This window comes from Embiotoca jacksoni, unplaced genomic scaffold (assembly GCF_022577435.1).
Source record: "Embiotoca jacksoni isolate LCO1_2020_lvr unplaced genomic scaffold, fEmbJac1.0.p SCAF_2, whole genome shotgun sequence".
NCBI classification, from domain to species: domain Eukaryota; kingdom Metazoa; phylum Chordata; class Actinopteri; family Embiotocidae; genus Embiotoca; species Embiotoca jacksoni.
In genome coordinates, this window is record NW_027185340.1 from 20,587,968 (window position 1) to 20,819,624 (window position 231,657).

At 40.5% G+C, this 231,657-nt stretch overlaps 8 protein-coding genes across 13 annotated transcripts in view; 5 read left to right on the forward strand and 3 right to left on the reverse strand.

Moving 5' to 3' along the window:
* pdia5 (protein disulfide isomerase family A, member 5) overlaps positions 1-19,774 on the forward strand; it is a 66,117-nt gene extending 46,343 nt beyond the window's left edge. Inside the window, exons 12-17 of the mRNA XM_069154983.1 lie at positions 491-561; positions 1,239-1,402; positions 1,892-2,022; positions 6,439-6,509; positions 14,921-15,055; positions 17,285-19,774. Of these exons, the coding sequence (XP_069011084.1) occupies positions 491-561; positions 1,239-1,402; positions 1,892-2,022; positions 6,439-6,509; positions 14,921-15,055; positions 17,285-17,365 (653 nt within the window). The 3' untranslated portion in view covers positions 17,366-19,774. The remainder of the gene's footprint in view (positions 1-490; positions 562-1,238; positions 1,403-1,891; positions 2,023-6,438; positions 6,510-14,920; positions 15,056-17,284) is intronic.
* Positions 19,775-32,660: 12,886 nt separating this feature from the next.
* Positions 32,661-51,014, forward strand: sec22a (SEC22 homolog A, vesicle trafficking protein). 2 transcript variants are annotated; one of them, XM_069154989.1, is made up of 7 exons: positions 32,661-32,749; positions 35,091-35,301; positions 39,432-39,595; positions 40,986-41,165; positions 43,011-43,129; positions 44,471-44,536; positions 50,928-51,014. In XM_069154989.1, the coding sequence occupies exons 2-7, from the start codon at positions 35,120-35,122 to the stop codon at positions 51,012-51,014; spliced, it is 798 nt and encodes a 265-aa protein (XP_069011090.1). In that variant the 5' UTR covers positions 32,661-32,749; positions 35,091-35,119. The 2 variants fall into 2 exon arrangements, with proteins under 2 accessions (XP_069011090.1, XP_069011089.1); XM_069154988.1 differs by lacking the exon at positions 50,928-51,014 and adding an exon at positions 44,859-47,655.
* adcy5 (adenylate cyclase 5) lies at positions 50,829-144,124 on the reverse strand. 4 transcript variants are annotated; one of them, XM_069154985.1, is made up of 21 exons: positions 142,028-144,124; positions 102,877-103,026; positions 100,850-100,971; positions 86,097-86,208; positions 81,835-81,962; positions 80,471-80,629; positions 80,179-80,320; positions 77,555-77,692; positions 72,241-72,263; positions 68,696-68,840; positions 67,502-67,599; positions 65,198-65,285; positions 63,136-63,252; positions 62,858-63,016; positions 60,836-61,020; positions 60,692-60,712; positions 60,232-60,364; positions 58,030-58,293; positions 57,261-57,465; positions 56,749-56,873; positions 50,829-54,979 (listed from the first exon to the last, which is right to left on the reverse strand). In XM_069154985.1, the coding sequence occupies exons 1-21, from the start codon at positions 142,961-142,963 to the stop codon at positions 54,851-54,853; spliced, it is 3,579 nt and encodes a 1,192-aa protein (XP_069011086.1). In that variant the 5' UTR covers positions 142,964-144,124; the 3' UTR covers positions 50,829-54,850. The 4 variants fall into 4 exon arrangements, with proteins under 4 accessions (XP_069011086.1, XP_069011085.1, XP_069011088.1 ...); XM_069154984.1 differs by having other exon boundaries at positions 68,696-68,855; XM_069154987.1 differs by lacking the exon at positions 60,692-60,712.
* On the reverse strand, positions 91,754-94,976 carry LOC138201598 (loricrin-like). Its single transcript, XM_069155222.1, has 3 exons — positions 94,927-94,976; positions 92,743-93,065; positions 91,754-92,424 (listed from the first exon to the last, which is right to left on the reverse strand). The coding sequence occupies exons 1-3, from the start codon at positions 94,974-94,976 to the stop codon at positions 91,754-91,756; spliced, it is 1,044 nt and encodes a 347-aa protein (XP_069011323.1).
* A 7,385-nt stretch (positions 144,125-151,509) lies between the features above and the next one.
* hacd2 (3-hydroxyacyl-CoA dehydratase 2) lies at positions 151,510-162,683 on the reverse strand. Its single transcript, XM_069155013.1, has 7 exons — positions 162,479-162,683; positions 160,116-160,233; positions 158,866-158,884; positions 156,199-156,287; positions 155,438-155,559; positions 153,423-153,601; positions 151,510-152,255 (listed from the first exon to the last, which is right to left on the reverse strand). The coding sequence occupies exons 1-7, from the start codon at positions 162,601-162,603 to the stop codon at positions 152,173-152,175; spliced, it is 735 nt and encodes a 244-aa protein (XP_069011114.1). The 5' UTR covers positions 162,604-162,683; the 3' UTR covers positions 151,510-152,172.
* A 1,362-nt stretch (positions 162,684-164,045) lies between these two features.
* stam2 (signal transducing adaptor molecule (SH3 domain and ITAM motif) 2) lies at positions 164,046-178,930 on the forward strand. Its single transcript, XM_069154990.1, has 14 exons — positions 164,046-164,202; positions 166,058-166,142; positions 166,336-166,411; positions 167,190-167,285; positions 167,526-167,672; positions 169,522-169,591; positions 169,888-170,089; positions 171,811-171,905; positions 172,083-172,165; positions 172,257-172,344; positions 172,457-172,511; positions 172,699-172,846; positions 175,516-175,682; positions 175,887-178,930. The coding sequence occupies exons 1-14, from the start codon at positions 164,163-164,165 to the stop codon at positions 176,074-176,076; spliced, it is 1,542 nt and encodes a 513-aa protein (XP_069011091.1). The 5' UTR covers positions 164,046-164,162; the 3' UTR covers positions 176,077-178,930.
* Positions 178,931-179,684: 754 nt separating this feature from the next.
* cacnb4a (calcium channel, voltage-dependent, beta 4a subunit) lies at positions 179,685-217,228 on the forward strand. Of its 2 annotated transcripts, XM_069154993.1 has the most exons (14): positions 179,685-179,945; positions 181,519-181,602; positions 203,533-203,652; positions 204,156-204,278; positions 205,334-205,461; positions 206,549-206,625; positions 206,841-206,860; positions 207,547-207,627; positions 211,286-211,344; positions 211,447-211,556; positions 211,681-211,832; positions 212,822-212,917; positions 213,059-213,235; positions 215,168-217,228. In XM_069154993.1, the coding sequence occupies exons 1-14, from the start codon at positions 179,883-179,885 to the stop codon at positions 215,429-215,431; spliced, it is 1,554 nt and encodes a 517-aa protein (XP_069011094.1). In that variant the 5' UTR covers positions 179,685-179,882; the 3' UTR covers positions 215,432-217,228. The 2 variants fall into 2 exon arrangements, with proteins under 2 accessions (XP_069011094.1, XP_069011093.1); XM_069154992.1 differs by lacking the exons at positions 179,685-179,945; positions 181,519-181,602 and adding an exon at positions 190,293-190,694.
* A 291-nt stretch (positions 217,229-217,519) lies between these two features.
* Positions 217,520-228,404, forward strand: arl5a (ADP-ribosylation factor-like 5A). Its single transcript, XM_069154994.1, has 6 exons — positions 217,520-217,884; positions 221,300-221,360; positions 221,526-221,673; positions 222,917-223,000; positions 227,418-227,569; positions 227,785-228,404. Exons 1-6 carry the CDS (start codon positions 217,839-217,841, stop codon positions 227,831-227,833), a joined length of 540 nt encoding a protein of 179 aa, XP_069011095.1. The 5' UTR covers positions 217,520-217,838; the 3' UTR covers positions 227,834-228,404.
* Positions 228,405-231,657: the final 3,253 nt, after the last annotated feature.

Genomic DNA, 231,657 nt, shown 5'->3' on the forward strand with positions numbered 1-231,657 from the left:
ACGTGATGCTGTGCAAACATTGCACCATTAAATCTGCTCGCGTTGGTTTTGTAGAGGTCATTTCTTCAGGAATATGTGATTATTCCTCTGTATGTATGTTCTGCAAGATTGAGAGGTGAATTTCTTGATCGACAGTCTGATGGAGTTGGCTGATATCAGTTTTTCACAGATTAATTGGCATTCATTTGTAGTTTCGATATCCAGTGTAATGAATTGGGTTTGCTGTGTGAAATGTAAATTGATATTGTTTTGCATTTACTTTCCTCACGTTTCTTTAACATATCCTGCCTATATCCCAACATTTTTAACCATTTCCGAGGGATTATTAACTACACTGTTTGCTTAGTTTTGAATTAAACTGAAAAAGGTTCAGATATTTCATTGTCAAGTTTCTTTCTTCTTTTTTTTTTTACTTCTAAGTATCAGTATTGATACCAGCCTCAGAAGTCCATCTTGGCTCAGATTCTAATGTGCTGTTTGAATTCTTTAGGGTGTGGCCACTGCAAGAAAATGAAGCCAGAATATGATGAAGCTGCTGAAGTACTCAACAAGGGCACAGATGTAAGTTTCATGACCTCTGCTTGTGTTGACATGTGTACAGAATGCATATTGTGTGTTTCTGTCTCACACTCTACTGAGCACACAGAATTTCGCCGGTGTAGCGGTGCCTCATTACCAGGTCATAATAATCCCTCCTCTTGGCCCAGAGGCTGTTGGCCATTGCAGCCAACATGCTGGTCAGTCTGTCCGACGGCCCCGCTCTCGATGTGTTTCTGATTAGTCGGGTGTGTTCTTCACCTCTCCTCTCCACCACTCTGTCCGCTGTGGTAATCTAACACTCCCCCGCCAGGGGCAGGTCCTATCAAACTCCAGCGTGGTGACTGTAGCAATTATCTCGTCCCCGCGGCCCGCGCTTGGACCTTGTCCTTGTGGCATTCTGCCCGACACTGGAGGTCAATGGGAAAAGCCTGGCCGTTATCTAACATGGATGGACGGGAGCCACTCTCACCCTAAGCTCTTAAGAGCCACCATATAATTTATTTTTCTCTGCTAGTGTTACTAATGCAGTGCTTTTTATATACACAAAAGGTGCACGGCCTGTTTTAAAAGTAGCTGGTGGCAAGGGAGAGGTTAATCTCAGGGACCTCCATGGTCTAGTTGGAGAAATCCTTCCATAGCTGTCAATGTATGTTACCTGCGTCCTGCCTGGCTCGAAGTTTGCTGTTATTTCTCCACAGAGTCCGGGCGTGTTGGCAGCAGTGGACTCCACGGTGCACAAAGCTGTGGGAGAACGCTTCAAAATCTCTGGTTTCCCAACCGTTAAGTATTTTGAGAAAAGCGAGGAGAAGTACACGCTGCCGCACCTCCGAAGCAAAGACAAGATCATCGAGTTCATGCACAAGTGAGTCGCACACCTACCATGCAGTGTAACCTCTCTACCTTTGTCCAACAAACTGTGCAAAGTCAGCACATTTACACAGATGCAATGCCCTGTATGCCAGCTTACTTTCCTGAACTGTTACATTTGAAGATATTGAAGCAGTTCAGTTTTTCAAGACTTCCTCCCACTGTATTAGATGGGTCTCTGAAAAGGGTCACTGGGAAAAGTAATGGAGTTGCAATGACATCAGTCCAGCTGTGGCAATTACAGGTTCCATAAAGGCTTAGTCTGCAGTCAGAGGTCAACAGACATAATTTTATATTAGGCTGACATAAAGTCTCACTTAATGAGAATTCCATTATATCACCAGTAGTTATATGATACTCTTCATGGGGAAAACAGGTAGGTAAATATTATACAGTGTGTGCTACTTCCACCTCAATGCAGCAATGTTTTTTTTCCCTTCCTTGCTGTATAATCGTTTTGCTTTGCTCCCTTTCATGTCTGCAGTCCCCAGGCACCTCCTCCACCGGAGCAATCCTGGGAGGACAAGCCCTCCAGCGTCAGCCATCTTGGATCCGAGGATTTCCGAGAGGCTCTAAAGAAGAAAAAACATGCTCTGGTCATGTTCTATGCTCCCTGTAAGAGCTTTTTTTAAAATTTTATATTAACTCTAATTAAAACCTGTTCATGAAATGGTTTCAGAATTATCTTGAATGGCTCGTCAAAGGCTGTTATTTAATTGGCAGTTTTTACAAACTGTTGGGTTTCTTATGCTTGCCTGTTTGGATCAAAAATATTAAGTGTGTGTGAAGTTGTTGTAACCAAGTGTGGTCACAGCTCTGCTCGGTTTGGAGTTGGTGTGATCATATTCTGGGTTTAAACCAATCTGCATACGTCACTCGGGGCTTTCTGCCAAGCTCCTCATTGCACAGTAATAAGCCCCACCTAAGCCACAGGGAGACTGAGGAATGATTCAGATCACTGAGAATAGATTTGAGTTAATGAAAAAACATATTACTGTTCCACCCATAGACTGTATATAGAAATGGATGAAGTCTCTGGGTCTGGAAAATGTTGCCAATGCAGAAGTGCCTTAAAGTGCAATGCCACTGAGGGCCACAAGGGGCCAACTCCAAAATATCTTTGGCTAATTCAAAAAGCATCAACTTCTCTCAAGAATTACTAAATGAATACATTTTTTACACAACTCATTATGGTGTCGTTTGCTAAATTCACTTCTGATCAGTGTTTTAGTGGTCTTTCTGAAAATAATTCCCTAATTAGTAAGATATTAGGCCACAAGGAGAGGTATGTTTTAGGGGCAGGTCTGGTTTGATTGACATGCTTGGGGTGCAGTCAGGTTGCCGGTACAGGTGGGCAGGCATAGTGTCGTTCAAGTTCATATGCACCCAGCTTGTCCAAATGTGGTCACTTCTGGCTAGAAAAAAACAAGATGGCGACAGCTAAAATGACACTCAGGGCAGTTAACAAACCAATGGGTGACGTCATGGTGGGTTGCCAGGACTCCTAAAAAAAATTGTATATAGTTAAAACCTGCAAAGGTGACCAAAAATGTCCTGGAAAGAATTACCTGGCCTTATGAATATTTTAAAAATTACATATACAGTACTTATATGTACAAAACGTAGTTCATCTGCACATCTGGGCACCTGCAGATGACTGAAATCGCCCCAACCCAAAGACAAATGTTTTTCTTTGAAATTAATGTCCAGATCCAGTTTTATGACACTGTTCATCTGTATTCTCAAAGAAAAACACAAATGCCAAAGGAATCCAGAGTGGCAAACTTGCTTAATTATCAATACACACATGCACCTCTGCCCCCACTTTCTTTTTTTTGGCCCTTTGTTTCTGATGAGGGCTTCAAAGCCAGACGGTATGCAGCGGTCAGGCTGCTGCCTCTGTTGGGCCCTTTGGTGTTTCCTTCTATAAAGAGATGCTCCAGATGTACATCAGGCAGCATCGACCTGCTGCCCTCTCCAACCCGCCCATCCCATCTGCGCCTTGCCCACTGGTGTCTTATTAGTGCGGGAGCTGGTGGTAATAGAGCATTTGATGAGAAACAGCTGCTTTCAAGACATCAGGGCTGGAGATACTTCAGACAGAACAATCAATCTTTCTCACAAAGGCTATGGTTATTACCTATTAGCCTCAAAACTGCATAATTGAGCCTAAACTAAAACTAAACGTTGTAACAGCTTTTGTTTCTCACCGGATCTTTCCTGACCTCAGGCAATACTACATTCATAGTCCCTTTGTATACATACAAAGTTAAATCAATGCAATGTCTAATTTATTAAATACCTATTTGGGGCCTTCTGTGAACTGTTAATTAGCCAGTTCCAAACAAAACATTTTGGTCTGTTTGAGCTGTTTATAAATAACGTTCCTCTGGAGTTTGTACATTTCAGTGAGCAATGGAAAGACAGAAATCAAGGCTGTTGCAGCTCATCTACCTGGCAGTTACTTGTATTCATCTGTCTGCTCCTCGCTCTAATTCTCTCTTTGTCCCTGGCGGTAATTATGAGAAAGATGAGTGAAAATGTGCAGATAAAGGAGAAAATGGGAATGGCAGGTCTGATTTTCTGTAGCTTAGATGCCAAGAGATACACTGTGAGATTGAACAACTGAAATATTCGGTGCATACCCACGTCCGCTTTTGCCATTTGTCTGCTCTCATTCCAATTTTAGAAGGTCTCTAAGCAGCACCAGTGACCTTACTGGTCACCTTGCTCTCTTCATGTGAGAGAGAAATCTGGCACATGGCACACTGATGTGCTTTTTATACACCAGTATTAGAATTGCAAAAGAACCTTTAAAAGTTTAAAGGCCATTTAATGTTGCAGCTAAAAGGGTACTTGAGTGGGAAAATGGTGCTCTGGGCTGTGCTGAATGCTCTCTTAGGATGGCAGCTCTAAAAAAAAAAAGGAAGGTAAATGTGTGGTTTCAGAGTTGACATGTAATTGAATTGAAGGTCAAGTAATGTGTGTGTGTGTGTGTGTGTGATGCTTGTAGACATAAATGCAATCGAAAAATCTACTACTATTAGCCTCTGAAATCAGTCTACACTTGGATTATCGGGGAGCCTTTGGATCAGATGGTAGAGCGGGTTGCCCACAAATAAAAAGGTTGGCGGTTCGAGCCCACAGTCCGAAGTGTCCTTGGGCAACACACTGAACCACAAGTTGCTCCCAATCTCGTACCATTGGTGTATGAATGTGTGGGTGGATGCGTTTCTGATGGCGAGCACCTTGCCTGGCATCTCAGCTCAATGTGTGTGTGAATGGGAACCATTGTAAAGCGCCTTTAGATCGCTACAGTGATAAAGCGCTATATAAGTATAGACCATTTACCATTTAATGGTGTTAATGGAGAAAATCTTGAGATCTAGGCCAGTGTCAACAGCTGTAATACCTAAATTTACACTTCAGAAGATGTAATGTGGATTCCAAATCTGTTTTGATGTCGGATGATCTACATAGTGGTTTAATTTTTGGTTAAACCAAGCACATCATATGGCCATTTAATGGAAATCTAAATGCTGTAGCACACAATTATATTTTACATTGTACCTCCAACTGTGTGGCAGTTTGGGGAATGCCTTTTTCACTTTCAACATGACAATCCCCAAAACGTCCATTAGAAATGGACCATAGATGTCCATAAAGAAATTCCTCTCCCACTTTGGACACCTAATCCAAATCCAGCACCTTTGGGAGGCACTGGAACCCCAGCTGTGAGCCAGGCCTTATCTCCCAACTTAACCGTTGGACCTCACTTAAAGCTCTTGTACTTGAGTGGGAGGTAATCCTGCTGCCAGGTTGCAAAATCTGGTGGAAAGCCTGAAACCAGAAAAGTGAAGTCTGTTGTAGCAGCAGATTAATAGTTTCAGAAAGACATGCTCAAAAATCACATATGAGTGTGATGTTTGGGTTTCCACATATTTTTAGACGTGTGACAGAGGAGATAGGTGGCTCAAATGTTTGGCTAACGGGCTTCTTCCTGTAACACCAAAGATGTAAAGGTTCAGCCAGAAGTTATGGCATCTATTGGCTAACCCCAAGCATACATTAAGTCAGGAGTGTGCCTACAGTTGACCCACAATACTTCTTTCAAACTAACCATCAGAATTTGCATTGAACTGCCATAGATACTTTGTGGGAATATCAGGTTCCTTGAAATAATGAAAAGAATTATACACAAAGTTAAAAAAAAATATTGTTCATTAATGATTGCTTGTCAGGGGGTGATTAGCTGGTAATTAAACCCTAACTGTGGAAGGTTTTATCCAGCCACACACTGCAAAGCAGCTCTTTGGCTGGTGATCGCCCAGTTACACCAGTGGTCAGCCTGAATCCTATGTTACTGACCAATGAAGTCAATGCCACAACTTCTTTATCCATTTCAAATTAAAAGCCCTTTAGTCTTGTTTCCTCTTTAGGAATCTGTTTATTACCACAAGAGGTGTTCTTACCTTTTTATCTTTATCATTTTCAACAGTTTGATTGTATTGACCAGAAGAAAAACTTGACATTAGCAACAAAAGAACAAAACAAACGAGCAGTGCCTACAGTCTATGAACATTTCATCAGAAATGAAAGGAAAATATGTCATAACAGCATTTAAGCTGTTTGATTGCAAATGTGGTGCAAAGACACATCATTCTGTTGTTAGCGAGTTGAATCGGAATCTTCTTTCTTCCCATAATTATAATTAGCATACAACCTAATTAACTCTGTGCATCGTTGATAATTTTGCCTCCACCTACTATAAGTGAACTGCTTGTCAATAAATGTGATCTGTAGATATTGGCATTCTGTGTACTGATTGTTATTGGAGTAGAGAGCCAGGAAGGTTGTGTTTATGACAGCAATAAAGAGATCTTCAGTGTCTCAGAAGAAACAAGCGACCATGTTCGTAACTGCAGGATTGTGACCGTGCCACCTGCTTTATGTTAGAGATGTGTTTGAGTAAAAGATCAATGAAAGAGATTTTGTTTACAGCTGTGAATGACGAGTATTTTTCTCTTCCAGGGTGTCCACACTGTAAAAACGCTGTCCCCCATTTCACCACAGCAGCAGAGCTTTTTAAAGAGGACCGCAAGGTTAGTATTGCCTTTTCTCATTTTCACTTGCATACACTTATTTATAAAGCAGTAATGTTGTTGCAAAGAACTCAAGCTGATATCCTTAGTGTTCTGTTGTTAGAAGAGAAAACTACAGCTAGAAGAGAAGAAAAGTCATTTCATCTCTGAAATGAATCCTCATCTTCAGTGGAGTGTCCAGGCTGAAATGTACAGTATTTATCCTGGCTTGACTCGATGACAGGAAGAATGGAGAAACCTCTCTTAAAAGGGAAACAAAGAACATTTTCCAACCCCAAGCTGTCCTATTCACATGTTGAATCTTTCAAGCCAGCAGGTTGTTGGTTCTGTCTTCAAGAACACATTACAAGAATTTAAACAAAAGCAGTATATAATCAAATCTCCAACAACAAAGTCAGCTGTGCATCTGCTATATAATGTAGATCAATAATGATAAATCTAAAATGTGCTGGGCTGTCTCCAGTTACAGTCAATCTAATAACGATGGAACTGTTGAGATGCAGCATGTTGTGACTTTGCTCAGTAGTTATTGGTCATGAAATACCTGTTCCACAAAAAAAGTATTGCTCTCCATGTACATGAGTAAGATGTGCACAAAAAAATGTGTGTAAAGAAAAAAAGAGACATTCCAAAAGCTGGTTTCACTATTCACAAATGTTTTGTGAGCACTTTTTGTGCTAAATTAGGCTAAAGACACACAGGACATAGGGCAGCACTTAAAGGGGAAATTTATATCAATATTTTCACATGACTCTAGGTAACAAATTGGTAAAATTACTTGCCACAATGTCAGAAAAATTCCTGAAACCTGCTTGCCTGCTTTTACCAGAACCAAATTCCCTTTCCAAATATATCGGCCTGGCCACGCTCCATTGGGGATGAGTTCCAGTCATTGCATCCTACTGGGCAAAGACTTCAGCTTAATTTTGAAACTATTTGTGCAGCCGTTAACCAAAGGGCATTGACAACCATATGATGTATGTTGTACGTCAAAATTCACCAAACTGTAAACCACAAAGACCCTCCACCAAGGTGAGCAGAGTGCAACGCCATGTTTGTAAATGACAATTGCACTGTTCTTGCCCCGGCTTCAATGCCTAGATTCTTGCTAGGAGTGCGAGCAAGAATCCCCTTTCTCTACCTCTGCCATCACCGCTGTTATTAAAACTACATTTCGAAACAAACGCTGGACTTTAGCATCCTTAGAGCCACCCCCACTGGTCGCTAGTTGGTCCACCTCTCAGAGTGGTTGAGCAAATCTTGATGCAAACAGGGTTTCCAGACTATAATCACAGCCAAAAACTGAAGCTGTGAGTAACAGCTGGGTGGAACCAGGCTAGAAACCTGCATATACAGGGGTAATTTCATATTTATTATTTACTATCTGGACCACAGGTTTTTGATTTTGCAGTCAAATTTGAATTGCATTAAAATGCTCAAATGTCACTTCACATTCATTCTTTTATCCTTTGTACTCTGCACACACGCTCTTTTCTGACAGCTCAAAAGATGTCAGATAAATTTCATAAATATTTGAAAATAGAAATTAGCACATGTTCCTGCAGAGTGATTGCACTCAAAATGAGGACATCTTTAAACAGTGGCATCCTGATAACTCACAACCTAAAATTCCTCTTGCTCCGTTCTTAATATTCGTCTCCGCATGTCAGTCAGGAGATTGACCGCTTCGCTAAAGCCCACACAGTCCCCATCAAATCTCCTGTACATTTGGGGTTTTGAGGTTATTGGAGGTTCATGCAGTCACAACAGGACACGCTCATCCTCGCACTCCATCATCCACTCCCTCTCATTCCTTTTCCCCCAGGGACTCGTGTCCTGACACCCTCCCACTTCTACTCTTCCCTGTTAATACCTTCTGACTGCAGGGCTTATTTCCAAACCTCCTTAACTGTGTGACTCACTGACTCTCACTCTCACACACACACACACACACACTGAGGGCATTTTGGACACAAGTCTTGCAGTGCTCGTGGTATTAATTTATCATTTCAGAGTGACTAAGAAAACATCAAATTGCTGTCTTTTGATTGTAAAGTCTCATCAGGATGTTTTAAAGGCTCATTGTTCCTGCAGTGCTCAGGCCGTCCTGCTCTCTCATTAGTTTGGAATTTTTCAAAATCGTTGACAGATGGTGTGAAACAGTGACGTGTCCTCAACAACTTACTCATCCGTTTTTCTGAGGCAATCTTTTGAAACTTTTCTCGATAACATTAAACCCCAACAGATCAAACTAAAAATGTTTTTGTTCGAGTCTCTGCTGCAACTACGGGAACTCACGCAGGTCTTTCTCAAGTCCAACATTCAGAAAGTATACACTGAAGCACATCAGTGTATTATCAGTAATAAAATTACAGGATGTTTTCCAACATGTAACTTAAGCTTATTTTCAGTAGGATAAATTGACTTGGCATTACAGCGAGAAATCATATCAGTGTAAAACGTGTTTGAATATCTGAGACACTCATCAAATATATATTCAGCCTTAATATCTCTTTAAAGGAACAATGAATCTCAAAATGCCCACACAAACCTTTGACAACCGAACCACCTTTTTAAAAATGAACTCTGTATTCTAATACCGGAATCACACTACACAATATATCTATCTGTCGTGATGGTAACTATGTCAGATTTCGCCATGTCTTTGTCCGGAGACTGCGAGCACTACAAGTTCGACCCGGACTAATCATCATAAACATTCATGTTCCCGTGTCGTTGGGGGGGGGTCAAGAAGTCGTCAATCACGGCTACAGAGGCAATGTGTGTGATGCACTCTGTCATCTTATTGGTCGACATCGAGAAACACGTGGTAGTACGAGTAAAACTATGCAGTTAATAACAAAAAGATTCTGACATGCTAGAGGTTTTCGTCGGGGTGTCGTGCCGCGTACCGGACGCCTTATCGCAGTTCTTCAATGACGTCACACTACGAGGCCCATTTGTAGTTGCTGACGTTCGTATTCGGGCCCTAACACTTGAAATTTGCTCGGCAATGACAACATTTTCCCAAAAATCCGGTGGAATTTATGTAGTCTGATCCAGGCATAAGAGAAATGTAGGGACTTTCATAGCAGTCAGTTATGTTTTGTTTTTTAAACTCAGTATCAAGGGGCCACAACAGCTTAAGGCACTCTGGCACTGCTCCTCTGTTCAGCTGTGGGGTTTGGATCAGTATGCTTATGATGAAACTTCCACAAGCTGCCTAACCAGGGGACCGTCATATCTATGAGGGTTACTCAAATGCACAACTTTGAGATCTCTCGTCCTCCCCCCGGTGGCCAGAGGAGGCTTGACGTTCTGTTTGAACTGAGTAAATCTACTAAGTGGGCATGTGTTTACTTGGCAATCCTCTCTATTTATAAAACCGAGCCCCAGTGTATTGTACCAGGCCGGTGTTGATCACAGTCTATTAGCTGCCCTTGCCTCATTTACCAAAGACAAACACGAGCTTAGCTGCAGCTTTGAAGACGCAAACAATTAAAAGTCCACATTGTGCTGTGTGACAGCGTGGGAGATGTGTACGGGGTTTGTTCTGAGCTGCTTGTCTTTCCCCCAAATTCCAATCAATAGCAGAATTAAAGGTGCACATTGGCTGGAACAGCTTGTTTCCAAAGCTGTCTGTTGTCACTGTAATGAGGACATTTCAACAGAGAATTGGATTTTTTTTTTTTAAGGATTTGCCAAATATAACATGCCTTGTTGCTGCTGTCAATTTACTGAACAGAAATATACTCACCTGTTTTGACTGTGGTAATATGGAAATCCCAAAGCTATTTCATATTAAGCATGTAGCAATTTAGAGTTTTTACCTCTTCTTCAGGTAGTTTGTGCATGAAGCAGTTACAGAGAGCACACTTAAATGCCCCATTAACTGGAGGCTTTTAGTTTCCTGGAACATTGTCACTTCTTGGAAGGCAATGAAAGTTAGAAGATTCCCCGTGGCGCTTTTCACCTCTGGAGCTGCTTTTCTATGCATCAGCCCCTGTGCACATGGACAAAGTGGCACATGCACAGGTGCACCAAGCAGCAACCTTCCGGGGTGGAAAAATAAAGCCAATTTGAAACTGCAATTCCTCAAAAAGCCACTTGTGGCTTTCTCCAGACATGAGTCTATTGTCATAGACCACCCCCACCCCATGTTAAATTGCCAAACTTTACAGCAGAAATGAACACCTTTACAGCCTGGTACAAAAAAACAGTTTTTGTATCATTTGTTATGATATGGGGTGTAACAGGACCCAAACGCAGGCACACAGACTCTGGTATAAGTTCAAACAGTCTTTATTGAAACACAGGTGGTACCTACAGAGTCTATTTCCTCCCAAGTCGGGAGGGCAACTCAACCGACTCGGGAGACGAAGCTGGCAGGACAGCGGTCAGGACCGAGTCGGGAGGGCAACTCAACCGACTCACACCGGGGATACGAAGCTGGCAGGACAGCGGACAGGACAGCTGGTAGAAGGCGTTGTCCGGTACTGGAGCAGGACCGGAGATGAACGGACGGTCAGACTCACTGGCTCCGACTGGTAGTTCTGCAGCACCTGGTATTCCCAGGCGGTCTCCCATCCAAGTACTAACCAGGCCTGACCCTGCTTAGCTTCAGCGATCAGCCAAGATTGAGAGTACTGACTGATCGCACAGACTGGAAGCAGAAACAGGGTACCTGTACTGGAGCAGGAGCAATGAGAACTGACGGACGGGTGACGGATGGACGGGTGACTGGCGGTCCTTGCGGTGACTAGCAGGAACTCGCAGTATGGACCGACAACCAGATGAGTGCAGGGGCAGGGCACATATAGTCCGGGGAGGTGATCAGGGAAATGAGCCACCTGCAGGTGGTGATTTGGGGAGAGTGGTAGCAGCTGCTGGGACCGGTGAGGGGCGTGGCCACGGGAGGTGACAGGAGGCGGGGAGAGGAGGACACAGAACACATGGGGACACAATAACAAACAGACAGAGGAATGACAGAAAACATGAGGAGAGGTGATTGGGGACAAAACAGAGGAGCAGACAGGAATCCTGACATCGTTAGCTAATTTCCCCATTGAGACGACTGTACGAGGGGTGACTTGTATAACTCCTGTTTAAATTGTTTTAAAACTTAAAGTTAAAGCATAGTTAATGGCACAGCTACGTTGAGTAACAGGAAGGTGCCATGACAGTTCACTAAATGGTAAATAGTCTGCACTTATATGGTGTGATTTATTGCCATAGTGATCTACAAAGAGCTTTAGAGTTTTTGCCTTCCATTCACCCATCTACACACATGGTCACACAACAATGGCCACAGAGCTGCCATGCAAAGTCTGCCATCAGGAGCAACTTGGGGTTCAGTGTCTTGCCCAAGGACATGTGGAAAGGAGGAACCACAAATTGAACTGCCAACCTTACCATCAAGCCACCCTGTCATCTGAGCCACAGCCACCCACCCTCGCTGCCTGCAGGTTTTAACAACCAGGCTTCGTACGGCCCGCCTCTGCTCCGACCATGCACCACCTTTTTACCTATTTTCAGCTTATACGGGTAAAACGCTGAGTCGGGCACTGCCAACTGAGCTTCAAAACTGGTCTTCGGGAAACCTATGGGTGACGTCTACTTATATATAAAGCCTATGATATGCATGCTGGTGATGTGATACACAGATCTACCAATAGTGTCATCGATCAAAAGGTGGTAGTACCATGCCCAGATATGCTGCAGTGATCCAGCGGCAATGTTTTTTTGTTTTTTTTTACTGCAGGAACTTTGTCTTGTTTTCTCTCTGTCCTCTGTCCTCTTGTTGCCTCTCTTTGATATAACAGAAACTAATCAATTCAAATATTACTGGATTTCGTCTAGTACCTGTTTTGCAGACCAGCTCATACACACCCATGTTTAGTGTTAAAAGCATTGGTACTTTGTTGTGAGGGGAACTTGTTCTAAGTGCAGTTTGATTACCACTCTGCTCTTCAGTGTTACTCTGGTAGATTGAAACCAGGCCAGCTAGTAATATGCTACTCTTCTAAAATGTTGCTGTCCAATCAATAACCTGATGTGGGGGCTCCCTGTCACTCGAAGATGGATCAATAATAGAATTGGCTGCAGACCGTTGAAGAACAACAACTCCACGGCTTCATTTTCCCTTGTCAATTCACAGCAACTTTGAATGATTACACAGGGGTGAACAGCTGCTTGGAGCCTATAGTTACATTATGTCCTTGTCCTTGCCTCTGCAGCTTAAAGTACTCTCTCTGGCCCTGTTCACACCTGGCAGTAACATGCGTCCCTAGGTGATTCGATAACAAGTGGACAGTTTTATGTACGCCACTTCATACTTGGCATTAAAATGGGTCTCCACATGCGTCTTGAGTTACAGTTTGTAGTAAGATCTCACTTCCCTACTCCATATGCAAATAAACACGTACGTCATTTTCATTTGCGTAGACATTTGCTGTTATTCAATTACAGAAGTTGTAGAAATCAAAACAGTTGTCTCCCTCTTGCTGTTTTGCCTGTTGATATGAAGCCGTTAGTGCGAGAGCGAATATGTTCCGCTCATTCGTTGGACGTCAGCTGAGTCGTTGGTTCTTCAGTATAGTCAGGGAAACATTCGTGAATATGTGACCAAGACCACCTCCGAATGTGGTCTGAGCAATCACATCTCGATGCATCCAAAATCGTTTTAGTTGCTTTTACACCTGTGCTTTGAGCTCACCAGTTGTGGCCAGATCATCCGAGATGCATGTTAATACCAGGTGTGAACAGGTCCTTTGTGAATTTTAAACTCTCCTAACTTAGAGGTGGTCAAATATAAAAAGACTTTTATATTGTGAACAATTTCTTTCGGTGAACTGCCCAGGTACACAAAGAATCCAATTATTGGCCCATTTCTGTTGACTGTTTTGCCTTTCCAAAGAAGAAACACCTCTTTCTTGCTGAATATACACTGCTTCCTCTTGTTCTGGGAGCACAATGAGGCCTAGTTTAAGGTATCTAATTAATACACCACAGAAGAAGAATATCCTTTTATAAGCTGTCTTCTCCTATGACGTACACCCTATCTCTTCACTGTCCTCTTCTTATGTTTGCAGATGTCTGTGTTGTTTATGCAGATGAAGCCAGAACTCATCAACAATATGTTGGTGCTTATGCAGATTCTCATCATTTGAGTATTTATATTTGCATAAAAAACACAAGGTGCATGTATTTGTAATTACAACAGCAAGTTTTTGAGTCACTTCACGCCAAGATGCGCAGAGAAAGTGTCAAACACTCTTCTCCCTCCGCAGCATGTCTGTCATTTCCACATTCAGCTCGAGGAGACAGACAGACGGCGAGCGATTATTTAATGTTGACAAGTTCAATGTGCAGCGCTCAGCACCCTGAGAGAGAGGGTGACATTTCAGCTGTCCAAAAAGGACATGCTGAGTGAGCCATGTATCAGTGAGGCGGCATTTACGCCTCATTGGGACGGCTTGTCACTAATCGATGCAACAGCCACGCAACATAAATCTCCCTTGTTGTTTTTATGTAGCACTGATTTTTGCGGCTTATTTTTTTTTTATCTCCACCTCCCACTCCGAACGGTTTAGCTGGAGAGCAGTGCATCAGTCATTTTTGTAACCCGGGAAGAGAAACTAAGGGTTTGAATGTGTTGAGCCTGCTCATCGCCAACGCAGCTGAATGCATGTAAGCACCTAAATGACCATTTTACTTCTTTATTATATTCTCCTGTAATGCTGTGTACATTTCTATAGTATTGATCGACAAATATAATAAAGTTTATTAACCTGAAAAATACACAGAGTGCTGGAGAGAAACAATAACTAAACCCATATAATAAAACTGTCTTGTCTTAGTTAAAATCATTATTAAAATGAAATAACAATAAAAAGGAAGGATGTAATGAAAGAACATGAGCCAAATCATATATAAAGTTGCTTTCAAAAGGTTTTCGAAGATGTTGCAGATCTTGCCAGCTTTAATATCCACCGGCAGGGTAAATTAGCACCTACATTAAACTTCATCACGGGCAGCGGCACTTTTATTATCAAGGATAATGACTGCAACTTTTCCAACACATAAAAACTTTTGCTCAGATGAAAGAAAGCACCCCGGGGAGTTTTAACCCATGAACAATTCATGACATGAAGAATGCTTATATGCAAACTGTGTTGTATCAGAAAGTGAATTTCAATGAGTTGGGGAAATCTTTTGTTTAAGTGCTACTAAAGATAAAAGTTCCGGTTCGAAGTGTTATAATTCACGCATTTATTTATGTCAGATACAGAGCTACTTATCCAATCTGCTATAGCTGCATCACAAGCACCTCAGGTTTAGTGAATCTGACGCACATTGAATTACACTTTGTGTATTAGCACATTGAAAGTGAATGTGCTGTTCCTTTTCAGATTGTGTACGCTGCTGTGGACTGCACAAAAGGACAGAACCATGAGCTCTGCAAGCAGGAAGGTGTGGAGGGCTACCCGACGTTCAGCTACTACAACTATGGCAAGTTTGTGGAAAAATACAACGGAGATCGTGGAGTAAGTGGCACTACGTACAGTATATTACATTTCATTTAGCTGACGCTTTTATCCAAAGCGACTTACAACACACCGATGGTACACCATCGGTGGCAATTTTTAGGGTTCAGTGTCTTGCTCAAGGACACTTAGGCATGTGGACAGGAGGAGCTGGGATTGAGCCACCAACCTTCTGATTAGTGTGCAACCCACTCTACTGACTGAGCTACAGCCTCCCTCTATATAGTATATCTCAGGTATATCTCACCTGCTCTTATATTTCCTTGCAGTATTTGTCCACTGCCCTCTGAAAGTACACACTTTACTTTGACATGAAAGGAAGCTGAATTTTATTGAACTTCTGCTGAAGTCATGATAAGTATATGCATTGTACACATAGTAAATACACAAACTTGCTAGAACTCATGAAAGAGCATGGTGCAGCTGCAGAAACATGTTGGCTCCCCACATTGTTTAAATCCTGATTAAAATACCAATTTGGCCACACAAAAAAAAAATTCCATATATATTTGTAGGGTCATATTGAGTCTCTTTGTTTGTGCTAAATTACAGTCAGGCAGCAGACATTAACACAGTCACAACAGTCAGATCAGCTTTAGCAGTCACAATTATAATTCATCACTCATTTGATTTTAGATCGAGATAAAAACTCAATTTGACTGTGATACCACTCAGAATTTTAAATAGTATGTTTCTGAAAATGTATTGCAAACGATAGTACTGAAGATAAGCTTTCTTGATCCCATTGTGAGGTGAGAAACTGTTAGTCAGCACAGGGTTACAGGAATAAATAACAGTGGAAGTCCTGTGTATCGGCATTTGTGTGATGCTGCAAGAGATTTTAGTCATTGGAAACAGTTCATTGTGTCTTTTGTAGAGCAGGTATCAGCTAGTAGAATCACTTGGTCAAGTTGATGGTGCACTATGAGAAAGTTGGGTAAACACTACAATCTTTTGATTGGTTGTTTCACTCAGTCAAGTGATCTCTAACCTTTATCCTAAACTTACCCCTCACACACTGTAACAATTAAGTCACAGATTTCACGTCCCTCCGGCTGATCCAATCTAGCACCAGCCTATGAGAAACCTGGCTTACTTCCTCGTTATAATCCCCGTTTTAGAGACTCTCTGTGCATATAAACATCATATTATGACTTATCTTGCACCACGTCTGGAACAAACAAATGACTTTTTATACATATAATGTTATATTTTTATATCGTATCTTTTTATGCCTAATGTAAAGAACTTTGCACAACAATGATGGTAGAAGTTGCTGTACAAACAAACTTCAAATGCGGATTACTCTGAAATAAAATGGACTACTGTAGCATGTAAATATCCGTCTCCAGATTACAACCTTCTGTGTGCACACATGTTTACGATGAAATATTAGGACCACAACAAGGATAAAAATGAGAGGAGGAAGATTTTCTTTGAATTTCTTTTTCTTTTCTTTTTTTTATGTTGAGAATAAAGTCAAACTTTCAGTATTGGTACCAGGCATACAACAGTTCAACTTTATACCCCAAATATATAAAACATCTCCCTCCTCTTATTGCTTTTACTTACTGTGGTCTTCTGTGTTCTTAAATTGAGCTACAACTTATTAAAACAAGATACGATGACACATAATTTAATGCTGATTTACATGATTAAATGAAAGTATATATGTATCCAGGCAGCCAAAAATACAAATTGATTCATCTTGGACTCGTGTGAAAATTCAGCTGGACCTGAAACTACATCAAAATCAGCACCCTTCTAGTTTGTGTATGGAAGCGTTGTCACTGTTGGTGTCCTTGTCTGTGTGAAATCATCCCAAAAAAATGTTTTTACTACAATTACTGCAATTTCTTTCCTCTGTCAGAAGTAATGTCCAACATTTTTTTTCAGTCAAAGATGGTTAAACTTGACTGCACGTTAGCACACTTAGACTTGATCTCATGTGGACAGATGGCCACAACTGGGCAGAAATATTCTGTCAACTGAATTATTTATGGTCAAATATAAGATGGTCGAGAGCCTGGCTCATGTAATTGGCAGCAGAGCATCATGCAGGCAGACCTGTGTTCTGTGTTTAGTTCTCTCTATCTCAGCGCTGTCAGACCGAGCTGAGATGATGTTTAACGACAGGACTCCAGATCAGAAAATGACATTTAAAGAGTGACGAATTGCTTCCAGTTGTGAAATGTGCTGTAGTGATTGTGAGTGTCCCTGTCTTCACAGGAGGCAGGCTTCACGGGCTTCATGCGCAGCTTAAGAGGACGTGACCAGGAAAAGGTCGTCAAGAGGAAGGAGGAGCTCTGAGGGCGGCGTGCAGGGAGGGGGGGCAATGCACTGTGACCCTTGAGCCTGGCAAGGGCCCCATCAGCACTGACGAAGGCGACTCGATGACCTCAGCGAAAGGCTATTTTTTTAATACTGTGGTGATCCCGTTTGTAGTAACACCAACAGATTACGTACAGTCAGATCAGCCACCTGACACTTATGGGTATTTTTTTTCATGGATATTAAGAGGGGCAGAAAATACAGACAAAAACACAAGATTTAATTTTTTTAATTGTTTTGCCCAATCACTGTGACTGAACATGTGAAAAGCTACACCCTATACTGTATCTATGCAATACTGACCCCTTCTTCGCCCTGTGGGGGTCCGTGTGACTGACTGACAATGTTGGTAGTGGCTGGTGGTGGGCGTCGTTCATTAAAGGTGGAGGCCGCACTGTCCATCACTCCACCATGGGGTCCTAATCCAGTCCTATAAACCTTGCTCCGTCTCTACAGGAGACATATGCTGATTCTTGACAAACAACTGTTGGCTCAATATTTTTTGTTTTATTTGTACAGACCTTTTACGTCTCCAGAGCCATCCAGAATATTGTTATTATTACAGATCATTTGGGAGATATATTCACATTTACACTTATATCTAAAAAAGAAAGAAACCCTTGTACAGTAAAATGTGAAGTGCTACAGTGGTAGAAATGTGAACTAGGTGAACTCATGGTCAATATTTTGTGTAGGTCTGCACTATCATGATTGGTTTTTGCTTTTAGAGAGGACTTGAAACGTTTTTTGTTCGCTCAAAACTGTGGCCTTAAAGTTATTAAAAGATAAAATATCTGGAATCGCAGAAATATAATAATAGGTGGAAGATAATCAGAGGCCTGGTGCCCTTGCAGCTTCCTTGCTACACAAACCAGAGCAAGTCAAAGAAGGAAAAACAAGAAAATGTAATGCCAAATATTACTGTACATTGCCGTTCATATTATCATGCTCCACACATTTCCAAATATGAATCCCATTGACAGATGTGGTGATGTTTTACCTGTTGTATCTCCTCTGTTGTCCATTCAGACGGGACTTCATTCATTTTTTAACAAGGGCAGGGCTCATTCACACACGCAAGGGAGATGCCCAACTGTGGTGGTTAAATATTGCATGTCGGTCATGAAATGTCTAAAATCTCCGTCCACTGAAATAATCATGTATTCTACCCGATATCCCACAATCCCTTTCGGCATTCATGCATTGCTGGAGTAATTCAGACCTCTGCTTTTACACTCTGGGCATTCAGGGGTTTTTTTTTTTGTTCAAAGGGTGTTTTCTGTGCCCATGTGTCTCCGCCACTTTTCTGCTGAACTGAATGACAACAAGGATGTCAAGTGCGAAGCGACCCCACTCTGGACAGCTTTGCCTCAGCCCGGATCCGCTGGGCTTTGGTTAGCTCAGACAGCGCTCTCCCATGCCGGCCGTCGTGTTTGAACCGGGTGACTTCACGGTACATCCAAGGAGTAATTAACAACTAAGTGAAGTCTCCAGACACGGTTCCACTTCTCACAGTGTAAGACCATCATCATTACCTTTGTGACAATTTATTTTTATTTTTTGTTTTTTTTAACTCCCATGTTTCAGCCTCTATGAATATTTAAATTGTTATCCGTAGCTGAACTTGTGTTTTATTATTCAAGACTTTGGTTTCTGTCATTATGAATAAGGTTCTCAGGGATAGCGAAACACACTCAAAGGGAACTAGTTTCTTTGTAATTTTGCATTCCAGCTGAATAATTTTGAGTCCTTCGGTCACCAAATTCGATATTGTTTACATTTTTATCCCAAGGGGGAAAAAAGAACGACTGAATTGTCCTTATTTTGTGCTCTGTCATGACATAATGTATCGAATATGACCTATTGTCAGTAGTTACTGAACCGTTCCTCATCAAACGCTGACATTGTGATTCTTCACTAACTCATTCTAAGTGAAACTGTCTCAAATGTTCTGGCTGGCATCAAACACATCTTTGTGTTCAGTGTGTTATCTCATTATCTCATGATATGCAGGAGCATTTTGAATGAGTCCTTCACACAGTTAGGTGTTAGGTGACATCACTGTAATGAAGTGTTCGTTCTCCTCTCAAGGAGCAAGAATTACCTTCAATCACTCTGTCCATTTTTTTTTTTGTTTAAAAGCCTCCGCACTGACATCATACATTTGTTTTCTTATGGAAAGACGTTATTCTCTTATCCCAAAGGTATCCATGTTGTGTGGGAATTGTTCACACTTAATGCCAAGAAGTCATTGTTGCCTTTGTTCTTTTTCTTCTGTGCCCAGCCATATGTACAGTTTTGCCCCTTGCAGTAAGTAAAAAAATAAAATAAAGCCAAACATTTCCAAAATGTTTTTCATTAGTTTTTATACAATATACATCTCTTTGCTGTGTGTAGGTTGCATTGAAGAATTTATGAGACATGTTAAAGGTGTGGCTCCAGGGATGGCAACAACCGTTTCAATGGACATTTTGCACAGACATTCATGGTTTTCCAGACAATGGATCCTAATGATTTTAGTGATCTCCTTTATCTTTCTCAAGTGATACCATGATGTCAACAACTTTGGTTTTATACAAGTGGCAATCCATCATGACGTCACCCACCTGTTTTGCGAGCTGGCGATTTTAAGCTTCCAGTCTGGCATTTTGGCCGTCGCCATCTTGTTTCTTTAGAGCCAGAAGTAACCATATTTGGACGAGATGGGGAGCAGCGAGTGGTGGCTCTGGGTTAGAACCCGAGGACACTACGCCTGCCCACCTATACCGCAACCTGACTTCATCCCAGGCCTGTCAATCAAACCAGGCACAAACCCGACCGTACATCTTTTTGGTGCCTAATATCTAATCAATGGTGGAATTATTTTCATATGAACCACCAGAACACTGATCAGAAGGAGTGAATTTAGCAAATGTCACCACAATGACATGTTGAAAATGTGTATTGACTTATATAGAAATATGTATTTCATGAGTAGTTGGCACTTTTTTAAGGAGGGTATATTGGAGCCACATGTTTTTTTTTGTTTTTAGGCAGACCCTAGTGGCTATCAGTGGTATTGCAGTTTAAGGCACTTCTGCATTGCCTCCACTTTTCAGATTTGGAGACTACATCCATTTTTTATATGCAATGTTTCAAATTGAGCTTATCTAAAAAAAAAAATGCATTAAAAGGCGGAAGCTTATAACTTATTTTCTGAATGGAAAAAAAGGGCTGGTCGTAAGGTCATATTAATGATGATAATATAGTGGCAACGGAATAAATGTGTTCATCTTTCTCCACTCACAGAAAAGGTCACCAGGCGAATTGACCACAGCGCGATATAAGATGCGCACCATCTACAAACCATTTAATACCAAGTACACGGATGTATATATGTCATGCAAAGTTTTTCAATGTCCTCGTTAATTTGCAATGTGACACCAAAATAAACCTGATCAAATCTACAGAATGCATCAAAACTATTAACCTTGGCTTGAACTTTGATCCAAACTTTTATGTGGGAAAAGGTCTTCAGAAAACTGTTAAAACACTAGAGAAACAACAGACAGTGCAGACAAATGTTCATTGACAAAGCATCGAGTAATATGTGAGAACATGTTTTAGATTCATTTAAAATAGACCAGCAGGACCAGGCTTCTCAGTTAAAACAATGTGACATAAATAGAAGCTGACATTGTCCGGTCATTGGGCTAATGGACAGTCCCAGTGAAGACGTTTTTGTTTGTTTTTCTCACTCAGCAGATCTGGCTATATCATGAGAAATGGCTGGATCTAAATGCAACCCGGCTTCCAGTGACCTCAGTGCAAATCTCATAATAGCTTCATTGCCTTTACTTCTGCATTTCAAGGATGACAAACATGTTAAATATTTTAAATCAGTACTTCTCGGATCGAGGTCCTAAAAGTAATGTTTGGCATTCTGTCCTCACGGCAACCTCCTCAAAGCTCGGTCTAAAATGAGGTGTGACTTTGAAGTTTTTTGTGTTTGCAGACTATTGGACATGCAGGTCTGCTAAGACCAAGTGCTGTTATTGGGATGCGTGCAGTGTTGAGCTTTAGCGGGCTGATTAATGCCTGCGAGCACCGGCAGAAATACCCTCTCCATTTCAATTTCACTCCAGAGGATTTTGGAAGGGGTGGAGCACTTTTCCATGCCTTGGAGCAATGCTTCATTGCTTCTTTGTGGGGTTTTTGTTGGAGGGGAGGGATGAATATTATAACCTCTGGGAAATGCATAAGAATTGGAGGGCAGAGGGTAGGGCAAAGTCAAGGTCCGCTCGGATTCAAGTACCCTTAACAGAAGCAATTTTCCCTCTATGGATAATTGTTTTTGGGTTGTTGGATTTTATCTGCGACATCAATCTGCACTCTGCCTTCTTCCGCCTTCTCATCCTCTATCTCACCTCTGCTTCTTTTTGTTATGATCATTGTTCTATAAAAAGCCTACACATGACCCCTTAATTTTTCAGGTGCATCATTAAATAGCAACCTGATTTTTCACATTGTTGATCTTTTCTGTACATTATTTCGTTCCCTCGCAATATTTTTTAACAAATTAGTCCCAGCACCAGAAGTCAATGAAATAAATATAGGCTCGGGAAAAAGCTAAAGATTTTCTTTGTTCCTCACAATGTAGTAAACAAGCTTGTTTACATCAGCCAACACGGTGAAGAACAGCGTCCCTTTTATGATGTTGTTGACAGAAACTGGTAAATTATAGTTACGAAAATCCATCAGAACGATGCCATGAAAAGGCCAGCTACCTGCATCCAAAGGTGAAACTATCCCAAGATAATGAGCAGGTCTTTGAATGGATAGCTTAATGACCAAAATTACATCTGCAATTTAAAGTAAGCTATAGATTTACAGAAAATCTATACTCCATGTGACAATTGACTGCCACCTGAATTTGAGTGTTTTATATGGAAACAACCTTTAGGGTAAAGATCAACTGTTTTCTGGTATTTACTCTTATTGATCACCAGGCTGCTATGCGCTGTAAATAAATTTAATTCGGTAGTTAGATAGATAGATAGATAGATAGATAGATAGATAGATAGATAGATAGATAGATAGATAGATAGATAGATAGATAGATAGATAGATAGATAGATAGATAGATAGATAGATAGATAGATAGATAGATAGATAGATAGATAATTAGATAGATAGGTAGATAGATAGATAGTTACTTTATTAATCCCCAAGGGGAATTTTTTTCACTACAGCAGCATTTATAGATACAGGAAAAAAAATAAAATAACAGTAAAAAAAATATTAAATATAAAAATGCACAGTAAATTTAAAAAAAAATAATAATAATAAAAAAATTAGAATAATTAAATTAAAACTAACTAAGCAATAGTGCAAAGTTCTTTTTTTATGTATATATTTAAACAAAAAAAAAAACCATAACAGACAACAGTGTTATTGTTGTGTGATGGATTTTGCCAGAGGTGAGTTATTGTACAGTCTTATTGCAGTGGGCAGGAATGATCTCCTGTATCAGGAATGATCTCCTGTATCTGTCCTTGTGACAGCAGAGCTGGAGGAATCTTTTGGAGAACATCCTCCTCTGTCCCTGCAGCAGGTGGTGGAGAGGGTGGTCAGGATTATCCAATATGGACAATAGCTTGTTCAGCGTCCTCCTCTCCACCACCTTTTCCAGGCTGTCCAGTTTGTAGCCGATGATGGAGCCGGCCTTCTTAACCAGTTTGTTAAGTCTGTTGGTGTCTCCGGCTCCAATGCTGCTCCCCCAGCAGACCACAGCGAAGTACAAAGCACTGGCCACAACAGATGGTAGAACATCTCCAACATCTCGCTGCACACATTGAAGGATCGAAGTTTCCTCAAGAAAAAGAGTCGACTCATCACCTTCTTGTAGACAGCGTTGATGTTGGTCTTCCAGTTCAGTCTGTTGTCATGGAGACACCAGGTACTTGTACTCCTCCACCATGTCCACCTCCTCTCCCAGAACTCTCAGCGGTTGTGGAGCCGTCGTCTTCCTCCTGAAGTCGACCACCATCTCTCTGGGCCACGTTCAGAAGGAGGAGATTTCTACCAACCCACTCCACAAAGTCCTCCACTACTGCCCTGTACTCGTCCTCCCGTCCATCCCTTATACACCCGACCACTACAGAGTCATCAGAGAACTTCTGCAGATGGCAGGACTCTGAGTTGTACTGGAAGTCAGTTGTGTATAAGGTGAACAGGAAGGGAGACAGAACAGTTCCCTGAGGAGCTCCAGTACCACTGACCACCGTATCAGACAGCACACTGTCCAGATGGACAAACTGTGGTCTGCCTGTCAGGTAGTCAGTGATCCAGGAGACGGTGGACATGTCCACCCCCACCACCCGCAGCTTCTCACTCAGCAGCAGTGGTTGGATGGTGTTGAATGCACTGGAGAAATCAAAGAAAGTGATTCTCACAGAGTCACCGGTTCCATGCAGGTGAGACTGAGCTCGTTGCAGCAGGTAGATGATGGTGTCATCCACTCCCACATGAGGCTGGTACGCAAATTGCAGCGGGTCCAGAGAAGATTTCACCAGCGGCCTGAGGTGGGCCAAGACCAGCCTCTCCAGCACCTTCATCACGAGATGTGAGGGCAACCGGTCGGTAGTCGTTGAGGCCAGATGGAGTCATCTTATTTGGTACAGGAACCAAGCAGGACGTCTTCCACAGCACCGGGACCTCCTCCTGCTTCAGGCTCAGGTTGAAGAGGTGTTGTAGGACCTCAGCCAGCTGGACAGCGCAGGTCTTCAGGACCCCAGGGCTGATGCTGTCAGGTCTTCAGGACCCCGGGGCTGATGCCGTCAGGTCCTGCAGCCTTGCGCTGGTGGAGTCTCTCCAGCTGTTTCTTAACCTGGCCAATCGTCACAGAGAGGGGGTGGGGGAGAGGGGTCATGGTGTCGATGGAGGAAGAGCCCTTTGGAGTTGAGGACTCTGTGTCCATGCAGCTCACCAGGGGGGACAGATGGGGGAGGGGGGAAGGCAGCAGAGGTGTTTGGGAGGTGTGAGGTGTGGAGGAGAGAGATGAAGGTGGTGAACTAAACCTGTTGAAGAAACAGTTTAGCTCATTGTTCCTCTCCAGGTTCCCCCTGGTTGTTCCTCTCCAGGTTCCCCCTGGTTGTTCCTCTCCAGGTTCCCCCTGGTTGTCTCTCTCTCCCCTTGAACCCAGTAATCTCCTTCATACCGGTCCACACCTCCCTCACGTTGTTCTGCTGGAGTTTGGCCTCCAGCTTCCTCCTGTAGGAGTCCTTGCACTCCCTCATCTTCTCCTTCAGGTCGTGCTGAACTCTCCTGAGCTCCTCCCTGTCCCCAGACCTGAAGGCTGCTTTCTTCTTATTAAGAAGAACTTTCAGGTCACTGGTGATCCACGGCTTGTTGTTGGAGAAGCAGTGTACAGTCCTGGATGGTACGGTGGTGTGTTCACAGAATTTGATGTATTCTGTGATACAGTCCGTCATGCTGTTGATGTCCTCCGCATCGGGATGCTTAGTCTGAAGTTTGGACACAGTGGAGTGGATGGTGTCCACTGCTGCCTCTGCGTCAGCTGATGGAGGAATGTACACAATCATGACAATGGCGGATGAGAACTCCCTCGGCAAATAATACGGGCACATCCCCACGGCTAGAAGTTCAATGTCAGGGTTACAGAAACGTCATTTCTTGGGTAAGTGCAAGACATTGACTGACATTTATGATCAACAACCTTCAGTCCACTCCATGTTAATATGTAACATTTATCCTTACCTATAGGCATAAAAGGTAATGTACCCTAGATTTAACCAAGAATAAACAATATGGATAGGTGTAAGAAAAATACTACATGCACCAAAAGTATCTTGTTAGAAAAAGATTTATTTAAAGATATACACATTGCTTTCTCACAGATTGAATCCTGGTTCCAGGGTGATATCCTCATTTGTACTTTATTGTTTTTGTACTTTGTCAAATGACCTTGGTCACATGACCTCCTTCTTCAATTTTGGGACAACTTTTCACACCTAGGCAAGGCAAACAGTGACACTAATATGGTAACATCTGGTGGTATGACAGGTGTATTACACACTTTGGATGGATGGGGGGCTGCTGAGATAGTTGTCCCTTAGTTTTGTTCCCTCATCTCTGCAAAAGGACTTTCTTCTATAGCTCTCTAACCAAGGTCCTTGGTCGTGGTAGTTACAAACTTCTTCCAGTCCACTGTGCTGGTGGCAACACTCAAAATCACATTTGTACCCAGATGGGCAAGCTGTTAGCGTGTTAAATGAAGGTACGGACTGGAAAATGCAGGTAGATCTAGGTGGAAAGCTTGTGATTCCACAAGAAATAAATTGTACCAGCCAGAGGCCAGATATTGTATTGTGTTCAGTTAGCCAGCGAATAGTGTATTTCATTGAGCTGATAGTGCCATGGGAAGTTAATATTGATGAGGGTTATGAGAGGAAAAGGGAAAGATACTCAGAATTAGCAGCTGAGGTAACTGGGCGGGGGTGGAGCGTAAGGGGTGTGTCCAGTAGGTGTAGGTTGTGGAGGGTTCATAGCGTGGTCAACAACAACACTATTGGGGGAGGTTGGAATCTGTGGATGGAGCCTGCAGCAGGCAGTGAGGGAGATGGCGGAAGCAGCTGAACAGGGCAATCTTTGGATTTGGCGGAAAAGGGATGGTGTTGGTCATTGTGTGTTGCATGTGTGATGTTGTGGCTTTCAGCATGTATTAATGCTGCCAAAGTATGTAGGCACAAGTCATACTAGCAGGATAGTCTCTGGAGTTAGTGGAAGAAGAATGGTTGTGGTAGTCGTGTGTAGCATGTATGACCTGGTGGCTTTGAGCAAAGATAACGCTGCCAAAGTATGTAGGCACAGGTGATACTAGATTAGATATAAAACAGGTTTAAAAGGGATGGTGGGTGTGAGTATTGAGAGGAGAAGTTCTGGGACACCAGGACTGCTGTTGAGTCTTCCCGAGGTGGCGTGGGTATGAACTTGACGAAACACCGGTGAAGGAAGGTGCCCACTTGATAACCCCAGAGAGATACTGCACACGCTCACCGTGTTGCCAAGGCTTTGTTATAGGTGGTTTCTACGTTGGTATATTAGCATAGCATTCATAGTGTTAATTAGTTAGACGTTTGGCCGAGATTCAGTCAGTTGACCCTCGCAGTGTATTGTAAAACAGGATTTACAAAGTGCTATTCAGAGATTAAAACCAGACAGGCAAAGTGTACCAGCCTATCAAGAATATGAAAGACCAGCAGAGACAACTGCAGAGGGAAAAAAAAACAAATGGTACAAATATCTATTCTTATGAGAAAAAAAACTGTAAAAAGAGGGTAAGAAAGGACTGAAGTAAAAGAGAGAAAGTAAAGAAATCAAAAGAAGATAAGAAGGAAGTAAAGAAGGCATAAGAGGAGAAGAAAGAGACACAGGGCCCAAGGAAAAGGGGTCAGATTGGGAGGGGCCAGGTGAGACACTGGGGTCACTGGCGAACACTTGAAGGGGTTCTGCAGCCGTGTCCAGGTTTCCCCGTGTCCCATCTGCTGGTCCTGCCGGCGTGACCGTACCCCGATAAGGGGCCAGTCTATCGCGGTGCAGTGCAACTTTCCTGCCTCTTGGTGGTAGCTGGACTCTGTACACAACTTTGCCCAGTCTCTCTAGGATCCTGCAGGGCCCAACCCACTCACTGTCCAGCTTGTGGCACCTGCCCTTCTTCCTCTGGGGGTTAACACCCAGACCAGCTCTCCAACCCCAAAATATCGTCCACGTGCACGCACAACATAGTTCCTCTTCTGTCTCGCTCCCGCACTCCGTAGTTGGTTACCTCAATAACTCCTACTTTTCCAATTTCCCCTGTTGAGTTCCCCTGTTGACTGTTACAAGATTCTAGAGCTCTTAAATGACTGTTTGAAAGAAAGAAAGAAAGAAAGAAAGAAAGAAAGAAAGAAAGAAAGAAAGAAAGAAAAAAAGAAGGAAAGAAAGAAAGAAAGAAGGAAATAGAATCTTACAACAGTCGTTTGGGCGTTGTAGAATCTTGGTGATTGAGAAAAGGTAGGGTTAGAGGAAAGGGTGGAGGCTATTGAGGAAGGGTTGACAGGAAGGAGGGGGGTCGATGAAAGGTAGGGGTAGTAGAGGAAGGGTGGGGTGAGGGTGAGGAAAAGTAGGGGAAGAGGAAGAGTAGGGGTGATTGAGGAGGAAGAGTAGAGAGGAAAGGTGGGGGTGAGGGTGATTAAAGACAGGCAGGTGTAAGAGAGGGAAAGTAGGGGTGATTGATGAGGATAGAGAGGAAAGGTAGGGGTGAGGGTGATCCATGTAAAATTAAATCTACAACACAATAACGTATGCATAAGTGATGGGGTCACAATACGTTCTGAATCCACTCTAGTTGCAGCACAAAACTAGTAAAAAAAAAAATATTTAAAAGCACTCTACTACAGCATTGTAAGATATAAAAGATAAATTAAAGAAAATTATCCAATAGGATGCAGCAGGGCAGCATGAGATATATTTCCCTTAATGTGGTTAAACCCACCCTACCTTGTAAATGTCAATGTCATTCAAATCTAGTCCCAACTTTATAATTCAGGCTCTCTTTTAGGTTGCCAAGTCAAAATTATGTAGAAACCCTGACATCACATGAGATTACTCAACATATCTTTCCAAAACCATAGATTGCTGCTCTAACCGTCTCTGGCGTTTTGGTTTTCCGGCTCTCCATAAGATTTTGGAATGCAGTTGTTGGGATTTAACCCCAATTAGTCACAAGAGCATTAGTGAGGTTCAACACCGATGCTGGGCACTACAGACTGGCTGGCAGTGGGCGCCAGTTCATTCCAAATATGTTGGATGGGGTTGAGGTCCGAAAACACCAAACTGGGAAAACCATTTCATGATTCACCTGACTTTGTGTACTGAGGCATTGTTAAAGTAGGAAAGTTGCCACAAAGTTGGAATCTCACTTCAGTCTAAAATATCATTGCATACTGTTACATTAAGATTTCTCTTCAACTGAACTGAGAGACCAAATCATGAAAAATTACATCAGACAAAGATAACCTCTTCACCGGGTGTTTTACCGGGGATTTAGAGTCTAATGACAGCAAGAAGTTTCGCTCCTTCCCCAGGGCAAATGATACTGTTCCCAACAGTGTGTTTGTTGTTCATTATCTTTCTTTGTTATTGAGAGGTGTAATAAATTGAAGCCTTTATAAGTATTACTAATGAGGCTTCAGAGTGTTTGTGTTTTTGAGCATTTACATTCTCCCCCAATACACTTCTTGATAGAAAAACAATCCATGAATGTCCTGGAAAACATTGCAAAATCCTGTCAAAGCAAGAATCTGTTCCACAGATATATTTTCTAAATGTGCCATCGTTGTCAAGAACTCCTGAACTCTGAGTTGAATGGTAAAATGATGACATCCTGCGAAAGAGGCAATTGTCACAGATGCATTTGAATGCTGTGAATGTGTTTGCGCCGATGTTTAGACTGTGTCACGGTGAATGACAACACTGCCTTCCTCACACCTGACACTTTCTGCACAAAACACTCACCGAGACCTGTGGCTATTCATCAACTTGTCAGCAGCAGCAGACATCCATCATCCACTTTCACGCACACACACAGGCCATGAGGCTACAGAGGAGGTCTTCGGGCTGAAACATTGCCTATGCTCTGTGGAGATTGCATAGGTATGTGTGAAGGATGAGGCCACTAACCATCTCTGTTTTGTTTTGTTTTTTAGCCACAGTTGTGTTTACATCAATATTCTAACAAGAAATGTATGGAAATGGGGGAAACGCTGATGCAAGTGAATAGCCTATTTCATGTCTGAGAGGAGCACTAAAGCTTGGCAGGCTCTGGGTACACATTATTCATTTTTCATGTTTTAATTTTAACTTAAAAAAAACCCTCCACATCAGAGGCTTAGGAGAAAGGCTAATTTGTTTCTGGCCCTCTGTGGGAAGGTAGCAACCTAAGTGTAGCGAGAATATAAATTATGAAACAGTGTCTCCCAAAGATAATGAGCTCATAAATATTAACAATCTCAGTTAAAGAGAAATAAGTGCGTATTCTGCAGTGGCACCATATGTACTCATGTCTAACAACCCTATCGGACTATTTATTTAGTTGCATTTTGTTACCATTGGAGTAGCAGGGCTTACACGGGCGCTTGGATGAGCACACACAACCACGTGCACTGTTAAATTGTGGCTCGTTTGTACGGTTGAGTAACAACTGCGGTTTACATACAATAGTCAATGATGCACCCTAGTTTTTTTTTTATTATGTTTATTTAATAACAAATATTTCAGTCACAAAACTTTCCGGGGAAATGTTTCACGATCAAATCCTTGTTAAGAAATAAGGGGTTCTTGTCTGCTGAAACGCTAGAGGGCTTTTAATTTGAAACAGATACATGAAGTGTTGAGTTTGTATTCATGTGTGATGCAGTAGCCTATTGTCAATATAGCAAATGGTAGAAACATCATGAATCAAATAATACACCTAAATTGTCAATATGACAACTTTGACCATTCCATTTGTTTTTAATCACTCTCTTGCATGACACATTTCTTTAGAGATGACTGGATCTTAAGCACTTTGTTAAAGTTGCTGTAAAGCAAATTCCATGATTTGCTTCTCAGTACATTATATACGTGTGAAATGAGTTGCTTAAAGCATGTGCAAAGTTTGAAAACTGTCCCACTGAAATGTGGAGTTAGACCGTTAAACAGTTTCTCATCCGTCTTCAGCTCAGGTTTTTTTTTAGGCGGGGCTAAAAGCCAGCTTCAGTACGTCACCGAGCTACTCCACAGACGGTTTCTATAACCTTCTGCATGCCTCCTCCTCTCACACGGTGAAACACTATAAAAGCCTGGAGCTCATTTGCATAAGAGGTCGTCCCACTGGACTTCAGTTCTACTCCTGCTGTAGTCAGATAGTTATTGTACATCAGCTGGCTGCTACAGGACGTCTCCCTCCACCTGCAAGGGAATCTTTGCTGGAAGCAAGAACCTCCAAAGCAGCGCCGCATCGCTGTTTAAATGTCCTACTGATGAAGAAAGGAAAAAGAGGAGGATTGATTTCATGAAGAGCTAAAGGAGACTTTAGGATTAACACCAACAGACGCCTCTTCAGTGATCACTTCATGGTGGATTGTTTCACCAACTTCCACCGGAGACGGACGGAGTTCACGGACGCACCGCTCCTCCTGCAGCGCGGAGCCGAACCGAGCTTCACCCTCCCGGCCGTTCATCTCCCGGTCGCACCGGCACCGTCCGCCGCCGCTGGTTCACCACTCAGCATAAGTTCTGTGTGCTTGTTATAATTATATAATTATACAATATATATAATTATACTAGATAACTTTTCCACAGTAACTCTGCTACATTTAGTCCGCGGTGCAAACTGCTAACGTGATTTTACTCGGTGTAGAATAAGGAAAATGCTCCGATAACTGCGGATTTTTTTTATGCTTGTCCATCTAGCTACGATAAGGAACTATAATATATGTAACTCTGTATTTTACACGTTGGGTTGATGGTAAACATGGACCAGAGGATAGGCTGCAGAGAGCAGGTGGAGGTGGAGGTGGAGGAGGAGGAGGAGGTGGAGGTGGAGGGACATCAGTGGAAGAGAAAGACTTTCAGCTCGACCTGAGCAGGTTGAAAGTTTGAATTGATGTGATGTAATGAATTGAGGTGATATAATGAATTGATGTGATATAATGAATTGATGTGATATAATGAATTGAGGTGATATAATGAATTGAGGTGATATAATGAATTGATGTGATATAATGAATTGATGTGATATAATGAATTGAGGTGATATAATGAATTGAGGTGATATAATGAATTGATGTGATATAATGAATTGAGGTGATATAATGAATTGAGGTGATATAATGAATTGATGTGATGTAATGCAGCGTTGTTCATGTTGCAGTCGTTACAGAACTAAATCAACTCCTCCTCTCTTATTATCTCCACTATTGTAATTCAGGTGCGTTAGAAGTAGTTGGAGACTCACTGTCTTCTGTCTCTGGTTACAGATCAGGGGGACAAGCTGGATTTATATGTATCTGTATGTTTCACTCATTGGACAAATAAATTCTAATTCTATTCTGTTTTCATAAAGCAGGCTGCTCCGTCCACCAGAGAGACAGAGGACCAGTGGGACATCATGCATTAAGTCACCGAGAGGTTGGATGTCAGACGGACCACTTAGTGGGGAAAAGAACTGCAGCCACAGGACTGTCCTACAGGACACTGAACACCTTCCAGGGAGGGGGCGGAGCTTCAGCTCCTTCAGGACACGCCCCCTCAGTCTCAGAGCAGAGAAGACTGATGATTTTATGAACCCTAATTTAATATACTTGTTTTTTTTTTCATTCAAATTTGGATGGGTAGTTGACAACCCATACTTCTGTGGTGTGATGAACTTAAAACTCATTTTCATTTCTACTTTACAGCATCTTTAATGATTTTCAACAGGATCAAGAGAACTGTGAACATTTTATTTCTCTTAGTAAAAAAAAACCAAAAACGTGCATTGTCAGTCCACTGTGCTCCGCCTGCACTACACGTATGGTTATATTGTATGTTTTCTCTTTTATGGCCTTTGTATGTTTTGTTTTATGTTGTGTTTACTCTCTTTACTTGACTGTGTACGTTTTGAGAAGAGTAATATTGGGTGTTCTGTTGATCATGTAGTTGCAATGCCCCAGTCTGAGACGCTGTCCAAAAGCTTAAAAATAAACCTTTCACTGGACCTTCCCATATTTCATTTGAAAACATGTCTATTCTCCATGGCATTTCCTTATAAGGCCCAATTTTATTTTATTGAAGCCGATCTCTTACAGTATCAACGTCTACTAATATACACCTTTTGGTCTTGCTTTGGCTTAGTATTGTTTTCATTTCTTTACATCTTGGGCCTTAATATGTTTTTACTTTTTTATTGTTTAATATTTTTCTCGGAATAATTTATTTGAATTCACTCTGATATGTTTTATTTTTGTTATCATGGTGTGCAACATGTTTTGTCAACATGTGTTTAAATACGCGAAGTAAAACCATAAATTAAAATAAGGAGGAATTAACCGAATATTGAACGATATCTATGTAAGAACAGAAGTCTAAAATGAACCGAATTCAAATCAATCTTCAGGTTTGATGTTTGTTTCTTCTTCTGTGACGTAGGTGAGGGCTTCAGTACCCACAATGCAGCGCGAGCGAGCCACGTAAACGTGAAAAATGACGACGGCGCAGCTTCCTGCGGCTCACTAGCTGCTTCTGCACAGCTTCAGAGCTGCGAGTCACAGATGTCCGCATGATGCCACGCTGCTTCACCAGGTATTAAACCCCAGCTCATCATCTCGGTGTGTCAGACGTGTGCGTCTTGTTCGGGTTTCGTCGAAGCGTTGCTGTGAGACGTGTGTATGTCACGCTGTTAGCTCCCTCAGCCTCGCGTCGGCTACAGGAGGGGGGGACGTTTGTGTACAAGCTAGTATACTTAGCTGCTAACGGTGGCTAGCTGTCTGTCCCGGTCTGCAGCTGGTTTAGCCACGTGTTCCCTGCGTTGGACACTTTTAACACCACGAGAGGACAAAACGGGTCCAAGATGACGAACTAGTGGTCGGTAGACGGACAACCACGGATGTAAACAAACTCCACAGATGCTGCTCTTCACTTGAGCATGAGCTGGCTGACGTAAACGTCTCGGTTCTTTCATTCAGTCGTCTCAAAGTCTTCCCGGTGTTTTATTTACTCCGAGCAGGTGGTGACGTTGAAGTCTGGAGTTGGTTTTTGGAGATGTGGAGATGTTCTCGTGGTGTTCCTGTGGACGCCCCTTCTCTCGGAGCCGGGAGCTGTCCGTGGTTCTCCGAGAGCAGCGGGGTTCGTTCATCTTTAAAACGGGTTCTGAGAAGCTTTCCTTTGGGCTCCACGGTTCACGGGAACCCACAGGAACACACAGGAACATACAGGAACCCACGGGAACATACAGGAACCCACAGGAACATACAGGAACCCACGGGAACATACAGAAACACACAGGAACACACAGGAACACACAGGAACATACATGAACCCACAGGAACATACAGGAACCCACGGGAACATACAGGAACCCACAGGAACCCACGGGAACATACAGAAACACACAGGAACCCACAGAAACACACAGGAACATACATGAACCCACAGGAACATACAGGAACCCACAGGAACATACAGGAACCCACGGGAACATACAGAAACACACAGGAACCCACAGGAACACACAGGAACCCACGGGAACATACAGAAACACACAGGAACCCACAGGAACATACAGGAACACACAGGAACATACAGGAACACACAGGAACATACGGGAACATACAGGAACCCGCAGAAACACACAGGAACCCACAGAAACACACAGGAACACAGGAACATACAGGAACCCACAGAAACACACAGGAACATACAGGAACCCACAGAAATCCACCTTCATGAATGTAGAATTAACCATAACGGAGTCTAAATTCAATCAAGATCAATAAATGCAGGAAAAAGAAAAAAAAAATCATTAAAACAATCTGTTAATTTGATTATTGATTGTTGGATCAAACCATTCGATCTTAAGTAAATCATTTAAAAGGCATCATCATCCGTCCCGGGGGATCGGAGCACAAACAGGACATGTGTGAATGCACCCAGGACGCATGAAGATCACATGTTTCAGACCATATGGGGAAGTGGTCTGAAACATGCCCACAGTATTTTTGCAGCGTGAACGTGTCCTACGTTAAAGATGTGCAGGTGTACAGTAATTCATTTGTTTAATATTTCATTATAAAGCATGTCAACACAAGGAACTGGCATTGTTTCCAAGTGGTCTGAAAAAAACATCCCATGAATGATATTCTGTACCCCGCCGCCAGATTTTATGAAAATCGGGCCGGTTGTTTTTCTATAATCCTGCTGACATACAAACAAACTACCAGAAACATAACCTGGTTGGCGTAGGTGATACATATCTGGATTTTATATGTCAGGACCCACCATAAAGTGTCTGAACTCGTATTGTAGAACACATTGAACCTTTCCTATCCATCACACTTGAATGAACACATTTGTTGCTCGGATGATGTAATGAACTGTTACATATTTCATGTGGGTTAAAGAAACGAGTGTGAGCAAGCTGGCATTTTCCAGTTGGGGAAAAAAGCAAGTTTAGCAGATATCTGAATAAGTTATATTATTCAGACACCAGAATAAACAGTATTTAAGTCACTGTTTGTGCATCTCAGATTTTTATGAAACTAGCTATATACAAACATGATATTTGAGACTTTATGAAACCGTTGAATTATACTTGACCAACATTGGTTGACTTCTGGGGAAGAAAAGTGTTGGACACTAAAGCTGTAAACAAGAACTGAATTTTAAAGTTGATTTAAAAAAGGAGTGAGAAGAAATGTTTTCATTATCTTTTCAAGTGATGATATTTTTCCAGGCATTCGATTAGTCTGTAAAATTTTAGGAAATGTATTAAAAATGCTAATCACAGGTTACTCCTTTATATTACTTATTTGATCTGAAGAACCGTGTTAGTTTATGATCATATAAAGCACAAATGTATTTCTACTTTGAAATTTGAGTCGTCTCTCAACAAACTTGGTTCCCCGTTTTACGTGTCTTTTTGCAGACCTTCAGTGAGACTGCCAGAGCTGTAAGATGTCGATGGTGTTGTTCGCCTCTGTGGTTCGGGTCGGGGACGGCCTGCCGCTCTCTGCATCCACTGACTACGAGCAGGACAAGGAGCTCCAGGAAACAAAGAGGCACCTCAAAGGTCTCTCCAAGAAACTTGGCCAGTTCCCCGACCGCTGCACACTTAGGACTGGACCCTACAATGTGAAGTAGGTCCTTCTCTCGGCGTATTTAAATTCCCAATGAGACCTGACACATTACTTTAACAGTTAATTGCCATTAAATGTGTATAGTTGTGATTAGACATAAAACATGTGATTTTATTTTTTACGTATTTACATTTTCTTAATAGATCTTCTTTTCCAAGTATAAAACAAACATGTAGAGGATGCGTCTTCATCAACAAAAATGACCCACGGGTGCTTAAATAGTCTGCGGCTGGCAGTTTTCCTGCTTTCCCGCCCTGACTCCAGCACAGTTTTATTTAAAATATTATTATTAATTTAAGTGATTTGACAGCCACAGCTTCATTTGAGGTGTCGGACTGTTTCTAAAAAAGCCCAGACGGTGCTCAGGGAAAGGCTTTGAAACTCTCAAGCAGTGTTTGTTAAGAGCTAATTAGTCTTATTAAAACAGAGGACATGACCTCAAAAGAACCTCTACATCAGCCATCAACGTGCCAGCTATACCTCTCAACAACCCGAGCCTCCTTTTGATAAGAGATTCTTTAATCAATGAGAGCCTGGAGCATCTGAAGAATGTGCACACCAGAAGACGGTGAAGGTCAGAATGGAGCAGGTAGTGTTTAAAGTCTCAGGTTAATCCGCTCTGATATTCGTGGCCTTTCAGTGGCTTTTGTCAAAACTGATATATTTTTGTCTAATGAAATCCGGAGGAAATCCCTTCTATCATTCTGTCTGATAATTACTCACTGATGGTTACTTGACTTAATTTGGACATTTTTGGAACACAGTTTCTCTTTCTTTACATTCCTGTTGTATAGGAATTCAGAATATACTTGTTTTGGTAGGATTTAGGGACTTTCTAGTGATCTGAGTGCTCAGTTCAGAACAAAGATTTACAACAAGATGATTTGAAACTTGCAACTTCTACTCAACTTTCTGAAACTTCAAACCAAAGCCACTGGATGAGACGGTGTAGCAGCTCCACAGCAACAACTGTCTTTACAGTGTATCTGGAAAGTATTCACAGCGCTTCACTTTTTCCACATTTTGTTATGTTACAGCTTTATTCCAAAATGGATTAAATTAATTTTTCCCCTCAAAATTCTACACACAATATCCCATAATGATCAAATGAAAAAAGTTTGTTTAAAATTTGTGCAAATCTATTAAAAATAAAGAACAAAAATATAACACGTACATAAGTATTCACAGCCATTGCTCAATACTTTATTGAAGCACCTTTGGAAGCAATTACAGCCTCAAGTCTTTTTGAGTATGATGCTGTAAGTTTGGCACCTATTCTTGGGCAGTTTCTCCCGTTCTTCTTTGCAGGACCTCTCAAGCTCCATCAGGTTGGATGGGGAACGTCGGTGCACAGCCATTTTCAGATCTCTCCAGAGATGTTCAACCGGGTTCAAGTCTGGGCTCTGCCTGGGCCTCTCAAAGACATTCACAGAGTTGTCCCGAAGACACTCCTTTGTTATCTTGGCTGTGTGCTTCGGGTCGTTGTCCTGTTGGAAGATGAACCTTCGCCCCAGTCTGAGGTCCAGAGCGCTCTGGAGAAGGTTTTCATCAAGGATGTCTCTGTACATTGCTGCATTCATCTTTCCCTCCATTGTTGGACGTGGGCTCCTGCTAGTACAAAGCCAATATGTGTCAGCCCCCAGTCCTGCGTGTTCTTTAATGAGGCAATAGGAGAAGATGTCAGGCTTCAAGATATTTATTTAACAGCCGCAGAATAATCAGTTTACAGAGCTCTGGGTCCAGACTATGTTTCCCTAACCGCAACAAAGTATGTGTCAGTTCACGAAGTCTGACCTCCTGACTTTCCCTCACCCAGTCTTCTTATAGTACAGACACCAAAAAGTCATGTGTATTGATGTATCCTTTGTTGGTTGGTCGAGGTGGTGGTTGTCTTCCTTCACACCCTGGAGTTCTCGCGACAGCTGTCTGTTCCTGTTTATGACTCCAAGAACAACAGTATGTGACCCCACAGGTTGCAGACCTCCTCCTGTGACCTTTTGGTTTGGTCCAGCAGTATCACTCTCATTTACAAACACAGCCTTTTGTCTACACCTGAGGATTAATAGTCAATAATACGACCTATATATAATTAATATGATATGGCATACATATATGTTGTATTATTGTAAACATAACCTAGCACAGAATCACACACCATCCTGACTAGTCTCCCAGTTCCTGCCGCTGAAAAACATCCCCACAGCATGATGCTACCACCACCATGCTTCACCGTAGAGATGGTATTGGCCAGGTGATGAGCGGTGCCTGGTTTCCTCCAAACATGACGCTTGGCATTCAGGCCAAAGAGTTCAATCTTTGTTTCATCAGACCAGAGAATTTAGTTTCTCCTGGTCTGAGAGTCCTTCAGGTGCCTTTTGGTAAACTCCAGGTGGGCTGTCATGTGTCTTTTACTGAGGAGTGGCTTCCGTCTGGCCACTCTACCATACAGGCCTGCTTGGTGGAGTGCTGCAGAGATGGTTGTCCTTCTGGAAGGTTCTCCTCTCTTCACAGAGCAACGTTGGAGCTCTGTCAGAGTGACCATCGGGTTCTTGGTCACCTCCCTGACTAAGGCCCTTCTGCCCCGATCGCTCAGTTTGGCCGGGCGGCCGACTCTAGGAAGAGTCCTGGTGGTTCCAAACTTCTTCCATTTACGGATGATGGAGGCCACTGTGCTCATTAGGACCTTCAATGCCGCAGACATTTTTCTGTACCCTTCCCCAGAGCTGAGCCTCGATACAATCCTGTCTCGGAGGTCTACAGACAATTCTTTGGACTTCATGTCTTGGTTTGTGCTCTGACATGCACTGTCAACTGTGGGACCTTATATAGACGGTGTGTGTCTTTCCAAATCATGTCCAATCAACTGAATTTACCACAAGGGGACTCCAGTCAAGTTGTAGAAACATCTCAAGGATGATCAGTGGAAACAGGATGCACCTGAGCTCAATTTTGAGTGTCATGGCAAAGGCTGTGAATACTTATGTACATGAGATTTTTTTCGTATATTATTTTTTAATAGAATTGCAAAAATTAAAAAAAATCTTTTTCACGTTATCATTATGGGGCATTGTGTGTAGAATTTTGAGGGGGAAAAAAAATTGAATTTAATCCATTTTGGAATAAGGCTGTAACATAACAAAATGTGGAAAAAGTGAAGCGCTGTGAATACTTTCCAGATGCACTGTACGTTCGTTTTAACTGCCGGCTTTTGGCGGCTGGATTTCTTTAAACCGGCTCCCAATCAATTGAATTGAATTAAAATTGACACTAGCAGTTTAATTGCCTCGCATGGTCGGGCACCTTTCTGCATCAGTGAGCTACTACTGAGGTCTTCTCATCACAGTTCGTTAGTTTTTCCTCTCTTCATTCTCCTTGAACCCTTTGAACCCTTTTTGTGAAACACTGAATTCCTGCTCCTGAAGGGCACTCTATATAAATTAATGTGACTTACCTTAGGTATAATATTCACAATATACTCACATCAGTATTGAAACAGCCACTTTGTTAAACGAGAGGTCACAATATTAACCATCAATTAATCTTATGAGAGTAAGAGGACCGCCTACCTCCCTCTGCTGAGTCAATTATTTAAATTTCGGACACCCTGCAGCTACACATTTACATGCTGGTATTTGATTCACCCTCATTCCTTAGATATCTTCAACACTTAGGAGTTTTTCTTTTCTTCTAGCCCCATGATAATAATCAAATCACTCTGTGCTGTTTGTTGACATTTATGTTCCGTATCCATTTAGATGTTGCTGATAACCAGCTTTCCACTCAATTATGCTCAGAGCCATTCGGATAATGTAAAAGTCTCTGTATCTGGGGAATTTATTTTGTGCTCAGTGCGTCAATTAGCACTGCAAGGCCAACAGATAGTGTGTCTGCAGAGGTGCATTAGAATGTGTTTTGTTACGTGTAATTAACTGGGAAAGTGTTGATTGTAAAGCAGAGATGTGCTGAACTAGTGTTTAGAGCTGCAACCAGCAGCTCAGAAATACCATTGCGTCACCGTCTGTGTTGTCCTAATTATTTTTCCCAAGGTTTCTTTGGAGAGAAAAGAGCAGCGCGGTATGTTAAAAGCAAGGAAAAAAATGTTTGTGCCTGTGTGTGTGTGTGGCGTTCAGTTTCACCAGCTCCCTGGGTGTTGGATACCTGATGGTATGCACTGCGAACTACCCCAATGTGCTGGCCTTCTGCTTCCTGGATGAGCTGCAGAAGGAGTTCATCGTCACCTACGACACCAAACGAATCAGCAGCGCTGTGCGGCCATACTCCTTCATTGAATTTGGTAAGCTCTGTGGAATTTTCTTATCTGTCAGCCAGCTATCATACAGTAAACCTAATGATGTTAGCTTTTAGATTCAAAGGGCAAGGACATCTTTGTTCATGAGTAGGACTGCATCTGGAGTCAAATAAGGAGAGTTTCTGGTACAATATTAGCCTCATTTTTAAGCATTTATTACTATTTACACTTTTTAAAGTCTTCTCAAGGTACGATCTTCTGGGCGGTCGACAAAATTCATGGTTCGGTTTCAGTTTTGGGGTCACAGTTCAGTACGTTTTTGATACAGGAGAGAAAATAAGAAAAAATATTTATTTTGAAATGTATAAACCATTAGAAGTGTCTCTTAGACCATAATTCTTACTCAGTTAAGGCACTGTAATGCTGGCATATTGGTAAGAGGAAAAATGAACAACACACTGACCTGTGTCCTGTGTCCGTAAAGGCAAGTGCAACATAATTCACAATTAACTTAAATTAACCAGCAAAGCCAGCAGCGCAGTTTCAGCCTTTCTCCTTTTTTTTTCAACACAGATCACTCAGCCATCTTGGCTGAATTAGTTTATTGCGGTTATCAATGGATAATATTTCCATTCCAGTGTGAGCAGAGACATTGCAGGAAGTCAGATTAAAACTGATAGCATGAGCTATCACATCATTTCTGCGCAGCATTTGTCTGACCAGGATATATATATATATATATATATATATATATATATATATATATATATATATATATATATGTATATATAAAACAACAACTAGTGTGCTGGAAAAATCCTTCACGTAGGACTGTTTGAATTTCTGTTCGGGAATGCGAGTACGATATTTCTCTTCAATCATAAACATACTTCTGTCATTGTTTGGATCAAACAGAATGCTCATACAAATTGAATTCAAGACAAATACGCATATCGTTACACCCCTTGGCTCAAGATGGGATATACTAGGCAAAGCAGGAAATAAGAGTTTAGTAGTTAAAAGAAAATTTTAAAAAAAGGCAGCTGCAGGAAAAGACTATGCATAGTGGCATTTAATTTTTTAATTTAATTTTTTTTATTGAGTTCAATGTTTATATGAAAGATTTAATTGTTTTAGTCAGTATAACCAGAAAATCTGGAAAAAGTTTCATCTATATCCATAGAAAAAAGGTCTCAAAGGCCGAGTAGACCAGACCAGGGAAACCAGGGGAAAAAAGATCCTTACATTTGTGAAGCTCTTTGACACATAAACCTGAATTCTGTTTATTAATAAATCATTTCTGAGTTTAAAAGTTTATAAACCTGCTTTACCCCTGACAGTGCTGCTCTCTCATACAAAGGATACGCTTATCACCCAGGTTTTTGCTCCCTGTGTTATTAACCACCTTTCGGTTGTGCTGACTGTCGTGCGTCAGATACCTTCATCCAGAAGACCAAACAGCGCTACAACAGCCCTCGTTCCCTGTCCACCAAGATCAACCTGGCTGACATGCAGACAGAGATCAAGCTGCGACCGCCCTACCAGCTCTCCCCCGAGGACCTGCGGGCTATCAATGGATTCTCAATGCACACACCCTCCAAATACAAGGGCATAGGTAGGAAATGAGCTGCTAACACACACACACACACACACACACACACACACACACACACACACACACACACACACACACACACACACACAAAAAGTACAAAAGAGTTTTTCTTTTGTAATAAACTACTTTATTTCCCTTCTGGTAATCAATAACATGTTATCCCATTTGATCTTATTCTCATTACTTGACACTATTGTCACTGGTAGAACTGGTCTTTGTTAACTAGGACATAGAAAGGTCGCTGGTTATTTCCTCTGAATGCTGCATCTGTTCTCAAAGCAATAAAGGAACGAAGCTGGAAGCACCATTCCACCTGTCATTGTTCATACTGAGATGTCAGACTGGGTTCTGAACTTCAGTACTTTTATGGCACCAACAGAATTACTTGGATACCTTCTAGTATTGAAAAATGTCTTGTCATGTGGTAGCGAATTTTAATACCTAGGTTACATCCACACAAACATGTTTTCGTTTGGCTCATACATTTATGCAAGAGTAAATCTCACTAGCATCAGTGAGACACATCGCTTCTCATACATAAACTTCTCTCAGGCGGTCTGCCCAGTTAGATAAAATCGCACTGTTTCAACCTAGTTTAGTAAATCTTACATAAGAACACTTTATTTCACTCTTTTTTTTGTTACTATGTTTTGACCATGCACCTGTCTGTGTTGCATTGAAGTAGCTGGGGACTGGAGGTTTCTCTCTGTGCTGCCTGCTAGCTGGCGTCTACCAACAGCATTTAAAGCATTTTGGGAACATCGGTAAAGCGATAGCTTCCATGTGAGGATTTTCAGGGACATCTGTTAATTGTAGCCACAGAAGAGAACTTGTGTTACGCTCTCCCCGTCTAAACTGCACGGAAGCTCAAGATTAGTGCCAGAATGTGAATTTCTTTACCTTAAAATTGATTTTTATAAAATTGGTATCAAACAAAGTATCGTATACAAACGGGTGTCAGTACTTGTACTGGTATCGGAAATTTTTTAACAAGATATCCAGCCCTACATTTGTGGAGTTTTCATGAGCTTATCAAAATGTTTACAGGATCAGCATCAGCACAAACCTTTTTTTTTTAATATACGCTTTTCTTCATAGATTATTTGCAGTAGACAGTTAGCATCCTGAAGGATAACAAGTGCTCATTATATTTACTTTAGATAGAAAATAGCATGAATAATGTATCTGTGTAATTGTAACCATTAAAAAAAATGGTAAATAACTTCTCCAAAAGTACCATTTGCAGCTCAAAGCACTCAATTGTTTATTCTTGTAATCATTACTTTGTAGAGGATAATAAAGGGAAAAGACAGAATAATCTTCAAACATATTGTGCGTCTTGTAATCAGATATGCTTTTCCTTATCAAGCAGTTTCATTGGTGCTTTGTTTTCCTGAGGCTCAGACCCGCTTCTCCTCGGATGCTCCAGAAAACAGCCCTTTTGCACGCACTGTCACACCTCAGTTGCCCCGAGCTAAGCGATGCCACCTCGGGTCATTTAGAGCTGTTGTGTTCCCCCTGACATCCTTCAGAGCTGCTCTCCACACTTTGTTCACTCTCTGTGGACCTTGCCAGTCTCTGTTTTCTGATACATAAATCATTTTGTCCTGAGGGATGAAGTATGCTAATCTGATTATAGTGACACTTCACTTCTTTTACTCTGTCTTTTGGAGGTCAGAAGATTTAAAAACAGTGTATGCTTGGTTTATCTGTGCTTTTCAGGGATTTATTCCTTTTATTCTGAATATTTTCCTTTATAAATAATTACTTTTCATCAAATGCCTATGCTCTATTGCACAGCAGAGCTCGCAGAGTCTGTAATACTGTGTCCTTGTGCTCTTCCAGCTCCCACACAGATGTTGGAGCCGGTGACTCTCCCAGGCATCGTATCCTGTGTGCTCTGCGTCCTCTGTGGAGGACTCAACCTGCTGCGAGGAGTCCATGCTATAGAGAGCATATTCCAGGTGAGGACATAATGGAGATGACATCCAAACACATTCAGTTTCTCTTAAAGGAACATGCTACTTTCATACAAACTGGCCCTATTTTCAGAGGTTTGTTATTACCAATTTACTGTATCTGACTAAAGCTAAGTTTATTCATTCAGTAAAGCAGGCAGACAGACCAGGAAACAGATGCAGTCAGAGGATCAGTTAAAGACAAACCAGACAAATTAACCCTCTGACCCCAACAACCTACCAATGAGTTTTAAAGGCATGTTTTCATTAGAAAATAAATAAAGAATTACACCATTTATCAGTCAAAAACTTTACAAATTTAAATTTTCCGATGCTCTTTGAACTACTCATTTGCGCCAAACGCTTCCGTCAGGAAAAATAACCAAATCGAAGCTTTGAATAGTGATATTTCATCAAAATCACTTTATTCTACATGTCTTATTTAAAATATTACCAGAGGTAAAACGTTTGCACGACAGATTCAGTAAAAACAAATTAGACTTCTTGGCACCTCAGAAAAACTGGGAAGCCTCGAATGACTCAGCTGAGACAGTCACAGGAAAAACATTCTGCAAATTTCAGGCTGAGCTTCAGGCCGAGCTTCAGGCTGGGGAACAGAGGAGATAGGACTGAGAGCCCAGAGAGCACAGAGAGAGGGTTGTATAGGTGGTAAGAATGTAAATAATTCAGTGTTTTGAATGTGGAGTTCTCCACCCTTTTCTCCTTAGTATTGTTAACACTTGTTGGCACTTGGAAAAATGTGGTGTACATATAGATTCCACATTTTTTATGAGTATTGTTAAAATAAATTCTAAAGGACATTAAAGTCTTGTTTTTTTTACTTTGACATTGTTCATCTGTGTTGTTGTGTGTGCACAGTTTTTGTCTGTAATAAGAGATTTTTAGTCCAGTTTTGTGTTCGATCATTTGTGGTTAGTTCTCCTAATGAAGTAGTTTAGAAAAGCTGACTACTTGTCAGAATGTTTCGTGTCCCATTACTTTTGTGGTTTCAACATCATACAGTATATAATGTGATCATTGTCGATTAAACTAATGAACAAACCTGCTAAAATAACGTGCAAATTGTCATTGACCACAATCTTCCTTTAAGAGAAGTTTATGAAATTCGTTTTAGTTTTGGTGCAAGAGCATCTCTCTGCCATACGCCTACAATTCTGTTCCTTGAAACTGTAAATGACACATCATATCCAGTAGACAAGATTAGATCGAGCTACATGAAAATAATAAATATAGGAACCTCTGAATGTTCTTGTCTTGGTTTCATGATGGCCTGTCTAGACAAAAAAAAAAAAAAAAAGCCTCTTTGCCTTCTCTTCCCGTCTGCAGAACGACGATGAAGACTTTAATTACGTGATTGCCTTCTTCCTTGGCACAGCTGCCTGTCTCTATCAGGTAAGTGATAGTCTGCGGTAAGAGTAGCCCATCACCGGCTGACTGGCTGACTAACAGCCCTGCACTTTACAGCTCAGCAGCTTGTCAGCTCGACTAACATTAGCAAAAGCTCAATGCCTCTCAGGCCAGCACCTTCTCCCAAACATTTTCATCAGCTCCTTTTGTGCAGCGCTGGATACTAAATGGAGCACCACGAGTTGGTAGACCGATGATTGGAACAGGCTTAATAAATGGGATTTCTTATGAAAGCATGCTGTTGTTCATTACCGCTCGCACAATGTGTGTGCAGCATTCAAATTCTTCTTTGCCGTTGTCCTTTCAGTGCTACCTGTTTGCCTACTTCTCTGTCTGGAGGAACAGTAAGTCCTTCCTGGCGTTTGCACTCATCTGTCTGTCCAACATGTATCTGTATGAACTGAGGAACATGTGGCAGATTCTCTTCCATGTGGCAGTGGGGGCTTTCATGACCCTGCAAATCAGACTGAGGCAGCCGCTGGGCAAAGCGCCAGACTACAACGTCTGACGAAGACCTTGAACACAAAAGGACAAACGGACCTTTAGTCAGATGGCCTGGAAATGCCGGAGATGCTACTGGGGACAAAGGGGACATGAAAAACAAGCCTTCCGAATAAATCGTGCAGCATCACATTAGTCCTGGTCACTATTTCTCAGCCCCGGCGGACAGATCTCAGTTTGGACTTGGACGACACTCTGTCACAGACTCAATCATTTGTGGACATTATTGGATTGATCTGGGAAGTCGTTGCCGCCGCCCCACCACGTCTGCTTTTTACTTCCTTTCACTGCATCCATCACCTCTGAGTCCTTCATCCAAATTTGCAAACCATACTTGGAACTGAAGGGTTATGTTTAACCCACAACCAAACAGGCCACACACACTCACCTGGTTTAAAACCTTTTAGTTTTTACTGTTCCAGTTTTAAAAGTCGTACTTTGTGGTGAGGACTACTTTTTTTTTTTCTTTTTCTTTTAAGGAATTAACTGACACTTATGAAACACATATCCACGATTTAAGTGCAAAGCACACCAGCCACACTCAACAGCAGCCAGAATATGTTAATATGGGTGTCAATGTGATCAAATTTCTCTATGAACGTCAGCGCTGGAAAATATGACAGTGTGTGTTCAACGTTACATCAGAACACACTAGAAAGAACAGCTGGTGCAGATGTCCCGAGGTGCATCAGAGAATTTAACCAGACGCTTACTGACTGCTAAAGACACATTTCTGATCGGACCCGAACATTGTTTATGTTTGATATTCAGCTGAATCAGTTCATCGATCTCAGCCAACAACACCTGTCGTCCGAAGGTAGCCTGTGGAGTTGTCTTGTAAACAACAAACAAACAAATACATTTTCATTTATTGTCTTTTGTACATTCTTGTACATGTCAAGTACATTTCCTTCATTTTTAAATCCAGCGTTAGTACTTCAATGTTTACCAGTCCCCCCCAGGAAATTGGGATCTTTTGATCGCAGTTGATAACACCAATTCAGGCAATCTCAGCAATATTTGTGACATCCTGCAATTTTGAAAATTCCTATGATTTTTTTCCTACTACTGTCCTCAGTAGTAGTAATAATAATAATAATAATAATAATAATAATAATAATAATCAACTTTGTTTGTATAGCACTTTTCTAAACTTCAGTTACAAAGTGCTTCACATAAAATAAGCCATTAAAACAAAACAAGTGAATTCTAACAAGTCTTAACAACACATTGATCATAGAAAACAATCTACAAACTGTCTGCTCTGCTGAAGAAATTACAGCACAAAATAAATCTTTCCAACCAAAACTCCTTTCATCAACTCCTCAGTTCTAGTCAGCCTCTCCCCTCATCCAAAGCCCTGCTTTCATCATCAGAACAGACACATGACACATGCTGCCTGCCTGGGGGAAAACGGACGTGAAAGGTCACTGGAATGATGAATACTTTCTGTTAATTTTTAATTTAAACACACCTCTAGTCATAAGAGACTGCACTTTAATTTGTGAAATCAGTATGCGTTGAATTAATATGATTTAAAATGTATTCAAATCCCTTTTTTCTTTTTTTTTTTTTTACAGAAGAGTTAGGTTTTGTATTCTATGTTCCTGTCACAGACCGTCTGTTTGGTATGCCACATCACTTTTATACTTTTCTTGTAACTTTGAGCCCATGGTTAAACAATTCTTTTTAAATGAGAGAACTTAAATATTTCTATGGTGTGCAGCATGCTTATTATCAAAGGGAGTGATTACATATGAGAAAAAATAAGTGGGTAAAAAAGACTTGCCATTTTTGCTAATTACTGCAATTTTACTGCAAAAAACCTCCCTTAAAATGTGGCAAATTACATGGGAAATTTTGAAAAAGCAACCGCTAACATTTTTAATCGCAACCATCACAAAAAACTGAAATCCTGGAGAACCTGGTTTACTAGTTTTCTCTGCCTTTGTTGGTGCAGTGCTGCATATCTTTGTCCATTACTGCCACCTTCAGAGAAGAGGAATATTGTGACTACAGTGGAAGGACTGTGTATGACATCACCCCTATTCCTGCATATCATACACGTTATTCTGTGAGTGCACAAGAATAAGAGTCCCACTCGGAGAAACAGCTTCATAATGCTACTGAAGGTTTAAAACAAACTCCACAGGGAACCTTTAATGTTAAACAAATATGTAACAACATGCAGCCGCTATTATTTACATTTGGACCATAGTTAAGCAAAAAAGAAAATGTGCAACGGAGTCAGAAGTCTGGTCCTTAACTTCAATTTCTTGTTCAGTTTTGGTCTGTTATCATTTCCTCCATGTTCTGCTCGCATGCAGTGATTTGACCCATTATTGGACTTTTTGCACCCATGGGTACCTGAGCTGGTGCAGGACTCTGCTTTCAGTCTTGGTTTCAAACTATGCAACGCTGCCTCGTGTATGTGTGTTGTATTCTGTTGCGTCCAGAGACAACAATCGTATCTTGTTTGGCATTTTGTAGACAGTTAATTTTGCTATTTATTTACTGACCGATTGTTGTTTGACATGTGGCCAGTGAAGCTTTATACAGATTTTGTGCATTTTATTTTACAGTTGTTTTTTTTTTTTTTTTAATGCAGACTCGCGTCTAGTTGTCATAAAGTAGCCCCCGCTGCAGCCAACACAAACTGCCTCGCCTACACAGCCTCCAGCATACGCCAGTGTCAAGCGACTATGTTAATAAACACGTCTGTGTTGGCAGCAGGAAAGATGCATAGCCGGGCTGTGGAGGCCAGAGGCAGCCCCGTATCATCTGAACAGCCTCTGGCCTGCTTTTCCTCCCACCGAGCCCCCTCAGTTCAGACACGGCTTCTTCTGCCATTTACCAGAACAAAAGGCCAGCCGCTCACTCTCTGCCTGTGTTGTGGAAATTAACACAGTGTTCACATTTCACATAATTACTATCAGGAGATGCCGTATTTAATGTCATTAGACGGTGTGAGATTTGTTCAGGGAATTATGGCACAATTTATTGGCGCCCTGCACCATTCCAACAAGTATGAGTAAACAAATGAGAAATGTAGAGAATTGATTCATGTCTTCAACAGTTGTGCCAAGGCTGTCAGAACTTTTTATTCCTTTTGATATTCCCTGTCGCACTGAAGGACGTTAAAAGTGAAAATGAATAGACGAATAGCCGCACAGCCAAACTCCACATCCGTCTGGCATCAGCACTACAGATGTGTCGAGGGACTGCTGTAATGCTTCACTCTCATATTATTCATCATCGCTCTGTGAATGTTCTCTGCTTTCCAACAGCGGTGCCACACCTACATGACCTAAGAGCTCTCTTTTTTTTTTCACAATACGGCTCAGGCTGGATTTTGTCTGAATTGTGCGTCACTGACTGTTTGTTGGAAGTTTTCTTGTTTCCATAGCAGTTCCAGTAAATTGTTGTCTGTGTTTGTTATGTAAGATAGGAAAATTTAAACTCAAGGCATTTATACTGATTTATTCAAATATGTGATGAATGAATGTGATCATTTATCAACCAAAATGTGTAATACACCTGTCAGTCCACTAGAGAGCACAGTCCCAGTGTCACATTTAGCCTTTTCTAGCCGTTAAAAGTAAGAAGCCTATAGGTGGTGGAAAAGATCGTACGCATGTTACCCAACATACATTTTGTAGTTAAATATATTACGTTATGTACATTACTTACTTATGTTACTTACAAAAAAAATCCCTGTTGACTTTTGCCCCCTCAAACTCAAACACTGGTCGTCCTGGTGAAAGTCCAGTATGTGTTTCATCCAACCACCCCGTACTTCCTCCCTGTTTGGACTTTATCACTCTTTCTGCTTTGTCCCATGACGTCTGTTTTCGACCCTTACCATACACGATCGACTTTTCACCCCTATGTGAGGCAAAACGTGATACCGACGGTGTTTACACACTTAAGCTTCATACTGGGCTACAATTACAGGTCTGCTTAAGAAAATGTACCTGAACTGTTGAAAACATCATTTTCACGTTTGAATTATTTTACACTAGTGTGTATTATGAGTTGCTCTGTCATGACTTAAAATACAAAAATATTGAACAATTATATCGAAAGTTAAATAATCTGAGAAATATAAATTTGATTTAAATTGAGCAAAATGTTTAAGACCACTGGATTTAAAGCAATTCTCTGTACTTTGTCCTTTTTCTGTTCCCCGTGGAGACACGTGGATTCATCGTGACATGATCTGGTCCTCTTCAGTCTACTTAAAACATCTACTATTATAGTAGGACTTATTGTTTCTGAGCTCTGCTGTGGAATACTGAACATTAAAAAAAAAAAAAAAAAAAACTTGAGACATCACCGTTACAATGCTTTCCATATGTTTTTGTCTGAGCACTGCCAGGGCTTAATGTGGCCTCTGATGACTCATGTACATTTTGCTTTGATTGTGGGAAATACTGAACCTTTAAACCATTTTTAAAAACAATTCCAAGTATCCAGTAATAAGTGGTTTTCAGGAAAATATTCACCTAAACTTGGAGGCTGGAGCATCCGGAGCAGTGTATGTTATATGAGCACTGGAGGCTCAGCTGCTAAAATTGATGTGTTTTTCTTGTGTTCTCTTTGGAACAACAACAAGCAACAGACTGTCTCATGATTCAGAGGCAGCTGAACACTTCAGTTCTTTTTTTATACATCACAAGAAATGCCACAAGAGGCCTTTATACTTATGATAATCATACTTCATGTTATTTGTAGGCCTTGTTATGGGTAACATTCATTTCATCACATGGAGATTCCTCAAACTGGGAAGTGTTTTCTTCTTGAGCAGGAAGTAAGCACATTTAGGCTAATGGTTGCCGTAGGTGCTAACTGACAACTTAGTTGCCTTGGATTTGAACTCTATAAGCTCCGAGTGAATGCCAGCAGTGATGATGTTTTTGTGGCAAAGCTCACACCGTTAGTGGCTCACAGGTTTGTTGTGCAAAAAGGTCACAGCCATTAAGTCTGGGGAATTTGAGAGTAAACACTGCTGTGATTACCGCTGCAGTACGGTGGCAGCTTATTCCATTTCTGACAATCCCGCAAATCCTCCAGTTATATCTGGATGCTCAGTTTAAATAGAATTAAATTGTTATAATAGTCCAGCACTGTTACTTAAATGTATGGCACAAGTTACTGAATCACTATTGACCAAGACTCTAAATTCATTCTTATTGGATTTAATGGCCGGTGAGTTGACTTAAATAAATAAATAAATGTAGATATTAATGCTGTAATGAATGAAGCAGCAGGCAGGGTGCTAATCAGCACATTCGTTTTTCGCAGTAATCATGAAGAAAAGAAGACAAAGAACTCCCTGCTTTTAAGCAAGGGATGTAGTGCTCCTGCCATCTGTTGGTCAGCAACATGAACATGTGAAATGTCAGCTCAATGCTCATATTGGTTTTAAACAAAGGTTTATAAGAAAGCTTCAAAAGGGGGATAGTTGCTCACTGAGAGCACTTCCAGTGGTCACTAAATGGCCAGAAATATATGGACACCCAAGATTTATATCCACGTGATTGTTGAACATCTAATTAATGAACCCAGTTTTGTGGACAGAGACATTATGTTAAAACAGGAAAAAAAAAAAAAAATGTCCCCCAGCTGTTCCCTTTAAGTGATTAAATGGCATTTTGGATGTTGTCTGTAGCTTCGATGGTACGATGCAATCGAAGCTTGCACAAAGGAAACACTGTAAATCAACGTAACTACAGACAGAATATGCAGGGGGAAAAAAAAATCTAACGAAATCATGTACCTGTGAAACATCTCAGCAGTTTATTGTACTGTAAAAAAAAAAAGAGCATAGTGTTTAGCATGACAACAAGAACAACCCATGGTTTTGTCTCTGTAGCTGGTTTTTGTCACAGACGCTGCCTCACCCAGTCCTGTCAGAGAGTCGCCACGAGGATGCTCAGCTGCAGAGATGAGAAGCAGGTGAGCTTCCCCGACTCTTTAAGAACGTATCCGCTCATCTCTGATCTGTTCCTTCTCTACAACCCTTTGTGTTTCCCTAATGGCACATTCATGCACGATAAACAGTGGGGGGGGAAAGGGGGGCTGACACGGGCGTAAAATGGAACTGCATTCAATGAGTCACATGTTTGAGTAGTGGTGTGTGAATGGTCGCTGCAGTACAATACACTAACAAGACAAAGACCACCAGAGTAGACCACTGATGGCTTTTTTTTTTTACCCCATTCCACAGGCGCAAAACAAATATTTGGACAAGTGCCATTTCTCTCTTGTTCTTTTTAAACAGGAAAGATCCATCAAAATTTAAAGAATGAGGCTGGTGCTTATCTGTATTTTTTTTTAACCATCAATAAAATCCCATAAAAAGACCAAAATCAACAATGAAATGATCCTGAAAACAAGTATACTGTCTTGTAAAATACCGATATCTATTATTCCTCCATATGGTTCAATTGTTCTCCAAAACCTATTAAACCTCCGTGACTCACATTATAATCAGGAACAAGGACACTTACAGAGCTGGAGCGTGCCACCGGGAAACAAAATATCATTAACGTTCACTTTGTTTAATTTAAATATCTTGTTTAATTATACTTGCATTTTGCTTTTCCATCATAAAACTTAAAAGAAAAAAAGTATTAAATTTGTTAACATCGGTAATTATTTCCTCATTCTGTGGTATAACAACATTATTTTGTAATATGCTTCTAAATTGTGTTTTTGTAATTCCATGTCTTGATGTGCCTGCTATGAACATTTTGTGCTCACTTTAAAAGATGTCTGAACAGTGGCTGCGTTCCGAACGGCGAACTTGCGTACTAACACTCACTGTTTGAGTGCACTGAATGTCTGGAAACATGCAGTTCACTCCAAGCACCCGAACGGGGTTCAAACGCTGGGTACTTTCCACCCTCAGCAGTCGGCTGTGCTGCGTTCCAGATGACATACTCCCTTCAGTACACTAACAAAATAGTGCTCTTACATGTCAGGACTCTTACTCGTGTAGTGGAGAAATGTTGACAGGGTAGTGTTGTTTACAATCGTACACTGCTGTTCCACGCTGACCGGAAATGACCTCAGCATGTGAATACGCCGACCGCCAAAACGTCCGCGGCTTTAATGATTTGACCCAGAAATGAAACATATTTTTGTGCCTTCTGTTTTAACAAACAATAAAAACACTGTCAGCTTCTGTCCAGCAGCAGCAGTGGAAAAGAAACACTTTTGCGTGGTGTTCAGGAGCAGCAGCTGCTTCCTCAAGACTCTCTGATTTGAAAATGATCTCCGTCGGTGGCCCCGCCCCTTCCTCTACGTAGTCGGTGGCCCCGCCCCTTCCTCTACGTAGACCAGATGGTGACCGTTCAGGGTGGAACGTTTCACTCCTTTTTCGGATCGTTTTTGTGTGCATCATCCTGGTACTTGTAGTCTCTGTACTTGACAGTGTGAACTCATTTGTGTGCTCAACACAGTGAGTGTTGGTGCACAAGTACGCCATTTGGACCACAGTACTGGTTCTGTAGCTGAAGGGGAGGGACCACCGAACGGAGGTATTTTCAAACTGTGGCGTCTGTGGAAGCTGCAGCTTACAGAACACCGCACAAAAGTGTTTATTGTTCTGTTGCTGTGTGGGATTTAATTATCTGTTCAGGTTTAAATATATTTAAAATCATTTATGTGTCATTTCAAATCAGATTTAATTAATTTCTAACAACTGTTTAAAATCCATAATTTTATCAATATGCAGCACTTAAATAGAAGCTAAGTCTGGAATAATTGTAATGGCACAGTTGAAACTCCATACACTGCAGTTCACTGAGTAAGTCCTGCATACAACATAGGACTGACTCAAAGTGTTACAGTAAACACTCGCTAGCCAAACATAAAAACAAACGTAGTATTAAATACCTATAGTTCCAATACATTTGCACAAATCCAACTTAGGTAATGTTTTCTTTAGCTAGTGTTTTAAACATGATTTCACAAGGTACAAACAAGCCGGGGGGGCTGAAGATCAGCATGTGTGAAAGAAGACAAGAGTAGTGAAGTCAAAGGAATGTGAGAGGGAGTTAACATTTTGGTTTTGGTCTTCTCTCGAGATCCTTTAAGCTTCGATCTAAAGTTTTCTGTATTTCTGAGGTGAAAACACTCTGTCCAGATATTTGCAGATTACTGTATTCTGTGACTCAGCCAGGACAAACCGATCCCCACTGTAGTGTTTGGTAATAACATCACTAAAAAGCACAAAAGTCCGCTGGGTCAGTGTGTCTGATGACACGCTGACGTTAATACTGCAGAAAACTGCTCTGATGAGGAAAGAAAACAGCAGATAAAAAGGACACATTTCCACGTGCTCATCTGTCCACAGGATGAGCGTCGTCACCGTTGTCAGTGTAGAGTCCATATTAAAGGCCTCATCGGAGATCATTGGACATTCATTGGGTCGTACCATCTGATTGAGCAAGCAAGAAAGGGGAGGGGACTGTGGAGCAGTGCACAAAGAGGTGGACGGTTGAAAGCACTTGAGTGCAAAATGGCTTTTGAGCACCAAGACTGATGCATTTCCGTCCTCTAGTCTGTCATTCAAAGTGCGCCCTCGCTGGGTTTGACACCGCCTCGCCGTGAGATGGAAACACTGGCAAAGGGGAATCACCAACAGCATCTGATCACTAAATGGACGACTTCCCGCAGATCGGAAAAAAAAATACTCACTTGGGTGAAAAAGAGAAGAGAAGAAGGGCGTTCAACAGTGTCGATCTGCCGAAGCTAAATGATGCGTTAGCCGTGGCGCGATGCGAAGATCAGGCAACACCAGAGAGGACTTGTGAAATCCCAACAGGAGAGTTCTGCAGCGTGTACATCTGAATACACACTGGTGTTTTAGAGATAGCTCTCAAATATATTAATGTACAAAATATAGAATCTTAAAATATCTCAGGGTTGGCGCTCCGAAGTCGAAATACAAAAACTTTTTGAAGATTAGAAAAAGCTCTTCGCTGACATCCTCTTTGTGTTTCGTGGGTGTGGTTGTGATTTCACATGTCAGACAGGAAACTTTCTATCAACACTTTGGAGCATTTTCTCTCTCGTCTTACAAAAAAAAAAACCCCGATCCATACAGAGTCAGAGGGACCTTCGGACCTGTAAGACTCACTCCTCATAACTTACTGATAATTCAATCCATGTTTTTGTTTTTACGGATGTGATTACATATTGAGGACGGATAGTGCTGCAGTGCTGGCTTAGTGTCCACACTTGAGAGACTTGTACCTGTATCACAACAACATAGATGAAATGTTTTACAAACAGTACATAAAATCTTATACATAAAACGCAATGTTTTACATGTACATACTGTATATACTTCAGCAGGAGAAAGGCAGAGAGAAAAAGGAGGCGACATGTAGCTTATGTCCTCCTGCAGGTTTGTCCCAAACCCTTCGGGGAAAAAAAAAAGAAGAAAAAAAAAAAATCAGGCAGATTGAAGCAAATCTAATTTCTAGGAGGTTTTTCCTTCGGGGCCGAGACTCACACAGCTGGCCAAATCTGTCTTTTAACGCCCTGTTTGGACATCTTTGGTCTCAACAGCACATTCAAGTTTAGCAAGGCCTCTCCCACTCAGGCTGAGCTTCAGGCCGAGTTTTGGGACGAGGTTTCTCATCATTTGGGGCCTTCAGGGTTACGAGGGGTTCACTGCCGCTTCAGTCAGCTCAGTCCGCCGGAAGCTAGCAGGTCTGTGAGCCCGCTCTTTGTGTCGTAAGGTGCGCGACCCCCCTCTGTGTCCGTTTTGTCACCTGGTGTGGGTTAACTGCTGGAGGGTCCACCGGTAAGGAAGTAGGTCATCATCTCCCCTTTGCCCTTGACCGTGACCAGGCCTCTGTACTCCATTGTGTAGTTATAGGAGCTCAGTACCTGGTACAGATCTGCGGTCACCTGAGGGTGGACGGAGGATGAGAGAGAGTCAGCAGGTTGGTTTTGGTTCAGTTTCCCAATTTTCTACAAGTTTACTATTATTCTGTCTTCGAGTACATTTCGACTCACAGAACTCATTTAAAGTTCAAAAGATGTCTTCATGTCTGGTCCAAATTTAAATTTGGTTAAAAATGTGTTTTGTTTTTGTTAATTTCTGTTTTGACATTTCAACAGCCGGTGGATCTGACTCGGTCTGATTGGAAACCTGGCGATCCCACTCACCGATAGCCGTAACCTGACTGCACCACGGACCTGTCAATCAAATAGACGCACCTCCCCCCCCCCCCCCCCCCCCCCCCCCCCCAAAACACGGCTTCTTGAAGCTTATTTACTATATAATGACGGGATTATTTTCAGATGGACCGCCAGAAACCAGTGACTTTAGCTAAGATAACCAAAATAACTTGTGGAGAAATTTTATTGGCTTAGAATTTTACGAGACAATTTGAATCGAAGTCTGTTGAGCTGGAGCCGACCTCTAGTGGCACTCGGTGGTATTGCAGCTTCAGGCACTTCCGCGTCGGCCTCATTTTTCAGACCTGGAAGCTACGTCCACTTTTATATACAGTCAATGGTCATGACTAAACTTTTATTGTACTCCGTTACAGTGGTTTTCTTTCTGTTAAATCAATGTTTGGTGTCTTTTGTTATCTGACACAAATTCAGCTTCTAGTCTGACTTGTCATTTTTCAAATTTACCTAGAAATGTGATTTAGTCCTAACTTTTGATTCCCTCATTTTGGTAAAGTAACTGCCCCCTCTGCCTTGTCAAAACAACGACTGTTGCAATTTGTTGTACTGGAAAAGACTGAATTTGATAGCTTTTATCCATATTTCTATGTCCAAAAATAAAAATAAATAGATCAAATAAAAACAAAAGTAATTTTGTAAGAATTGGAGAAATTACATAAATGGTTTTGTTTGGTCTACCGGGCGAAATGAGACATTTCATTTATTTTTTTAATTACTTACAACATTTTATGAGTGACCATCATAAAATGTTGCTGTAAGTAAAATATTCTAAATAGTATATGGACACACAAAGGCTACATCCAAGTATTAACAGTATTAATGCTGTAGATTTTTTAACTTTTCATTTTCATTAGAAGCCGTGGCTCATATTTTCTCACGTTAATCTTTCAAAAAGTGCAGTATAACATTGAATTAAATTAAAGGTCTGTTCAGAGTAGTTTGGAGTAGATAAGCTTAAATGAGTCCATATGCAATCAAGCGAGACCAATATGGCCATTTTAATGACCATCTTCGATTAACTTGAATTGGCTTTTTCTACAGTGTGGTTTTGCACGTTAAATGAATTTCCAATTTTTGACCAAAATAGATTGACGCTAACTCCAGTGTGGTAAAAGGCCACTGGCAATGCTCAGGACTGCTCTTTGATCTTCAGACAGTGGAGGTTAAAGCAAATCAATATTAAGAGGATGCACATTTTTGATTAAATAAAAATGTCTTGACTTTGTTGTCACCTCGTTGATAGAGTTCTGTTTCAAACGATCAGTGAACTTAAATGATAGGATGTTTAAAACACTAGCATCTAATAGTTACAGAATTACTTATCATTACGATTTTGCTGGTATGTGTCGATAGAAAATAAATCTTGAATTTTTTTTAAATTTATCTTAAAAACAGAATTGTATGATATTTTATAGCTTTTTACTCAGTGAAGCATTATTTTAAAATGAATATTTTGGCAGTGCAGCGCTTTATGTTACCTGGATCTTCTCTGGTACACCTGTGCTGTCCATGCGACTGGCCACGTTCACCGTGTTCCCCCAGATGTCATACTGAGGCTTCCTGGCCCCAATCACCCCGGCAACCACAGGGCCAATGTTTAGACCTGAGAAAAGGAAATGAATAGAAAATGAGGAAAAAATACTCAACTACTAGCAAACAGTGATGCAAAAAATACAACTGTGGCGCTTATTCTTATATATCACTCACAGAATAAAAACTATTTATTCTAATGTCTTACAAAAACTTTATTTACCGTGTCAAGTTCTTTTACATTTTTAGATCAAGCGCTCTCCCGTAATAGAGTCTCTGAATATCAGTTCAGAAACTGACTCCACAGTTCCAACTCGACAGCTGCGTGTTAAATCTTTCTCGTCTGAGCGTTACTAGTTGGCTTCGCTTGCCGTCAATTACGATCTCACACCTCCTGCGTCACTGCTGGACGTACAAAGCAATAGTAGCACCTTTCTTTTTTTTCTCTTCTGCTGCCCACCTATTTTCATCTTGAAGTTGTTAAAGGAGTGTTCATTGATGTATTTCATCTGGTCCATCATTCTCATGGCGTAGTCAGCCAGTGCGCGGATATGCGAGCGCCCAACCTTGTCGTACGTTGAGTCATTGAGGCCGGAGGCCGCCATGTAGGTGGAGCCGATGGTCTTGATCTTCTCCAGCTGGCGGAACTGATCCTCACTGATGATCTAACGACAGCAGCAGAGGGAGGGTTTAATTTACCAGATTCAGTTCAGTTAACAAACCGATCCTTTATTTATTTATTTTTTTATTTCCTGTGCATTTTCAGAAACAAACAGCAACATACAAAATGTTTAGTATTCTTCAAGTTTTAGTTCTGAAACCCGCATTTAATCTACATTTTAAACATTCATATTATGTCAAATTTGTCTGATCTTGATCAAACTGTAGAAAGGAAAGAGACAAGCTGGGAGGCATCTAATGACTGAAGAGCTAAACATTTTTCAAGTTAGTCGGTGGACACCAAACCAGAGTGAATATTGGACTTCTACGTATCAGGTTGTAGTTGCTGTGTTGACTGAACTTTTATTGCTAGGTGTACCTTCATACAGCATTACAAGCTTTAACTCCGTATTATGTGGATGGGAATAGAATGAATTGATTGAAATCAGAAATCTGCTCATGTTACCGGGAATCAACAGAACATTGACCTGAGCTGATCCCACAGTAAGAGCCACAGATTCACATCCTCATACAAACACAGCTTCCAGCTGGAACTGTTCACTTCTCACCTCGTCGAAGTCAGCGATGATCTCGTTGAGCAGCCGCAGACACTCCACTCCCTCGTTGTTGGCCTCCAGCTCTACGTAGAACTCGGAGAAGTTACTGATGGAGGCGAACATGACCGCAACGCACTCGCACGACTGGTAGTAGAGCTCGTCGTTGCGGCGCTCGCGCTGCAGGAAGTGAGCAGCCACGTCTTTGGGCAGGATGTTGTGGAGCAGCCGCCGGTTATAGGCCTGCAGCTCCTCCATCTCCTCCTTCTCCTCTGTGGCCTGGTAAGGAGGTAATGACGAGGATTAAAGAATAAATGAAGACTGAAATCACATGGAGGAAAAAAAGTTGCTACTGTTGAGTAACCCAAGTGAAACATCTTTACTGTTGTTGGATGGATGGCCGTGAAATTTGGTCTACATATTTAAGATCCCCAGAAGATGAATGCTAATGACCTTTAGTGCCACCAGCAGGTCAATTATCCAGTAAAGTATCAACACCTTCAACATGAATTGGGACACGTTTTTGTCTGGATATTTAAGGTTCCCCAAGGTTATGCTGATCGAACATCCTGTCAGCGAGGACACAGTCACTGCTACTGATACTGTTTTTTACATGAACTTCACCGTCGAAAACAAACTAAATCTACTTAACTTTAGTTTACCTTAAAGTTTGGTTGGTTTTCTTTGAGCCTCACAGAGCTGTTGGTGCAGCTTGACTCTGCCATGTTTTATACAAACAAAAAAAGTGACAGCTGGAAAATAAAGATCCTCCAGCAGCTAAAAAGGTTTTTTTCTTCGATAAATAACTTGTTTATCCACTTGATTGGATTATCAACCACAGGCAGCACAGCCTGCTTGAGATGTCAAAGAAGCCTGGAACATCCCTGAAGAAATGTTCTTATTCTTAAATTAATACTTCACTGAAAATCATTTGATTATCAAACACACACACACACGCACGCACGCACACACACACACACACACACACACACACACACACACACACACGCACGCACACACACACACACACACACACACACACACACTCCTGACAGGCCTCTGAGAAGTTTGTAGCTTCTTCCCTCTGTGAGGACAAAGACTCTTCACAACAAAGTTGGATACACTTCTTCAATGTTAAGCTATTTAGTGTTTTATTGGTGAAGCAATGATGCACGAGGGAGGAAAATACACACTTTTTAGAGCCACATTTTGAGCCTGAAGTAAATGAGTATAATACTGAAAAAAAAGTTATTTAAATAAATATGACAGAATGCAATGATGCTCACAAAACTTTTGTTTTATCATATTTTACCCCACAGTAGAAGAGTAGCAACCCATTTATCTTGAAACACGGACAGAAAACCACAACAGGTTTTAACTTTTCAGTAATATTCACGTAAAATATACAAAACAAGAGGCACTTGGATTGCTTTATGTACTGATCACCATTATAAAAGAAACACGTGCTCAGAGACCTTGTAGTTTGTTTTCAAGAATGTGTCCATAAGGAACACTAGAATTACTGCCTCATGGTTGCATATGTCTCTGCCCGTCTGTGCAGACTTATATATGTTATGAAGACTGAAGAAATTTGGCCAATAAAGCTGATTCTGACAAAAAACAAAGCGTAACCGTGACAGTAAAAAATGATTCAAATTGCTGCAAAGAAGCGACAAATTCGAAAACGTGGATGCTTCACACACATCTCCAACCTGACAGCACAGAAGATTATACAATTACCACAGTTTCAAGTTGGACACCCAAGATTAGTGTCACCAATTCAGTATCAGACCAAATATGAAATAATGGTCACAATCTCCCCTTCTGTTCCATAGCTATGGTGTTGAATAATGGTCAGAAAAGGGGTTTTACAGAACATTAGGACAAACTTTGACCAGCAAAATCTAATCAGTTCATCCTTGAGTCCAAGTGAACCTTTGTGCCAAAATTTGATTCAATTCTCTGAAGGCGTTCTTGAGATATCAAGTTCATGAGATTTAGGACGGACAACCTGAAAACAAACTGCCTCCAACTACAACTGTCACCAGTGAGGAGCCATAAAAACATACCTGGCACTGAATGTTTTAACTTCAAGTGTTAAGAAATGCTACTTTATTAACGTGCAAATAAATTTAAAAAAGGGCACCAAGAATGTTTCCGCAGAATCACACCAACACCAACACCCACACACACACACACACACACCCACACACTGACCTGCAGCTTCCAGAGGAAGTCCAGCCTGGCAGTGGACTCCACCTGCTGGGCGTGAAGGTAGAGGGCAAGAACGAAGACTGTGATCACCACTGGGGTCATGATCTTCAGAGGAACTTTGGTGTCCACCACACAGCTGAAGGTCAACACACACACACACACACACACACACGCACACACACACACACACACACACACACACACACACACACACAGACATTAGTTTTATAACTGATACATGCAGGTGTTACATAGAGGTAAAGATAACTTTTGCAGGACCATTGTGACACAAAAAACAAGCTGCCCTCTAAATCTAGGCTCATTAGCGTTAGCATCTGTTGCCAACAGTTCATTATAGCTGCATTTGTGCCGGCACAGCGATAATGATGCTGTTAACTTAAAAACAGATGACAGAGGTGATGCTTTGAGTGTCTGTGGTAATAGAATTTAACATCAGTCTCACCTTGTTCCATTCAAGTGCTCACTGTGAGGGGAGGAACAGAGGTGAGCTGATGAGCAGTGAGAACATCTGCACACCATCGAAGATTTAAATAGTACACACACACACACACACACACACACACACAGAGGTAACAAAGAGACTCACGCAGCGTTGATGGCGTTGGCCATGACCAGCAGGTCCTGGTTGTCAAAGAGGCTCACTTTCGGCACCTCCATGATGAGAAGGTAGAGCAGCTCGATGAAGAGCATGAGGAAGAGTTTACCGATGCTGCTGACCTGCAGGAAGACGGAGCAGGCCAGCATGCTCAGGATCACACACGACGAGAAGTACTGAGGAGGAAAAACACGGAGAGGGAGGGAGAGAGAAAACATTTAGGAAGGTACATTTGTTTTTATCTTTGGTAGCCAAGCTTTATTCTGCATCGGTTCTGACTGAACACGTCACACCTAGAGGATGAGTTATAAAACACCTGATCATCCCACATTTAGACCACTTAACTGTTCTTCACTGCACAAACCAAATGTTAACATTTACAGCTGCAGTTAATCTCACCCAGCACCCATTTGTTCTGCTCTCCAAATAATATCACTTGCCAGAAGACTCGCATTAAAATCTTAACACAGTTACACACTGTTAGACGAGACACTCAATTTTTATCATTATATTTTTATCATTATGACTATTTTTAAATGCAGTGAGGTGTTGTTCTAAAAGCAATAAGGCACTTTACAGCCACTGAAGACATGTTAAAAGGAACATACTGCCTCATTTTAAGCAGGAATTTGACAGATCACTGGAAAAAAGTGTAACACATTTTAGACCTACTAAGCAGGACACAGTAGAAAGCTGCAATCTGATGATGTAATGTACAGTATTGCTCTCAAAAGTGCACTTATATATGGTAAATAAAAAATGCATTAATGTGTCATTTTCATTGCTCAATATTTTGACTATTGCTTTCTGTTTTAACTTTGTTGTACAGCAGATTCAGTTGCAACCGCTGTGTAATAAGTGTGATACAAATTCAATTTAAAGGGCTCTGATGTCACAGTCTTAATAAGTCTTTGACACAACTCTGACAGCCCTGAGTTGCATCAACATGGTGTGAACAAAGTGGTTGGGTGGTGTGATAATAATGCTCTTGAGATCAATACAAAGAAAATTGTATTTGATTCCTCTCATAAAGCTCCTATTGATATCCACACTGTAAATAAATCAAGCAAGGCTTATCAAAAATTAGCTGTAATGATAGATTATCTGGTGTCCTCAAAAAGAAAATACTGCAGTAATCTGCAAAAAGCAAAGAATTATTTTTCTTTGCTACCTTCGCTCTTTTGGGGCGAGTTTCATGAGTGTTTTACAGTACTGTAGTGGTGTCTGTCCACTACGTTAAAGTCAAAACTGCTCCATCAAACAAGAATCAGTTCAAAGATTGTTGGCAAACTCCTCGAGAAACTCTATGAATAAGCCTATAAAAGTAAAATATACAAATTATTACAATTAAATCAGAGATACAAGTTTCTACATGTTAATAAGGTTTGACTGAAGCACTATTTTGTGCTCAGTCCTAAAATTAAATATGGCATTTACAGCCAGATCAAATGTACCTTGATTGGACTTGATCAGGAGTTTTGTGATTCAAATGTTAAATTCGGGTATTTCTGTCAATGTTCAAATTCTTTGTGAAACTGCAAATGGAGCTGGTGGGATGCAAGAAAAAGTTCAAACTTGTCTGACAATAAAGTATCATCCTCACCATCATCAAATGAATAAAGTTAGAGTTGTTCTGCTCTGCTGGCATTTTACACTTTTGTGGCAGACTGGGTGGCAGCTTGTCTAAATATTGGGAACAGATGTATTTGATCCGTGCAAATAATCTCAAATATGTGTTGCTATTTTTTCCACCACAAATGCTCAAACTTAATTGGCTGTACGGTTTCATAAAAATTACAAACTTTTTAAAAGCCTCAGTTTGCAACAACTGCAGTAAACTTGTACCTGTTTTGCTTCATATTTACTTGCATATGTTTGTAGCACCTCACAATTTATTGTTCATAGAAACCATAAACTATAAACCGTGTTCTTTGTAACACCCTAGAGGGTATTTTAAATCAGAAATCACACACACACACACACACACAGAGAGAGAACAAGGCACACCTGTACCTCAGGAAAGCTGCAGATGAGGGCGTCCTCTCCACAGGGGTCGGTCTGTGTGTCCAGGCTGTAGTTGAGGAGGTGAGCGTGGCAGGCGTTCACGCTGTCCAGGCTGATGTTGAGCTCTGCCCGGATGCAGCTCCGCAGGTCGTGGCTGCTGCAGGTGAACTGAACAGGTTCAAAGGTCGGCGAGAGACAGGTGAGAGCAGACTCAGCAGATTCAGAATCAAAGGAATCAAGAGATTTTTTTTTTGTGTTTATGAGAGGAGTTGTTGATGTGAACTCACAATATTGATGAAAGCTGAAAGAAAGACGATGATGATGGTGAAGACACCGACCAGGGTGCTGTTCAGTCTGGACTGAACTATCCTCCTAGAAAGAGTCTGAAGGGGGACTGGGAAGATCTGGGAGCACAAAAGAAATCAAGAAGGCAGAAGGAGTTAGAAAGTGAGTGGTTATTACAGAAAGAAAAATAGAAACAAAAGAGAAATTTTTTTTATTTTTATTGGATTTACCTAATTTTTTAAATTTCTACTTGCAGCCCCTCAACAACAAAAAAAAAATCCTTAAAATACTACAGAGTTGGACCAGATGAAAGAACTTTGACAACACAAAAGTTCTCAAAAAGTTCAATAGATGTAAAAGATTCAAGTTCTTTCTGCAGACATTTTATGGAAAGTCATGGGGAAAAAAAGTTGTAAGAATCAGTGAGCGTGTTAGGGAAGAGAAAATACAATAAAATAATTATAGAGACAGCAGAAACAAATGTAACAGAGTTACAGTTCTTTCAGCGACTGATTCATTGATTGACCATCTGACTGATTGAAGTTTAATCTGATGAGGACAATACAGTGGCCTCCGTATTAGCTGATAACGCTTCAAATATACAGCTGAAGCTGTAAAACAGAAAAAGACATTAATTGCTACAGAGACTGTTTTTAATGAACTTTATTGTTAATTTACTAAAGTTTACAAAAACAAAACACAAGAGATTAAAGATACTTTACTGAATAATTATACTTTAAATCCTCCTCTTAAGGACGATGAAACATAAGGGACCTTTAGTGATGCCTAAATCACATCATAAACACACTGTTTACACAACCTGCTGTTCCAATTGTTAATTATAAATGCATCTCAAATTACCAGGATGACCAATAAAAAAGCCAGTTTTTTTGTACTTTTATTTATGATATTTAAATAGTCTGGTTTAAGGATGGTCACGTTAGTCTGGCTGTATATTGTTTACAGGATATGAGAGTGATATTGTTGCACAGGTAAATGACTAATTAGTTAAAACAAGGGGGGTATTTTTCTGCAAATCTTCTCGACTCAGCAAAGATGTTGCAGAAAAACTAAGAAAACCCTCTCTAAAATATAGATGAATATAGTCAGTCATACCACGTTTAGGGAAGTGAATAAGAGATGGAGCAACCTGTCTGAGACTCACTCAACAGCACCTTTAGATCAAAACTGGTGTGAAGTAAACAGGATTGCAACAGACTGTATTACTGACAGTATTTTGCAAAACCAAAAATGCCAGAAACTGAATTTTTATACAACCAACTGATCATTGAGATTGCTCATATTATCCGACCATTATCCATGACAAGTACAGGATCAAACCACAGCCTGATAGAATATTTAACAGATGTGTCTCTATGTTTGATACTGCAGCCTGGTACCACGCCAAAGTGTGCAATGCACCCGTCAGTCCACCGGAGGGTATCGTGTCAGTGTCACCTTATTGCCTCGCCTGGGCGCGAAAAGTACACGCATTTATGAGAAGGGTTGAAGAAGGAGGTCAGGTGACAAAGTACAAAGAGTGATGAAGTTTGCGAGGGAGGAGGTCGGAGGTCGGATGGATGGAACAAACATAGGACGTGCCACCCGGGAGACCGATGTTTGAGTTCACAACAAAGAACAAGCCAACTTGGATTTCTTTTAAGTAAAGTAAATAAATTATGGACAAAATGTAGCAGATTTAAAGTAACCTAGGTGACATTACTTCATTAGATAACTTATTTCAACCCAAACCATTATCTTTTAAAAACTCTAAACCTAAGTCACCGAGGTTTTTATGAATAGACGAGACAAAACTTGACATTTACATGCTGTCTTCTAGTGGAGTGACACGTGTATTACCTGCTTTGTCATTATATTGGGTTGGATACTGAACTAGACAGCTTCCCTTATATGTAAGTAAAGGAATAGGAACCAGTAAGGGAAAGTCCTTCTCTGTTTTCGATGACATTTCAGATAAATATTCAACAACTTATCACTTAGAAATGTCTTCGATCTGCACAAACAAAGAGTTTGTTTCTTTCATTATAAGCAGACACTTCTCACCCCAAAACAGCAGTACACAGCTGAGACGAACATGACGGCCGTCAGGATAATGAGACAGGTGATGAAGAAGCCGATCATCAGTCTGGAGCTGCAGACAACAAAGAGATGACATGTGATTAAGTACATACAATCTTTATTCCTGTCTTCTTTTAAAGGTTCTCTCTTTGCTTGACGATGACCTTGTGTCAATGCAAACACTGTGGAAGTAAAGCTTACATGCGTGGGTGTGACGGGAATGGTTAATAATAAAGAAAGGAGGAGAGAAGGTGTGAAGAGGGTAAAACTAATTAAGGAACAGAGATTAGGTAGGTAGGTAGGTAGGTAGGTATTTACTTTATTAATCCCCGAGGGGAAATTTTTTTTAAACACCGAGAGAGAGAAGAGGTGGTGAGGAGACGGTGTAGGAGGGACACCGAGGAGGACTGGGAGGGAAGGACTGGAAAATAAGACGAGGGGAGAAGTGGTGAGATGAAAGGACTGAGGAGAAAGGCTAATAAAGAGGCAGGTAAAAGAAGATCAATACTGAGAGATGGGCAGCAGAGATAAAACAAAAAAAAAAAAAAAGGGAGAGAAGAGGGATCGCTTTGAGACCAAAATCTGCCATTTTTAACCTGGTTGCTGCGCAGCTGTAATTATGCTGATTTTGATGTGATATTCTCTTTTATTACTCATCGTCTTTTATTACTCGTCTATTCAGCTATTCATCTTTATAACTCTGGTTCTCAGGCTGAAGACGAAGGAACTTGGAATAGACACAGTGAGCACTAAAGCAGGGTTAGTGAGGCTCCAAAGATTAAAGGCACTGAACATATTGTAAGACATGTAATTGATTAACTACTTACAGGGCTTTATTTACAAATTGACAAACCCACAAATGTCATCAACATATATCGAATCAAATAGCTACTAATACATGTCTATTAAGTAGTTAATAAATTACATGTCTTACAATATGTTCAGTGCCTTTAATCTGTATTGTCTATCATCATAACTGTCTTTGTTGCCTTTAAAGCATAATTTTGCTTAATTATAATATTATTTTTGTATATTGAGCCTTCATTGGCTTTACCATAGGTGTCACTGCTAAAATGAAAGGGCATGTGAGTTTTAACACCAAGTTGTTTTTACACTCAATCTTGTGGTGTTCTTCATTAGTTCCATCAGATTTTGACAACTCTGACTATATAAATGTACTTTTCCATAGTATGCTATACCATACTATAAAAAAATACCAAATCGGAACTTTTACTTTAATACTTTAACTATATTTGGCTGCTAACACATATATCCTTTTACTTAATTAGGATTTTTCATTCAAGATTTGTACTTGTAATTATGCATTTTTAACTTTTTTAACTGTATTTGTACTTTTACTTACGTGATCTGAATACTTCCTCCACCACTGTGGCATCAACAAAGACTTTGACCAAAATGACTATCCTAGGACTAAAGTTAAACCAGGACTAATATTTGATTCATCAGTAAGACCACACCAGGAGACTGTTTAAGAACTTGCCTTCTAGAAAAGAACTACCACCATTAGTTAACAACTTTATTCAACTTAATTATGCCCTTTGTTTCAAATTACAAACATTTTACAACACGTGCCTTATTAAAAAGTGCTACCTCTAAGTTTTTCTCCTGACTTAGGCCTTTACTCTTCTCTTATGTGATCACAGACATGCATAGGAACCAAAAATGATTCCTATGTAGATATCTAAAATAATAAAACCAAAGTTTTAGAGATAAAAGTTTGAAGTGTTAATTTAAAAATGTAAACGTCATTAATTGAACATCGTTACCTGTTCAACTCATGTAACAAAAAAATTGGCCCTGTACTTTAAAATATGCCATCCATCCATCCATCCATCCATTGACCATCATCCATCCATCCATCCATCCATCCATCATCCATCCATCGATCCATCATCCATCCATCCATCCATCCATCCATCCATTGTCCATCATCCATCCATTGTCCATCATCCATCCATCCATCCATCCATCATGCATGCATCCATTATTTATATCTGCTTCATCCTGAACAGGGTCACGGGGGGGCTCGAACCTATCCCAACTCACTTTAAAATATTGTCTGTGATATTTCATGTAAATTGTACTCCTCCACAACACAACCTCTGTTTGAGTCACTGTCGGTAAAAGGACAGTAATCAACAGGTGTGACGAGCCAAATATCTGTCTTCTCACATTTTTATAGTCAGGACTCCTGTTGGGACTTAAAATGTGTCAGTGAATAAATTATTTGGCATATGGTCTCTGCACTATTTCAAACAGTTGACTCACGGTGGCACAATGACGATCTGGATGAAGCAGATGAAGAGAAAGACGAGGGAGGCGCAAGCCACGTAAGCTCCAAACCTGGAGTCCACCTGTTTGGAGTACTGCAGGAGGAGACGAGGAGAAACAAACAGTACATCAACATCTCACAACAGAATTTTCTAACATTCTGTCACTGAGAAAAAACATTAAAAAAAAGGCACGAATCAATAAGCTAAACTAAAGGGTGAAACATCAGATTGGATCGCGTCCCTGCAGGAACAAAACTTGGAGAACACTTTAACACGATGTGCCCTGTGGTGGAGCGGAACATTTAACGTTTGCAACTTGCACTCAAATCCAGCATTAGTCACAAAAATTACACACGACTAAAATAATATACAAAATAAACATAATGAAATATAAATATGACAAGAAAAGCACTTGAGCATGTGATTATGGTATATCTGCATCGCAAAAACCACAGCAAACAGTTTTAAAAAGGAAAATGTTCAAATGCTGCTGGTTTTTTTTTCTTCCCAAATCAGCATTTGGACCTGAGAAACTTATATGATTAACTATAATAATATATAAAATGCATTAAGAATAATACGAGTAAAAGAAGACTTCAGACTTAACTTGGGGACTTGAGAATATGACTTAATGAAATACTGTTTTTGAGACTCATTGATATCGAAGAGCTGACATTTTCTGATGTTTTTGAGTTTCAGACAACAGCAGGTAACCCTCCATTGAACCTGAGATCGCAGATACAACTGAGGATCAATAAGGTAAAGAGGCTGTACAAGATGCTGGAGGCAAACTGGAGGCTCTCAAAAAGTCCTTCTGATCTGCTGTAAGTCTTCACTTCCTTCACCATGACCGAGAGAAAAGTGATTGAAACTTGAAAACAGGACTCAACTCCTTTTTCACTTTTCTCAAAGATTATTTTGTAACAAGCCCAACTCTAAGCTCTCCTCTCAGCCTGTCCCTCAATGTCCGAAGCAGTTTAGCTCCTCGTTCGCTCGGCAGCCATCTTTTCCCCATTTAAAGCCAACTTCCTCTCTTTCTGTGTTATACTTAGCTTTGACTGACTTCCTCAAGGGATAGAAAAGAGAGAGCTTTTTGCACAGGGAAGATTGCTTGTCATGGCCAATTATTTGCTGCTATATGGCTGGGTGTGTGTGTGTGTGTGTGTGTGTGTGTGTGTGAAACCCTAACCTTTTTCTCCAGGTCAGGCTCTCTGAAGGTGAGCAGGAACTTCTTGACGTGTTCAGAGCGCAGGCGGTCGATGCTGCGAGCGTCGATGGCCCGGCCCAGGAACTCGTCCACCTCGTCCTCCGGGTTTAAGTTTTCCTGTGTGTTTCTGAAATTGAAATGCCTGAATAAAACAAAATGAGACCAATTGACATTTACATCACAGGACGACTGAAAAAAAAAAAAAGGCTCTTTAGCTTCTGCTGCAGCTGAACTTTTACCACCAATCGCCTTAAAAACCTGCAACGAAGTAGAGTAGAATACACTTTTCACGAGATACGAACAACTATGAATTAAACAGAAGTCCTGAATAATGGCTGTGCGACGCAGTAACATTGAGGTAATCATATGCAAAATATAAAGGAGCAATTGAACCAAAAGACCATTGCTCCCCTCAAACCCAAACGACTCTGATAAGCCATTTCTACTTGGACTAATCACTGAGTGTCACCTTCACTGATTAAAATTCCCCGACCTTGTTGACCAGCTCTAATCAACTGATGGAGAGATCATTCTACTTTGATCACTGTGATTGTTGCTATTTATCTGTCAGCTCCAAATTAGCATATTTCTTAACATATTTTTGTTGGATGGGTTTTTAAGGTTTAGTACAAGCAAGATTTTTTTAGCATCACAGCTAGTTTGGTAGTCATTTGTGGTCAAGTATGCAACTTGCACGTGTGTGAGCACATCCACAATGAAAATGGAGTTTACAGACAGGTAAGAAAACATTTTCTGTGCAACAGTGAATCTTTCTAGGAATTATTTACTGGTTAATTAAACCGTTTTGTGTGAAAGCTATTGGGGCGGCTGCAGCAGTAAAACAGGCGCGGCACCGGTGAAGAGGGAGCTGAGCCGAAAGGCAAAGCTTTCCATTTACCGAGCTCTGGGTCGTGACCGAAAGAACGAGGTCGCGGCTACAAGCGGCCGAACTGACTTTCCTCCGTAGGGTGGCCGGGCTCAGCCTTAGAGATCGGGTAAGGAGCTCGGACATCAGGAGGGAACTCGGAGTAGAGCAGCTGATCCTTTGCGTCGAAAGGAGTCAGCTGAGGTGGTTCGGGCATCTGATCAGGATCCTCCTGGGCGCCTCCCTCTGGAGGTTTTCCGGGCACACCCAACTGGCAGGAGACCCCGGGGAAGACCCAGAACACTCTGGAGGGATTATATCTCCCATCTGGCCTGGGAACGCCTCGGGATCCCCCAGGATGAGCTGGAAAATGTTGCAGGGGAGAGGGAAGTCTGGGGCAACTTGCTTGGCCTGCTGCCACCGCGACCCGATCCCGGATAAGCGGAAGAGCGTGGATGGATAGATGGATGGATGTGTGAAAGCCAAATCAAGTATTGATATTTTATAGACTGTATACAAAAGTGGACGTAGCTTCTGGGTCTGAAAAATGAGGCCAATGCAGAAGTGCCGCAAACTGCAATACCACTGGGGACCACTAGAGGTTGGCTCCCAAAAACCTCTGGCTTCATAGACTCCCATTCAACTTCTCATGAAATACAAAGTCAATATTTTTTTTCAACAAGTCATTATGTTGTCATTCACTAAAGTCACTAATTTGTATTAGTTTCTAGTGCTCCATCTAAAAATACTCCCCTCATTAATGAGATATACTGACTCAAAAAGTGGTATGCTTGGGGGTGTTTCTGTCTGATTGACAGGCCCGTGGTGCAGTCGATTTTCCACTGTTGGTGGGTGGGTGTCCTCGGGTTCCCATATAAGATTAAGTCAGATCCACAACTGGCTTCTCCCCATTTTGTCCAAATATGGTCACTTCTAGGTCCAAAATAGCAAGATGATGACGGCAAAAATGCAGAGCTGCAGGCTTTAGAACGGTAGTTCACAAACCAATTGTTGATGTCATTCTTGGTTGCTGATTGGTCTGGTCATGTTTATGTTTAAATAACTTGAAAACATTTTGGTGGCCTTAAATTTTTGTCCTAATCCTTCGCATTAAAAGCTGCAATAAAATGGAAAAGAAGTATTGTTTAAGAGGGAAGCATTTTCCTGTCCTTAATGTCATGGTTTACATTCAGAGTATCTTATTGGTCCAAGATGATTTGCAGACAGCTAGCAACAGATGTCCTAACTACTAAGCTGTGATATTGTAACTAGTGATGCTTTCTAGTACAGGATGATGAAAAACCCAGTATGAACTTCCTTTTAACTCCAAAACCTGTCAGTCTGGATGAGAAGGGAGCTCTGCGCTGTCGCCCCAGAGTGGAGGCTGTCAGCTCGGACGCCCCGGCTCAGTGTGATGTCAGAACAAACTCACAGATACAGAGCAGTTTGGGAGGACAGGAGGAGGAGGACAGCTTCTCTCTGAAATGACAGTGCTTCTTTGATCACTGACAGCCTTTAGGTTAAACATCTCCTCCTCAATCTTTTTTTTTTTATATTCTGAATGAGACAGTTGTTCCTGCACCACAAAAAGAACATCTCTGTCTGACAGTGATAGACCACGAATGACAGCATCAGCTTTGAATTTAGCACTTTCTAAAAAAGAAAGTCAGAAAGAAATTCATCACAATCACAAAGACTGTTGTGCCGGTGGGTCATATGCTGTTTAATGACAACTACAAGCCTTATTCAGATATTAAACTTTAGGAATGGGAATCATTTTTCATAACAACATCAGATTCCAAAGACACCAAATCAATTGTGCCCAAATTTATGCTTTTAACAGCCACAAAAGCTGCAAAATTATTTCAATTGTAAACACAAGGAACCTCAAAAATCATGCCAACAAATGATAGAATTAAAAACTACAGCAATAAAGTGATCTCAAATTTAAACCAAACAAATTCTTCTACCTTGTTGGCGTGGTTAAATCAGATTTGAACCACTGCATCAAGTCTTTCCAATGCAGCGCCTCAACTTCAGACCATAGAGAAGAATACACTCTAACCAGATATAAAAACCAGAAATATCCCAACTGCTCCAACTTTTGCATTAATTTAAATCTGAAACATGTTCAAAACTGAACTGAAATCAACAGATTTATGTAAAATACAGGCCTCCACAAACAACTGTGTATGTGCTTTGTTTCTGCTTGTAAACCAACTGGTAAGTGTCTAATGGGTGTTTATAGCTAATGCAATTATGCCTGATTCAAATACAGATTTTTTTTTTTATCCACAGGATGTAAACAAGCTCTCAGCAAATGTATTTGAAAGACAGCAGAGGTGTAATTAGATCCAATGGACTTGTTGAAATAGTCCTACAAGCTCATTTGATCCAAACATTGATCTCAGTAACAGTTTCCCACACAGTAACACCCTGTGACTCAAGCATCATTAATTCAGATTTTCCACCTGACATTAACAGTTACGTTGCCTTTCAGTGTTTGTGTTTCAAAGTGTTCCACTGATTCTTCTTTTGTAGTTCCTTTTTCAAAGATCACTGCCTCCTCTAAGAGCTGGTGAAAGCGAGCCCCCTGAACCTTGGCACACGGACAAAAGATGAAACAAAGAGCAGGACGAGATAATAATGTTGAGGTACTCACTTGTCCTTGGGGTCTTCGAAGCCCTGCAACAGAAAGTAGCTGATTAGCTGAAAATGTCATCTTCTAGAGTTCCAAAAGTTTAACAGCAACACCTGGAAACTTTATTTTATTTTGTATTTCTTTTAAACCAACTCGGCTTCTTTTATTTGTCTGGTTTGATTGACAGGCTTGGGGTGCAGTCAAGTTTCCACTATAAGGCGGGCATAGTGTCCTCGGGTTCTCAGTCAGATCCACCGCTTGTCCAATTATGGTCACTTCTGGCTCTGAAAACACAATATAGCGACTGCCAGAATGCTAAACTGGTTGGTATCTCATTATATCCAAGGTATGCAGAAGAGCATCTCTGAACACACAACATGTTAAACCTCAAAGCAGATGGGCTACAGCAGCAGAGGAAAACAGAGTTTCACTCCTGTCAACCAATAACAGTAAACTGAGACTGCTGTGGGTTCACAAAAACCGAACAACAGTCTGATGAATCTCCATTTCTGCCTCTGAATTCAGATGGTATGGTCAGAATTGGGCGTAAACAATATGAAAGGATGAATCCATCCTTTGTTGTATCAAAAATTCAAGCGGGTGGTGGCGTAATGGTGTGGGGGAAGTTTTCTTATCACACTGAACATCATTTGAGCACCACATGTGGAGTGTCCATGACCGTGTCCATCCCACCATCACCACAATGCACCCATCTTTTGATGGCTTTTTTCAAAAGGTTAACACACCAAATCACAAAACTCATTTTTATCTCAGACTGGTTTCTCGAACATAACAGTGAGTTCACTGAACTCGTATGGCCTCCACAGTCACCAGATCTTAATCCAACATGAGACTCTCATCATGAAGGTGCTGAGTAAAAATCAGTGGAAACTGTGTGACGCTATCGTGTCATATCAGCTCTGAGGGGTGTTTCCAGCATCTTGTTAAATATACAATGAAGAATTCTGAAGGCAACTGGGGGTCTAACCCGGTGCTAGCAAGGTGCACCTCATGAATTGGCAACTGAACAAGCAATTTAAAGATCACTATGGGCTCTGGATGCTTGTGATGGACAGTTTTTCCAATAGTTTATAGACAATACCTGCAATTTCTCAGATTTAATCAACATATTTGTATAGTTTGAAATATTTGTTATCTGCAGCCCAACAAATTTTATTACTCATCGAAGAAAATATAGGAATTACATTCATTCAGCTGGTGAAAGTCAGCCAAGCATTAACATCGACAGTGATGCCCCCACAGTTTTCAGCATGTAGATGAATTCTATTACTAAATAACAAATGCATGTGATTTATACAACAGCATGTCGACTTTTGAGGTTTAAACTTCTATTGAACCTTGCTACAAATTATTTTCACTTCCCACATATCTTTATTTTTTCTAAGAAAGAAGCTTTAGCCCATCAATTATCCCTCTGATTGCAGCTTGTTCAACTGAATAATAACAATCGACTGCAATGCTGGCATTGTGATTTTGAAAATAACAGTTATCGGAGGGCCTGATGACATAATGATTAGTCTGAGCCAAAGAAAACGACAGTAAGCGTGAAGGGAATTGTTCCTGGTGGCTGGAAGCAAATGAACAGGAAAAACAATGATGTGTTTGTCAGCTAAAACCTAAGATACAGTGTTTGAGTCAAACTGGGATTTGTACCGTTCATCCATTCTCTGCACAGCAAGAAACAAAGATCAAGGTTAAAGGGGGAAAAAAAAGGCAATTGTGTGAATAAGAAGTTGTCTGCCCTCTTCTAGTTCTTGAGGTCAGATAAAGGGATAAAAAAATTTTTTAAAAAAAAGGTGAAATAACAAAGTATCAGTGTTGAGTCAAAACAATTCGGATGCATTTTACTTGCTTTTTCTCCTCCCACAGAGCAACTGAGTGAGAATTAAAAAAAATTCATAACCAAACAGTTAAGAAACAGACGAAACCCCTTTATTTCTATTTTATTACAATATTCGTTCTTTCTATTCTTTTCTGTTAGAAAATGTGTGTGCCAAAAATCATCAGCCTTGCTGATTCTCCCTGGATTTGTATCATTATAAAATCTTAAATAATCATCAGTTGCTGTCTCTTTGCTTCTACTCCATTCACAAACTGTAATCTGTTCCTGTCATTAAATTCTTACACTTTGGTGTCAGGTATTCCAACTTTGATGCTGCAGAGCGAGCTGAGGCGTCTCTCTAGCTCCCTCTCGTGGGTTAACACACAAACGTCAACGCTAAAGGAACACAAGGGAGCTCAGCACTCTTTTACATTTAAAGACTAGAACAGACAGTACAAGTGTAAAAGTCCTGGATGACTCACAGTCCACTGCTCAACTTCATCTGTCTCTGAACAGACAGAACAAAAGAGAACATCGGTCCATAACAACCCAAAAATGGTCTCTCATGCTCTCTGTGCACTTCTACAACTTGCTATACCTTCAGAGTTTGTCCTGTGATTAATGAACAGTGTAGAGACGGAGAGGGAGCATTCATATTTTGCCGAAACTTTGAAAGCACTGTGACTCAGGGCGTGAAAAATAACTGACACTTTGCTGACACACTCATCTGATATTAGCAAAATGAAAACAAAAAAAACCACCACAGTCGCTGATGTGATGTCAGGACGAATAATTGAATGTACTCATCCAGGACAACACGACATGAGGCTGTCTCTATGCTGAGCAGTTGTTGCTGTAAATGCCAAAAGTGCCCATTGTAAATCAGTTTGACATGACTTCATAGTTGTTTTCCAGAGGTGATGTGTTAGCGTGGTTGAAGTTTCAGTAGGTGGCACTCTTTTTCTTTGTCTGTGCGGTCTGATAATGCCACCCACCCACTTGTTGCTGCATTCTCTCTAAACAGAGCTGTAACGCTGCTGTAGAGCCACTCAGTGGATCACATTAAAACTAATAATGATGGAAAAATATATTTGATGTAGAAATCCATGCACGTCTCACTTAAAATTAAAAAAAAAAAAATCTAATTATCGACTGTTTTGAAGCAAGACGTGCAAAACATATAAGGGTCCTTCAAAATAAAAGCACAAAATAATAAAAAGCTTTTTTTTTAGTAGCGTAATGCAGTGTCTAACACGTCATACAGTGAGTATTGTATAATCTGTCACAGCTGTGTTTCTGTTGCAATCTGATCAATCTGATCATATGTAATCTGTCAAAAATCCTTCCCTTCCTTGTATTTTAGTGGTGTACAGATCAATACGGAAATATCAAAACTTCAAACTCGAAAGTTCTGCTTTAGGATAGATTCTCATATTAAAAGATATATAACTAAACTCAGTAATTAGGGGTAAACATTTTGTTATGATAAACAAGGAAAAGCAGCCACCATATCACCAGAATCAGTCTAAATAATACCCGGTAGAAAGGAACTACTTCTCCTGCCTGTGATATTCATACGGGTCTTTCGTGTCGATGATGGCAGGCTGCAAACACTCATGTGTGGACCTTTTTGAGCTCTGAAAAAGCAACAACGCTGTATGTGATGTATGTAAGAGAACTGTGGTGTACTGTGGCATCATCACAAACCTTGTTAAGCATCTGAAATTTTATCGCAGTACAGATGATGAGAATAAAGGTGCCGCTAGAGCGAGACAGACTTCACTCTCAGAGTCCTTTGGCAGTGGCATGAAATATCCAGGTAGAGAGAAAGAGTTTGGCGAGTCATTCAAGTCATTCAGAGAAAGTCATTCAGGCTTCAGTTTTAGTCATAATGCTCAAACAACGAGAGCTCTCCGCATTATCAAGATCACAAAATGATGTTTCATTCAAATTGATACAAATGAATAGTCCAGCTAAATAAATAAATATGGTTATGAAGTAAGTGGTGACATTAATGCTACAGTAAATCATCGATATCAGCCTGGGTTTTACTTAGTACTGCATCATAAAGGAAATCAGTGATATCACACATCAGTACTGTATTTTATTCTCCTCACACACAGTATAATGATTGCTTTAAACATCAAAAGGGAATTTGCACATTTGTCTGACATATACAGGGCTCCACCGGGCTGTATTCATAACATTACATTGAAGTCATTTGGCAGACACATTCATCCAAAACAATTTATAAGGAGTCTGTTCAGCCTTCTGACAATCAAGAGCCAGATATGATCAACTCTGCTTCCTATATTCTGACAGCAACCTTTACAGGGGCATTGCCGCTATGCTAAAAGTGCACTTATATAAAGCTGCAACACAATAACAATATCCCTCTGGATATATCTTTAAAACTCCACACCACAACTGTAATGCAGGTTACAAATATGTCCCATTACATCTTATTACCTTTATGCACCCCCCCTAGTTTTGTTCATTGTTTGTTTCTCTCTCACAGTTCTCTATGCTCACGTAGTAGTTGTGCTTTTTCTTTCTCCACCAACAGTTTATTGTGTTGGATCTCTATGCTGTTCTTTTCTCTCTTAGTCTCCTCTCACCCCAAGCAGTCGAGACAGATGGCTGTCCAGCTGAGTCTGGTTCTGTCTGAGGTTTTTCTTCCTGTTAAAGGGCAGGGAATTTAATGGGTTTCCTTTCTTTAATGTTGTAAGGTTCTTTTGTAAGGACTCTACTATGTTAAGTGCCTTGAAATAATGTGTTGTAATTTGGCATGATACAAATAATACTGAATTGAATTAAGCCTCAGGATGCCACAGAAAACTCAAGCTGAGTTGTGCTCGCTACGAAGAGAAAACTGGCCTTAATGTGAAAAGGAAAGGCTGAAGTTCCACTTTAATTTGTGCTTTTGTGGGTATTACCAGCCAGGTTTGATATAGTGTGTGTAGAACAGCAATAGAAAACGTATAGAGAACTGTGCATGTGGCCGGGGCTTCCTCATCCTCTTCCCTATAATAGATTCACTGGGAGAGGTGGGTTGACTGTTGATATGAGAAAAAACACCAAACTATTCATCTGTGTGTGAGATATGGGTCTATCACTTCACTGAGTGAGTCAGGGTTTGCGGGGTCAGCTCAGCAGGGAGAGTTCCAGTATGTAAATAAAATGAATCTGGATGCGGTCACATCACTGCTGCTGCTACATCTCTCACCTCCCTGTGGCTGCCTACATGTTGCTGTCGTCCCCCTGCCTGCTCCTGAGAGCCTCTCTGAGCCAGGGTGAGCTGTGAGAGGAAGAGTGTGCCGCTGCTTAACAGCACTGCAGATCAAATGACTATCAAAGGCATGTTGTCTTCATCACCAACTGAGAGCTGAGATATCTGCAGGAGAGTCACTCGGCTGTGGCATTCAAATGACACTGGCAAGCAGGTCAGGACACTTTTAATCTAACGACGATCATTTTTAAAATATTCCTCACCATCCTCTTCATCTCCTTGGAGACCTGGTTTCCACCCAAATGGTTGTAGAAGGGACGGTCGGTCCAGTGGCCGCTGTTGTGGGTGACAGAATTGGTCCTCTGTCGGTTCATTTTAGCAATCATTGCCTTTTCTTCTTTCTGTCAGACATAAAGATGCAGAAATGTGTTAAAAATACATGTACAAGATTGTGTTTAGTTTGACATCAAGTAAATCAGCTGACAAATTGACCTCGAAGAGATTATGATGATATTATTCATATGCACTGTAGTACCCTTTTGAAGGTTTTATCTTTGTGTTTTTATATTTTAAATTATTTTCTACTGCCACAGGTCGCCTGGTTCACTCAGTGTTTCCATAATCAAAACAAAGAAAATTGAATCACCTTTTACTTTCTTTGCTCCCCACCTGTGGAACAAACTATAGGTCTGCTATCACAGTCATCTCATTGAATTCAGGGCTTTAAAGTCTATTATTTTGCTGAGGCTTTCAAGTTAAGCAAATATATAACTGCAATTTTAATGTCTTGTACTTCTATGTATGCCTCTATACAGGACATTAATCTACTTTTTTTTTTTTTTTTTAAATTTAAATGCAATTTTAATTTCTTCTTGATAACTTACTTTTAAAGTATTTCTGTAAAACACTTTCAACTGCCTTGTTTTTCTTGTTGTTTTGTCTTTTCAATTTATTTTTAACATATGCACTCTTTCCAGAAAGAGTGTACAATAATGTCACTCTGGATCTCTAAATCTAGTGACCTTACAGTTAAAGTTTTTAATCAGGACATTTTCTACAGGAGAAATACGCTTTTATGTAAATTTTAGTAGCATGATCTATAGATCAAATTACAGCTGAACACTGTAAATGTCGTTGTCTAAGGCTGAGAGAAGGAATTTTGCTCACCTCCAGGCTTTTTGGAAATATCAAGAGATGGATATCTCAAAAATCTGGGCAAACAGAGTAGGAAAGTTCTTCCTGACGATTATTGAACATTTATTTACACCTTATACTGTGAGAAGAAAAGGGTAAAAGAATCCACCAACTGTAATACTCCTATGGTCATGATAAATAAGCAGTTTCTGCTCCTGGTGTTGTGCTGAAAGGTGGTTTCCGGAGATGCGATCTGCACTATTTTATTCCCTCCAGATCTGATATTAGCAGCACTGTGTACTGGCTCTAGGATGTATTTGAAAAAGATTAAAAAAAATAAAAGGTAACAGAAATAATTCATCTGCACAATCTTCCTTCTATCTCCCAGCATTGGCAGTAAAATGAGAGGACAATATCACTTCACATGACATGTTATCTATAGTCACAGCTTGTGATATTGCTGGAGGACAGAGACAGCTGATGTGAGGCTGAAGAAAAACGTTCCAGTCATAAACAAACTCAAGCTCATGCTGTGAAGTGGAGATGAACTCTCCTGGAAACAAAGTTCACACAGGATGAAAATCCCACTTTATAAACAATGATAAGTGCAATATGGACAGGCTGTGAGTATTCTAAAAGATAGCTTCATCAAAAACAGCATTTTAGTGACTATGATGTATGAAAGATGTCACATTTGTAGCTTCAAAATAATTTAACACTAACAAAAGGAAAGTTAAATTGTATTTTTAAGCTTTAAAACAAATGTAGTATCAGCCCTCAGTTTCATATTCAAATTGTGTCTAGGTAACGGAGTTACACATATGTTTATACCATGTCATTTTCTTACAATGAACTTTTTAAGAAAATAGTATAAATAGGTTTTACCCAGATTTTATATTCCTAACCAACAATTTTTATTGGCATAAAATGTTTTACGAGGGAGATGACAGCTCAGACATGTTTGCACTCTCAGAGAGTGAGGAAAATAATTGGGAAAATGTAAAATGGTCAAACCACAGAAAGTCTGCTTTGCCAATGAGCAAGGTAACTTGTATGATCCCTCCAGATTACATCAACTGTTCTTTTTCAAAATATGAAATCATTTAACGATTTTTTTTTTTTTTTTTTTTTTAAATAAAACTGAAGTAAATGATGAGGTCAATGTGTAAACTGAAAGGGCTCACCGTTATGAAACGACAAAGCATTATTCTTCACTTCTTGATGAAGCATTTTAGCCTCTTTTAGTTTATTGGTTTCACTCACTGGGAACATTTAGCAGCCAATGAGCCGGGTATTTTTTTTCATCGAGACCAAACCAGAACAAAAAGGAGACTGTAAAGATGGAAAAATATTGTGTCCTTGTGTGTTCTTTATGTGTAGTGTTTGCTAACAATTTAGACATATTAATATTTCAAGCTGAAATGTATCTTTGTATGTTTGTACTTTGGTTTTTAAAGCTTCAGTGTGTTGGATTTAAGGGGACTGAATGGAAAAAAGAGAATATAATATTCATAATTATGTTTTCATGTTGTTGTTTTTTAGCTCTTCATATCTACACAGGGAGAAAGTCCTCTTCCAGGGAACGTGCCATGTTGCACCGGCTCTGGAGTAGGACTTTCATGTTTTTTTGCAAGTTTTGTGGCCACAGTAGATTCAATTACATGCCTGGAAGAGGAGGATGAGCCAAGCTGCAGTCTGCCACCGCACCACTAAAGCCTACACACTGGCTCTTAAAGACTAATGAGAATCGTACCCTTTTCTGACTGCAGCCCACAATGAGGTAGGTATCTATGTTGTGCTTCTTCAGGTAGGCATTTCTTTCTCCTCCTGCTCCCGCTTCCACATCGTAGTCCCCATTCAGATAATTCAAAGTGGCCTTAGTGATATGGATCCGCCTGAAACGAGAACAACAAACATGCACACACATAAATGTACATTATTTAGATATTGTATATTTAGATCTACGTCTCTATCAGCAGTTTATACAGTTTTAGCAAAAAAAACTTTTAAATCGTCTCAACTTGAACATAATGGGAGAGACATACCCGGCTTGGCCCCCAGCTTCCATCTGATTTGCTAGCGTGACATCGTTGGACCAGACGTCAAACTGCCACTTCCTGAGTCCCAGCACCCCGCAGTGGACCCTGCCACTGTGGATGCCCACTCGCATGTTCACATTCACCCCGGTCACCTCCCGCACCAGCCTGCAGGAAACACAAAACAATCTGCTGAGTGCTGATCTGCAAAATTATTGTTTCTAATGTCACCAACTTTCTTTGCTGATACACGTTGGTGTTGAGTGTCCCAGAGATCACTGATTGTTTTCAGCACTGTGATATCTTTACACTTGGATACTTGATGTTTCCATAGGTGCTGCTTTTTCTGTGCAGTGAATGATAGCCCAGATTTAGCTAGCAAGCCAGATCTTCTTGTCTTTTAATCACCAAGTACATCACTTCTTGTGCACTGGACAGTTTTTATAATACAGGAGATATCAAATCCAGGTGTTTGAAAGGGTCTGTTTTTTGGGTTACACAAATAAATGCAACATTTTTCAAGATATCTTTCAACATTTGAGTTCCACTAACATCCATAAAACCGAAATCTGCTTGGTGATATACAAAAGACAAAGAAAATATGTTTGGATTTAGGTGAAAGGACTAAATCTTTTAAAGGGAAAGTTCCACATTTTGGGAAATGTTGGCTGCCGACGGTAGCGTTATATTTACTATAGAGACATGACAGTGGTACAAATCGTCTCATCTAACTCTTGGCAACAAGGAGAATATGTTTATATTTTGGCATTATGTCAAACTTTTCCTTTGAGTAATAGCCTAGAGCATGCTGAAGATGGGGTCCTCCCTCAGACATTTGCTGTTCTGAACAGGATAAGAAGCAGAAAACAAATGGACAGATGGACAGATGAAGCTATAGAGGCAACAACAGCAGAGTGAGGGTATTCAGCCAATAAAAAGCCTTGAGGGCCATACAAGCCCTTCAGAGAATAAATAACAGACATGTCACATCCTGATACAACCAATCAGGCTCAAGCTTCGACCTGTTTCCTTAACTCTAGTGCACAACAATAAAATCAGATAGCAGATGTTGATCTTGCCCTCTGAGGAGCTAACATGTGATAAAACACTGGAAGCACAAGTCATCTTTGGATGTGTAATGGATAACAAATGATTTACTTATGAAAGACATAACAGAATTAGTTATTCCTATAAAATAGAACTAAAACCAGAAATCTGGAAACCATCCATTCGTTTATCCAGTGGTTGTTCCTTTGACTGTCCAGCTACTGTAGAGAAAATACTCTGATACAAACTAACAAGAGCTTCATCAGCATTTGAAATATTTAGTTCTGTTGAGCAATGATGTCATGATAACTCAGGAGGCGACTTACGAGATGGCCTCTATCATGTCCATCCCCATCTCCACACAGCAGTGGGCGTGGTCAGCCCTCGCCTCCGGCAGCCCCGACACACAGTAGTAGCAGTCTCCCAGGATCTTGATCCGCAGACAGTGGTTCTCCTGTCACAGGAAACAGGAAACAGGAAAGAAGAACTTACTTGAAACATACATCACCTTACAAATGAAAGAATTTACTTTGGTGGGTTTCAAAATGACTTCACGTTACCCTTAGGTAGTGAGGTATGACCTGTGGGAGTGTGCTGGAAATGGATTGAAACAAAGATGTCTTGTACAAACCATGACTACGCAACTCTTCCTGCCATGTTCAGACATCAAACTTTAAATGGTTTCGGTTATTTGCAGATTAATGTCCCACTTGAGGTAAGAGAGATGCTGATTCTGTGGCTCATTTGACCTCGGAGCTAAATATTAAGTGATATGAAGATGAAGATGAAAATGTGTTACATGGAAACAGAAAGCAGGATTCCTCTAATAACGGGATGTTAGCAAAGATTTTACACGTTAGCTTCAGACCATCAAAGATCTCTTAACAGTGTGTTGGACAACAGCATGTTTTGTGTGTGTGTGTGTGTGTGTGTATGTGTGTGTGTGTGTGTGTGTGTGTGTGTGTGTGTGTGTGTGTGTGTGTGTGTGTGTGTGTGTGTGTGTGTTGGGGGATCCTTCGGGTTTTGTAGAATACTGTGTCTCATGATAGCCACCTGAGTATCTCTAGCACATCGCTCTGGGGAAAATACAAGACGACCCAGTGTGTCAGGAGCACTGTGTACTGTGTGTGTGTGTGTGTGTGTGTGTGTGTGTGTGTGTGTGTGTGTGTGTGTGTGCGCGTGTGTGTGCATGCACGCACACAGAGACAAGGTACATCTGGTGTGGACATAAAAAAGGTCAGTTGCAACCTTCCTGGTTTATAATGCCATTATGTCCAGCTCACTCATAAATATTGATTAGCACATCATTTCACCTTTCATAAACAAATGACATACATTGAGCATTAGCTGGACAAACAATGAGGCTTCTGGTTAGAAAAGAAAACGATCAATATTCATGAATGTGCTGTGGTTCAGATATTAGATATGTGCTATGAACAAATGTGGTGTTGCAGCTATGAAACAGATGTTTTGGAGCTGCTCTCTAAAAACTGCACATGTCAAGAAGATATGTATTTTATAACGGGAGTTTAGCTACTTTCAGGACACAAAACTGTATTTATTTTTAAACTGAGTAAGTAACCACATTGAAATAAGGACCAAATAAAGTGAAAAACTGTAAAACAATTTAATGTCCAAACTCTATAGGCAAGCTGAAACAGAATTTGGTATCTTTTCACCCTCCTTGTTTTGTCATCACACCATCTCACATGAAAACATTCAGAAAATATTCATTTAGTCAGCTTAGTGTCACGCTCCTGGTCTTATCGTGTTGTGACTCCTAAAACACTACGGGCCTGATTTACTAAAGGTTTGCGTGTGTAAAATCACGTGCCTGAAAATAGAAATAGGAGAAGTGATTGATGTGTATGTTTGTACGACTGAAGGGAACGTTTTAACGGCTGCTCTTATGCTCTTATTGTGGTGAGAAGGAGACGCAGAGAAACCAAAGAATACGTAGAGAACGTGGTTTTACACCCGTGGAAACATTTTTGAGACGTCAGAGGGAAAAATGATTCAGACATATTGTTTGTCCAGCGATGACATTTCTGAGTTATTGAATGAACTGAATGATGATTGACAGCCAACAACATTGAGGAGCCACAAAATACCAGCAATTAAAAAACGTCTTGCGACTCAGCATTGTCCTGCCTCTGGGTCGTTCCAGAGTATCTCTGCTTGGATATCCCACCAGTCCTGTTATTCAGGTGTGCTGTCACAGGTACTGAATGTGTCCCGCAGAATTCACAGGTAGCTTCATCAGGTTCACGAGCACTCGCGAGGCACTGAATGAAAAGTCACCTGCTCATCACAGAAAGATCTGGACCTGCTGATCGGTGTTTGTTTGAGGATCTCATCCACCGTGCCTCCTCTTTTATTTGCCGACGTTTTATTATGAAACCTTTTTTTCGCCTTTTTGTTCTCGTTATATTTATATTTCTTAATTTCAATGGGATCAGATTTCCTTTTCCTTTTGTGGTCGTTGTTTTTCATTGCTGGAATCACTTTAACACACGCGAACCCCTCTTTTAAATACAGCGATTTGCACCTGATTTCAATGACGCAGTTACTCTTAATAAATCACCCACAAAACGGGTGCAAAAAAATTTGCAAACTTTTGGAAGGAACATGCAATTTAGTACCCGATATTTGAGATCTTAATAAATCAGGCCCTATGTGTTCTTGCTTACCAGTTTACGACATTTAACCATTTCACCCAAAGAATGATCATTACTTCACAGATTGTTTTATTTAGCGTCATTTTAGAATCTTTCAGGGAAATAAAAAAAAAATCTACTAATGTTTAGAATAAAATCTAAAAGTTTGTCAATTTGTGCGGGGGAGGGGGGCTTAAAAAAATATACCTAACTTTGCATGGTAGGATGTTTTTCTGCAATGCAAAGACATCTAAAGACCTCTTCTGTAGATCTAGACCTGTGACATGAGTGTGCCTGATATGAACTATGCCAATGATAATGGAATATTTCACCACCTTGGTTGAGTTTTAAAAAACCAACACATTCTCAAGATGTCAAATACTGACGATTTATCAAAGCTGCTCTCGTGGTTAGGTTTAGGAAAACATCATGGGTTGGGTTAACTGTGACACAGTCACTGTTTGGTGAGGGTTAGGCACAAAAAAAATACTTTCTCTTCTTTCTACATTGTCACATGACCTTTTTCAATCCACCTTGTCATACAGAGACATACAGTAAGGTACTTTGTGCTCTCGGATACCAACAACAATAAAATATTCAATGCCCTGGAAATGAAACCCGTGTGGAACAAACAGGTGCTAAACCAGAGAAGGACTTTTGTCACTGGTCAGCTGCAGTAAAGTATCTTTCTTTAGTCTGTGAGACCTCGTCCACCTTGGCTGCATAGAGGCCGTCACTTTACTCTGAAAGCTCCATTAATTTTTAATGGCACAGTGTGATCCCTCCTGCGGTGGCTCTAGCCTTGGATTTGTTCTCCATGATTCGTCTGATGACTGTTTCAGTGCTTCTTCTGTCAACATGCACTTTAATTATTATGCTGATTACACTCTGGAAAGACAAAACTACGTCATGGATTATTCAGTGTTTCAATAATACATCAAATATTCAGACAGTTCAGACGGTTTGAATATCAAACTTCTTCTTCTACTGCTCCTCAGGCTTCAGAGCATCTGGAACTTGGTTTTGGAGGAGCTTGTGCTGTCTGCAATTTACATATTTTGAGGACATTCATGATGTCATCGGGTTTTATTTAAGTATCCACCTCAGTAACAGCAGAGGTGGGCCTTCAACCGGGAACATCTAGCTCCAACAGATCCAAGGTTTCCACCGTTAACACTATGAAGACTGCATCAGTGGTCCAAACTGGTACAACAGCTCCACACAACAACCACCTGTGAGAACCGTGCACAGCCTGTATGCATCTCTGTTGACACACCGCGTGTTGGCGCAGCAGCAGGTTAAATAAACAGTAGACTGCAGTAAAAGCAGGTTAATTGTGACCCTTAGGTCCTGGCAGCCTTTCTCTCGACCAATTATCATTTACAGGATGTTCCGTGAATCTCCCACTGTGTTATTAGAGTGAGTCCCTCCATAACCCTCAATAACTGGGTTATTCACCCCACTTACAGTCACCAGGAGGACAAAGATTTTCAGGAATAAAACAGAAATAGAATCAGGCTCGTATGACCTCAGACTAATGTCACACATAAATAACTAGTAACATAAGTAACTGGACGTGAGCAACACCCAGAGTCAAACAGGATCTTGCCTAAACAAGCCAAGGCTTCGTCAGTGTAGTGTTGTTAGTGTATGCTGGGAAATTATTTGTATATACTGTTATAATTTTTATCAATTCAGATTATTTACCATTGATATTGATAAAAAACAATGTGTGGCATGCCATCTTAATAGGATTTTTTTTTACATTTGTAGTGGAAGAATTGTGATTATTCTCAAACCAAAAGATAAACAAACATTGTTGTTTTAAAAAAATCAAGTTAAAATATATTAAGATAAAAAAAAAATATGCTAACCAAATTGTTAGTTTCCTTTTGTGTGCATTATACACGTGCATGTAACTGCATCCTTACCGCTGCCAGCTTGTCGAAGCGGGCGAAGAGTTCATTGAGAGTCATCACCAACTCCTGCGCTGTGCACTGGGACGCCAGACTGGTGAAGCCCTCGATGTCTGCGAATAGGATGCTGCAGAGACACAAAGACAAGAGAAACACAATTCAACTTACTTTATTCTGAAGATTTTACTCAATTTCCTCACAGTTTCCAAATCCAAATTCTCTCAGTACTGCAGTCCTTTTCCCTCCTAACTGTACTTTTTGCCTGATGAGGCTGCACACAGACACACGGCATCTATTTCTTTTAAACATGCCAGCAATGAATGTCAACAAGAAGCAGGAATAATAAAGAAAAGTTCAAATTAAGTTTGGAATAATGCTTCTCTGAATTTACATGAAAATCTTTCTGCAAACCTGCACTGCGCTGAGGATTGCAGGAAACTGTAGCTTGTAGAGACTCCGAAGGGCGCCGATTCAAATTGGCTGATTCAACCTTTTCAAATCCACTGTCAAGATGCAGGTAAAAAACGGTAAGCGTACAGAAGTCAATGTAATGTTCGCTTATGTGCAATCTAGAGAAGCACAATTTACTGCACCCTTTTCCTTCATTTTGTTCCCAGTGCAGCAACAACAACGTGATTCCTCTTTGCTTTACCACATGTGAACTCAATCAATTGTGTTAGTTGGAAAGCACAGTTGGAGTCAGAGGGCTACTGGGAATCAGTTCCCTGCACCGTATGAGGTCAGACAACATGCTTCAGAGACTCAAATAAAACATTGCACAGAGTGAAATCTTCCTTCATTGTGAGAACCTCCTCTGAGAGGAGTTTACAGCAGCAGGCTGGTGTACAACAAAACAGGTTCTGAGTTCAAATCTTCGGAGTCTGCTTCATCCTTCCACAGTCCAACGACTGCTCATGTTAACTGCTGACTGTGTGGATGTGAGAGTGAACAGTCGTGTCTCCGTGTGTCAGGCGACCAGTTCAGAGTACCACGCCCTTCGACAATAGTAAATAGTTACATTCCAACACTGCATATATAAGTGCTATACTTAAGTACAAATTTAAAGTACTTTATGCGAGTATTTCCATTTGGTTTTACTTCATATTTCTACTCCACTATATATCCGAGGCAAGTTCTTTTTACTCCACTAATTTTCAGATTACTGATTATTAATTATTCGGCAGGAATTGAGAGAGGTGGAGGTGGGTGATTCAATGACTCTGGCCAAGGTGTACGTTGGAGCCACTGATGGAGCGGAGAGGTGTGAGGTTGTGATTAGAGCAGCTTTGTAAAGTCATGTTGGAATGTAATACAGAACCTGTAATCTTTTATTTTAAAGTACTTGACACTGCATTTATTCTTATGAGGTACGGGCAAAGAGAGAGTGTGGGTGCGCGCGATACATTTGGAGTGACAGGGCGCTTGTGAAAAGTTAGCTGGGAACAAGGTAAACTGATACAGTGGAGGCCTTTTTGTGATAGAGGCCATTGTCATTACTCTCCTGACGCCGGCCTGACAGCGGGGCCGATGATCTCACCGTGCAGGTTGAATCGTTTCTCTCAGGAAGAAACAAGGACAAATGGCACGGAGCTGGCAGGTCGGCAGTAATGAGCTTAGTCTGTGAGAGACAGTCAGCGTGGCCTCATGTACACTCACAGATGAAACCCCATGAGAAAGTCCTGAATGCCTCAAGTTGTTCTGTGAAAGATCATAACTTTCCAGCACACAGTCACATCTCGCGCTCAATATTTCCCTTCTTCAATAATATTTATTGTCTGGTCAACGATTTTCCTCCTGGGGTGAAAACATGTGATGAACTTCCTAATTTAGATGGCAAGACCATGATTGTGTGTTCCTTCTGCTTAACACTATCCTGTTTTGCATCAGCTTGAGCAATTGCTGTGGGATGCCCAAAGGTCAAATAAACTTAAAATGACCTCAGATTCAAAACTCCAACCGTAATCTTATTTATTCTCCTGACTTCTAATAGTTTGAACTGTTTACCTGATCTGCCACAGAAAAAGGAAAGTTACGGCTTCCATGTTCTCTGTGCATGTCACGGTGCTGATCACAGCTCACATGCAACAGGAGCAGTCTCTGAATGTTGTGATCCACCCTTGTATATATCGTGGACTTAGAAAATATATGTCCTATATCCCTTGACAAAAATGTCTAAATTCGGTAGTTTTACAGTAAAAATGGGTCCAGGCCACTGTGTGACCCACACATCCCATGAGTTCACATCACATCACTTAAGAGCTGCTCTTTATATTACAGACCACTTCATTATTTCACCTTTACAAATAGCATCCTATGAATATAAGAATATCTATAATGCATCACTTTCACATTACACACAATAAATTCACCCTATGATGTCATAGGCGGTAGTCGTGATATTGAATTGTCTTTTTGCTTATTTTGTAATCTTGTAATACTGTTTACACCTCCCCCCTTTGATGGGAACACAATCATATACAATGTCAGATTACTACAGCAATTTAATTTACAGTTACATACAGGCAGCACTGCCATTGTTTGATTTTGTGAAGCCAGATAATCCAACAGTTTCCTGACTATATGTAAAAGTGGCTTTCTGAGTCAGACCCCAAAGAAGCAGAAGAGAAAGCTATAAATAAACAAATGCTTTAGACCAAACAATGATATGATTCTTTCAGGGTCGGTGCCTGTTGCACAGCCAAGAGAACATGCTGTGTTTGTACAGTATGTATGGGCAGGACACGGTTCGAGTTTGTATTCTGAGTATGTGACATTCATTTTGTCTTAATGGATTCCCCCCCCCCCCTCCACCCCACCCCCTACCCCCGGCTGCTCACATGTCAAGAGCACTAACATGTTCTAATGAAGCAGGGCCTTCAAAATGTCTAAATTTACTCAATTTGGGTCTTAGACTGAAAAGGATTAGGAGTTCCCACTCCGGGGTACACACTTCTGAGAATAATTGATTGCTTTCTGTGAGCTGATGCATGGGACGTTGAGTAAAACCAGACACTGGACCGATGTGTCCGAGCTCAGGAACAGGTCTGTCTCGCTGGGTAGAGGAAGTGAGGGTCGAAGAGAAAGGCAAGAAGAGAGTGGATGGATGGAAGAGGGAGAGAGAGGGAAAGATGGCATGCTCTAAAGACTACAAAAGAGAAACTGCTTTTACTCACTTGATTTTTAACCTCACAGAGTATGAAAGTTTAAACACTGCAGAATTAACAATACACAATAAAAATGAAGATGTATCAGTGTATCATTTTTGTGAAATTTATTTTATCCATATAGTCAACCAGCTGAAAAAAATTAAGGTGAAATTTTAGAGGGAGGCCGTATTGGAACATGGTTCTGGATCCATGTGTGTTATAAAACTGGTTACTGGACTTCAAAGTGGCTCTCATTTAGCAGTCATGTTGCCTCTTTTATAACACTGGTAAAGGTCAAACACAAGCAAGCTGTGACATATCAAGTTTGGCGAGTCAATTGGCAAAGCAGGAAATAAATAATACTTCTCTAAAAGAGGTTCTGTTGAAATGTTTATTCATGACATACTGAAATGTGGTCAGGGAGTCTATGTCTACTGTCTAGCAAAAAAAACACCTTAGGTGATGGTCCACAGAATGAAGAGGTAAAACCTTTTAGTGGAATGAACTGAAGATGTATTATTTTTATGACTAAGAAACTAAACCTTTTATAATAGAAGAGGAAAGATTGTCTTTTGTATTCACTCAAAAGTTATACAGCCTCTCTTTAAAAAATCTAAGGCATGAGAAGCAAGGTTGACACACAAAGTAGGCCAGAAAGTCTCTTTATTTGAAAAAAATGAAAAACTCCATGACAAAACTCAATTTCTTTAAGAAACCTTCTCAATATTGTGGCAAATGTCAAGACTCAATCACAGGTTAAATACAATAGAATGTATGGACAATGGTATTCAGTCAAGCCAGTTTACCATCAGAAACGGGTGTCACAGGAGTCCATCCTCGGTCCACTGTTATTTACCTTTTATACATAAAAAAAAACACAATTCTTCCAAATCAACACTTCAATGTCCATTTCTTTACTGATGACGCAATGCTATATGCTCGAGCTCCCCCACAGCCTGGGCTTTGACTGGTCTTCAGTCTGCCTTTGATGTTTTACAATTATCACTCCTTTACCACAGACTAGTTTTAAATGCAAGAAAAGACCAAGTACATGGTATTCTCCACCTACATCAGTGAATTTGACTATCCAGCAATTAAAACTTTAAATGACAGCAAAACTACTCTCTCTCGGTCATACAAAATGTAAGAACTGGTTTCAGATACTACACATCTTTTGCACAAGATGAACTGTAAACTGTCTTCAAAGTAGAGTCCTACATTCCTCTTCCAGATGTCAAAGCTTTATTATTAGACATTTATGATTCTTATTCGTATTTTTTTAATTCCTTGTTTATTGTGTTGTTTCTGATTTGGTGATTGTGTTCTTGTGAAAGTGAATTCTTTCTTGGAGAGAAGATCTTAATCAGTGAGACTGTCTGATTACATCAAGAAGAAATAAATCAAATGTAGAATGTTTGAACATGCTCTCTGTATGATGAATACTGCAGCTATTTATAGGTAAATACATGATGTACAGATTTCCTGGTAGATTATCAGTCCCTGCCCACTGACCTACAGAAGCAGAGAGTAAGGCCACTTCCCAAAGCCTGCTATAACATCAGAGGCGATAGTCAGTGGTGAGCTGCAAAAGCGACAGAGTGATATGTGAAAGAGACCTGTGGGGTCTTTAAGTCCCATTTAACCATTGCCATGGTGATGAGTGACTCCTTAGTATGCATCATTACCTCCAAGGGATCTTTACTTTTGTATAGTGACAGTGATTGTACTGAAAGGCCTGCAAGTCACACAGAGGGAAATGTTGGATAATCTGGTGTTTTGCATTGGATGAAAACAATTAAGTGTTATAAAAAGATAAATACCTGAATTTTGATATAAATCTGATTTAATTATATGGTTTAGGGATAAATCAAACCAGTGATCCGTTCCAGGGTAACAGAGGACTAACTGCATGTAGTAATATGTAATATGTATGTAGCATTTTTCATTTGATAATAGTTCATTTGACAAAATTTGAGAAATAGGCTTAGCATGTTACACCCAGAGAATAGAGCATGTGCAATATGCAAAGGTCAATAAAAATCTTCTAGTCATAACTGTAGTCTGTGGGCACTGTGACCACCCAGATCAAAGAAGGAGGTCGTATGACGGTAGTCGAGCGTGGTTGGATGGAACAAACATATGACATTCACCCTGGAGACCTAGATGTCTTTTAAGTAACGCAATCTACTTGGGTAACATGTCTCAACTTAAGTAATGTGCATTAAGTAATTTGCGTGATGTACGTAACGTGAATTACGTAAAATTACTTATTTTAACCAAAACCATGACCTTTTCCTAGCCCTAACCACGTGGTTTATGTTTCCTAAGCCTAACACACAAAAGGGCACCTTGTGTGTGTCTGAGATGCCAGCAGGCTGTGACAAAACGGTAGTATTTGATGCTCTGGGCTGAGATAGGGTTGGCACTACACCAAACTTTTATTTATAGAAGTTAGACGTGAAAATGTAATATACTTTATGTGTCGATACATTAATCTTTTCATTGTGGTCATTTTCTAGAAGAGTACTATCTGGTGGTAACACTACTACTACCAGCACCCCCACCACCACCACCTTTACTACTACCACCACTACTACCACCAAAACCACTACTACCCCCAAAACCACTATTACCACCACCACTACCACCAAAACCACTATTGCTACTACTACCACCCAAACCACTACTACCACCAAAACCACTATTACCACCACCACTACCACCAAAACCACTACTGCTTCCCCCACCAAAACCACCACTACTACCAAAACCACTACTACTACCAAAACCACTACTACTACCAAAACTACAACCACCTCTACTACCACCAAAACCACTACTACTACCGCCACCAGGACTACTACCCCCACCAGTACTATCTGGTGGTAGTAATACAACTACTACTACTACTACTACCACCACCACCTTTACTACTACCACCACTACTACTACCACCACCACCACCACCAAAACCACTATTACCACCACCACTACCACCAAAACCACTACTACCACCAAAACCACTATTACCACCACCACTACCACCAAAACCACTACTGCTTCCCCCACCAAAACCACCACTACTACCAAAACCACTACTACTACCAAAACTACAACCACCTCTACTACCACCAAAACCACTACTACTACCGCCACCAGGACAACTACCCCCACCAGTACTATCTGGTGGTAGTAATACAACTACTACTACTACTACTACCACCACCACCTTTACTACTACCACCACTACTACTACCACCACCACCACCACCAAAACCACTATTACCACCACCACTACCACCAAAACCACTACTACTACCGCCACCAGGACTACTACCCCCACCAGTACTATCTGGTGGTAGTAATACTACTACTGCTACTACTACTACTACTACCACCTTTACTACTACCACCACTACTACTATCACCACCACCACCACCACCACCACCAAAACCACTACTACCACCAAAACCACCACTACTACCACCACCACCACCGAAACCACTACTACTACCGCCACCAGGACTACTACCCACCACTACTACCACCAAAACCACTTCTACTACCACCACCAGGACTACTACCCCACCACTACTTCCACCAAAACTACTACTACTACCACCAAAACCACTCCTACTACCACCAAAACTACTACCACCAAAACCACCACTACTACCACCAATACTACCACCACTACTACCACCAAAACCACTCCTACTACGACCACTACTACCACCAAAATTACTACTACTACCACCAAAACCATCACTACTACCACCAAAACCACTACTACTACTACTACTACTACTACTACTACTAGCGGCAGGAACTGGGAGACTAGTCAGGATGGAGGGAAAGATGAATGCAGCAATGTACAGAGACATCCTTGGTGAAAACCTTCTCCAGAGCGCTCTGGACCTCAGACTGGGGCGAAGGTTCATCTTCCGACAGGACAACGACCCAAAGCACACAGCCAAGATAACAAAGGAGTGTCTTCGGGACAACTCTGTGAATGTCTTTGAGAGACCCAGGCAGAGCCCAGACTTGAACCCGATTGAACATCTCTGGAGAGATCTGAAAATGGCTGTGCACCGACGCTCCCCATCCAACCTGATGGAGCTTGAGAGGTCCTGCAAAGAAGAACGGGAGAAACTGCCCAAAAATGGGTGCCAAGCTTATAGCATTATACTCAAAAAGACTTGAGGCTGTAATTGCCGCCAAAGGTGCTTTAACAAAGTATTGAGCCAAAATGTACGAGTAATATTTTCGTTCTTTATATTTTTAATAGATTTGCAAAAATGTTAAATTTTGTCATTATGGGGTATTGTGTGTAGAATTTTGAGGAAAAAATGAATTAAATCCATTTTGGAATAAAGCTGTAACTTAACAAAATGTGGAAAAAGTGAAGCGCTGTGAATACTTTCCGGATGCACTGTAACCTACACGATCTCCTTTTCCTGTTTACAGAGCTCCCACTGCAAAATCTGTTCTGGGTCAAATCTCAGCTGAACCAAAGCTGCACTGTGCTGGCAATGACTGACCCTGCGATCCCCTCTTGTCTGGCACTACTGCTGCCACCGGCCAGCTGCCTTCTCTGCCTCTGGCTGTTAACCACGCAGCTCTGTTGCTAATGGCTCACTAACCTCAGCTAAAAAAAAAAATCCAACAGACCCTGATTCAGCTCTGACTTTTCCTGCCTCTCTTTATTTGTCTTTTAACCATCGATCCATTCACCCATATCCATTACTCATCCAATCCATAACTGTCTTAATTTACTGGTTTCTTTCTCTCTACCCTTCAAACTTTGTGTCCGATCTATTTTAGATTCTTGGCCGACAAAGCAACACAGCATGTATTGACATCTGGATACTTGTTTAGGAGGGATACAGATGCTTCACGCTGAATCTCATCTCATGCATTACAAACAATTGATTAAATATCTCTTTTCTTAAACATTACAGTGGCAAAGTATGAGTGTTTTTTGTTAGATATGCGATCTTGTGTCTAAAGGCAGTGAACATCAGCTGATTTGTTGTGCACCGCATGCATGTGTGTTGCTGTCTGCCCACCAAGGACAGATTCTCAGGTCAGGCCTGGCCCCGGCAGCATCAACAGAGCCAGCTTACATAACACGCGTGCATAATTAACTGCATCAAACAGACTAAAACCATGTGTGTTTGCTGTTCCATTTCAATTCTTGCCCTGACAACAATTACAACATGCAGAACAAAGGTGGGGTCAGTTCCTGTAATTTATGCAATGTTCTTTCCATGTCTATTTCTTCAGGGTGTCGCTGGCCTACATAACAACAGCAGCAGCGGCGGCTCCGGTCACAATGTTCTGTTTGAGAATATTTCTGCAAATTTTACAGGACAACCCAGCAGCGTCAAAACATTCACCCCAGAGCCAGATTGCATAATCCTTTAGTCAGCACACATTTGGGCTTCATTGCCAAAGCCACAGGACATGACTCCACTCCAGAGGATAAACAGTGGGTGCCACACTCTCAAAAGGTGGAGCAGAACTTTACCCTTTTGTTGCTGGGCTATAACCATGAATAAGGACATTAGCACTGGTTGAAAATCAGCAGTGCCTTCAATTGTACCAACTATCCCTTCAAAGATAAGAATTACTGACCTTTAAGCAATGCTGCGATCATTCGGGAATAATAAGCGATACATAGCGATGCCTCTCTGACACTGTGGTGAATTCCCTCCATGCACTGCGGTCCTTGTTGCTAAATCCCATTCTTGCCAGAGAAAGACAGCAAAGGTATGGACTCAAAACTTAAGTCATAAAAATGAGGGTTTAAGACTACAGTAAGAAAGAGCTGACCACTTGGTCAACTTGACTAAACTGGTCTACACAGTGACAGCATGCTGATTTGCTCACAACGACAATGTAAATATGGATGTCACAAAGAACAAAATTCTGAAAATCTGACACATTTTCTCTGCAACCGTTTTGTAGAAGCTGTAGGCTCTGGAGACAATGAACAACAATGTAACATCACGTGGGACTGGCAGCAGTTACAGGTGCATTTCTGCTGTGAATTGCCAAGATAAAACCCTAATCATTGTGTATCGTGTATGGAGATATTTGTGCAATCTCTATCTGACTGTAGATACATGAACTTTGACAGCAACAGCTGCACAGTTACCTGGAGATCCTGTGATAAAATGATGAGGCTCTTGGAGACTTTTGTTTTCCATTAAATGTTTGTTCTTGGACAGAATTTGCTGGGGCGACCAGTTCTTGACAAATTGTCAGTAATTTAAAATCTATGCCATTTGTTGTATATGATCCCTTTCTAACAATTTTGAGATATTTTAAAACCTTTTGCAGGACTCAGAGGCCTTAGCTCGTTGGGTCTTGAGCATGATGACAACACACACTTAATTTGCAAAGAGAAGACAAGACTGTTCAGACTTTCAAAAATCAATCTGGATGTGACAAAAATAGGATTTGGGGGGGCAGTCTGAACAACAACAACAACAACAACAACAACAATAACAACAACAACAACAACAACATATCAGCTGACCCCACCCCACCCGCCCTCATCCCCCTTCCCCTCCATCACCCTGACATCTCTCTTGTTTTTCATATCTATCCCTTATACTTTGTCAACACTTCACTTTCTTTCTTTCTTTTCTCTAAAAGGTTTTAAGAAGACAGGCCCTAAAGTTCCCATCAGTGCCACCTAAAATGGAACCCTTCATTCTGATTTAATGGATTTGAAGGTATGATAATTGTAGGCATGTGATTAGTTTTCCCATGGGACTGATCCAATTTTTTTTATTTATTGAATGTACAAATTTGTACAAACTGTCAATTTTATGTGTCATTTGCTAGAGTGCATCACCTTTATTATCAGGCAATGCTTTAACAAGGATAAACTATGTTAAGGAAGTTGAAAAGAAAAACAGTTTTCATTTTCCTTTTTCGCATGACTATATTTGTATTTGGACTTGAAACCTGGTTATGACTCCCTGTGACCTGAATTGCAATCAATCAACAATCAAGACTTGTCTAGAATCGCTGAACTTGCCCCTAAAGTTTCACAACAGCTCTGCAGTGTGCAGAAAGGCAATCAGCAGGATACAGTAGTGCTGCCAAGAGGACCTGACTCACTGACTTTCACCTGATAATCGTGTTTCGTGAAGCTGAGCCGGAGGCACAATTGCTTGAAGTGGATTGAACCCTACAGATGTGCTTTTTTCCCATGAACCACCCTGGTGATTCATTCAAGATGCTGCCTTAACAGAGTTAAGTGACTGTAGTTCACACTGAATTGGTAATGGTGTGCATCCTAAAGTCAGAAACTATGTGTTGGATCAAAGGATGTAATTAAAGGCAGTTCATGGTCCATGAACTGATCTGTTGCCTATGTTGTTGAGTGCTCCTAAATGACGAAAGGCACACGGGTAGAAACATACAGAATCTAATGCATATCTACAGCAGCAACAAGCTCCACAGACACCTCTCTGCCACCTCCTGTTTTCCTCTTTCTCCTAAGTAGAAGCAGTAGGAGCTGTCACTTCTCTTCCTGTTGTTACTCAGCCTTACCGCAGAGCACCAATTACCAAAAGCCACCACCCGCACCCCAACAAGCCCAGTCACACCTGGTTAGCTAACCCTAACCCACACATGTCCACGGCCTGAACTCAGCCAAGCTAAGCGGAAGCTGCTATTGTGCTGCCTTCTGCCCATCGAGTCATACAAAAATCTAAATCTCCACCTCCATTTTCTCTTCTCTTTCTCTCCGTTATCTATTTTTAGGACGTATGAAAATCTGACGCTGCTTTAGCTCATATTTATCCAGAAATATAGTAAATTCTAAAGGGCTCACAAAATTTCAAGCACCACTGTACTCACACTGAACTCATAAACCTAGGAAACGAAAAAGGAGTCTCCTCGATAGCGATCACAATAATATGATAAAAAAGACCTTTGTGTACAAGAACACAAGTACGTGGCCTGATGCTCAAACCCGTGAGGTCTCAAAGGGACACATCAAAATGATAAAGGGCTTCAATGACACCTATTATGTATCACAGTTTGGGTTTCCACCTGACTGTGACAGCTACAGGCCATAAAACTCTAAAGACTTTTTTACATAAAGGTCTGATGTGCACTCTACTATTGACACACACACACACACACACACACACACACACACACACACACACAAACAGAGACTTGTGCACATTATTTCAGAATCAGAGGACATTACATTGAAGTATGCTAATTTCTTGGAGACCTATAACCCTAACCTTACCCTAAACCTGAATTTAAACCTAAAATATGATGATTTAAGTTACGCAGACTTAATTTTTGCCCTTAAAAAGTGCAACTGTGATGACAGATTTATGTCTCCACAAAATGCAATACAAGTTCATATAAATAGAAAAAAAAAACACTGTAGTTCAATCAGTACACCCTAAAGCAGAGTTTTCTTACTCCACAAGGTGGTGCCAAATCGAACCTCAGTTCTCCAGCTGCTTCCGTCTTGTATATACATTGTATAATGCTATTGTAATGCTATTATGAACTGGCTTTAATGATCTGTGGTCACAGCTACCGGAGCAAAGCCATACCATACACTCAAGAGAAAGGTAAAGCAACAATGCATCAGTGAAACTGTGAGGACCCCGGACAAGAGACCCACCAAGAGACAGACTGAACAACAACAAACAACATCTGCTGTCTCTGACCAAAACTAGTCAAAGCATCAAGCAGGAAGAAGTCAAAGTACAGATAAAGAGAAAGATGAAAGCAGCATCATATCTGATATTTCACTTTCTCATGATAGAAATTCCGTACATACAAGTAATCCACATGAAAATCAACACATCCATACTCACGTATGTGTGCAATATATGTGCAAGAAATATTCAGGCATCCATCTATTGAATTTATAGGACACCAACCTCAGTCTGCCGTTTATCTGTGTAAGAACAGAGGGTGTTGTATGCACAACAGGTTGTTAATCCCCTGCAGGCTAATTTGTGATATTGGACTTTATCAATAAAACTGACTTGACTTGGCTACAACTGTCCTCAGAAGTAACAGAGAGGACAGCAGTTAGTGTGTTCGCCAGGCTGCCTGACATCAGAAAGTTACTGAACAGACTGATCATGTGGCCTCAATTAAGGCACTTTTTATAGATTTTATTTCTTGATATTATCCCCCCACTGCCTCCTATCACAGCTCATTGGGCAGACTAAAGAGGCATACAGTGAAACAGGAAAGATAATAGTGAAATTGGGGGCTTTAATCGATTACTGTAAATACTGCTCATAATATGAAACAAGCAGGACATGTGTGATTTGACCAGTTCGCTGAAGTTTTACCAAAACATGCCAGAGGGGGAAAAAAAGATCAGAAGAAAAAAAGTGAAGCGAATGAAATCACAGCGTCTCAGAAGCTGATTGATAAAACAAACAATAATCTTCTTTGTCAGAGGCAGGTGACAGACGTCAAAGATCATTTCTGTGTGGGCTGCCCTTTAGACCATGTGTGAAGAACTGAGGCATTTCTGTGACGAATTAACAAAATCCTGCAAAGAAGTCCATGAGATGTGGCTGGAAATATTTCTGAATGACTTGGGCTTTACATCTAAAAAAAATCTTTTCAAGAATTGATCAAATAGAAAATAATGAATTAAATAAATGTAAATGTTGGAACATCCTACTTCTAAAGGATTTATTGGTCATTTACAGACATAAACCCTCATCTGAACAAAAACAAAAAGGCCTAAACCATTACACTTTCTTTCTCTCAACGAATCCAGATTCTTTAAGTCAAAGCACTAAGTTCAACATTATGATTATAATGTGTTATAACACTCTACATGGAAACTGTAGGTAGAGACAGGTGGAAAATATTGTGGGAAAATACCATGCAGCATGTTGTCATGGCAACGTCTGCACTTCTCCTTCCTCTCCTGCCGCTGTTTGTGGGTGGTCTGCACCATTCAGGATTAACCTGGATTAAACTGTTGTTTATTTAACAATTGTGTTGCAACAGAATTTCAACCTTTGTGTGAGACTGAACATGTATTTTACACCGTGTTAAATTATCGATATGAGCTGCTCCCAACACCTCAACCTCTGGCTTTGTTTGATGATTTTAGGTTGAATATCAGTTTAAATCATCTTCAAAGAAAGAGTCATCGCTTGTAGATGTCTAATCTGTGTTGATGGTAAATACAGTCAAATGAAGCAATAAATTCTCTATATAAGGTGTGGTCATTTGACGTGTACAGAAATGAAGTTGGTGGCTGCAAGAACGGCAGGCCGCCTCAGCTGTCTGGTTCACCAGGGGGCGCTGTAGATGATGCACTGCAACAAAACCTAGCTCTCTGTTGTTTGTCCTGCAACAAGCTTTAGTTTGAACATTAAAAATGGCAGCCCAAAACAGAAGTGCACAGGATGTTACAAGTGTTTTGTCTGGCTTGGATAGTCAGACGTATTTTTCTTGTTGTTGTTGCAGAAAAGAAATGCAACAGACAGAGGCCGACGCTGAGGTTGCATTTGCTGTGCAAGAGCCTATGTCCGACGGAGAGCATCCAGAAACAGAGCTACTGAGCGCAAACAGTGACTGGTGGTGCCTTTGCTCAAACTCAGAATCGGTTCAGAAACTGAATCATTCTGCTGCCATGAATCCTAGCATGGACAGTTTATATTAGATATTGTCACCAACACCGCATTGCGCTGCATGTGCTGCATTCAGCATGTGCTGAAGACTTTTTTCAAGATATCAAGGATAAATTGAAACAAACAACTAAGACCAGCAGGATGAGAAGGCAGGCGACCATTGCGTGACTATTTTTTTTTTTTTCATCTAACGCCAACAAAGTGGGCTACAGAGTGGGGATTTTATCAACAATTTGTGTTCTTTGTGTTCACAATATCTGCTAATGCTACAGTACGTGATCAGTACTTGTAGTTTATTGATGATTAAACACCTTCTTTCCTGTCTTTTGTTCTCTGGCTGTCTATTGTTTTTTTTTTTTATGGGTGCTGCTGCAGGAGAGACTAGGCAGAGGGAACCGAAGGATTTGGGGGTTAGGTGTCAGAAGCTTTGCATCCTGGTTCATGTAGGCACTGCAGGCACAGCTCCATGAGCAGGAAAACTCAGCTCTCTCGGTCAATATAGCAAAACCTGAGGAGTTTATTGCTTCAGCTGACAACATTTACCATCAACACTGATGTTTTCATGTACATTATTAGTGCAAATTTCACTGTTTGACCTGGAAAATAACTGAGAGGTCTGACTTTCCTGAAAAAAGTAATATACCATTGCACTATGCTGTATTCAAAAGCTTTTGTTTACTTCAAATTGTTTCTCCTCCTCCAGTCAAAATTCACCAAATGCAGCCTTAAACAAAAACCTTTTCATAAAAAGAAATGTGTCCGTGAATGTTAATTTTCTAATTGGGTACTAATTGTGCCCCATGAGGAAAACACGCAAACTATGTATGTTGATATGTACGTATGTGTCACCTTTTGAGAGGAAGCACGTTGCTGGAGAGTAGGCGTGGAGAGAACGTGTTATTTACACCACCTTCAGCCTGACTGCCCTCACAATCCCACTTCCTGTGCCCCCGACGTTACCTGACGTTGTCATGCTTCTGGATGTAGATCTTGTGAAACATCATGTCTTCCTGCTTGGCGTTGATGTCGGCTTTCATCTCCATGGCAACGTGGCGAGGAAGCACTGAGAGCAGGAGACGCTCCTGCAAGTAAAAGGTGGGAAAGATATAACCTCAGGACAATTGTATAAGAGTTAAGAGGTGGAGACTGTAGCCGTGTGAGGGAAGGCAGAGTGACTAACACCTCAGTAATGACAATAAATACAAACCCGCATTAAACTATTATGTTTAGAGAAATTACCAAGTGCCGTCTCATTACTTGTATAAAATGACAAGTTTTCTACATGAAAACTTGTTAATCTCAATGTGTAAAAATATTTTTCCCTTGGTCTAATTTTCTGGTTGTGTTGTTTAACCTGCAGTATAAAGTATCCTTGAGCAAAGAAAAACAATCCCAGAGATAAAATTATCACTGCTCTGGCAAACAGAAATAAAAACCGTATTATTTAGAAATATGTGCAAAGATAAAGAGTTGAAAAGTGGAAAGAGTTAGTTTGGATTTAAAGTCCACTACCAGATAGACAATATCAGGTGACTGACATCTGGAGATCTTTCAAACCTTTATGGACTAACAGTGAGTTTTAATTGGAGCTGTACTCTAATGGCTTCTTCTCCAGAGTATGGAGTGTATATTAAAGTGGGCGTAGCTTTTTTTTTTTTTTGGGGGGGGGGGGGGGGGCGTGTCTGTTTGATTGACAGACCTGTGGTACAGTGAGGTTATGGTTATCGGTGGGCAGGACGTAGTATGGCCAGGTTTCTAATCAGATTGAGTCAGATCCACCGCTCACTAAACTAGCAAAATGGCGTTGACCAAAATCCAAACTGGAAGCTTCATAACAGCCATTCACAAACCAACCGGTAACAGCACTGCTGGTTGCCGCTTGCTCCAGAGCAATGGCAGCAGGGCATCATGGGTATTAGAAATATATGGGTATTGTAATTAGGGTTTGTAATTTGAACCACTCACCAACAGGCTAAAAAAACCAAAAAAAAAACCACAATAAACAAATTGAAAAGGATTCAAACTAATGGTGTATATGTTGTATAAACTCAGTCTCATGACATCATGAAGAAGACTGGTGTGTTTCTGTGTTGTGCAACGTTGAGGATATGATTTCAGGAAAATTTCACAGGGAAAGCTGGGATTCAGCTGATTTTCTGCTCTTTCCTAGCTACAGTATATCTCTTTCAACACAGAGTACATTCTGAACTGATCAACACATTTTTTTTGTTTGTTTTGTTTTGTTTTGTTTTTTTTTAAATCTAATTTGGGATGTATTGAGAACAAAATAACCACAGTGACTCAGCGATGGTTTCAGATGAGAGCTTCGGTATATAAATCTGGTGGATTATTTTGCTGTGAGGAAGCACACTCTGTTATTTCATATTAATGAGAGACATTTAACAGTTTGTAAGACTCAATGCTTTGCTGATAGTGTAATGTATGTGGGGCTGGTTGGAGTGTCACCTTAAACTTGCAGCTTCCACTTCCTTGTAATTTAGCTTTGACAGAGGAGGCCAATAAATGACTTTGAATGTGACATACATCACTTTTTAAATGACACAGACAGATAATCAGAGAATGATGTGTCCACACTGTCTGTTTTGATGTTCCTCTTCAGCTGCTTTATCATTTTGCATAACTGACACTTTCAAATGTCAGTAAGAGTGAAGTTATTCTCATTGTTTTGTGAATGAGAGACCTGTCTGTTGCTGCTCCTTTAAAGTAGCAATATAAATGAGTCACCCAGCCCATTCTATATCTGATACTGTGTTAAACAAACATTTTATAGCTGCTGTACTCATAGAAGGAGCATACCACTGTATAGAGGGGGGAGTTAAATATTCCAAACATAGGTTTTTGTTGAAATAGTCATTTAAAAAAAGTTTTAATTGGTTTAATAACCAGTGTTACGCCTTTACAGCCCTGCTGTCCCAACATCCTTACATCCCCGTCCGCTGCCTTCAAAAATTTGAGCTCTCTCTCACCTGCTGCTGGTTTTCCCTCTGGGAGTGGAGGCGGGCCTGGATGCATTCCCTGGTCTCCTGGAAGGCCTGCCTCTGGGAGCCCTCAGCAGGGTAATGGGTGCACACTCCCACAATGTTGGTACAGGAGAAGATCAGCACGTTGGAGACTATCTGTGGAAGAAAAGGTGAGAGAGATAGAGAGAGAGAGAGAGAGAGAGAGAGAGAGAGGGGCATCCATGTGAGCCAGAGCTGAAAGATTCATAATGTTCAACTGCAAACATCCCTGTTTAAATGCTGCAAGGAACATTTGTCACCTAACATTTCCTTTTTTTTTTCTCCTTCCTGGTGCTCTTTACCAACAAAACTGGCTTTTAATCAATCAATCAATCAATCAAGAAAATAAAGAAGTGAAATTTTACTTTGACTATAAGAACACATTCAAAGTCTATCCTGTCAATCAAATCTTTGACAAACACTGACAAACATACAATTTAGACTGTACACAGAAAAGAATGCATGCATCACTTTTCACACAGAGAGGAACACTTTGTGAGAATACATAGAGCTTTTTCCAGTTGCTCACTTTGTAGCTTTGAGAAACAGAAATGTGACAAAGACAAGGTGAAAGGTCACAGAGGGAGTTTTTTTTGTTATTTTGGAAGTGTTTCAGCACAAAATGTCTCAGCAGTCTAAATGTTAAGGGGGTCATTATGTGTAGTGTATGTTCAAGTCCAAGAAAATATGTGCAGTAGTGAAAGAACAGAACAGAACTTCTAAATTTAACCTAGTATTGTGTCATCAGTTTGTAGCCCGTTAATGACTTCCAGCCTACTGTACAACACTGAGTTCTGCTGGAGAAGATATTACTGGTGCAAGACTGAACGGAGAGTTTCGTGTTTAAAATTTCAGCAGTAAAAGCTCAAGAGACCAGAGTACAAGGAAGGTTGAAACTTGAACTGAAAACCGGAAGGGAAAATGTGATCTCTGCAGAAAACAGTACATACAACACGAGTTAGCACTGAACAAGTGAGGTAGACACGAAACACTGTCATTGAAAAAGTAGACATGTCAGATATTACGGCCATTTTCTGGCATTTTAGCGAGTTCATTTTATACCTGCAGGGAATGAAAACAACTGCTGCCATTAAAGCTACATTAGTAATAAACTTGTCTCCTCTACAGAGGGAAGCGACGACAGAAACTGATGTAATTCCATTCAGTTTGAATTCTAAAACAAGTGTTAAGTTATGTTAATGATTAGTCAATCAACAGAAAGTTAAGAAGCACATCTTCCCTGCTGAGAGACTCTGCATCTCTGAGCTGTTTTCAAGTCGTTTGATGCCCAACATTTTTGAAAACCGTTGCTGGCATCAAAATGAGCATCTATTTATAATAAACCAATAAAGAATTAGCAGTTTCAAAATTTGCTATGTTGTCTTTGGACCATTTTCAATTAAATATGATTTTATATGATTTTCAAATGATCACATTCTGTTGTTATCTACCTTTTACACCATGTCCTTTTTGACAACCAACTGATTAATACGTCATTTTTAAGCACAAATATTAAACATTGCAAAGTTCCAACTTCGCTGCTTAAGTTAAAGAAGTGCGTGTTGGTCAAACAAAAACTACATTTAAAGACGCCAACTTGTGTGTCAAGTGGAAAATTGGTAACTATTATCACAATTTATTAGACCAAATGATTTATTAAGAAAATGACCTTAACTAATAATGGAAAATGAAGCTATATCCATGTAAAGACTTTATGAATATGGTAGCAGTACCAGTGGAGAATAAAAATGAAAACTATGTTGAATTTTACTGTGGTCACAAATTTTGAACATTCAGTTCAGGGCCCACCTATTACAGGACTATTATAGTAAACTGTTCTTCACTAGACTCTAAATGAAAGTGGAAAGAACAGTATATTTAGACTTAAAATATGCAGAACAAAGATATGAATGGCTTAAAAAAAAAGTGGCGAGACAACGTGTTTGATGTGTTTTCCAGGCCTGCAGTCGTTTTCACTCTAACAGAGAGTTAAGTTCTTTCTGTTTCCAGCAGCTCCACTTGTGAACATCCCTCCCTGCAGCAGGAACAGACATCTCAACCCTCTATCAATGACTTAGATACAACATCAGTCAGAATATTCCAGGGCAACCCCGACAACAAGACAGTGTCTCTCTCATTAGAAGACTGAAGCAGTCAGCTCACATGCGACCAGAACGTTTGTCTGTGTATGCAAGTGATGAGTCAAAGAGAGTGAGTGTGTTTATCAGAGACACAGCTCTGATGCAGAACAAACTGACAAACTGACTTCAGCATAAGTATTCCAGCTTTTAAGAAATTCTGGAAATCACTGCCATGTCTTCCTGTAAGTTGTGTATATCCACACACACACACACACACACACACACACACACACACACACACACACACACACACACACACACACACACACACACACACTTCTTTCCAAAGCTGCAGTCATAAAGAACAAAAAGAACACAGTTGTTTAGGGTTTATCAGTGTTCAGGCCGGGATGTCCAGATTATAAAGCATGACATGAAAAACGTGTATTACTGCAGCAGGAAAGAAGAGATGATACTGTGGACTGAATAAAACCGGGCCAAACATTGAGCAATGAGGAACTCCAACTATCACAGGTACTTCAAGGTCTGGCTGTTACTCTGTGAAACATCTGACTGCGTTTGTGTATGATTGTGAGTGACATTACAGATCTTCACATCCTTAAGATCTCCAAAAATGTATGTAACTGCATTTTATATCTTTCAGTTTCTTGAGCATCATATAAAAAAGAAAAGTTGAGTCTGTAATTGGGTTAAGCGATCAGAGAAATCTGATTCCCCCAGCTAGAAAAAAAAAAAAAGATTTCTTGATCACGTAAATTGGTAACCGGGTCTTTGATCATGCATGATAACGACTTTAGATGTTTTGCAGGGACAACAGAATAACAGGATGAAAGCAAAGATTACAGATAAAAACACATGACTGAAAATACAACTCACACAACTGTTATTAGAAATCTGAAGAAACCAGCTTCCACAATGTGACATTTGCTCTGAGGAACAGCTGTGCTCCCTACAAAGTATTTCCTTTCGCCACTACTTCAGGCCTTTGACACGCACACGCACGTCTCTCTAAAGCTGAGGACAGTCATATCGATAATACATTCCTTAGCTTCATAAATATGGTTTTTAAGCAAAATTGGTCCACACAAATATAGCAATACATGCCCACACACACATACACTGTACACAAACACACACAAAAAAGATCAGGAAGCAGCATTTTGTATCTCGATTATAGCTAAGCTTGCTTCCAAAATAAGATAACAGTCCGGGACAAAACTGATTCGTGACCTGCTGCACGTACAAGCAGAATTAGTGCAGTAACACACTGCACTTTCCAGAGTAACCTGGTTTCTTGTGTGTATATAAACCTATTGATTATATTATCTAGCAGTACAGAGACTACCTTCAAGAGGGGGCTGTACATCTGTGGGAAACCCTGAGTGCAGGTACACTTACATATGTGCCTCACTAAAACTTCATTTTTTTAATTTGCAGCAAATAGGTACCTCCAGGTTCCACAGAGCCGGTCCAAGTTTCCACCTATCAAACAGCTTGCAAGTCGTCATGTGCCAAAGGCACTAATGCTAAAAGACATTGTTTCCATTCAGTGCCAGGCATACAGTGGGTCCGGGGACTGGCAGCCAGCAGCAAGCCAAAGCCAGCGGCCAATTCTTTTCATAGAGCCATTTAATGGGCTGAATCAGCCAGCTGAATCACATTAACACCACAGGCCTCTCTGTTGCCGGAACAAACTGAACAAACACAGCACGTCTTTATCAAGTCAAAAAACCCTCAGCGGGTTTCCATACAGAAACCAAGCACAGTCAGAAGGAGGAGTGACTAACAGAGGATTAACCTGGAAGCGAGGCATGACCAAGAACAATAAAGAAATGAGGTGCGAGACTGGAAGAAGGTGGTGACTTCAGAAGAGACGTTTTTGCTATTTTGGTCTCTTATCTGAAACACTTCAGCTGAACTGGACTGACCCAGAGTAGACTAAGACAAATAAAGTCAAGCCATAACAGACCATCCTGCCAACAGAATATATTTCCCATGATATTCTTTATTTTGGCTACTTGAATATTTACTTTGAAAGAGCCTTTTCTTAACAAATCATATTTTAATCAAAGAAGCTTTTCAAGTATCTGACCATTTATTGGGGATTTTTTTTTTTTGGTTTAAAGAAACTCTCACAGCATCCTTATCACCAATGATCCCAAAAAATATGAAAATATAGAAATAAAATAGAACTTGGTTGAACACAGCTGCGGGTCATTTTGACCCGAGGACAACACGAGGGTTAAGGAGGAGGAGGTCAGAGCAGCAACTAATGGTAGCATGACGGTATCAGTAACAGTGAGAAGGATGTGGTTATTAAGGCAGCTCTGGACACTGGTATGAATGTGTTTACAATGAGCCACTGACGGAGAAGCATGAATGAAACGCTGATGAGCAAATGCATTCCATGAAAAAGGCAAGTTTGCAATCTAAATCCTGAATGACAAAAACCATCAAAGTTTTATTATTTCTACAAATATTTAAAATAAATATAAAAATGATAATCTCTAGAACCCCCTCTGAACAAGTTTATTTTGTTTATTTTCTTTCTGTCTGTTCAAGTAGCAGCGTAAACTGGAAGGTATAATGAGTAGGTGTTACAAATGTTATTGCTTGATCAAAATCAGGTTTACACAGGTTTACACATGATTTGGTAATCTCCGAATTAATACTGTAAAAATATTGCTCACATTTTGAATCTTGTGCTACAAAACTTGAAACCTCCTGAGAGGTTGTCGAAAAGCCCCGACGGCATCCAGCTCTCAGAGAACAAGAGTGTATGGGGTTAAATGCCTCAACAGCTAAAAGATTTGCAAGGAAAGCGTTATGTTTTTGTATCAGAGAGGGTCTCATTAGCATAACAAATGTGTCTGAATTAACATTGAGGGATTTACTTTTTTGCTGTGGGAGGAATTGTTACAATATGGAAAACCTTCAGTGGGGTAGGAGCCTTTTCCCAAGTCTAAGAAATATATGTGGAAAACACAGACCCCCTGTTTTAAAACAGCTTTAAACTGCCAAAACTTGTCACCTAAAGATGAACTCCTGCTACCTACAATGGATTCAACCAGCCAGCTGCAGCTGCAGACGGAGCTCCACAAAGCCCTCGTAGCATCCCGCCCCAACACTGCCATAGAAACGGCATGCATCAGATAAAGTCTTTCAACAGGTCAATACAAATATTCCCCAGCAGCAGGCTTATTCTATTAATACAGCCAGCGCTGACCCTGGCCTTATTTGGAAACCTATGGGCTTTTCCTCAACGCAGAGGGAAAGTGAGAGCAGAAAAAAACCAGGGCTCCCATATTTAATACAGAGATTATCCCCCGGGATAAGAACACAGAAATAACTGGAGAGGGGAACTGATGAGGAGTCTGCTGACTGTCGGCGTTAATAAGAAGTGTTTAAATCAGTGTCTCCTAAAAACATACATAATGAGGGAAGATCATTGTCACTATTTTCCATTAGTGATTAATTTCACCTTGTTCATGCTGACTCATTTTCAAAACCTGTTCGGCCAAAAATACTCCAGATTTCTTTTTTTTTTTAGAGAATAACAGTGATAACACGACCAAACCTAAATTCAGAGAAAACTCCCCACATGACCGGGTACCTGTCTCAGCGATGACACCCTGAGCTAGTTGCTCCAGATAACATTATCATACACAAACACATGAATTCCCAGAAAAACAGCTGAAGAGAGAAAATGTGATGCAACACCAAGTAAAAAAAAAAAAAATCTGTTTGCCTAATGGCAGTCCCCCTGGTATTTTACAACTGTATGTCCTTGTTTGCCTAATCATCTGATTAATGGAGGCCACTGAAGCAACAGTAAATAAACACATGAACACACCTGTCTCAAGATGTGTCCCTGTGAGGTCTCAATTATAAAGAGGGCCGTTGACAACCATTAATTTGAGTCACATACTGCACTTCTGAAGTATGAGACCTCATACTATCTCTTCACAGTTTCACAAGTACTTTCATAATGCTGATAACTTCTTCCATTCTGTGAGAACCACATCCTGTTTTAGAGGTTCATGAAATCTGAAGATTATTTTAAAGTCTCTGGGAATTGAACTGGTCTTAGAGCTTCTCTGTTTCTTCAAAGAAGAGGTTTTTTCCCCTCTTTAGAACTGACTCAGAAGGATTTTCTTCACATGACACAGTGGGCATCATGAGATGCAGATCACATCACAATGCAAACTTCCCTTTGGCCATAACCGACAACCCAGGAGCTCGCACAAGTGAATAATGTCAGTAGGAAAGAAGATGGGGCCTTTAATCTTAATTATTCAAGTTAAATCAAGAAATGAATCACATTCAATCAAATGTAAACTTTTGAGGTGAGTTAACTCCATTAAGGTTATAAAGAGTTATTGTCCTAAATATATACAAATGTTTGTATATATATATATATACAGTATGTATATATGTGTAAATTTTTCTGGTCCCTCTCATTTATCCATTATGTGCCAACGTTGACTAATGACTCAACTTTATGGTCATTTTCAAGCTGCATTTTGGGGTAATGTTGATTTGGCCTACTTTAAACTGACAGGTGTTTCTAATATTTTGTCCAGTGGATATACAGTATAGAAAAGAGAAAAGGATAAATTAAGAAACACTTCTTCATGTCGTGCTGGTTGACTGCTTTAGTTTAATCTTGCGGTTTTCTTGGTCTATTATGATGATAGGATCATGTTGTGCTTCATCCATCCGTCTATATACTGGGTAGGGTCACAGGGAGCTGGAGCCTATCTCAGCTGACAGTGGGGGAAGGTGAGGTACACCCTGGACAAGCAGCCGGTCCACCACAAGAAGACACAACACAGAAAGACAGACAAAAGATGGCCAATTTAGAACCACCTATTAACCTAAAACACATTTTTACACGTGTAGTGTTTTTTTTAACGTAAGCATAAAGTGGAAAAGCGTTCATGAACATGTGTTTGATTACTTTGTGTGATTTTGCACAATTGCCATGCAATGAGTGATTTTAATTTAATCCAAAACACCTTGTTATGACCTACTGTGAAAACATGACTAATTATTGCTCGATTATTAATTGATTGTAAAATATTAAGCAAACTGTGTTATGTAAATGTCTACATCTTAAATGACTGCTAAATGGGGGCAAAAATTCAACATTCACCAACATTTCTCTTATAAAAACATGACTCCAATAATTATCTTAGTTTAAAAGATGGCTATGGGTGCTAATGTGTCTGTTTGTGACATGAAAGTAAATTAGCAACAAACACCACACAAAAAGACAGCAACCATGTAGCCAGCACTCCTGTACAACTGAGTTTGCACAAAATATGTACTGTTTTTTCATTTTACTGGGGGATTAATAATTGCCAGCATATGCCATAAAAAAACACAACAGAGCAAGACATCTTGGGTGTCAATATTTACCCAGTAGTCTCAGTTTTTACCTTCCTACATCTCTTCCACACCTTTCTTTTTCTTACCTCCACCCAAGGTGTCAAGTTTCTCCTCTACTCTTCAGCTCTCACTATGCTTCCAAAAGGCTTTGCATATAAACTTGTTTATTTCTATCAGTAATAATCACTATCTCTGGTACTAGTGTTTCTAGAGATGTCCACCATCCAGCCTCCACAAATAATGAAACCAATCCAAACCACACTGTCCTCTGTTTTTGGAATGCAAGGTTCTGTAATTCAATTTTTGATTCATCGCTTCACTTTTAAGGTATCCTTTGATGCCTTTCTTTATAATTACTGTTCTCACATGAGGTGCAATAAAAAAAATTCAGAGTCTGTTCCTGTTGTGTGGTTGCAGATGAGTATGTATTGTTTCTCACCTTTGCTCATGTTATGCCATATTTCTCAAAAGCCTGTTGGTAGAGTAAGTGTTACAAACATTACATGGCTCATGCTCCTCAAAACATTGCTTTATAAGGTGGAATCAAAAAGACCAGAGACAGTTTCTGTTGTGCACTGAGCAGGAGGAAGCAATAACTTTCATAAGTATTAAGGTTTCAAATTTGCACCTTTGTTGCTTCTGTTTTTTGTGACCTCTTGTATGAGCACATTTGTGATTTCACCATCGACCTAAAACCTGAGCGGCCACCACACATTCTTTACCACTGCTATAGTAACCTTGAAAACGCTCTTATTTTAGGTCGTAGCGAAAAAGAAATTTAAACACAGAATATTCCTGTTTCTACAGGAAAAAATATAAAATTGAGACTTTCACAAAAGGCTGCTGTTAATGAATCCTAAAGTAGGGTTTGCCATCCCCAAAAATTCCACAACTGATCATAAAATAGTACAGAATAAAACCATTTGTAAGACCATTTTTATCCACAGACACACATTGCAATACCTTTCCCAGCACTGAAGGCAGCTCCAGCGCTGCTCTACCAGGCCTGGAACAGCAGGGAGGAAACCCAATGAGCAGAACTGTGGGACCCATATGTATTGTGTTGGTTGTTAAGGAAAAGTGGACCATTTTAGCTCCCCCTGCCCAAGTACCTAGAGGCTGGTGGTTCAGACTATTTCAAAAAGTACAACATTTTAGAAAAAAGGCAGATAAAGTGCCTTGTTTTCCTTGCAAACACTTTCAGAGGAAACGCCTCTGTGAACAGTGCGCAGACCTGGACAAATATTTTGTTCAAGCTACAGAAACATGCTGAGTGTACACCACATTGACAGCACATGAAACGGTGGCACTTTTTTGAGATTCAGAACCACTAGATCAGTTGATTCCTAGCTAAGTGCATAAGGTCATTATGCAATGCAACACGGATTATGCAAGTACAATTGGCACAAAGAACTAAAACAAATTGGGGAAATTGACAGGAATCTTGAGCGTGCTTTGTATTTAGAGCAGGAGTGTAGTGGTATTTGTTAAAGTACCGGACTGAACCTGTGACGTTTGGGAACAACCACACACACAGTCCTTTGCACAGTTAAGTTGTTGTTTCTGAAGTAAAGTAACCATTACTGAGGTTGCAAGTACATGTAATCATCAATAATGTCTCTTTCCATCCCTCGATTTTAATAAAGTCAATAATATAATCCTGCTATTTTCAGCAGTTGTTCTGTATTAATGAGCTAAGTGTGATTGTCCAATTTCACAATAAAAGCTTTGTTAAGAAATAAAGGGTGTCTGTCCTTTTAATTTGAAATGAATGTACAGCAAGAGTTGAGTTTGTATCAATGTGTAATGCATCATTTAATGGGGCAAATGATAGCGGATCAAAACGAGGCTTCGAGTTTATACACCTTAAATTTCAAATGACAACTTTAACCATTTCTGTTTTTCTTTCATGACATACACTTTAGAGATGATTGAATTTTCAAACACTTGAATTTCAATCTGATCAAGAGAACTGTGAACATTATATTTCCGCATAAGGGAAAAAAAAAAAAGTGTCACAGAGCATTCCGGCAATGAGAGTGACATGATAGAGGAAGTGAAGGCAGCAGAGCTCATTGATGCACACAAAGCCAAGCCAAAGCATCAGACATCATTACTTTAAAGTAAGACAGTGATTCAATTAAAAGTTGCTAAATAAAATCTAAAAATCAAAATGTTTTTGTTGGTATTAAAAAGAGATATAAAAAATATTTGAAAAGCTTACAATACAGAGGGGGCAGGCTTGTAATAAAAACAACACAACAACTAAAATGATCATATGAAAGACATTTTGATTTGCAGATTCAGCTACATTAATCCTGAACATAGTTTAAGTTTGAAACTCACATTACAGCTATCCAAAAATCACAAATTCTTGGAAGACATGGGTAAGATAACCTATGCACTTAATTCTGAGCAAAAGTCAGTTGAAGAAACAAAGATGCTTCCTGAAACTTGTCTGTCCAATTTTTACTTTTACTCCTTATTAGATTAGTAAATAGATTACAAGTGTTGACCCCCCCCCCCCCCCCCCCCCCTCCCCTCTGGGATAGCACACTGAGGCACATTGTGTGCTGTAAGGATAATGCAGGTCATGTGCTGCATGCTGATTACTGTGAGCAGCCAGACTCATTCTGCAGGGCAATATACAGGAGGGTGAGAGTCTCTCACATGAGAGCGTGCAGTTATTTGTTGCTGGATTTGACCTCAAAGGCGGTTAGCAGGCATAATAATGACTTTGTAAGCAGGAACAGACCTAAGGATCAAACTGCATGAGCCAAAGTCAGATTGTGTTGCACGAGGTCATATACTTTATATATATACTATTTTACTCCTATTATGCATTACTATAATTTAACAAGAAAATGTAAACACAGGATACAGTAGTGACTCATTCATTTATCCACATAGCCATCAAAAAGTAGTCACAAACTGAAAGATAAAAGACAATGTTGCTTTTATGAAATATATCACAACCTGTATTAAGTAAACCTTTACTGTGAAAGATGCTTTCTTTCATTATTTCAATGCCAATCTTGTTTTCTATTAATATATTTGATATATGAATGCTTGCATACTGTACTGAACACAATCATGCGCTATGTTGTAATTCTGTCACTTAATGGGAATGCTGTAACTGCCCTTATGGACCCAAGGACAACTGGAAAAATACCACAATATATTGCACCTTCAATACACTCTGGACAAATACATACAAGCTTAAAACAGATTTTAGATTTGTTGCATGTAATCTCCTCCAGGAACACTTTCATATTCAGCCACACAAAGCATTGTTCTAGTCCATGTAGAGTAAAGAGAACTAGACATGAAATATGAGAGCCACCACTCATCACGCAACCATTTCAACAAACTGATTGTTCTACACATTGTCAATCATCAGATACAAAAGGATCCATGAGGACCAATGAGATTCAACTTTAAATTCTGATTAAAGTAAAAATCTAAAGACAAATTCTAAATATTTAAAGCTGGCTATTTTATGGTTGGAAAAATTACACTAAAGCTTGTAATACACCAGTCAATCCACTAGACGAGACAGAGTCAGTGTCACGTATTGCATGAAAAGTAAGAGGACCTTAGGTTTGGGCACAAATAACCACATGGTTAAGCATCCTTTTTATGGTACTTAAAAAAAAAAAATCCACATTGACTTTTGCTTTCTCACACGTCTTCAGGGTGAAAATCCTGTATTTGATCCGTCTTACCACCCCGACCTCATCCTACGCAGACTTAAGCATTCTTTGTACTTTGTCACATGACCTCAATCATATGACTTTCTGTTCATATATGCGTGTACTTGTCACACCTAGTCGAGGAAAAACGTGACACCGACGGTGTATTCTCTACTGGACTGATGGGTGTATTGCAGGCTTTGAGCGAAAGACAACAGACCAACTATCAACTTATGGACTTGCCAATAATTAGGAGCCATGTTTCTTTTTTTTAATAATAATTTTTTGCCTGAAGTAAACAGCAAACCGCAGAGAAACAACTGGAAATACAGAGAAGGAGAGATGGAGAGATGCAGCAGAGCAGGACCAAACACTCATCTGGTGGATGTCTGCATTGATAGGACCTTTTTCAAACAGGGAAATCACCTCATGTGGAAGTGTTGATGGATCCTTACAAGCCACACACTCAGGAACAACAAGTTTTTCTTTTCTTTCGTTTTTTCAAGTATCGTTCCTAACAACTGAAGACACAAACCATGACACGTGTGAAAACCCTCTAAATTACACCCCTGCATGTCCTCTGACCTCCAGTATCACAGCTTCCTAACATCCCGAGAGCATAAAGTCCAACAAAAGCACATTTTCAGAAACAAAATGTGGAGAACAAGCCAATTAACAGAATTCGTCTTCAACTGCAAACATTTCAGGAGTCCTACTTTAACCCAGTGCCACCAATTTGCTTTCAAGCAGCCCTGATGCCTCACAGGAGATGCTGAACTCCTGGTAACTCAAAGGTCATTCTGTGAGTCATGCCTTTGAAGAAGAAAGACATCCCCACCAACAAACAGAAGAAAAAGCATGTTTAATTTTTCATCCCGTGCTTCAAACGAGAAGAGATGGTGAGGGGACACTGACGAACTGCAGAATCTTCCAAATATAGAGTCCGCATTTCAACACGGGTCCTATGGGAGACAAAGCCGCGTGGCGCTCTTTGATGTCAACACCTTGCACTCAAATCTATTTTCCTCCAATGCTTTGAAAACTCTAACAGGGAACAAATCCATTTTTAATAGCAAGGCAAGTCTGTGCAACCACCGATAGATACCTTGAGAAAAATTACAACTTTGAGGAATCCTCTTTGGACTCGCAGGTTTATTCAAAGCCAGGAGGTGAAAGACTTTCTGTCTCCATCTTATCTCAAAGCATTCAGAACCAACACAGCCTTATGAAATGGTCCAAAACAATAATACAAATATCCTGCGACACAAAGAAGGAGACTGAGAAGGCGTCCCCAGGTCTGCCTGAATGATGAAACTCTAATGTGAGTCCTGGGACGGCTCATCCTGTAATAATACTTGTCTTGCTTTCTCCAGGCTGGTGCCACCTAAATTGTTTTTAGACAGATACATGACATAACTTTTACAGACAATGTGGCAGAAAATGAAGGCTTGACGTTATTATTACAATTGTCTAATAACATGCACGGATAGTGCACAATCATGTCCACACAGCTGGCATGAGCAGCACGTCAGCAGGTCCTACACACACTTCACCTGAACGCCACCTCAGGGCACAATACACAATCCCCATAGTAATGATCATGAAATACAGGAAAGCACATTTGAAGCATCAAAATACATTTAAGCTTGCATTTACGGCTGAGCAAACTTGAGCCATTGCACCGAGAGCTGGATTGATACGAATGTGATGTGCAACGGATGACTGAGAAATAAATCTGAAAGGTTTTAGAATTTGTTTTTTTATTTTAATAGTTTGACACTTTGTCAAACAAGCTCGAATGTCTACGAGCTTATCTTGAAGGTACAGGCAGCACACGCTCAGCTTAGTTTAACAGAAATATTTAAAGCACGAGGCAACGGCTAGAAGATCCTGGAAGGCGCTACAGGTGCATCAAAAGCCGGACTAATAGACTTACACACAGTTTATTTCCCTGGGCCAGAAATATTTAAAGCACGAGGCAACGGCTAGAAGATCCTGGAAGGCGCTACAGGTGCATCAAAAGCCGGACTAATAGACTTACACACAGTTTATTTCCCTGGGCCATCAGAACTCTATTCCACCAACATCCAGACATGATATGAGAAATGCTGTCATCTACAGAGCCATCTCTTTTATAATACTAATATTCACCTGAGAAAAATGGTCTATTTATTGCAATATTTTGAATTATTTAAAAAAAAAAATTAAGTATTTATTTCATTTAAAAAAAAAAATATTTATAGGATGTGTCCATTTTGTCTGTCTCCACTGTCCTTTTGTCTCGGATTTGCACTGATTAGGAGTAGCTCTACTTTCATTGTAAGCAAGCTCTATACAAATAAAAGTTTAATGTGACAAGTTGTGGTTTCTCTGGGATTTAGGTGTTAGAGCAATTTCTCTCCAGTAGCATTTTGTAATTTCAAACCATCCCTTTTAAAGACAATTCAAGTAGAATGAATCAGTCCTGGGATCCATCAAACTACACTGCACCACCTTAGTGGAGGTAAATTAAGACTCAGACCATTCAGACTCAGCAAAGCGTATAGGAGACTGACGACTGATGTTAGAGGACGAACAGGACTGGGGTGAATTATGGGACATACAGTACATTGATTATGTGTCCACTGAACTGCAAAGCACAGATATATTTGGAAGGTATGAGCAATGTTAATTCCAGTTTTCCACTCTAAAACCTCAATGAAACGGACTACAGGGCAGAAGAATGAGACATTTTAATAATGGAGGGGGACATGGTTATTGCTCCAAATATGGAAATAATGTGTATTTCCGACGTCAGTATTTATATTGACAACCATTGTGTTATTTTTTTTGCTATTTTCTGTAATCTATATATACAAAAAAATAAGTTTACATAAAATCAAAAAAGGCACAGTAGTATCTAATGTATTTACAATTTGGGCTGCTGACTAATATGATTATTTCTCATTCGAGTTTTATTCATCAAGAAACTGTAATAAATTCTGAAACTTGTTAACAATTAAACATTTGATGCAAAGATTGACATAGTTTAGTGTATATACACGAAATCCAAATATCAATAATAGAGACACGAAGAGCAGTTTTTGGTGAACTGTCAGCCCATGTGTGAATCTGCTTTTCATTTGAAATGGCATTTATTGAATAATTTCCGTAAACACAGAAGCACTCAAGATGCAGATAGATAGACTGCAGGATAGATGCCAGGGACAAGTCTATTTCACCCGCAATAAAGATAAGAGCAGCATCTGAGCCCATTATTCAAACTATATTATCAACATGCCGTCAAGTGAGCACTTGCTGAAGGAGAGTGTGCTGTCTTTGAACACTCATGGCCGTGTTCAGTTACTGACGCTGACTCTAACAACTCATTCTCATGTCAGGATTGTCCCTTATTATGGCAGTCTACAATATCAGTCAAGACACACCAGCAGGAATCATTTAAATATACAGTACTGTGCTTAATTAATTATATGTGTGGGGGAAGATAGCTGCAGCACAATCAGTGTTGAAGTTTTAATTATTGTGCTTATTAATTGTCATAAATATACTGTTGTATATATGGAAAAAAGGCTTTTAAATTTAGGGTAAAAGCTCAGACTCTTGCATGCAAACATGTGACTGGGCCAACACAGTTGTCTGCCTCGCATGCAGGAGTGAATGACTGACTGCGAAGATTCGCAGACTCAAAGGAATTTGGTACAAAAAAATAATATCCATGGTAACATGAGGAATGAGTTTAACTAGTTTACTGTTCTCTTTGCTTTTCATATAACACCACTGACAAGTCAAAGTTTCTCAAAAACATCGTAACACTGTTTATATTTTGTATTTCTGTTTTATTTGACCTTGTATTAACATTTTAAGAGCTATGATGTTGGATGTTACAGCGACTGAGAAAGATATGGTGGTGTGTTCTCTTTCCTATGACAGTTTTCTTAAAATTATATTCAAACAATTGCAATAAGAGTATCACAACACAACGCAATGCATTGAATTGTAACCCGTTCATTATGGTACGATACACAGCTCTATTATCTGGTAAAATATCTCAACATCTACGATATGAATTGGCACAAAATTTTGGAAAGACATTTGTGGTTCCCAGACGATAAAACCTAAAGGCCTTAACGAACCCATGGCTTTCTGTATAGCGCCACCATGGGGCTGACATTTGTGGTTTTGGGCAAAATATTTCAACAATTGTTGAAGGGATAGCAAAGACATTTATGTTCACCTGAAGATGAATAAAATAACCTCAACCCACCTGAGGTAATTTACTTTGGTTTATGACCAAGAACCAGCAAAAAACAATGACATCCCCATCAACCTTAGGTGTTCTGTCTGTTTAGTGATATTTTGTAAGTGTCTGTAATATAAACAGCATTTGAAGGTCAAAAAATGTCCATGAAAAACTTCTAAATTCTCTCCTACAGCACAATCTCCTCTATCCATCTACCAGTATGTTCAGCTTGTTCCAGTCCACTCCCAGCTACCAGGGACGACGCTGATCTTACAGTTGCATGACTGAGTCGAACATTTTAGTGAAAACAACAATACGCGGAAGAGGATTAGCTTGTGCGGTACCACAAAGCATTCTTGTTTCTGGTGGTTTGTTTACACAGAGAGCAGGTCTTTGAATGACATGCCTGAGATCAGTAAATCACAACAGGAATTTAGAGCAGTTATGGGCGAGCGCCTCACGGTCACCGCGGAATGAGATATGAAAGAAGATGTCTGAGAGTTTGGGTTAAACAGGGAAATTTGTCCGATTTTGTTTTAATTTCTTATTGCATACCTGCTTAAAAAATGTGGGATTCTCTGAATTTTTTTAATTGTGATTGGTGAACTTAAAGCAGCAGCACAGGCTCATAAAAGAGTTGGACAAAAAGGTGGATGCTGACATTTAAACCACCCAAACTCCTCCAAAATAAGAGCAGACTGCAACTTTCATTTCAACAGACTAAACAGAAAACAGTCCAAATTCTAAGCCCGTCGTTTCTCTGGGGAAAAAAATAAGTTTAATTAAATCACAATGATGACAGAAAAATAAATCACAAAGCTTGCAATGGATCAGTGGAACCTGATCTGAGCGTGTCCACTTAAATACTGTTCGAACAAAAAAACTTCTGCCCTGCATGATAAAAGGACACGTAAGTGCTTACGGTTACTGAGGCTCAAACACACTGTGAGAGAATCATGGCCGTCTCGGGAGCAGCAACAGCTGAATGAACCAATAATTCCTGTTTAAAGAAAATAAGCAGTGGGAGTGTGTAGGAGAGAGAAAAAAAAACAACTGTGTGTGTGTGTGTGTGTGTGTGTGTGTGTGTGTGTGTGTGTGTGTGTGTGTGTGTGTGTGTGTGTTTGTGTGTGTGTGTGTGACAGAGAGAGAGCTAGCTTAGTGGGAGAAAGTGAGCCTCCAACATACCAAGCATGCCATCACTGACCCAGCAGAGGATAAATACTAATGCTCAGCCACAGTATATGTGCAACTTTACCCTCCTCTGTATATTGATGTGGCACCATTTTGAAAAACAAGGCCAAATATATGTATATATAATGAGGTTCTTTGAACAATATGCCAGTTTGAATGAGGACGGTTTTAGGTAAAACATTTTCTAAATGTGGGTCATTTTAGAAAAAAGTCAAATTATGTGGATTTAATACTTTTTTGTTGTTCATTTTTGTCTGAGATGATCTGTAGTAGTTAACTTTTTTTTGCTCCTTGTAAAGTCACTAAATGTTACAAAATGAATTTGATTATGTGTTTTTGATTATAAGTAAAGGAGAAAATGATAGTTGCTTCTTGCTAGCCAACTACTATAGTGTCACTATTACTAAAACAGTGCAGTAGTTCCCAAACTTAAAGAAAAGACACTGGGTGCACATGACGCAGAAAAATGTGGGATAAAACTAACATTTATTTACAGCAGACATTTTGACTGGTAAAACACATCCTGACTGGCTGTATTGAACTGGCATATTGACCATACATCTCTGATGAAGGTGTGTGTGTGAACAGGGTCTGTAAATCTGAGTTACCTGGTAAATTCTGAAGACATGGGTGATCTGAAGCTAGCAAGGCTCCAAGATTCGAGATTGCAAGGTTTGCTCAGAAAGAAAAAGAAACAAGGTGGACAGAGTTTGGCAAGTACGCAAGAAAACGTTTTTTTTTAATCACGTGCTAGTTTTGATCAAAACGTTCAAAGTTCCTGTTGTGCAAAGATGGAGCGCCGGGGGGGGGGGGGGGGGGGGTAACTTTTATGAGTAAGTATTCCAGGTTATGTTGCTTGATCAACAACAGTGTGCGCGTTTGCGATTTGACCTAAAACCTGAGCAGCGAACACATCAAAATACTTTGGCGCGATGGAACTTGGGTTCTCCCAACATGACAACGCGCCCTCTCACAGTGCGTCGAGACTGCACAAGTTTTCAACCCGCAACAACACAATCGATGCTCGGCACCACCCTTACTCACCAGATTTGACTGAATAACTTCTCCTTGTCCCCCAAAAAATGTACACAAAGTGTTATGTGCTGTCTGTGCTTAAGTTTCAGGTCTGCGGTGCATGTGCAACAGAATTTTTTTTGATCGTCCCTCATAAATCCAAAGTACGAAGAGGCCATCGGTCTGTCAAGCTCACTGTCAACACAATAAATAGCCTGTGGCAGTGAGGGCGACGTTTAACTTGAATTTTACATTTGCTGAACAGAAAGTCATAAGGAACATGATAACATGAAAAGAAACATGCAGTTAATTTTTGGGATATAATTTCTATAAAATTTGAGTTGGTTTCTTTTGTTATTACTTTTCTAAGTTTTGTTTTGCTCTCCAAAAGTGGGATACTTGGAAGGTATGTGAATAAGTTTGTGAACCACTCAAATAGCATCTACTTTTCAAAATATTCTTCCTGTTTCCAGAGCAGCCAGGGATCACACGAGCAAAAAAGTGTCACTTAGGAATTTTGGAGAGCCAAGACAATTTGAGCGAAGGAACAGAAGAAGAAGAAGAAGGAAGTACTAACAAATATAATTCCAGTTCTATGTTTGGTGCCTGACCAGTAACTATCCAGCCAGGGCTTGAACCCAGGGATGTGTATACGTGTCAGATGTCCAATGCTCAACTGCACAGCCTCCACTTGCTTCACAGTTTTATCCACACGGCGCTTGTGATGTTCTGTGCCTGCCCGTCTGTTGTGTTTGGTTGTCTGAGAGCCGTCTGGGGGCCAGCGGACAGTTCTGTCTGAGTGATCAAACACACCCACGCTGTGATTTCCACAGCACCAAGCCAAAACAGACTGGAGGCCTTCGGAGGCTGTTGGACCGAGTCTCGGTTACAACTGGCCTGTTCAGTGACGGTTTACACGATAACACCTTTCAAAATATGCCAACTGCACTGCTGAGCCTGCCAGAACCCTTCAGACTGGTGTTCGGCAGTGTCAGCTTTCCCAAACAACATACATTATCTCCATACTATATCCGCAGAACAGTCTAGTAAAATTTGTGTGGCATAGAAAAGGAACTTTATAATGACATTTTGGTTTTAAATTTTGTTCTCTTATGGCTCATTTGATATAGCACACGATGTCAGATACATCTCAACATCATTTACACTGCCATAATGAAAGGTTTTAAAATTGGCAACGCTATTTGGTTTTATGAATTAACCTTAATTGTAGTTTTGTTTGTCATCCACAGATGAAGCAGCTGGTCCTCATACTGAAATGGACAACGCTGGTTAATTTTTGAAGGGTGTTAATACGAAATGTAATTCCATTTATTGCGACATGTTGTGGTCATGGAAATTATGTTTGGGGTAGCGAAGGAAGTCAGGTAATGCAGTATAAAGAGTGACACAGTCCGTTTTGAGAGATGGTTGGGATGGTTGGATGGATCAAACACGAGACTTTCCCGTTGGCTTATTTTAACTTTCGTCACGTATTTAACGTATGTTACTTACGTGATGTAACATAACACATTTTTAGTTTTACAGATGGGCATTTCAAGCAAAATCACTATTTGAAAATCGCCTGGAACTAATCGACTGTTAATCGACTATTAATCGTTTATTCAACAGCTTAGTAGCAATGTGCTCTTCTTCTCCTTATGTTGTTGAAAGGCTGCTTTTTCTTTTTTAGGTGCGTTATCTCCACTTTCTGACCGGAGTAACGCATTACATGCAGGCACCGGTACAAACAGGGCAAATAAGGAAGAACGATGGTTGCAGATTTTTAATTTTTTTACAAATATTCAAAATGCATGACCAATCGTCAATTGTCAAAATGGACATAAAATAGGCTTCTTCTTTTCTTATTTTTCTTCTGTTTTTTTTTTTTTTTCTTTCATCGTTTTTATGTTGTATGGCTTTTTGATGGTGTTAAATAGAAGGGGGGGAAAGTAACAAAAAATAATGTGATAAATCAGGTTGCTGCAGTACAATCCAGAAAAGTGGCATCTGATTTTAAAAACACAAAAACAGTATGTTCATTAAAAAAAAATTAAACCGTTACAGACAAAATCAGTTTTGTACACAGACTCTATTCTATTTGATTCTATACTACTATTCAACATGCATCAACTTGTCCGATGGGAATAATCCAGAGCAGGAGTCTGGGCATTGGGAGTCTATAATTCGTATGTCTGTTTTCTCCCTCTGTGGGGGTCATTATCAATAATTTGTTGCATAGTATCCATGTGTTTTATCCTTATATTGTCTGTCTTTCTTTAAAATATACACCATTTGTTTTGCTAATGCAATGGAATTTATATATTTCTAATTTTGGCTTTCGTGTCAAAATATTTTGCAGGTCACTGCACCATAACAAGGTGACGTATTTAACAAAATACCTCGAAAAATATTCACATCTGAACCACAAGTGACAGAAAAGTGTGTAATACACCCGTCAGTCCACTACAACATACCATGTCAGTGTCACATTTTACCTCGCTTAGGCAGAAAAAGTAAGGTGCCTTAGGTTTGGGCATAAAACTACATGTCTAGATTCAGGAAAACATCATTGTTTGAATTGATAGCTGACGTCACTCGACACGGCCATGTTTGTGGTGGAAGGTACAGCTATACTTGCTCAGCGCAAAAAATAAGTCACTTCCGGGTATAATGACAGAAAACGACAAGTGATTGTCGGCTTATTTAAAAATTGTATCTGCTAAAAACATGTAGAAATGTAGTGTACTGATGATAACCTTCTGATTTTGTCCCTGTGTTGGTTTAGATGAGTGATGACAAGGTTGTTTGTCACTTTTCTGTATTCTGACAGCAGATTTCCTGGCGGATGCCTCTTTGTTGTTGTCATGTGAACGCTCTCAACTGGGAAGTTGGCAGTTACCAAATCGTACCTATCCCACTTCCCAGCTGCCTGAACGCACCATTACGTATGTCACATTAGTATTAAAATGTAAGTTATGCAAGTCACATTAGTTTAAAGAAATTGACGTAGGCTTCAGCTTTTTCACAGACTCTGGGTGAAAGATACATATTTTCATACATTTTCAAGAGGAAAAATGAATAATATCCAAACGTTATGAACAAATTCAGTAATTCCAGGCTGATTCTAATTGTGGGTGAAATGTTCCAAAAGAAAACTACCAACAGATAGTTGCAGCAACTACTGCAACAATTTCTATAAATTCTGACAAGTTGAGAGAAGAATGCTATCGGCGAGACACGTGCCGAGGAGGAACGGACAATATCAAACATCTTGCCGTTTTCATGGCAACAGCTTCAACAGCAGTGTGACAGCATGACTGCTGGATGAATGGTTTGCTGAGAAAGATGAGGCTATTTTTAGAAGCAGTAATTGCTTAATTTCCTCTCATAATACATGTCACACCTTTTAATGGTTTGATGGTCAGTGGATTCGTGTGAAATAGAGCAAGGACATTATGCTTCAATATTCAAAACCTCCATTAAATCTCTGTTCACGCTGAACTCTGCAACAAAGAAAAGCTTCAAATGGAGTCTGAATGCAGAAAATGTCTCTCTGGAACATGTTAGCAGGGAATAAATACTCGGTTTAAATCAAAGGTGTCAATGTAGGGTATGTGTTACATGAATTGTACAATTGTGCTGTGTAAAGAGTTTCCACTGAGTAATAGTGTTGTTTTTCTTCTAAAATCATACTTCCTTGCACATATTTACAAGCACTGGGAGGCCAGAGTTTGTTCTTTAAAGAGGAAATTAAGCTCATTTATTAAGTATAAGAGTTTAAGAGTTTTACAAACAGAACAATCTCTCTCTTGTTGGCTGTCGCTTCACTTTCCCTGTCGTGTCCTTTTTTGTCCCAATGATTGAAACGGAATCACCAAAAGTTCGATTTATAACGACTAAAAGCTAATTAAGTGACATCTGTCTGTCTCCATGTCCCGCCGAAGAAAAATTCAAGTGGCAACATAAACTTGGTGATCTGAGTGCAGCCACTCGTTGATGGCCACAGCAGGAATAGACAAACCGTTGAAATTATTAGTAGAGACAAATGTTCATAAATTCAAATGTAATGAGAAAATTGACACAAAACATTGACATTTATAATTGTAGAGGAAATCGATATCTAGAACTTGCAAAAACAAAAATGGACAATGTTTTAGATCTCCCTCTAAAGGTCTCAAAGTCGGTTTTCAAAGGACCTTACGTCCTTTACAGTGGAGCTGCTGAGCTCCACTTTGCTCACCAGTAATTTGATCCATGCAAACACGCATGTTGCAAAACCCTCCCACTTGCCAGGTCTAATAATAATTAATGCCCTACAAATCATTATCTAAACATATTTATCCAGAGGCCTAAGATATGTCCTCTACTAGGACTTCAAGACAGGTCCAAAATCACACAGACATAATGGAGAAATCCCAAACAACACATAATGAATAACATGAATGCTTTTAGATGGAAAGCCACTCATGATCCATAACCATAATTACAATAATAACCCATTATTGCACTAGTAATATACTATATTGTAAAAGCGGGCTCAAATACCAGAGCCTGCCTGCGGTTCTGACACTGTGGATACTTCCACCGACTATGATTTAATTAGAAGCAGAGACATGGAGGAGGAAGTTCCACAAGGATGACAGCTCTAACTAATCCCTGACCTGTGGCTCGTGAGCAATCGTATCCAGCTCATCTTATGAGGCAGCAGAGGTTCAAACTCCGTCCATATAAGGCCTGGTGTGGGAGACTGGGAGTCTTATCACACCCTGTGTTCCTCTACTACTCTGCCTCGCAGTCATAACACATGTGGGAAGCATCGCTGGAGAGGGATCTGAGGACTGAGGCCGTTTTTGTGACAAGCAGCCCACAGAATAATGATAACTTAAGAGCTGAGAGATGGCTCTTCTCGCCCGATTTGGACCATCTGTAATTTCAGAGCCAGTTTTAGTTCAATGTAACCAGCCCTTTCTAAATATAAAAGGAATAAACAAATGTGCAGACACACTCCGCGCTCTCTCTAGTGAGAATAAATACACTCAGACAGCTGTTTGTTTCTCTCAGGAAAACCATTCCCTTTGTATAAAGTGAGGATGCTTCAGTTTGAGTCATCACACTTTAACCAGCTATTCATATACACAGCATAAATCTAATCAGAAAGCATCTATTTTAAGACTAGCACGGTACTCAAATAGTACTTCTGGGCTTTCTTTTGCAGATACCCCTGGCCCTAGAACTGCATGTCTCTGGTCTGCCATTACTGGCCACACCAACAGTTCATTATCATGGATCGCTATGCTGTTTTTTTCTCTCTCTGCTCTCCCTTCATCCCAACAGTTCACAGGAGATGGCCGCCCACCTCTGAGCCTGGTTCTGTTTGAGGTTTCTTCCTGTTTAAAAGGGTTTTTCTTTCCATTCTCGAGATTGTTCTTCCTGTTTAAGTTATTTTTCCTCCCAGCTGTTGTTAATGTGGGAATTGTTGAATTGTTTGGTTCCTTTGTACAATGTTGTAAACTTTTGTTGTACGGGCTTTACTATGTTAAGTGTCCTGAAATAACTTGCGTTTTGATTTTGCGCTATATAAATAAAATTGTATTGAACAAAATAACAATCTGAAAACCGATGAATCTTTTTAATGGTTCACCATTTCGTTTCCAAGTCTCATGTAAGCATTTGCTGCCTTTGTGGTGTGTTGCGATCAGCATTTTTCACCATTTCCTGGCATTTTGTGGGCCAAAATACAGATTACATATTAGAAAATACGCAAATCTAAAAAGAAAACCAAACTTCCATGCCTGCTCCTCCATATGGGACATATGTGCCCCAAATGTCTTTGCTCCCCATGCAGGAGGGGTAATTGGCAATGGGCATGCTGCCCCGTATCCAACCTCTGTCATGCACTCTCCCTCCAGAGCAGGCTGCCTTTATGTGTCTCTCACAATGGTGCCTCTATAAAACTATGAAGGGGTCTGTGGGAGCTGGAGTGAGGTTCGATGCCAAGTAGGCTAAATCTGTCTTTCCTGGAGCTCGACAAAACTGAAACGATTGTCTTCAGTAACATTTGTGGATAAATTAAATGGGACATTTTTTTATTTGTGAAATGTCACAGGTGTAAATAGGCTTCAGGATCAGTTCGGAAATTATCACTTCAAGCAGGATTTCTGACACTCACATTTTATTGGCGAGTCATCTGTAATTGTGCAAGTGAATTTCTTTTGTAAGTAACAGAAAACCACCATATTTTTCTTTCTCCAACCATCAGTGTTCTGGAGACAGGACAATAGATTTGCATTCATTAATGATGATAATGATTTTTACTTTCCTCAATTAGCATAATGGCCTCAATGGACTCTCCGTGCCACCTTGACAATGGCAGCCTGCGAGGCTACACAATGTGACTGTACATGAAGCACACCATACATGGTTGCATCAGCTCAGGGCCGTGCAAACTCTCACAAACAACTTCAGTATTAAAATATTTTAACAACACTTTCAGTAATTTACATTTTTTTGTTACCAGAATCTTGTTATATTTATTTTCTTGTATCTTAAATCACAAAGTTGTGAAAAAAAGATGAGTGTCTTGTTCTTTCTGGATTTTCAGAGGAAATTTTACTCAACTTTACATACGTAATATGTAACTTTCTTTTGTTACCTAAAAAAAAAAAATCCACATTTACTTTTGCTTTCTTATGGACTCAACACCGGTTTCCTGGGTGGAAGGCCTGTGTTTCTTCCATCCATCCATCCACCCCCACCTCCAACCTCATCTGTTCTTCAAACCTGGTAGACACGGAGGTGATACCACAATAGGGTACCTTGTGAAAATCTTTTTGACCCCAACGGCTTTTACAAAACGACCGTATTTGACATTTTGCAGCACTACAGAACGTTTTAGCATCTTTCAGGTCAGTTTCTTGGTTTTATTGAATGGTTTATTTTCACTGGTCTAATCAACGAGCACCAGCAAGAACAGAGCTCTGATTATCAAACTATGTGCTACCTGTGGGGACAGCAGGTATTTAGCTGAAGACATTTTGAATATGAGTAAATATTGGACTTAGATTCACAAACATGATTCTAAATGTCACTCAAATTTGGGTCACTTTAGAGGATGTAGTTTCTGTGGCTCAGATGGTTGAGCAGGTTGCCCATTAATCATAAGATTGGCAGTTAAATCCCCCGTTCCTTCTGTCCACATGCCAAAGTGTCTTTAGGAAAGACACAGAACGCCAAGTTGCTCCTGAAAGCAGGTGAGCACCTTGCATGGCATCTCTTGTCACTATTGGTGTGTGAACGCGTGTATGAATTTGTGAATGGGAGGCAAATTGTAAAGCACTTGTAGACCACTTAGGTAAAAAGGTTTTATAGAAGTGCAGACGATTTATCATAATTTTCATAATAATGCTCCGTAACACATTCATTAATTTCATACAAATATCAAATTTACAGCTTGTTTCGATGTTAAAACACAATTAAAGCAGCTTTAAGGGATACATTTTTGTTGAACACAGCATAACGCATGTTCAAGTATGGGGTAAAAGAGCAAAAAAACAAAATCACTAACTGTCCACAAATGTAATTCTTGAACGCTACAAAAGGCCAAAACAATCACCAAAACCTTCAATATATCTCCGTCCCCAAACACAATCGAAAAATGCAATCTTGGCCAGGATCTACTGTGTCCAATCAGAAGCTCTAGTTACACAGAGATGCATATGGCCAGGTGGAAGGCGAACAACACAGTAAATCCTGTCAGGAAACAGGAACAAGCCGTTTCCCTGGATATCATGTACTCTGATAGTTTTAGACATGAGGCTGGAGACAAACACACACATCAGAACACAAGTTGTATTCATGAGGTTTAACCAGGGATCTGATTCCTCTTCCAGCTACAGCTCGAACCGACTCAGAGATTTACTGTCTCTGTTCACGGAGAGGAAAAACAGAAAAACAATACATCATGTCCCCATTTTATGCCGGGTTACATTAAAACACATCACTTAGCCGTGGCTATTTTTAAACCAGCACTCTTTGTCTGTGCTTACAACCAACTTCTCTCCAGCTACATTTTACAGGTCAAGAATTTTACTGTGGACTGAAGCCTTGCTCTATTAAGTCACTCCAGGAGTGGACGAAAATGGCAACAACAAAAAAAATAAGTCACAGTTCCCCGGGCTGGCAGGTCAGTGCACTTAATCTTCCTCCCAGAATGCATTAGTGCCTACACACGAGGATTCCTTAAGAAAAAGGGAACAGTCCTGCAAGAAACAATTGTCCATGTCCTGTTCAAATAGTTATGAAAAGTTATCAAGAGATTTGGAAGCACAGCAACTGGACTGCAACACCCAGTGAATGAAAATGAAAAGAACTAAATGTCTCAGGCAGTCTATTCGATGACAAAAGGACAAAGTTGTGTGTCAGTAGTGGTTGTCGCAGCAATCACAGCTGTAATAGTGACACAAACCTGCTTGTTTTCCCTCTTTACTGATGCACTGTGATATAACTGCCTTGTCAAAGTTGTTACCATGCAGAAGCATAATTAGCACACAGATGCAAAATGGTAACTCCATTATTACTGAACCCAAACTGTACACACAGGTTTTCTCAGCAGAATTTTCACAGGACTTAAATCTTACATAGTGCACCTTTAAAATGTCACTTCAACTATTCAAAGAAAAGATAAATGAAAGAAAAACTGCGGTTGCTTAATGCCAAACTTGGGAAGTTTAATATCAGAGACTTACAGTAACAAATTTGACTGGTATAGTTGTTTCTTTCTGAATCTGTACCATCCAGTATGTTGACAACTGAATGTAAGCAGTATGTAGAGCTTATTAGATTGCTGGTAATATGAAAAATTACATGAATACATACAAATTTAAGGTCTAAAGGGGGGGACGTGTTAGACAAAAATTATATCACTTGAAAAAGTTGTGTGAAAATAGGCATAGTAGTCTTCCTCAGGAAATCTCAGGAACAACAAGAATAGAGATGTCTCTTCCAGGACAGACATGCAACAGATGTCATGTGTACAAGATAAACCAGAGAAGCAGAATTATATTGTCAAAAAATACAGTTGACAAGATTAAAAATAGATCAGCATAATTACAAGCTGAGGAGGAATAGACTCGCACAGAGGCAGCGCAAGTAGCACAGTAACCTGTGACTAAAAACATCTGTCCACATCCACAGGGATCACATTACTCACACATGGCCTCCTGGTAATGTTGACATTAAGAAAAATGAATAACAAGACAGCCAAAGCCGGGATGTGTCTTTCTAAGGACTGTCATTTGCAAAAATGGGCCTGAAAAAAACACAGAACTACAGCACAGAGGACAAAAAGCAAAATCAATCACAGACCCAGTGTTTATTTTGCTGCTGTTGTTGTTGTTGGTCCAGAGAAAGAATGAACAGTACCATGCCCTGACTGTTACGCCTGCTTTGCCTGAAAGAGATTGTATTTCTCTAAACAAATGACTTTACCTTCTCCAGAACAACTTTGTTTAGGTATCAATTTATGCACTGAAAAGATTAATAATTAAAGACCTCCATTCTGATTGAGTCATACAGTCACTTATTTGCACTCGCATTCAGATGAAATTCACCTTCACCTGATTCTGAGGACATCATCGAGGGTGGAAATAATCTGTCTGCTCATTCATAGCAGCTGTGACGGATACACATGTTTAAGATGCCAGCACATTTATATGGACACATTTTAGAGGACACTTTTGCACATGAAATCCATGACTTGTTCATAAAAGCAAAAAAAAAAAATTAAGGGAGAAACTGGAGAGAAACATCCACTTATTTTCCTCAAATTAAAGCTGTCGACAGCAGGCAATACAGCAGCCACAGAGGGGTTGAGAAATGACTGTTAACTTCCTGACAGTCACTCAGTGCAGCAAATAAACAGAGTCAATACTGAGGTCATGAGACTGTGCGAACACACTAACCTTCAAGGGGGCTTCTGCCATTAACAAATCAATATGACATACATTTAAACAGTTAATAATGCATGTCATGATATTTTGCAAGGTTTTAGGCACTCTTGTCCATCACACAGTACCATCACGGAGGTATCTGACTGGTCCCAAACTCATTCTGCAGGCAGTATGTTATAAAGATGTATCTTCAGTGACAGGAAGAACAAGCTGTTCTGCAACAGATGGTGCAGCGCCCACTGAGCCTTATTTGTGTCATTATTTTGAACGCATCCTCACTTAAAATTGTATTGCCTAAAATGTTTTGCACAGCAGTGTTCATGAAAATATACATGACAGGTTTGTAAAGGACATCACAGGTGCACTATTCTACCAGTGCTGTCACATCATTCAGTCTGTAAAAATGTGTTTCTCTTAACAAAGCTGTGTTCGGTTTCCCCCGGGCTGTAGTGATGAAATGTGAGTGGAAGAGGCTGCACTGATACAACACCAATAGCATTAATAATGACATAATTTTTTTATTACTCACATCACTATAAACTACCCACCTGCGGTCTGTTATAAAGCCCATTTTTATTACTGAAGTGAGACACCGGTTGTTCTGCAAACAGCTACTGTAGAGGAAAATAAAGTGTAACGGTGCCCTGTGAAGTTTTCAGGGTTTTACAGCCGCAACAATAATGATTAACTGCAATGACAGAGCCAATGAGGTGAGTACATGTCGACATGGTTTTTGTAATGACTCTCACTGGCAGAAGGGGGAGACACAAGTTCTGCAGAAATCAGATTATCATATTGTTAGGGGAAATATCCCTTTTATCCAAATGAAACATTTTCTGATTCTGAAGCATGATTTATGTGCTGACACCTTATTAAGGTTAATGGGTTTCCCCTCACTGAGAGAGCACATCAAATCAACTGGTAGAGCTTTGTTAAACTCGCACAATGAACCTTCAGTGTCAGCAGTCCCGTGTTAAGAGTCCTGGAGGGGAATCTAAAAGGCCAAGGCACATGATCGGCTATTTTTAAAAGGAGGTGACTGCAAGAGGCTCACGAAACTAAACAATACAGACATATACAGCAGAACAGAAAAGCTCAGAGACACATAAGAAACACTCAGAAATGTTTGAGCTGGGCACGCTGGACATGCTGACAGACGATCTGCCTTTCGTAGGTCCCCTCTTACTGAGTGTAAAAACAAACCTGCTATGGCTGTTAGGAAGGTGGAGAGAAATATTATAAAAAAAAAAAAAAAAGAAGAAAAAAAAGTAAATACAATTAAATTAAAGAATGAACTGCAAAACGTACACAAGTAAAAAGCTAAAAGATGTTAAATAGAGGACGGTTTGAATTACAAGGGAGCTCTACTTTGAGACATTCAAAGGGAGCTCTGAATCATCGTCCATTTTTGTAGTTCCTGAAATAAATTATAGTGGCAAAAAAAGGCCAATGTTGTGAGTTAATTTGGTTGTTACATGTCAATTACTAAGGCTGCAGTTACAAGCGAGCTGCAGCGATGGAGGTGATAACAGGAAGATGCAATCTCAACCTCGGCTCAACCCGTCTTCCTCCACCTCGAGCCTGAAGCGGCTGAGCAGGAGTCATGACTTCTTTCAAAGGGTGTCAGTTCGACAACCAGGATGATTCTGATCTATTCTGTCTTTATCAGATTGACTAGTATGATGTAGGAAGCGCTGTTTTGTTGTGATGTGCGTTAGCCGCGCCGTCCATGTTACTGAAACAGATCACAGGAACTGAAACACAGTCCCTTAGTCTGGTTGCCTGCTTGCTTTTAGTGGGTGTAAACAAAACATTAAGCCTTAAATTTAAAAGAGAAACGACATGGAATGTGAAGAGGTATATAACAAGAGAGAGAATGTGTTTTGTAAAAAAGGCGGTGGGTCGTTCTGCACAGACACTGATGAGAAAGAAACACCTATAGAAAGGTAAGACACCTCAGAGTGGCACTCCTTTCCCAGGCTGCGTGCACAATCAACATCATCTCTTTATCAGCACAAATGCTTTTCAAAATAAACTGCGCTTTCAGGGGAAAATAATGTGAAACAGTTTCACACGGTATGCTCTGTTGCCATAGAAGCCTGAATCAATGTGTAGCCATTAATGGGCTTATTAGGGAGAATGAGATGTGTGAAAGGAAAAGGGACGTGCGCATGTTGTCATACGCCTTTTTTTCATGTTAACGGCTGACACTATTCTGTAAAAACAATGCATATAGAGGAAAGAGGCTCCACTTTTCTATTTACACAAATTAAATAATAGTCTTTTAGTTTTTGAATGTTCTTAATAGATAAACAGACTTCATGATAAAATGGGTGTGGGTGAGGACTGTTTTCCTTGTGGGTAAAGTATACTGTATATGGCATCGTTTTATTGTATGTCAGTGATTCTCAGAAGGAAAACTGAAATGTTTTACTGACAGTCTAACAAACTACAGGGTTACATCATAACTTAAAGCATCATCGTCCAGTAATGTTAACCATGCATATTACCACAGACTCAACAAGGCTGAGACAGAAAATAACATTTCCATGTCTGACAGACACCAAAGCAAATACACAGAAATAGCACAGAATAGAGCTGGATTATAAATATATATATAAATATATAAACTATAAAAATAAACTTTAAAATCTATTGTGTACAAGGTGCGATCAAAAAGTTCTGAGACTGTTGCACGAGTGGAGCTCTGCACAGTAATGTGCATTGAGCTGGGGGAAGCTAAGACCTTTGTGAGTAACTATTCCATGTTACATTGCTTGACCAAAATCAGCACCTGTGTTACACAGGTTTTTGTGACCACTGGTATGTGCGCATTTGTGATTTCACCATGGACTTGAGCAGAGAGCACACGTCAGATTTTGTGTCAAACTCGGGAAATCGACAAAAAAAGACCCTTGAACTGCTTCAGAATGTTGACATCAGTGAAAGAATGAGCTGCACACAGTGGTTGACTGGCATCTTGTTTTCAAGAGGGGCTGAAGGTCCCTGTCCAAGAGCGAGGAAGATGCATCAGGTCTGGACAAGCCCGATGGGTTTTCTTTGACATTTGCCAGGTTGTGCACCATGAATTTGTTTTTCAGGGTCAGACTGTCAACACTGAGTTCTACTGTGATGTTCTGAGGGAAAACATTTATTGCAAACGACCTGCACAGTGGCAGCTTCTCCAACACGACAACGCACCCTCTTACACTTTTTCACCCACAACAACACAATTGTAGCTCCTCACCACCCCCCCTTACTAGAAGGCGTACCCGTGGTTTTCATTTAATTTGCAGATGCCTCACCCTGTCACATCTGTATACTGCCCATGTATATTACATCTTGTGGATGCATTGGACATACGCAACAAAGCCTCCAAACAGATGCGGGATACGCAAAGCAGCCACCACGCGCACGCCAAGTTTAAAGCAGGTATATTTCCAGCTTCAGAACACACATCACTCTGAAAGCTCCTACTATAATTCTAGTCACCTGATAATTTTCCAGTATATGCTTACTTACTTCAATAGACATACTATTGTAAATGCCACAATAACCAATCCTACAGCCACTACTAAGAGCTTCCGGATAAATCAGTCAAACATTCCAACAGCAAACAGAAAACAGCTGACAAGAAGCCAGTGTCAGACTGAATAATGTGGTGGTAACAAAATGGATATCAAGCTGGAAATGACCCACTTTTGTCCAGAATAATGAAGATGAATGTGATTATTAACTCGCATAACAATAAAAACAAGACAAAAACAACAGCAATAATCATCACAAAACTGGTCTGGTCAGCAAAAAGCGGGAGCCTTCCACTTCATACCAACTACCAGGGGAATTCACTCGCGAGACAACTAACTGTACATTAGAGATGTATGTATCAAAATGATTTATATAATTTCCCCTGAAAATAATAGTCGTAAGTCAGAATTTCTACATGGCAAACAAACTAATTAAAACTAATGAATGTCAGATGAGCAGAGTGAAGCAATGAAGCCCCCAGTGCAAGCCCAAGTGTTGCTCAGCTCACCACAGTGGAAACACAGCAATGTGAAAGTGGAAATCATCCATCAGTTTAAGATTTAACTGTCAAATAATATCTCTGTAATTACAGCAACATGCCAACATCAAAAGGAGAGGGCATTTTCTCTTTATTACAATCACTGAAGGCCCAGCTGAAATGACTGCAGCATTGACTGTACTTGTCAAGCTGGACTAAATAAAATTAAATATCGATTCAAATATCAATTATCTATAATTTCCAACAGCAACAAGCTGTTTGACAAGTGAAAAATAACGAGCTCTTTCTGATGCATTCAACCTGATCCCTGAATCTTTTTCAACAGTTTGCATAGTTAGAAGTTGCACATTAATTTCTAATTATTAACAGAAAAATGCAGCACAGCTAATGAAAATCAAGGTCTTCAATGTGGCTGTACAGTTTGTTACAAAAAAAATAAATAATAATAATAAAAGGATTTGCCACTGAAAATTAAGTTTTGGTTTTTATTTTTTATTTTTAGATAAATAGATTTTTCAAATAACTGTAAACCCTCTCTAGTCCCATTCAAGGCTTTACAACAACCTGAACCCTGACATCCGTGTACGCCAAAATTTTAAACAATAAATGGCACAAGTAGGTAAAAGCTAATTAAGCAGAGTCCTCATTGAGGTTTTACCATTCAATAGGAGCAAAATTAAATTTCAGTATTTGCATGAGAACATGGAAAGTTCTTGTTTCTTGGATGAACTCTAACAGAAAAATAGCTTCTCCAACAGACAACTTATCTCGAGATAGAGATAGAGAGATAGGACAGATAAGACAGATAGACAGGATAGATTACCAAACCTGCTTCTTTACCAGGTGAGCTACATCAGCTCTCTGACACAGAAAATAATCAAATGTTGAGTCAACAAAACTCCAAGTTGTGTCCAAGACAAACCTTCATTCAATTGATCCCAACATTAATGAATTATTAACCATCATCATCTTCATGATCATGGTTAATTAATGATGTCACAACATGTTCCTGAAAACATTTCACAATAAACGCCTTGTTAAGAAATGAAGGGTTTCAAGTCGATAATGTCAATCAATCAGAACACCTTAAATGTCAATATGAAAACTTTGACCATTCCATTTGTTTGTAACGGCTCTCTTGCATGACATTCCCTTTAGAGATGATTGGATCTTCAAGTACTTAAAAATGTTAATGAATTGCAGCCATATCAAGTGAACTGCGATCATTTCATTTCCTCACCTGGAGAAAAAAAGTGGCGACGCATTTGGCAGCACCACACCTATGCTGTGCTGGAAGAGAGCACCTGCTAGATTGCAATAGAAATCAGAATCATAAATATCAAGTCTGGTTTTGGCGAATTTTGTCTCTCTGCCAGAATGAACAGTGCAAGACTGAATAGTCAGGAAATCTGCTTACTACCCTTTTTTCTCCTCTATGGTGAGGTCAATTTTCTCCAGATTGATCCTTGAGTCAAATGTCGTTGATGTTTTTTCCGTTAAATACAATACAGCAGAAACTCTAAAATACAAAACTCTACAAAAGAGCAAAGGAAAAAAAAAAATCTCAAATACAAACATGAAAAAACTAATATTAAGGCACAAGGTTTTTTTTCTGTCTGATGAGTGATACTGTCACGCTTGAGTTATTTCACACAGGACTGACCATCACTGGATGTCAGGGAGATGGACTGAGTACAGGTTGCATCACTTCTGTGTTATCTTTCATCATGTTCACCCAGTGCATAAAATGATGAGCAGGCGGCCTATGGCTGGAGGAAAAAATACACAGGTGCTCCCAGGGAAGCACTTACAGAAGTTGGTTGGTGTTTGTGAAATAGAATCTGTTGCCAAGTTACGGGAGTACAGGGCACTGTTTTGTGGACCCATGGGGAAACGCGTCAGCAGTGGTCTCTGAGAGGTGCTCTGGCTCGCCCTGCAGCCATGTTTGATTCAAATACAATCTCCAATCTAGCAGTATCCTCCGTCACACTCCTCATTCCTACGGGCGCTCACGGGCTAAAATACAATTTAACAAAGCAAACAGCTGAAACTAGATAGTTGGATGCTGCCACAGGGGACAAGGACAAAGCAGTGAACCTTGCAAAGTGAAATCTGGTGTTTAGATTCTGATTTAGACAGTTTTCCCGAGGGCCACTTCTATCTCATCGCTCCACAGCGCATGGAGCTCATTCCAGGAGAGGAGAGTGGTTAAAAGTGTGTCCACAGGGGCTTAGTCTCACCAGGAAATGAAAAGCATGTCCAGACCCAGGTCAGAACCAGGAGGGATGGGTGTGTAACAAGGCAGGTAAAAGGAAGGCTAAATGATGTGGACATCTGTTTTGAATTTCCACACATTACGAGCAACAGGCAATTCAATTAGAGAGGCAGAAAACCCTGTTACCGCTGGAATCCTGCCAACTGGGACTGGTCCGCTTACATGCCCTCCTCCCTGAATTTGGAGAGGGGGGCAGAGTGGAATGGAAACAGGGCGTCCCAACCCAACAGTCGCAGAAAGTGAGGAAACAAGTTCAGGAAACAAATGCAGGAAGTAACTCAGGAGAAGTCTCAAGAATTATCTCAAGAATGGTGAGGATAGGCAAGTTAAATCAATCCCAGATCAGAGATAAAATCATTTCTTCACAGATAATTAGTGGTTCTCCTCATAACTGACTTGCAGGTGATGTAAAAACTTGGAACAGTGATTTTTACACATCGGTTTCTATCTTATGCGTTTTGTGGCTCCAGAGGGAGCCATGTGAAGTCTGAAACAGCCTCGAACGGCGTCAGCTGGGTATAAAAACTGAAAGTTTTAAAAATGAAAAGATTCCGGAGGTGTGCAATTAGAAAGAAAAGAGCTCCGGCCCACCTCACTTTTCTGTGGCAGGTTAGCAACTCAAGGCTCCGTTAGCTGCTACTAGCATAACACATCCCAACCTCTGAATATATTGTCAGGGGTTGAGTAGCATTGTGGGTAACGTAGGAGCCAAGTTTTGACAAGGAAGAATTAATGGATTAAAAGACTAGTTGAGCGACTGCTGCAGCAACCTTGATTAAACTCTCTCTCATTAGTCCTACAAAAGCTGGTCCTCTGGCGCCAGTTCCTGTTCGATTAGACTTTGCTCACTTTTTTTGGTTCTTAATTGGGCTGTAGATAGCACCTGGCGCCTGGTACTAGTTTTGGTATCTGTCATGGTCCCAAGCGAGGTGAGCCGATACTAAAACAATAGAGACCACTGGTTGGGCAGAGAGAATTGTCACTGCGTGCACAACACTGAACATCCTGCACAAACCCACCACTGTTAAATAGCTGATGGCACCGTGGTTATTTGTGGAGGTGAAGACGTTCCACTGTTCGGTTGCCAATAAAAGGATCCAGCGAGTGCATGTGTCACACTGAAGAAGTCATCGGGGTAGTTTCACGTAGCGTTACCATAGTAGTACACCCTGTTTCCTGGTGCCACCAGTTTGAATAGAAATGTTTGTACTTGATCACAGAAACCACAAACCACAACACACTACTTCTGCAATCCAGTGAAGAGTTTCCCTGTAGCAGCTGAGAAATGCATCATCATATGAACAGCAGCATGAGTTGAAAATCAAAGTGAACAGATCATCCCAGTTTTGCACTGATGTATAGATGAAGTGGAGCGTTAGAAAAGATTAAAATTGATGCTGCATTTCTCAAGACTGACAGAAATCACAGAAGAAACGGCATTATCTCGGGATCTTTCATAAACAGCGGTTGTCCAGCTCAGCAACTAGCCGGGTCCTATGTAAACAGGGGAGAGCAGATATGCTAAAAACAACAGCATGGTGAGGAAAGAGCAACAAATACAGCAACTCGTTCCCACACACTCAAATCAGCACATCAAATGACAATGTGGCTTTTGCAGGAAATACAAACAGATGCAGGGTCACATGCCATTCACACAAAACTAAACTAAACTTATCAGTCTGGTTTGTGCTTATGTAACCAAACATCAGATTCCAAAAGAAAATAAAGGGATTTCAAAAAAAAAAAAAAAAAGTGAAATTATACATCCTCTCCGGAGGTTGACACATTTGTTGCAACTTTTAATTGCTGATGCACTCGTGATAGCGGAGAGAGTTCAATGGTACCATGTTACCATGTTGTCCATACTGTCATTGGGTTTTTAAATGGTGTCCAAATAAAATGTTGTCTTTCTAAAGTTGGATACACTACTGATGGCCCAGATCTAGTGTAAGCCATTGTATTTCCATGGCCTCTGAAGTGCACTGTTGAAAAGCTTATGTCTGTCAGGCTTCAAATATAAAAGTACTTGCCAAAAGTGTTTGGACAGCAGAACTATAGATCCACTTGAGATTGTTTGAAATGTCATTTGAGCATAATTCTGCTGCTGTAACAGCCAGCACTCTCCTGGTTCCTGGTGGTTTTAGTACCAGCCAATCTAGAATTCTCTTTTTCTCATCCAAGGGCTTTTATTGTGACACTATGCATTTCATTTGCGCCCACTTTGTACAAACAGCTACATCAGCTCTTCTTTGTTGTTTGTGTTACTTTTTTTAAGCTATCAGGTATGACAAAAAAATGCCTTCCTTCTGCTCATAATCACAATTTAGGCAACGCAGACACAAAATAAAGACGAGACCATGTGATGTGTGCAGCAATTAAGAGAAAAATGTCACCTCAAAGTGTTTCCATTGCCACTGATCACATAACTCAAAAACGCTGCTGGAAAAAGTGTCTGCTAAAAGACAGACTGCTTGACAGACAGGTCGTTTCTGAAAAGCTTTCAGTGAACACAGTTACCTCAGTGGAGGCAACAGACCTGTCTTTGTCACTGTAAAGTGACAACAGCAGAGATGATGGATAATGCTGGATTTATAGTCAACGCAAACACTAGTCAGCTATAAATCAGAGGGCTTCCCAGGACTCCTGCATGTTTATATGCGTGTGTTCATTAACACAAAACATGGACAGCGGTGAGCACAGGGTTTGAAGTGAAATCCCTCTCTTGGAGGTTTGGTACTCAACAGACTGTCAGCAACATGAAGGGGAAACACAAATCTCTAATCACCATTTGTGCTGTCTCTGTCGATGCTGTGACCACAAGGTGCACATCAGCTACGGTGAAGCCTACAGCATAACGTCAGAGCCCACACACAAGACCGTTACAGGTAAAGCAGAACCCCTTGATTGCAGAGGCATGAATCCAGTCATCGTATCGAGGTCGACCACTCATCTTAGTGACTGCTAGCAGTCTCTGTTCAACTTAATCCCACAAGGTGTTCAAGAGAGCCACATCAAACTCGGAAATCCTTTTCTTTATGAACTTGCTTGATGGGGTATAATCTAAAATATCAAGTATAAATCCCTTTAAATGAACAGACCCTTCCACATACTGTACGTCCACTTTCAGGGAAGTCCTTGAGCACAAAAGACATTAATCCATCTTCTCTCTGACGTCTTTACAACACCGCCTACTGTATAAGAGCTAAGCAGTTAAGAAAAATGTTTATTAGCAGTGTAGGGCCTGATAAAAGCAGTAAACTGGGTCAACAGCCAAAAGACATAGGATAGGACAGAGGAGCTACAGAATTAGAAGTTACAGCAACCATGAGCTCAGTGTGGGGTTATTAACACTGAGTGGGAGAACTCAGCAGACGATGCAATTAAATTTACCTTTACATGATCGCGGAAAATTAAACCCATTTGTGTGAGCAACTTTATTACAGACGTAACTCCACCGGCCTCAGAGAGAAGTTTTGAATGTAATGTTGTAAAAGTACTACCAGAGGCATTTGGATGTCGTGAGGAAGGTGCAGACTCAGCAGCACATTAAATCAATATCCCCAGAAACTAACAACTGTAAGCTTATTACAAGTCCAGATAAGTAAACCTACCTGAAAGCAGCCTTTCTAAGGCTAAGAGAAAAACAGCTCTGAATTCAGATAATTACCCAGCAGTTCGGTCTTTAATAAATATATAATAAAATAATCAGTCCTAAATATGATAAATATTCATGGTTAGAAATGTGCTGTGAGGCCGACATTCACGGGTCGAGATTTATATTAGCTGCATATCTGAGCGGTTGCTTAAAGATATACTGAATCCACTCCAAAAAAAAAAATTCTCAAACATCCCCTTTATCCTTATGTAGTCTGGAAAAGGTAATTATGTGCAAGATTTGTTATAGGAACGCTAATATAGACAATAAATAGCCCCAAATTCCATCCTAACAGGAAGCCACGTTGTGAATACAGTAAGTACTGTAACAATCATTTTTCATAAAGAGCTATATGTGGCAACACTGCATTATCTGATGATCAGCCCTGTGTCATGATGCATGATGACACATAATGAGATGAATCAGAAAATAATGATAATCAGAAAAAGTAAACGTAATAGACTTGAATAGGTACATGAAGAGAAGATTATGTGTCCTTTTTTTCCTAATTTGTGGCTGACAAATGCTTCCAGATTGTATCCAACACCTGCAATCAGACTCATTTCTGATTTCTGTTTTTGGTTTTGTGATGAGGCTCTTCATGCACTGCTGCTCGCGACGAACAAATGGGACCAAGATTTGACAAAGACAAATGAAAATACAAGACTCCGGCTGCAAAAGGAAAATCTGTCTAAACTGACTGTACAGTTGTCAGCTACCCTGAGGAGCAACAAGCCAGCTGTGGTTTCCGTGGCAACCGGCAGCTTGCTCTCAAAAGTGTCCGTCTATAAGGACTACGGTAGCTCAATTTGTCAAGTTATTCAATATTAGTCTAAAGAAGAGACAGCAGCCCCAACAACAAACTCAGTGAGAAGAAAGTTCAAGTAAAATGTTGCCACATTATTTCTACAGAAATGATCTTCATGGCCCTTCTTCCATTAAACTATTACTTATCCCACAGTTGCTGAGACCTAATGGGACTCTTCAAAGCTTCATTTTTTGCCCTAATATCTCCCAAGATGACCCTCTGGCTTTCATAAGTCACCTCCCATAATCCAGAATGCTTCTCCAGTCAGAAAAATGCACCTAAAGCTGGTTAAAGACTGTTTAATACAATATGCTGTGGGGCAAGAAAATGCTCCTTAAAGTCCTCAGTTGCTTCTTGTAATTTAGAGCCGAAGTCTGAAGGCAGAAGTGTTAAAACGGTCACACTTAGTCTCTCCTTATACTCAAAAAACAACTTAGAAAAGTGTAAAGAACTATCCTCCTTGAGGAGCCAGTTGTGCCCCCTTGTTTCATTTCTGTCTTGCCCCAAAGAGACGATTGCATGCCACTTCTGTGGGGAACCTTTTTTAACCCACAACACTGCACTACCCAACATATTAACTAATATAATAGAATACTACTTCACTCAGAGATTTATCCCAGTTGAGAGTGAGAAAAAACTATTCGGGCAGCAGGAGGTTTTGAAGGAAATGCACGTTTTTTTGTGCGTTATTGCGCACAGTTAATGTGTGGAAGCCGTACGCTTGGCAGGATTGTTATAAAACTTTACAAAAAAAAAAGCACATTCTTAGACATTACCTGCTTCCAGAGAAAGCTGTCCACCCCGTTTAACACCCAAGAAAGGGCCACATGGATGGCGGAAAGAATAACTCCAGTGATGACCGCAGCGCGCATCCTGACGGGCAGCAGAGTGTAGATGACATGGATGAAGAACACGGTCCACCAGATCCCCTCTGAGGCACTTCTGGGCTGTACAAGCAGTACTCCGATCACCTGGATCACCAGCACCACCAAGATGACCACATAGCACACCACCCACATGTGGTCCTGGTGGAAGCCGTTCCTGTTGCAGACCACCATGAGTACGAGTGTGAGGAAGATGGCCACGGAAAATATCACCACATACGTTACGCTCGGCCCCTGTGTCCCACCGGAGCAGTGAAAGCCCAGCATGACCGTGAAGACCAGCACGAGCACTGCCATGAGCATAGTCAGACTGCTCTGGTTGAGGCGGAAAAAGTAGCGCTGGTACAGCCGCTCCAACTTCTCCGACTGGAATTTTTTGGATTTGAAAATGTGCATGACGCTGGTGCAGCACGCCACTAAAGAAAAGTTTACTTCGGGCATGACCTCCTCCTCGTCGGTCCTCGCCTTGGCTCGCCGCTCTTCCAGACCCAGCTCCACAGACTTGGGTCTCACCTCGCCCTCAGAACGCTTCGTGGACGCGCGGTTGTTGTCTCGGCTCTCCTCGCCATGGTCCTGCCAAGCCGACCTGGACCTGAAGCTGACCCTGCTGACGGTGGTGGAGGCTCTCCCGGGCGGCCGGTGGTCCTGATCATCCTCCTCCCTCCACCGGCTGTTGGTCCGGGTGAGCTTCCTGCGCGGGGATCTGGTGGAGTATGGGCACCCGTTGGCCACAGACTCAGACTCTCCCCAAGCTGATCTGTGTTCGGTCCCTCCCCTCAGCCCGGGTGCACAGACTCCGGGTGGGCTGACACTGTTTGATCTGGACATGGTCGGGAATGGGAGGCAACGACAGAGCTGTGCCTAAAGAATCACACACACACACACACACACACACACACACACACACACACACACACACTAGGAAAAGTTGCGTTCCACTGCAAACTAAAGTCAGGGAACTATATAATCCAAAGGATGAAGCGCATTAAATTTGGCGCTGAATGTCCCATAGCTGGTCACGGTTGAAACAGCCTGCTTTAAGTCAGTATAGGCTGCTCTTTTAAAGGCAAATATTCATTATAAAATCCTTAAAAATGTAAATCACCCAAAGCAATATTCTGGCGTGGTGAAAAGCTGTGGGAATAAAAAAAAACAATTGAACATGCGCAAAAGTCACAGAGGAGCCAGGTTCGCCACAGGAGGAGGGAACATTAGATCCAGGTGGATTTGGCTCTACATCATTGGGCCCAATTAACTACCATCCATGTAGAGGTTGCACAAAAACCATTACACAACTCAAGATCGTCCCCAGAGATCATAGCGCAGCACCATCAATTACGCCGTGAATCCGTTAGATCTGCGGACGTGTTTCCTGTATTCTTGTCAGCGCTTCGTGGACAGAGAAGACGGAGGTGCACCGAATGAATAAAGCTCGATCCCATGTTGGCAGCTCGCTTTTGGTCGTGTCCGGTCTTCATGCACCTGAATTGACCAAACACTTGAGCCTGAGCGGCGGTGGGAGCATCACGTTTGGCCAAAAAGCATCATCACGATCCTCTCACACGCTGACACTAATCGGAGCAGAGAGAAGTCAGCCGCTCCTCCTCCACCTCTGGCAGCCACAAAACACAGCTTCTTGGTCCATGGTATACGCGTGTGTCGCCGCACGTTCAATCGTCAACCTCTACACCAAATCAATGTCCAACAGCTGTCCATCACTGCTCAAATCCCCGGAGAGCGACTCTTGATTTGATTTGCAGTCAGACTCTGCGTGCAGCGAATCCGCGGCCGTGCAGCGAATCCGCGGCCGTGCAGCGGCAGCATTCCGTGAAGTGTCCGAACCGGTGCAAACGTGCGCTCCAGCAGCCTCGGACTATCCGCTTGGTCTGTTTAGAGCGTGGCATCGTAACATATTTACCGCTGATTGCTACTTTAATGGTCATTCAACCAAGCTTCTCCGTCGCGCTGCCATTGGGAAAGAAAAAGGGTGAGTCACGCTCTGACGCGCTGTCATTGGACGGCGGGTCGGTCCATCCAAATCAGAGGCTGCGCGACTCCCGGGCGCTTTCGATGAATGGGCGGGTCTATGCTCACAGCTGGAGAGCTCAGCACCCCCCCCCCCCCCTCCCACACACACACACACACACACACACACACGCACACACACACACACACACACACACACACACACACACACACACACACACACACACACACGCACGCACGCACTCTGATGGGTGAATCTTCTCCCAGTGAGGGAATCAATTTCTTCACTGGTTTCCATTTGAAGCACTTTGGGTCCAAAAACAAAACCAAGAATTTCACATTCTCCTCTCTTAAAATAATGGCATGATCATTTCTGAACTGTTCTGCCAATAAAGCAGCTTCATATCTCCAGATATTTTTCTTGCAGTACAAACATTGCAAGATTCACTCATTTCAGTACATATTCTGTGGTTTGCATGTCTATTCTGCCATGTTTCATTTTGTGATTTGTGGCTTTAATTGTGAAACATTCTTCTATGCATTTTAAGTTTTGAAAACAAATGGATTTAGTCATAAGGGGTAATTGAAAAAGAAAAAGTGTAAACAATTAAGAAGACAACATAGCACTTTTAAATGGAGCTAAAAATATCATAAACAGGTCCATGTAGAAAGACATTTTTCACTTAGCCTATATAAGCTAATAATTTCAACAGATTTATATCTTATTTCGGAGAGTCGGCTTTGTTTTACTGTGCCTCTTACAAGCTGCATTATGTAGTGGGTCAGACTTAAATCTGATTCACTACATTTAAATTGTGTCTATAAAACTATCTCAAAATTGAAGACGTGAAGTTTTTGTCTGTTTCTAATACAGTTTTAAATTACATATATTTTGCTTTTGAAGTGTTGGTCAGACCAAAGAGAAAACTGTAGAGGTCATCTTTGATTCAGGACACTATCAATGAGATTTTCTTTTTGTAATTTTTTTTGATATTCCATCATTCCTTTTGTCCTTTTCTTTGTTACTGACAGGTATTTGTTTAAGCCGTGTGATTCAGTCCAGTGGGTCACTTCTTCCACCAAACACAGTCCTGGAGTCATTTACATCCGAGGTCAGGAACATTTGTTTTCATTCTAAGCAGACATTTTGTGCTAATGAATGTGAACTGAGAGCATGTGACAGGGAGCCTCATGTGTTCGATGTGACCAGATCACCTCCAGCTGAATTCCCTTTGACCTTTTTGGAGTTCTTCAAGGGTGAAACTCTGTTAACGGAGAGAACAGGTGAATCCATTCAGCACTGTCCTCCTCAAATAAAAATGGAACGCAGATAGAAATCAGATACAAAATCATCTTGATTCAAGTTGTGCAACTCATTTTCTCTGCTTGTCTTATGACTGCTTGTTTGCTGGCTCTCTTGTGGTCTTTGTCTTTGCTCTCTTACGCACACCTAACACAATTTGCTGATGCATAATCAGAGAAAATAAACTTTGTTATGGCCCACAACAGCATTTGACAAGTTTGTGCTTCTTCTGCTTCTTCTTAAGTTCTGTAAAATCCAAGCCGTACTGACTATGAACTTCAATTGTTGAATGAATTTTAAGGCAATGTACAGCATTGTGTTGTTAAGCTTTCCTATTAAATTACATTGACCTACGTCTTATCTACGAAGACTGATGGTATCCTCTATCCTGCTGATGCTCTTGGGCTGTTAGTGTGTCCGACATCACTAACTTTGAGCTGCCAATCGAGATGAGAGATCGAGGCCGTGACACACTGACATCAGAACTTTTTTTAAAATTGGCAAGACGACTGTTTTTGACAAGAATTTCTGCAAAATTGCAAAATTACAAAATTACAATTAAAAAGGAGTCTTTATCTTAGATTTAGAATGTGAATTCTGAATAAAATAAAATTTCACATAACGTAAACATTTATTTTTGGCCTGCGGACCCCCATCCAGCCACAAACTTGGAACCATTATCACCAAAACAATTTTTTTTTAAATGCTGTAAGTTTCAGATTTCACTTAAACTAAACTGAGAGGCCATAAAACATAGAAAATGGCCCTGTGACTAAAAATATATACAGTACTCAATAAGCAAATAGGGAGGAGTGTCCACATACTGTATTCAATATTTTACATACAAAATACAGTATATGACCACTTTATGAACAATAAAACATTTCCTTGAATGAAACGAACAGATCACACAGAATATAAAGTAGCTGAAGTTATTAAAGTGTTGCATATGGTAACAATAATACAAAAATATAATCACCATCAAAAAAAAAAATCACTCTGCAGTAACCTTTTCCTGGTGAAACTTTGAGTTAAATGGGCTTTCTTACCAGTAATGTAGCCTAAAGTAACATTTTTACACAGGCAGGCGATGCTACTGTACTTTTACTTGAGAATCTGACTGCTTCTTCCTCCGCTGCCACTGTTAAACCGGTTCAGGCCAGAAGTCACTAAATGTATCATAATTCAATTAAATACTGGAAACACTGATAACCTTCCTCACACATCTTGCTAGGAGCAGAGCCTTCTGAAAGCAAGCACAAATGACCATGGAAACTAAAATAACCATTTGATAGTGAAAAACAAGATTTTGTTTGGCCTTGTATTTATTACCTCAATTATTTGTTTGAATTCTACAATAAATTATTGTTTCAGTGCATTTACACAAGAAAGTAGAATGAGTGGTTCACATTTATTTACGGAAACATTTACACAAAACGCTGAAAATATTTGAATAAATCCTTTCAGTCTAATGTGGAATAGCTGCCTGTGTTTCCTGCTTTTATCTGATAATACAGATGTCACACGTCGTCTCTGAACTCTTCTGGTTGAGAAAGCCAAATATGGACATGAATTCCAATAAAAGGTAAATATTTTATTTGAGTAAAAATAAGCAAAACTATCATTTCTATAATGAGACCATTACGATAACTTAGAAACTACAGGCTTACATGAGGAATTTAGCACTGTGGGATACAATACAGCAGCTCTTGTGTGCAAAATGTGCATGTTGAGACTATGTTTCACAACTATTTAAACCACACACACACACACACACACACACACACACACACACGTGGGTGCTCTTCTGAAACACTAGTGTTCTCTGACATAGAACACTGCTGCCATCAGCTGAATGTGAAATGAACAATTCATCTATAGACATGCACACGTGTAACAATAGTTATTTGAAGGGTGATTTCACTCAAACTCCAAAGCAAGAGGCTTCTGATGATCTTCATCAGTGGATGAACTTTGGATTTACACTAATATTTATGTATTTTAAACCATTTATTTGTTAGTTCGTTCATTAATTTTTTTTGTCCATTTACGTTTAGACTATTATTCCAAATGTTGTATCCATTGTTAACTAAATCTGAACTGAAATGTAACCCATAATTTAAAGCTAAAACAAACCACAAACCAATTTCCCTTCAAGGAAAAATAATGCTTCTATCTATCTGATATAAATTTATAACAAATGAAATTTGAGCATGACAAATGGAAAAATTCAGTAAAATTAATTTGGCTTATTAAGCTCTTCTGACAGTTTCAGGCACTGAAAAGATCTTGAGATGACGCGTGTCAAAGAAGGAAAAGTCTGACTTGGTTTTATATTTGGAATAGTCAAAATTAAGGATATAGGAGAAGGAAGTTTATATTCGAAATAGGGTTAATAAATCCAAGATTACATACGTGTTATAGTAGCTGCAAAGAAGAAGTACCAGCACACACCATGGCAACAATGACTATCTCATCATACCACAGCAGCCATGCAGCCATCACAGAACAGCTGATGGAGGACTGCAGCCTGCTTCCAGACCTCTGAATCACTGCTTGTTCAACAATTCAGAGAGGAGTAATCATAATGAATAAATGAGGTTAAATGAAATGGCACTTATGATAATCAGGTTACACTGTTTCAGTCAGATGCTCTGACCAGAGCATCCCATCAAAGACCAGTTCTGTTTGCAGTCTGTTACAAAACTCCCATCTGAGGCAGCAGAGAAGCAGCTTATGCAAGAGAAAACATTCCCAGCAGCCCACGGAAATGTTTTTTACTTGAGTTGGCGATGCATTATTGGCACATAAACCATTCAATTCTCTCTGATGCCATCAGCCATATCAGATATTCACAGCGTGTGTGTGATGTCGCGGCTGTCTTTGGTGAAGAGGCAAAACAATTCACGACGGGTGGATGTTGTGATACTGTGTCATGAAGAAGTGACACCGCAGTGAGGAAGCCCTCACCCACAGCAGCCTGAAAAAAAACCCATCAGAGACGAACACAGGAGGAAGATTCAGCCTACAGCCTTCTCTCTTTCATAAAAAGGAGAAAATGGAGAGGGCTGCAGCGATGTGTGACTCATCCTGGTAGAGAGCAACCTTTAAAGATACTCCCGGGATTACACACACACACACACACACACACACACATATATATATATATATATACACACATACATATATATATATACATACACACACACACACACACATATATATATACATACATGTATACACACACATATATATATACATACTGTACATGTATACACACATACACACACACACACATACACTCATATATATATACATACATGTATACACACATACACATATATATATACATACATGTATACACACACACACATATATATATAAATATATATTTATTTAGTGGCGTGCTACACACATGCACATATGTACACACACACACACACACACACATATATATATGTGTACATGTATACACACGTACACATATGCAAATGTGTGTATATATATATATACACACACACACACACACACACACACACAACTGCCTACCTATATCTTCGTACAAATAAATCAAATCAAATAATATTTTAATGTAGCCTATACAAACAATTAAAAATCCAAATAATTGAAAACAAACAATATCTTGATGTAGTTTTGGAATTGAAGTGCATATGATTGCATGTCATATTTATCACTTAATCAGGCTGATAATGACAGTCTTGTATGTTGTCAGCTGTTCAGTTCTTCGGCTGCTCTCACTGAGCCTGCCCAGTATTTACAGTCTGAGAAAGCACATCCTGATCTGCTGCATACATCCAATCCATTTTCATGTCAGTATGAACATGGACTTTGAGAGGCCTACTTTGGAGATGGTTTGTATTTTATAAATTGTACAACAACGTTCCCACCTACAGATCGCAGCAGTGAATGAGTCACTGGTACATTAAGGTGCACACACAGAAACCAGCCTTTCCCCCCCTGAATCATCAGAAAAGCTTTCAACCTCACAGGGAGCATCAATCTTACATTCGTGTGTCAGCGCATGCCAGTTATGTGAAAACAAAAATAGTGACTATGTTTCCCATATTATAGGTTTATTGTAAATATATAGTCATTGTTCATACCTGTACAAAGTCTGCTGGCCCCATGCAAAACATTTGTATCAAAACTCTTCCCAGTAGAACCAGTTCTGGAGTAACACATACCATGCTTCTATTTCTTCTTCTGAGGCTACACACAGATCATCATTCCAGGCATCCACATCCACTCTTTCATGCAGTTTTTAAACGAGCTACTCTCGTGCTCCTGCAAGACATTTCCAAGTATCCCAAAGTCATGCTTCGACCATTTATGGTGGGGCGGAGGGCACGAAGGCTAGATTTGACGTGACAGCCACTTGTTGCTCACCTTGTTGGAATAAGAAGAGTGTTAGGTTTATGAACATGACAGCAAGCAGGACCTAAGCAAGAGAAATTGTTTTGTGTGTGTGACTGTGATATTGACTTTGCTTAAAAGACACAAGGTAATGGATGTTGGCATCTGCAATCACATTTTAAAGAACATATGAAGCCACTGGGAATGAAAAAATGTTAAAGGGTCAGTCCCAATGTACAGAAAACCTAGTTACCTCTACAGTAGAAACAACAATATACACATTAGCCAAGATATACTTGTTTCTGAGATCTCTGCCTCCACACCAGTGATGGGAATTTGTTTGTGGTGCTGTAGACATTACAAATCCAGAGCAGTGGCTCCAAAACTGTTGTGGTGGGATCACCGGAGCATTTTTCACAGGAATTGTAAAACAAAGGTATAACTTATTACGTTATCAATTTCTGCATCGCATGATGGGTGAGTTTTTCTTTTCTTTTCATCTAAGAGGAAGTGTGAAACAACCAATCCAGAGTAATTGGGATTCTAGACAGAGACACTTGTCTAACTTTCTGAGGACCGCAACTAAATTCACCATTAATGTACTGGGATGGAGGTACAAATCTAAGAGATGGGATTGGGTATCCCAAATCTGGTAAAATACCAGAGAAAGGATTCATTTGGGTGAACAGCCCATTTAAAAACTAACGACAGCTGAAAATCTTGTTTTTGCTGACCTCCATGCTGCTGCAGTGATGTAGCCATGTACTCAGGAGGGCAGTGTTGTAGCAAGCATTACTTCTAACCACAAGAGTCCAATAAAAGGATGCTTTTCAGCCTGGTGTTAAGATACTGCAGCGGCAGCTACGCCAAACAAAATATCGAACATTCAGGATTACAACTCCAGAGCGTGACAGAAGTAGCATTGTTTAAAAATCACAGAAAACACATTTCCACAATGTGCCATGTCACTCATAGGAATAGCATTTAATCTTCCATACCGCCATATAAATAAACCATGACCAACAACTTTACGTACCAAAGTACAGTGATTTCACTGTATTTCAAAATAAAAGTTAAACATCCAACATGTATTCCGGCTACAATGCAGTTCTGTTGTTTGTTACATATCAAAGCTTATTTCACCTGAAAACACTGTTGCTACTACATGTTGTGCTATCTGTTCTTTGCTAGAATGTCCTGCAACTTATGTCATGATGTCTTAAATGTACTATTGTAATACGTGGTTTTTAACATCCCATTTGAAGGACACGCTGACTCCTTTAATTCATCATTGAAGGGGTGACGAATGGCAGCTTTGTAAAGCAGGAATGAAAGCGTGCATGTTTTCATCTAGATGGTTAACAAAGTTTCACTTTAAAGGATAAAAAATACTTATTCAGTCGATCAAAGAAAGAAAATTCAATCACAGTGAGAGAAAAGAGATGTTTGCTGACTTGGATGGGTGTGTGAAAGAAAAATATGACTTGTGTCGCCATGTTTATTAATGTATAAACCTGATGATCAAAGAATGAGGAAATCAAAAGACACAGCTCACAATCATCACTGGGAAAGACGGGAAACTTAAAGCTCTAAAGGTGTAAACATGAAGTCAAACCACTGAGGAAGCAGCTGAGGGAGACGTCACAACTACAGTCGACTCAACACCGAATGAGCAGCAGCTGAAAAGGATAGAAAACCAAGCATGCGAGCGTGGAATGAAAAAGGTTTATTCAACTAATGTAGGAATGTATTCAAACTTTTGAATAAAAGTAATGAACAAAAAAAGTACAAATCTGGACCACGGTTTGTACCAACAAACACACTGTAGATGCAAAAACCTACAGACGAATACTCTCAGTGCTAGACTTCACATTATTCTTTCTACATCGCAGTAAAGCCAACCTGCTTCTTAAAAGAGACAAAAAGATGAGTCGAGGGGAGGTGAGAGATCTATTCTATTCTTTTCTATAGTGTCATTTAAAAGGACGTTATCAATTCTATCATTCACTTCAAGCTCTGCTGTGTCGGAGCTCTGCTCATCGCTCAGACAGCAGCTCAACTGTATCCGGGGCAAAATATAGTTTCTTTACAGCTGCGAGCTCTCTGACTAAACAAAAGTAAATAAGTTCATAAATAAAAAAACAACAACAACAACAACAAAAAAGACCGGTTCCTTCATGATGTGTGAGCGTCTCTACAACCTACACATGGACAGTAGAAAATAAAAGTTGCTTGATAATTGGATCGTCTGCCAGCTCAGTTCTGGTATTCTGAAAACTGGGTTTCAATAAGCAAACGTGAATTTTGTTCCTTGTTTGTTGGATGTTTTTGGTTATTTTTCCCTCGTTTGAATGTTTTCTCGATGCTGCCCGGCTCACTCCACTTTGCTGTAGTCCTCTATATGGCCCAGCACCTTCTTCCTCTGTCGTATCATGTGGAAGTAAAGCTGGGGGAAGACTGAGGGGGAGGCAGAAGATGATCAGGATATAAAGTATAAACACAATTTACTATGATCTGACTAGTAAACAGAGAATTCAACATATACATTTTCTACAATGTATAAAAAAAAAAAGGTGAACATTGTCATCTTTGTAAAGGCAAAATTATTTGCAGGGCTTGTAATTGGAATAGATTGAATATGTATTTTCTAATAAAATGGCTGCTGGGTGTGTAATTAAAAAAAATAAATTAGAAACACTCTCTAAGCAATCGCTACAATATTTGCGGGAGCTTGCAGTTTTGCAAAATTCACTGGATTTTTCTGCAAAAAACTTTGTCAATTGAAGCTCTGCTGAAAGTATTATGACAAATCCCAAACAAAACTTGCGTTATTAACAAAAATAATTTCTCATTTACAATTAGCTCCCTCTCCTCTCACCGTCAAAACAAACTGCGAGCTAGAAAACCGGAAAAAACAAAAGTGACGGGGTTTGTGGGGAATGTGGTTTTATCATAGGAATAAAAAATATTTTACTTGTTGTAGAATGCACTTTGCTTTTGTGCATATAGACCTGTGTGTGAAACTAAATGAATTAAACAGCATTTAAAGCTCTTATTTTGACAGCAGATTTGGCCTTTGTTTTCTATTTTACAGTTGCAGATCTGTCTGTTTTGTAAAGCTGCGTTACTTTTATGAATTTTTTTGTAACTTTGAGCCAATTGTTCTCTTCGTAAAATATTTCTGATGTGCAGCATACATATTATCATTGGAAGTCATTATATATTACTATTTATCAGGTAGTTCTTAAAATAAAAAATATTTGTTTTCCCTTGACTTGCAATTTCTGCAAATGCCTGCAATTTCACTGCAAAAGAAATCATGTAAAACTCTCCAAATTACAGCAAACGTTTTGACAAAAGTTGCCACAAATTCACAAAACACAAAAATCCTGGAACGACTGATAGTTTCTTGTAATTATAAGATACAAAATTAAGTCAAAATTGCAAATTAGGGAAGTTCTAATAGCAAAACAAATGTGTGAATATTTCATTTCTATGGTAAATGCAATTACAAAGGCACTTCTGTATATTTCTGGCATAAAGCAAATTCTCATCAAAAGCCCAACATCATTTATCGTCTCTTCAAACAGTTAGGAAAAACGAAAAATGTGCTTGTTGACTTACGGGGAATGTAGGAGATCATGACGAGGATGAGGAAGGTGTAGTAGTCGAAAGAGAAGTTGTACTTGTTGGGGAGGGTGACGGAGTACAGGCCCGTCATCTGTACGTACGGCAGCGCTGCATAGATAGTCAGCAGTTCCCCGGTCACTCCCATGGGATACAGCATGATGAAAAAGGTGTACCTGCAGCGAGGAGGTCAGAGAAAGAGAAGGAGGGGTGAGGGGGGTGGGGTGGGGGGGGCTCCTGGTTAGTCATTGTTTCAGCAACAGGAGGTGGAGTGGTGGGCAGCATCACTATAAACAATAAACAGGAATACATGCATGACATAGAATTGGCTTTATACTGTTTACATCACACACACACACACACACACACACACACACACACACACACACACACACACACACACACACACACACACACACGCACACACACACACCTACAGAGGAAATGGAAACAAAAGTTTAAAAAAAGGCCCTGCAGAAAAAAAACATGTAGATTCTTATTGTGGACACAGAACTGGATTTTCTGTTTGTTTGATCATTTATTTATAATAACCAGTCAGCGTTTGATCTAATAAAGAGGAATTTACAGAGCGGGACCGCGGTAGCATTTCATTGTAGAATGAATGACAGACTGAGTCACACATCTGTTGTAGGATTTCAATGAATTGATGTAAACAACAACTAAAACCAAATACCTTTCAAAAAAAGTAATTATTAAAGATATTAAGTACTTTTAAAGAATAAAAGAAGACATGTGTAATTACTTTTTAGTCCTGTAAGAAGCAAAGCTGTGAAAATACAATATATTTTATACTGTATGCAGTCTGCATCATGTATCTTGAATTTCTAACACTCATCAGTTCTTTCCTGTAATACATGTCAAGAATTGAAAAAAGAAAACAGAAAATTTGCAGGGCTTTAGATGAAGTCTTTTAACTTCCTGTAGAGTTTGACCAATAGTTCCACAAACGGTGGAGGAACACCCGAAGGCATCGTTATTGGCTGGAGGGCCTTTAAACATGAATGTTGTCACCGAGTCGTCGGAGGTTCACCGCTGCTCGGCCTGACGATCCGTTTCAAATTAAAAGCTCATCTGGATGAAAGGAGAGAAGCCCGGACGTTGTTGCTCCTTGCAACTTTGTCCAGCTTCTCCTGAGAGATCCTGAGATGCTCCGCCATCTTACTCTGCCATGACCAAAGGTTACAGCTACCACTTCCCCAGGCCTAATTAAATGAAAAGTCTTCATTTCAAATTTTAAAGCTGGTTGTGTTTCATACGATTGGACCTCGTCTTGTTTAATATTTAACTGAATATATAACAGAAATGTAGAAAATGCTCTTATTTGAGTGTCTGGAACCAGTGAATGTGTTGTATTTATAGTTGAAAAAAAAATACTTTTACAATTAAATAAGACTTTTTCTCAATCAACTAATCAATTCTTTATTTCTCAACCACAGAACACAAACACCTACAAAAATAAGAGCTTCATTCAACAAAGCAAACCAAACACATCATGGACATCCGTGATTAATGCTGTACGATATCTGGACTATAAGTTTGCCAAATGAAATACAATGCAGAGCTAAATAAAATGTAGTTGGATCAAAAGAATAATCATAAACAACTACTTTTTAAATTGTTTTATTGTTTTGCAAGAAAAAAAATGCCAAACAGTTGCTGGATCCAACTTCTCAGATGTGATGATTTTACTGATTATTTCTAAGATATATACATTTAATATCTCCGTTGGTCTGTCAAAACAAGTTACTTGAAGATGTTACCTTTGGCTCAAGAAAATTGTGATAGACTAACAGCTTAATATTAGGACAGATTAATAAATCATTTAAATAATCAGTTTCAGCACAAATAAAAACATCAGACCAAAGAAGTTTGTATGACTTGCAACCTAACCAAACATTGGACATTTTCCTAACTACAGAAATCTGTCAGGACTTTTGATTCGTGTTTTTCAGCTGGTAAATTTAAAGGTATTTAAAGGTTGAATTTCCTACCTCGCCCACTTGATGAGGTACGGCAGGTGATTGAGCAGACTGAAGGTGTAGAAAGAGTAGCGGATGATCTCTGTGACGGTCCAGGCGGTGACAAACAGCAGCACACTGTCCTCACTCTGGACCTGCAGGAACACACACACACACACACACACACACACACACACACACACACACACACACACACACACACACACACACACACACACACACACACACACACACACACACAGGACGGTGGGCGGAGGGCGGAGGAGGAGCCGTGTGGGCGTCATGCTGTGGTAGTAACTCTGCTGAAGGCTAATCTGGACGTCTCATCACAGAACCATGCAGTTTGTTTCAGGTACTCAGAGATCAGGCCACACTGCAGGTTGATGGACTCTGTCCTCAGATATTAGGTTAAAACCAATGCAAATACTAATGTTAACAAGAAAAGCACACTACGTGTCACTGACTCACGATCTAAGTAAACTTTTGACTGGCATTCACGTTGAAGAGAAAGAGAACGGCTCGAGGAAAAATGTCAGTACAGTATCTTACAAGAGACACCAGAAGTCACATACATATTATTTGTAATATTAAGCAGATTCATTCCTGCAACCCTACAGCAAGACCATCTACAGTTACTTACACATTTACTGCTCTCCAATCTACAAACAGGGCAAACAGTACATCAGCTCATCACTTTTGAACAGGGAGGCATGGAGCTGTTGACATTTAACATGTATGTAGGTGTGTGGTAAATAGAAAGAGTGTCATTATACCTCCCTGACGCTGTGTGTGACGGCCCAGGTGAGGAAGACCCGGGACATGACCTGGAATCCAGTCAGGACCACAGAGGACGGTACGATTCCTGGGACAGGAGCATTAAGTCACTTAATGTTCTCCAACTTGTAAAACATGAGTATCTGAGAGCCATTTAAAGATGTCAACTTAGGCTCTGGTACATTTTCATTTTAAAATATTTGTTTTTATTATTTCCTGAATTAGAGAAATGAAAAATATGAATAAAGTAAATAATAAACTTAATTCATGTGAGCACAACACCTCCAGTTTTGCTCAGAACGTTTGTGAACTTCCTTGTTTTCATGGGGGCAGAGCTTGAGGGAATACATATCGGTTTGGGAACAGAATCTAACACAAGACCAGCTTCATTAAACACTCACTAAGTGCAAAACACCTTCACTTCTTTAGACAGAATGTTGAAAGAAACGTTCTTCTACCTGCAGCAAACTGCACCAGTAAAGGGGGGACAGGACATGAACTTCTGTCCGTCGACCTGTGGAGGCTCGTGGTCTGCAGTGTTTTCACATTATATTTTAGGAACCCCAGTGGAGGGCGATTTCTAAAACAGTTGCAGGTACCAGATACCATCCATGGACAAAGGAAAAAAAAAAAAAAAAAAAAAGTTGCGTTGATCCGGTACTGTCAGTGGAGAAAGGACTTTCCATGTTACAGCACTATTTACATTGTTATAATCAAAGTTTAGGTATTGGAACTGGTATGGAGGAGCATCCCAAGTAATTACTAATGTTGGGCACACATTTACATTCCCTGTCTAATCATGCTGCATTAAATGTTAGATTGAATGTAATCTTAAAAAGTAAACACAGCAGACCCGATGTTGACAATAAATGGTTTGGTGAGAGACCACATGAGCTCTCAGACAGATCCACACCAAGAGGCCAGTCACAGATGAAGATGCAGTGTCTTCCACTGGCCAGTAGAGGGGAACCTTGAGCTCTGAGTGTGTGTGTGTGTGTGTGTGTGTGTGTGTGTGTGTGTGTGTGTGTGTGTGTGTGTGTGTGTGTGTGTGTGTGTGTGTGTCTCCTCTGAGTGGACTGCAGCTGCAGGGTGCCTGTTTACAGGGAAAGGTCAACTTCAAACCCCACATAATGAGGAGAATGGACTGTTCACTGTGTGGAGAGCCGGGTTTCTCCTCGTTACATTAACGCCACGCGAGCCGGCAGCTTCTCGGCCTTCTCTCTTGGCAAACACTTCAAATATGAAAGGCGGTGTTTGTCTGTACACATTTATATCTGTGACACAGCTACACATGCAATGGTACGAGTCATAATTACAGCGTTACAGCTCCAAAGCATATTTTAAGATACCACCTGGTGCTTTTTGACTTGTCACAATGAGTTAAGACAGCTGTAATTTAAACGAAAAATTAACTTAGATATTTGGCATTAGCATTACTCTGGTAATACTCTACTCTTCAAACACACCAAGTGGCAACTAGAAAGCTTTGATTCTGTATAAATTAGTTAAACTGATTGTGAAAATTTGACTCGACGTGCAAGAATTGATCAATTATAATAAATCCTGTAAACTGGGAGAATGAACTGGACTGGACAAGACAATACAAATCTATTAATTGAAAAGACCTCACTTATGGCTATATATCAAATGATTGTTTATGTGATCTTCATCTTAACATGTCTGGTACCAAATAGCAAACTGGATGATTTAGTTGCATTTATACACCGATCAGCATGAAAACCACTGACAGGTGAAGCATTAAATAAGATACAACATCAATAAATCCTCCTTTTAGAAGGATTCCAGTTGTTATTCCATCTCAATGTGAGGTGTCCATTTATTTGAATGGTACCGTAGACTGCAATTTGTGGTGCTGCTGAGCTGTCCTGCTACACCGAGAGGTGTTCCTAATATTTTGCCAACCAAATTAATTTAAAGAAGAGGGTCAAAATATTAGGAACACCTGTCAGTATAACCGGCTGCTGTTTAACAGCACCACAAAGTTGTCTCCATTATGACAATAAAAATAAATCAACACCTCTCAATCAGATGTAATAACAACTGAACATTATAATCCTCATGAAGGGAGGATTTATTGATGTATTGCTGCTGTAATGTATTCAACGCTTTACCTGTCAATGGTTTTAATGTTCTGGCTGATTTAGTGCTGCATGTCATTAAAAGTAATTAACATATAGAACCTACTGTATGTACATATGACTAATGATTTCATTTCTCCAGCTGCAATTTAATTAAACTGATAGATGAAAATATATTTCCACATGTCACAATAATAACTGTTTGTCCACAGTTTGTCCTTTAAAATCTTGCCCATATGTCTACTTTACCTTTAATTAGTTATAACAGCAGGTCAGACAGCCTAACTTACATTTGTGACTTGTCAACTGAAGTGAAGGTACCCTGGATCTAAATTGTGAATAGTCATAAAGAACGCTGTGACAATTCTACCTGTGATAAGAGATGCAGTCACTCAGTGATCAATGGTAAAATGGATTCTGATTCTCTCCCTAAAGTTGTCTGTAATTTCATGGTGACAGAAAGCAGTGGAGATGAGAGTGGAGATGAGGGTGGAGATGAAGATGGAGATGAAGATGGAGATGAGGGTGGAGATGAGAGATGAGGGTGGAGGCTGATGAGGAACTCACCTGCAGCACAGTGCAAGATCTGTGAAAGGAAAAGAGAACAGGAAATTACTCTCAGCTCATTTTAACTTGACCCAACATACAGTCTTGTAGGGTTTTAGACTTGCTGTTTATAGTTTCATTTTTTTCAGACATACCCACAAAATATTCCGCATTTGGATTAATTAACTTATTGTCATGGATTTCCATTATTATTCTATAGACGAAGCTAAAATTATTGTTTTAATATGCAAAAGTTGTATGCGTCACTAAACTGATATTTAAAAATGATTGAACCTGTTAGCATTGTCTGAGGAACAGCTGAGTTCAGTCAGTGCACATTTGTTATTTGCTAAAAGGAAGACGTTAAAATTAGAACGTGACCGATCTATCAGCTGGACGATTTTATTGCTCGATATTCCCCTATCACAGATATATCAGTATCGTCATATTTGTAGGGCGATATCCGTCAATATCAAAACAATTTTTTTCAGAACATGATGTAGAAAAAGATGCCTGGGGTGACTTAGAAATTGTTCTATTTGTGTGTATTTATAGTTAAAAAAAACACATTTTAGAGAGCACTGCAAAAAATGTGTGTCTATTTATACTGAATATACAGAAGATAGCCAAAGATATACAAAATTTGTCCTCCCTAATATCGGCATCGGCCCCAAAGATCCTTTATCGGTCGGGCTCCAGTTAAAATTTAATCGCTGAACTCCAGCGTGTCTGGACAGGATCATTTTAACACCTCTTGGTGATTAGCCTCTGGATACACGTGTGTTTTAATGTGTGTGGGTATCAGCATGCTTAACATTTGAGGGAGCAAAACGATTCTCTTTCACTCCGTTTTAAAAACTCCCTTCTGAAAAACGTTCATTAATCTGAGGTTCGACCATACTATGTATTTCCTAAAAAGTCACAGTAAAATATGAAGGTTTGTTTGGCTCTGTCCCTTTAACACAGTACAGTGAGGCATGTTACGTAATCTGGCAGATATGTTATAGAGGACATGCCAAACCCTGGACAGATAACAGAATCCAACACTTGGACAACGCCTATAAACTTGATGTGTGTGGGGTTTTTTTCAGCTTCGAACAATGAAATTAAACTAATTGTTGCATCCTTAATATCTACAGTCAGAAATTGGATACTGTGTGCTGATATGAGCAATAATACTTGTTTGAAATAATGCTTATATATAGTATACAGTATGCTATACAGCATATTTAGTTTGGTCAACATTGCCCTGCCCTTAGTGCTTATCTCACCTCCAGAATAGCTCCAGTCTGGAAGAACTTCAGAGGCTTCTCTATGGAGTAGTACAGACCATGGTAGCTTCCTCTGGCCAGGTAAGCTCGGACCAGACCCACAGCAATCACCAGCCACCTGGAGGGCAGGTATGAAGTTCAAATTACAGCACACTCACACTTGCAAACGGAAAACAAAACAGACACGATCTTACCACGGAAACAGAAACTTGTGTGCGGTTTCCGTGGAAGGAAGTTCAATGTCACAGATGAATCCAGCCCGTGTTTCAATGCTGAATCACTGACGATAGCGGGAGCTTCTCTCGGGCAACATTAATACTGAGCTTTAAGAGAGTTATGATCCATCAATAACCAGAAAAAAAAGCTGCATTTACTCCCATGTTTTAATAAGAGACCCTCGTGTACTAAAAGGCTAAAATAACACTTGATATTCACTTTTTTACATAACATTTCTAGAAAAATCCCCTCTAATTTTCTCATTTAAAAGCTGCAATCAAAATATTTTGGAGTTGAAGACAAAGCCAATCGTAAAGGTACATAAAAATCAACAATACATTTTTGACACGAGTAAATGTCACTTAAACTGCAATCATTTCAAGTAAAGATTTAGAAAATCAATCCAAACATGTGTTTAGAAAACTGAAGTTCAGGTATACAGTAAAATGTGGCCTTTAAAACAATTGCTACGATAATTATCAACTGCAAGGCAACTTATTTTTGCAACATATACACAAATTCAGATGTTTCATAGCCCCATACTGGTCAAATACATTGACCATGGGGATATATTGTCAACCACTTTAGTTAAACATTGTTTCCCTCATCAAGTTTGGAAATCATATGACACAAACAAATATTTCTAATTCTTTTATTTGATCAAAATGTTGATGGTTCATATTAACCTGATTGACTTTTTTTTTTTTTTTTTTTATGGATGCAGATTTGTTACCTGATGAATATTTGAACAGATACAATTTAAAAAGAAAATAAGTGTTAAAATGTCATGTTCCCCATAAAGGTCAAAGGTCAGCTGGAGGTGCAAGGTTCATACAGGAAAACATGCTGCTGGATTGTTGCTTCAGGATACCTGAGCAGGTTGGACGTTTCAGCTCACACTCTGGTTTCACACAAATGTACAACAGAGATAAATATCAACATCAGGCGCAGTCGGGCAGAAAGTGAGCAGGCCTGCTTCGCGGCTCCTGTGGATACATGCGCGTATGACACCCGAACTTGTGCTCGGTACAAAGCGAGCACTGTACAGCCTATCAATACTGAGCAGGCTAAATGTGCCCTAACTGGTTGCAACAGCGAACAAACAACACCCACCATTCAATTGTGCAACAGTCTGAAAATCAGAGCAAAAAAAACACACACACAGAGATTTCTTACTTCACTGTACCAGATAACTGCTTGTCTGAGGTTATAAAGTAATACATATCCGGCTATGATAATTCAAACAGAAAAATGCAAAGCAAAAAAAATGAACCAGAAACCTTTTACCAGATATTTGCTTCAAAACAGGGATTTTCTTCCCCCATAATTTCACTGGTTCACTGAAACAACCAGTTCTCTAAACTTAACTCTATCCTAAATCGTCCAAGTCCATTTTCAAAACAAGTTATGCATTAACTGTTATAATTATTACCAGCTTAGAGAGATATTCAATTCAAACACCCGATGTGAGCAACTGGAGACAAATTTTAAGATTTTTTTTCATTTATTTAATCTAGAGGTTAAATACTATTTCACCTATTCTATTGTCCGCATTGTTGCTGATTAGTTTTATTTTGAAGGACAAAGTGATTCATCCACAAACTTTTGTGAATTTTTGGTTTAAATTACATTTTACATCAAAGTCCGACAAAGCATGCTGTAAAGATTTGTTTTTCTTCATGCTATAACCTAACTATACATCTTCAAATGGTCTTATTTAAACCTGTGTGTACGTACATACAACCCAATGTTATTGCTCTGCAAAAAAAACAACAACACATGGTGATGCAAAATGTAAACCCGCGCGTTGCCCTGCATTAATAAACCATCTGTCCATGTATGTCTGTATTGTTTGCAGTGGCGACCCTTCAGTTCAGGTGCACACCAGGTGGCTGTCTGCTGCTCCTCTCGTGTTCATCTGTGTGAGCTGACAGCTGTCGGGAGGCTAATTCAAAGTTATATCACCCCACGTTTCCCGTAATAACTACACATTATAAACATTATTATTATTATTATCATCACATTATTGTGATATTACAACGGGGAGATCTTGCTCCCAATATTCAGCCTGGTATTGCTCAACAACGCGCACGCGCACACACACGCTCCTCCTCAGCAGCATTAGCACGAGGAAACACGCTACCTACCCCGCTGTCATAACAACGTTGTAAATGACCAGGTAGGCCGTGGCCAGAGCACCGGGGCCCTTCTTTTTCTTCGCGGCCACGTCCCCGTGGGTCGCCTTGCTGGTCCCCGCTGCGGCTGCCGACATGACTGCAACCCTCAACGGTCTTTGGTCCTGAACGACGGCGCCTGTCAGGTTCACCGACTCGGGAAACGGACAGGGTGCCACACCAGGAAGTGTCGCCTTGGAACGAGAGCATTCACTCCTTCCTACTTCCGCTTCGCTTTGAGACGTCTCTCTTTCAAATATCACCGTCAACGTTATATATGGCCTTATTTCAGTGGACGATGTTATGGAGACATTTAGGTTATTTATTTAGACGATTTAGATTTGATTGAATTCGATTCGTCGCGTCTCCTCTCCTGCTGTCTGCCTATTTCTACTGCAGGATTTATCTTGAGCTGAGACGGAAATCTTTGTCAGTTCATCTGATTGCGCGAGACGCTCTCTGAGAAGCGCGCCCCCTTGTGGAAGGATCCCAAATCTGTGTTTGTATTTCATCATCGAATACAAAATCTGTGGAAAAGGTTGTGCTATGATAATTATTCATATTTGTTTATATTTATGTAAAAAATATCAGAAAATTGTTTCCTTTAATGACCATTGTACAAAAGAACATTTTGAAAAATGACCAACATCAGTCCATAAAGCCCAAGCAATGACAGTGCCAACACTAAATCTTTTGCTTTGTGGCCCCTCAGGAGGTTCATCGAGACGTGACTACATAAATGGTATAACAGGGTTTGTACAACAGGGTAAGAACAGTCACCTGCCACCAGACTCCCGGGGGTCCGTACTGTCAGCCAAAATAAAAAGAACCAAATGGTTGCTCCTGCAGTTTTACCTATAATGTTGTGTTGTTTACATTGTCAGACATCCCTCTTCTCCCTCTTCTCCCCACCAGACATCACTCTTCTCCCCACCAGACATCACTCTTCTCCCTCTTCTCCCCACCAGACATCACTCTTCTCCCTCTTCTCCCCACCAGACATCCCTCTTCTCCCCACTAGACATCCCTCTTCATCCCTCTTCTCCCTCTTCTCCCTCTTCTCCCTCTTCTCCCCACCAGACATCCCTCTTCATCCCTCTTCTCCCTCTTCTCCCTCTTCTCCCTCTTCTCCCTCTTCTCCCTCTTCTCCCCACCAGACATCCCTCTTCATCCCTCTTCTCCCCACCAGACATCCCTCTTCATCCCTCTTCTCCCTCTTCTCCCTCTTCTCCCTCTTCTCCCTCTTCTCCCTCTTCTCCCCACCAGACATCCCTCTTCATCCCTCTTCTCCCCACCAGACATCCCTCTTCTCCCCACTAGATGTCACTGTTTCACTGCCACTACGAACACAAGCGTTACGTTCAAATGTCAAAAATATGGTGAAATATTTTTGTATTAATTTATTTCAACGTGCTTTACTGTCACTAATAAAATAACAACTAACTAAATGCACAAAACGTGTTTAGAAATCACTTTCCCCCAAAACACTCCGGCATTTACAAATATTGATCAGGCATTATTGAGGGGCAGCTAAGTTTCCGGAAGAGCAACTGGTGCGAGTTTAATGGACCAGGAAGAGATATTTGTTTAGGTTTAGTCTGGAGAACGCACTTACTTTAGTTTCGTCGAATAGTTTGGCTCTTTTAAAGTCGTCAGGATGCCTTTATTTGCCCAGAATCCATTTGACCAAGATGTGGGTAAGTGCCCTGCTGTTTCTTACTGTGATACTCAGACATCGTTCAGGCCAACAACAGTCGAAGCTAACGTTAGCTTAGCTCGACTTCTCCTGCCGTCGTTGACGTGTAAATTATTTCAGCGCCGCTTTTATTTTTTTTATTTATTTTTTATTTTTGTCGCCACGACAACAAACACACAAAAAGTCTCAAGTCTCTTTCTTCACGGAAGTTGTTGACCAGCTGACGGCTGGTCAACAACTTCCGTGAAGTCCCTCGGTCTGTGTGAGCTCGAGTAAGACGAACTTTATATAAACACAGACTGGATGAGTCATGAGATCACCTGTCACAGTGTGGGTTTGATTATCATTATGAGTGGACATCTGAATAGATTATTGTTGAAACACAACACGACCCCACGATAATCGGCTCAGTGTCGTGTAACAGCCTCGTGTACAGAAAACAAGGCTGGAAGGGAGGCTGGCACTTCGTTTTACATTTAGCTTTTAACATGATTAATCAAATATTAAAAACAAATGACATCTGAAACCGTCGGTCAGTTATGGATTAGTTGGTGGAAATCAACTGTTATAACAAGTGAAATCATGTCGTGGTCGCAGGTCTCAGTTGGTTTCTTTCATCTCACTGTGTGTGATGGTCATTGTTGGGGAGTAACTAGTTACAAGTAATTAATAGTTCATAAATACAATTGTAAAAAATATCTAAATAAATGACAGTTACTATTGACAACGGGTTATCTGAATCCATTCTTATTTGTAAAAGGCGTATATGTCGTATTTTATTGTTACGTTACATCTTTCCCTCTGAGGGATTCATGAAGTATTTATCTGTCTTATCTTCTGTCTCCATCCAGACATTTATTTATACTGTTCATTTGTCAGTATGTGCTCAAGTATTGAGTGCTGTTTTCATCAGTCGAATCAATGTGAAAGGCTCGAAGAAACCGCAGTAAGGTGGTTCTCCGTGTCGAGAGATATTTAACAAGAGTCACTCAGGAACCCGTGTTAAAAAAAACAAACCTGTGAGCATCACTCAGCATGAAGTCCACCTGAATGTGGATTTGATTTGAGGTCCTGGGAACGTTTTTCTTTCACTGCAGTCAGCTGTGATCTACATACTTATAATGTACTTGAACAAGTAATCAAAAGATAATAACTTTTCACAAGTTCCATTACTTTGATGAAGTAGTTTAGTTTTTCAGTGACAAACTGACATTTTAATGATCACACGGTTAAATGAGGAAAAAAAAAAGTCAGCTCAATCGATGATAAATACAATGCTCAGTTAATGCCATAGTCAACATTGATATCAATTATTTATCAGCCTATCAACTGATAACACGTCAAATGATCAACTCGGTTCTTGTCACGACTCTTTTCTCATCTAAATGATTGCACCGCAGGTCTTGTATGACCAGACAATAGTGTCCTGTTATCCTAAACTAACTAATGAGTCACGAGTGACGCTGTCACCACGTGATTTCCTGCTTACATAAGCAGTAGTAGCCCCCCTCACCTGACAAGGAGACCACCTCCATTGCCATCATAATCGTTAATATATATTTATCAAATGTCACAAAAGTACCAATATACATAAAACAAGATTGATATTTATTTATGTGTGTGTTTTACCACGATAAAGCTTGTGTTTAATGATTTAATTGATTTTTATTTCAATCAAAGGCCAACAGGTTACGGTACAACATTCATCAGCACGAAAGTGTGTCATTTCAGTGATTGTTATTCATTTCTCTCTGACTGGTGTGTGTTCCCATGAATACATGATGTTTGAACACAAGCAGCCATGATGCTTCCTCACTGGACCGTATGTGTTGTGTCCATGTTTCACATATTTCCAGAGAAGGCAACCAATGAAAACAACACAACAGATGACTGGGGCCTCATTATGGACATCTGTGATAAGATTGGAACGGCACCCAATGGGTAAGCGGTAAAAAACAACAACAAGGCATTTCTCTTTTGAATAATGAGAGCACATTTGCATTTAAGTATCACTGTTGGTTTAAACAGTTGCTGACGTGCAGCCTTTTAATCAGAAAATAGTCGACCCTCAATGTCATCAGAAGCACAGCCGCTGTGTTTCTTGTGAATTTAATTCTTTTCTCTTCTGTTACAGACCGAAGGAGAGCTTGAGATCCATCATGAAGAGAGTCAACCACAAAGTGCCCCATGTTGCCATGCAGGCACTCAATGTGAGTGTGTTACTACATTTTATGACTGGAAATTGAGATGAGAATAGATTCTCTCCTACTTTGGACCCAAGATTCAGTCAATGTTGTTGTTTAGCTTATACTGAATATGCTTCATATATTGGGACACTGACATATGAAGTCAAAAATGATGAAATTACAAAATAAACCAACCTTAAGGTGTTTCACAAACCTCAAAATGTCACTCTGCCAGGGCCAAAACTCTTGTTCATATATTTGCGTGCAAATAAAGTTGTCCAAAATGAAAATGACTGACAATACACAGTTATCCCCCAAATTCTCAAATTCCTCCGTTTACCACAGATGTTCTGAATAACCTATCAAAACCTAAAGTACACAAAGTAAACAACAGAAAGATTCATATAGGGTCAGACTCCTATTTAGACATGAGAAGTGCAATTCAGCTGCAGTTGAACAGTAATCGATGGGATGCTCCTATTTTTACAGGCACACAGCAGAGTGCAATATTTCATACTGGGAGTATTTAACTCCAATGAGGCATGTGAGAGAGCTTTTTCTCTGTCTGAGTCATCATGAGCAAATACTGTCACATGGCTCTGGTCTATTTTTAAATGTCTGTAGTCACTCATTCTAACAATTAAAGCTCATTCATAATTAAAAAACAAAGCCTCTCAATCTATTAATATGTGCTTTAAATAATTCAGTAATGAGGATGGTAGAAAAAAGGAATTTAATTCAAATATTGAAAGAGACTCTTTTGGTTTTGCTGGAATTTCATTTGAACTTTCTTCTCGTTTAGTTACTCGGTGCTTGTGTATCAAACTGTGGCAAAATATTCCACCTGGAAATCTGCTCCAGGGAATTTGCCAGTGAAGTACGGAGTGTGCTGGGCAGGGTATGTGAAATCACCTTTTTCCTTACTTTTCCCTGTTTTTTTAATTATATATTGTTCGTAATAATTGTATGTCCTCCTAACCAGTGTTATTCTCACCCACGTGCTTCCTCACACTCTGAGGAACATTACCTGAAATGTCCAGACAGAATCATCACGACGTTCTTCCGACCATCTGGTCCTTAAAGTGCGTCTTTTATTGTGGAGTAATTATAGTCTGTTTGTGTGCGTGTTCCCGTGTAGGCCCACTCCAGGGTGTGTGAAAAGCTGAAGGCTATGATGGTGGAGTGGGCAGAAGGCTTCCAGAAGGATCCGCAGCTCAGCCTGATCGGTGCCACCATCAAGACTCTGAAAGAGGAGGGGATCAGCTTCCCCTCGGCTTCCTCACAGGTATGACATCATGGGTTTGAGATCGTACACGGAGCAAAGTGCAGAACTAATACTAGCCGTGTCTTTATATTTGTACGTGACAAATAACTAGAAACGTACGAGACAATAATAAAACTACGGTTTGAAAATATCAGCTTTACATAGCAGAGTAGTTAAGATTAGGAAAAGTATGTGTTCTTTGTTCTTTCAACCTTATTTTTCAAAACAAAATATCCTGAACCAAAATCTCTTTCATGTCTTTTGACTTTTATTGATATAGCCTTACTAAATTCAATCGACAGTTGACAACTTTGAAATATGTATTACTTAAAAAAAAAAACCACAGAAGTTTACAAAAGTGTTGTCAGGTCATGTTCCTCTTTATCTCTCACAGCCTTAAAGGGCCCAGTTAAGAAATCAAAGATTTCTCCCTCGTATGTAACCAACTGGGACATGATATCTACCTTAACATTCACAGCTTGGTGAAGCAAATTAGTATTTACTATTGTTTATTTCACCTCCTCTTAGAATGTAGAAAAACTATATACCGCCAGCTTTTATTTTGAAAACAGGAACTAATCATTCAGTGATATTTGGGAAGGAAAACTTTTCAACCACAGCCAGATTTACATCTTTTTGTTCATCCGGTTGTGTCAATAACATTTTGTCTAAAATGTTGGAAATTATATTAGCAGCCATCCCTCAGTTTTTTTTGTTTTTTGTTTTTTTTCCACACTGCTTTGTTTTGTTGCTTTTTTTCTCCTCATTACCGTTCGTACGTAGACCACAATAACAAAGTACGTGTGGATAGTTTCCGTGGAGCCTGAAGCCGTCATTATGTCCGTGGTTTCCCTGCAGACCAGCGTGAAAGGTCGAGTGAAGGGTCGAGTCGGGTCGGGTGGAGCTCGTCTGTCAGGGTTGAGAAGAGCTTCCAGTGGAATTTCCTCTTCACATATTTCACATAATTCAGTGGGTGTCTGTGTGTGGTGGACAGAGCTGCCCTCTGGTTTCTGCTTGTGAGAGTTTGTTCATTATGTAACGGGCTTTACATGTGTCACAGTGTGAAGTGGACTTTGGTCTCGGGATGTCGTAAAGCAGTTGACCCACATCGTTACCATCTATGACTGTTATTGTCTTTGTGAAGGCAGAATTTACTGCAGAGCTGTTGTGTAAGATTTTACATAAATATCTAAACAAGTGGCTTTATAGTCACATTTATAGTCGCATAGTAAATATAGAACACACTGTTTGATCCATTTCTCCCTGTTTGCATTATAAACAGACAACACGGACCACGGGCTAATGAACAGCATCACGGCTTTAGTCGGACTGATGTGAAATCGCTGATCATATTTGTTTTGTCCTCCTTTGTTCCCACTGGCTGCGCTCCATGTGGCTGTGTGGTGATGTGCTGCATGTTATGTTTGTTGGGTAGGGCTGAGAAACCTGCTTGAATGGAGAGCAGATGGCCCACGAGTCAGCAGGTATGACATTTAATCTCTCTCAGCTGATGAGTAAACAGCAGCAGGTTGTGTGACTCCAGCTGCGGCAGTATTTCCCTTTTAACTGTCAGCCATGCTGAACTGGAACGCCCATTTTTTTTTTAGACAGGTATTTTTTCCTGTTTGGATTCATTCACTATACTTAGGTTTTACAGTCCCTGTTGTAAACCTCATTGCCACGTTAGAGAGCTGTTAATGAGACACTCGGTTTGAGATGCGTTTCTGAACAACATGTGGTGCCCAGCATGAAGTGCAGGTGGCGTTAACACTCACTAGAAATCAGTTTATTGCCTTATTGTCTCTGTGCTACACTCCCACTCCTTCAACACGCACTCTGATGTGACCTTATCTTTGTTTATTGACCACAGGGTGCCCCCCCCCCAAAGGTCAGCACACCTGCTGCAAGCAAAGCATCCGGTGATGATGACCTGGCGAAAGGTAGCGTGAGATGTCATCATTCACACATCCAGTTTACAAACATACTTATTTTTTATTAGGAATAGAAAGTTTCAAATGATTGTTGACAAGATTTTATGTTCCCATGCCTCAAAGCGGGATTTTGTTGTGAACAACTTTTCTGAGAGCTGTTTCTATTCTAAAAATAAACAGAACAAAGATGAATTCTATGTCTGTGTCTGTGCCAAGCCCATATGTGTTGGATATTTGACAAGCATCCTCCATCCCTGTCTCTTCTGTTCTCTCTTCTTCCCCATCCGAACCTCCGCCTCTTCCAGCTATCGAGCTGTCCCTGCAGGAGCAGAAGCAGCAGGCAGAGACACGACCCGTGACCGTGACCTCTGACCCCCCAAGCTACGCCAACGGTGGCGGCGGGGGGCAGGTGGTCCGGAAGGTGCGCGCGCTGTACGACTTTGAAGCGGCCGAAGACAACGAGCTGACCTTCAAATCCGGAGAACTTATTCTAGTTTTGGATGACAGGTAAATCTTTCCGTCATGAGTCAGTGCTGCTTTTTTTTTTTTGTACTCCATCAGCCAATAGACAGGTTTCCAAGTGATGTCACCAGAGACATGAGCGTGCAGGTGTGGGGGTGGAAAACAACTCCAAATTTGTTGAATCTTAATGAGGATTTAACACAAGCTGTGTTTTTGTGGCTAAAACTGCTTGTTTCTCAAAAGTAATGTGGAACATTTCCGGTATCCAAAGAAGGACGGCGGTCCGACTGTGTGAGCCGTTATCTCCTCAGTAGTCTGGTCAGCACCACGACTCTATGAAAGGGTTTATAGTTTAGCTCTGAAACTGCAGGAATAAACAGACGGTTTAAGGTAAGACAGCTGGCTGTGTCACGGCTATTGAGTGAATATCGCTGCTGACGTTTGTCTGGATCTTGTTTGACAGGCATTCAGAGCAGTAAAGAATTTAGTTGGAAAATAAATAAATGGTGTGCTGAGTCTCTTTTTGGGATCCTGTGCGGCTGGTCAATAAAACGTTGTTTTCCCCGAGTTTGTGGAAGTCTTATAGTTTAGGGATCTTCCTCCAAGCATTTTTTTAAATTATAAAAAAAAAAATGCAATTTCACATAATTTTTTGACCATTATTATTAATATTATATCTGTTTGAAATGTTCCAAAGATTTTATAAAGCAAGAGCAGATAATTAACAAACAACACCCAAAAAAGCCTCGTCTTTAGGCTTTTTGGTAAAGAAGTCCAGTGGGAACGAAATACAACCATTAGAGCTGTAAGAAGTCATTCAGTTGTCATGTTTTGCACAATGAAATGAATCCTTCACTGAAACACGTTCTAACCGGTAGAGATGCTCGACCTGTTCACATCGCAGTCATCTCAATATTTTTTAGAAAGGTGCTCAGTTTTCTAACATGCTGCCGTTATAATAACCAGAATGACCGTAGCAATGCTGTTAACCTGTGCAGCTGCCAGACAGCATGCTGACATTGCCTTTGTGCATCGCCATCACTGCTACCAGGAATATGTATCATGTCATATTCATGACAGATGTCAATCAAAGCTGGCATGTGGTTTAGAAATAAAGTTTGCAATGGAGTGATGAGTAGCACATAAAAACTCACCTTCAAACGGTCATTTTACGGTTTTATTTCTGACTACTGGAAATACGCATGTTTTATTAATACTTTGTAGAATTTTGTTTTCTACTCTCCTGCTGCACGCTCATCCTGGATTGTTTGGAAATGAGAATCTAATCAGTTTGGGTTCAAACTGGGATATTTTACAGAGTACAGATAAACATCATATGATTTCATTCTTTAAGTACATACAGTTCAATGTGACACTTACGCAACAAATCCCTTTTATGAAGCTTGTGATGTCGCGGGGTTTGTTTACCATGTGACAGGAAGCCAGCCAGAAGTATGAATCCCCACAAACTCACAGATACTGTTTTTTTAGACTGATATAAATGGTACAAACGGTGCATAAACTAATCAAAACAGCTGTAAAATAAAATACTTTTTGTTGTTGTTGCTTAGAATGAATCAGGAAGGCTGTATCTTCATACAGCCTTCCTGACCTGGAATGTATATTTCCTCCACACACTGCAGATTAATTAAGTTTGAAAAACCCATTCAGCCACTGACTTTAACGGAGCTGTTACAGACATCATTCTCTCAGAAGAAATAAACATCATGTACTGATGTTTATTTCTTTCATGCTTTTGTTTACAGCGATCCAAACTGGTGGAAAGGAGAGAACCACAGAGGAGTCGGACTTTTCCCCTCCAACTTCGTCACAACTAATCTGCACGCTGAGCCAGAGACAGGTTGGTCTTTTTAGTCTGTCTCAACGTTAATGCTGTCCCTCCTTTGTTACCGCACACTCTGTCTTTTATTTTGTACCTCTAGAAATTATACCAGCATCTTTGCTGCACAGCGCCTAGATTCAATCTGACCAAATATTTTTCAAAACTGCTAATTGAACATAAACTTCTCCTCCATAGTGGTTTATGCTGAGAAGATCTCCAGCCCTGAAGAGACCAGCCTGGAAACCAAAGTTGAGCCTGAGCCCGTCTTCATTGACGAGGTGAAACATTTCTTCGGTGCACATTCGCTTCCAAACCCAAATCATCTCTCAGTCAAGTTACCAACCCAGTTCTGCTCTCCTCGTTGTGCAGGGGAAGATGGACCGAACTCTGTCACTGCTGCAGAATGCAGATCCTGCAGATCCGGTTCCTGACTCCGCAGAGCTCATCCAGCTGGAGGGTATGAACGTTAAAGCCCGCGTAAAGCCAGGCCTACTGTCAGTCTGACGCAACTTTAGTTTTCTAACTCCGTCTCTGTGCTCCTCTCCATCTGTCGATATCTGGTTGAACAGGTGCATGTGAACAGATGAACCCCATGATTGATGAGAAGCTACAGGAGATTGACAGGTAATGTGCTAAAGATAATTATAATTATAATAAACAGTGAAGATTAAGGGCTGGGCAAAGACCTTGCAATTGTCTATCTCTAGCCAGCCATTACTGTATTTATCCTGGAACTTCAAAGGCAAAATCTGTATTTTTGTACGAATGAAAAGATTCTTGATCCAGTAAGTTCAATTTGTCTTTGTTGCAGGAATCACTCTGAGTTGTCAGAACTGAATGTAAAGGTCTTGGAGGCCCTGGAGCTTTACAACACGCTCATGAATGAGGCTCCGTACTACTCTGCCTATTCCAAGATGCAGCCGCAGTATCCACCAGCCGGCTCGGCTGTGGCCATGCAGGTCAGAACGATGCACTGAAGTGCTCCTGTTTACTGCTCAGATTCTCAACGACACATTTCATTTTGGATTATACATTGTTTTAAAGAAAATGAAGCGATACTTAACTTGACTTTGTGCCTCAAATTAACCCATCAAAAGAAAATCATAACCTGAAGTAACCAAATGAAAAGGATGTTAGCTCCCACACCGCACTTTATTAGGTTTGCTTCCCAGTGACTGGCTATTGAGTCTATATGAAAATGGAGGTAGTCTTCGGGTCTGAAAAGTGAAGCCAACGCCTGAAAGTGCAATACCACTGAGGGCCAGTAGGGGCCGGCTCCACAAAAACTCCCTTTCAAAAAGCGTCAACGTCTCATGAAATACAACGTCAATAGATTTTTTTTTTCCACAAGTCGCTAAATTCACTCCGTCTGATCAGTGTTCTGGTGATTATTCTGAAAATAATCCCATCATTAATCAGATATTAGGCCTCAAAGAGAGCTGTGTTTGGGGGCGTGTCTGCGTTGATTGACAGGCCTGGAGTGCAGTCAGTTTGCCGGTGTAGGTGGGAGGGTGTCGTATCCTCTGGTTGGCAGTCGGATCTACCCTTCACTCCTCTTCAGCCCGTCCTGATATGGTCACTTCTGGATCCAAAAAGCTGCAGATGGTGACGGACGAAATGCCAGACTGGAGGCTTTAAAACGGCAGCTCTCAAAACCAAAGGGTGACCTCACAGTGGGATGCGTCTTGTGGCCAGCTAATGTAAATTCACAGTCTACACTGACATTGTTCATCAATCAAATAAGAAAGATTTTGGTTTGGATGACCTGTGTAGTAGAGAGACAAACACAGTTCAGACGTGATGTGATTGGTCTTTGGAAAGTGTTGCTTCTCGATCTGAAAGGCAGAAAGCTGAACACACTGTCTGTGTCTCGAGTCTGTATTGGATTTCAGGTTTGCTTGAATAACTTTAAATCCAATAACCAATATCCTCCTCCTGTTGGGGCACTGCAGCCCCCGCTTGTCTGTCCTGTCACATGTACTGAATCAATAGAAGGCAGAGCTGAGTCATACATAGTTTAAGAACGGATTAAGTCGGAGGTCATTTCACAGTTCAGGAAACCCAAGACTGAAGATTTTTTTTGTGTTGAAAGAAGTTTACTTCGACAGAATGTAACTTTCCCAGCAGCACGTCGACTGATCGTATTGCTGAATTTCAGCGCCGTCACTGTTGTCTGTTGATCCTTTGTGATTTCATAAAGACAGAGGGCAGATGTAGAAGACAGTTTGATAAACCAGCGAGTTAATTATACCTACTATACATTTTGTTCCTTAATTCTCACATTCGGTGTCTTACATGCTGTGTTCATGTGGGCTGTATTTGGCCAGAAGAACAGAAGATTTTTCTTCTTGGACTCGTCCAGATAGCTTGACATTCAGTCAGCTGATTTATTTATTTTTTTCTGCCCCGGAGAGTCGGAGGCTGTCAGAGTTTTCTTGGCATTGGCTGTTTTCTTAGTAATGATTGATGTCACTGTCTCTCCCTGGAGATTTAGAAAGCTGTCCACTCCACTGTGCGGGGCCGCACCACAGCGCTGCTCAACTTATTATGATTTGCCCTCCATTTTTTTTTTTTTTTTGCAGAGCACTGTAAAACTCACTACCGGGTCTGTTCTTGCACCTGCAACAAAGATTCTGTGATACAGGAGCTTTTGAAACGACAAAAATAAAATGCTGATTGTACATTCTTATTTTATAGTAAGCAAGCAGCTCGACCGTGATCTCTCTCTGGTGTTTTAAACGTGTGGAAAATAATGAAGGAACAGTCTAAACATTTTATATCTCTGTTACTATAAAGCAGACATGTTGTGGAGTTCGAACAGTCATTGGTTGACTTCTCCTGTGATGGTGAGTTTCTAGGTTTAACCTGGGCCTGAACTGATAATCACTTTTTGAGGAAATGGAAAGAAACTTTGACAGGGTTGAAGAAGGATTTGGCCATCAGGGTTTTTATATAATAACTTAATGACAAATGCGTAGTTTTTGTTCTGTTACTCAGTTTGTACTTTTTACTCTGAGTTTACAAGGAATAGTTTGACATTTGAAAAATACACTTTTTCACTTTCTTGTAAAGACTTTTGCCACTGTCATGTCTGTGTGCCGTTAACTTCATTTTAGCATAAAGACTGGAAACATTGTTTAACAGCACCTCTGAATTTCAATAATGTTATATGTTATATGTTTAATATGTTCAAACTACCTATTAAAACGACATGCCGTGTGGTTACAATTTACTTTTACTGGATTACATTTCTTGGTTGGACACTGAGTTAATGAAGTCTTGCCAAATTCTGAAATCACTTCTTTAGGCATTTTTCACAAAACGTCAAACTATTCCTTAAATACGGTTTCATTTTCTGCCTTGTGACAGTTTATAAATCTTTTGTTGTGGTGTACTTTTATTTTGAAATGTCCGTGTTGGAGGTGCAGCATCCTCAGGCTGGCTATTCCCTGTGGATTATTGATCAGTTGTCAGCTACCATGTGGTGTATGAACTGTACATGCTGTGTTTCTATCCTCTCACTCTCTATTTACTTGAGTAATCAGTTGACTGGTGACACTCTTTCTGCATCCTTATTATGCTCCCAGAACACATTAAAGCTGACTTGCTCCTCTCCTGGTCTTCTCAGGGCTACCTTGGACCAGCTGCCGCTCCTTACCTGCCTCCAGCGATGCCCCAGGTTCCCCCTGCGCAGGCCTACAGTCTGGCCAGCGACCAGCCTGGACCGCTGCATTCACTGCCCCCCAACGTCTCAGCGCCTCCCAACAGCCAAGCTGCTCAGCCTCCCTACATGAGGTAAGAAAACAAGCTGCTACAGTTGTATAATGTTGGCTTTGAGAGCAGGCTTAACTTTGTAATCTTACAAGGTTTTATGAAAATATAGTTAACTCTCACTAAAAGAAGCATTTTATGGAGCCGTTGTTCAGCGCAGGATTTTGTCGTCCTCACTTTCCATATTTAATGTCGTCGCTAAATTTCCCATCTGTATTTTCTTCCCAGCAGTGGCATGAACGCTCAGTACATGAACCATGCTGGAGGTCCGTACCCTCCCCAGGCGGGCGTGTCCATGGATATGTCGACCTATCACAGCTCCAGCATGCATCCCGTGTCCTATCCTGTCGCTGCTCCTCCTCACCAGCCTCCGCAGCAGCAGCAGCAGGCGGCGTATTACCAGCAGCCTCTGCTGTAAAACTCCCACTGACAGCAGACCTGACATGAACACACACTTCTGAAATTTCAGCTGCCAGCTGCGTGTTCGTTTGACTTACCGTGTGTGTGTGTGTGTGTGTGTGTGTGTGTGTGTGTGTGTGTGTGTGTGTGTGTGTGTGTGTGTGTGTGTGCGCGTGTGTGCGCGTGTGTGTGTGTGTGTGTGTGTGTGTGTGTGCGAGTGTGCGTGCGGTTATTGCTTTGGCTTATTTTTTGTGCCTGTCAAGCTGAATTGAACACACCTGGGGAAAGTTTAAATAAGTCAGGTGTGTGTGTGTAACACAGGTCTGCTGTGCATCAGTCAGGACTCAGCATGTGAGGCTAAACACGGTGCCTGGGGTCTCCTCCTGTCCTCCACCTCTTCATCATGGCCGACTGAAAGCAACGCTGGTTTTCACAAACATTGGTCCATCGGTCAACACAGAAGGAGAGCTGGGTTTACCCACCAGTACAGGACCATGTAACAGAGCAGTTTGATTCACGGAAGATTAGCATTTTGCAATCTAATCAACACAACATGCGAGGTGTTTAAAGAGGGTTCGACCACACTAGTGTAGAAACATTTGAAAAAACAACGCTTACTTTTCTGCTTTCTATTCACGCAGCCTCGACTACACCGGCATGCGTTCAGCCACAACACTGCTGTGCACGCGGAGTATTTTGGCATCCTTTAGATGCGAGATGAGTGTAATTGCATACACAAGTTGGAATAAAATAGGCTAAAATATACTTTGAAACCCTGCAAGTAAAGTGCAGCAGAAGCTTTTACATGAACCATCATGTGGTCAAAACTAAGACATATCTTCTCTCAGAAATGTGTCTGTGTCTATAATAATAATGTAATAGCAGCTGGAAAACCAGAGATGTTCCAAAATGGTCATGAATGGCATTAGTTAGTGTGAAATGACTCCTGTTTGATGCCTAAATGTAAGTTTAATCTTTATCTGCATTAGTGGCCCAAATTTTGTCTTTAAATTTTACATTTTTTTGTTTTCTTGTAACCGTTGGTGATCAATCTGAAGGCAGCCACACTTTATTCTGCCTGTTTCTTTGTCCTTTTTCATGCTGATGGAAACACTCGAGGATTGATGTGAGAGCTCATCTTTCTGCAAACCCGGCACTTGTTATTAAATCTGCGGGATGCGGTGCAGCTTCTCCCTTCAGGACAAAGTGTGCAGGGTTTTGTTTTTTCTTCCTCTCCAGCATCCATCACTGTAGCTGATCGGTGTCTTGAACAGAATATCTGAAGCAATTTTTTTCAAATGTTAGACATGTATAATGTTAACAGTTCTATCGGTTTCTTTCCCATAAACTCACTGCCTTGTGATGCATTCTGCAGTCGCATTTGAGATATTTAAGTAAAGTCTGTGTGTGTGTGTGTGTGTGTGTGTGTGTGTGTGTGTGTGTGTGTGTGTGTGTGTTTACATGTCTTTTTTTTTTTTACATGTCTATGCGTGTTCATGGTAAACAGATTTTCAGAGGATCGTTAAACTAGTTAAATTTATTCGATCAAATGCTGCATCTCTTGGTTCTTGCATCATTACCTTTCTGCCTCTCTTCACGTGTGGGGTTTCTTCCATTTAGTGGAACCTGTTTGGCTTCCATGTTTTATGCAAATGCACAATACTGAGATGTTTCATGTCTATATAGTTCAATTTCAACATTGTCAATAACGTTGCCTGTACTTTGATTTATATATTGATATATACATAAGGAGACATCATTCATGTGTAATTTACATGGTTGAGAAATGTGTAATTATTATTCTGACTTCTGCTTTTACTTTGATTGTGTTGACAAACTGTAAATGGAACAAAATTTTCATAAAGTTTCGAATCTTTAGTTGTTAGAACGAAGAAAGAAGTGAAACGTTGTGTTTAAACCTACTGTTGTTTTTCTTGAGTCAAACTTCAAGTAGCTTTTATAGAGTCTATTCAGTCCTGTTGCAGTTACTCTGTAGTTATGATTTTAGCCCGAACTGTCTATATTTCTGTTAACTCCCGCCATGATGTTGAAGGCGTTGTATATTGGTTGTAAAATACCTGGATTGGTCAGTGACAACGGTGTCGCACCTTAGCTTTGTAAACATTTATTTACCACTGAATGCCTTGTTTTTTTTTTCTGTAGAGATCAAAGAATGACAACGAAACATAAGTTAACTTCTGTCCCAGAATCCTCTGGATTTGTATAATTCTGTACATTTGAAATATTCCAGGAAAAGTTGCTTTATCCAGGATAAAAAATAAAAAAAAAATGCTTTTGTAACAGAGCAAACTTATAAATATTCTTTGAAATAATAATAAAAAAAAAAAAGTCCTGTTTTAATAATGGTGTTTCTTTTTCCCCCGGCAGTTCATTTGGATCTGTTTAATTACACATCGACAGTTAAATGGAACATGATTAAACTTGTACCTTTCCACCCGGGGTAATTAGCCTCTCCTGCACACATCAGCAGCTGCGTGACGTGCAAACCAATCATATGATCAGAGAAGACATGATTTATTCATTGAAATCTTTATAGCTTCTGATTTTTATTTTTCTAATGAGTACTCCGTGACATTTTTAAATGCCAGTCCTCTTCTGTTTCTTCCAGGACACATACAAAGTGTGAAGGTTTTCATCAGACCTGCTGAGATTGCTTGAAAACAGCACAGCTGGTGGCTCGGTCTGCTGAGGATAACTGAGTAGATCTGATCATCTGTTGTTTATCCTGGTGAGATATGCTGAGAGAAAAACTCGCCAGTTTTTTTTTTTAAGTGAAGAAAACAGCACTCACTAATTGGAAAGTGGGTGTTATGTGGGGCTACGAATATATATAACTTGTATACTGTTAATGGGCGTGTTATTAACCTTTTTACCTGTGTGAAGTTACCAGTCATCGACTTGATTTCTTTTTTTTAAAGCTCTTTAATATTCATGCTTTGATCATTTTAACAAATCTAATAAACAGGCTATTTGTACAGTACTGCAAAGGCAGTGTTCAGTTTATATGAGGGTGGTTGTAGTTTTATACTGTAGCCCGAAAGGAACCTGAACTCAAAATGTGAGCGTTTATGCTGCCTTCAAATGCTCCTGGTAAAATATAACTTCTCAAATCAGTCTATATAACCTATTATTTTATAAATATAAAATGTGCATGGTTATAATCAGGAGTTAGTTCTTTGGATTTTTGCCTTTTAATTTTAGTGTTAATAATGTTTTATTATATTTCCCTCCTCTTGTTTACAATAGTACAGGATTTCAGGCTAGTATAGTATAGAATAGAATAGAAGTATTTGAATAAATAAATAACTAAATAATGTAGTTTCAGGCTAATTTAAGTGTCTGTAAGTGCATGTATTTAGGACTTTTTCTGTATGTATAAATTAACATGTTTAAATATAATACCATGTGCATTAATTTTAAAATAGTGCAACATTTGATGGCTTCTCTAAAGTCTTTATTTTATTCCATTCGTGCATCGATTGCATTTCAAAGTGCTCAAATTCTGAAGTTCAGCGTTGTCCATGAACGCAGCACCACAGAAACCCTGTGTGGTGGGAGAGGGGAGGGGGGGGGGGCGAGTTATCTGATAAACTAACAGCGTCCGTGCAGATCTGCTGCAGTAGCGGGACACATCCGAGAAAGACGTCGGTACCGAGTTTGCTTCTTCCTCTTTTATCTCCTCTGTCAGAGCGAACCGGAGCCAAGCTGGAGCCGGCGGTTCACTGCCCGCCACCGGAGCAGCAGCAGTTCCAGTGGAGCGGCGCGGAGCGGCAGCCTCCGCCCTGGACCGACGAACTGGCTGAGATGTCCCGGCACATCTACACCCGACACGGGATAGGAGACGGGCTGCAGAAGCCCGTGTTTCAGGTAGGAAATAAAACCACCAGAAACACCGCAGTGATTTTAATTATACGAGAACACATGCACCTGCAGCCTACAAATATATACAGCATACAAATACTGATGGAGAAAAAAAAAAAAGAATGCATTCATAATATAACTGCACACTATTTTAAAAACAAAGGATACTGATCCCTGGAGACACTGGGAGCTGTTTCTACTGCTCTGTGTGTGTGTGACTGAAAATGCGTTTTTCATCACTGCTAACAATTCCCTGAGGAGTCATTAGTCAAACACGGGCACAGGTCCTGCAGTGTGGGGAGAGTCTGATTTATTCAAACAGAAATGAAATGGGCTGCTCAATTATTAAGCATCTTCTGATGGAACTTGGCTCGTGATGTAGGAGCTGCTTCAAGTCACTTTCCCACTGAAGAAATACACTTTTTGCAGGGAGCAAGATTGTCTGTTTTAGTTTTTGTGCTGAAGACTTATTGTCTCTAAAGTATCAGGGACAAAATGGGAATTCGATGAATGAATAACTGAAAGAAAATTAATTAGTCTCTATTTTGATATTATTCCATTTTTTAAAGCATAACATAGTTCCAGTTTCTGAATTGTGTTAATTTCCTGTGTGTTTCAGGTAGACTGTGATGAATCTGAACATACAATACAGCTCCATGGCAACTGAGCAAATTCAGCCCTCTCATAAGGGCCCTAATTGTTGTCAAAAGCTCCTGAAATAGCGAGTATGTGCTCCTGGAGCTGAGGCTGATTTGCCAGCTGAATATATTTTGGGTGTCTTTGACTGTCGATCAGTCAAAATGAGAAACCTGAAGATGTCACTTTGCATGTCAGGAAACTGTGATGGCCTTCTGTCACGATTTTTAAACATTTGACTATTAATCAGAAACATAATTAGCAGATTAATCTCTAAAGATGATAACTGATAAATGAATTGCCCCATTTAAAGCTCCTTCCGTGTTGTGAGGGCACTTCTGTTATCCATTCTTGCATGCTAAAGTTTTATTTGGACCTGTCCTGGAAATGATGAATTATCTCCTCATTTGAGATCTTGCAGCAGCTTGCAGGGCAGATTATTACATAAGTTTGGAAGCATCCACTTTGTCCCAGATGCTCTTTTTTCGGTGTCACGAGGGGACAGGATGCCACACAAACAGAGCTGGAACAGCAACGAGGTGAAGCCGTTTATAAGATTTCTCCCCTCCTCTTGCATCTCAGGTGAAGCATCACCTCATTTCAGCGAAACAAATCGTCTCAGTAGGTCAGACAAAGCAGGTCCGTGCAGCCCAGTATCGTCCATGCAAAGATAAATGGATTTTGGTCTGGTAGGGTGAGAGAGCTGTGAAAGATTGACTTCATATAATCAGGTCATCACAGAGGACAAGAGACAGCTGGACGGAGCCCGAGCCGTGACAACCCCAGGGACCAAGATGCTGGTTTTAATGGGGGTTGCTGAGAGGAAGGTGCCCTTGGTTTTGTGTAGGAGGAGAGCGAGGGATAAACATGGTGAAAGACACATCAAAAGCACACTCATGGATACAGAAAGTGTCATTTGTGCGTTTGTTTTGGCCCCCACCAGGCTAACAGAGGCACCTACTCCAGACGCAGTCGACTGAAGAGGTCCGACGGCAGCACCACCTCCACCAGCTTCATCCTCAGACAGGTAGGACGTTTTATTTAGTTATGATTTGAACCTACATTGTTTTTTTTACAGTCCAAACATGCTGTAGTAGTCATGCTTCATGTGCTTTGTTGACTCCAGGGGTGTGCTGCCAGTCACAATGCCCAGCTGTTTAAATGTGTACAGCAACTTTCTAACTGTAATGTTTGCATGTTGACCCTCTAGCTCAATGCTAAACCTACTAACACTAGAGCATTTTAAAATGTTCTGGGCTAACAGTGTGTTAGCCAATGTTAATTTTTTAACATGAACAGTATGTTTTTTTAATTTATCAAAACATTTTCGCTAAAAAAGAGAGTGGGAGTGCTTAGAGTTTATAATGAACTTGTTTTTTGTTAGACTCAATATATACTGGTGACTGTTTTAAGAATAAGTACATTTCTTACTTACTTACTTACTATACTTATTGGCTGACATACTGTATGTTCAGACTAGAATATCTGCGGTAAGTTGAATTTGGCAAGTATCAGCAATGTCGTTTATATTGATTGGGTTTATAGACTGTTTATACAAATGGAAGTCATCTGTGGGTCTGAAAAAAGCAGCCGATGAAGAAGCGCCTTAAAGTACAGTACCACTGAGGGCCACTAGGGGCTGGCTCCAATAGACTCATTCAAAAACCATCAACTTCTGTCATGAAATACAAAGTCATGAATTTTTTCCACAACTCATTGTGGTGTCATTCACTCAATTCACTGCTTCTGAAGAGTGTTCTGGTCATCCTTCTGATGATAATACCATCATCAATTAGATATCAGGTCTCAAAAAGAACTATGTTTGGGGGCGTGTTTGGTAGGATTGACAGGCCTGGGTGATGTCAGGTTGCAGATATAGGTATATTGGGTTCTCTGTCAGATCCACCGCTCGCTCCTTCCCAGCTCGTCCAAATATGGTCACTTCTAGCTCTAAAAAAAAAAAATCAAGATGGCGACGGCCAAAATGCCAGACTTGAGGATTTCAAAGCGACAGCTCACAAACCAGTGGGTGGTTTGCCGCCTGGTTGGGTTCCACTTCAAACAGCTAGAGCTGACAAAGTGCAGCTTATACTGATTAAAAGTTGACCCAGATAAACAGGAATCTGTAGGCTCTTAAAATGCCCACCATACATGATAAACAGTTTTTCATCGGGTAACACCTTCATTCATGCAATCCCCACTAGTTGTGAGAAGGTAAGATCAAACTTCCCAGTAATCACCTGGGGAAAAAAAACATGGATAATCAACAAGAATTTTTGAAATACATTTAGTGTCCCTTTCCTTATTAGCAGGACATTTTTTACCTTTGCTTAATTAAAACTGCAAGTCAGAGGATAAATACCAGCACTACAACAACGAGTCAGTAAACAAGGATGTTGTTGTTCTAAACATTCTCAACTGCAACTCTACCAAATTTGATGCAACAGAAATAAAGCACAACAAATGATATAATTAAATAGATGTAGCATCCATTTAATCATAGTAATACCAGACGGCCTCGTCGTGAACCAGGCTCGGTAGCCTTCTGAAACTGGTGGCGGTTTGCACTTTAATAACACATACTGACTGATCCCCCTTCAGGGACCTCCCGGGTGCAGGAGGTTAAAGAGCTGAACACTCAACAGCTTTTTTTTCTGGCAGCAGGAAATAACTTTTTGACTTTAATATAAAAATGTACTTTAAATAAATCTGGCGATTTGTACTGTAATAGTTTGTCATGAGATGTATTCATTAGACAGATACAGGATAATTCCCAGCTCTGACAGTAAATGGTGAGAACCCATTTCGGGATTTATCATCTGAGGAAACGTCTGTTGAAATTAAATCTTTGTGAGAGACTTAGGAAAGTGAGTGTGTGACTTCACTGCTGCTTTCTGACCTCAATCCATCATTTCATTACTTTGACTCTTAGACGTTTGAATCTAGTATTGAGTGAAACGTAAACTAAAGCACCTCAGGTGACATGTTGCCGGGTAGGAGCCTCTTCTGTATTTTAGAGAATCGATGTGCTTCATTTGTGTTAGCCTGGGAATTTAGCCTGGCGAGCCGCTTTTGAGGCGTCCACCGGGCATGCATAATTCATAAAGGCGGCCATTTGAATGCAGACGCTGCCGCCGGCTTCACATGTGCCACTGTAAAACAAATTCAAATTTGTTTCCCTGTATTAAGTCCCTTCTGCAGTTCGTAATACAGGATGGACTTAGCTTGGACTTTGACACCCCGCTAACAAGTTACCAAGGGAACTGAGGCTGCGGCGGCCATTCAACGACACAAGGACAATTCGTCATTGGCTTCTTTTGTCCCAAACCTCCCTCTTCTCCCTTTTGTTTTTCCCCGCCTCCTCCACACTTTTATTTGTCCATACCTGACCTCTAACTCCTCCATCATGTGACGGCCTGTCGTCTCTGAGGAGATACATTGACGACGTATAAGAACAAATCAGCTTGTAGGCTTGTTTGCGCGGACTAGTTAACAAAAGCACATGACACCTTGTCAAGTCTAATAGCCAGATGTGATTCATGATGGTGTCACCGCTTGTTTCTGGTGTATTTCCCATTGCATGTGGGTCAGTTTGCACATGGGACATTGTGTTGTGTGAGGAGATGGGAAGGGCAAATACATCTTCTATTTAAAATCAATATTCTGTCTTATTTTGTACTTAATGCCTCTTTAACTAAATCTGTTCAGTATAGAGAATATGGTAGTTAGGTAGGTAGGTAGGTAGGTAGGTAGGTAGGTAGGTATTTACTTTATTAATCCCCGAGGGGAATTTTTTTTTTTTTTTTTTTTATATGACACAACACCAGACAATGACAGGCTGTCATACATAGCACACTACTATACAGTTAGTGGTTGTGTTTTAATCACCGGTGCACCAGTAAATGCACTGTATGTTCAAACGTCTGACATTGCCTGTTAATTATTAAAGGCCCTCTGCATGAAATCTGCACGGTGTAATTATGTGCCTTACAGGAGGGAAGAAAAATGGCATAATATAGGCAGAAAGAAAGAAAAAAAGGGAAATATAAGTAAAAAAGAAGGACAGAGAGATATAAGCTCCTTCCCACTCCCTTTTCTTGATTACACACTCACAGATTTCTGTAACACCCCCACTGTGATTGGTGTCATCACCGGTGTGATCATCATCAGGTGAGAAGAGGAGCAGTGGGCTCTCTTTGATTCCCTCGTGTAGCCATAGTAACAGCCGCCCTTCGACAACTGGGGTCAAGCCCAGAAGGTTGATTAGCAGAAAACTACACCTCCTCCTTCTCTTCAGTGGAACATACATTTTTTTTTTCAGCAAATGACAACATGAAAGAAGAGAAAGCTGAGCCAAAATGACTCTGTATAGATACTTGTATAGTTATGCATTTTTGTATTCACCTTTTCCTCACAGATGTTAGACTGAAAAATCATTGCGAGAACCCCAGATCTCGCTCTCGATCCCCATCATGTGCTTGCCTTAACTTAGACAGCAAAATAATTTGTTGTATTTCATGCCAAGGGACTGTTTAAGCCTCTGAAAACGGTCAAATCTCTGAAAAGTTTCAAAATTCAAGCATTTTAAAGCACTTTACACTTTCGAAGTGGTTTATTTGTAATCTTGATGTCCATTTAAAGATAGTTTTATACATACCAAAAACTGTCCCAATTAACTTGTAGATCTCCTCTCTTAAGTTTCCTTCTGGAGCTCGACCGAGAAATGGCTGTTCTGCGTCTCTAAGTCATATCGATGTTAGAGACCCTCTCCTCTGATTGGCTGACTCATTTCTGAGTGACGCACGCCCTGGACAACCACAGGTTTTGTTATGGTCTTGTAGCTTGCTAGCGCAGTGTTTTCTTGCATTTAAAGTGTTGGACAGTGGGCTGTGCTGGGGGCGGACGTGACATGAGCTTAATTTTGTGACATCACAAACATAAGGAAGTCCAAGTGCTGAATAAAGGCTGTGTGCATTTTTCTGCGGGCTGAGTATTTTAACACGTTCACAGCATTTATACAGCACCAAGACCTGCTTTATAATCCAAAAAGAAAAGAACGTTTTTATTTATAAAAATAGGAGACCTTTAAATATTAGTGGATAAACAAAGAAGAATCAAAGTTACAGTTTGGAAAAAAACACTCATACACTAAGGTAATGTGCTTCATCAGGACTGTGTGGGTGTGGTTCGATGAGATATGACTGATGCGCTAGCAACATAAGCAAACAGCCACCCAATTGTGATTTAAATATTCACTTCAAACCACACAGAAACAAAAACACATTAATTCTCTCCTGCAAAATGATCAAAACTGTTTACTTTGGCAGAAAATAGTGTGGTCATGTGGGAGACTACCTCTCAAAGGAAGAAGCTGACCGAAAAAAATATGTTGTTAGGCCCCTTAAATGGAGTTTACCTGTGGGTGAATTGACTCAGGATCGACTCTTAAGTATTGTAGGGTTAAGGGAGGGTGAGCAAGTCCACTAAATGACCTCCCACATACTGTATATCTCGATTGAAAGTAAGAGAAAGGCTATTAAAAAGAGACTTTCAAAGAGAAAATGACTTTAGTTTTTTTTTTTTTTTTTAAATGTCAGCTGAATTTAAAATAAATAATTAACATAGATTCCAGGAGATATGGGAGATGAGTCACTGTATGAGATGTTGAACAGATCACTGGATCTGGTACAGAGAGGTGGTGCTAGAACTCTGATTCTCCCAGATGGTTTAGCGAACATCTACATGTGCTGTGCACACGGACAGATGTTTCTCTGCTTGGTTGGTGAGTGGATCAGTTTCCCGGGCAACCTCTGAGCTTTATTATAAAATGACACAAAAGCTCAGCAGATGTTTGCTCTGAAATAATCCAGAGCTGCTGCACTGACATGGCACAGAGAGAACCTTTGCTCTCATTTTCTAATATTTGCATTTGTTGACTTCGAGAGCTAATATGCAATATTCTCTTTTAACTATGTGCTTGCATATGCTTCACGTGTCCTGAATTGGACTGTAGGTTGTGGATGTTTTTAGAAATTATCTGCAAGATTAAATTAATTAAACCTCCTATGAGTTGAGGATGGCAGTATATCAGGATGTTTACGACCATATTCTGAACAACACGTCCTCATACCTAAATAACAGAAAAGGTCTATTTCCATAGAATCTATTTAAAATAAGACGTATACTCCAGGTCTCTCATTTAAAAAGCATCAACTTCTATCTTAAAATACTAAGTCAATAATTGTTTTTCCACAAGTCATTCTGGTGTCGTTAGCTACATCCACTTCTTCCGATGAGTGTTCTGGTGGTCCTTCTGAAAATAATTCCTTATTTAATTAGATATTGGGCCTCAAAGAGAGGAGTGTTTAGCAGTGCGGATGGTTTGACTGAGGGTCGTCGGGATAGAGTTTGGGGGTTTTCAGTCCTCCCATTTCCAACCCAGTCGTCCAAACAGGGTCAATTCTGGTTCCAAAAAACCAAGATGGCAGCGGCAAAAATGCCAAACTGCAGCTGACCTGAAAATTGACTTTTTGTCATAACTAAAATTAATCAAAGACCTCATCATCTGCCTCTTTTAAAAAGTCTGAGTTGAGCTCTAAGCCATTTTTCACAAAGTTTAATTCCCTGCTGTTTGTAAAACTCTGAAACTTAGTGTGAAAGTAAATCCTGCTGATTTGAATAAATTCTCTGGCAAAACCTTCAGAAATTTAATTAAAATTTTGAACCACAATACATCCAACAAAAAAAAAAATCCTTCCTTTAACCCAATGTTTCATCTTGCAGCCTGCGAAGTGATAAGGAAGGGGCTTCACACTGCTAATCCCCCCTTATGTAGGTCACATGGCTCAATGCTGCAGCCTATAATTTGTGAATTACTTGATGGGCCCTGGTCACTGCTGCTGCAGCTCACTGCTGATCCCACGCACCAGTCTGTCAGTACCTCTCGTGAGTCTGTAACCCCTGGAGACCACCTCAAAAATGACTCATGAATAGTGTGCTTGTGTAGAAAAAAACAGATGTCAGGTTTGAGTTTCTGTTCCTGCTCTATTGCTGCCGAGTCCCAGCTTTAAGTCATGAAAGGGACAATTTATTCAAAAATGTTCACTTCAGGCTGCAGGTAATGACTGTTTTCAGTATCAGTTGGTCTATGAATAGATTACATACTCAATCTCAATGCAATAAGTAAGGATGCCCAGCTCACTTCAGGGTTTAAGGCTCCAACCACGACCTGCAATGCAGTTATTATGTGTCTGGAAATATAACTCACATTTTTTTCCTCATCTCTCTCCTCCTGTGACGTCACTTGTTATCTATTCACAGGGTTTTGTGTTAAAAAGGCATAAAAATGGTAAAAAAAAAAAACGGAAATATTACCTCCACATTAATATCTCCAAGCGGCTCGTTCAAGCTCAGCAAGTCCAAACCTCAAACATATTCAATTTACAATGTAATAAATGCAGCAAATTTGCCTATTTTAAGAAACTTGACACAGTTATTTTCATGATAATTGTAATTGTTAAATGATTCATCGATTTTAAAAGCTGTAGTCAATTAATTTTCTGTTGATTGAAAAATAATCAGTCAGTCAGTAAACAGTTTGAGCTGATGTTGGCCCCCTTGTGGCCCTCACCTTAACTATTAAGTCTTAATTCAAACCTGGATCCTAAAACCAGGTCTTAATTGTAAAATTAATGAATAAACATGTTGACACTGAACCCACAAAATGATTAATACAGTAAATTGAAACTTCTCATACATTCAGTGGATTGTCACAATGGGAATCGATTGACCCTTAAACCTTAAATAAAAAGGGGTTTATTTGCAGCTTCAACTGATGTTTAGAGATCCACCGCACCGTGCTGCCTTCTTCGTCCACCTCGTCTTTCTCTCTTTTCATTTGTGTCTCGATAAGATGTCTGTTTTCAGTTTGGTGTGAGGGTTATGGCTGTTTGTGGCACATTGTTGATCAAACTGGTGTTATAGATGCTGCAGTGTTATCGAACTCCAACAGCAGAGTTACTATATGTGTTGATGTTCCTGACAATGTGCCAGCAGAATCCCTCTCTGTCTCCAAAAATCCCCTACATATCCCCCTCTTCCTCCCCTAAATGTGCTCTTCCTCTTGAATTCTTCATCCTTCAGCCTGAATGAAACGCGCTGCATTTATTCCTAAAGCCTTCCCCTTGATCTGCTGTTGCTCCCTCTAATAGGCTGCTGAGAGCTGCTTGTGCAGTCTGAAGCCAGATGGGTCAGTATCAGAGCCTGTGACTAAAAACTAACACCCTGCTCTGTCATGTGACCTCTTTTCCTCCTCTACACTATCTGATATATAATTATGAAGGTGTTTTGAGAATTGCTGCTTAAGACGAAGGAAAAAAAGGAAAAGAAAAGCGTGGTGGGTTTGATAGCAGCAGGAGCATCGTCTGTAACACAGTGTGCCAGCAGAGGGTGCTGTTGCTCTACTTTGTTCAAGATACAGCAACAAATGATTTCACATTAATTGGATCTAAAAGGCAATGAAATAGAGGTTCAGTTAATGCAATTTTTTTTATTGTGCGTTTAACAGGAGAAATGTACAGAAATGTTCACTGGTTGCCTCAGCACAAAAGGTGCAGAGAGGGAGTAGTAATGTTAGGAGGATGAGGACAAATAACTCCACGAATACCATGATACGTTTTAGTGTTCCCTTGACTTTTCCAATCTGTGAGTCTATAAGTGCTTTTATGGTCTTAAGCTGCACAACTGAATGACATTTGCGCTGCATGAAAATATAAATCTTTATGTATCTTAGAAAATACAAATGTCTGAAGAACAGATTCATTTATTAATTTATTCAACCTTTATTTAAATTTCTTTTGAATACATTGAGGGTAACTCTCATTTTCATTAATGCCCAGATCACATTAAACAAAAGGCAAACTTTAATTAACAACAACATTTAGACAAGACTTAAGTTAGATAAGCTCGATAAAACAATGCCAGTAGGCACAGTGAAATACTCATACTGTACAAACAAGGCACCAATAAAATGAGTTAAAACAGTTTGGGCAGGTAGGTTTGTGATCATGGATTTAAATTGTTACCATCGGGTATCAAATCACCAAGAGCTTTGTCCTAAATGCATAAAATACACGGTTGTTTCCCACTCAGCAGAGTTATAACAGGAACAGAGTTACCATTCCTCCATCCTGCTGTGATTGCATGTGATTACATAAAAGGTGTCAAACCTCAGACTTTAAGCTCTATAGCTCTTCCTGATCGATCTTCTACTTGATCAGTTTCCCCGAAGTAGACGTTCATGGATTGATTTCATGGCCCCTGAGTGTACATGAAGCCGTAAAGACATGAGCACTTGTTGCAACAGAGCGGTGGCTCGATAGCATCAGGTCTGCCTCCCGCTCAAAGTGTCATCACTCAGCCAGTTCACCTTTGCTGCGATCCCGTGTGTGTAAATTAAATGTCAGTCTCTGCAAATGGATGTTTAGTGTAAGAGATTACTTCACACACATATCCAGAATACACTTATTCTGCTGGTTAATGATGCTGCAGACACCCCCACTTCCCTCTCTCCCTCCCTCCCTCCCTCCCTCTCTCCCTCCCTGCCTGCCTGCCTGCCTGCCTTGCTTCCTTATTCACAGCCAGCCGGGCTGACTGGAGCCTCCACTAGCCAATCGGCAGGCTGCATCCCACCTCTGTCATCAGCCTGTGCTGGAGGAAGAGATTGGCTCGCTGCGATCTGAGCTTGGAAGGCAGATGAAATGCCAGGTCTGCTCTGCCTCTGGGGATAGCCAGGCTGCTTTATAATGGGAACCAACGCTCGCTCGACTTGGGGGCAATAACATCACGCTCAGCACCAGGAAAACACAGGGCTCCACCTGTTTCTTTTTGTTTTTTTTTGTTTTCTGATCTGTTGCTCTGGTGGTCTTTTGTGATCTACCTTCATGTGGAAAAAGAGGCAGCTGGTGGGCTCTGTCACTCCCCTCTCCTCATCACCCATCCTCCCTGGAACAGGTTGATTGTTTTTCTGCCTATTTTTTGCGCTGAAGAGCTGCTTCTCGGACCCACGCTCTCTCCATGTACGATAACTTGTACCTTCATGGATTTGAAGACTCGGAGGCGGTGAGTGAAAAAGGGGGGCACCAGACACTCGTGAAACCACGCTATTCTGTTGTGTCGTGGGCTGCTTGATCCCGACAATAACACCCCCAGAATGCGCCGGAACTTGAGTGCGCTGAGTGTGCACTCTTTCTTGGGGGGGGGGAGTTAGAGGAGGTTGGGGGAAGGGTGTGCACGAGGGTGCGTGTCGGCTTGTGTGTATTTGAGAGAGTGTGTCATAAGGTTCCTTTATCAGCCAACTGTACAGTTTGGTCACTGCTACTGACAGCTTCTCCTGCTGTCTGGGTGGAGTGTCTCCAGACCATGAAAAGTACCTCTGTACCATCTTTTCCCTAAAGGGCCAGTAAGCAGCTCTGTTTATGAACATTGTGGGTATTTGTATGTGAGCATGTCTGTATGGTTCCCAGCATGCTGTTATTTGCCAGCGGCACGTCTGTCTGCCTCTCCCTTTATCACATCCCACCGTGCATCATCAAGGTGTGCTGAAAAGAGCAACAAACATTATCGTAATTATCCTCCACTCCGACCTCCTGTATGATACTGATGTGCTGTTGCATCCAACTGTTACACCCGCCTTTCACACAAGACAGCAACGCTTGCAGGAAGAAAAACATTCTTTTATCATTAAGTATCGATTTTTCATCTCGAAGGTGCTGCTACATGCAGATAGACTGAGACGCCTTAGATACAGAGAGGCGAGCGTCGTTATTGATGGGCGTCCGTGTGATAAAAAATTGCCCGAGGAGCAGGAAAATGCTTACAAAGGCAATAAATGTCAGAACTGTTTCAAAATTCAAGCAATTTTGCACATTCTGTCTCATCCAGAATAAATTCAGGGAGATGTTCTGTCCTCGCGAACAAGCATTTTTTGTTTGCAGTATTTTGAAAAATGTGCAGATTTTTAGGTGTTAAGTCTGTCAGCGGTGTGTATTGTTATAGAGATGGTTGTCTTATGCCGTGCTTATACTGTATGCCACTGTCCAACAGACATTGATCTGCACCTACAACAGCCTCCACTTTTCTGATTAAAGGCATTTCATTGTATTCAGCTCCAATGAGGTCCAACACGGATGGTGATGAAGCCCGGCTCACAGTCCGGGTTCCACTTCATCCCAAAGGTGTTGGCTGACGTTGAGTTCAGGGCTCCGTGCAGTCCAGTCCAGCATTGTTACATTGAAACCAATCCGGTATTGTGCCACAGAGTGTAATACATTTGTAAGTCCACTAGAGGATACCGTGTCAGTGTCACGTTTTGCCTCGCTTAGGTGTGAAAATTGAGGGGCCTTCGGTTTGGGTTAAAATAAGTGATTTTATTTAAGTAACGTTGCACATGCAATATTAGTTACATGTTAGTTACTAATTTACATTACGTGAGTTAAATACATAATTTTATATAAGTAATTTAATTTAGGATATCCATGTAGACTTTTGTTTTCATGGCGTCGAACACCAGTCTCCCCGGTGAAGGTCCTGTGTTTGTTCTGACCAACCAGCCCATCCTCCTTTCTGCTCAGACTTTTTCACTGTTTGGACTTCATCACGTGACTTACTTCCTTAATAATCAAAACAACTGTGCAGGACCACCTAGAAATTAACGGTTTGAGTGCAATTCCATCACTTTAAGCTTTTTTTTTTTTTTTTTTACTTCAATTGTATCACAGAACTCATTAGAATTGTCATTATAGTGGCTCGCCCCAATCATTACTGATTGATCTGATAAAATAGAGAGACAGGAAAGCCCAAACCATGAAAAAAAAAAAGCCTGTTTCCACATACTTTTGGCTATTTACGTTCAGTCATTCAGTCACAGTGGGTACCAAAACTCCACAACAATTAAAGGCAAATCAGAGTTTAACAAAAAGGTTTTGTCCTCAACATTAATTGTATATTTAACATACATTAATCTTTTTCTAAGTGACGCTTCAACTTGGAGAGATCCATACCCATCCAAATTGGATGCCCAAAATAACTCAAATTTGTTACTCTACACATCTACAGCACAATCCAGAAATACCATCTGTTTCCTGTTGTTTTGGATGTTGTTGTTCCATTATAACAAGTGTGAATAACTGAAGAGGCAGGAGACTGTTTACTTCCACGTCAAACTGTTGAGGAAGTAGATTCTCTGTAAAATCCTGGATAATCTCGACAAAATGGATTGACTTAACATCCATCACTGACTCCGGTCATGTTTCTGTCAACACAGCGGCCATATGGGTCTATATTTGGTCTACTTTCACGACATTTTACAAAAGTTGTTCACACACACATACACACACACACACACACACACACACACACACACACACACACACACACACACACTCGGCACTGCTGTTCCACATTGTTCCATGTTTAGAGCTGTATTGGCAGCACTACACAAGACATCTTTGAGGCTGTTACTGTCCTTGTGGTTTGCTATCAGCACCTGTCATTAGCTCGTGGGTGTCTGCTTTTCTTCGGAAGTGAGCCGTTATCCCAGGAACTTCTGAGGCAGCAGGCATGAAAATGAAAGCATTTGTTGCATCATCAACCCCTGCCGTCCCTCATTTCCAGTTGATTCCCGGAGAATGTGTTACAACACAAAGCAACTGCGTGGGGATATTATTTGGCACACTGACCTTAAACACAATCTGTGTGTTTTCTGAGATGGCCCTACAGTACAGGACCTCTTGAACACGTATATTTTTTCAGGTCATATTGATTCCAAAGCTTGTAGTGAAAATGACTGCGTTTTCCATGCCTCACACACACATATGAGATACTGAAGATATGCAGCGAAAATGCAACCCGATATCATGCCAAAGATTGTAATATAACCAACAGTCTACTCGCTTTGGGCTTGGGCATTAAAAAACACCATTAGGTTTACAAAACGAGCTTTCAAGTAATCCAAGTTGACTTTTGCTTTCTTACAGACTCAAACCTCACTGGTCTGGGTCAAAGTCCTGTGTTTGTTCTATCCAACTACCCCAACCTCCTCTGTAATCAGACTTTTATCATTCTTTATATTCTCCACCTCCTTCAACCCTGGTCTTTCATGCTTTTACTTTTCACCCCAAAGTAAAGCTGAACATGACACTGATGTGCTTTGGCGTGATTTCGGGCTGAAAAATGTCAGTCAAGTCAAATCATGTCAATATAGTTGTAGAGAAAATTCCTAAAAGGTACACAGCTCAAGACCCTCCTTAAGTTTGCTATTTGAGGGCTATTCAAACACTTTTTTAAACGCTACTTTGTTTTGTCTAACCGAACTTACAAGAATTTCTTATTTGGGGACTCGGCCCAATTATTACTGCATGATATAATAATTACAAAATGAGTTGCAAATCATATGTTTGATATCATTAAGTGGAAACAAAAGTTAAACTTAGATGTTATGGGTGGAAATATCCATACTGATATTTGTGTTGCTGAGAAACTTTCCTTCACTATAGCTGGCAGGAATGATGTAAACCACTTACTACGGTTCTGCATATACAGTGTTATTTAATGTATGACTCACCTTTACAACAGCTATTATCTAAAATGCTAAGCCTAGTGAACCCGATGCTCTGGCTGATAGTAACTGTACTATTGCAAGTATGTTGGAAGAAAGGAAGCTTGAAGAAGACTTTTTGTAGTTTAAGTCTTTTGAAGCTCCAGAATGAAGTAAAATCAGTGTACTGTGGACTCAAGTCCCAAGTCTAGGCCCAGTCTAAAAAAAGAGACATTTACCCTTTGACCTCCAGGATGCTAGTTGTAGTGATGGCTGCTGTTGGATATACTGAAGAGAGAATGCTTTTAGTCCCATAGTCTGGGTCTGATAGACGTGCAGGTCAGGGCAGGAAGAAGGATGGAGATGGGAGAACAGACCGAGCTTTGGCGTCTGAGCAGATAAGGCTTGAGTGTGTCACGATGGACTCAAGACTGGCCACTTGACACTCTTAGATAATGACTCACAAACAATGCATTGTCACTGTGTGTGTGTGTGTGTGTGTGTGTGTGTGTGTGTGTGTGTGTGTGAGAGAGAGAGAGAGCGAGAGAGAGAGAGAGAGAGAGAGAGAGGGAGAGAGAGAGAGAGGTGTAAAGGCTGCTTGGCAGAGTGGTTGTTTGTTTCTGTGCGCATGATAGTAATTTTGGGAATGCTTCATAGTGCTTTGTGCTCTAAATGAATCATATTTATCATTCATGCACTTATAGTTTCAAAAATGTAAAGAAGCAAAAGTCGGGATCAAATATCCATACTCATTTAATGTTTCTAAAGATCTAAAAAGATCATAGTTGTCGTGTTTTTTGGCCTAATTTTTACCAACTTTTACTCAAATTTATTATCAAGATAAACAAGAAATCCTTCATCGAAATACAGTAGCTGTTGGTAGCTGCAGCTTATTAAATATGACCTTTTTCTGCCCTTTGTTTTGTTTTTTTCTTGTATTTTGAGGATGCATGTTTGCCTTGTGGCTACCTATCAAGGATGCACTACACCTTCACCCAAAGTCAGCTGGGACAGGCTCAAAGCCCAGCCACAACCTCTTCACCGGTTGGTTTGTGAACTGCCCTTCTGAATGCAGTATTTTGGTCATCACCATCTTGCTATTTAGAGCCAGAAGAGACCATATTTGGACGGACCTGGGAGGAACAGGTGAGGGATCTCACTTGATCTAATTGGGAATCTGAGGACACTACGTCCCGCCCACTTATAACGGAAACCTAACTGCACCACAGGCCTGTCAATCAAACAGACACACTCCCAGATGGACCACTAGAAAACAAGACAGAGTGACTTGACCTAAATCCATAATGTTAATGTCAATATTCTCTTCTAATAGTGGCTGATTGAACATTAAAAGTTAAACACCTTGAGATAAACAGTTGTTGTTGGTAATTCTCCCCTCATCTGCCTTTAAACCATAGCAGAAAGACTGGCTTTACGAGATGACGTCATTAAAAGAGCAGCAGTCAAACCTCAAATGGTGGACAATTATGTGGAAATCGAGATGGAAATATGACATACCTGTTAGTTTGATCAAACTACTTTTATACAGGTGAATGGAAACGATTCTGGTGATTATGCAAAATGATGATGTTAAGCTCAAATAATTACAATCGGGTGATTATGAGATAATTGTGACAGACCAAGTTGCATTCCTATTTGAGATATCCTGCTACAATAAAACAAACATGACTAAAAACCAACCTCCATATTGAAGGTAAAAATCTATCCTCTTGTCTCCAGGCAGGTACTTCATTATTTAAATATATAAAGCAGGTGCTCGTCATCTATAGTGCCCAGTGGTGTGGTGCTTTTATTTTCCTTTCTCCCCAGTCCTCCAGTTATAGATTTCATTTGTAATGAGGCCGTAAATAACAGTTATTTGTATCAAGGAAAGACTCCCCTGGTTCTAAACGGATCATTAACAGAGACGCCTGGAAGCCCTGGACAAAGGCATTAATCCTCACTGTCCAGCCTGGCAGGTTGATTTCAAAGACTTAGTGCAATACAAATCCTCTGTTGCACATTTTGGCATTCATTTTCATTCAATTATTGATATGAAGTGGTAGTGATATTTCACTGAGTTCATGTCGGAGGCTCTCGACGTTCAGGACAAGTCTTTTTTTCGTATCCGGTTCAACTCCTCATGGATTGGATGTCACTGCCATCAGTCAGGCTTGTAATTGACTTACTATGTGCGAACCTACAGGACACATCCAGTATACTGTGAAGCTACCATTTCCCATGTCACAATCATATTATAGAGAGAACATACTATACCTGTCGGGTTCATTGTGAGAGAGAGTGCAAACATGCAAAACATTTGTTCTGCCGTGAACTTGGCAGAGGATGATAATTGGATGAGATTGAGGCCAGAAAAAGAAGGAGAAAGTGATGAACAGGGCATAATTTTTTAAAGCAATACATCATGCTTTAGTCCTGATGTCAAACAACAACCCTTTGCAAGCATGTTTCCGGCTCCCGGGAGCTTTAACCCATTGTTTGTGTGTACATGTGCGGATGTGTACTGCAGCATCCACACATTTTAAGATGATGACACGCCTAAAAAGTAAGTGAAAACAAAATAAAAAGGGGAATTGCTGTGCTGAAACAGAAAACTGTTTGTACTGTTGTGCAACAAAGTAGGACATTTAATGTTGTAGTTTTTTCTTCAAGTGGAACTGAAGGATAATTAAACGATGACTAGACTGAGGTATCTCTACAAGTGTATCCACTAGGATGAACATTTCAGGCAAAATTATTATTTGAAAATCGCTCTGAATGAATTAACTATCAATCCATTATCAACCTCATTTTCTCACTTTCGCCGTTAAATGCCACCCAACTTCTAAAACCCTCATCTTGAACAAAACTGATGAGAAGCATGTTTTTAGTTTCATCTTTGAGATGACGGCCAGATGTTCAGATGAGATGAACGAGGCTCTCTTTCTGTCCTCCATGCTTTTAATGGGTTGTGTTAAACAGAGTACTACAGTGCATCCGGAAAGTATTCACAGCGCTTCACTTTTTCCACATTTTGTTGTTACAGCTTTATTCCAAAATGGATTGAATTATTTTTTTTCCTCAAAATTCTACACACAACACCCCATAATGATAACGGGAAAAACGTCTTCTTTTTTTTTTTTTTTTTCTTTTTTTTTTTTTTAATTTTTGAAGCAACTGGAAGAGAATAGAGGGGTTATGCTGGTATAGTGGCTGGATGATTGTCAAGTGCCAGCAGCTGGTGCTGGTTGGGGAACTGGGAGCAGGTGAGGTGGGTGTGGCCGGCAGGGGTGCAGGCTTGGAGAGAGAGACGGGATAAAACCCACAGGGGACCTCTGGTGGGTAGGTAGTGAGAGACACAGGGAACAAATTCAACTTAAAATAGGCACATAGTCCAAAACCAGGACAACAGTACGTATTGCATTGAGAGAGTTTTCTACACTTTGGATGATGGAGAAACTCAGAACAACTAAAACACTGAGTTTGTGTACTTATAGAAACACCGGGTTCAAGCTGAAATCAAAAACTGAGAGGATCAGTAATAGCCATCAACTTCCTGTCTTAGCCATCAACCACAGTTACTGCTGTTCGTGTGATTGCGACAACCTTCACAAATGTGGCACGGTGGTCCTCCTGATTCAAGCACATGAGTGGAGTCAGAGATGGAAAGCTTCCACGATTTTACCACGTCAACAGGCAGCTGGTGACGCACTGCCTCCACGGCGGCCACTTGGACAAGTGTACTCTTTTCAGCAAAGATCAAGACTTTGTATTGATTATTATTTGAAGGTTCATTTTATAATCCTGAGGACCAGACAGATCTAAATTTTGACATTACTTTAATAGGCAGAACCACTGCTTTCTCTAAAGGACTCACATTTGAACTCTTACATTCAGTTGTTGTGGATACAGTCTCGCATGTGTCTCAAACATAGTTAGTCATTTAGTTTGTTTTGTACCAGGAGAGATTCAGTCTCATGTAAGTGTTGGAGGCAGTCCACCGAAAGTCAGCTAATGTGAAATTTTAGCAAAATTTCCTGCAGCAATTCTGGATTTAGTCATATTTTTTTTAATGGTATTTGGGGATTTTATTCAAAAACTGAAATTTGCTCTTAGCATTGCAGGTGTAGCTTAAACAGATAATAGCAGTAATTGATCTCTGCTCTCAGCCTTACTATCAAATGATTCAAAATCCTATTTGTATGCTGTGTTTTAAGTTGTCAGCTGTATATTATATTTCATGGTGTCAATTGGAGCCATATGTGGAGATAAAGCCTGTTGTGTGAGAGTGTTTACATAGTATTGTATTTCCGGCACGCGTGGTAACATGATATCCAGAGGTCTGCACTGTTTGGTAGCTTTAACACAGAGAAGTGCATCGCCTACCTCACTGTCAACATGACATTGTCGTGTTGTTACGTTGAGTGAGCTATTTGCAGGCAAATAGACTGATATGTTAGCTTCACCTGGCAGAGTTTGTACTGGACTTACTTTTTGAAGGAGTTTTTCAGAGAACCTTTCAATGATTGTAGTAGCATGCATGTTTCTCCTGTTTGCGTGGTGGCCTTTAAACTTAATCTTCAATCCCTGACAAAACTCCAGAGCCTGGTAGCAAACATAGACTTTACATAAAAGTGGATGTAGCGTCCAGGTCTGACAAGTGAGATCAATGCGATGCCATAAAGTGCAATACCATCAATGGCTGCTAGGGGTAAGGCTCTGGCTCCATAGACTCCTATTCAACCTCTCTCTTGAAATACAAAGTCAATAAATCGTTTCCATGAGTCATTATGGTGTCATTTGTTAAAGTCGTTCCTTCTGATTAGTTTTCTGACCGTACATCAAAAAATAATCCCATCATGAATTGGATATTAGGCCTCAAAAAGTGAAATTTCTGTCTGTTTGATTGACAGGCCTGTAGTTTAGTTCAGGTGTCCATGAAAGGTGGGTGGGCTCTGGTTCCTGAGTCAGAACCACCGCTTGCCCCTCACCAGCTTGTCCAAATATGGTCACTTCACTGACAGACTGGAGGCGTTCACAACCAATGGGTGACGTCTATGTTGGTTGCTGTTTTGTGGTTTGGAGTTGCTGTTTTTCTTCTCTTGATGTTGTTTAATGGTGGTTGGTAAACAGCTTTTAGGTGGATTACCACCACCTTTAAGATCAGGTGCCGATAAACACAAGGGAAATATGGCAAGATGACAGTCGCATAAACTATTTATTTATAACTATTTACATTCTAATAAATACTCAAAACTTAGAAAATCAGTATACCTACAAGTTTTTGCTGTCTGCAATAACATATGTTTACAAGCGTAATTCATGAAAGGAAAGAATGGTATAACATGTTTATGTTGTTAAAGAAAACTAGAGGAAGTCAGAAATTATTTCAAAAAGGAAACTTTGTGATTGCAAATATGATTTTTTTAATGTATTAAGAAAAAAAGTGTTTCGTTGATCCATCTTGACAGCTCATGGGTTCTTTACTGTTGAGATTAGACTGAAACTATATATCTTACTTTATATTTGTTTAGAAAAATATCCTTTCATTTCTGTCATGCACTAATTTATTTGTTCTTTTGTGTTCGGTCTCAGTGCAGGACCTTTGCGGTTTAGTGTGACACACTGTGTGCAAAGAACAGCTTTAATTGTATGACATGAAAAGGAAAAAAGTCATTAAAAATTCATGAATGCATTCATGTGTTATGACACGGTGCATGTCATGGCCGTTGCATAATACAGTGTACAGTATTACATCATGCTACACGGTTCGATATCACAGTCATTTTCAAAATGTTTGTGTTATTTCTGCACTAATTGTTGCACAGTCATATTAACAGAATTTTCCAGCGTGGTTGTGTTTCCTCTATGAATCTAAAGCGAGAGAAAGTGACTGTGACTTGTTTGGACCAAATGGCTGATAAAGGCAGACACACTGGCAAACAAAGAGATTTACAAATGTCTGCGGACAGGTGGGTTCCAGACACCGCGGGGCCCAATGAATCATAAAGGATATTGATATCAGCGGTGGTAACTGTTGTAGCAGAAGCAACACTCACTCTCATCATTCAGCCCTTCCTCTCATTTACTACTGGTGACAGGGGGAATAAGTGGCTTCTGGCCCTGGAGAGCCGGGTGTGTACAGCAGCCTGCAGGATGCAGCACATTCGCTCTACCTGTACTAGAAAACAATGATGAGCAGTAATTAGCTTTTGGCCCCCGGAGACGACGTGCACATTGCACAGAGCTAGTTGTTCCATGCCTGTGAGGCCGGTGTTTATGCTAATGTAGTGATCACTCGGCTGGGGTTTAGCTTGAAGTGCCGACTCTTGTGTTACATAGCAGCAACATCTCAATCTATCACAGAGAAAGGACAGATAACGGCCAACTGGACTAGAAAGAGTGAGTGAAAAAAGATGTCGTCATGTTAATTAATCTTCAGTCCATGAATCATGTAATAACAATGCTGTATGTTTTTACTCACCGTTTATACTCCAACACACATGTTTAACATCACTATTAGGTTACTTTGTGCTGTTTCATACTGCAAATGATTTGTTTTAAATACTTTTCTCTGCACGAGAAAGCAAAAAAAAATTGACTTAGCCCGTGTGATGTCACCTGAAAAGCATTTCTGAGGCTCAGATTGAGGAAGATCAGGCCATCGCCATCTTGACAGTGCCTTGCTCTGCCTTACTCCCAAGCTGTTACCCACAGTGCATCAAGCACTGGTTTGTGAACTGCCGTTTTTGAAGCTTCAATTTTGGCATTTTGGCCGTTGCCATCGTGGTTATTTGGAGCCAGAAGTGGCCATATTTGGACGAGCTAGGGAGGAGCAAGCGGTGAAGAACCTGAGGACACTACGCCCGCCCAGCTATAGCAGAAACCTGACTGTACCCCAAGCATGTCAATCAAAGCAGACAAGCCCCCAAACACACCTCTCTTAAAGGCCTAATATGCAATTAATGATGTAATTAATTTCTGTTTTTTCCTCATATTTTTTTTGTTTATCTGTTCTTTTTGTCCCAGTAATTGTGATGTATGAAATTCTCATCACTTCAGTTTCACTTAAAAGTAGAAGTTGTTTTTCTGAACTCAAAGGGAACAGTGCTTCACCGACATTTTACGAACTATACATAAATTTCACACATGAAAGAAAAACATGTAACATGTGCATCACCACGCCACCATATGTCCTATATTTTCACACAGCTCAAACACACAGAGCTTCCACGCTGCAGTTGTAACAAATCAGACTTGCAGCCAGATCTCCCACATGGCAACACAAACCGCTAAAGTGCCGGTCAGCCAAAGGTGAAATCCTCAGAGCCAAGACGTGCGTTAATGCTGTATGCAGACAGCGTGAGCAAACTAAGTCAGCACTGTTGGAAAATAGGGGCATTACACACTGTAGATCAAAATTGATTGATGGGTTTGTAGTAGAGGTCCATTAGCCAGGGCGCTGCTCGGGTGTGTATAGTGTGTTCTTCTCATTTCATGCTCAGGAGCCAATAACATTAAGCTGATGTATTCACCTCGCTACTGTGGTTGAAAAATGCTGGCACAATCACATTTTACAATAGTTGTCACGGATGGAGCCAAGAAAGCAGGAAGTACAGAGCAACCAGGAAGGTAGGAAAAGTCTCAGGTGGTTTATTTTCAGAGGTGCAAAATACAGGCTTTACAGGCTGATTGGCAAACAAGCAGGCAGGCAGGCAGGAAAACAAACAGGAATCAAAATAATAATTTCTTCAAAGATTTCTCTGGGAATCCAATCTTCCAGTCTCCTGGGTGAAAGTGACCTTTATCATGTGGACTGGTTGGTGTATTACATTTTGTGCTGTAAAATTGGTTGTTTTAAGTTGACCCACAATATAATAAGCAACATAACCAAAATCTCAGACTGTATTTGTAATTGTTGATTTCGAATAAGAGTAGTGCAGTGATTAGCATTGTCGCCTCACAGTGGAAAGGTTCCAGGTTCGAATCTGGGCCTGGGCCTTTCTGTACAGAGTTTGCATGTTCTCCCTGTGCCTGCGTGGGTTCTCTCCGGGTACTCCAGCTTCCTCCCACCATCCAAAAACATGCGTCTCAGGTTAATTGGTGGTTCTACAAATGTCCCTTAGGTGTGAATGAGAGCGTGAATGGTCTTTGTTTCTGTCTGTCTCTGTGTGTTGGCCCTGTAATAAACTGGTGACCTGTCCAGGGTGAACCCTGCCTTCGCCCCCCTCCCTCACACACACACACACACACACACACACACACAATTAACCAGTTTATTTCAAATAAATTGTTGAAGTGTACTCACTCGGGTGTTTTTTCTATTTATAGTCTTGAAATTGTATTTTTTTTTCTGGTTTTGTCACATATTGGATTGAATCTGCTTTTCTTTTTGTTTTTCTTGGTTTGTCTTTATTTGCGTAAGTATATTCTGCTTTTTAGGAGAAAAAGATATTCAAAGTAGAGGACATAGGAATAAAAGAAAATGATGGTAAAATATAAAAGTCTGTACTAAGATCAGTCCCATACATCTATGGTCACTATGCAGTAATCTTTGCACATGGTGGACTTGACTTGAGCTCTGCTTTTCTTTCATGTTGCTTATGTGGTGTGATTATCACAGGAGGTCTAAAGCAGGGTCTCCTCAGCAGTGGCCTCCTCTCTCTGCAGGACAGGCTGCTTCCTGCATGTGATGCTGGAGCTCGTTGAGCCCATCGGTGCCGGAAGAACTCTCTGCTGTGGAGATGTTCGCTCCTCAGCCTTACACCCACTGTTGCTTTTGTTTATGAATGCACATTCTCCTCAGCTCGTTGGTCATACTCTTGCTGTCTTTGTAGTTCCCTTGTCTTGAATGAGGGCTGTGGGTGTTTCTTACTGCTGCTCCAACCCAGCAGCCGCTGACTTGTAGCTAATAAGGAGGAAGATTGAGGGAGCGAGTCGAGTTAGGAGGGCGATGAATCCTCTTATAGAGATGGTATGAGACTGATCTCCAGCCTGAACCAGACTGGTGTGTGAGGGTGTCACACCACCCAGTGTGTCCCAGAAGAACACACACACACACACACACACACACACACACACACACACACACACACACACACACACACCTGGGTTTCTGTAACCTCCCACTCATTCTTTTGTCTCATTTTAAGAAACAGGCTCATGTCAGGTCTTGCATCTGTATTCACTGTTCTGCATTTGAATGTGTTTGAAAAGACATATGATATTACTCAAAAACACTTGTTCATTATTTGTTCTTCTAGATGTCAGTCTTTATGTGTATGTCATAAAGAAAGCTGTCAGCCGGAGGTTGTTTATCGTTTCTTTTCTCTTCTGGTAACCACTTGTCTTCTTGTTCTCCAGGGCTCAGCTGATTCCTACACAAGCCGACCGTCTGACTCGGATGTGTCTCTGGAGGAGGAGAAGGAGGGTGGCCGGCAGGAGAAGGAGCAGCAGGCCACCGTTCAGATCGAGAGAGCAAAGGTCAGGGCCACAGGGAGCTGTTTACACTACAAATGAGCTGCATACGGTCCTATATACTGTATACCGTTGAAACACATAATCTGAGCTCATGAACAAAAGATACACGAGTCAGGTTGACTGTCTGCACCACTGATCTGTTAATGGCTGTTTAAAGTATAGAAATTTACACGGATCCTGTTCTCATCACATTTTTATCATATTTCTAGCATGATTTCTTATTTTTCGTAATCCTACTCTAAACATGACCAATGTGACTTTAGAAAATGAAGTTATCTTTGCCATATATTTTGCTACTGCTGTGATACTGGATCTTTATAAGCACACTGGTACTGCAATAACCCGCTCTGCTCAGGGGAGACGGGCTGGTCAATGTCCTCCTTCGCCTTTGTTTATGTCATAAACAGTTTCTCAACAAAATATTGTGTCAGAATTTCATAGTTTTTGATAGAGCATGTTATCCATACATTCATATTGCCCACTTTTTCCTCCTTTCTGTCTTATAGACCAAAGCAGTGGCGTTTGCCGTGAGGACCAATGTGAGTTACTGCGGTGCATTGGATGAGGATGTTCCTGTGGCTGGCACTGCTGTCTCTTTTGATGCCAAAGACTTCCTCCACATCAAAGAGGTACAACTTGGACACTGTCCATTAATACTGAACCTGTGGCACTGTGCAGATGATTGAATTTACTTTGCACAGGAGAAAATGTTTATTTTTATAGAGGCATACAGTATTATTGTAACTAGTGTACCGCCCTCCATCTAATAGATTTTATCATCATGTTGAGTGACCAAATGATCAAACAAAATACTCAGTTATTAGTACAAACTATGACAGGAACAGCATAAAAAAAACTCTTAAAACACTGCCTGCCAAAAGAAATCTCATCACAATCACACATATTTGCAGGTCTTTTCAAGTTAGGCCATAAACATTTTTACCAGCAAGTGGGCATTTGTCACAGAATTGTAGACACATACATTTTCAAGTATATTGATGCACTTTAAAGGGGCAGTATGTAAGATTCAAAACCAGTGAGCCCTGGCCTGGTTGGAACTGATGGCAGCCTTTGAATGTACAAAGTGGTATTAGATTAGGTACAAAATGGGATTTACGTGATTCTTACAAATTATACCATTAATGTAGTATCTGTTCTGGTGCTCGGTTATTCTACCTTGTTCTTTTTTTGTACAGTTTGTGTGGGGCAGTGCTTATGAGTGTGTCCCAACATAGACAATAAAAAACTTGTATCTAGCTCTCTGATTTAAGTTGTGGTGATCAGAATCCAACTGTTTTCTATCCTGGAAATAGATTTTAAGTCTTTAATTAGCCAAAATAGTCTTGATTTACTTGTTTAAGAGACAGCTTTGAATATCTATTTTGTGTTTTTATTACACCACGCACCACATATATGTTGTCTCACTGTGCACTGGACACTGTTGTGTTGTGACCTGTGATGCAGGTGTATTTTTTTTTTTATCAATAGACATTGCAGTGCTAAATAGAAATTGTTTTATGTCCTAATAAGGGAAATACTGCTGAACTTAGAGTTTACTGGCTATGATGTTTGCTGGTATTATGAACAAATAAAGTGACAAATATTCTTCGGCTTTCCCTTTCCATCCAAAAGGTGTCATTTTGAATTCTGTTTTCTCACTGATATTTATCTCACCCTTTCACAGAAGTACAACAATGACTGGTGGATCGGCCGCCTAGTGAAAGAGGGCTGTGACATCGGCTTCATCCCGAGCCCTCTGAAGCTGGAAAATATCCGACTTCAGCAGGAGCAGAAGAGAGGACGCTTCCCCGGGTGAGTCGAGGAAGAGGAGGAGGAGGACTGAATGAAAACAGAGTGCAGGCTGTGGAGGAATCAGCAGGAGGAGATACATCATTGAAAAAACACATGGATCAAAAGGGATTCGGGTTGAGGAGAGAGCCACTTTAGGGATGAGTAGAGAGCCTGGCAGTTGAGCCGGGAGATAAACAGGAAATCAGGTGGATGAAGGCCGACTTGTGTGTTGTGTGGTCCAACTTCTCAGAGGTGTGCCTGGACGGTGGCCACGGCAGAATTTTCCATCAGATGGGATGTTGGGTTTTAGCCACGGAGGCGATTACTGATGCTGAGTGCTTTCATATTTACTCAGTAACAACGGTGAGAGAGAAAAAGACTCGTCACCTTGACTCATTTGGCTTCTGTGTTTGGTTTCTATTACAAAAAGCAGTTTTGTCTTTCATTCTCACATGTTAGATTTGCTATTGTATGCAAGCTTCAGTATGTGTGTGATTGTGCACTGGGAATAAACAAAGTCACGTTCTTAAGATCACAACCTTACAGGAAAGACACGTGAATTTCACATGTGAAAAACTCACAAAATCACATGTGACCACATAAACACGTACACATTGAGGTGATCTTAACCCTTTCATGCACAACATGGGTCAAAAGTGACTCACCTTTTATTTTCTATATAATGTTTTTCATCATTTAGTATTCCACGCATTCCTCAATTAACTTGTTTTTGATCATCACGAATCCTTATTTGTTTTTGAACAAAAAACAACAGGGGTCAAAAATGAGGCCCGGTATTCATTTGTTATTTCATACACTGCTGAATGTTTCTTTGCTATATCTTTTGAAGTCAATTTATTTCATTATTAAATATTCCAAGTGCTCATTAAGTAACTTGCTTTTGATGACCACAAATCATTGTTTTCATTCAATATGGAGCATTGGAAGGGGTTTGCATAGCTTGTTCATCAAAGAACGTGACTCCTTGAAAACGTGACTTCAGTCTGAGGTTAGTTTGTTTTTTGGGTGGTGGTGTTTGACATCCGATATCTTGCTGGATTTCACATTAACACTTTTCTGTTTCTTTTCACTGTTATCAACGCGGCAGTAAATCCAGCGGGAACTCCTCCTCCAGTCTGGGAGATATGGTTTCAGGCACATTCAAGCCGAACCCAAACTCTGCAGGTTGGTCCCACAGATACGAGTGTTTTTACATCTGAGGAAACCTTAGTATATGGCTAATTCTGGCTTCTGGTATCTGCTCTGTGTTTGTGTCTGTATAACAGGATGTATTCAGCTCCTATACTATTGCGATGTTTTAACATGCCTGATATGATTATATAAGTATAGTCCCACTCCCAGTCTGCACTTTCTCACCTGATATTTCTTTATTTTTTCAGGAAAGCAGAAACAGAAAGTGGTGAGTATGACAAAACACTTATATGATGTATATATGCATTATGTGGACAGTGCAGACTGTTATCTAAAATGTGGCAGAAATGTAATTGTGTTGAAACCCAGATATGGTTTTGTATTAATTTGTATGACTCTGTGCTGCCAGAAGTTGTGGCCAAGAAGCATCATGTTTTTTAAGATTGTTTTCCTGTCCATTCGCATGAACGAGATACACCAGCAACGCTCAGAGAGAATATTATTACATATGGCAAAAAATGTTGACTTGAACTCAAGGATTAAACCATTTGATTTTCGTTGTCAAAGGTCACTGTGAGATCAACATTTCACACCAAATGTCTTAAAGGATAGAATGTTGATGTGGTGATATTTTATATCCAGAAGGTCAAAGGTTGACTTCCCTGTGACGTTTGACTACGAAAATCTAATGGTTTAATCCTTGAAGACATCTGTGAAGCATCCACATTTCAGAAGTTGTAGCTTCTTTGCAGCAACATCCATATTTTAATTATTGATTCCTGTCATAACTACAACTTTGTGCTCATCAAGGTTTAGTGACTTATAAGGCTCTTATTTACAGTTTTGATTTGGCAGAAGCAAAATTGACAGAATGTTCAGTGACTTGGAGACGTTCGGAGACACTTGGTAATAATATCAGAGCCTGACCATCGCTGTGTCTGTCCTCCCCTCCAGGCTGAGCACGTGCCCCCGTATGACGTGGTTCCCTCCATGAGGCCGGTTGTCCTGGTGGGACCGTCCCTGAAAGGTTACGAGGTAGGACGACGCACGGCTGCTCCTCAAGCCATCTGACTCAGCCTTCTTTTCACCGCAACTCTTCTCCTCTTTACAGTTTTCTAATATACATACTCAATATTCCAGGTGGTGCACTTACAGTATACAATATGTACTTCACACCGGCGCTTTATTCATTGTTGTGGATGGCCTAGAGATGCTCTTTTACTGTGTGGTGAGATCTCAACACAAAACTATTCTCATGTTGAAAATGAGTGACTCAAATACCCTTTTCATTTGGCAACAAAATCCTTCAATCATAACTGACATTTCTTCGAAGTGATAATGCACATATTATGAGCCAGGCTGACTCATGTCTCACACTGCATCATGTCGCAGGTTGTTGATTCCTCATCTTGGTTAGGTCCTCGTAAAGTGAAAGTTCTCAAAGATGTTAAAAATCAAAGCAGCTCATTGATTATCAGCCGGAGGAACCACAGTGCAAAAGAATAAAGGAGGCCAAGGAGGCGGTGGGAGGTGGGAGCGCCGGAGTCAGTTGTCATGGAATCACAGTCCTCGCCTCCCATCACCGGTGTTGCCTTGGTAACAACCTTTTGGGTAAACTGCATCAGTCTGGAAAAAGTGGAGCATGATTTGAAATAAGGAACACGGAATAAACGTGCATTGCACATTGGAATTGGATTGAGTCAATGGGAAGAGTATTCCCGTCACACATCTTTTTAGTTTTCTGTGTCTTTGTGATGAATCATTACCAGTAATGAAGCTCAGGCCTGCAGGGCTTTGAGTGAGGATGTACAGTAGTTCCTTTTATTACTCATACAGGGATGAATACGAGTCATGTGCACCGTGTCAAGCTTGTGTGAGGGGTGTTACAGTCACAGTGCTGGAGGAAGCGCTCAGGTCCATTACAAGCAAAGGTCTTGAAGTACAAGTGCAGACATGTAATCAGTAGATGTACTTCAGTAAAGGTTTATGTCCCTGGTCGAGGGGAAGCAGAGGCATGACATGCTTTAGAACCTCCCCTACTCGCCCCACTTGTTTGCCCCACACAGGGAGGCTGTGGCTCAGACGGCAGAGTGGGTTGCACACTAATCGGAAGGTTGGTGGCTCAATCCCCAGCTCCTCCTGTCCACATGCCTAAGTGTCCTTGAGCAAGACACTGAACCCTAAGTTCAGTTGTGAATGTACTCCTGATGGCGGCACCTTGCATGGTGATCTGTCTCATTAGTGGGTGAACATGTGGGTGAATGGGAAAACCATGCAAAAGCGCTTTGCGACCGAAAGGTGATAAAGCGCTATACAAGTACAGACCATTTACCTTTTCACATGAAAAGTACAAATTAAAACATTTTATTGTTGCTTCAGTAGAGAGCAATGCCCACAACAACAAACAAAACAACCTAGTTAGCCCCACCACCAAAATAAACCAAAATGCTAACAAAAGACATGGGTTTAAACTACGCTCCTAACTCAGGGTCAGGAGGAAAAGGTGCACAAACAATAAGGGCCTCTTCCACGAACTAAAACTGCTGAAGAAGGTGCTCAATATTTACAAGTACTACAATAATACAATCGTGTAGTCAACAGGTGCTATTTACAGCTGAGTGCTCTTAATCAGAAATACACAGCTAATCTATTTACAAATTCGAACAGAAACTAAACAAAACTCACTCCTTGTTGGCAGCGGATGAGTTGCAGGAAGGTGAGCAGCCAATGGCTGAGGTTTTGAAGGCTGAAGCAGCATGCAGGTCCAACCAGGCTACTGAACTCTTCCAATTGCTGCTCACCAACTACAATTTGAACCAAACATCTAGAAAGCTCCACCTGAGCAGAAGAACACACCCTTATCATGTTTCATAATATGCTGTACATAAATGACCCCAAGGTCATAACAAGGTAAACAAGTAGCTGAAAAACTGTAAGTACAGCACTTTTTTTTTTTGTAAGTCTTTGCACTCGATAATAGCTCCATTTTTCACCTGACAGCTGCTCCGTGTTTCAGCTCAAAGGACATGAAGCCCGTCGACTCTGTCACTGTCAAGCTCATCTCAACGAATCAAAGTGACAACTGGCTCAGTCAAACACAAAGTGTCGCCCATGTCGATTCGTGTATCCATGTATTCATCTCCTTGAGTCAAACACCTCAAACCAAAAGGATTGAAAATGTCAATTCGAGGCCTCAGTTGGGCCCTCATATTCATCACTCAAGACTGCACTGTCTGATTTCCCCAATTCATCACCTGTGCATCGGTCTTTGCGACACCACTCATTGTAGCTCTTAATCACTTTATTTAATGTCGCCCCATCTGTCAATCAGGAGGAGGAAAAGCCTGAATGAGCAGCATCAGAATGAATAATAAACAGTGTTGGGGAGGTCATTTTTTAAATGAAATATGTTGCAGATTACTAGTTACCCTGCTAAAAATACAATTAGTAATGTAACGTTTTTAATTACTTTATTGAAGTTATGTAACTTGTGACATTTGATTAATTTCTGTGGACAGCACAAATGACCAACATAAGACATTATAATGAAAGTAAATGAGTAGAGCGAAGAGTCATTAAAAGAACTGAGCATATAAAATATCTGATATGTAATGTAACTATTTTAAATATTAGTAATGTAGCATATTACATTTCATTACTTCTCTAACAAATGTTTCAAACTGGGAAATAAAGCTAAAAAAGCCCTGAAAAATATATGTAAACTAGACCGAGCAAAACTTAACACTCAAAACTTGATTCAAAAGTTCTTCAATATAACCTGAATTAAGGTTGGGATGTCTGAATTTTCAAGCACACCCACCAATAACCCTTTAATCCCTAGAGGCCCCCAATTGGGGGCCAGGGACTAAACTATGTTTAAAATATGGACATATATACTGATATTTACACATCTGAACAAATCTCACAAGTGTTCCCTTTATTATTAAAAATATGTTTTTATTATTATTTTATATTGTGGTTGCAGAGATATATCCTTTTAGCAATTTTTGAACAGAAGCCTAAAAAATAGGTTTGTTTTTAAAGGGATAAAAATCCAAAGTATGTAGATCCCAGCTGACTACAGTGAGGAATAATGTTCCCAGAACCTCAAACCAAGTTTACATTCTGGTCGACTCCTTGCTGAGTGATAATACAGCTATAAACAGGGCTGAGTGATGTTCACATGTTCTTAACATTGGTTCCTGAATGAATCTTTAAATATCTCTTCCTCTTATTCGACAAATGGCCAACTGCCTTGGTGGGGTTGCTTAGAACAATGCACATTGATCTGATTGGCAGACGAGAGGCAGTGGAAATTCAAACAAGAGAACCAATCAAAAAAAAAGGCTCAAGATTTGAGCACATACTGCCAAATGATTGGAGCCTGTCATGTCATGTTATATTCTACATGAGTTTTTTTCTTACTGGAAAGCATATATGCAGATGTAACCCCTTTGTAATTATCAACAATTTGAACAGTAACTGCAATTTAATTACATATTTTTTCTCAGTAATATTAATTGATTACATTTTTGGGGAGAATTTATTTAAGTATAACCAGTTACTTCCCAACGGTGATAATAGAAGTCCTCTTCCACTTATTTGCTTCTCGATCGCATATTGATATTCATGTTAAAGGCCCATTTCTTTGATTTCCTGATGTTCTTATCTAGTTTTCTCTTCTTTGCTGCAGGTGACAGATATGATGCAGAAGGCGCTCTTTGACTTCCTGAAGCACAGGTTTGATGGCAGGTGAGCAGTGACAGCCACACAGCGTCTTCCCTACAGCACAGTGCATTATCCTGCTGCCACACAGTGTGCTCCATCTGATGTGTATGTTTTATGTTGTTCCAGGATATCCATCACGAGGGTAACAGCTGACATATCATTGGCCAAGAGGTCAGTACTAAACAACCCCAGTAAGAGGGCCATCATTGAGAGATCCAACACCCGCTCCAGCCTCGGTAAAACCACAGGAACCGTCTCACTCAATGATGTGCATGTCTTGTCGGTGTTGTGGCAGTGAATCACCGTCTTTATTCCAAACTGTACACAGTTGCTCTGCTGTACGTGTTTGTTTTGCTGCAGCGGAGGTCCAGAGTGAAATAGAACGGATCTTTGAGCTGGCCAGATCTCTGCAGCTGGTGATCTTGGATGCAGACACCATTAATCACCCGGCACAGCTTATCAAGACCTCATTAGCACCTATTATCGTCCATGTTAAAGTGTCCTCACCCAAGGTAAGAATGAAGGCTTCGACACAGGTTTCCCACAGGTCAGGGAATTTCAGGGAATTTTAAAAACTCTTTTCCAGACAAGGAAAGTCAGGGGATTTGATAATTTTTTGGGCCAAGTCATGGAATATCAGTGCATTTTGTTTGCTTGTTTCAATTCTAGTTGCCATTGATCAAAATATATTTTCCATGTAGTCTTTTTTTTTTATCACATTATTCCACGTGTCCAGTATTGCCTGAGTGGTTTTATCCCTTTTCCATTCGTCCACAAGTGGCAAGCACTTCAGTAAAGATAGGCCTTTTCTTGTAACTGCTCAGGAAGGCAAACATGCCAAGAAAATGTAAATTTCAAAAGCTTTGGTTACAAAATGATGACTTTGAAAACTAAGTGATGAAGAATAAATGACAGAAAAGGTAAATGTAAAAATTTTTTAAACTACTGTATATCTATCAAATATGGCACGGGGAGCCCTTTGCATCCGTGCCAGCAGTGAGAAGTAGACAGCCATCTAATAAACCTGTCAATGTTCACATTTGTTGTCATCTCCTAGCAGGATACTGCAGACAGGTTTTTGAGGATTAACATTATTAGAAGTGATAAAAAAAAAAACTAAAAGTAAAAAGATTTTACTGCACTCGTTGACCTTTAACAAGCAGAATAATCTCTCAGTTTTAGTTCCCAGTTAAATATGCGGAAACCCATTTAGGCAGTTAGTTAAAGTCGGAAGCAGAAGGTATGTCTGTTACACTGAGTTTGGAGTTATTGGAGCTGGGACAGGCGTATTATTACTTGTGTTGGATTGATTTTCTGAAAAATGTATCCTCTTGCATATTTTCCGTTTAATGTTGAGTTTAATGTTTGTATTTCAAAGGCTGGAGATTGTGATAAAAAAAGGCCTGTTAAGCTAGTAGGGTTGCGTTTTTAAAGAGTCGTAGGTCTGTTTATTCTATATTTGGAGACATTTCTGTGTGTCTTTCTACTGTGCCTCCCACAGGTCCTGCAGCGGCTGATCAAATCAAGAGGGAAATCTCAAAGCAAACACTTGAATGTGCAGCTTGTTGCGGCAGAAAAACTATCCCAGTGTCCTTCTGTGAGTATACTTCAGACACCCTTTTAAAAGGGAAGCAACTTATATAGGCTTTCTTCTGTAAGCAATAGTGGTGAAACTTTGAAAAGAAATCCATATGCAGCAGCAGCAGCTACACTGTCCTCTCTTCCTTTCCCACCTCAGGAGATGTTTGATATTATTTTGGATGAGAACCAGCTGGAAGATGCGTGCGAACACCTGGCGGAGTACCTGGAGGCGTACTGGCGTGCTACACACACTTCACTTAGCACACCACTCAACCCCCTGCTGGGACGCAATCTGGGCTCCACTGCTCTCTCCCCGTATCCTGCTGCCATCCAGGTGAATTTATCAAATTGAAGAGCAAAAAAAGTTGCCCTCTATCTTTTTCCTGTGGTAGTTCATTTAAGTTTGAGCTCCCAGATTATTTATCAGTATCTATAAAGTTCAGTCATACTAAACTATGTTTTCACATTTATTAGCCTTGTAGATGGATGAAAAAACACCATTACACTGAGTGGATGCTGTGCTTCTGATAAATGTATTAGGCCCTGAAGCCATAGCTCAGATGCAAGAATAATTACCACAGTCAGATTTTTTAGCAACAAGCTGAAAGCAATTCTGCAGAAACACTTCACTGCAGTCATGAAAAGTAGATGTACATGTTTGGGCATTTTATGTCTTTATCAGATAGTAGCAGAGGAGACTTACAGGAAATGAGGAGGGAAGAGAGACGGGGAATGACTTGCAGTAAAGATCTGACCAGACCAGGGTTCAAATTAGGGATTTAATACTCAGGGCATGTGCACCCATGTGGTATGCACTCTAATCACTCAGCAACCAGGTCACCCCCACAGTTACTGCTGAAAAAAGTGTCAAAATGTCCATTCAAATTGTTTAAAACACTCCCTCAACCCTGGTGGATAGCAATCAAATGGACTATCCACCCAAATCCTCAGTATTTTCCAGACACCTTTGGTTTGCCAGAATATGGTAAAATAATTAAAAAGTTCAGCATCATGCTGACTCTCTTCAAGACTCTTCAGCTCCACTGAATGAGTATTCAGGGCTATATTAGCATAACTGTTTTTGTTACTAATGCTGTGTTCAGGCAGCTAGGAAGTTAAGTCAAGTCAAGTCTGTTTTGTTTGGAAATCACATTTCAATACAACAGAGGTTGACCAAAATGCTGCACATAATCAAACAGAATGAAAACGGTAAAAAGCAAGATTAAGCTCACTCAAACCATACAGTAAATACATAGATGCAACAGTGAAAGCCTGGTCTGTATTCCCAGTTCGGCAGCCATTCAGTTCTATTTTCCCATTCAGAGGTTAAAACTTTGTTACTTTCTAGTTGCTTATGAACGCACCAATACTTAGCATATGGATTGGCAGTGGACAACTGGATGATGTTGTAACAGTGGTTTTTAAAGTGTTTGGAAGTTTGATACTTCAACCATGAAGTCTGTTGCAACTGACAGCAGAGAAAAGCTTATGATCCTTGGTCTTTGATTTGAATTTCTTCATTGCTGTCAATGAGGAAGCAACAGCCATTTTACAGCCACCTTTGATGCCGACGTGGGGCAGTGTTCCATCTAAAGTCAAGTTTGACATTTAAGTGCTTGACATACAGTACTGTGAAAAGGTTTCAGGCACAAAGGCAGGTGAAAAAGTACCTTTTCCTTTAAAACGACACCAACCAGGGAGGCAGTTTCAGTTTCCTCTCTTGCTTCATATAATTTCTGAAGAAGGGATCAGGGCTGTCAGGGTCAGGACTCCTGGCTGATCCAATGCCTCCCTGATGGCTCTATGTGATTGACAAGATTCTTCTTGCACTTCTCAGCTCCATTTCTGACCAAATACCCAACTTTATATACAGATATGCAGCCTCAAACCTTGAAAGGAACCTCTTCTATGCTTCACTGTAGCCTGCAGACACTCATCCATGCAGCACTCTCTAATATGGGTTTACATGATTTGAAAATCATTTCATTCTGTTTTTATTTACATTTTACAGAGCGTCCCAACTTTTTTGGAAACAGGATTGTATTAAAAGATATAATGTTTGTGTCAAAGTGTGTTTATAATGGATAAAACTAACATATTCAATCCCAATTTTGTAATATACCAATACTTTACAAACTCCTTTCCAGTTTAATGTTGTGTAACATCATGAATTATGCATAGTTATGGTTTATACTCTGTTGAAGTGTTGTGTCAAATGTTTAGCAAAGCAAAACGCTACATAGAATCAGTATTCTCTCTCATTTAGGCCCAAAGAAACCGGAACAGCAACCACACAACAACAGACCATTCCCCCGTTGAGCGTCGCAGTCTGATGCCTGCCGACGAGAACTACCACAACGAGCGGGCACGGAAGAATCGCAACCGCCTGTCTTCAGGCTCACAGCACAGCAGGGATCACTCTCCTCTGGTGGAGGAGGACTACCAGGACCCCTACCAGGACTCTTACAAGCCTCATCGCAACCGCGGATCACCGGCAGGCTACACCCAGGACTCCAGGCACCGGCTTTGAGCCTGCTGTTAACAAAGTGTAGGCCTGTCTTTCTCTTAACAACCACCGTGAACACAAGAGCTGAGGCAGCTTGGCTATAACATGATAAATCTACTACACTCATGTGGACTGTACTAACATCTTATTTATGTGTAGTACCTCATATCTCTTTTGGCCTTGGCTCCTGCCAAATAAGCTTTTCAACCTAAAAAAAAAAACCCAAACAAGAATCCTACTCTTGAGGTGATGTGAAAGAGGGGCTGGATATGGAAGTAGCACATTAGCAGAAAAGTTGTGGTTTAAAGTGAAAGCTGGACCTGATTTGAATGTCCCAGAAATGGCTTGTAAGCAAGTGAAAGTATGGGACTTCTTCTCGAATCCTCCCGCTATCTCAGCGGTTACTGTAGCATGCAGGTAGGACTCTAATTACAGGTCACTCCCTTGTTCAAGCCAGTGCCAGATGACATCCAGCTGCGATGATCAGCACAGAACTTGTTTGCACGCGTCCAGGAGTTGGTAGAAACAGAGTATGATGCATATTTAATACTCCTCAAGTTTGTGTGCCACTGTCCTCGATGTGAGTGTAATAAATCCCATGAAAGCTTGTTCCCAAATCCAGAGTTTTACAAAATTAGTTTTTTCAAAGTAACATGGATGGTGTTGTGGTGTTCTGTTCAGGGTTCATGCCTTCTGTGGCCCTCTTTCTTTTGTTTTCTCTAAATGCCCTTTTTTTTGGTCATTAATCCCGTCAAGACAGAATCATAAAAAACATGCAGATACAAATACGTTTCAAAGCTCCAAAACCTCAGGAATGAGAGGTCATTTAGACCTGGAAGTGTAGCGTTTATGTTCCTACCTATCTGATGGGAGTTTGATTCTGAGTGTTATGTTAAATTGTCTGGAGAGTTTATAATTTAAATGTTTCAAAATAAGCTATTACAGTAGGGAAGAAACACTTCATGCATGGGAGTCACCTTGTTTCAAAACAGTGGCGCGGGTCAAGCCCGCTCATTTATGAACCACTGTTGTCTGTCATGTGTTTAGCAGGACATCATTTGGAATTGATTGAATTGGGTTATAGTGAGTAACTTATAGAGAGCTTCCATTTGTAAATATAGTCAAAATAATCAGAGGAAAGAAACATCAATTTATGTAAAGTCCCACTTTCAGTACATTAAATTTCAATCCATTTATTTCCTTCCTTTCAGAGCCTTTTTCCAATGTCTGATGAAAAAAAGAGTAATTTTCTTTATTATTAAAGGATTTTATGAAATAAATTAATATATTAAATACTTTTATTAGGTAATGATTTAACATACCCCTCCTCCATATATTCAGCTATATCTTTTTATTGGAATCTCTTTGAGTTTCATTAATGACTCCTGATGAGTGAGAAACTGTCTAAAAGCATGTGGGCAGGACGGCGTTGCCTCAATCACAATGTCTTTTAAAAAGCTACCTTCATGGAAATGTGACTTTCTGCCAGCTAACAACAGGATGAATATGATTATGTTTTAATGACATATCCTTGTATCTTGTAATTTGATCTTTAGATATTGAAAATCTCACATTCAGTTTTTCAGCTCATAGGCCAGAGATCTCATTGTGCAGTGATTTAGGAAAAACAGAAGATCGACAAGGGGACTTCTGTTCTTATCTGCCATATACAGTAGCTTTTCTTGTTGTTTCAAAACAGTGGCGCATAAGCAACAATATAAAAGACTTGAATACTGCCTGTGAGAGAATGATGTATTGACTAGAAGTTTCTGTGCACTGTCATTTTACAATTGTAATTAAATAAACCGCCCTCATCCTGTTGCACCGGTTCTTCGTTAAAAGACACACACACACACACACACAAACGCTCTGTGTCTTCATTTCTTCACCTGTCTTTACATTTTAAACACAGGTGTTCAATGATGAAATGACAAATCACATTTTCTCAGCACTTAAACTGATATAATATAATAAAATACAATATAATATGATGAACGCATACAATACAATACAATATAATATAAAATAATATAACAATTTCTTTCAGTTTTGCATCGCTCAATTGGTACCGACGGGGCAACAAGGCAGCGCATATACGCATGCGCAGGATTGACAGCGCAGCAGAGCACTTCACTACAGCCAGCTGGTACCGAGCAGCTTCCCACAGTGGTTTGCGTTTAGCCTTTGTTTCCGGCAATAAGTCGGCCGTCACGCTTACATTTGCACCCCGTGGTGGAGGCACAGGTTCAATTAATACACACAAGTATGGCGGTTGTACTTGAACGCTTTGACAGCTCCTCGTCGGCGTAGTTATTAGCAAGCGAGCTAGCTAGCTCCGGGTGAAGTCGGGAGCCCTGAACACCGCCGACGCTAGCCGGCTGAGCTACAGCGGACTGTCGCACGCTGGCACCGAGGAGCCTCCTCGTCCACCATGGGGATCCTGTTCACGAAGCTCTGGAGGCTGTTCAACCACCAAGGTAAGGACGGCGCCGCGGCGCCTCTCATGAGCGTGTGGAGGACAGCGGAGCGGTGTCGGTGGTCACGAAGGCCCGCTGCTGTCTCCGACCGCATCTCCACCGACCACCGAGCACAAGGCTGGTGTATGGACCACCGGGTCCACCGGGTCCACCGAGGCTGGTGTATGGACCACCGGGTCCATCGAGGCTGGTGTATGGACCACCGGGTCCACCGAGGCTGGTGTATGGACCACCGGGTCCATCGAGGCTGGTGTATGGACCACCGGGTCCACCGGGTCCACCGAGGCTGGTTTATGGACCACCGGGTCCAGTACTGTGTCTGCTGACACCGTCTGTCCGGAACCAGAGGGGGGGTGGTGGGTGGGGGGCTGTGCACGTTTTACCTTTTGCCCGGTGGACGATACTTCCCTACTAACTCTGCGCACCGTTTCTTGAGTTCACTTCGTGTTGTATTATTTACGTGTGGAGGACATCGGTCCGTGAACCCGAGTTGTCCCCGAGTTGTCCCCGGGCTGGTGTCTTCAGTCAGTAAACCGGGCCGTCGCTAAACCAGTGTAACGTGAGCCTGTCCTCCGGCCCGGTGTTGTGACTGGAGGTGACTTCACAAACACTGAGTCCAGCCTCATCAGCAGAAAAGATCCGGCCAGTCAGGATCAATGACAGGTTTGAGAGTGAAGCCCAGTGACTTTGTGCTGCCTGTGTGTGTGTGTGTGTGTGTGTGTGTGTGTGTGTGTGTGATCCCATCATGTTATCAGGGTACAGGTCACCGGGCATCTCCAAATCAGGACTAATTACAATTTCACTAGTTTTAGTTTGTCAGCTGGGAACTACATCCCTGTAAACTATTCAATCCATGAAATCTCTGTCAGATTTTACAATTCTTCTGTACAATATATATGTATATGTATATTTTACAGGTGTTTGATCATCTCTGTGCTGCGCTCCATTTAGCTTCTACCCGTCTTGTCTCTGGAGCCTGTAGATCTTTTATTGTGGCCTCCTGGATGTAACCCCCAGATGTGCATCAGAGTGTCCGGACGTTTTACCACATCTGTCCCCAGCTGAGCGAATCAGCCCAGGGGAATTACAGAAGTTCGTTTACAGGGATGAGGACGCGTGGTTAGATATAACAAACTTGGTTGTCCCTGTTAAAAGGCCTCAAGGCAACATAAGCAAAATCCTAATCGACATTATAACTACAGTATTGACACAGATTGATCTTTAAATTTGCTTGAAAATATTACATTTTCTCGGCCTTTCTCACACTCGGCAACAGGTGGGGTACACGATGGTAGATACAGAGACTCATTTAAACTTACACTTTAGGGAATTTAGAGTTTTCAGTTTATCTAACCTTTGTTTGGTTATTAGTTTAGATCATTTCTTCAAGCAAAAATGTGCAAAATTAAAAAGTTGTGTTCTTGGTTGGACAAAGTGAACAATTTAAAAACATTACCTTAAAAAAATTGTGGTGGTTATTTAGTACTATTTTCAGATGGTTTTTTTTTTTTTTTTTTTTTATCCAATCAGTTAATAGAAAACATATTTGGCAGAGTAATTAAAAAAAAGAAGCGAGTTTGAGACCTACTTTGGATGATGGTGGGTGGAGGGGGGGCATGCAACAACTGTGCTGCCTGCATTTAAAGAAGTTGAGTTTCTTTTGTCAGGATTAATGCGAGTATCTTATCTGGCACCTGCGTGACCTTTTTATTCCACACAACACTTTTTGTTTTTGCTCCAACTTCTTCTTCCACTTGCAGTGTGGCAGACATCACGTGTGTGAAGTCTGTTTGCGGAAGCTAAATTCAGACTGAAATAGCGTCTTCATGTATTTTGTTTACGTTCAACATGGTTGGGTTGCGTAGACACTGCCCACATTTGGACTTTATGCAAATCTGTTTGCAGCTGCTTTCACTTCCTCAGTTTTAGAGGTTCTGTTCTGTATCTTTCCTGATCCTATTTTTAAAGGCTGTAACAAATGCTTCACTCTTTTGAAATCGACTGTGGGGGAAAAAAGGAGTGTAATTGAACATAACAGATTATTGATTATAATATTGGCTCCAAGGCCAGCGGTATGCAAAACTGGTGGACGCAGCCGTGAGGCAGAGAACGGGGTTAAGTGTTTTTGTCAAACCTTCATCAAACTGATATGAGTTCGGTACATTGATATTATCTGATGATGGCGTCTCGATAACAGATTTGCATTGTTCCCAAGTTCACATTTTGGGTTTTTCATGTAAATATACGAGATGGTTAGCAGAAGCAGACAGAGAGATAACGGGTGCGCAAATAATACAATGATTATGCATTCATTACTGTAGTTGTCAGTGAAGTGGAGGTTTTATGGTTGTGTACAACTTTAATTTAAATCCCTTTACTATACCTGTCCTAAAAAACCACAGCTATACAGTTGTAGTTTGATATACTTGTAACCTACAGCTCACAAACAGGAGAAAATGCTCAGTTTTAGCACCACAATAATAAGTCAGTTAGAGGCATTGCCCTGTAATCTCATATCAACAGAAGATGAAATACATCTCCAGTGCGCAGGCCTTTGTGTGTTTGTTCCTATGTATGGGCTTGTCTGTAGACTAAACATGGAGATACATGTGAGAAACCATACTTAAAAAACATGTAGAGGACCAGAACAGTGGAGGTACGATGTGGGTTTAATCTGTCTGTCATGCTCCAGTTTCTCTAAATTACCCATTTGGCCATAACTAATAACACCAACCAGTCTTTGTGCCTCATCTTTTTTTTAATCTTTCCCTCTTGTCACAGGATCTGAAACATGGTGACATCATTAAGCCCTAGATTTAAAAAAGAGCCTTTAGTGCTGTTGATGCTTGAAGCTAGGGAATATATTGCAAAAGGTAGCTGAATAGAAAAGCACCCAGCACTTTGATCCCTAATGCTGTGTCATCTTTACCTTTACCCTGACTTTGTGCTTACTACAGGACATCTTACAATTGTCTTGTCTCTTCAGCGTCTGCAGCAAGATAACAATGGATCGCTGTGTCACATCTTATTTGTCCTTTTGTGTGTTAGACACGGTACTGTTTATGCCATCTCCACAGCTGCCGCTGTCTTCAGCCTGATAGTGCACGCTTCCTGAAGACCACCCACAAACTCTTCTGTAGCTGTGAAAGTACACTGTTCACAGCACCACAATGTCCCAGTGATGGTTAGTAGACGTGTGAAGCTACACAATTTGGTACCAGAGGAGAGAGCTGAACACAAAAAAGGCTGTTGTTCGAGCAGCTCAAAGCAGTCCTATGTCAGAAGACGTCTTTTAAACAGATTACTCGGTCGAGTTTACATAAGAGTCACATCAGTCAGTCACCAGCACCTAACCCACATATTGATGTCACTGTGGGTCTGTGAATTATTTGTAAGTGTCTTTAATGCCTTTCAGAGCACAAAGTTATCATCGTGGGCCTGGACAATGCTGGCAAGACCACCATTCTTTACCAGTTGTAAGTATCCAGATTAATAATGTAGATCTTTCAGTAAGCTTTTTCTTATGTGCTCACAATTTTTTTTTTTTATTCCATGTATTGCATGAGATCTGGATATGGTCATTTCGTGAATGTTGCTTGTGTCAGCCATAACCTGAAGGTATTGTTTTGTGTGTGTTATAGTTCAATGAATGAGGTGGTACACACCTCCCCAACGATTGGAAGCAACGTGGAGGAGATCGTTGTCAACAACACTCATTTCCTGATGTGGGACATTGGGGGTCAGGAGTCCCTGAGGTCATCGTGGAATACATACTACACAAACACAGAGGTACGGTCGTAACAGCTTGTTTTGACTCGCTGCTTATCAAAAAGGAATGAGATCATTCCTGAAGCATCCAGCTGAAATACGTAGAACTGTTTGAACTTCAGTTAGACTGATAAATTTACCAGACTGTTGTATCTGCCAATATTAGCTCATTCCAGACTTACTGTATTCATGTATATTTTGGCCAGACAGCAATGAGAAATTGCGTTATTGAGATGCTAATGTAGGTCTGAGGTGAGAACAACTAATTGATTGACAATTAGATTTTTCAGAAGTAAAATGGCCTGTTTAGTCTGTATCTCTATCACAATCACAAAAACTCTTCTTTTGGATTTGCCTCTAAACAGTTTGTTTAGATTATGTTTAAAAGGGTTACTGTTGGCCAATAGTTTTGTTATTTTTGTATTATTTTAAACTGAACTAGTGGCCGGACTCTGACTTTACATGCAGCAAAAATATAAATGCAACACTTGTGTTTTTCCTCCAATTTTTTAGGAATTGAACTTAAAAGATCTGAGACTTTTCACCTTTGACAAGATAAGCCATCTACCTGACCGGTAGTAGCGCATCAGGATGCTGATTAAACAGCATAATTGTTGCACAGGTGTGCGTTGGACTGGTCACAATAAGAAGGCCTCTGTTCTGTCACAAGTTTGAGAGAGCGTGCGACTGACAGGCTGCCTGCAGGAGTGTCTACCAGAGCCGTTGCCCACCAATTGAATGTTCATTTCACAACCGTAACCCGTCTCCAACGTCATTTCTGCGAATTTGGCACTACCAGCCTCACAACCAGACCACGTGTGAACACACCAGCAGACGTGCTACATGACAAAACTGCACATTTTTGCAGTGGCCTTTTGTTGTGACCAGTCCAAGGCAAACTTGTGGGAAGTAATTATGGTGTTTAATCAGCGTCTTGATGAAGGACTCACAAACACAGATTCTAACAAATTTGTGAATTTGTTTTTAGAGAAATAAACCTTTTGTGCACATAAAAGGGGTCTTGGATATTTTACTTCAACTCATGAAGAATAGTAGAGAAAGCAAAAGTGTTGCATTCATTTTTTTTTTTTTGTGTACTTCTGTAGGTACTATGACAGATTTTTTTTTTCCACAGTGACGGTAAAATGAATGAACTTCCCAGTATAATGCAGTTTGCATATGACTAGCCGAGACTATGGTGCTATGTCTGTGGTCGGCTTCTTTTCTTAACTGTCCATTATTTCTCCCCATCTTCTCTGACTAGTTTGTCATTGTGGTGGTTGACAGCACAGACAGAGAAAGGATTTCGGTGACCAAAGAAGAACTCTACAGAATGCTCGCACATGAAGTGAGTAGCATGAAAAAGTGATAATGATGCTTGCAATTGTAATCGTTTTTAAGTGATGGTATTACATTTAAACAAACATACTTGTGTTTTTTCCCCCCGGTTTGGTGGTGACCTACAACAACAGGTCATCTTTTTTAGATTTAAATATTAGTTTCTAGAGCTAGAGAAATGCCACATGATGCCAAGATGTAATGGAAAAAAAATTATGTTGTGAATGATCTTAAATTAAAGTTACAAACATTGCTTCAAAAAAGTCCATATTAAATACCAGTTAGCAGCAGTAAACAGCACAGGTACGGGGAAATACATTATGTAATATGTATTACAAAACATTCTCAATTATTATTTCAAAATGCAAAACACAATAACTTGGGGCAACACAGAAGTAAATACTTTGTGCTCAGTGAAAGACAAAGAAAGGGGAGCCATGAAGGTCACAATAGTTCACCCACCCAAATTAGTTTCATCAGTGCACTTAGGAAGGCATTACCAAGATGTCGGTGCATTTTCACCAGCGGGTTCATATTTGACAATTAAACTAAATGAAGGGAAATATCTGATTAATTTAGGTGTGTGAGCCACGTTTGTGCTTTTAGAATTTGCTCAGCAATTAGACAAAACAGTAGTTGTGGATAGCACGAGGCCCCATGATATACAGTGGGGCAAAAAAAGTATTAAGTCAGCCACCAATTGTGAAAGTTCTCCCACTTAAAAAGATGAGAGACGCCTGTAATTTTCATCATAGGTACACTTCAACTATGAGAGACAGGATGGGGGGAAAGAATCCAGGAAATCACATTGTAGGATTTTTAATGAATTAATTGGTAAATTCCTTGGTAAAATAAGTATTTGGTCACCTACAAACAAGCAAGATTTCTGGCTCTCACAGACCTGTAACTTCTTCTTTAAGAGGCTCCTCTGTCCTCCACTCGTTACCTGTATTAATGGCACCTGTTTGAACTTGTTATCAGTATAAAAGACACCTGTCCACAACCTCAAACAGTCACACTCCAAACTCCACTATGGCCAAGACCAAAGAGCTGTCAAAGGACACCAGAAACAAAATTGTAGACCTGCACCAGGCTGGGAAGACTGAATCTGCAATAGGTAAGCAGCTTGGTGTGAAGAAATCAACTGTGGGAGCAATTATTAGAAAATGGAAGACATACAAGACCACTGATAATCTCCCTCGATCTGGGGCTCCACGCAAGATCTCACCCCGTGGGGCCAAAATGATCACAAGAACGGTGAACAAAAATCCCAGAACCACACGGGGGGATCTGGTGAGTGACCTGCAGAGAGCTGGGACCAAAGTAACAAAGGCTACCATCAGTAACACACTACGCCGCCAGGGACTCAAATCCTGCAGTGCCAGACGTGTCCCCCTGCTTAAGCCAGTACATGTCCAGGCCCGTCTGAAGTTTGCCAGAGAGCATTTGGATGATCCAGAAGAGGATTGGGAGAATGTCATATGGTCAGATGAAACCAAAATAGAACTTTTTGGTAAAAACTCAACTCGTCGTGTTTGGAGGAGAAAGAATGCCGAGTTGCATCCAAAGAACACCATACCTACTGTGAAGCATGGGGGTGGAAACATTATGCTTTGGGGCTGTTTTTCTGCAAGGGGACCAGGACGACTGATCCGTGTAAAGGAAAGAATGAATGGGGCCATGTATCGTGAGATTTTGAGTGAAAACCTCCTTCCATCAGCAAGGGCATTGAAGATGAAACGTGGCTGGGTCTTTCAGCATGACAATGATCCCAAACACACCGCCCGGGCAACGAAGGAGTGGCTTCGTAAGAAGCATTTCAAGGTCCTGGAGTGGCCTAGCCAGTCTCCAGATCCCAACCCCATAGAAAATCTGTGGAGGGAGTTGAAAGTCCGTGTTGCCCAGCGACAGCCCCAAAACATCACTGCTCTAGAGGAGATCTGCATGGAGGAATGGGCCAAAATACCAGCAACAGTGTGTGAAAAACTTGTGAAGACTTACAGAAAACGTTTGACCTCTGTCATTGCCAACAAAGGGTATATAACAAAGTATTGAGATGAACTTTTGTTATTGACCAAATACTTATTTTCCACCATAATTTGCAAATATATTCTTTAAAAATCAGACAATGTGATTTTCAGGAATTTTTTTTCTCATTTTGTCTCTCATAGTTGAAGTGTACCGATGATGAAAATTACAGGCGTCTCTCATCTTTTTAAGTGGGAGAACTTGCACAATTGGTGGCTGACTAAATACTTTTTTGCCCCACTGTATATATAAATATACATATAAATATAAAGCACCTTGTTACTATTTTTCAAGTGGAAATTCGGTCCTCAGGAAAAAAAATTCAACATCTTCTTATTTAATTAGGATGACATTTTCTGTCCGTTCATCCCCCTTCAGTCACGTTTATTGAAGCAGAATGGGATGGTTAAGCCGACACACTGACCAACACGGTCAGAAAAAAATAAACAATGCATGCACCTGACAAACTGTTTGTTTTACAGTCTACTTAACTGGATGCAAATGTGGGTCCAATACTGTGTTATTACAGGTGTTTTGAACAAAAGAAGATATGTGATGTCGTATCCAGCAACAGGGCACTTTAAAAGTAAATTACCATTAAATTTAGAATAAATAAAATCGCAAACAAATACTTGTGACATGAACTTGATAAATGTGTTACTTTTAGTTGCTAGCCTAAAAAGGAGCCGATTATAACATGTGCTGAGGTCAGAGTGCTCCTTTGTGCTGTGAAGATGTCGCCAGCAGCTGAAGACTGAGACACACACACACACACACACACACACACACACACACACACACACACACACACACACACACAGTCAGAGAGAGTAAGAGAAAGCGAGAATAAATATGGTTAACTCCTGGTAGCTGTATGATAATTATTTTGTTCTAAATGAATCTTCACCAGAATGAGCTCAGTATTAAAAGAACAGAGACATCCCTAAAGTGGGTGAGAATACATTCCACCGTTATTGTTTTGTGGGTTATAACTTCAGGAACCACCGTGGCATGTTTCCTGTCTGTGCAGAGGGGTCTCTCATCGCTACCTATGCGTTGTGCAACAGCTGTGCATGCAGCAGGACTACGAGTGACAGAAAAGGATTGCATCAATTTAAAGGCCTGGACAATTTCTTAGGAATTCGCAATGTTAGTCTCATTCAGGGTGAAGATATCCGTGCAGTGTCTTCTCACTTCAGGAGACGAAGCACTGTTCCATCTCATGCTGACATCAGTCAGCTTGCTGGTTGTGAACTGTAACATTTTATGTGTTGTTGTTTTGTTTTTTTTTCCTTTAAAATGTCATCTCCCACCGTGCTTTCATAAAAAACAAAAAGCAAAAAAAAAAACAAAAAAAAAAAAAAAAAAAAAAAAAGTAGTCCTTCAGGTGCTGTTTTCTCCCCATGAGCCTGGCCACTGTTGGCAGATTTAATGCCCGTTGTGAGGCCAGATTAAGAGCGTAAGGGAAACACTTCACATGCAGGTTCCCGCTAAGTGATTGGCGACGCAATGTCGATGTTAGAAGCCACCGGAGTTTTGCTGCATTTTACAGGAGGTCTGCGATGTTTCCCCCGTGTGACTTTTGCGTTAGCCTATTGCTTTAGTTTGGACATTGAGCAATAGTCTGTTGTGCTGTTGTCATCGCATAAGAATCCACTGCTCTTGACGTCTATGCGTCTTGCAAGTTAATGCAACCCTTTCTACTGTTCTCAAAGATTGTTAAGGTCCTTAAACAAGACGAACAAGTGTACCTACACGAGGTTCCAATGTCTTGAGCATGTAACAAAAGTCTGTGTTTCCACATTGTATGAACAACAGACGTTGTGTGGTCTTTGTTCTTGAAGTAGGTTACATGTAACCCATAGGTTGAACTACAGGTTAACAAGTGCAACTGAAATATTATGTTTTCTACTACAGATCTTTTCATTTGTTCAAACATCGGCGTACAATTCAACTCTTAGCACGTTAACTCAAAGTCTGCAATTATGTGTGATACCTTCAGTTTTGGAGTGAAAGGTATCAATCAGTCATTCTACTTGACATGTTTATTTCAGGGTTTTCCATGTTTCTGGAGGACTGGGGGTCTGTGGCAGGGTTGGGGGGGGGGGGGTGACAGTTATTTGACAAAAAAAACCTCAGCATTTTCACATAATTATGGACTATTATCATTACAATATTTTATTAAGAATGCATTGTCTGACATAAAAATAATAATCATCCAACTTTGGTAAAACAAAGCTTAAAGTTATAGTGGCTTAGGTGCTGTGAAAAAACACAAGGTGTTATAATGACAGGGAAACCCTGTTGATTTTTGTCTATGCTTATACATTAAACCATCATAATGTCTTTCACAAACATCTACATTTCCTTCTCCTGTCTTCTCTGTATCTGCCCTCCAGGACTTAAGAAAAGCAGGACTGTTGATCTTTGCCAACAAGCAGGATGTGAAAGGCTGCATGTCTGTGGCTGAGATCTCCCAGAGCCTCCAGCTTACCTCTGTCAAAGACCACCAGTGGCACATCCAGGCCTGTTGCGCCCTCACTGGGGAGGGGTGAGAACTGCATTCACATTCAATCTTATTATATTCAAAAATGGAACTTCTGTGTGCAGACCTGAATACTTTTATGTAGGAAAAGTGTGACTTTGTAATAGTACAGGATACATATAGAGGTTTTATTTTAATGCTTGTCCTTCTCTATTTCCATCCCTCTCTCCTCCACATCCCCCCTTCCCCTACGGCGCTCCCAACATCTTGTTTACCTCCAGGTTGTGCCAGGGTCTTGAGTGGATGATGTCACGACTGCGCGTGAGATGATGACCTTCATGACTTTGACTAGGAGTGCACCCTTTCTGTTTGTTTTTTTTCCTGCCTCCAGACATGAGGATGAGGATGGGGGTGAGGTCAGTTGATGGATGGCCCTCTCCTCTTTTCTGTGAAGCTGATACGGGCAGACCGCTGCCAGGACGTTATATTCTTCTGTAATAATTTATTTTACAAAAGACATCTGAACTCTGAACAAAAAACAAAAAACATGACCTTTTTCAGAGGGACATTGGACAGAAAAGAGACTCAAATTATTTAAACTGAAATTTCTGCACGGTTTTCCTTTCTGCAAAACAAGAGGAAGTGTACATGGACTTGTTCTTCAGCTGTGTGTGAGTCTCGCCCACGGTGGCCTTGCAGTATTGCCGGACTGTGGTGGTTTTTATTGCCCCCCCTGTGTGTACAGTCCAGTATTCTCTTTTAACTTGGTGCCTGCAGCAGAATGTTCAAGTGATGATGGTTGATGGCGACTGAAACATACAGAAGGGAGGGTGAAATCACACTGCGCCCTCCTTCCTTTCAGTCTCTGAATAATCACTGAAATAAAGTGTTTTTATCTGTTTCAGGTGAATTGCATTGTGTCATGAATGAATATTTCTTTCAGGTGACTTATTACTACATCAGTCTTCTTTATGATTTACTTTTCTGGTGACAACTGTGAACTATATTGAGTTTATATGTAACTTCTTTTTTTAGTCCTTTAGGGGGCAGAATGTGTCACATGAGATCATGGTCTCTGATGCTTTTCAGGGAGCATGCTGAGCAGCTAGAGTGGAGAGAGCCGTAGAGTGAGGAAACGGAGGGATTCAAGGACAAAAGAAGAGACCAGGTTTACTATGTAAGCAGCACACAGTGAGCGATTATGAGAGAAAAACACAGTAGAATAATGAGCAGGCTTGTCAAGCTCAAATTAACGAGAACTAACACAAGTCAAACTATGTTTTAGGGTTGGCTGTCCACTTATTTGTGGTGCTTCCATTGCCTGATAGCAGTCAAGCCTATCTTACTTTTTCCACAGCTTGCTTCCCCCCATTTTGCCCTGTGTAACAGAGGCCCTAAAAACATCTTTTAACAGCATTTTGTTTTAAAAATGAGCATCAATCAGTGTTTTCTAATTTGACAAAATCAAATGGCTCTGTAGTGCACAGAAGGGTCACCTGAAGTAACAAGCCCACAGACTTTTTTTTTTTTTAATTTTATTTTTTTTAATCTTTTAACTGCAGTTCTTAAAAGCCTCTTTTAGCTCGTAGTTTTGGTTTTACAGCACAGTTCCTGTTTGGTAAGTCTTCAATAGACACATTTCTTCAAAGAAATAACTTGTACAAAATATAAATGAATTAACACCAACACTTGATCTTTTAGTGCGTTTAGTGCAACGATCTTATGATCGTAAGACAATAGATATGATATTAAGATATGACCAAAAGCACTGGCTGATTTCCAGAAACGTGGCCATAGCAGAATTTGGTGGTTTTTGATTTACATGTTAGAATAGATACAGTATGTAGACTCTCATTGTTCCTAAATTCCAAACAATAGTGAGCTGGGTCTGACAATGAATCATGAAACATTATCGGACTGCAGATATTGGCTTCACTGCTGTGATTTTATTGTAACAGGTAAGTCAAACCCAATTAACGCCCTCTAACCAAAATGCCAATAACTACAATAAATTCATGTTCTCAATAATTAAACAAAATACTATAGTTTTGAATCCATTTGCCACCAATCCATAGAGCAGAAGGAAAAAACTGACCTTATTTTATTGATGCGTATAACTGCCACAAAGGTGTGTTTGGCATGATGTTTGTATAATTCTAATATGTGCTCACAGAGTAATGACAGTATTGGATTTCAGCATGTCAAAATTCTTAAGTGATAACAAAGCATCGTAATATTTGACCATTCACTCAGTGAGTCTAGCATCTGCTAACCAGCACTGACCAACTCTGTTGTACAGAAAGGTCAGGGCAGATGTGTCTTCATGTGGAAACCTGATTGTAAACGACAACCTTTTCTGTTTTTGTGAAGTCACTCTATGACTGACCGACTGGTTTAATTTTAGGCTTCTTACCTCAACAGAATTTATAGTTTTCTCAGGTGTTGGTGGGCTAAGATTTACCCTTGGCCGAGTTTGTGTTGTGGTTGTCTTTCCTGCAGCTGTTGTGTTCTGGTCTCACTGGTCACCCGTCATTTTTTCCAGTGACTACGCATCATGCAGCCTAAACCTAACCCTCCCTGGGTGTGTTTGGCACAGAGAAGTCATTCTTTTGACTGATAGAATCATTAAAAGTCTGCGATAACCCTTAACATTAGAACTTGAAGGTATGCACACAATTTTTCCAGAACCTGAAAAATACTTTCTACCTAACATTTACTCATAGACAACTTGTTGGCCAAGAGGTTTGTATAATCCAACTGGGGATTTGTTTCTTGACTAATATAGATTAAACCCCTACAATTACTCTCAAATCAAAATTACATTTAGAAGTTTTTTTTAAGAAAAAAAAAAAAAAAATCCCCTGATGCCTTCGATGTACCTCTAAACCTTTGTCTTCATTCAGTACAAGTTGCTCAAAGAATATACAAATATGTCCTGCCTCTATCTCTACCCACCCACCCTTCTGTCTCTTGCCTGCAGCTCAAGCAGGCAGCTTGCTGACATGGAAAGCCCCAACCCAAAAGCTGACAGGATAGGTTCCTTGTTTGTATGATGTATGAAACCCTGTCTGTCTGAATCTGTGTTTTTGAGACCGTCAGTGTTACACTGCAGCTCCAAAGTGGAAATGGTCATCAAAGGAATCAACTGCTTATTTCACTTATGGTGTGTTCTCTAACATATAAGAACCATCAAATGGACTTTTTAATTGTTAAAAATGTGATTAATATTGGAGGGAGACTTTAAAACTGAAACCTGAATGTCAGACCTTGAACGTCTGTCTCCTGTTTTGATAAAGGCTGATGGACTGTGTAAACACCAGGGACAATGACTGTGTCCACAATTTGACTTTTTTTTTTATCCTGGAAAAGTCTGACATGATGCATTTCTGTAAAACGATATCAATGTCATAACCATGGGTTGATTTCACCTGGGGTAAGTGAGAAAATAGGATTTTAAAGAAATTATGTTTTGCATTTTAACTCACCCTGTGAAAATGGCTTTTTATGTATTTTTTGTTTTTTTGTTTTACAGATTTGATGACATCAGAACTTCAGTGATGTTGCTAATGAGAATTGAGCAGTCATAAGTGCATCACAGAATGGATGGATTATGCCACATTCAAGAGCGAGAGACACATTCAGCTGCTGCTGTCCATCTTTGTCCCCATGTAGCACCCTGCTAAAGAGTGAGAGTAAATATATAACACACCAAAGAGATAGAGGCTCGGCATTTGAGGAGAAAATGTACCTTTTTTATTCTCAGTCTTCAATCTTATGTGTTCACAGTACAGTGCTGTTAAATAATCAGTTACTCATCTTTATGGTGTGTGTTATCAAGAATAGTTTGATATATTTCTAAAATTTGAAATACTTTTTATACCTGCAGATTGTGTGAAACTTAAGTCACTGCCAGCTCTACCATTTTGAAAATTTGCTTTGGTTTTAGACCAGGAAGTCAGCCAGCTCTGAGGTGTTGAATTGAAATATTCTAGTCTATTTTGTAACATGAAAAAAAAAATAGGATAAAGAAGAATATATAAATATATAGGACTGCATCTTGAGACAGCCTGATGGTGGCAGCCATATACATTTGTGTTGACTTAATAAGGAACAGTAGCAACACAATGTTTTTCTAGTGCAGATCTCAAAATTTC

What these genes read in the sequence shown, in the direction of transcription:
- sec22a (XM_069154988.1), top strand. Translation starts at nt 35,120, where the DNA reads ATGTCGATGGTGTTGTTCGCCTCTGTGGTTCGGGTCGGGGACGGCCTG. An exon ending in ACTGGACCCTACAATGTGAA is followed by an intron (nt 35,302 to 39,431) that starts GTAGGTCCTTCT and finishes TGTGGCGTTCAG; the next exon opens with TTTCACCAGCTCCCTGGGTG. An exon ending in CTATAGAGAGCATATTCCAG is followed by an intron (nt 43,130 to 44,470) that starts GTGAGGACATAA and finishes TCCCGTCTGCAG; the next exon opens with AACGACGATGAAGACTTTAA.
- arl5a (XM_069154994.1), top strand. Translation starts at nt 217,839, where the DNA reads ATGGGGATCCTGTTCACGAAGCTCTGGAGGCTGTTCAACCACCAAG. An exon ending in GAGGCTGTTCAACCACCAAG is followed by an intron (nt 217,885 to 221,299) that starts GTAAGGACGGCG and finishes AATGCCTTTCAG; the next exon opens with AGCACAAAGTTATCATCGTG. An exon ending in ACAGAATGCTCGCACATGAA is followed by an intron (nt 223,001 to 227,417) that starts GTGAGTAGCATG and finishes TCTGCCCTCCAG; the next exon opens with GACTTAAGAAAAGCAGGACT.
- LOC138201598 (XM_069155222.1), bottom strand. Translation starts at nt 94,976, where the DNA reads ATGGGATTTAGCAACAAGGACCGCAGTGCATGGAGGGAATTCACCACA. An exon ending in TGGAGGGAATTCACCACAGT is followed by an intron (nt 93,066 to 94,926) that starts GTCAGAGAGGCA and finishes CATCCTGACTAG; the next exon opens with TCTCCCAGTTCCTGCCGCTA. An exon ending in GGGTAGTAGTCCTGGTGGCG is followed by an intron (nt 92,425 to 92,742) that starts GTAGTAGTAGTG and finishes AGTAGTAGTTGT; the next exon opens with ATTACTACCACCAGATAGTA.
- hacd2 (XM_069155013.1), bottom strand. Translation starts at nt 162,603, where the DNA reads ATGTCGGCAGCCGCAGCGGGGACCAGCAAGGCGACCCACGGGGACGTG. An exon ending in AACGTTGTTATGACAGCGGG is followed by an intron (nt 160,234 to 162,478) that starts GTAGGTAGCGTG and finishes CCTGCCCTCCAG; the next exon opens with GTGGCTGGTGATTGCTGTGG. An exon ending in TCACACACAGCGTCAGGGAG is followed by an intron (nt 155,560 to 156,198) that starts GTATAATGACAC and finishes GTGTTCCTGCAG; the next exon opens with GTCCAGAGTGAGGACAGTGT.
- adcy5 (XM_069154984.1), bottom strand. Translation starts at nt 142,963, where the DNA reads ATGTCCAGATCAAACAGTGTCAGCCCACCCGGAGTCTGTGCACCCGGG. An exon ending in TCATCTGCAGCTTTCCTGAG is followed by an intron (nt 61,021 to 62,857) that starts GTACAGGTGTGC and finishes TTTCCTCCTCAG; the next exon opens with TACTTCTCGTCGTGTGTGAT. An exon ending in TCATCGCTGACTTCGACGAG is followed by an intron (nt 57,466 to 58,029) that starts GTGAGAAGTGAA and finishes TGCTGTCGTTAG; the next exon opens with ATCATCAGTGAGGATCAGTT.
- stam2 (XM_069154990.1), top strand. Translation starts at nt 164,163, where the DNA reads ATGCCTTTATTTGCCCAGAATCCATTTGACCAAGATGTGG. An exon ending in GCTCGGCTGTGGCCATGCAG is followed by an intron (nt 172,847 to 175,515) that starts GTCAGAACGATG and finishes TGGTCTTCTCAG; the next exon opens with GGCTACCTTGGACCAGCTGC. An exon ending in GCTCAGCCTCCCTACATGAG is followed by an intron (nt 175,683 to 175,886) that starts GTAAGAAAACAA and finishes TTTTCTTCCCAG; the next exon opens with CAGTGGCATGAACGCTCAGT.
- cacnb4a (XM_069154993.1), top strand. Translation starts at nt 179,883, where the DNA reads ATGTCCCGGCACATCTACACCCGACACGGGATAGGAGACGGGCTGCAG. An exon ending in CGTCCCTGAAAGGTTACGAG is followed by an intron (nt 207,628 to 211,285) that starts GTAGGACGACGC and finishes TCTTTGCTGCAG; the next exon opens with GTGACAGATATGATGCAGAA. An exon ending in AAGCACAGGTTTGATGGCAG is followed by an intron (nt 211,345 to 211,446) that starts GTGAGCAGTGAC and finishes ATGTTGTTCCAG; the next exon opens with GATATCCATCACGAGGGTAA.